The 215,995-nt window shown below is 37.9% G+C and overlaps 12 protein-coding genes and 3 long non-coding RNA genes across 16 annotated transcripts; 7 read left to right on the top strand and 8 right to left on the bottom strand.

Moving 5' to 3' along the window:
* The first annotated feature begins 9,157 nt into the window (after window positions 1-9,157).
* LOC134806086 (xylulose kinase) lies at window positions 9,158-23,659 on the top strand. Its single transcript, XM_063779351.1, has 11 exons — window positions 9,158-9,356; window positions 9,887-9,969; window positions 10,386-10,533; window positions 10,724-10,900; window positions 11,567-11,800; window positions 13,280-13,436; window positions 14,531-14,788; window positions 15,314-15,487; window positions 16,170-16,267; window positions 22,584-22,668; window positions 23,429-23,659. Exons 1-11 carry the CDS (start codon window positions 9,300-9,302, stop codon window positions 23,542-23,544), a joined length of 1,587 nt encoding a protein of 528 aa, XP_063635421.1. The 5' UTR covers window positions 9,158-9,299; the 3' UTR covers window positions 23,545-23,659.
* Window positions 23,660-26,534: 2,875 nt separating this feature from the next.
* LOC134806058 (splicing factor 3A subunit 1) lies at window positions 26,535-31,948 on the bottom strand. The gene is made up of 6 exons (XM_063779262.1): window positions 31,698-31,948; window positions 31,140-31,304; window positions 29,791-30,112; window positions 28,143-29,425; window positions 27,603-27,790; window positions 26,535-26,857 (listed from the first exon to the last, which is right to left on the bottom strand). The coding sequence occupies exons 1-6, from the start codon at window positions 31,813-31,815 to the stop codon at window positions 26,756-26,758; spliced, it is 2,178 nt and encodes a 725-aa protein (XP_063635332.1). The 5' UTR covers window positions 31,816-31,948; the 3' UTR covers window positions 26,535-26,755.
* Window positions 31,949-32,101: 153 nt separating this feature from the next.
* Window positions 32,102-41,694, top strand: LOC134806057 (activin receptor type-2B-like). Its single transcript, XM_063779261.1, has 5 exons — window positions 32,102-32,466; window positions 37,069-37,955; window positions 38,530-38,897; window positions 39,379-39,529; window positions 40,301-41,694. Exons 1-5 carry the CDS (start codon window positions 32,409-32,411, stop codon window positions 40,448-40,450), a joined length of 1,614 nt encoding a protein of 537 aa, XP_063635331.1. The 5' UTR covers window positions 32,102-32,408; the 3' UTR covers window positions 40,451-41,694.
* An 8,439-nt stretch (window positions 41,695-50,133) lies between these two features.
* Window positions 50,134-52,200, bottom strand: LOC134806084 (uncharacterized). Its single transcript, XR_010146462.1, has 2 exons — window positions 52,100-52,200; window positions 50,134-51,817 (listed from the first exon to the last, which is right to left on the bottom strand). It is a non-coding gene; the product is annotated as an uncharacterized LOC134806084 (long non-coding RNA).
* A 3,088-nt stretch (window positions 52,201-55,288) lies between these two features.
* On the bottom strand, window positions 55,289-61,247 carry LOC134806056 (eukaryotic translation initiation factor 4E type 2). Its single transcript, XM_063779260.1, has 4 exons — window positions 60,766-61,247; window positions 56,393-56,557; window positions 55,655-55,777; window positions 55,289-55,474 (listed from the first exon to the last, which is right to left on the bottom strand). The coding sequence occupies exons 1-4, from the start codon at window positions 60,976-60,978 to the stop codon at window positions 55,319-55,321; spliced, it is 657 nt and encodes a 218-aa protein (XP_063635330.1). The 5' UTR covers window positions 60,979-61,247; the 3' UTR covers window positions 55,289-55,318.
* Window positions 61,248-62,461: 1,214 nt separating this feature from the next.
* LOC134806055 (DNA primase large subunit-like) lies at window positions 62,462-63,835 on the bottom strand. The gene has a single exon (XM_063779259.1). The coding sequence runs from the start codon at window positions 63,717-63,719 to the stop codon at window positions 62,463-62,465; it is 1,257 nt and encodes a 418-aa protein (XP_063635329.1). The 5' UTR covers window positions 63,720-63,835; the 3' UTR covers window position 62,462.
* Window positions 63,836-69,994: 6,159 nt separating this feature from the next.
* Window positions 69,995-98,384, top strand: LOC134806069 (fatty acid 2-hydroxylase). Its single transcript, XM_063779330.1, has 6 exons — window positions 69,995-70,316; window positions 86,254-86,473; window positions 87,140-87,309; window positions 95,984-96,110; window positions 97,788-97,907; window positions 98,239-98,384. Exons 1-6 carry the CDS (start codon window positions 70,032-70,034, stop codon window positions 98,325-98,327), a joined length of 1,011 nt encoding a protein of 336 aa, XP_063635400.1. The 5' UTR covers window positions 69,995-70,031; the 3' UTR covers window positions 98,328-98,384.
* A 3,786-nt stretch (window positions 98,385-102,170) lies between these two features.
* LOC134806065 (peroxidase-like) lies at window positions 102,171-115,964 on the top strand. The gene is made up of 13 exons (XM_063779324.1): window positions 102,171-102,667; window positions 104,755-104,998; window positions 105,437-105,550; window positions 106,046-106,140; window positions 106,579-106,752; window positions 107,296-107,489; window positions 107,739-107,940; window positions 108,468-108,665; window positions 112,650-112,833; window positions 113,607-113,825; window positions 114,254-114,317; window positions 115,009-115,207; window positions 115,750-115,964. The coding sequence occupies exons 1-13, from the start codon at window positions 102,448-102,450 to the stop codon at window positions 115,941-115,943; spliced, it is 2,301 nt and encodes a 766-aa protein (XP_063635394.1). The 5' UTR covers window positions 102,171-102,447; the 3' UTR covers window positions 115,944-115,964.
* A 326-nt stretch (window positions 115,965-116,290) lies between these two features.
* Window positions 116,291-123,217, bottom strand: LOC134806075 (leucine-rich melanocyte differentiation-associated protein-like). Of its 2 annotated transcripts, XM_063779342.1 has the most exons (5): window positions 122,937-123,211; window positions 122,371-122,514; window positions 121,473-121,583; window positions 120,707-120,856; window positions 116,291-119,360 (listed from the first exon to the last, which is right to left on the bottom strand). In XM_063779342.1, coding segments are annotated over exons 1-5 (642 nt in total). In that variant the 5' UTR covers window positions 122,939-123,211; the 3' UTR covers window positions 116,291-119,125. The 2 variants fall into 2 exon arrangements, with proteins under 2 accessions (XP_063635412.1, XP_063635413.1); XM_063779343.1 differs by lacking the exon at window positions 121,473-121,583 and having other exon boundaries at window positions 122,937-123,217.
* A 1,442-nt stretch (window positions 123,218-124,659) lies between these two features.
* On the top strand, window positions 124,660-136,869 carry LOC134806081 (CDK5 regulatory subunit-associated protein 3). The gene is made up of 9 exons (XM_063779349.1): window positions 124,660-124,784; window positions 124,868-125,281; window positions 126,080-126,232; window positions 127,939-128,163; window positions 129,108-129,236; window positions 131,153-131,308; window positions 131,958-132,139; window positions 132,576-132,747; window positions 136,721-136,869. The coding sequence occupies exons 1-9, from the start codon at window positions 124,779-124,781 to the stop codon at window positions 136,790-136,792; spliced, it is 1,509 nt and encodes a 502-aa protein (XP_063635419.1). The 5' UTR covers window positions 124,660-124,778; the 3' UTR covers window positions 136,793-136,869.
* A 3,340-nt stretch (window positions 136,870-140,209) lies between these two features.
* Window positions 140,210-142,249, bottom strand: LOC134799894 (uncharacterized). The gene is made up of 2 exons (XR_010145480.1): window positions 141,819-142,249; window positions 140,210-141,436 (listed from the first exon to the last, which is right to left on the bottom strand). It is a non-coding gene; the product is annotated as an uncharacterized LOC134799894 (long non-coding RNA).
* Window positions 142,250-151,080: 8,831 nt separating this feature from the next.
* On the bottom strand, window positions 151,081-180,021 carry LOC134806072 (uncharacterized). Its single transcript, XM_063779335.1, has 4 exons — window positions 179,762-180,021; window positions 152,745-153,027; window positions 151,798-151,971; window positions 151,081-151,382 (listed from the first exon to the last, which is right to left on the bottom strand). Exons 1-4 carry the CDS (start codon window positions 179,889-179,891, stop codon window positions 151,103-151,105), a joined length of 867 nt encoding a protein of 288 aa, XP_063635405.1. The 5' UTR covers window positions 179,892-180,021; the 3' UTR covers window positions 151,081-151,102.
* Window positions 180,022-190,361: 10,340 nt separating this feature from the next.
* Window positions 190,362-192,072, top strand: LOC134799884 (uncharacterized). Its single transcript, XR_010145479.1, has 3 exons — window positions 190,362-190,484; window positions 190,585-191,099; window positions 191,131-192,072. It is a non-coding gene; the product is annotated as an uncharacterized LOC134799884 (long non-coding RNA).
* A 2,596-nt stretch (window positions 192,073-194,668) lies between these two features.
* LOC134799876 (uncharacterized) lies at window positions 194,669-196,014 on the top strand. The gene is made up of 3 exons (XM_063772298.1): window positions 194,669-194,867; window positions 195,323-195,389; window positions 195,686-196,014. The coding sequence occupies exons 1-3, from the start codon at window positions 194,832-194,834 to the stop codon at window positions 195,982-195,984; spliced, it is 402 nt and encodes a 133-aa protein (XP_063628368.1). The 5' UTR covers window positions 194,669-194,831; the 3' UTR covers window positions 195,985-196,014.
* A 1,130-nt stretch (window positions 196,015-197,144) lies between these two features.
* On the bottom strand, window positions 197,145-199,251 carry LOC134806073 (uncharacterized). The gene is made up of 2 exons (XM_063779336.1): window positions 199,172-199,251; window positions 197,145-198,623 (listed from the first exon to the last, which is right to left on the bottom strand). Exons 1-2 carry the CDS (start codon window positions 199,196-199,198, stop codon window positions 197,910-197,912), a joined length of 741 nt encoding a protein of 246 aa, XP_063635406.1. The 5' UTR covers window positions 199,199-199,251; the 3' UTR covers window positions 197,145-197,909.
* Between the last annotated feature and the right edge of the window lie 16,744 nt (window positions 199,252-215,995).

The following is a 215,995-nucleotide window of genomic DNA, read 5'->3' as shown; positions in this document are numbered from 1 at the left end:
TACATCTCGAATAGGTACCTGTAATAGATAGGTACCTACTTGACCTACTGCTATTTTTTTTGAATCACTAGCTACCTTTTCCACTCCTTAGCTTTGTAAGCACCGATTAAAGGATGACTCACGTTAGACCGGGCCGGGTTCGGGCCGGAGCTTACGTCGCTTACTTTTCTATGTCAGATGACCGGTGATCACGTGATGCTTTCCATCAAAAAACGAAAACCATAGAAAACGAAGCTCTGGAAGCTCCGGCCCGGACCCAGCCCGGTCTAACGTGAGTCATCCTTAAGGCAAGCCAACCCATTAAACTCCCGACCTCCCTACAAAGTCATAACGCGCGGCGCGTGCGCGGTGCCGCCCACCAATCGAAAAAGCTCTTGTTTACAATATTAAGGAGCGCAGCATCCCGCTTCGCTCGCACAGAGCCGCCGCCGCCTTGCCACTGGCCGGCATTGCCTTAGCTATGTTCCCAATTGAAAAAAAAACTAAATTCTTTATGATTTTTGTTTCAGCGACATCATCTTATCGCGGTCGGAAAAATGCACTTAAAGTCAGACCAAGCAACTATGGCATTTTCGATGACAAAGTGTGCCATATTTCTATGAAAATATGACGATTATTATGACATTCCCTCACTTTCTTCCTCATGTAGACGGACTCTATGATTTTTCTTTCGTCGTATGTTTCAGAGACGTCATTATCTTGTCACTGGCTAGTTAGTATAGAGAACAAATTCTTAATTTTTATTCCCATTGCTGTTTCCATTCCATTTCAAATTTAAGTTTTTTTTCGTTGTATATTTCAAAGACGTGAATATCTTATCACTGGCAGGAAAAAATGCATTTTTTTCCTTTGTGTTTCCAATAAAAAAAATATTCCAAATTCGAATGTTTTTTTTGTTGTATCTTTCAGAGAGCTTAACTCGCTAGGCGAAGCCTAAATTTTGTCAAGCACTGGCCGGAACAATAGTACATTGTGCAACGAGGGGGGTAAGTGAGATTTTGTAAACGAGGTCTATAATTCCCGACAGCCGCAGGCTAGTTTGAATTTGGAAAGGACCAAGAGCGTCGCCAGTTTATGGCTTAGGTGGGGATGGCTAGAGTCATATTTGTCATACCCAACGCATACAAATTTCAGGGTCCAGATTTCCTAATGCATTGCATACGTTGCGTTGCGTGGGCTCAGTTCGTCCCTACCTTTATTCTCTAATCCCCTTATTCATAAAACTTTACGGGCCTGATTTAGTTAAATGTTTTATCCCTTTCTTACAAATACATAAGTCAAAATGAGAGAAAAAGACAAACGATTATTAGCTAATTGTGGTTTGTAGTGCGTTTATGAATAAGGGGGTAGGACTCTATACTAGGGGGAGGCAGCTTGCACGCATCTCACGACTTTCACTTTATTTCGCACCAATCAGCGCGAGCGATCTTCAAGATCATATCCAAACTAGTATTAAAACCATAACAAATCGTTAAACCTGAATCAGGCTCTATAGTCTGTATATTTAGGTATTTAAATAAAAGTAAACAAAATCTACTCCCAAATAGCTCCTTAAGCCAGTTGAGGGTAGATAAAAATATTACATGATCAAATAGTGTAGGTTAAAGTCAGGCCGTTCAGTGACAGATCCAGGCGGTTCTGTATTTGGTTGGTTTGCCAATAATTGTTATAACTACCCGAAAATGTACAAATTGTTTGTTTAATTTTATTTAAATACTTCAAGATACAGAGTATAGTATTAAAACCATAAAAAAATTGTTAGACCTAAATCGGGCTCTAGGTCAAAACACAATTCACATTAATAATTCAAATGCGAACTTAATTATCCCTATTTAGGAATTTCTTCCAGCTAGCCTGCGCGTAGACGAAGATTGTAAAGGTACCCGACCTTTCGAGCACCATGTTTTGAAAATATGATGCCGCGTGGGCTCACGGCCGACAGAAAGACATGGTAGAACATATTTTGCCGCCTACTCTCATTTCAGATTTAAAATTCAAAACAACCTGAAGCCTTATTCCACATAATATTCATGTTTAAAAATTTTTTTTGTCGTTTTTGGGTTCCGTACCCAAAGGGTAAAACGGGACCCTATTACTAAGACTCCGCTGTCCGTCCGTCCGTCCGTCCGTCTGTCACCAGGCTGTATCCCATGAACCGTGATAGCTAGACAGCTGAAATTTTCATAGGTGATGTATTTCTGTTGCCGCTATAACAACAAATACTAAAAACAGAATAAAATAAAGATTTAAGTGGGGCTCCCATACAACAAACGTGATTTTTGACCGAAGTTAAGCAACGTCGGGCGGGGTCAGTACTTGGATGGGTGACCGTTTTTTTTTTGCCGTTTTTTGCATTATGGTACGGAACCCTTCGTGCGCGAGTCCGACTCGCACTTGCCCGGTTTTGTTTATGATACAGCCTATAACATAACGCTCGTGACGCTATCGAATGAAAGTTACAGCAGGGCATAGTCTAATAAAACATGGTGTTCTCTTCCCAGAGTGACACAAGCCTACGTCACAATAACATTGCTACTTTATATAGCGCTATCGCATATGTGACGTTATCTATGAAAAGGGACCTTATTGTCGATGGCGCTTACGCCATTATTAACGATGATCCGATATAAATACAATGCCGCGCGACGCTGTGCGGCGTAAGCGCCATCGACAATAAGGTCCCTTTTCATAGATAATGCCCCATATTATCATATAGCGCTGTCGCATGATGACGTAGGCTTGTGTCAGTCACGTGACCACGAAAAGACGGGAAGAGAGTACCAGGCGGAGTATATTATTATACCATGCAGTAGGGGTTCGGATGCTTACCTAAACGCCCTAGTTTAACATGAGTTTAACCTATGTTATAATAAGGTAAACGTACTAGTCCTCGACGCTAATGCCCAATAGATGACACATTGCTGTCACCTCTATTGACAATGACTTAAGTTTCAAGATGACATGTACGGGACCGCGTCGAGCACCAGTTACGTTTACCTTATAATTCATACTTCAGACACACCCACACCTTATAACTCTGTATCTTTAGGTATTTAAATAAATGTAAACAAACAATTTGTAAATTTTCGGGTAGTTTTAACATTTATTGGCTAACCAACCAAATACAAAACCGCCTGGATCTGTCAACGAACGGCCTGACTTTAACCTACATTATTTGATCATGTACCGTAAACCGTGAACCGTGCAAAGACACGATTTTCAACTTCAAGGACGATTTTCGCCAATAATCCAAATGATAAAAGTAAATATTCTGACATCATTTTATGAGTCTTGGTTAGTTCTTCAATTTTGCATTTGTGAAATCAATTTTGAATCTGTTTTCTCCATATCCTTAAAACGGGGTCGATAGACACAAGAAAGGGGTGAATAGAAATATGAAGTTTTAGTTGTCATAGACATCGAATTTGGTCATTATTATGTTGATCGTCGACCTAGCTTCTCCACCACTGACCATCTCCACACTCTTAATCAAATAATAGAAAAGTCCAACGAGTTCAATGTCCCTCTATACCTTGCTTTTGTTGATTATAGCAAAGCATTCGACAGCGTCAAACACTCCGCTATATTTTCCGCCATGCAGAATCAGGGTATAGACACGGCATATGTTGAACTCGTTGGAACTATTTACAACAATAGCACAGCTAGCATTAAATTGCACGCACCCGGTCCCGTATTTAGCATAGGGAAAGGCGTCAAACAGGGCGACCCGCTATCTCCAAAATTGTTCACCAGTTGTCTCCAAGAGATATTTCAAAAGCTAGCGGTCTCATGGGAGACGATGGGCATTGAAGTCGGCGGCAAGAGGTTAACAAACCTACGCTTTGCTGACGACATAGTCCTCTTCTCCCATACGTCATCACATCTGCAACAAATGCTGCAAGACCTCAGCACGGCGAGCCTTGAGGTTGGACTTACAATGAATAGAGCGAAAACTCAGTTGATGACCAATCAAGCTAAACATAGCATTGTAGTAGATGGGCAGGATATACAATATGTCGACGAGTACGTTTAATTTGGGCCAGATAGCATCCTTCGAGAACAGGCGGTCTATCGAAATCGATAGACGTATCGAGAACGCCTGGAAGAGCTTCTGGTCCATAAAAGCGCTAATGAAGGGCGACCTTCCCTTGTGTCTTAAGCGCAAACTCCTTGACATGTGCATCCTGCCCATCCTAACTTACGGTGCACAAACTTGGTCATTAACTGAGGCTCTAAAATCTAAACTCAAGGTTTGCCTGCGTTCGATGGAGCGTAGTATACTAGGTGTTCGCAGAACTGATCGAATCAGAAACACGGAACTACGCTCCAAAACTAGAGTTGTAGATGTAGGCGTCAAGACCGCTAAGCTTAAGTGGGACTGGGCTGGACATGTCTGCCGCATGCACCCAGAAAGGTGGGCCAAAATGGTTACTGAGTGGGACCCACGGAACACAGTAGACGGTGCAGGTCGGGGTTTAGGCAGACCGAAAAGGAGATGGCGGGACGACTTGGACGCATTCTACCCCAAATGGTGGGAAAATGCCGATGACAGGGTCGAGTGGAGAAAACGAGGGGAGGCCTTTGCCCAGCAGTGGGACACCAAAGTAGGCTGAAAAAAAAAAAAAAAAATATGTTGAATACTCTATTGGCAAATAGTATATATATCTGTTAAACAGTTATTTGATACAAAAATATTTTTTCGTGTCTTTTAACCCCCAAGGCGTGTTTTTTCACCCCTTTGTGGTATCTAATCACCCCCTATGACGTAACTATTCAGTTATTCACCCCATATGCGTGTCCACTGACCCCTTTTTCGCGTAAAATTGCTTGGTGATAGTTTTTTGCAAAAAAATGCTTCATTGTAGAGAAAATTGGTGACATTATTTATTATTTAGGTACTGCAGATACTATATTACCAGGTTAGCTAACTTTAACTACATTAATGTAACTACATTTACCGCTAGGACAAAGTTCAGACAGGCTTCATTTCTTACCTCGGAGAGGCCTTACTTTAGAGTCAAAAAAATCTAACTTTTAGGCAGTTTGATTAACTTCTTTATGTATCAATATAAAGAATAATTAGTCCACTATATACGTATTCCAAAAAATCTAATTTTAGAGATGTACGTTTTTAAATATAACAACTTGAAAGAAAAAGTTCAATATTTCTCTATTCACCCGGCGATTTCTGTTGACCCCGTTTTACGGTAATGTTTTCGTCTACCCTCAGCTGGCTCTAGGAGCCTTTTGTATTTTTATAATTATTAATTTAATTTATAGTTTTAGTTATTTTAACTGTAGTTAGTTTTAGTTTTATATTCCTGTTTATGTCCTATGAATAAATAATTTCATGATATTAAAGATACAGACTTATAGCTCAAATAAGTACGTTCTTAGGCAGCTAGTATGTTTAGGGCTGCGACCTTTCCGCAGGCAGGTAAAAACGCCTATTTTAGTGTCAAAGGCGCGATTACCGTCCCGAACGTAATGAGCGACTTTCCCTGCCGATACACGCGCAGAACATTCAGCAGCGGGGCCATTTTTATCGTTAACCCCTTAAATAAATAAATAAATATTTATTGTCAGTAATTCATAAAAGTAAATGTAAGTTTGTTGCCTAACAAAGGGCCATAATTGATACATATAGGCATTTCATAAATTTAAAACTAAATACTATTTTAGTGGCAGAACGGCTTGGCACCGTTGAATCGTCTGCTCTTGTAATTCGGATTCGGCAGTTTTGAGTTTACCCCGCGGGACCTCCGAAACACGACACACTTCGGCCAGAAGTCTGCGCACTCGATGGTCCCCTGCAGCGATCGCAGCACGTGCATACACACACACCGTGCAGTTGTATCACCGTCTTACACAAAGATGAGTGGCGAGGCTGTGTTGGTCTGTGCGAGCTATATCTGTGACAGCGAGTGTGCTTCCGAGTGATTAGACACCGCGACCGTTATCCACACACCGTGCAGTTGTAACACCGTCTTACACAAAGATGAGTGGCGAGGCTGTGTTGGTCTGTGCGAGCTATATATCAGTGACAGCGATGTGCTTCCGAGTGATTACACACCGCGACCGTATACACACACAGTGTAGTTGTATCACCATCTTACACAAAGATGAGTGGCGAGGCTGTGTTGGTCTGTACAAGCTATATCTGTGACAGCGAGTGTGCTTCCGAGTGATTATACACCGCGACCGTTGTACACACACAGTGTAGTTGTATCACCGTCTTACACAAAGTTGAGTAGCGAGGCTGTGTTGGTCTGTACGAGCTATATCTGTGACAGCGAGTGTGCTTCCGAGTGATTAGACACCGCGACCGTTATACACACACCGTGTAGTTGTAACACCGTCTTACACAAAGATGAGTGGCGAGGCTGTGTTGGTCTGTGCGAGCTATATCAGTGACAGCGAGTGTGCTTCCGAGTGATTAGACAGCGCGACCATTATATACACACACCGTGTAGTTGTATCACCGTCTTACATAAAGACGAGTGGCGAGGCTGTGTTGGTCTGTGCGAGCTATATTAGTGACAGCGAGTGTGCTTCCGAGTGATAGATACCGCGACTGTTATACAAGAAAGTCCGACAGTCCATCCAAGAAAAACATGTTGTTATAAAATAAGCGCCTACAAAATAGTAATAGCAAAGTCGTATTTCGTCTTCTTTTATTTTAATTAGCTTAAAAGAGTAGCTACACTAAGATACAGATGTACTTAGTGTATAATTGTTTTCCATCGTATTTTCTTGGAAACGTTCGTATTTGTCATGCTACTTTCAGTCAACCTCTGTACTTTTTGTACCGAGTCTGACTGAAATAGCAAGACACGTTCGTACGTTTCCGTGAAAATACGATGGAAAATAATTAAACACTACATCGTAATAGGATATTACTATTTGTATGAACCTTATCAAGCCTCATTAATTAGATACGTAGCTTTTGACATAGAGGCAGGTTGGTAGGTTCCAAGTTTTAACAGACACTTTTATAATTTTAATTAATGTTGAATAATGGCTTCCGACATAATTTGTGGCTTACCAAGTTTTAGTAGGCAGTGTTAGGTAATATGAATGACACATAACCTACGGCACGGCTATGTTTAGTTTATGTGACTCACTTGACTACAATAGTGGCTCTCTGAACTGTAAACGATGAGTCTCAATTTTTTTGTATTTTTTTATAGCCTTATATTTTGTGTCTCACTGCTGGGCAAAGGCCTCGCCTTTCTTCCGCCACTATAGCCTCTCTATTATTATTATAGTCTCTATTGCATAGCTAAAAACAGTATGGCACTGATTTGCTATTTAAAAAAATTATAAACGAATCGATCAAAAAATCCATATAGGTAATTAAAGCATGATTTCACAAGAATAGGCTGCTACATGCGACCTGTTGAGTTGAGAAGAACACCCGGACAAACATACGAAAGCATTTTCTGCATTTTTACCCAAGCTAAAACAGAGACTCTTCGCGCTTGCTTGGTTTAAAAAAAAATAGGTATGATATTACTTATTGGTTATTTCTGATTGTTGTGAGCGCATGAGTCGCACACGGATGGACGTGCATTCTTTACTCTCTTTGCAACTGTACCGTCATTTTATTACGAATGTGGAATTTGGAGTATAACAGTATTGAAAACAAGTACGCCGACGATTCGTACGACATCGTGCGATTCCAATTATTTAACTATGTAGTTTTAATTACCTTACATTTTATTTTTTCCCCTTCATATTTATAATTGTAGACAGTGTATATAGGTAGGTATGTAGGTAAGGTACCTATACCTACCTATAGGTACTCTCTTATACGTTTTTAAAATTTTCGAATTGCATGATATATGTAAGTCTAGTGTACAGATTAAAAGGCTTTAAACCGTAAAAAAATATAGCTGTAATTTTTACATCAACCTTCTTTTAATAGGTCACTGAACTTGCCCGCCCCGCTATAACCCATTTAGGCAGCGCGGATATTACGACACACCTGTCCACTACCTTCACACCCATTTATAGGCAGTTTGAATTGTATATGTTAGGTTTTATTTCTCATTCTATAATCGTAAAGTTCGTCTCTATTATCCATAAGGACTGTGCAGGCTGCATGAAATATATACTTAGGAACATATAAAATATCATAGCTTAGGAATAGCAGAATTTCATATCCTCCGGACCGAATTTAACGGAGAGCGACTTGAACTGTCAGGCAAGCATATTTCGGATCGGCTTGACTCCTTAGCGCTGCGTTCTCAACTGTGATGATACGATTGATACGACCTTAAAGGAAAGAGCGTACTCTCATCTCAAACACCGGCAACGCACTTACAATCCCTCTGGTGCCCTCTGGTGTTGCGGATTAGCAAGGGTGACGGTAAGTAATCGCTTGCCATCAAGTGATTCGTCGGCTCTCCATCAGCATCTAATATCATTAAAAAAATTGTCTTAGCGATAGATGCACCGACCCACCATAGTTGCCAGGTACTAGGTATATACCTACACTGACTATATTATAGTCGTGTCATCCGCACCGCTGGCTCCTTAGCGCAGAACGGTTAAATCTTAAATGTAACATAGAGGCCATTTAAATATGTTTATTTTCTTTGCTAATGACGACCGGTCTGGCCTATATAGTGGGTAGTGACCCTGCCTATGAAGCCGATGGTCCCGGGTTCGAATCCTGGTAAGGGCATTTATTTGTATGATGATACAGATATTTGTTCCTGAGTCATGGTTGTTTTCTATGTATTTAAGTATTTATATATTATATATATCGTTGTCTGAGTACCCCAAGTCAAAAGCAAGTTATGGTTACGCTGTAGAGTTAATTTGGTTTTTGACTTACAAAGTTCACTCGCCATTACTTGAGTTATTTGCTTAATGGTTTTTTACTCTAGATATAATTATTAGTCTGTACTACCTAAGTACTCTTTAGCAGGTATTATAGTTTATTCTAAATTTTATTGCACATAAAAAAGATACAAATGGCGGACTTAATGCATAATGTTTATAATAATGTAGTTCATGTGTTAGCGTAGAATAACGATAATTAACGCGCGACGCGATTAACTACGATGCTGATTTGTTATCAAAATTATGTCACACTTTACGAGATTGATTAAGGAATTCTTAGCGTAGAGCAATATAATACAATAGTTTTGCTTTATAATGATTTAATGATAGCGTGAAACCGCGCTGTATTGTGACGAATATTTATTAACCGCATTCATTCAGTCACGAGAGCGGTGCGAAGTGGTGAACACACCCGCTCCGGAACGCACCTAGTCATTGGCTGTCAAAAAATGACCGAAGTCACACGGAAGAAAACTTTTTTGGGTTTTGATTTTAGTACACAAAGGGTGAGTTTTAAAAAAACGTGGCTAATGTCTATGTTTCGGTTCGAGTTCATTTGTTTTGTTATTGCAAAAGTTTTGTTAAAGTAATGATTTATGAGCGGCAGATATAACTTAATTACTTAGTGCATTAATTAGAATAATTTTATAATTAGTGGTTGTGTGATAGTGATTTGTTTAAATGCTAATAAGGTGCGTATTTTCGGTAATACAAATTATAATAAGTTGAAAGAAAAATGGTTCAAAGTTTTAACAATATCATAGCAACGAAAACAGCAAGTAGTGACATTGAACTTATTGAGAGATAGCCTCTGTGCTTTATTTATTTAAACTGATTAACCAATTGATATTTGTGGGCACTTTGCTAAAGTGCTGTTGCCGTAGATAAAGAGATAAATACCTATTAGATAATATCGTCAATTTTTCAAATACCATTGCTGTTTACAAACTTTTAGCTTTGAATGAAGTCATACACAACATTACATGCTTGTAAACAGTTTTATTGTCTTGTTTAAACTTTAAAATATTTGTTGCAGCTCAAGGCACTAGTAATAGATGAGGATTATGGAATATTGCAAGAGGCAGATGTTGAATTTGATGTTGACCTTCCAGAGTTCAGGTTTGTACAAAGAAATCTGCAGGCGTATTATGGATGGCTTTATCCACGTGATAAAATAACTGTCACTCTTTAACACAGCGGGATAGAAAGCGACGGACACTGTTTTATCACACTGTCACATAGAAAAGAACAACCATAATATCCATACTGCAGTTGTTTTTCCTGCTTAATTCCACGAAAGTTATCTGTAAGTTCTATGAAAGTAATAGAGCACACTCAATTTTATGCAAAATCTAAGAAATAAAAATATTAAGATTAAGGTATTTTAAGTTGTCTGGGACTAAAGGGATTAATATTTATAGTTTTTAAGTAGGTAAGTAAGTAACATCAAAAACAAGAAATCCTGAAGTAGAATACCTATCAATTACCTAGTCCTAAAATTATAGTTTTAATATAAAGAACATTTTCCATTTCAGGACAGCGGGTGGGGTGCGACGAGGGGAGGGGGGTGAGGTGACGGCACCACCACTGTTATGGGTTAAGGCCATGGACATGGTGATGGACAAGCTCATAGTTGCTGGAGTAGACTTCTCCACTGTTGAAGCACTGTCTGGCGCTGCGCAGGTTTGATTTAACTTAACTACATTATTTCCTCATTATTATAAATAATGTATGTAGACCTAGGACAGTGGTTCCCAAATTTGTCTGGGCTCCGACCCACCTAATAAAAAATGCCATTGCCAAAAATTGTTTATATGTATCTCAAAATACATTCAGCCTTCACTTTAACACAAATCATTACTAAACCTTGCAGCAACATGGCTCAGTATGGTGGTCCAAAGATGGTGAAGCCCGTCTCTCAAAACTGTCTTCGGACGAGTTCCTGCACACACAACTGGCCACTGCTTTTGTGGCTGACTCTCCGGTCTGGATGGATTCCAGTACTACAGTAGACTGCAGAGCACTAGAGGAGGCTGTTGGAGGCTCTGAGGTAGTGTTTGGTTGTCTATACATGGTGAAGCCCGTCTCTCGAAATTTTCATCCAAGGAGTTCCTGCACATGCAATTGGCCACTGCCTTTGTGGCTGACTCTCCGGTCTGGATGGATTCCAGCACTACAGTAGACTGCAGAGCACTAGAGCAGGCAGTTGGAGGCTCAGAGGTAGTGTTTGGTTGTCTATACATGGTGAAGCCCGTCTCTCGAAATTGTCATCCAAGGAGTTCCTGCACACACAACTGGCCACTGCCTTTGTGGCTGACTCTCCGGTCTGGATGGATTCCAGTACTACAGTAGACTGCAAAGCACTAGAGAATTATGATTGTTATAATTATAACTGATAGTCTATTTTAACACATTTTTACAAATAAAAGACCTCAAAAAATCGTCGTTATAAGCAATGTCGTTATAAATGGTGTTGTCTGTACCTACTCAAGGTAAAACCACTGAGGCTGATATATACATTGTTTTTATAGAACAATGTTGATTTACAAATGGTAATGTCGCTAACTCTACTTTTATTACATCAACGCCAATATTTTTTTCTCCTATTGTAAAAAAAAGATGAGCGATTCAAGAACTGTCGCCTGACATTCTACCTATAGAAGTATAGTGAAGAAGAACTCTATTGCCAGGCCTTAAGACTCATTTCCCATTGCAGGCCCTCGCCAAAATCACCGGTTCCACAGCCTACGAGCGTTTCACAGGCTCCCAGATCCGCAAAATGTTCCGGACGAGGCCCAGGGTATACCAGGCGGCTTCGAGGATATCCCTAGTGTCTTCATTTGCTTGTAGTCTGTTCCTGGGACGGATAGGTGAGATAGACTTGTCTGATGGGTCAGGGATGAACCTCCTTGATGTCCATACCAAGAGTTGGAGTGAAGAGTGCCTTAAGGTAAACTTTCGTTCCTCAAATATGGATTTTCTTACCCCCATATTCATAAAATTTTACGAGCCTGATTTAGTTAAATTATGTTTTATCCCTTTCTTACAAATACATAAGTCAAAATGACAGATAAGGACAAACGATTATTAGCTAATTGAGGTTTGTAGCGCGTTTATGAATAAGGGGGTTAGTATTTAATGTATTTATAGTCCCTGGTGTTCAATTAATTATACGGCAAATGATGATGATGGAATTTCCTTTTGCAGAGTTGCTTCTCACAGATTCACAGACTCACAGATTGATTTAGGAAGGGGAGCCAATCGAATTTTTGGTGCAAAATTTTGACTTAAGGGGGGGTGCCCCCCGAAATTTGTAAAAAATAAAGTTTTGCTATGTGGTCAAGTTTGGTATCATTTTCGTGTAACTCAAGGATGCTAAATTCGTTTCTAATATTTAATTTATACGGTTTCATATAAATAATTTGAAATAAATGAAAAATAAAAATTTTCTATTTATTTTTTTTTCGAATAAAAGCCTATATTTTTCTTATTTTAATATGCACACAAAAAATAAAATTTCATGAAAAAGCCCTATTATTCTTCGTTATAAAAAGTATACATATGGCATATTTATTTTACATTAATGTGGACAAAAAAAATTTAATGTAGACCTACTTTGCACTACTCATTGAACAAGATACAACGATGTGAGCTACAGCTAAGCAATTTACGGCGTTTGATGATGATGAGATCCCTTTTTAGTATACATAGTGAGTCCTTAGAATCCTTAGATCATTTTAGGAAGGAGATCCACCTTGATTTTTGATATGGTCGGGATGAAAGGTGGGGTGATTTGTCCCATACAATCATAAATTTATACAAGCACCTGTTTAGGTTTCTGCAATAAGTTTGGTGACATTTTCGAGTAAATCAAAGGACAGAAATCATTTAGGTAATTAGTCTACATTTCATTTTTTTTTCTCTACATTTTTAGACATAAATATGCCATGTGTATACTTTTTATAAATAAATTTTGGCATTTATTCGGAAATAAATATAATAGAAAATTTTTCTTTTTCATTTTTTTTCATATTATTTATATGAAACCGTATAAATTAAATATCAGAAATGAATTCAGCATCCTTGATTTACCCGAAAATGATACCAAACTTGCGCACATAGCCAAACTAAATTTTTTACAAATTTCGGGGGGCACCCCCCCTTAAGTCTAAATTTTTCATCAAAAATCCGGTTGGCTCCCCTTCCTAAATCAATCTGTGAGTCAAAAGAAGCAACTCTGCAAAAGGAAATTCCATCATCATCATTTCCCGTATAGCACACTTTTTTGTCGTGTACGCCACGGACTATTATCTCTATTGAGCACATGGTGCAAGACATACGAGTAATACAAGCTTCAATTCAAGCAAGCTAGTATATGATATCTATTTTAGTTTATAATACAAGCTTTATGACTATATTTCTTTTTTAGGCCTGCGGCGATGAAACCCTAGCGGAAAAACTGGGTACCCCAGTACCCACGGCAAGCGTACTAGGCACCATCGCACCGTACTTCGTGGAGCGATACGGGTTCAAACCCGACTGCCAAGTGGTCGCGTTCACGGGTGACAACAACTCTGCCCTTGCAGGTGAGATTTGAAAATAAAACAAACTCAAAATTAGTAAAATAATGAATAAGTTTTGGACAAACTGGGCACCCCAGTACCCATAGGTACTATCGCGCCATACTTAACCCTTTAGCAGAAATAAGGGAATTCAGATATTTGGCAAAATTTAACCTTATCACTTTGAAATAAAGTTCATAATCATTGCACTGTACATATTTTCTCTGCCTTATAAAAACTTAATAAAATCTAATATTGTACTAATTTGACATTATAATTATTTGCAAAACATTAGCTAGAAAATTTTACTTTCTTAATGTGCACGTTGCAATTTCTTATTCTTATTCTTACGTTTTCAAGGAAGTCTATTTTAATAAAAGATAACTGCAAATTGTTTATCCAAACTTTACTACTAGTGTTTGTAGTATAATCTAACCCATTATAAAGTAATTCATTGCTATCTCAAGTCACGGATAAGGAGCAGGCATAATGTGTCTTAGATAAGATATACGACGATCAGATGATATAATAATTTAGACAATTGATAACGTATCTTCATGGATGTCGTTGTAAAACATACTTTAAATGTATTGGAATAAAGTTATATTTGCTAGATTTTGGGGTAGCATCGGCACTTGTTTTATTACGAAACTTCCTGCCATTTGACCTGAGAAAGGAAATCGCGATTTTTCTTTCATAAAAATGCCATCTATAGGTACAGTGGCGTTCAGAAGTGCATAGATAGATGTCGACCGTAATGCCTTAATACGACGGTTGAAACAGCTCCATGCACTTTTGAACGCCAGTGTACATAATGATAAATCGTATGTAAATGCCACTAAACTCTTTGTGACGAGCCAGCTTACGAGTTATTTATTTATTTACCCCCTTATTCATAAACGGCTACTAAAGTTGACAAGCCGATAATAATCGTTTGTCCCTTTCCGACGCATTGGTATGATGGAAAGGGACAAACAATTATTATCGGCTTGTCAACTTTAGTAGACGTTTATGAATAAGGGGGTTAAACTTTATTGCACAAAATCATAACTTATACAGTAATTTCATATTTTAATTTGACCCATAATAACGGCCCATGATATGTTTTATTTTCGCAGGACTCCGCCTCCGGCCTGGCTGGGTAGGCCTCAGCCTCGGCACATCAGACACACTCCTCCTCGGCCTCGACCAAGCGCAGGCCCCTCCCGCGGGTCACGTCCTCGTGGGGCCAGCCGAGGCCCCCTATATGGCCCTACTGTGTTTCGCCAACGGATCTCTTACCAGGCAGAATCATAGGGATAGATTAGCTGGAGCTAGTTGGGATGCCTTTAACGATTTGCTGAGGGCTACTGTTAGAGGAAATATGGGGTATATGGGTAAGTGTTATGCTGTTTTGTTGCTACAGCGACCTTGGGGCCGGCAGAGGTCCCCTACATGGCCTTACCGTGTTTTGCCAACGGGTCACTCACTAGACAAAATTATAGGGATATATCGGCTGGACCTAGTTGGGACGCTTTTAATGATTTGCTGAGGGTTACGGTCTACGGATAAGTGGCATACTGTTTAGGTATAGCCACTGAGACCTTGGGGCCGACAGAGGCCCCCTACATGGCCTTACTGTGTTTTGCCAACGGGTCTCTCATTACTCATTAGACAGAATCATAGGGATAGGCTGGCCGGCTGGAGCTAGGTGGGATGCATTTAATGACGTTTTAAAAGCTAGTGTTAGAGAAAATATGACTAGTAATCCATAAGTATAAGATGCAATCGTTATATATAATGGCTCTAAAGTTTTATTTGTTTCGGTTTGGTGATGTAATTTTTTCGTAAAGAGACAAGACAATCCGTAGATAACTAACGCCAAAGTTCTCTAGGTTGAGTATGTCATACCTTCCTTACAGGTATCTACTACGACACGGCAGAGATCGTCCCGCGCATGGCGCCGGGCCGTTGGCTGGTAGAAAGTTCTGGTCGCGCGGTGTCGGCGCCGGCGCCGCAGTTCGAGGCGCGCGCCGTGCTCGAGGGGCAGGCGCTGGCGCGGCGCGCGCACGCCGAGGACATGGGCTTCCATTTAGGTCAGCTTCATTACATTATTTACTTCTTAGGCCCACTTGCACCATTCCACTAACCCGGGGTTAACCGGGTACCTGGAGTTTCCATGGGTACCGGTACAATTTGACACTGGGTTAACGGTTTAACCGCTTAACCCCGGGCTAGTAGGATGGTGTAAGTGGGCCTTAGTCGTTTTAGATATTAGGCTAAAGTACTTACATATGCCAGAAGTAAAAAAAGGAGTGTACTAGGCACGCTGACTAGCCTCTCGATCGTTAATCGACCAAAGGAGCGTCAGATGATATTCACGGGGCTTCATTAGCCACTTTATGAGTTATCTCTCCCGGGAACAAATAGCTATCGGATTTTGTGCCTGGCCCGGGCGCTACCTAACAATATTATAAAAAAAATTATACTTATATTCATGGAGCATTCCATGAATTTATCTACCGCTTGTCCCGTACAAACGCGAATTTTCTGAAGATTTGCAGGTATAAAAGTTTCCTTTTCTACGACAAATTATCAAAACTATGCACAGAAAAATAATAGCCTGCTTTAAATGCAAAAAAAAAGTCGCAACACAGGAAATAAAATGCGTTTGTACGGGACAGCTCGTGGAATGCTCCTCATAGGGATTACCTTACAGGTAGTGTAAAATGTAATTATTTCAAAATAACATATGTACTATAAAATCGTTTATTTCAGATGAAAACTCCCGTTTGATCGCCACGGGAGGCGCGAGCGTGAACAAGGAGCTCCTGCAAATATTCGCCGACGTGTTCAACACTCCCGTCTATGTTCAGGTATTCAAATCAAATAAAAAACTGGAGAAATGGTTTAAACCGGGTACGCCAAACTCCTTTAACCTTTTGGACGCCAATTGTCACGGTGGTTTTCCTTGCCCGGCTGGGGCTTTGCCCAGGGGAAACTCACGGACAATTAAGGTTACTAAATTAACCAGTCTAAATCTTAACCAAAAACTCAAGCAGGTGCTTACACTTATTTCCATCAACTATTCAGGGGTTTCTAAAGGATGTCAAAATGAAATGTTAGTTTTGTGACACATAATTTATTTCTATTCTCACACTGAGGAAGTTGTTCTACAAGTAAATCATTTATTAAGCTAGCATTAAGCACCTTATTCTATAATGTCAGACGATAGAGCCGGGTCGTGCCAAAAATGGTTCTACAATGATTTACAAGCAGACCTATCTAAATTTGTTAGTACCTAATTTATCATTTGCCATCACATACGATTAAATAAATTCTCTAACTTTAAATTTGGAAAAAGCTTCTAGGATGGAAGGAAAGCGTACACCAACCTCATAACAGTATTGCACCGCGGAGCACCACAGAAAGCCTAAGGCCTCAGCTTGAAGGTGTCGTCTCCTCCACCCAGCAGAAAAGCGAAATTCTCATGGCGAACAGCTCACCATACGCACTTGAAGTTTGATGGATATGGACGGACTTCCATACTCCGAAATAACAGCAACATAACAGTAGCGTGACATAACATAACATAACATAACACCCAGTCAGCTGAAAGAAACATTTCAACATTAACAACTAGAAACATGTGGTATCTTAACCTTTCAAGGGACATTATTATATTCTGAGTTTCTTACCAGCTGGAAATTCCTAGAGTGGATTCATCTCACAGCTCTAACTATCCCATCCCACCACATTGTTTCGCCAGCAGACTGGAAACAAACGAATGGTCAAATAAGCAAGGACAAAGATTCAACAAGGAGTCAAACCTGAAGACAATTATCCTTATATATAAACGCGAGCGGCTTTGACGGTAGAAACAAATTAAATTATGCTCAATCGAAAGAGCTTGAAAAAATATCACTTTTGAATCGAGAACATATATCCGCAAAATTCGTATTGTCGCGTATTTTGCATTTAAAAGTGAAAAAATTTCGACAAACAATACTAAAGGCTCAATTTGTTGGTTGACATTTGACAGCTATGCGTTGCGTTTAGAAACTGCAAACATGCTTACAAGTTAGGTTGGTCGTTTTTTTTTTAATAAAAAGCAAGACGAATATTACTGTTTATTTGATGACTTTCCGGTATGTATAATGGTTATTATTTGCATTAAGTTTCGTTTCATATGGATATGTATACCGGTATAATTATTACATAAATTTGTTTTTAAGCCAGAACGTGCGATAGTCTGTTACGGCTTTTAAGACGATAGCAACACTGCCTAGACGTCAACGACGGCTGTTATTCGAAAATACTTTATCCGGTACTCCAGACGTGATAAAAACCTGTTAAATAGTGTATTGTGTGTGTTAACAATAAAAAATAGTCACCGAACATAGTGCAAAGTGCAAACGCCATCGTAACGTAACGAGATTTGAACTTCAAAGCGTTCCATGGGTGTATTGTGTTTAGTATAAACATCGGTCTCTCAGTTGTATTTTAATATTTCAGAATGATTCCAAATATTCTTACATGTCAAGGCACTACTAGCTACCTGGAAATGCAAGTGAAAGCAACCTTGAAGCAGCTGTGATAAACTAATAAGTGAGCGAGATGAAAATGACGTTGTTCAAAGAAACTTTGAGTTAAGTGCCAGCTGACTGTAACTCACTCTAATTAATTACATTGCCAGTGTGAATCAGTGCAAAAAGCTACAGTGTATTGTGGACATATTTAATAACTGTGCTTTAGACTATGAATCAAATTTGAGGTGTATCGGTGAATTGGAAAGTCAACTGCATAAAGCTAATAAGTTATCTCCGGAGTCAATGTAAGTTGAATATAAGATTAAATATAATAAGATATATAGATAGTATATATGTCGCAGTCAAAAGTGTGAACTGGTCAAAAGAACTTTTAACCGACAAAAACAGGCAAAACTGCTTTTGACTGAGCATGTTGGTCAAAAGTAGTTTTACTTACCTGAAAATCATTGGTTAATAGTAATTGTGTTGTGACTGTTACTATCAGTCAAAAGTACTCGCAGAGATAGGTAGGTTAGGGTTATTTTTTTGCTACGCCCAAAAAACGAAACTGTTCCCAGAGATAGGTAGGTTAGGGTTATTTTTTTTTTTGCTACGCCCTAAAAACGAAACTGCTGCCAGAAATAGGTATGATTTTCAGGTAAAACTACTTTTGACCAACATGCTCAGTCAAAAGCAGTTTTGCCTGTTTTTGTCGGTTAAAAGTTCTTTGGCCAGTTCACACTTTTGACTGCAACAGGTTGGGCTGGACATATGGCAAGGGAAGGTAAAGATAAGTGGGATAGAGAGGAAGCGGAATGGTATCCTAGAGATGGAAAAAGGAGAGAAGGGAGACCAATAATGAGGTGGTCGGATGACATAAAGAAGCATGCGGGACCTAATTGGATAGGGACGGCAAGGGATAGAGAGCTGTGGAGAGAGCTGGGGGAGGCCTATGCCAAGAAGGCAGACTGAAATAATTATTAAAAAGCAATGACATAAAAATTATTTAATAAAGTTACTAAGGAAAAAATATTGAAACTAATTGATATAAATGAAATGTGAATTTATTTAAATGTAATATGTGCTGAAATTTAATTTTTTGGTCAATAAAGGCTATTCTATTCTATTCTATTCTAATTTGACAGGTGACAACAAAATAAATATTAATTCCTGCTAAAATTTCAGAGTCATAGTGAAGCGTAGTACATAGTACCAAAACAAGGTTGATTTTTAGGGTTCTGTAGCCAAAGGGTAAAAACGGGACCCCTATTACGAGGACTCCAATATGTTATTAGATCAAAACAAATTATTTTCAGAAAATACTTAATTTAGGCTTAGGGATGGCGAATAAGTATACTTGGAAAAATTCGACCTATGCCGCCGTGGGTGGCCCGGTGGCAGAATGGCACAGGCACCTGCTGCAATAGCAGAGGACGCTGCTTTGATTCCAGCCTAGGCACTGGAGGCCTTGGTCACTTTTTAGGGTTGCGTACCCATAGGGTAAAAAGGGGACCCTATTAAATATTAAGACTCTGCTGTCCGTCTGTCTGTCACCAGGCTGTATCTCAAGATCTCATGAACCGTGATAACTAGATTAACTAGACAGTTTCAATTTTCACAAATGATGTATTTCTATTGCCGCTATAACAACAAATACTAAAAACAAATTAAAGAAATATTTAAGCGGGGCCAATGCAATGCTAGGCTGGATATGACTGATGAAATGAGTAAATTTTTATTAATATGTTTTAATATGACATGTTGGTGGCAAACAAGCATACAAGGCTGTTAATGCCGATGGTAAGTGGGAGTTTAGACTAGACCTCTGCTTCTCCAAGGGACTCACATTGCTGACCGAGTAAATTTTTATTAATATGTTTTAATATGACATGTTGGTGGCAAACAAGCATACAAGGCTGTTAATGCCAATGGTAAGTGGGAGTTTAGACTAGACCTCTGCTTCTCCAAGGGACTCACATTGCTGACCGGTTACAAATCTATTACACTCATACTAGGGTTCCGTACCTGAAGGGTAACTAAAAAACGGGAACCTATTAGCGATTCCGACTCGCACTTGGCCGGTTTTTCTTAGTAGGTATATGACATTTATTTCAGTTTTACTTCATTGTCCGTCTGTCTGTCTGTCTGTCTGTCTGTCACCAGGCTGTATCTCATGAACCGTGATAGGCCTAGGCAGTTGAAATTTTCACAGATGATGTATTTCTGTTACCGCTATAACAACAAATACTAAAAAGTATGGAACCCTTCGTGCGCGAGCACTTGCCCGGTTTGACATTTCAGGCTCCGTCACACAGGCGCGTTTCGCGTGCGGCGCGTGAGCGGGGCGCGCCGCTTTTTCATATAAAACGCTCAGGCCCGGCTCTGAAATCGCGCCGGTGTGACGGAACCTTTATTTCAGTTTACTCCACTGTCCCTCTGTCACCAGGCTGTATCTCATGAACCGTGATAGCTAGACAGTTGAAATTTTCACACATGATGTATTTCTGTTGCCGCTATAACAACAAATCTTAAAAAGTGTTCCGTTCTTGATGGGTGAGTCCGACTCGCACTTATTCAGTTTTTTTTTTGTAAACGAATTTAATATTAACGGATAGGCATTAATATTAAAGAATGAAATAGTAGTGATAATTTCCATACTTTCACTTTAGTGCCATGAAGGGTAGGTACAAAAGGGTTCCCTCTTTTGAGATTGGAAAGTGGGCTAGGTTATAAATGCGGCCTTCACAGAACCGATCTGCGACCAGAAAAGTGGGTCAGGTTAGAACTGTGATCCTTATAGAACCAAACTGCAACCAGAAGTAAGTTAGGTTAGAACTGCGACCCTTACAGAACCGAACTGCTACCAGAAAAGCGGATTAGGTTTTTTTAGTTACATATTTGTTTTTAGATATATCGGAATAGTAAATTTTTCGAGTTATGATTGTATGTTACGGATTTAAAGTTTTCTGAGATGAGATAGGTTTGTAACCGCCTTGATGAAGGTATGAAGTCTAAAAGTAAATAATTACTTAATTCAAAATGAGTATTATTATTTATTTTACCCGAGCGAAGCCGGGTTTTCATCTAGTATATTATATTATCATATTCTACTTACTGTCTGTGGCAAAATAACTTCTGCATGAGCTTCCTAGCTCATGGATGCAGCGGCTGCTGCCTAACCAAGACTCGGATCGATGCTACCAGAGCATGATGTATTTAGCTTCACTTTCTAAATTAAAAGATGCCCATCCAGGGCAAAAGCCAACCAGGAAATGATCTCAACCTAACTGTCCCTGGGATAACACAATCAAAATAACAGTAACTAATGAAATTCATGGAATAATTTTTTATATGTAAGTCCAACATATAGAAATAAATCATATTTAATTATCTAAACATATTTCCACCTTTTTTGTATTTAAAAATTAAGTTTTGATTTAAATATTTAATTAATATTATTCCATCAATTTAGGATTTAATTTGAAGTAGCAACACCATCAGATTTAATTAGTTTCTAATTGGCCAAATGGTTGTCATTTGTTTTGTTGCTACATCAATGACTTCCTTGCCATAAAACAAAACTATGCTATATTCGAGACAATCCTAAAAACGTAAAACTGGATCATTCATGCAAAGTGCCGTGTCACACAATGACCGCAGGTCCAACGCCAAAGAGGGATTAATCGGTCACAGACCACAGAGCAACATAGACCTACGTGCATTAGCATAAAGTTCTATTTCAGTTTTGACACTTCGGTGACGTGGCGTCCGAGCTTTTGTGTTTGACACGGCGTCGAAAAGGTTAAACATTTTTTTTAATTGGCCTTGAAGACCCTAAGAACAAATTACATAAATCATCTTCTTCGCTGTGTCAATAGTTATACACACACACAAACACACACACACACACACACACACACACACACACACACACACACACACACACACACACACACACACACACACACTTAAATTGTACGAAACTTTTGTGCTATATATCCAACATTATTAGGCCAATCAAATTAGATAAAAAAAAGCGTTTTGAGGAATTAATTCCCAGCAAGCTAGAAATAATTTTAATACCTTCATTAGGTCCTAAAATTGTATAATCCGAGTTTGCTCCATCCCAGGAGGTGTGGATAAATTATGGGGGCCTTGGGAGATACATTTTACCTTGGATTGACAAAACCACTCGATGTAGAAGGAACCCACCGTCAAAATCAATGTTACTACCAGCGAGGTTGTTGTGGATCAGACACTGGGGAAAAATAAATCGGATTTTGACACGATTTTCCAAAAAAAAATTCAAAGTGGCGGCCATTTTTTACAATCTTTGATTAAGAACTCATATAAAGGTATCTTTCGGATCCTCAGATGTCAATTTTAATCATGATTAGAGCATCCGTCGGACGTCCGTTTTTGAACTACAAGCAAAAAACAGAACAGGAGCATAATTTTTTTCCACAACTCCTGGAATGGAGCAAACTCGAATTAATTCCTGGAAAAAAATCTAATTTGATACACCTATATAGTTACGCCGTCGTTGCTTGCATTAGTGGTCCTAATCGTACGTCGTACGTACTAGGTCAGTGTCAGATATACCCCCACTACTCCATTTCCATTTAAATAAAGCACCCTGTATACAATCTTGCATGTGTTTCAGGAGCAGCACGCGAACGCTGCACTTCTAGGAGCCGCCATTCGCGCTGCCGAGGTTTGGAGCGCTAAGACGGGAATCTCTCTTACTGGTACGTTCATTTAACACAAGTATGCTGGACACTACGCCAGACACAATAGAAAGAACAATGGGATTACCCCTATAGCCTAAAGGCTATAGGTGTCTAGTGTCCATCAAGGTGTTAATCTGTGGTACCTACAACCTTATTTCGAGGACACAACAAACAGTGATGACTTTTTAGGGATCTGTACCCAAAGGGTAAAAACGGGACCCTATTACTAAGACTCCATTGTCCGTCAGTCTGTCACTAGGCTGTATCTCATGAACCGTGATAGCTAGACAGTTGAAATTTTCACAGATGATTTCACAGATATTTCTGTTGCCGCTATAACAACAAATACTAAAAACTACGGAACCCTCGGTGGGCGAGTCAGACTCGCACTTTTTAGGGTTCGGTACCTCAAAAGGAAAACACGGAACCCTTATAGGATCACTCGTGCGTCTGTCTGTCTGTCCGATCATTAACCACCCTTTATCTCCGAAACTACTGGTTCTAAAATTTTGAAAAAAATACACAAAATAGTTCTTTACCTATAGATGACAGGAAAACCTATTAGACATGTGCAGTCAAGCGTGAGTCGGAATTAATGTACGGAACCCTTGGAACGCGAGTCCGACTCGCACTTGGCCGGTTTTTTTATAAAAATATGCACCAACGACTAGACAATAGATGCCAGCGACTGGTAATTAGTGTCAATCATTGAACAGATCATCCCATTTATAGTACTGTAACATCATTGTCTATAAAAATTATAAATATCCAATTACAGGTTCGGAGCCCACGGTAGCCCCGGTAGCAACCCCGTACCCCGACGCGGAGAAAATCTACACGCCCATGCTCGCCCGCTACCGCAAAATGCTCGAAGACATTCCTAAACTACAGTAACCGCTTACTTACACATAACACTGCATATCAAAGCTAATTTATCATAATAGTTAATCAGCCGGATTAAAAAATATTATAATATTTTTCAAACTCGATGGGTAGGATGACAGGTGTCATCTCCATATAATGTATAACTTAAAAACGCCAAAACTCGCAAAATTGTATTGAAATGGCACCTGTACGTCTACCACCAGTTTTGACATTGACATAACCCTCACGTCTACTTAATTTACTTTTTGTACATCTCGCTTGCACTAATATGCGAGTACGAGTGAGATGCATAGAAAGTAAGTTACGTAGACGTGAGCGTATATGTCAATGTCAAAACTGATGGTAGACGTACTGTCGTCCTACCCATAGAGTTTGAAAAACACTATAGTTTACTTCACCAAACCTGTACCTATACTACCTATCCTTACCATGATGATTCATCGCACACTAAAAAAAAAAAAAATTTCATATTACATACAAATGTATATATGTACAAATGAAAATATTCCACAATTCCTAGTGCTCAAATATAAGTCCGCAAGCTTAAAAAAAAGAATAACAATCCATTGCTATGTAAACCTTGAAATATGTGATGTTCAAAGTTACTTTGACTAGACTTCAAGACTATTCTATAATTGCCTAATTTCAGGCATTTTTGATGTTGTTTTTATTGTCTCTCTGTTATACATAGAGCACTGACCTATATTAACGTATCAAAGATACACTTATACATAGCTACATACTTACATATGTATGCACTTTTTGCACTATTGTTAGTTATGAGATTTTGGTATGATTTTTTATTTAAGTTCCTTTATCGAATTGAGTGATATAATTTATATAAATACTATCTATTTTTGCAGTCCAAAAGGGAATGAATGCTCAATATAGTTGATATGCTCTTTTATACTCAGGAAAGCATATCTGTGAAATGTGATGGCAGCTGCCAGTGAAAAAGCATACCATACAAAGTTAGTGTACCCTTATTCATAAAACTTTACGATCCTGAATTAATTAATTTATGTTTTATCCCTTTCTTACAAATACATAAGTCAAATTGATAGATAAAGACAAACGATTCATTAGCTAATTTAGGCTTGTAATGCGTTTATGAATAACTCCATATTTAAGTATAAACCTGACATAAATTGAGAACAGATGTGTCAGGTTTGTCAAACAACATACGCTCAGCAAATGACGTACGTTTTAATACATTTCATGTCAAGCAAAATTCAACACTAATTTTAAACCCTCAAGGTCGTTTTATGAGTGGCAAATTTAGACTACGGGGGTTGCGGCATTTACGGATCAACTCTACCCCCGAAATGCAACATTATGAAAATTATTAAGTAATTACGATTTGTCCTCGATGCTATATCTGATAGCCTGTAGGGACCGTGCGCGTTGGAGGGACTGCTATCTTGTGGCCTGAGTCGGAAACATATGTGCACATGTACAGTGCCAAAACCAGTGCTACCATCTACCGTTCTCGTCGGTACGTTTCCTTGTGCATAGTAAGGTTCTGACATCTTGTGGGCTACATCGGAAGCATAAACTACACATTTACGCCTCGCGCCAAAAATCTGACGGCTCCTATGCTGCCCCTATAGTTCATGCACGGAACCATAATCATAATCATCATAATCATAATCATAATAAGCGGTAGTTTTGAGACCCCTACCGGGCTATTGGTCCGTCCCTCTTTTATTAACATAGTTAGAAAAAGACGGGTAGTCTATTTCGCCGCGAGATACTGTCGCGAGGAACGCGGCCACGACTCACAGCGGCGCGACCGGTCTTAGCGGCGGTACGCATCGGGCGGTGTATCGTATTAGAACAAAAAAAAAATAATATTCGCGCGCGATAATGGATACGGAAGTGTTTATCACGGAATTATTGTTGATTAGTCAGAACTCTTATTGATCGGAGTTTAGGTGTGTGTAAATATTCGTCCAAGTGTTGGAGTATATAATCAAATGTTTCTACACTCATTCTAGTGTACTCGTAAAATGTTGCGGGTCTATATTCTTCGTACAACACTCTAAATTCGCCTAACGTATAACAGCGTCTATTAAGTTCGTGCACACCTTCTCTTATATTTAAAATATCTCTCATGAAATATGAGCCGCTGTCGAGGCTCTGAAGAGCCACTTCTGACAAAGACATTTTTAAACACTTGAGTAGAGTCGCTCGACGCCGCCGCCGCCGCCGCCGCCGCTGCGAAGTCGTGGCATGCTCGCCGCGCCGCTCTACCTTGCCGCGCCGCCCGCCGCACCGCTGGTGGTTTAAGACCAACGTCGTGGCCAGGCCGTAAAACGGTTAAAAACAGATTTACAGTGTCAGGTCTCTGCATTTAAGTAACTTACATTCCATAAGTAGCATTAAATGTAAATGTGCCTTTGCTAAGTGTTCCGTTAATTTATATGTTAACTTATTTTTAGTTTGTGATCTATGAATCTGACATTCCATGTGATTACCTAAATATTATACTTGAAAATATTGTTAAGTTTAATATGAAGATTTTAGGATATATTTACACTTTATTTCTTTATATAAACTACATCACAAGCATACCACTATGTAATGGTGCTTTGCAGTGCAATATTTAATTGTATATTTTACATTTTAATATATTACATATCTATAACTGTAACATGGAGTAGTGAGGCTTTTGTAAGCTTGTATTTTTTATGACTTATTAATAAAAAAGTTTAACATTGAAACTTTGTTTTTCATTTTCTAGTGTTCACTATAATCTAATTTCCAACATGAGTACTACAAGAAAAGTACTCAAATTCCACCTGTCTAATTTATTTGACCAATTTCATTGAGTCTCACTCTCTCATTAAGCAAAAAGTGAGACGCAATACATATTGGGCACATATTGGACAGGTGGAATACCACCCTAAGGGTGGTTAGGGGGTCGATAATATTTGAACACAAAAAAACTAGAAGAATGCTGGTAGTGAATCAATGGTGATATTAAATCAAACCGTATGTTAATATTATGTGTTTTATTTAGTTTGCTATTACCATACACACATTTTATTTCAAGATACAATTTTCCGTCATTTTACCGATTCCACTCAATAATATTTAAGTGCATATTTCATTTTTTATTGGTTCCCAGAAAGTTAACTCTTCGATATAAGATTTTAATGCCCTATATACCTTATGCACTTGAATGCCAGAATTAACACTACTGTATTGTGTCTCTCTTTTACTTCTTGCGTCCTCCTCTCTCCTTCACTTGCAGTTGGATGACCGCGCCAGGCGGCACGTTGTAGTATGCCAGTGTGTTGCTGTCTTTGAAGAATAGACCCTGTTGACAACAAATTAAAGTTCAATTTGTAATAGTTATTTCTTAGGCTTCAGTATGAATATAATGTTGATGGTGGTAGTTATGTTATATTTAATAACGCTATTTTAGATGAGGATTTTACAGATGGCCCCAGCACAGGTTTCTATGCAGGCCATAAAATTCCAAATATAATCTAAATAGCCAAGAATCAGGTCTTCCTTATCTTTCTCTTTTCATCCATTATCCTCTGTTGCGGTGTAGCGTAGCTTGTCATGTGCTACGAAGGTTAAAGTTCTACGCATGGAGAGATGTGCTACGGCATAGAGATGAGCTACGAACTTATGTTTGTTATGCTAGGTACCTTATGGCAGCTGGCGCTCACGTCGCATAGCGCCTCAATAATATTGGAGCGGCGTTAATAATAGCGTAAGCGCCAACCGCCATAAGGTACCTTTACCAGTGGGACGTCACATATTAGCTACTAACCTCGTACTGCAGTTTTTGTTTAGGAATGGGCATAATGGAGGAGCGCTGCAGCATGGTCTTGAGGTCGGCGAGGGAGGCGCTCAGCGAGATGGACAGCGGCAGCGCGCGCCCGTCCAGGCGCCACTCCGTGCGCTCTGGTAGCGCTGGGAGTGCTACACTCACTGGTAAAGACCCGTAGCGTAGCTTGTCATGTGCTACGAAGGTTTTATGTGCTACGCATGGATAGATGTGCTACGGCATAGAGAGATGTGCTACGAAGTTGCTTATATTAGGCACTAACCTCGTACTGAAGCTTCTGTTTAGCAATGGGCATGTTGGTGGAGCGCTGCAGCATGGTCTTGAGGTCGGCGACGGACGCGCTCAGCGAGATGGACAGCGGCAGGGCGCGTCCGTCCAGGCGCCACTCCGTGCGCTCTGGTAGCGCGGGAAGGATCACGCTTACGCCTACGTTACCGCCTCCGTGGCGCGCTGGAAAAATAAATCAATTTAGTATAGGACAGATTGTTGTGTTTTTTTAGATGACTTCTCAATATGGTTTGAACGTTGGTGCAGTTAATATTCGTACGGTAGATGTCGCTGACATAAAACGAATAAGAAAAGAAGGATGATGGAAAGATTCGCTAAGTCTCGAGTAAGTCACTGTAGCTAGGTTGGTGATAGGATCCGACTAGTCTCTCACACTTACATACACAATATATAGAAACACATAGATACATAATATATCTGTATCAAATTTAATGTAAAGTGATGCTAAATGGTTCTTTTTTTTAAAGAGATAGGTATTCTTGAGATATTGAAGAAAGATGCACCAGAAACTCACCTAACCACGTAGACTCCGGCTCGAGCGTGTCCTCCGTCCTCGGGCGCTTCGCGGCCGGCTCCTCCTCCTCCACAGGCGGGGCGTAGTACCCCGCCACCGGCGTCGCGATCAGCGGCGGCCGCGGCGCCATCGGCGGCAGCACCATCAGCGACGGCAGCGGCTGCAGCAGCACCGGCGCCGGCGCCACCGGCCGCGGCGGCGCGGGAGGGGGAGCCGGCCGGGGAGGCGCCATGCGCGGCGGCGGCGGCGCCGTCACTGGCTTCGGACCAATCTTTTCCTTTTCCTCGTCAGGTAATAGCCCTTTAACTTTGTGGATTTGCTGAATCTGATCTTCAAGTGTGATATGAGCGCGAGCGGCGCGCGTAGCCGCTTCGACGCTAGACGTATGCCCGTCCCAAGTAACTCTATCATCGCGACGCTTCTCCTCTTCGCCGATCTTTTTACCGATAGCGGTTTCCTCGTCACCGACACCGAAGATATCGGTACGGCGTTCGGCGAGCTGCTTGAGGCTGGCTTCGATCGCGGCGCCTGGGGCGAGCGCCTCGTCGCGGTCGGAGCGTTCAGCCGCCGCGCGATCTCTCTGTTCCAGCCAGCGAGGATCCAAAAGACCGATACGGACGTGGTCGGCGACTTTGCTCGCTGGGATCTTCTCTCCGGTGATAGGGGAGACTAGCCATTCGTCGCCCGGCGGGGCGGGGGCCGGTCGCGGCTGCTTCGGATCGTATTGCTTGACAACGACACGATCCAGACGAGGTGGTAGCGGTGCTTCTTCGCGGACTGGACGACGCGGTGGTGGAGGAGCCGGCGCGCGCTCATCTTCACTCGAAGAACTGTCTTCCTCCATGTCTTGTACGCGCGTATCATCAGGTCGCTGCTGCTGCGTGCGATCTTCCATAGTGGACAGTTCCTCATCGCTTTCCGATTCTGATTCGGACTCGAGTTGCATTTCTGTATCATCGTCAATAGGAGCCGTAACGCCTCGTTCTTGAGCCAGCACTCTCGCTCCAACTTCAAGTGGTGTGGTCGGCGGTGGAAAGTCTCCAGGTTCCCCCGCTGGGTAGTCCACGGTTTCGACGACTACGAAGTCGTGCCAGTCGACGCAGGCGTAGGCGAGCCGCTCGCGCTCCACGCGGGCCTCGTCCTGAGCGCGGCGCCGCGCCTGGTGCGCGAGCCAGGCGGCGCGCCCGCGGGCCGCGTCGAGGGCCCCGGTCCGGATCTCCTGGCCAAGCTTTGATGTGAGCTCCTTTGGTGGGAGTAACACTTTGGTGTATTGTTCCAGTAACCTAATACAAAATGAAGTAATTTAATTATGGCAAGTAGAACCAACGGTACTGGAAAAAGGAACATTAGTGTGTTCACTTGGACACTCATTAAAACTTCTATTTAAAAAAAATCTAATTTTTTAAGCAAGTTTATACAACCATGTTTCCACTGTTCCCAGTTGTTTCTGCCTACTAAACAACTGAATTAACTGGGTCTCAAATTATGAAGCTACAAGTTGGTTGTTTGCCTATCTTTCTAAAGACGATATTTCGCAAACTTGTTGCTTTACAAAAAGCGATCCCGATTGTTTATTTATGTACCATAATCAAGACATAAATCTTGTTTTTATCTCATTCAAGTAGTTTCCATTCACTACAAAACTTACCTGGTAAAGTACTGGAACAAAGAATGCTGGGGGCGAAGGAAGTCAAACTGATGATTCCTCTCCTCTTTTTTCATCAAGTCCGTCAGGAACTGCCTTCCGTTCCTCGCTACGAACTGAGCTGTGAGCTTGACGATGTCCAACTCCAGGGCGGAGATGGAGGGCGCGTCGGCGAGGAACTCGAAGTCTGGAGGAGGGTCGCGCGGCGGCGGGGGCTCGGCGGGCGCCGCGGCCTTGAGCAGCTCCTGCTGGCGCGCCGCCTGCGCGGGGGCCAGCGCGCCGCGCAGGCCGGCCGGCCCGCCGGCGGACGGCGGTGGCCCTGTGTCTGAGAGCATTGCAGATTGTTACCTATCATACAACTTGTCCGATATTACCGAAAATATTTATTGCACATTCAGGTGAGTCACTTTTTTATCCTATATGACTTCTACAGGCCACAAAAGTTCAAAAAGCTTTAGTTTATGGTGAATTCATTAAACAAGAAACATGATTGAAAAATAAAAGTAAATAACCGGCCAAGTGCGAGTCGGACTCGCGCACAAAGGGTTCTGTACCATTACGCATAACCGACAAAAAAATCACTTTGTTGTATGGGAGCCCCACTTAAATATTTATTTTACTTTGTTTTTAGTATTTGTTGTTATAGCGGCAACAGTAATACATCATCTGTGAAAATTTCAACTGTCTAGCTATCACGGTTCATCTCATGAACAGCCTGGTGACAGACAGACGGACATAGGAGTTTTAGTAATAGGGTCCCGTTTTTACCATTTGGGTACAGAACCCTAAAAACAGTCAAGAGTAGGTAATTTACAATCAATACAATCGCGATTACAGCAGTACACTTTCTACCAATTAATAAGGACTAAATTGCACTCAAGTTAAATTGTGGATTGATTAGTGTTTCATGATTTCATTGCCAATCCGCGCTAGTTTAATTACATGAGGTGTGCCAATATCACATAATTCTTTATTGCAAAAAATAGTGGAAAAATATAAATTAAAATGTTTCTAAGACTGAAATATAGCAAAATTTGACACAACCCTCCAAACACTACTCTCAAAAAAATTAAGTTAAGTGGTCCCTAATCACTGAAAGGCTTGGGGGATATAACCAAACGGAGACACCTTGTCTGTAATTTTCTTTACAATACAGTCTGCTGATATTTGCGGGAGAGGGGCAAGTCAAATGTGTATGTAACGTAAAAATAGCCATGTCAGATAAACGTCAGTCCATACATTGTGTATGACCATTGGCCGCCTATTTTCGACAGAAGGGAATGCCTGTTAATGGCTACTCCGTTTGGTTATATCCTCTACTCTGAAAGGTTATCAACAATTTTATCCAATACCTTTCCCTTCCCTGATCTCCTTGACCTTGTGCTGATAGTAGGCATGGTACGGGTCCCCAGAGTTGAGGAAGTTGAACTTGGGGTTGCCGAGCTCGTTCTGCCGGATACGCGCCTCAAACTCCGGCCCGTTGCGGGCTACGAAGCTGGCCGTCTTATCCACAATATCTTTGGAAAGTGGTTAAGGATCTTGGTTGTGCTGGAACTTAATTTTTTACGAAAATAAAGTGTGATAATATAACTTTCTTCTATTTTCTATGCTATGCAAGAGAAGGAACTATAAGAGTCCCATATTTCTCGAAAATAGTAAAAATAGTAAGATGAATATAGGCAGAAGATGATTGTAAAGGAATTATCGACATTTAAATTACATTTACAATTTTTTTTAGTTTAAGGATTTAAAAACTATCTATTTGTTCCTCATATTAATTAAATAACAGCATTATAAAGCCATAGGGCCTAAATAAAATAGGTGCAATACACAAAACTAGGTTATATTTCAAAAACTGTTGCAACCTCACATATACCGCCTAAATAAATGGTTGTTGATAAAAAGGATACTCCTGACTTCTGGTGGTGGGTAAATGATCCCGATGACCGGCGGCGGGGGCGCCTGAGGCTCCTCCGGCGCCGCGTCTAGCGGCTGCCCCGGAGGACCCATCATGTCTATTGAAGGCATGATGCCAATAAACTGGCACCTGAAGTGGCTTCTTTACACTATTTGCTTTCTAACTTATTCTCTTAGTCTAGATATTATCTAAATATTTTACACAATTCAAAGACATACGTAAAAATAAAATATACTCAACTAACACAACGCTAGTATGTTGGTTGGTTGGTTGTTGGCTGTCAGTGTCAATAGTCTTGCAAAATGGCGTCTCATGCGAAGTTCGAAAACGTTTTAAATTATGCCTCAAATATGCTTGCATTCTGCATATAGAATTTTTCTCATATGGCTACATTTACATTGCAGATGTCAAAAAAGGGAAGCTTTCCGTGCATCCACTTTATTTTCGGAATTAAAATTAAAGTTGACTCAATTAACGTGATTGCCTAGATTTATTATGTTGTTTGTTGGCCTTTGGACTTCCCGGCCCTAATATTCTATGGGATTGTGTGTTCAGTGATCTGAGATTGAGAGGAATCTTATGTGCGTTGTTTGTCTGTCATATACTTATGGCACGGAATTCCTAAATAGACTTCTATGTCGGGGGATAGAATAAAAATAACATCGGTTTGCGTCGAAGGGTCAGTGAGCGGCGGAGCCTGATCATGGCTACGTTCATCACGATGGCGGCTAAGATATGCTTTGGAACGTTGTTTATTCTCGGTAAGTAACGTGTTGAGTAAACAAATTGTGAGTGCTAGCCGCAAAGTACAGGCGCTATATTTGGAAATTGGACCGTATGTGAATATATTTATATATCGGTCGCGTTATCTGCAGTGATCGTGAGATACGTTTACTTTGTTAGTGAAGATAAATCTCAAAGTATTAAAGTTTAGTGTATATTATACCCTTTGATAAAGTTCTTGATTATGTTTTATGCTGGATCTGAAGGGCAAGCATAACTTTATGCCTATACATCTATATACTTCATACACTTTGCAGTTCATCTATTTTTACTCTTGGTTTTAGTAGCAATGTTTGAATTTGCATCATTTATGCAAAATAGTGGCTGACCCATTTGTACTCTGTTTGTGTTGGGCTGGGGTAGATTGTGCCTTATTCAAGATACTAGTTTTCTAGTCATTAATAAAACTTTATGAATTGGACTTCCTCTTTCATTTCATCACACAAATAGGATTTCTATAATGCATTGGACGGTTGTGCCTAATAGAATTCAGTTATAATTTTAATATAGTTAACACCTTACTCATATATATTCTGGTTCATTTTGAATTCTGTCTAGGATGATGGGACTGATATATTGTAAATTAAATATTTGCTGGACTTTTTACGTAGTCAAAATAAAAAGAACCTTTGTAGTTTTGTCTGTATGTTTGTGTATCTTCTGCAAAAAGATATCACAAACAGGTTATTCTTGAAACCTAAAATTAATTTTTAATCTTTAAAAATAACCTTGAGGTTTCTGAATTCGTTTTTTAATGTGTAAATACTTGTGGAAGTAGTTTCTCTGGAAGTTCAAAAAAATGGTTGTCCCTCTAACTTTTAAACCACAAGGGGTCCAAAAGTTTAATAAAAAATTTTTGATAATACAGTACAATCTTGCTAGTAAGCGTCAGGACCCCTGGACCACTTGAGATATTTGATGTTTAGATAATATCAAAATACACTACCTTTTTGCTACTATTTGGTACCTAACTTCAAATAATTAGTACCTCGATTGACAGCGAAAACCCGAAGAACTAAAGTGGCCATACATTCTGACGTCAGGATGTCTGGACCATATTTTTTACATGGTTTGTGACGACACAACTACATGACATGTTAGTAAATATTTACTACCTTTTTAGTACCTCAACATATATTTTATTTTTATTTTTTTGGCGACCCAGAAAAAAGATACACTTAAAAAAAGAAATCTTATAATACTCATAATTTTATAGTCCCTGGTGTTCACTTAATTATACGGCAAATGATGATGATGGAATTTCCTTTTGCAGAGTTGCTCCTTTTGACTCACAGACTGATTTGGGAAGGGGAGCCAATCAAATTTTTGATGCAAAATTTTGACTTAAAGGGGGGTGCCCCCCAAAATTAATAAAAAAAAAAGTTTTGCTATGTGGTCAAGTTTGGTGTCATTTTCGTGTAACACAAGGATGCTAAATTCGTTTCTGATATTTAATTTATACGGTTTCATACAGGGTGTCCCTAGCCATTGGACAAAGCCGAAATGTACATATGCATTAGGGTATTTACTAGAACCAGTATACAAAGTATCATAACAATCGGTGTAGCGGTTACGAAGAAATTAACAAATTACGATTTTTTTACTTTGGAGCAACCTGTATGTGTTAGTAGATCCTGAGGTAATAAATAGTATGAAACCTTCTTCGACCATTTTGATTATCTTTTTTATTTATGACATTAATAAGATTCTGACTTTTGACAAATGTCATGCCGCCCATTGCCCATTGCTGCACATTTTCAAAAAAATTGTCAAAAGCACTGCCAAAGATGTATGTTTCTTTTTGTTGTCGATTATTGGAAATAACTTTTGTTTGATAATTTATCTTTTTATCTTTTGATCTAATTTAAAAAATATTACCGTTAGATCATTTCTTAGAAGTAACCCTACGTGGGATTTCAGGGTTTCTCCAATGGCTATATCCTGTATAAATAATTAAAAAAAAATACACATAAAAATTTGGTATTTTTATTTTTTTCGAATAAACCTGAAAAATAAAAGCCTGTAAAATAATAATATTTTTATATGCACACAAAAATAAAAATTTCATGAAAAAGCCCAGTAAGGCTATTTTTTTATAACGAGGAATTACTATTCCTCGTTATAAAAAGTATACATATGGCATATTTATGTTACATTAATGTGAACAAAAAAAATAAATATTTGGCAATGACGAGCATAAGCAATATTAAAGAGTGTTTACAAATATATAGGTAGTAAAATCTTTAAAATACGAAATAATGTAATTATTAGTCTATTTCCCTTTTTTTTCTTTTGATTAACTCGACAATGACTTCAAACTTAATGCAGAAACCTAAACAGATGCTTTCATAAATTTATGATTGTATGGGACAAATCATTCACACCGCACCAAAAATCAAGGTGGGTCCCGTTTCTAAAATGATCGAAGGGTTCTAAGGACTCACTATGCTAAAGGGTATCTCATCATTATGAAACGCCGTAATTCTTATAGCTGTAACTCATCTTTGTATGCTATTCAGTGAGCTGGTAGTCCAAAGTAAGTCTGCATTTTTTATTTTTTCTCTACATTTTTATAAATAAATATGCCATGTGTATACTTTTTATAACGAGAAATAGTAGAGCTTTTTCATGCAATTTTTATTTTATGTGTATATATAAAAATTAGAAAAAATTAGGTATTTATTCGGAAAAAAATAAAATGGCAAATTTTTATTTTTATTATTTTTATGAAACCGTATAAATTAAATATCAGAAATGAATTTAGCATCCTTGATTTACCCGAAAATGATACGAAACTTGAGCACATAGCAAAACTTATTTTTTTACAAATTTCGGGGGGCACCCCCTTAAGTCAAAATTTTGCATGAAAAATTTGGTTGGCTCCCCTTCCTAAATCAATCTGTTAGTCAAAAGGAGCAACTCTGCAAAAGGAAATTCCATCATCATCAATTGCCGTAAATCGCACTTTTTTGTCGTGAACGCCACGGACTATACTTAAATATAAATATAAACTAAATAATAATGACGAACAAAAATTAATTAAACTAATAACTAAAAATACTAAACTAAAACTACCGAAAAAATAAAAAAACCTACAAATAAAAGGACTATTAATCTTATAAATATCAAGTGACAAGTATAAGTATGTAAACCGCGTTAAAATCACGCCAAGAAATGTGGTTTTTATTATTAAATCATGTACAAACAACAACACTCTTAACTGTATATTGTTGAACCTTATTACAAAGACATAAGGTCCACCGATGTGGCCATGTTACCAGTGTGGGCGATGGTACTTACTTTCAATTCTAGTTAATAAAATGATTCTTTTTATTTAAGTGTATGATTTTATAGCCACAATCATAAATATATTATGTATACTTACCCCAAAAACAAAAGCTATACATAGCAAAAAAAACCTAATATAAAATTTCTTTTTTGAACATACTTTTTTTCTGGAATACCAAAAAGGATGGAAAAAAATATATGTTGAGGTACTAAAAAGGTAGTAAATATTTACTAGCATGTCATGTAGTTGTGTTGTCTCAAACCATGTAAAAAAATGGTCCAGACATCCTGACGTCAGAATGTATGGCCACTTTAGTTCTTCGGGTTTTCGCTGTCAATCGAGGTACTAATTATTTGAAGTTAGGTACCAAATAGTAGCAAAAAGGTAGTGTATTTTGATATTATCTAAACATCAAATATCTCAAGTGGTCCAGGGGTCCTGACGCTTACATCTTGCTAATCTGCAAATGCTGACACAAAAGAGCCATATTAAAGGGAAAATTTGGATGACTGAAATATAGTTTTTTTTTAAACTACATATATCATATAAATACACTATAATAAAATAATAAATTCAATTAATGACCTATTTTATTACACTTTATTTATTAGCCATTTATAAAGAGCAGTTGTAGACATATGATGATCACTTGCTACTTTGTTTTAGTGCCGGTTTACTGGTGAACTGGAATCATTAGCTAATCACAAAAAACTTTTATACCTTTAATGAAATAATGGCACTGCCGATGACTATGTAAAACATGTTTTTATTAATAATTTGTTTTCTATTTTGAATTGTTGACATTACTATTTTGTGTATATTTCAGTTGAAATACTCTGTAATGTGGAATTTGTATTCCCAATGATTATTATACAAAATTGTATCTGATGTGTACCTGTATTGTACCAATAAAAGATTATCTTATCTTATTGAAGTGCCAGATTATTAATATTTCAATGTTTTAAAAAATTTGGCAGTTACTCTTTTTATTTTTTAGATTTCTATAATTTAATCACAAAATAAATAGTTAAGTCCACAAAAAACCATCATATTCTCTACAATCTTATGGATTATACAGTTTACACACTGTGAGTCAAAATTAAATTTTGACATTAAATCTGTTGTCTGAATCTGACATTCCAACTTGGTACAGCTTTATTGGGATGACTATAGTTTCACAAGAGCAACTTGTGGAACCATAGTCATCCCAATTTATTCTCCATTGAAACTGGTGTGTTGTAGTTCTAAGAATCTAATTTTACATAGTATTGAATTGCAATTGTTTTTCTAGGTTTCCATTCAGTTCTGGGACTACCACCACAGGAAGAGCATCTCCCGCCCCGTCCCAGAGACGGTGGCGTCGAGACGCGTTACTGCGCGTACTACAACGGCTCTCCACCAATATGTAATCCCAATGACCCAACCTGCGACCCCATTCAGAAAGAGGACTGCCAACCCGTGGACAAAGACAAGAGCAACCACTGCGTCCAGTTATGGCACTACAATACAACAACAAACACCTCCACACTACAGTTTAAAGGCTGCTTCCTTGACACAGTCTCATGCAGTGACAAACCTACACCATGCCGGATACACAGCGCAAAACTCTTGCTGCTACACTGCTGCTGCGAAGGCGACATGTGCAACACTAACGACACATTCCCCGGTTTACCACCTTCAGATTCAACCGATGCGCCTCAAGAGGAAATACCAATGGAACGAATACCTGGATCCGATGATGATACGAAAGCTATCATTGCTTATACTTTAACACCATTGTTCATACTTTTCATTGCTCTTGTTGGTTGCTATCTGCTGTATAGACGGCGCAAAGGCAGCACGTTCGCTGAGCTCGCGAATGGTGAAGGATCTCTATCTAGGCCTCCATCTATGGGGGTGGGAATGGACAATGAGCCTGTGGACTTGGTTGGCCAAGTGACCCTATGTGAAGTGAGGGCTAGAGGGCGCTTCGGGGCCGTGTGGCGCGCGCAGCTCGGTCAGAAAGACGTAGCCGTCAAGGTGTTCCCGCTGCAAGACAAGCAGTCCTGGCTGGCCGAGCAGGAGATCTACAGGCTCCCGAGGATGGACCATCAGGATATCCTGCATTACATTGGCGTGGATAAGAAAGGAGACAATCTGCAAGCTGAGTATTGGCTGATCACGGCATATCATGAGAAGGTTGGTATTAGGAAATTCTCTTGAAGTAATTTTTAAGCCGATCTAATTTTACGAAACTCAGGCTCTCTCGCTAAAAGCTACTTGTTATGGAGCTAAACAGTGGCAAAACATGTCACTCAATTGTCGACTTAAAAAAAAGTGTTTCTCAGGGAAGATTCATTGATTATTTATTGACTATCACAATAATAACTTTTACCTTTTGTTTTACTTGATAGTGAAGAAATCTCACTATTTCAAATAACAGCCATCAAAACACAATTGTGTTTAAAAATTTATATATCAACATACATTCTAATGGCAATTAAGTACCTAAGCTCAAAGTGTAACCTGCTTATCATGACGTAAATACCGCACGGTTAACCGTGGGCGGTATTATCTCTATAACTACCAAAAGCTACCTACCCCAATTGGCTGGTCAAACTTTCTATATTCGTACAAAGTTTGTAAAGTTTAATAATTTTTCTTCTTAGTTGTTCTCTCGAATCGTGATTGAGGAATGATCGAATGTTTTAAAAGTACTATGAAGTTAACTGATTCCACATTCCTATGAAAACTACATTCAAAATTCCCACAGGGCTCCCTCTGCGACTACCTAAAAGCGCACACCCTCAGCTGGGCGGACGCCTGGCGCATCGCCGCGTGCGTGGCGCGCGGCCTGGCCCATCTCCACGAAGAGGGCGGCGGGAAGCCCGCCGTCGCACACCGCGACTTCAAGTCCAAGAACGTCCTTCTAAAATCCGACTTGTCCGCCTGCATTGCCGACTTTGGTCTAGCCTTGGTGTTCGTAGCTGGGCATGGGTGTGGCGATGCCCATGGGCAAGTTGGGACGAGACGATACATGGCGCCTGAGGTGTTGGATGGCGCGATTAACTTCACGAAGGACGCGTTCTTGAGGATAGATATGTACGCGTGCGCGCTCGTGCTGTGGGAGATCGCTTCGAGGTATGTTTGATTTTAATATTTTTAATAATCCAACCTTGTTGACTTTAGACTTAGTTGGTTATGACTGGCGACGCGAATGGGGAAGTAAGTAGGGACGAGACAATACTTAGCCCCTCAAAAAATATACTGCACAGTAAAAAAATATATTTTATTAAAGGCAGACAACATGTGTTATTATCGCTTATCCTCTAGACGACCTTTTGATTGCGGCATCAGTGAATTTTTTTAATAAAGAAGAGTGGGTGTTGCATAATCATCAAACCCACTTCAATACACACGTCAATATTACGATAAATTATTGTAACATAATTATTTCCTTTCACATGTGTATAAGTAGCCAGTCAGCAATCCAATCCAAAACTTGAAGTTGTTAAAACGAATTGTCCAAAAACTCGAAATTTTGTGTGACGAAATTAATAGATGACGCCTTAGTCATATCATGTGTTAAAAGTTCAAATAAATATTAAGTAAAATTTTCCAGATGTGACGAAGGTGGTGTGGAGCCCACAGCGCAGTACAGGCTGCCTCTGGAAGAAGAGGTCGGCCCTCACCCTGGGCTCGAGGAGATGCAGGAGGCGGTGGTCCAGCGGAAGCTGCGGCCGGCTATACCGCCGCGGTGGAGAGAACATCCCGTGAGTTAACAAGGCTTATTTTACAAGGCTATGAAAGTGTTATAATATTTAAAACTTTCGCGTTTTGAACACACATTTATAGACGGGTCTAACGCGAAATTTATTCAATTACCTTTATTTACCGACGTTTCGACACAGGTTTCACTGGTCGTGGTCGCGGCTAACTGATGTCCCAGCAAAATGTCAAAACAGAGATTTGTGCAACTACCCGACGAAACCCCCCCACCCTACCCGCCCCTACCCTACCCTACCTTACCTTACTACCCTTCTACCACTATGTGTGTTAATATGAAAGTGTTGTTTTGTATGAATCCACGTAGGAACAAAAAGTACCACTTTCCCGCAAGGATACGGAATAGTGAGACCCACGGCCCGCTTGGTCGCAGGTACTCAGATACTGGAAGTGCGGACACGAGGTAAGTGCTGCGCGTGTATTAGGGCTGATTTAGACGGCGCGCGAACTCGCATGCGATTTTAGTTACATTGCGGACTGTTGGTTACGTCCAATTCAACCGACCGATGCGAGTTCTCGCATCGTCTAAATGCGCCCTTACAGGAGTATATTCGCTCGACACGTTCCGATCCGTTACGAGGATCCTCTATAGAATCATCACCGACCAAAGGCCTGATGGAGACAGCAACATGTCCGGGGCATGATTTAAAGTCCTGAGCTTCATGGGACTTTAGGACTCACAGCAGTTATCTTTGGGACGCCTTTGAGGGAAAATAATACTGTAATTTGCTCTCTTGTCATACAATCTATTATTCCAGGGCCTAAACGTCCTCTGCGACACTATGGAAGAGTGCTGGGACCACGACGCCGAGGCGCGCCTGTCGGCCTCCTGCGTGCTCGAGCGCGTCGGCGCGCAGCGCCAGGCCGCCTCCGACACCCCCCTACTCATACACGACCTCGCCTGCTGACACACGCCCCTCATACACTTCTAGATCTGTGAGTGACCGGTGGACCTTGCCTTTGATATAAGGTGCACTAATTGGAGAGAGTCCAGCTCTCGAGAGTTCACCACCACGGTGCGAGGCCGAAGGCATGGCTGCAGGTTAGAGTTCGAATAGGACAATGGTTAGTTGTTCCGAAGGCCATTGGCCTATTCCAAGTACTGCTCTTTCGTTAGCTTGGCTTTGTGCCTCGCATTGAAGCACGCCGCTTCTAAGCTCCGGGACTTAGGTCCTATGCGGAGCTATGCCTTCAATATCACCTTTTTAGGTATTTTGCTATGAGGCTGGTGTACTAACATTTTTAACTGTTGGTGGGCCTTATATCTTAGCGATGAGGTTTAGTTCAGTTATCATGGACGATGGTACGAACAGCAACGCTCTTGGTGAGCTTTATGACTTTGAAATGAGGTTTAAGAATTGTCAGTGAGTGAAGCTAAGAGACTTTCCGAAGACAGCTACTCTTTGTAAAGAGATAAAGATGTGTTTATAGGCAAAAAGGTTCTTATTTGAAACCATTATAAGTGATTTTTGCCTGTAAATCTATTTGTGAAGTGTTATAATATGAAACGAATTTTTCCTAATGTTTTGACTGTTTGTGAAGTGGTAGCGCGTGAATTGTGGTAGAGGTGTTGGTCCCCTTATAGGTTTTAAACCTATGTCTAAGAGACTTTCTGTGTTTCAATGTTGATATCAAAAATATGTGTACATTGCAGCTAAATTATTGTGATCCTCCAGAGGCCCACAGTTCTACCTATATAACTAATCGCATACAATGATATTTGTGTATTTACACTAATCATGTGTAATTATTAGTACATTACGATACGAGTGCGAAAAATAGGAAATTGGCAACGAGTTGATAAACTTAAACACGACTGAAGGGAGTGTTTTAAATTAACTCGAATTGCGAATTACCTATTCGCACGTGTATTTTACGTTTTACAGTACATATGGCCCTTTACATTTTCGTCATAGTCACGTAATGAGCTAATTATCGCTCTAGTGCTGTAAAGTAGCACCATATGTACTGTCAACTCGAGTTAAAGTTGTATTTGACAATCATTTAACATTTTAAATTTAGAGGAACAAGTAGATTAATGACTTACATGACTTGTTCGTCTGACTATTATTGAGTAGTCATTTTTTGTTTGTTAAATCAATACTTTACAACTGTTACAAGGATAACTTTAGTGCAATAATTTCGTGCTAAACGTTGGGTAATATTGTTTATTGATCGGATTACTTTAAAAAAACTGTTAGCTTTGATATAAGTTATCTTGAAATGGAACAGTTACGTTTAAAACCGATTCTTAAGGAACGGTATTAAGGTACAAAATCAGTTACTAAAAGGCGGCTACAAAATACAAATTATCATTCGTGGAATGTATGTTAATGTCATTATGTAATGAATATACTAATGACTGGGATTTGACTATTTAAAAAGATATATCGTTGTGTAGAGATTAGTGTGTGGTATGGTAATTAATATCTCCCTTATTCATAAACGAGCTACAAACGATAGCTAATAATCGTTTCTCTTTATCTGTCATTTTGACTTATGTATTTGTAAGAAAGGGATAAAACATAATTTAACTAAATCATATGAATAAGGGGGTCACTTTAATATGAATAAAATTGACGATGCAATGAATACACTATCGAGTTTTCGTATGTACAGTCAGCGGCAGAAACCAGCTGGAAAGTATAAATATAGCTATTGCATTAGTTTCAAAAGTGTTTTGTGAACTGAGTGTAAGAGCAGCGGCGGTAGCATGGTCGCTTGGTCGCGTTTGATCGCCTGTCACGTTCTAACAAGTAAGTTAGTGCGAAAGTGACGCATGACACGACAGGCGATAAAAACTTGCCTATGCTATTAATACCGCCGTATGAGGCTGTCAGAGTGAAAAAGGTAATTATTAGATATGTAACCATCTCACTCTATGCAAGCAAGACCGTGTGTTCTAAGTTTAACCGCTGACTGTATTAAGTTTGTATTTTAGGGGTCAAATATCACCAGATGGCGGTACTTTGATACGCAGTACGCACAATCTAATGTTTGTCGTGACAGGAGGTTTATATGTTAACAATACGATAAGCCAGGGGTTTCCAAACTGTATCACGATGCCCTGGAGCATTTGGAACCGGTTTATCCACTTTGCCGGTTCGTGGTACTAGAGCTACACACAGCTGTCTTCTTCAGAGAGGCGCAATATAATAAAATAGGTAAAAAAAAAATTGGGAACCGTAGCGACAAGTTACTTTAAAGTAGTGCCATCTAGTGATCATTGCGTGTTATAAGGAATTGAGGTACGGCACACCAAAATCGCAATATCAAAAGAGATATATTATTAATTAACTATATAAATATTTGGACGTGTACACTTGGTTACCTCTAGTTTGTAGCTTAGTTTGTGTTTTCTACCTTAATGCGAACAAAATAAAGTCGATATTTAAATGGTATGACCATCAGGTAACATTATTGGGCGGTGAGTTTTTAATATCAACTTTATTCTGTTCGCATAAGGTAGAAAATCAAATGTATAAAAACCACCAATCACAAACTAGAAGTACCTAATTTACCTGTAAATACGAAGTACCCCTACGTACTTTAGACTAATTAGACGTTCTATATTGAGATATCTTTCACTACTAAGGATAAGGTAGAAACCTAATCAACTAATCGGTTTCATCTGAAGGTCGCACTTTCACTTTCATGCCTTAGAATTCTGACAAATTTGACCGATTTCTGTCAAATTAGTAATGAGGGTTTCCGCGATCGAGTTTTTCACTAGATGACAGCACCGTGGCGAGAGGTCTAGCTGGCAATCCACCAATCATGTTTAACCATGTTTTTTTTATTGGTGGACTTTGACAGCAGCTGTCTAAAAGACCTCTCGTCAAGGTGCTGCCATCTAGTGAAAATCTCGATCGCGGAAACCATCATTCTCGTGTGTCCTCTATTATCTAATTCCGCCTTTAGGTAATTAGTAAACTACGATGTAATACATCCCTATGGAAACTTTAGCTTGGTCACCACCATTTGTATAGAAATTTACCTTCACCTTTTGTATATAAATTTACCTATTTCATTGATTTTAAGTGTATAACTGTCACATACGAAAGAAATAGTGACCAAGGCCTGCTGTGCCCAAGGCTGGGTAGGGCCAGTCTTCTGCATTCGCAGCAGACGCCAAAGCAAGTAGGCTGCCCGGATCACGGCGGTACCGGTAGAAATGTCTCGAGTAAACAAAAGATTGTGGTGGCCAAGTATACCTGCGTGAGGCCCATGTACATTAGAATGTACATATCAGATTCAAGGACTTTTTACAAGAAATAAAATATCATCTCCATTGTTCTATTCAATGTAATAATTTAATTACAATTCTTTAATCAACTTGATGTAAATCTTGTCAAAAGCTAATAACGTACTTTGGGCCTTACGATTACTAGTTGAAATCTGATTTAGATTTTGACTAGCGTTGAGACGTGGTGTTACTTGTGAAGTACACTAACGTAGTCTGTGTATAATAAATAATAAGTCAAGTCAATACTGACTACACGGGTTCATACAACACATTATTTCTCAAATGGTTTATGAGGGTATATTGCATCACCAACAAAGTTAACGAACTGATCAACATTAAATATGGCGACGGCAGCTGTCAAAATTTTAAATAATACGATGAATCCGACAGACAATATGATGGCCTAATATTATATTTGACACGGCAACTCTTACTAAATCAGTTTGTAAATTAGCTTATAATATTAATCAAAAACCCTTCCAATTTATTCTTTTTCTTTTCTTTTTCTTTAAGCAGGCAGGCAGTTGTGACAACTGATATTGCCTGTATCCAGTAATCATGAATAGTTATCGTTGTCAAGTAGATGTATAGATGTGCTTGTCTAATTTATTTTTAAATTGGTTCACATTTTGTGCAGAAACCACATCTTCGGGGAGTTTATTCCAATTTATTTGTGTTTTTCCTGTGTATTCAGTATTGGACTTTAAGAAGATGCCATAAGGTGTAATGTACACCGAAACGCTAAGTTTATTTAAAGCTTTATTAATAAACAGCGGCTTTTATTAATGAATTATCGAAGTTTAGGTAAATATTTTTTTTTGTATACTAATATAGTTTTTACAATTATATTTTTTCTTATATATAAGTTAAGTTTATTTAGTTTTAATTAGTGGGGTTCCCATACAGAAACATATCTTGCCAAGTATGAAATGGAGTTGCGTGAATTTTGTATATATATGTTACTTATCATGAATGGGGCTATTCATAAATTACGTCATTTCAAATCAGGGGGGGGGTCTGGACATCGGATGATGGTAGCATGACGTAGGAGGAAACGGGGTCATTCGAAGCATGATTTTTGGATGATTTGGGGGGGGGGGGGGGTGTCAAAAATCGATGACGTAATTTATGGACAGCCCCAATCGCGTAAATTTATATTTATTTATTCGTCCTTACCTAACGTTTTGAATTTGTCTTTGCGTTCTTGGCCAAAAACAAGAAGAAGAGGTAAATGAATGTAACTTTACGCTATGAAGAAAAAATAATTAAAATATAGACGGAAAATAAAGGGGACTCCATAGGTAAGACTGGCATTATTTTGTGCGTTTTTAATACTTTTGCTCATCATCCAAACTATGAAAGCAATCGATTAGGTATAATGTTTGAGCTAGTCGCTCGTAAGATAAATTTGGGGTAAATTCTTAAATAAACTAATTTTAAAAATAAGATCAGGTAACTAATTGGTATATTAAACTACTTTAAAACTTAACTCGGACGGTTAGCGAGTAGATGTGCTAGTTTTTAACCGAAGTTAGCTTAAATTGGGACTGAATCTAGTTTACGTTTTTTTATGTCGCAGCTAACCCTTACATCTTGTCACTTACCGTCTGAGTTAAGCGGTAGGTCTATAGACCGATGTTGTTTGTGACTTTCAAACCTACATAACTAAACTTGATCGGCCTAGGACTCGTTTCTCGAAACCTTGTACATTGGTCATCTGTACACATCGGTAACTCGTGGCATTTAGGTAGCACTTAAAAGATTAGTTTAATTAATTTCCTTTTTTTAGTGGTTTCTTTTTCTCGACTCGTATAGGAAGAACATTGTCACATCACTAGTCTGTGCCTGCTACCTAAATTCCACGAGTTACCGATGTGTGCTCATCACTAATCTTTTAAGTGCTACCTAAATGCCACGAGTTACCGATGTGTAGTCATCTGATATATCGGAATGGCTATGATGGTCAAAAACATCTGAACATGCACTCTAACGTCTTGATAATAGAGGCTTTGTTCAGATCTTTGTGAACAGCTGGGGGCCTAGCCAAGTTGACGATCGTTTGCAGAAACGAAACGCTATTGTCTCTCTATAGAAGAGTGCTTCTACTAGTGTGAATGAGACAGCGTTTTGTTTCATTTCTCTGCAAACGATTGTCATTTTGACTAGGCCCCCTGGGCCGCTCCAATATGACGAATCCGATGGCGACTGTACCCTTTAAAACTAGTGGAAGACCCTTTCTAATAAAAAGAGTTAAAAAGAGACATCGCTATCACAAATTTCGAGAAACGTGTTTTGTATCAAAGAGCATTTAAATAGAGAGAAAAATTAAAAAGAGTTTGAAGTCTAGCGATCAGAATAGATCTACAACACACCACGTAGAATGTATGGATAGATGTGAGATCTTCTTACTAACATTTATCACTGATAATACTTGTTTTCTGAAATGTTTGCTTTTTGCAAAATGGCGATGTCCAGGTGTCTTTTTTTATTGAAACATAAAATCATATTATTTCGTTTTTAGGCATAATTAAACTTCGCGTCTGATTACATCTGAACTTTCTTTTATACGCCAGATAATAAGATGGCACACAATCTTAGATTGGGCGATCGGACTATTATTTTGATATCAGTAGAAATATAAGATAGGTACGTCATGTTATGTGTGATAAATGTTAGTACTAGAAGAGGGTGTGGTAGTTGTTATCAAATAACCAATAATTATTTTTGATCACATAAGAAATAATATATAGAAGGCAAATATATAGAAGAATAAAAACGCGCCTGCTTCCTAAGAAAGTTAAAAATATAGTGATTGATTTCCACATACCATGACTACTTGACTAGTCCGTTTTTTTTTTCAGATTAGAAAGTTTTTAACCACAAAAGCAGCGGTAACTATTTTCCTCTAAAATTATAGTGTCGTTTATATATTATTGTACCGTAACATTAAATATCATAGGAACATTACGAACCCTACCATTTTGGAAGAAAAAGTTAATTACCACTACTATTGAGGTTAGAAAAATACTAATCTTGAAAAAAACGGGGTATAGTAAAGGACAAGGTGTGGAGGACGGACATTTAAGGTAGGGCCAAACTGAGCCCACGTACGCAACGTATGCAATGCATTATGAAATCTGGACCCTGAAATTTTTATGCTTAGAAACATACTTGTCATACGCAACGGCAACGCACAAATATGTTTCTAAGCACAAACAATAAAGATTATGATTAAGAATAGAAATTTTAGGGTCCAGATTTCATAATGCATTGCATACGTTGCGAACGTGGGGCTCAGTTTTCCCCTACCTATCTATAGTTTCACAGAAACATTTTGTCGCTTCCAATTCTGTGCAAACTTACTTTAGACGAACTTAACAAATATTCCTTTTGAATAAGAGATAAAACTACCACGCCCACGAAACGAATATCATTGGAAACATTGTGATGGATAAAACGAAATATCAATGGGTACTATTTGATATCCCTATGCCGCGTGCATATCACCGTAGCGTAAGTCAAGTTGCCAAATGTACATAGATTACTGTATGTGTATAGGTTAGGTGGGTGTCAGATTAGGCTGTGGACATGTGGTACAATAGATCTTATTGGTGTAATTATAGGGTTCATTTTGGTTTGATGGATGCAATAGTTTCATTTAAGTTCAGATTTGTAAAAGCTGAGGCTTTAGGCATTACTTTATTATAGAGTTATTCGTTGTAGAAGATTTTTAAAGACTAATGATAATTCTTGCTTTGAATTTGAATGCTGATGCAGATGGCGTTATACGACATTAAAACATTATGCAATAATTTTGGTTGATGAAAGTTGACGCATGACAATTAATTAGCCAGAAACAGCAAAACACAGCGCCATCTACTTGAGCTATAAATCTCAGGGCACGGTTTTTTCTTAGATTTTACAACTTTTTACAGTCAATAACTATTTGGTTTACCTACATATATTTTATGTTCATTGGTCACATTTTTGTTTTCTAATAATTGTTCGCTCTTGTAATATTATACTGTGGATGTCCATGGTAAAGTGTAAAAGCGACCATTTAGTTCCATTACTTTATAAATAAATATTTGACTGTTGAATATATTTTTGAAGATGCGAACGAACTAGGCGCGTAAATACAGAGTACCTACGGCCTAATTAAAGTAGCTAAAGGTCACATATGACGGAAATGTGTCAGACGCTACACATTACAGATTAATTTTTGTTTGTGTTGTAGTGTAGAGGAAGGTTGATGTTCAAACTTCGGTTCGGTTAAAAGTCATTTACCAGCAATTTTAAATATAGTAGTTTGTCAAAGGACTGTCTCATTTCAATCATAGACAGAGAGAATCATACTATCTTTGACTTGCACTACTACTAGCACCCAAAAGAAAAGGATGAGCATAGTTTTCCTGGTTCAAACTTACTGACAAATTGGTTTGACCAACTATAGTTGATGTTTGTTTGAGTTTATCTCTACTAGACTCGAAATAAATAGTGCAAACTATATACTGCCATATAATTTTTTTGTTTTCTATTTTTCTCGCCTTGCTTTTGGCGTTTTTTTTGTCGACATAAAGCGTGCTTCCATTTCGAATCATTTAGAAAGATGCAGAGTAAAATTACCGGTGACATAAAACCCTGTATATGTGTGTATGATCTCACACATATCCGTCCACAACAGTCCCGACATGTGTTCACAGCTCAGTGTACGTAAAGTAAGGTAGCCTATTCCTAGACGTAACTAGGTAATTAGGTACAGTGCGAGATTATTGTAGTAGCGAATATCATTTATTTTTATTTCAAATAACGTGTCTGTTGAAATTTGATGTATTAAAGTATATTTTCTAGACAAAATTGTGGCTTAATTACTTGAGGTCTAAATTCATTAATAATGTACTTTTTTTAGCTTATCTATCCTGGCTTTTTTATAATACTCATGGACAAATTTAGAGGAACGTAAAAAAAAGTTTCATTAATTACTGATTTTGAAATTGCTTTAGGTGCGGTAATCCAGTAATGAAACCCTTCTTTGCTTCCTCTAAATTAGTCTAAATTTGTCCATGAGTAGGTATATCTATATAACATTTTTCTTATTTAAGTTTCCAGAACTAAAAAAAGGATACCTACATTTCAAAAATTAGCTTTTGATTCTCTTAACTTCATGATGTCCACAGGAAAGAGGCCAACGAGTTAACCATGCAATTAAATGTGTATCACCCATATGGTAAATACACATCAGGAGCTTAATAGAAAGAAAACCACGTTTGAAAGTATACAAAGGCTGATTCTTTATTTTCAGTAAACCAGTTTAAACTGTACAAGAACTATGGGCGACACAACACATTCTCACAATTACAAAATTTGATATTCACTCAATTTCACTATTATATACACTGCGCGTTGTGAGAATGGAACTGCTGAATCGCATGAGCGATTTAGACATGGTTACAGCGAAAACCCAATAGATGTCGCATTAGTATGTGTAAAAATAATAAAAGGCTTTTTGACGTTAAATTGATGTCACTAAGTGTTAGGTATCTACAATGATATTATATTACTTTAGATAGGTTATACTTATACATAAGGAGCACAAAAATACTTCCATGTTTATTTAATTACCTACAAATGGATCTGTTTTTGTTGATTAATTTTCGTATACATTTTTAGGGTTCCGTACCCAAAGGGTAAAACGGGACCCTATTACTAAGACTTCGCTGTCCGTCCGTCCGTCCGTCCGTCCGTCCGTCCGTCTGTCACCAGGCTGTATCTCACGAACCGTGATAGCTAGACAGTTGAAATTTTCACAGATGATGTATTTCTGTTGCCGCTATAACAACAAATACTAAAAACAGAATAAAATAAAGATTTAAATGGGGCTCCCATACAACAAATGTGATTTTTGACCAAAGTTAAGCAACGTCGGGAGTGGTCAGTATTTGGATGGGTGACCGTTTTTTTTTTTGCTTTTTTTTTGTTTTTTTTTTTGCATTATGGTACGGAACCCTTCGTGCGCGAGTCCGACTCGCACTTGCCCGGTTTTATTGTTACACTTTCTTTTTCCATGTGCGGAAGCTCGTTAGTACGTGCACAGTTAAAGCTTGCCTAGGTGCCACTAAAGAGCAACTGTACAATTTAAGCACTTTGATTTTGGAATGCATATAACCTATCTGAAGTTATAATATCATTGTGGTCTAAACAATTTAACAGTCACAAAACCTTAATTATTTCACCCGTCAATGGCTATGGAAGTATGTAGTGAGGCACAGCTACAAAATAATTCGTAATCTCACTCAGTTTCATTTCAGTCAACTTATCTAAAACTTTCAATCCATTTATACTATATTTTTAAAACTGCCAACTTGGCTTCAAATCATACAACATACTTATGAACTACGTCCATACAATATCATCCAATTTGTATTAATAAATATTGATTGAAACTATTACACTGAGAGTTCTTTTGGAAACTACTTGAATATATCGACAAAAAATGAAAAATACACAATGACAAGACAAAACAGTGTTATAAAATGGCCAGTGCATATACATATAGTACACTATATCCCTAATGAGAGCTACAAAAACATTTAGATGGAATTTTATGAAAACGTAACTACATACATTGGGTACTCTGAAAATGAAAATATGCCACTGTTCTAGTGGTGCGTCCACACTAAGCAACGAACAAAAACCGAGAGGAACGCAGCCATATGACAGCAATATATCAGTACATAAGGTATCTACAGACGGTGCAACAAATGGCATGCGATTTTAGATAATTGCCGGCTACAATGCAGCAGATCGCAATTTATTGCAAATCGCATGCGATTATCGGTGACCGGTAAGTTTGTACTCAAAGGAAATTAGTTAGCTGTGCGTTTGCTCGGTGTGGACGGATCGTAAGTATGATTATTGTAACTTTATCAGACATAATATTAAAACCTGTTCAAATATAGAAATATGGCAGCTTTGTACCGCGCCGTGCCGTTCTGTAAGTGTTGGAAGATCGTGTTTTGCATTTTTTAAAATACTTAGTAAAAAAATGGCGCTACGTCCAAAAGACGCTGAAAATGAGTGAGAGTTCACGAGCTATTGTTTACATTGTATTGCATATACAACCGGATCGACAACATACTCAATACATTATGAGTTATTGCTAGCGCGATTCAGTGTTACCACCAATAAAGCTATTAACAAAAAACATAACCTCAAAATTTATTTCAAAATAGTCGTTTTAATGAACTTTCTCGCATCTATTTATTTGATAATGATTTTATACTAGTTTATTTATAACCCAAGCTTTTACAATATTTATTGTGCGTCACAGATAGGAAATGATTAGTAAAATTATTATTTAACTAGGTAACAATTCTTATTACTAATAGTGATATTTTTCAGTCTGTTTAAGGGTGTAGACACAAGATATTTCATTAAATGATGTATTTGAGGTTATATTTAGTAATTTAAAAGTTATATTTGTGGCAACTATAGTTCATATCAATTAAGTTTTAAAAGTATTGGTGGAGCGATATAACCATCCGTGCGATCTGAATATATAAGTATGTAAAACGCTACTTTTGTTTTAAATTTAAAGGTATATTTTGATTAATTTTAATTTAGACGTTTTTACAGATATATCCAAATTTTAATCCGATCTTTAAATGCCAAAACCAATAATCCATCTCTGTATCAAATTGCTACTTAATATCACGCGTAAAAGAGACAGCAAGATCGCTTTAGTTCTAGTAACGTATGTTCATTGAATTCCGATATCTCTGCACCCATACTATTACAAACCGAACTATAAAATCCTACGAAACATGAAATTTTTACCTCCCTCCTTTTCTAAAAGCTTGGGATAAAGAGGGATAAAAAACTTCGTATTTCGCCGAACCCTCAAGGCAAACAGCGATCCAGTCACAGGTTTCTAATGAAGTATCTGGGCGCCACCGATTTCTGCTGAGATATAACGCAGGTAAATGCGTTGGTTTACCTCGACGTGTCGTGTCGGGCCTGTACGGGGATACTGTAAAAACAAAAAAGTAGTCTTATAAAAACATTAGATACACAATTTTTTCCGAGAGCATGATACTTTATTTAGGAACAGTAATCTTAGGGAGATCGCAGTTGAGGTCTGATTTTACGCAGATACAGCCACCTCCGTTACAGCCGTTCTTGCGCTCATAAAAAACTCAGAAGGGCGGGGCCACTTCGTTCATCATTCTTGTTGGGATGAGTCCTGTTCGGTATTTTTCCATCCAGGGGAACAGAGGGGGCAGCTGTAGGTGTGGGAGAGGGACACACGTACCTGCAGGACACGCACGGCACACGGGGAGGGCGCGGGCTACGAGCGCTCGTCGTCGGGGCGAGGGGCGGGGTGCTCCTTGTACTGGAGGGGCACGGAGGGGGCAGCTGTAGGTGTGGGAGAGGGACACACGTACCTGCAGGACACGCACGGCACACGGGGAGGGCGCGGGCTACGAGCGCTCGTCGTCGGGGCGAGGGGCGGGGTGCTCCTTGTACTGGAGGGGCACGGAGGGGGCAGCTGTAGGTGTGGGAGAGGGACACACGTACCTGCAGGACACGCACGGCACACGGGGAGGGCGCGGGCTACGAGCGCTCGTCGTCGGGGCGAGGGGCGGGGTGCTCCTTGTACTGGAGGGGAACGGAGGGGGCAGCTGTAGGTGTGGGAGAGGGACACACGTACCTGCAGGACACGCACGGCACACGGGGAGGGCGCGGGCTACGAGCGCTCGTCGTCGGGGCGAGGGGCGGGGTGCTCCTTGTACTGGAGGGGGCAGCTGTAGGTGTGGGAGAGGGACACACGTACCTGCAGGACACGCACGGCACACGGGGAGGGCGCGGGCTACGAGCGCTCGTCGTCGGGGCGAGGGGCGGGGTGCTCCTTGTACTGGAGGGGCACGGAGGGGGCAGCTGTAGGTGTGAGAGAGGGACACACGTACCTGCAGGACACGCACGGCACACGGGGAGGGCGCGGGCTACGAGCGCTCGTCGTCGGGGCGAGGGGCGGGGTGTTCCTTGTACAGGGGCCTATTTCTCGTAACTATTAGTTTATGAGTTTATTAGTTACTAGTGTAAAAATTACAAGTATTAATATTTTATGTTTCTCAAATAATTTTACTAGACTAGTCACTAATAGTAGCGGACTAATAATATTATTGGTGTAGTTTGGCTTAATGCATCACCACCCTTGCCATTTGGCCAATTAAAAAAAACCGGGCAAGTGCGAGTCGGACTCGCGCACGAAGGGTTCCGTACCATAATGCAAAAAAAAAAAACTAAAAAAAAAGTAAAAAAAAAACGGTCACCCATCCAAGTACTGACCACTCCCGAGTCGACGTTGCTTAACTTTGGTCAAAAATTACGTTTGTTGTATGGGAGCCCCATTTAAATCTTTATTTTATTCTGTTTTTAGTATTTGTTGTTATAGCGGCAACAGAAATACATCATCTGTGAAAATTTCAACTGTCTAGCTATCACGGTTCGTGAGATACAGCCTGGTGACAGACGGACGGACGGACGGACGGACAGCGAAGTCTTAGTAATAGGGTCCCGTTTTACCCTTTGGGTACGGAACCCTAAAAAACTTCCCGCGTATTGTTGCTGTCGTTTGACGTGCACTTTTGCGCTAATAGCGGGACAACTCAGAAAAACATAATATTATAATAAAAATGGACCTACAATTGACGGTATTAAGAAATGATCCATATTTTCTGGCCATTTAACCAAATCTGGAAACATTTCCTGCACAATAGAATTCACCGCTGAATTTACAGCACGACATACACTACTTTTCGAAACACCGTGCATATCGGCTACTGCGTGAGCTCCAGTGCCCATCCAATGTAAAGTAACAAGAATCATTAACTTCGACGACAAAGCTTGATTTCTTTCCGTAAGTCTTTCTAAACTAGGCCCAATGGCTAAAATCAGCTCTTCCAGTTTCACACTAGACAGCCGGAACTCATTAAATGCAAAGGCCCCTTGAAGTATTTCGTAGTTATTCCTCGGAAGGAAAACTCTTCGGCGACGAATAACTATTATTTCGTCGTCTGAACTGTCGGAATCTGACCACATTTTAAATTGGTTACTAATAAATTTAGCTAATAGTTTTTACAAGCCTTTTGAGCTTAATAGCTTTACGCATGTAATTTACAAGTGTAATTATTAGCGTACTCTTTTGTGAAACCAAACAGTATTTACTCTTGTTATTATTAGCTAATATTTATTAGTTGGTGACTAGTATCTAATAATTTACAAGTGTAGCTTCGAGAAACGCAAACTTGTAAACTTGTAACAAGTATTATCTCATGGACTAATATTATCAGTCTAATAACGTACGAGAAATAGGCCCCTGGAGGGGAACGGAGGGGGCAGCTGTAGGTGTGGGAGAAGGACACACGTACCTGCAGGACACGCACGGCACACGGGGAGGGCGCGGGCTACGAGCGCTCGTCGTCGGGGCGAGGGGCGGGGTGCTCCTTGTACTGGAGGGGCACGGAGGGGGCAGCTGTAGGTGTGGGAGAAGGACACACGTACCTGCAGGACACGCACGGCACACGGGGAGGGCGCGGGCTACGAGCGCTCGTCGTCGGGGCGAGGGGCGGGGTGCTCCTTGTACTGGAGGGGCACGGAGGGGGCAGCTGTAGGTGTGGGAGAGGGACACACGTACCTGCAGGACACGCACGGCACACGGGGAGGGCGCGGGCTACGAGCGCTCGTCGTCGGGGCGAGGGGCGGGGTGCTCCTTGTACTGGAGGGGCACGGAGGGGGCAGCTGTAGGTGTGGGAGAGGGACACACGTACCTGCAGGACACGCACGGCACACGGGGAGGGCGCGGGCTACGAGCGCTCGTCGTCGGGGCGAGGGGCGGGGTGCTCCTTGTACTGGAGGGGCACGGAGGGGGCAGCTGTAGGTGTGGGAGAGGGACACACGTACCTGCAGGACACGCACGGCACACGGGGAGGGCGCGGGCTACGAGCGCTCGTCGTCGGGGCGAGGGGCGGGGTGCTCCTTGTACTGGAGGGGCACGGAGGGGGCAGCTGTAGGTGTGGGAGAGGGACACACGTACCTGCAGGACACGCACGGCACACGGGGAGGGCGCGGGCTACGAGCGCTCGTCGTCGGGGCGAGGGGCGGGGTGCTCCTTGTACTGGAGGGGCACGGAGGGGGCAGCTGTAGGTGTGGGAGAGGGACACACGTACCTGCAGGACACGCACGGCACACGGGGAGGGCGCGGGCTACGAGCGCTCGTCGTCGGGGCGAGGGGCGGGGTGCTCCTTGTACTGGAGGGGCACGGAGGGGGCAGCTGTAGGTGTGGGAGAGGGACACACGTACCTGCAGGACACGCACGGCACACGGGGAGGGCGCGGGCTACGAGCGCTCGTCGTCGGGGCGAGGGGCGGGGTGCTCCTTGTACTGGAGGGGCACGGAGGGGGCAGCTGTAGGTGTGGGAGAGGGACACACGTACCTGCAGGACACGCACGGCACACGGGGAGGGCGCGGGCTACGAGCGCTCGTCGTCGGGGCGAGGGGCGGGGTGCTCCTTGTACTGGAGGGGCACGGAGGGGGGCAGCTGCAGCACGCGCCGCAGCGTGTCATGCACGCGCGTCGCCGCCTCGCGGTCCGAGGCCGTCCGGTGCCAGACGGCTAAGTGGTCCTCCTGTAAGATTATATCGTTAGTGAGGTACTTGACGGCGAGAGATACTAAAACGCGTCATAACAAATATTGTAGCCGTAAAAGAACATGCACAGAGCGTCTGGATTTGGATGCCTAGCTAGGCCAAAGGGCTCACTACGCTTTCTCAAAGCTCGTTTAAAAACGGCAGAGACATAATCATACCTGGAAGCGCACGGATAGCACGACGCCACAGATTTCTCGGCCAACCATGAACTGCTCGCCGAGCATGGCCATGCAGAGGTCCTCCCAGGCGCGTCCCGTCTGCGTCTTGCGAAGACGAACCGTCTGCAATATGCATCCATTTAAATATAACAAAAGACGCGCGCTAACACCTAGTGGCTTATATCGGAAACTTAAACATGACATTCACACTTCAAGCCAATAAGAAGTCGCTACTCGCGTACAGTTCGTGTGTTTGTGTGTGTGTACGCCCCCTATGGCTCTCTATGGTCTGTAACCTTGTGGCTCCGCTAGCTGGCGCGGATGCACGGAGCGGGGCCCCAAGCACGCGGGTGCCATTGTAGCATTGGCGCAGTGCGCTCACCACCTCCGTGCAACCGCGCACCTAGGTACCACCAGGTAGGACGCCATAAATCGGACCTTACACTGATTTAAACTTTCACAATTTTCACACATTATTATTTACTTTATGGTGATGATGCATTCCTGTTATCCCTCATTAGGGACGTAGGGCTCGCAGAAGAATCCTCCATTTGTCGCGATCTTGAGCGGCTACTTCCAGCTCTTTCCGGCTTTTCCTTTCAATTATTTACTTTACCGGGATTTAATCGCGTATACTTATGCGTTAAATTACCTCCGACGTTTCGAGATCTTCTAGCTGAGAGTTGCAACATCTTATAGCTGGGCGAGTTTTTCGAGCTACCTGCTAGTACAACTCACCCATTTGCCACCGTTGACATTAGCCGGGTCCTCCCACATGGGCTTGATGCCCAGTTTGAAGAGGTGCAGGTCGGACAGCGGGGGCAGGTCGGCCGGCCGCGCGAGGTGCGCGTACAGGCCCCACCACTGCTCCACGCTGCCCACGCGACCCACCAGACGGAGCGCCTGCAATAATGTTATAATATCGAAACCAGGCCAGGATTATGTGTAATAGGCATCGGCATATGGCAGTAATTTATTTAGGTCACAACCAAAACTCACTAATTACAAAAAAAAACCAGTCAAGTGCGAGTCGGACTCGCGTTTCAAGGGTTCCGTATAGGTATTAGCCAATTTTTAACAATGTATTTTTTTATGTGGAATGTGAATGAAAAGTCTTCATAAAACCCGTAGGGGGCGAAACAAAAACTAAGTAAGTGCGACTCACGCTTGACTGCACATTTCAAATAGAGTTTCCTGTCATCTATAGGTAAAGAACTATTTTGTGTCTTTTTTCAAAATTTTATACCCAGTAGTTTCGGAGATAAAGGGGGGGAAGGTCGGACAGACAGACAGACACACGAGTGATCCTATAAGGGTTCCTTTTTTTCCTTCTGAGGTATGGAATTAATGAATTTTGGTTGTCACCTGACGATTTGTGCTAGTATTAGGACCGATGCTAGAGGTTAAAAATCCCCAAAGATTTATTCTTTAAACTTGATGCAATCTTTAGTATATTTAATTGTTACCTACTAAGTAATAATTTTAAGCAGGCAAATTAAATGTGTGTGTGTATAAACGTAACATGCATTATATTAATAAAAATAATAATTACCTACTTGAAACATAAATCAGACTCCCAAACAACAACTTAACAAAAAAGTTTACTTGCTTTGTCGCCTTATGAATCATTAGTGCCTAAATCTGTTTGCTTTCACAATATTCCTATTATGCTTATGTCAGACACTAAATTGTTAAATATGCACAATATCACAGATTAATAAATAATTACTACGTAACAGATACTTCATTCCCAAACAAAAGCGAAAATACCTACGCTATGATAGCCTACAAAACCTTAATAATAATACCTGCTGCTCAGGACAAGAAGAAATGTACCATAAGTACGCGCACAAAGAGTCGAGACTGTGTTGCCCGCCGTGCGAGTCACGTGCTAACGCGTCATCGTAAGAATGCGCTAGGGTTGTAGGCATCTATGATGATTATTGTAATAAAACGAATGTTGCGGATCAACCATATTTTTTATTAGTCAATCAAATATGTTTTAGTTTTATATAATGATTTATATTTTTTTCCCTTCTCGGAATTCTCTGTTATTAAATTTTATAGTTGTAAACATCCTAAATTGCGTAAATAATTCTAATAAATACTCAGGAGCAAAGCAACGGAAAATCAACGGTTTTTATAGTTGTAATACGGTGCTACCAGGCCGATTAATTATTACGTCGTCAAAATTATTTAAAAATACTTTTTCTAACCCGTCAATATAATTAGCCTGATGACAGTAACAAAGAATCATGGAAATAATGGCAGGGGTGCGAAACTCCTGACTTCGGCCAAACTCGGCTCCGCTCGGCTCAGCATTGCTCCGAGCAATTATTAGGGTTGGCACCACTTGACTTCCTTTTTGCGTACACAACCAAAGATAAGATAATCACTTGATTTTTGACAACCCTAAATTGCCGAAAGGGATAGGGCTATATATTAGAAAGGGATAGCATGATTCGACCCTGAACCGCTGTCAAACTTCGGTTTTGTAGGAAGTTTCCTTTCTGTACGGTAGTACTATTATTTATTCTGTGATAATGGTATCAAAGGAACATACTTATATGTTAATACGATTCTAAAAAATGGCCCAATCTCAGTATAAACATTAGGATTATTAATATATTCAATAAAATAAAAGTGCAAAATTCTCCAATCGGCCATTTTGACTGAAACGCGAATCAGAAGCGAGCTAAGAATTGACGTCATCAATCCATGACATATTTCTTAGAGCAACATAGACAACCTCATTGACTGTAATCCATTACGTCCTCACCAAAGAGTTTGGAGGTTAAAAAAAAAATATTTCGCCACTAAAAATTTATTACGCCCAAAAAATATTATTACACAATATAAAGTAAATATTTATTTGTTATTATATAAATAAAATGCTAAATAATACGATATTTCACCAAAAAACTTTTTAAATTATTTGGCTGAATGGAACTATCATTGCTATGTTGGCTGTCGTAACTAGAAAAAAATTATAATTAAAAAACCGGGCAAGTGCGAGTCGGACTCGCGCACGAAGGGTTCCGTACCATAATGCAAAAAAAAAAAAACAAAAAAAAAAGCAAAAAAAACGGTCACCCATCCAAGTACTGACCACTCCCGACGTTGCTTAACTTTGGTCAAAAATCACGTTTGTTGTATGGGAGCCCCATTTAAATCTTTATTTTATTCTGTTTTTAGTATTTGTTGTTATAGCGGCAACAGAAATACATCATCTGTGAAAATTTCAACTGTCTAGCTATCACGGTTCGTGAGATACAGCCTGGTGACAGACGGACGGACGGACGGACGGACGGACGGACGGACGGACGGACGGACGGACGGACGGACGGACGGACGGACAGCGAAGTCTTAGTAATAGGGTCCCGTTTTACCCTTTGGGTACGGAACCCTAAAAAGTAAATCCGGCGCTCGGTGATTTTCACTCAAAATTTACATGTGTCAAATAATTCATCTTAAATTGCAACCGTGTGAGAGTTTTTGTATAAAACAAGTTATTGTGAAAATTTTTTGTAATGTATTTATCATCCCTAATTGTATGTAATACATGGTGCTGAATTAACTATATCATTCGGATTCAAGGGAAATTCGAAACTGTAAGTATGTAAACAATGTCTACCACCCTACCACCAACTAATTTATGACGTCACAAATGGCGTGCGAGGCGTTTTCGCGCGAGGTTTAAACTAGCTATAATAAAATGCAATTATTTATGTTAAATCTTATGAGTATAGCTGAAATATTGTGTTTTTCGGAACCAATACAAGTGTACCGACAATATTAAAAGGGATTTCAAAATTTGTCATCAGGCCAATTCTTAAACGTTTCAGGTGGGACCTTTAGCCCGCCATAAAAAGATGAATTCTTTATTATAGGCTTTTTCCTTTGTTTTTTGACTTTTACACCCATTTACTGCACAATAATTACGTGGTTTCGGCATTTCGAAGCGTAAGCGCGGGAAACGTGCGGTGCGAGCGTTCAGGCGGGCGTTCGGCGGCCCTCTGTCGGTTGTATCGTCGACGATACGCCGAGCGGTAGGCATATAGCGCGTGGCCTTGAGCGTGTGACGGAGGCCTGACAATATGCACATTTTTCAGAAATAACTTAAAACCCTTCTTTGCATGCTTTTATTTTTGCCCAAAATGAATATGTGTCACTGTCACGTAATTGTTTACTGATTCTGGGAAAAATAATAAAAAAATTATAACATCAATTTTTACTGCAAAATCAGTGTTAGAAATTGAATAGGCTAATTTATATCACATCACTTAATCGCTTCATTTCTGTCGGACCTCAAAAGTGAGGGCTTGGCTACCATTTTGGAGACTACAGATTTTTTGACCCTGAATTCATTTATTATGACACAAATTGTAAATAAAATATATGAAATGTGTTGTTCTTAGAAAAAATATACCAGTTATTTTAATGGTTGTTATAATACTCATACTTAATGGTTCTATTGGCACAAATATGTTATAAAAGTTATTCTTATTGGCAACCAACAAAGTTATTTACTTTACATGAGATTATTTAAATTAAAGGAATTAGTAAAAAGAGTCAGAATGAAATATTGTTAAAAATCTGATACAGATTGACCAACCTAATCCAAAAGTAACTAAACTGTTTCTCTTGGCTGGGTATTAGTTGACAATGTCCAATTGCCCATGCTAATATGTGAATAAATATTTAGATACTCAGAAAATATCCATGACTCCATCACACAAAGACATATTCTTATCGAAATACAAACCCCCAAGCCCAGCTTTATGGGTAAGATCACTACTGAAAACCTATGTGGCTGCACTGAGATTAATAAATCTTACAAATAGATTTAAGACCTAATTAGAGTAATTGTTGGTTTATGTAATGTAAATTCTATACATTGTTATGTTTTTTGTATGAACTACGAGCATTTATTGTGATAAGACTTTAGTATAAGATTCAAACTAATTGCTATACCCTGTCCGGGTTCATGTTCATATATGTGTACCTTGTGTACTTATAATGTTGTACATGATTGCAATAATTAAAAATGATTAACCACTAAAATTAAGGTAAGTATTTTTATATTGTTGAAAGTTATAGTAAATGGTTACCTGGCTGTAGCCGGAGCGCGCGGCGGCACCTCGTCGCGAGAACCACATCCAGTAGTTGTACTCAAGTTTGTGCTCATTGGGGGGTACCACTGGCGGGATTGCCTCCTCCAACGCTCGCTCGTCATCCTCATTGTGGTTCTGCGCCCCGCCTTCGCCAGATCGTCGCTCCGGAACATTCAAATTGTAAAATTTGCACATTTTTCTTTCAGTCATGTTATTTTAAATATTGTACTAACATGTTTCACTAACGGCCTAACCTAGTACACGTTGCGGTTTCTCGGGTGTCCGGGTGCTTACGTTAATAAATTTGTTATTATTTACTAAAGTGGCTAAAGTAATTAACTTATACGTTATTAATAGAATCTCTCAATTTGTTAATTTATCTAAATCAGCCTATTATTTCCTCTTTTTCTGTTTATAACCTTTTTCTATCCGTCATCAGAATTCAAACTGTCAAATGTCAGCAGCATGGGGTTCAGTCTTACTGAATTGGATTACAATATATTGAAGAGTGAGTGAAATAGATATCAATGATGGATGTACAGTCTAAAGTGAGATGGCAGACTTAATTACGTAACTTTTATTTTTTGTAGGTTAATGTCCGTTCGGATACACGCACCGCTGGTAAAAAATATGGACGTAGACGCGTTCCAAAAGTTATTATGAATTCTTATGCGAGATTGTAAGAAATATAGGTGGCAGCACTAACGCCATTGACGTTGATATTGCTCTAGCTAGGTGAATGAAGTCACCTTCCAAGACTAGGTACTAGGTAAACTGATAAATAAGGATAGTTATACATGCATTTTTCAGCTTATTATAAAATTATATTAAAGGATACTCTTGGGTAAGATTAGAATTACAATTAGAGATGCAACGGATAGTTGTTTGGCCGGATACCGAATATTCGGCCGGCGGAACTATACCTACATTTCGGTTTTTCAGGTGCGCATTGTGCAGGTTGTGACCTGTTTCGTAGTGAACGTTCGCGCGGACTCATTTCTAGGTTCGAAATGAGTGCGCGTGCAAGGTGCAAGTGAGTGGAATGTTAAAATATATAGCTGATCAAGCAAATCTTGTCAGTAGAAAAAGGCGGCAAATTTAAAAAATGTAGGCGCGATGGGTTATCGTCCTATAGGAAATTTGAATTTCGCGCCTTTTTCTACTGACAAGATTTGCTTGACCGTCTATAGTTTTAAAATAATAAACGAGTACGATTATGACCGTGACTGTTTCTTATTCCAATTTTGTTTATCCCGAAATAAAGCAATGTTACTATCCGGTATCCGGCCGAATAGTAGGCCACTATCCGGTATCCGGCCATTATTGCAACATGCGGCCGGATACCGGATAGTGGCCTACTATGTAACCGAATATCCGGTGCATCTCTAATTACAATAAAATTGTAACCATTGCCACTGATAATAAATAATATTTTCTTCAGTGGACATTCACTGCAAGGAATTTATTTATTTAATAACAACGAACCTATAGATATGTATAAAAAAATTGGCCAAGATCGCCGACAACGGGGAAGGGGCCCAGAAGGCTGGCCATATTTCCTCGAATTCAGAGTAGTAAATTAAAGAGTAACAACATAACCAGTTAAGGAGTTACAACCAGCAGCGGTAACTTCTATACCTATCGAAATTTACCAGAAATAAAAAAAAAAGGACGTGTGAAAAAATAAACAAAGTTTATTTCAACTGCATTTTATACTTCGATGCAATCATATAATATTTAACAGGCGTAAAACTAAAGCTTACACTATCACAGTCAGTTTTTAAATTACTTTGTAAATATGTCTGACATGCAGCATTATACTGCCTCTTTCTTTTAAATTCATTTATTTGAGACAAAACATTATCTGGGCATTCAGGAAGAAGCTTCACCATCTGTTGATAGTCAAATTTGAATGGACATCCACCTTCTGAACATGCATTATCAGTCCCCTGTATTCTTTGACAGTTTACTGATGTATAGTTCTTCCTACCACCTTCAAGTCCATACATATGTCTTATACCATAGAGATACTTTTTTTCATCTTTTTCCCAACTATGGCAACAAACATGGGTGCCGTTTGGATTCAGTTTGTATTCATTTCTCCAAAAATCTATAGCTTCCTCTACAGGCATACCAATATCTTTTAAAAAGAGACTGTAGAAGAATCTTTGTGTGTGAGACAGTCTGTGTCTGGCTCGCAGGTTTCTATGCAAATTTAGCATACATGGTGGGAAGAATTTTGTTGAACTATCCACATTTCTACTGAGAAGTACTTCTGTACTACTGCTCATAAATGGTATTAAGTCTTTCCTTATTTTGTTTAACATGTCAGTGATGCGAGGATCACTCCTTAGTGGCGTCACATCTGTCTGAGATATTCTGTGCCTTAAATTAGTATGAAATAGTGATAATAAATATTGTAACCATTTACCACATGGCAATTTTGCCATGCCTTGTTTCATTTCAACCTGCCTGCTAGCAACGAACATAAGACATTGTTTAAAATTTAATTCAATGCTATGTATAGAGCAGTTTGTATTATGAGATACTGAAATATGGTGAGCTAAGTTTTTCAAGACAAGATGCTGGCACAACACCTTTAATGCTTCACAGGAAGGAGTATCATCACTACGTTTAATACTGTTCAGAAGTCTCTTAGCAAATCGTCTCAAGTCGTATGCAGAAAGCGTATTAATGCGTCTCTTGAACAGTTCCGTTTCTGCTTTTAGAAAAAACTGAGAAAAGGCTGTATTTCCGGTTAAAATAGTTACGATACATAACATGAAGTGCCCAACGTTATCGTATATACTTCCTTCGACCATGTATTCGTTATAAACAGTGGTATCTCCTTTGTAAATAGCCTTTAAAAAATCCAATCTCGTGGAGACGATTGCTTCAAGTAAGTGCGCTGGCATATCACCTTTCACGGGTGTTAAATAATAGAAAGACATTGCGAAGCTTACGTCAGTAAACTACTGAGTTCACTTAGTGATCACTGGGTTTTTGAATTCATTTTAACACAATTAATTAAGAAAATATAAAAGATAAACAATCGGCTTGAAACAATAGAAAGAGGAAACTGACAGTGATAGATTTGACAGTGACGGCACACGTTCCGATAAATTAATAACTGTGGTACACATTCAGCCAATATAAATATACTTCGGCCTATTTATCGAAATATTTCTGTTGCAGCATCTCATTCAAAGAATATAATACTCACTAGGAGAAGAACGATAACTCCATACAAAAAAATGTCCCTTTCAAAAGTTCGTTTATACTACTAGCGCTCTGGTAGGATACCATTGTAATTAGAATTGACAACCCGTTTAGCCTAGCGGGTATTGGCAGTAATACCCGCCTGTTCAGGAAGCTAATGGTCCTGGGTTCGAATCCCGGAGAGGGAATTTCTTTTTGTATTTTTTCTTTTTTGTTGGGGTCAGGTTTTTAAGAGCCCATCAACGTGCACACTAGCGCCACTGCTAAATAATCGTGATTATTTCAATTTAGCGACAGGTATTTCAAAAAGGGGGCCGCTACTGACTGTATTGTGTATTTAAGTACCTTTTGAATACACCAAACTAGTTTTTATGTTGCTGGATTCGTCGATCTATGAGCTCGAAACAAAAACGGCCGTTTTAACTTTGGACGCGTAGATTGACGAATCCAGTAACATAAAAAGTAGTTTGATGTATTCAAAAGATACTTAAATACACAATACAGTCCGTAGCGGCCCCCTTTTTTAAATACCTGTCATTAAATTTAAATAATCACGATTATTTAGCAGCGGCGCTAATGTGCACGTTGATGGGCTCTTAAATTAGCATATCACAAATAAATAAAAAAATACGTTAAAAGGTAATGATTAGGTACTATATTTAGAAATTCGTCAAATATACATAAAAAAGTATATAAACAAAAAAGTATATTAAGATATAAATATTTTCATTCCTATTAGGATTACTGTATACTTATATGTTAGGAGCAATACATATGAATACATACATTGATATGGCAAATGGTTACAAGTTGTCATTACATCTATCCGGTTATCGGACATTTTCTGCTTCACAGCTCCGCGCAGCGTTCTTGGTCACCGGGGTACTAGTCTGGATATGCGGCAGATACGTGCCCTTTGAGCTTTTTCCAAGAAATCATATGACGGCCCAGGATTATAGTGTTATCTCACGCTCAAGCCATCTACTGATTCCCTCTCTAAAACAAAACAGTCACAAATTAAACAATATAATCTAACTGCTTAATTACTAACGTCGCTAATTGCTACCGGGTCTAAATTTACCAGCTTTAACAATGTGAGGTTTTACATCTATGATGAATTTTGATTAAAATTTCGGACGCGATATAGCGTCCGCGGGACTTACGGGGATAATTAGATTAAATTATTATATTTGAATTTGGCAATTAGTACGCTCATTTTTATTTAAAGATTAATATATGTATTTCTTACCTTGAAATTATCGCTGTTTCTGGTTTACTACAGCGGTTTAAATTTAACTAAGTCTGTGCGAAGACGTATTTAGATATGTTGCTCGTACATATGAATAGTTTTTATTTTAAAATTAATAGGTAAATAAATATATTTCAAGTGAATAAATCGTTTTATATGAAAACTGATATTTTTGCGTTAAATGACTTTAATGACAGCATTGACATTACAGACTTTTGTCTTGCCTATGTTCTTACCGGCCAGACCCAAATCAAGGCCTATCAAAGAGGCCTATTGACAAAGATTTTTTTTAATTTTATCATGGAGGGTAGAGGCACGTCTACCCTTCATAGATTTTATGAACATAGACAAAGACAAACTGAAATAGATAATAATTTACATATGACTTCGACTACTTCATAAAATACAAATCAAAATATATTTGATAAAATAATTGGATTTGTTCCTAGAAATCGTATAGACAAAGCCAGTTCTAGCAATGTTGCTGTAGTAAAATATTTTTATGGTAATTACTGGCAATCTTCCTCTAGGAACGGAGCACACATGTACAATTATGAAGGGTCACGTCATTCCAAGGAAGTCAATAGGCCTTGATCTCATTCCTCCATATCTGAAATAAATGTTTTCGTTAAATATAATTTGTACTAAATTTCCCCAGTGTTTGATTTTTTTATAATTCCAGGCTTGGAAGCAACAAATGTGGAAAGTGCCTTGAAGCATTCATTATGATTTATGATACGTTTGGGAACGTTCATTTGAGGAGCGTCGTGAGCGCGATGCCATTTAAAATAATGCGGTACTTTTGAACTTCAATGCTCTGAATAATTATGAATTGTTTCTTATATCTTCTCTGTACCGGCTAAGCTAAAGGTATAAATTAATCACTAGGTATACCTATAACTCCGCAGGGAGGGCTTTAAATTAACGAAATGGCCCAGTATCGTATCAAATGAAAGACAACACAAATGAATTACCGATTAATTTAAGAAATATTTAGGCCGCTTTTATAATTTATCGTTTCTTCCTCGGCAACGACACGATTTTATCGTGACGCCACAGCAGGGGACCAAAATGTATGATTGTATGCAGTCGCTTTTATACTACCGTCCACTTGCCGTTGACGACTGTATGTCTGCGTACAATCCCATCCATTTGTCTCGCCTTGGTGTCTGTGACTGTGGAGAAAAAAAATCACTCGATAGAACACCTAAGTGTTCTGTGGGTTAAACTAATTTAACGCCCATGCTTTGAAACCCTCGCAACACTCAAGGTTCAACTTTTCCACCCGCTCGCTACCCTCGTGGTTCAATTTTGGAATCACAAGGGGTTAAACGACAAGTAGGTACGACAACTTATAGTTACTAATAACTATAATATTGCACTACACCCGGCCAATGACATCTCCTGCATAGAAGTAGGTACCTACTTACCTAATTAAAATTTCAAAACCATTTTCACCAACTAGGGGTTGAATTAAAAAAAATCCCTCATTGGAGCAACAACATTTTGAAATTATGTTTGAATTTCAAGTCTTGTTTTCAACGGTCATCAGTAATCATTAAAGAAATTAGAGCGAGTAGAGGTTTTACGTACAAAACTATTAGGTTACTTGCTCTATTTTTAGGGTTCCGTACCCAAAGGGTAAAACGGGACCCTATTACTAAGACTCCGCTGTCCGTCCGTCCGTCCGTCCGTCCGTCTGTCACCAGGCTGTATCTCACGAACCGTGATAGCTAGACAGTTGAAATTTTCACAGATGATGTATTTCTGTTGCCGCTATTACAAAAAATACTAAAAAGTACGGAACCATCGGTGGGCGAGTCCGACTCGCACTTGTCAGGTTTTTTTGTATCACAATTTTTGCAACGAAAACTAGTACCAGACATAGGTATAATTATAATGTTACGCAAATGTTCATGTCAAGTTTCATGTAGGTACCTACTAAGCATGCAGTTTTTAAATGAGGTTTCGATTGTGTGGGAGCGGCTTTTTGACGGGCGGGTTCGTCTGACTCTTTACCAAAAATAAATTCGTTTTCTTGTCACTTCGTCCGTTGTATAGAAAACTTTGTATTGCCCACAAATTCTCTAGATTTTGACATTGGTTAGATAAGGTTAAATGCACCTGACCACAATTTTATTTATCTGTGTAACGTTAGTACCTAAGATATGATTAGACACTCAAGGCCAAAAATAGTATTTAGATTAGATATAGATATCCGGATATCGTTACGACGAAACATAGTACGATTTATCGATCAATAGAATTTCAATTTTAGTATCGAGGTTTAAGGTTCAAATTAGATTACACTTTTGAGAATTGTGCCCATTGTGCCCTGTGATCTTTATTGTGCCTTGTCTTCAAATGAATCATCAAAGCTGGATTAATTAGAATATTATATTTGGATTTTTTGGGAATACCTTGTAGACTGGTGCGGCCTGGAAAATGATTAAATATACACAAATAAAGTGAATCTGCATCTAGGGTTGAATCCTGACAAAAGTCCTGACGTCACCCTAAAAATCCTGACATTTACCTACTGGCGTCGTCCCTTGCAGTAGGCCCCTTTTGGCCATACTCGTAGGACAATTAGCCCCTAATTTGACCGCTATTACATCACAGAGCTATATCGAAAGGGCATTGGTTGCGTGCGCCCGCCCGCCCTAGAGTGCCGCATGCATGCACTGACGTTCATAGAATTCATACCGGTAGTCTTACACGGTTATTACACTGATGCGAATTCGCACGCCGCTCCAGAGAACCTACCGCAAACCACGTTCGAGGTGTTGCCTCTCTGTCGCACTTGTAAATTCGTACGTAAGTGTGACAGGGAGGCGACACGTCGAATGTGGTTCGCGGTAGGCCCTCAGTGCATCAGGGTGTCCTCTCAATGAGGGAGAGTTCACCCGAGTGTGTGCTGGAGGGGGCCTTCGGGCCGGACGGCTACGGTCGCGGATAGGGCCTTCGGGCCGGGCGCCTTCGGGCGCGTGAGGGCACAGGAATGCCGCTGACCTGTATAAAACTGCGGTTCCCGTAACTGTCTAGGCAGAGGGCCTATGATGACGGCCGGGGGGGTTGCCACTGCTGGCCGGCGCCGGCGTGGTGGCCACGAGGATGACCACCTCTATAAAAAATCGCTACGACAACCTGAGGGGGTGGAACCCGGGGTTTTTCCATCTCCTCCCGGCGTGGAGGTTGTCATGAGGGATCAGTGTGTGGTGTCGCCCTGCATACTACCTTCGAGAGGGGGAGCTTCGGCTCCAGGGCCTTCGGGTCCAAGGACAGGAGGAGGAGGAAGGAGGGGACAGCCTCGGCTGTCGGCAGCAGGCGGTGTTCGCGGTAGAATGCTCTGCGATCCCGTGTTCACCGTCACCATTGCTGCGAGACGGGCATACCGTGGAGGGTTTAGTCGGTATTTGGCCCCTTGGCCACGAGTCCGACATATCCGTCCAACTAGGACCCGACCCGACCCCGGCTAGGCGGAATGCCTAAATGCATTACTCCACGTAAAAAAAAAAAAAAAAAAAAAAAAAAAAAAAAAAAAAAAAGGCCCTCAGTGCATGAGCGTTACTGCGCTATGCACGTATAAGGTACCTATGGTTTCTGGTCTATGACTTGCACTTTTATACTACATTAATTACTACTTTATTTTCTTATTAATCATTTGGGTTGTAGAAGAAAAATAAAAAAATCCCTTGAATTGTAGAAGAAAGTTTTATTGGAATGTAAAAAGCATACTTTGTTTTTGATTTAATCAAAACTATTTCACCTACCTACCTATTTGGCTGTGATAGATATTAGATACCCAATAAATAAATTGAATTCTGGATGAAGATTTAAAATAAAATGATCATTGCTATTAAAATATTGTTACTGCTGTCTACAACTACATTATTTCAATTACAGAGGTAATCAATAAGTCTCGTTTCAACAATAGAGGTAATAAGAAGAGCTAAAATAACGGATTTTTTTAGCACAGTGTCAATTATAGAGGTCTTAGTTGCGATGTGGTCAATTACAGAGGCAAAATTACGAAAAGCACTAAAATCTAAATTGCAATTATAGAGGTTCCAAACTTTCAATTATAGAGGCATTTTGGTCTCAAGGGACCGGGACCGGACCTTTCGTTGCAATTATTGAGGTTTTCCATTTATCCAGGTGCCAATTAACCAGGTTTCACTGTATATAATTAGAGGCGTATTTAAGTTTTAAAACGTATATCTCTTATGTATACATATGTATATAGTTTCTCTTATGGGTCTGGGTCACCCCTTTCTCTCTTTTAATACTCTCTGAGGACTGATGGGCTTTTATAATAGAATGGTAAGGAAGGTCCTTAAGATAAATAATTGTGTGTACTTAAATACGAACTGCAAAAATACATATAACTAAATCAAACGGTTTGCATTTTGCTACTTAGAATCCTGTATGCATTTTTTACACATACATCCCATCAATATCTGTTAACATGTATTTAAAAACTAGTTTGTGATTGATAGCTGATTACAATCGATTTAAGTACCTTTAAAGCAAACAAAACAAAGTAAATATTCAAAACACGCTGCCGAATCGTTTAGGTAAGTCTTGAAATATTAACTTTATGATTATTGCAACAAGATGGAAAATCAGATTATAAAACTATTTGTCAATCAACAATCATACACTAAAGGTATGCAAAGTAATTACAATTTAACAAGCAGGCCTAGCTTTGAAGCGCTTATTTTGATAACTTGATAAGCATTTCAGCTTCAGTTCAGTCTTCAGTCCGCATTCGGTCGCGGTGGGCGCTACCACCATGGAGTTCCCCGTGAAACTCGACGACAAAAACTATGACATAAAAAAGTTCTTACGCGACCATCCTGGAGGTACGAACACACTAAGAAATTACAAAGGGAAAAATATCTTACAGGCCATGGAAAAATTTGGACACAGTGTTAATGCTTACCATATGTTGAATGATTTTAAAGTGGAGAGTGAGAAAGATGGTAACTTGTGTGGTGTTAGTGAGAATGGTAGGATTATTACTAAAGAAGAGGATAGCAGGGATAAAGAGGAGATTGCGTATTTAGAGGAACTGGAGGTCAGTTGGACTTAAATATGATTTCTCACGTCGGTGGCAAACAAGCGTACGTACAATCGCCTGCGCTCGCGGTGTTCTACCCTTAGGGCGATTCTCGTTTGTACGTTTTGCAGGTAGCAGTAGTAAGGAGCAAGGTTTTCTTAACTGGAACACCGCGAGCGCAGGCGATTGTACCTATACCTGATTGTATACGGATGGTAACCTATTAGGAATCAAATGTTACATGCTTGTAGCTGTCCCCTTAAAAACATCTAGGTACACTTATTTATTTTTTTCACATCACCTATTCGAAAAAGGGCTTTTTCTTCCCCGCTAGGAGGGATTAAAGTGGCACTTTTCTTCCCTGCTAGGAGGGATCAAAGTTGTACTTTTCTGTTCTAGGACACGATTTTTTCTTTCTTGCATACTATTTTATTTGGTCAAATAATACATATTTTGGAACATAACAATTTCCTCATAGTTGATGTGAAAAGCAGTATGTGTCACACTGCTTTTCACATCAACTTCATCAACACTTGAATCCCTCATTACGCTCAGGATTCAATGTACGCCCTTGACGGAAAATATATCATTTTGATCCCTTGTAACACAAACTACCTACTAATGTTATCTGGGTCGATTTACTTAGATGGGTCGATTTTTACTTCGTTGTCGATTTCTTTTTTTCTTCATATTTGATAAAATTTGGTAGGTAAGTTTGGAGATTTCTAACCGAAATAAATATTTGACCAAAAATAAACTTTATGTACCTAACTATATAATTTTCCGTTGAGTTACGAAAATTCCATACGTTTTGGTAATACAGAACTTTTTTAGAAGATAAGTACGGTGAAAATGCGCTTATATTGTACATAATAGGAAACTCTACCTAGTCACCAAATTTTATCGAAATCTAACGAAAAAATAGACAAATAATAAAAATGGACCCTACTTAACTTAGTACTTAAATAAAGTTTTAATTAATTAACAATTGACTGATGTGATGATTTAAAATGACGATAAGGGCAAATTAGGAAAATACATGACAGGCGTCCTCCATCAACATAATATATCGACTTCAAATTCTTCAAAACTATCAAATTAATACAGCTAAGTACTTAATAAAATATTAAAATAGTCAATTATTATAAGTACCTACCGTTATTAATGGAAAACATCACGCTCTCCGTAGAGTCATTAATTATAAAATTTTACTTCAAAATTCAAATTCGAAGTCAAAATATATTTATTTCAAGAAACTAGCATTCGAAGGAAAGTAATATGAACAAAAAATCCTCTTAACAGCAATTTGAACGCTAAAACACGAAAGTGAAGCACTTAAAGTGTTCATAGCGCCAAGAACGCTAGAGATTTTTTAGTGTAGGTACCCTGTCAAAGTATACTTTATTCATTATCAAGAGTTTCAAGTGATGTTCACATTCTTATAGTCTGGCACAGCCAATTTGTCAGTAAAAAGGCGGCAACTTTAAAATGGAGGCGCGAAGGGTTGATCACTCATTTAAAATTTGAATTTCGCGCCTTTTTTACAAGCTTTTTATTAACTTGCAATGTACCTAACTATACTCTGTCAAGCAATTTCCGTCAGTAGAGAAGAGCGGCAAATTTAAAAAATGTAGGCGCGCAGGCTTACGTCACAGAATAAATAATATGTAGTACTACTGTACAGAAAGCAAATCTTCCTACAAAACCGAAGTTTGACAGAGGTTCAGGGTCGAATCATGCTGTACCTTTCTAATATATGGCGCTATCCCTTTCAGCTATTTAAGGTAAAAGCACCAATGATCGACGCTGCACCAATGTTCGGCATGGCACTTATGTCAAAGTAATAATATAGTTTAAGTTTGAACAACGATTTTTTTTCTTTATTCAAAATTAATTCCTGTCACTTTGACCTAAAGTACTTATGTCGAACACTGGCTAAAAGTGTCGATCATTGGTGGTTTTCCCCTAGGGTTGTCAAAATTCAAGCTATTATATTATCTTATCTGTGGTCGTGCACGCAAAGGGACATCAAGTTGTGTCAACCCTAATAATTGGCCTGATGACAGTAACAAAGAATCATGGAAATAATGGTTTCAAAGAATATATGTCGGCGCAAGGCACCTGTAGCTGTTGGCTTGGGCCCCCGAAGGTGGCCCGCATTCCTGATCAAATGTTTACATTAACAGCATATTAGGCGTGATTGTCACAGAGTACGTCGTTGTTCCTTGAAGCGGGGCAGTTATTGTAAACACTGCCAAACGTAGCCGTGGGTCTGGTATTTGAATGAAATTTGATATTAGTTCCTTGTTTTGAACTTAGCTTTGAATGCCGAGCGGGTTTCCAAGATATAAGTGAAAAACCGAAAAATTAAACCTTCTTACCCCCCTCTTCCTCCAGCAACGGGGCTACGGCCGGGAACTTTTGATATGTTCACCTCCTAACTATATAGTCGAAACAAAGTTACGGAGTCAAAAATTGTGCTCCAAGCATTTCCCTCTACAACTTTTTTGAGCATTCATTTCCTGACCTACCTAATAGTAATTGAACGAAATTGATAATAAATTGCTTGTCGGTGTAGTCGTACCCTAAATACGTCCACGAAGAAAGTCAAACGTGTATTGTATGTAAAGCTAAGATAAATAAAGTCGCCAACCTGCTTTGAGCCAGCGTGGGAACCACAGATCATATAACGATCATATAGATGGGACGAGCATGCTTGTGTGTATCTGTGTATAATATAGGCTGAGATTATTCATAGTTAATAATTTAAAAATGTATTTAAAATGGGCACAAGTTGGATTTGTAATAATATTTGTCGTTTAAGGACCGTGCGCTTTGGAGGGTCTGCTATCTTGTGGCCTGAATCGGAAACATATATGTGCACATGTACACTGCCAAAGCAAGTGCTACCATCTACCGTTCTCGTCGGTACGTTTCCTTGTGCATAGTAGGTTCTGCCATCTTGTGGGCTATATCGGAAGCATAAACGACACATTTACGCCTCGCGCCAAAAATCTGACGGCTCCTATGCTGCCCCCTATATTTATATATATCATTGCATCTTGTCGCTAGTGTGCGTTAGCTTAGTTAAGTTTACCGTAGCATACCTTTACCTATATTATGTAAAGTTCTAAGTGAGAGCGTTTTAGGAGGTAGGTGCACATCTTTTGAACTATATAACTTACCATTAACTATTATGTACTTACTTCTGTTGTTTCTCCAATAAAGAAAATAAATAAATAAATATAGTTCATGCACGGGGCCTACGGCGCCGGCGCGGCGTAGCACTTCGTAGCAAAATTTACAATTTCTTACAGTTTTGATATTTATACGATGTAAAGATACGACCATGGCACCACTCGCAGTACGTATTCCGCGCTAACATTAAATATGTGACAAACACAACATAATACATATAATGATATAACACTATCAATATGATAGGTACACCATTATATAACGTTATATAACTGCCAGTATTGGAGCACCATTAGAAAATCATGTTGCTAGTGTCGTCGGTTAGTGACCTCAGGTTCAAGACAACAGATTCATTAATAACTGAGCAAGCGGCCAAGGGAGGTCGCGATTGTCACTAATAATATTTAAATTTAAATCAAAACTCGGTAATTAGTGAGGACCATAACACGCCTATCGGGGTCATACACATTACATTTTATGGTTAACTCGTTCGCGTCTTTCCTTTAGACATCGCAAAGTTAAGAGAATCAAAAGTTATTTTTTACACTGCACAGGTGGGGTCATTTTACCTACTTGAGACTCAGATAAGAAAATTGATATAAATGTACCCAGGACGTTAACTTTCATTGATTCGTCCACAGAAGGGACTTTTTGCTGAAATGTTTTTGACCCACCAGCTTATTCACCACCTACATTTTTTAATAATAATTTTGTATTTTGTTGGTTTTGTGTGTGACTATATGTAGATATATCATATAATATTTGAAACTTTCGCGTTTTGAACACATATTAATATTAACTCACATCAAAAAGAATAGATAGTATAGAGGGGTCCTGTCATTGTAAATTTTGTAGTCACTGTAAATTTACTGCCATCTATCGACACACGACTAAAACTCAAAATGAAAACGTATAAAGTTATCAAAAAATGTATATATATGGATAAATGATTTTATTATTTTTATATCATTTTGATCCATGTTCATTCACTGATATCTATGTGTTAAAATTGTTAAATATGAAACGGTGTCGTCGCGCCATCTATTCGAGAATGACTTTTGCTTGAATTCCGAGGCACGTTTTTTCCTTAGACTTTATTCGTCTTATACGAAGTTACATATGTCTTTGCTCACATTTAAGTATAGACGGGTCTATGGCGAATTTATTTATTTACCTTTATTTACCGACGTTTCGACACAGGTTTATTATGTATTTAATTCAGGGTGGGGCTTGCATAAATCTGTGTTAAGTTAAATGGTTGTTGTGTAGTCGATGTTGTGGGTAATTAATATTAGATTGGTACGGTAGGGCTGTTCTAGCTTGGAGGGCGGCACAGGTATAGTAGATTGTTAACCAAGGGTTGAAAGGCACAAGGCACGGTTGGCATTTCTGTCGAGGTAGTTTGGCGCTCGAACGGAGTGAGAGCGCCAATAGTCCGAGACGGAAATGGTGCCTATCACCCGAGTTAAACACTCTACTTTTCATATCGAATGCGAGGAAATCAAACAAGACAAGGCAATTTCGCAAAATCAGTAATTGAAGTACCTAATAGACCTACGGCCATGATTTTTTTCCTTAGGACTTACTTGCAATCGGAGACTTTACATGTATTGTGTGAAGATAATAACCCCTAGCGAAAATCATTTAGATTGCAATATTTACGAAAACACACATTTTTTAACAAACTTACCTAATTTTAAAATTATTTGTTCATTATAGTATGAAAATCAGCGGGATTGCCTCTTACTTTTTAACCGACTTTCTATTTCATAGAAGGAGGAGGTTCTGTATTCGGTTGTGGCTGTTTTTTTTTTTTTTTTTTTTATGTATGTTCAGCGATTATTCCGAGACCCGTGGGTCGATTTGAGTAATTATTTTTTTGTTCTAAAGAAGGTACTCCCAAGGTGGTCCCACGTTAATCTGGTGCTGTTCTGATGATGAGATCCATGAGGAATTGAGGGAACTCCTCAATTTTTAGAAGCACATGTATGGTGATTTGGGTGTTTTCTTAAGCAACTCGAGCATTTTCTCTCGAAAAGCACCAATTTGATGAAGTGGACCTGATGATGATGATTGTTTTGATGATAATCATGACGATTTCTTATAATGTAGGACGTTCAGCGATTACTCCGAGACCCGTGGTCCGATTTGAGCAATTCTTTTTTTGTTCGAAAGAAGGTACTTCCAAGGTGGTCCCACATCAATCTGGTGCTGTTCTGATGATGGGATCCATGAAGAATTGTGGGAACTCCTCAATTGTTAAAGGCACATGTATGGTAATTTGGGTATTGTCTTAAGCAAATCAAGCATTCCCTCTTGAAAATCACTAATTTGATAGAGTGGACCTGATGATGATGATTGTTGATGTTAATAATGATGATTTTATAAATGTAGATTACTCCCCCTAGTAGCATTTTCGTTGGGGCCCACGGTGCCAACGGTAGGGAAAACGTTGGGATGAGGTTCGTTCCGTAGCCAACATTAAAATTTGTATTGGCCCACCATCGCATTTACCAACATTCGCTGTGGCACAGATGCCCAACAATGGGCCTTTGTGTATTTTGGTACCGTTGGCTAAACAACGATAATATTCGTTGGCCCAATGGTGACAAATACCCCATTTAACAACATTGGCTGTGGCACGGATGCCCAACAATGGGCCTTTGTGTATTTTGGTAACGTTGGCTAATCAACGATATCATCCGATGGCCCAATGATGACAAATATCGAATTTACCAACATTGGCTGTGGCACTGATGCCCAACAACGGGCCTTTGTGTATTTTGGTACCGTTGGCTAAACAACGATAATATTCGTTGGCCCAATGGTGACAAATACCGCATTTACCAACATTGGCTGTGGCACGGATGCCCAACAATGGGCCTTTGTGTATTTTGGTAACGTTGGCTAATCAACGATATCATCCGATGGCCCAATGATGACAAATATCGAATTTACCAACATTGGCTGTGGCACTGATGCCCAACAACGGGCCTTTGTGTATTTTGGTAACGTTGGCTAAACAACGATAATATTAGTTGGCCCAATGATGACATATATCGCATTTACCAACATTGGCAGTGGCAGTGATGCCCAACAATGGGCCTTTGTGTATTTTGCTACCGTTCGCTAAACAACGATAACATTCGTTGGCCCAATGGTGACAAATACCGCATTTACCAACATTGGCTGTGGCACGGATGCCCAACAATGGGTCTTTGTGTATATTGGTAACGTTGGCTAAACAACGATAATATTCGTTGGCCCAATGGTGACAAATACCGCATTTACCAACATTGGCTGTGGCACGGATGCCCAACAATGGGCCTTTGTGTATTTTGGTAACGTTGGCTAATCAACGATATCATCCGATGGCCCTATGATGACAAATATCGCATTTACCAACATTGGCTGGGGCACTGATGCCCAACAACGGACCTTTGTGTATTTTGGTAACGTTGGCTAAACAACGATAATATTAGTTGGCCCAATGATGACATATATCGCATTTACCAACATTGTCTGTGGCACTGATGCCCAACAATGGGCCTTTGTGTATTTTGGTAACGTTGGCTAATCAACGATAATATTCGTTGGCCCAATGGTGACAAATATCGCATTTACCAACATTGGCTGTAGCATTGATGCCCAACAATGGGCCTTTGTGTATTTTGGTAACGTTGGCTAATCAACGATATCATCCGATGGTCCACTGATGACAAATATCGCATTTACCAACATTGGCTGTGGCACTGATGCCCAACAATGGGCCTTTGTTTACTTTGGTAACGTTGGCTAATCAACGATATCATCCGATGGCCCAATGACGACAAATGTCGCATTTACCAACATTGGCTGTGGAACTTTGCTTGTGGCGTCACTAGATGGCGTTACTGTCTCCAAACATCGAAGTTATAGTTATTTTCTCGATTATTCCGGATATAATCATAATATTTTTTAAAAGAAACTTATAAATGTAATAGCTATAACTATAAAATTTATACATTAATTTTAAAAATTGCATTTTACCAACATTTTCTCAATTTAAATCTCAAAAAACATAAATCTCGCTTACGAAGTTTTGAAGTGCGGTTAGTATATATACAAATTAGAGTGTATAGTAAGTGTACTTGCTTCGGCAGTACATATACTAAAATTGGAACGATACAGAGAAGATTAACAACAACTGCTGCCTAGGACCTTCATGTGGGTATACAATTCAATGCCTACCGTAGTGTAATTGTAATATTTATCACCAAAGGCCCAACGTCGTATTACACAACCACTTACCTAACGTAGGGTAACTGTAGGAGTCGTAAACAAATGCCCATTACATAATTAGACTGTAGGCCCACTATAAATTACACAACTATTTACCTATGGTAGTATTGTAAGAATCCTACACAAGGCCCAACGTTAAAGTTACAATGTTGGCCCTTTGTGGGACAAGCTGTGTTGGGCCTCCAACCTGGTGCACGACTACCTACCGACCTACCTGACTTGCCGTTGGGTAATTGTTGAATTTGCAAACAGAAGCACAACGAAAAAATTGCCCTTTTTTATTTTTTTGCAGTTGGCCCTACAGCAAGCCATACGGCCAAATGTAACAATTAACCAACCATCAAACAAATGTGTATAGGCCCAACCACGGCCCAACCAAAACCACAACCGTTGAATAATTGTATGATTTATTTAAATAGGCCCAACGAAAAAATTACTCTAATGGCCCTCTGTTGGGAATCTTCAGGAGGGCCTTTGTCGAGGGCCCTCCAGCAAATCGTACGGCCAAATGTAACAATTAACCAACCATCAAACAAATGTGTATAGGCCCAACCACGGCCCAACCAAAACCACCACCGTTGAATAATTGTATGATTTATTTAAATAGGCCCAACGAAACAATTACTCTTATGGCCCTCTGTTGGGAATCTTTGGGAGGGCCTTTGTCGAGGGCCCTCCAGCAAATCGTACGGCCAAATATAACGGTTGCCCAACTAATACGTAAACAAAGGCCCAACCAAATCCCTACAAGAAAATGCTACGAAACCCGTGGTCCGATTTGAGTAATTCTTTTTTCGTTTGAACGAAGTTACCTCTAAGGTGTTCCCATCATAACATTGTTGGTTCTATTCTGATGACGGAATTCATAAGGAAATGAGGGAGCTCCTCAATTTTTAAAGTCACGAGTATGGTGACATCGTTGTTTTCTATAGTAACTTAAACATTTCCCCCCGAAAATCACCAATTTGATGAAGTACAACTGTAGCCCTACCAAGAGTTTGACACTACTACATATTCGCTAACGTCTTCGTAACTTACTTTCTATACATCTCGTTCGCACTAATAGGATGCCAGCACGACGCATAGAAAGTAAGTTACGCACACGCTAGCGAATATGTCAGTGTAAGACTTATGGTAAGGCTACTGAGGAGTCGGGAAATGGCGGTTGAAAGGTTGGTGGTTCAGGGTCGAGGGGTTCCGTGATCAGGGGTTGATGTGCTGTGAGGTTGAGTGATCGGGGGGTTGAGGGATTGGGGGGTTGAGGGTTTGGGTCAGTGGCGGGGCGGAGGATGGATTTTGTGTTTGTGTAGTGACAGGAATAATTTCGAATTTAGTGATACGCATTATTATGCTTTTCATTCATGCGTCACACGTCACTCATAAGCTTTTAACAATGCCTTAAAACTAAAAATTGAAAAAAAAACTTTTACAAAAAAAAAGAAAACCGACTTCAAAAAGGATGAAATAAAATATTATCCGTTTTTAAGTATATGCGTTACCAACTGATATGTTTGAAGTCGGTGCCAAGACAAATAGTAACAATACCGGTCAAAAATAATCAGGTTTATGTCTATAATTCACATTACAACTTTACTAATATTATAATGGTGAAAGTAATTCTGTCTGTCTCTTTGTCACCTTTTCGGCTAAACAACTGCCATGTAAACTGGTGAAATTTGCCATGCAGGTAAAAAGTTAAAGCCCTGTAGATGGTCCTTGGATTGTTTTATATTTTGAAATCAAGTTTTCTGGATAAGAGGCGGGAAATAACTCAGTCCCAATCCCACACCAGAGTACTATGGACAGTTCGAAAATTTGTAAAAATTGCTCTTTAAAAAACATATCGGCAATCGCATTGGTTTTATACTAGTACCGACAAACATGGTACGGACTGCGCCAAGGTGGCTTGACGGTGTGTTCTTAGGTATCTACAGAAAGTATGATCATTGCTGTCGTGTGGTGTAAGGTAGGTAATCCAACGTACATATAGCCACATTCTTATCGAGCCACCCTAAAATCATGGTATGCTTCAAATTTGGCTTGGCACCGACTTCAAACATATCAGTTGGTAACGCATATACTTAAAAACGGATAATATTTTATTTCATCTTTTTGAAGTCGGTTTTCTTTTTTTTTGTAAAAGTTTTTATTATTTTTATTATTATAATTTTATACTTTTTCGTTCTAAAAGCCGCAACAGACTACCGGACCGTACCGCGACCTTGGTGCGCCGCACCACGTAATAACATAATAAAATATTTTAAATATTAAATAACAATTTAATTAATAATATAAGAAATTTTTATCCTTTTATTTTATTTTCATGAATATAGTGCTAAATAACTTTAAAAACCAATTTAATATCGTACAAACGTTTAACAGCCACAGCTGTATAAGATTCTGCCTTTGCTCATTAAAAAAATATTTTTGGTGTATTCCTTTTGGTTCCCGCCTTATGAAATAGAGTAAATAGTATTCAACGAAAGAAATCAAGAATAATTTGTTTTTAACAATTTACTTACATCATTTTTATAAAAAAAGGATCGACGTGGGATTAGTAAAATTAAACAATTACCAATTGTTCCAGGCGAGGAAATAAAGACACTATTTTTCCATTTTGTTTCCACCCAGTTGTTCGTGGGACGAGGACGCAGAGGAGTACACCACTTTTCTGCGCTAGAGCATAAACGTATCACCCCACCCACCCACCCACTTTCAGAGCATGAGATATGAAAAAAAATATAGCGTCTCTAGTTCTTTTTGCTATCTACATGATGTTAACTTCTCTCCTCTATTCTTCTCTCTACCATCTTTTACTCTTCACTCTTTTCTCACTCCTTTCTTACTTGGCAGGATCTCACTCATACCTCAAACTGTTACTGGCCCCAGGAGTGGCCAAATAGCGTAAGTCACGATTAAAAAAAAACAGGTAAAAAAACTTAGTGCTCCTTTGTCTATGCATGTAGTTTTGTACATAACGTAAATTACATTACAAAGTTAAATATCGTACTACTACTACTACTACTACTTTTAAAACAAAATCTCGTATATCACACTGCTACTCAAAGTTGAAATTCAGTAACTTTGTATACATCCCATACATAATTACCACAATTTGCTTTTGAGTGGCAGAACCAGCAGGTCGAATCAAATTTGTCAATTTACTATGGTTTTGAACTGGTTTGATGAGACATTGACGATCATGTTGGTGACTGGCGCGCATTTTGGCTACTAACTAGGCGAAGATACGAGTATACATACTTATAAAGATAACATTTGAACCCATGAACCCCTTACCAGGATTTGAACCCAGGACCTCTTGCTTCGTAGGCAGGGTCACTATAGGCAGAGATATATCTATAGGTTAGGAGGCCGTGGTTATAGATCTGAAATTTATAAAATTTCATGATTACAGACATTCAGGCTCTGAATCCAGAGGTGTTTGTGTTGGCCCTAGGTCTACGATTAAAAATGAAATACACGATAGGTGGCAGTCGCATCCCTAGAGCATGCGATATAGACGGTCGCGTGACCTTTTATGACGATATTACCTTAATTGAAGTGGTGATGAGGGTGTATCCGGGGATGGTGTTGTAAAATATCTGTAATTCGCCTTTTGACAATTATTTATCGACTCAATGGCCATATTATTTATCTACTCGGCGCCGTCGACTGGACAGAAACGGATTTGGACAGAGTAGGTAGTATGGCGGTCTTTGGTGTCGGAGGCAGGCGTGGCTCACTCCGCGATTTCGTCGCTTTGCTATAGGTAGCTAAAAGTACATCCGATCCACACCAATTTTGGTGGTTAGCCATAAGCCACCTAGCGGCCATACCTGTCTTGATCGTAAGAGACGCGTTTTGTTAGAGAGTGAGTCTTCTATTATTTATTCTGTGTCGGAGGCTAAGTAAGAAGGTAGTCAACGGCCAAAGATGCTTTCTACAATTCTTACTGATTTATATGACAATTACTACGTGGTTATAGTATCCATGTGCGAGTGGGTATCATAACAATAAAGTAGTTTGATGTAATCTGAGAATAAATTCATCATCATCATGGTGGCCTTTTGGCGAGACAATCATGGATGTAGGTCTCTTCCCTTTTCTTCCACTCCTGTCGATCTTGTGCCCGAGAATAAATTATTTAAACTGTTTTATATATAGGTACCCAGGTAAGTAGCTATTTTATTAGGTATGTAGACTTAAAGAAAAATCTCTTACCTACTAGAAAGTAAAAGCGGATTCAGGAAGAAGATACAGGTAGATACTTAATGTATTCAGGTAATATTTAATATTAGATCACATATGTTGGCAACGTGCCTATCCCTACGTAGTGACGTCATTTGATTGTAGATTGGCGCCAAAATAGTTGGCACTCAAGGTAAATTATTGTCATAGCTATAAAAACTTCCGGACGTACTTTAGCGCTACTTTTTATGAACAAGACGTAAAAGGAACTGAAGTTCCGTAGCTTGTTAAATAACAACTATTATTATTTATTTTCCTCAAAAACATATTATATATATGTTTTTATCTTAAAGAGGCCGCTAAAGTATGTACTTTAGCGGCCTCTTTAAGGTTAAATTCCAATTTATTTATATAGGTACCTACATAGGTACCTATATTTCATCGATAGGGAGCGGCTCCCATGATAACCTTATCGCCCAAAACTGTAAGTGTGCCAAGCCATACAAATTTGACAACGCGCAACGTGACCGATATGACTATGTCACTATTATGTGATACTTTGTGGACCTTATATAGTTGTAATAGAGTTTAAAATGGCCAGTAAACGGTGTTAAATTGATAAAACTGTATCTCGTCCAACAGGTATCCGGGTATCGTTACGTCCGGGTTACAAATTAAAATATTGCTCCGTATTCGATGGTGATAGCCAAATAAATTGCAAAAAAGGTGATAAGATGTTCAGCACGGATATGTTGCGATTTTGTGATAATATTTCATATATGTAAATATGAGTCACGCATCGTGCACGCATCACTCTGTCACACATACTTAATGAGCACGATCATCATAGGCTTGCACGTCTCTACAAGGTACCCAGTGGCGGATTTGCAGTCTTTGCCGCCCCAGGCCTTGTAGCCGCCCAGCTTTCTCCACACCCATTATATTGACTGCATTTTGAGTTATTCCTTGTTATCATCATTGCATTTTTAGTCACAATTTGCCGCCCCTAATATCTTGCCGCCCTAGGCCCGGGCCTACTTGGTCTTACTATATCGCAGTCTAGTGATAAGATCTGTGTCGGAACTAGATTAGATACGCAGTCTGTAATTCTTATAAATACTTACCTCTTCAAACTTACTTTATTTCGCTACTTCCTTCAAAAACTTAACTTAGGTAGGTACTCATTCACCGTCATATTTCATCTTTAGCAAAATAACCGCGTTTACGGATATTTTAATGCCAATATGTTCCACTATACCGCGAAAAACTAAATTAAAAGAAAGTTATCTGCCAATCTATCGCTCTAATATTCGATAGATGCGCGGATAAAGATATTTCAATTTTAGGTTTTCGCGGTAGAGCCTCTGATTCATTGTATGATGTGATATGTCGTGGCCTCGTGGCGCACACAGGCACGTACCCAATATAGGTACTTAAATATGTCTCAATTTGTGATAAGAAATTAAATTAACTTTAACACTTGTTAATTACCTAATGAATACACAGGAAACTTGACCACACGTACTTAAATTGGGCAATATATTTAGTGGTATTACTTTATTAATTTGTTTCGTTACACTTTAGTTGTTGTTGCTTTTAATGCTTTAATTATAGCCTGTTTTATGCACTTTCAACTTTTATGTGCTGTAGACTCTAGAACTTCCAGAATTCAACTTTAAACTATTAAAACCTGGAGGCTTATTCTGATTCTAAATACATATATATCAAAGGTTAATTAAATTTAATTTTGTGTTTCACCAAGTAAAGTTTGTTTAACCCTCGTGCCTTAAAGCCCTCGCAACGCTTAAGATTCCACTTTTAGAACCACTCGCTACGCTCGTGGTTCAGTTTTGGAGTCTTTTCCTTGCTCGGATATCAATACATATTAGCACGAGGGGTTAAACAACTACCCCTCCCTTGTAAAAGAAATAACTATTTGTAGAGGCCCCTCTTCGAATGACGGCTTCCTACAAAAAAGTAGACTAATATTATATTTATGATAGTTGTTTTTAATGACTCTAATTTGGCATAGTATGTAAAAAATTACAAAAGTCGTGTAACATGTTTTTGGATGGGAGTTTTATGTTGGGATGGGAGCGGCTTTCTGGCTTCGTGTGACTCTTATGGTTCCTCTACACGATGGGCCAGCGCCGGCCACTCCAAGGGACGCATTTATGCGTTACAGGGAGCAAGTGATATTGCTATCTCATTCTACCGCATGGCTGCGTCCCTTGGAGTGGCCGGCGCTGGCCCATCGTGTAGAGGAGCCATTAAGCGTTCTTGGCAAAGGGTGAGAACGACATGAAAGTGATGCTATGTAAGTATTCATATATTATGTATGTATTATGCAGCTAGTTTCTTCAGGCAGTATGGCACCATCGATTGCGCCTTGTTAATTATTTACCGCGGAAAACGGCAGCTGCACCTGACCTTGCGCGTCGATAATTGCGAGATGATTGCGGGAACTTTAGCGGCCCGCGCACCACCTGCTGGAGTCACAGTCGCCATCAGATAAATTGGAGCGGCCAAAGTGCTTAAAAACATCTGAACACGCACTTTAACCCTTAAATGCATGATTTTTTCTTTTTGCCCGAAATGAATATATGTATCACATAATTGTATGCCGATTCTAGGAAAAATAGTAAAAAAATATATCTTCGATTTTCACTGCGAAATCAGTGTTAGAAGTTGAATTGGCTAAATCATATTTATGTGAATATGTAATTTTTTTTACTAGCATTAGAAAGGTACACTATTTGTGATATACCTATGATAAAGTTTTTAATTATAAAATAATTACAAAACCCGAAAACACCGTTCCAAATCACATACTAAAAGTTATGAACTTCTGGATTTTTCCAAGTTTTCCGACTTTTCGTCTTAAAACGAATGTAATTTTTATAAATTAAAACTATTGCGTAAATTTAACCCTTAAATCATTAGTATCATTACCCTACTACTTGACGTTTGGTATAAAGGTACGTTGTTTTTTTTTAAATCTGTGAGCTGTCTAATGCTTTGTAGACATTTGGCAACACTATGCATTTAAGGGTTAACGCAGCGTCTTACGTAGGCCAACAACTTGCGACCGCGAAGCGGATAACGCTTTTCACAATAAATAGAGGTGTGTTTAGATAATTGTGAGCACCTTGGCCGCTCCGATATATCTAATGGCGACATTGGCGACTGTACCACTATTACCGCAAACATCTAAATTCGATAATTGACTAATCAAATCACGAACGCTGCAGCATTGGGTCAATTTGGTCCGATGCGATTTTTTATTATTAGCCTAGCTTTACTATTAGGCCTTATTAATTAGCAATTTAACATTATGCATGAATTTTTTGAAAGATGTCAATCGATTCTACTTCCTGTGAAATTTAAATATTTCTAATTAAATTGTTGTTTATATTTTGAAACCAAAAACTGTGAATCTCGTCATCTCGTCTAATAACCACTGTGGTTTCGCCTAGTTTGCAACAAAGTCTGTAATGATGTCCCAAATATTAATTACCTATTTAACCCGTCCTCCATCCAAAGTTTGATTGCAATTAAACGTGGCAACGCGGCGAGAATGGCGAGGAGAGTTTTTAGAAAAGTGTATAGGTACTTATACTGATTGGGGTATTTTTATGTGCTCTTTCCAACCTTAAAAATTAAAAAGCTGACCAAAACTGTTTAATTCTGTTCTTCCACAAGAACAGTCCGGGTCCGGCGGTATCGTCTTGGGTCGTCCCATTCGTTTTTCGTCAAGTTCTTAAATTAGTCCTATTCTGCTTTCGTCACTCATTCTACATTCGTCACAATCGTCGGTGGCTTTCAATGTAGAATGAGTGACGAAAGCAGAATAGGACTAATTTAAGAACTTGATGAAAAACGAATGGGACGACCCAAGACGATACCACCACCCGGAGTGTTCTAGGGTGAGTAAAAATAGTTAGTCGCATAATGGTTCTGGAAAGCACTTTAATTTTCAATGTTTCTAAGAGCAAATAAAAAAACTCCTAATCTAAAAACTTGCTTCATGATCAGACATAGGAATCCGCGGGGCAAATTGTGAATTAAGACTTTATGTTTGTGCACTTATGGTACTAATTACAACCAGATTTAGGCTGTTTTAAAACGATTAGCGCAATTAAAAACTAATCTTTAACTAATTTGTTGTAATTAGTACCATAAGTGCACAAACATAAAGTCTTAATTCACAATTTGCCCCGCGGATTCCTATGTCTGTTCATGATTCTCCGGTGTTTCTATACCGTTCTTTCTTTAATTTTGTCCTCAGGCTCGACTGGACTGGTCGAAGCCCCTCCTATCCCAGTTGGACGCCATCGCCCCAGACTACGAGAAATGGGTGAACAGTGCTGTATATCGGCATTGCCGGCTTTTCAGCAGCCCTCTGCTGGAGGCGCTGACTTTCACGCCCTGGTACCTGGTGCCGGCGTGCTGGCTGCCCGCCATACTGTGGCTGGCCACACGCCAGTACAGGGAGCACGTGGCTCATGGTGAGTGACCATCCACCAAAAATAGGGTAGCATGGGAAAAAACGAGTGACCGCAGGACCGACAGGACGAGTGACCAGACAAATATCTCAATGAATGACCAATTTGATGACTGAGTGATTTCGGTTACAAATTCAAAAACAAATAAATAAATGTCTTTTTACAAGCTTTTATTTAGTTTCACCTGTCCCGCTGTCTTATGCGTATGTAATCAAATCTTGCAAGTTAATGTACATTTGATCCACTTCCCGGTTTCCGATTGAGCTGAAGTTTTGCATACATAAAGTCAGTCGGGTTACTATGCAATATTATGGTAAAATAGAGCTGATCTGATGATGGAGACAGGTGGCCATGGGAAACTCTGTGATAAAACTACGTAACCTAATTGTGTTTGGGGTTTTTAGAATTGTCTCGATTAGTATTAGGGAAGACTCACGCTAGACCAGGCCGAGCCCGGGCCGGGGCGTCCGACATGTCATTTTCTATGACGGCTGATCGGTGATCACGTGGTGCTTTCCATAGAAAACGAAGCCCCAGAAGCTCCGGCTCTACCTGGCCCGGTCTAGCGTGAGTCATCCTTTAGTTGCCTGTGGAAAGAAAAGTACAGTCAGCGATTTATACCAAATATACCAAAAATGATTTTTTTGCCAAAAACTTGTTTCTTTCCAGATATCAACGATGCGTTATCAATCTTTCAGTTCTTCTGGCACCTCGCGCTAGGCCTATTCCTATGGTCCATCATAGAATACTCGCTACACAGATGGGTGTTCCACTTAGATCCAGGGAAGAACCTCACCATGATCAAGATACATTTCCTGATACATGGGCTACATCATAAGGTAAGAAGAATTTTGTTCGAAATCTCATAGGTTTGGGCAGGGGCGTATTTACCCTAGGGCCATGCGGGTCATGGCCCGGGGCGCCAACCCCCGGGGGGCGGCATATGCCGCCCCTGGCGGATTGCATTTTGTTTTTCTTCATTGACTTCTGGGGCGGCGAAACGTATTGGGACGGGGGCCCAAAATTCAAAATACGCCCCTGGGTGTGGGTGCAGCGTAAAAACAAGCTTTTGATTCCCTTAACTTTGCAATGTGTAGGTACCTCAGGAAAAACGCGGACGACTTAAGAATAATATAAAATGTGTAGGACCCATGTTGAATAATGGTGAAAAACGTGAACTGTAAAGATCTGTAAAGGTCTTTATATCTATTTCTAAAACGATTACTGGATTGCAAATACTGATGGCGGGTTGTTTTATCCGCTACTATCAATGCTGACTGTACCTAGCTTTATACTCGAATAAGACTGAGCCTCATGAGAGGGCCCTCATGTTAGATTACAATAATTTCTTTCATTGTTTAGGCACGAAGCCGTAATAAAATAAGTATAGTAGTATACCCTATAATGGACACGGAACCAGTAATGGGACAAAAAAACACAATTCCTCTAAAATAAGTATATAAAAGTAGTTTATAAACACTGGATATATTTTTATCATAAATAAGAGTCCTAGAGCTGATTATGTTTGAATTTTTATTAAATTCGGTTATTTTTTAAGAAATGTGCGTCAACCCAAAAGTTGTCGTGCCACTGAAAAAAAATATCACTAAAAATTCTTAACAACTTCGCTAAGAGAGGTGAGTTAATTTATTAAATTTTAATTAATTAATACTTGATGAAAACTAGAATGTGTTTTGTTAATTGCATTTACCATGAGATAAGGTATACAACACACTATGTTGTGACTCCACAGATGTAAAAAAATAGTGGTATTTGGCCCAATCCCATTATAGGAGCTGTAAAACTGCATACCTCCTATGATGGGACAATTGACATAATGATGCTTGCCATGCCATAATTTCATGTTTGAAACAATACAGAAGTAAAATGTAGTTACGAAATATGTCAACCAGGAGGTATTCTCGGACTTAGGATAAATTAATATCGTTTTTCCAAACTTTTATTTAACTTGCCTTGTTAGTTAGTGTGGGTCAAATCTTGGTAAGGTAAGCTGAATTTGACCCACTTTTCGATTTCCGATTCAGTTGAAATTTTGTGTAAGTACGTAATTAAGTATGCAAATCGGATGATAATGCAATATTATGATAACATGGACTTGATCTGATGATGGAGACAGGAGGTGGCCATGGGAACTTTATCGCAATAAACCCTAACTAATTGTGTTTGGGTATATTAGAATTGTCTCGATAAATCTAATACAATAATAATTGGCTGTGGAAAGAAAAATACATTCAGCGATAAAAGCTTATACCAAAAATTTATTTTTTTGCCATAACTTATTCCCCATTTCAATATTTTATACTGATAGAGCAATGTCCATTATAGGGGGCCCATTACTGGATCCACGTCCATTACCGGGGGCCCATTACTGGAGCTTTGGTGTCCATGACTGGAGAAAAAAAGCATAGTTTTAATTTGTTAATTATGTGGAAACTCATTGCAGTATCTTTGATACAACACGCCTAAAACATGAAAGGCGGATAGGACTTTCATCTTTTAACACGCTAAGCTCAAGACCATTTACATGTACAAGGGAAATATCATAAATACTCCAAATTTCCTCTTAAATGTCCCATGACTGGTGCTGTTACTATAAGTACAAGTACAATATGTACGTTAAGTCTCCAGCATAGACGGTTATTTTCTGTGATCTCCAGTTACATGTGCTTTGAGAACGATTAGGTAATTGTTATACTATAAGTTCTTTGTGCCCTATGGTATTTCATGAATAAACTCATTTAAACATTAGGTCAGGTTCAGGTATTTAATATCGGACTATTACCAACTAACAAGGAAGGGTACCCAACTGTCCGACTCCGATTTGATTTATTTTGATATATGGTATAGAGTAGTCTAAAATAACGGACACGTATTTTTTTTCATAGACCTTCCTTCTTCTAATTTCATAGAAAAACTTTTTTCAAAAAAATTGATAATTATAGTGGGTCAAGCAAACCTTGTCAAAATTCAAATTTTCTATGAGACGATATCCCTTCGCGCCTACATTTTTCAAATTTGGCGCCTTTTTCTACTGACAAGATCTGCTTGACCAAGTATAATTACTGGTTTCGTTATACAGGGTGGAAAGGCACGACGATCCTTCCCGGAAGTATTAGGTCGTTTAAGTGATACAGAGACTATTGGTAATGGTAAGAATCGTTAATTGAGTAAAAAATAAAAATTGCAAAAATACTACTTTTTAACTGTGGTGATAACCCTATAGCATGTGCACATGACGGCTAGATTAAGGATCTCCGTCGGGAAAGCTCGGGACTTTACACTTTTTTCCGATCGTTGACAGTATCGCAATGATGTATGAATGACGCATAAATGTCAAATAAATCAAATGCATGCAAAAATATTACAAACAATTTTATTACTTTCTTAGATAATTACTTTTTTCCAATATTTAATACTATCTTCTTTTCACATACGGTGTTCAAATGTACCTCCGTGTATTACAACGCCGCCGCAGCCCGTACCCGAGTATGTCGATGCACATGCGATATAGTGTATGCTCTTCGTCATTTATCCTCCGCAGAAAGCACCAATTAGCCTTTGTCTCATTTCGTCCGCAGTTTCACATTCCGTTTGGTTTGGTACACCATATCTTTTACACAGCCCCACAAATTTAAATAGCCACGAGCATCTAACATTTTTATTTGAAGAATATGACATTCAATAAGTATAGTTCAATGAAAATTTAATTTCAAACATCAGACGTCTTGTCTATTTCCTACCACGCAAGAAGGTTTGTTAGTTTGGTATTGAAGAAGTATTTATTCTTGATTTATTCTTAGTATTTAATTTTTGCAAGTTCATTTGGTGCAACTAACACAACCTACTTGTTATTTTTAATTATTTTAGATAGTTTCCAATTATTCGAAACTAATTTTGTGAAACGTGTTAAGAAACTAAAACCTTTTTATCAGTCAAGGAAACCAGAGATATTTATAAGACGATTGCGTACTTTTGAGTGGTTGTCAATGTCACCATTTGAACTGTCGTTGTAAACAATGTTGTGGTTAGTATTATTAATATTAAGGAATAACATAACTATTTCATTCAAGTATTGAACAAGTGGAACCACTAAGAAAGCGAAAATCCTGCAATGATTCTTACCGTGCTGTAAGCAGACCTAAAAATGGTTAGATGGCAACAAATTAGCATAATTTCCTGTCGAATACTGATTGTTTACAAGTAAGTTCATTGACCCTGTCACCTGTTAGGGTTAGAACAAAGTAGTTTTTTGCGTGGATGTTTAAAAGGTCATAATTTAGAAACGGTTGCCCATATTAACATAGTTTCTATGGAGAAAATATAGAGCTTAGGCTAAACTATCTCCCATTTCCGGAAAGGATCGTCGTGCCTTTCCACCCTGTATGTTGGAGAACATGAAAAAAAAATGGGGACGTGTTTTGTCATTTCACCACAAACTAATTTTTTATATAAAAACAAAATATATAATAAATAAATATAATAAATATATTTTTACTTATGGAGGAGAGGGCCTACCGCGAAAAACGAAAATAGAAATGTCGTTATCTGCCTTGAGCCTCGTAGCCCCCTCTAAATCCAGTCCTTCAATCCAATTCATGGAGAGACTCTAATGCTTTAGGAGGGTCTTCCCCTTATCCCCTCCTAAATTCACTATAGGTAATCAAATGGGTCAGTGCCATTGTCAGTGTCATCTCACAGTAAATAAAAACACAGTCAATAGGTATTCGTCAGTTTGCGTCAGCATTAAACGTAATTACCTTCCCTTTGACGTAAATTACTTCGTTAGGTATTTATTAAGTCTAGATAATAGTAGATTGTACAACAAGGGCATAAAGTGACCCATTTTTACCCGAAGCAATTTTTTGGTCTGAGCGAAGCGAAGACCAAAATAGTAGACGAGGGTAAAAATGGACATTTATGCCCTTGTTGTACACTCTGCTTTTCACTTCGATTGCGAGGAAAATAAAATTATATTTTTCACGGCAATTTACACCACGAAATTGTCGTAAAGCGAAAGAACATAATACATAACCAATTCCCGCCAACTAACTTTTTAATATATATTTTTTTAATTTTCAACATGTGATCAGCGTTTCAGACGCTTGGTTTTCTGCCAAGTCAAACATTTCGGAGCATTTTTGAACGATAATCGACTCCTATTTTATGTGATTTACTAAATTTAATGACAGAAAATACGGATTTCTAATAAATTGTAGCGAAAATAGAATAAGATAACAAGTTTTGTCATCTACACAATTTTCTTGCTCAGTAAAATTGTGCAATATGTTTTAACTGTTTGGCTGTTGAGACCTTATAGTCTTAGAAGAAAATTTTATTTATGCTCTAGAGCATAAAATGCGATTTTATGTCGTCTACGCACGACATAAAGTTACACTTTTTGAGCATGAGAAGTGAAAAGACATATTTTGCAATGCAAGCAAAAAAGTCAAGCCATTAAAGCGAGCGAGCCGTGTTAATAAACTGGGTAGGTCAGCGGTATTCTTACTATCAAAATATTGTTTGATATGGATACCTATGTTTTTACTCTCATTGTATCTCGCTCGCTCTAATATTTATAAATGTGCATAGATGCATTCTAAGTAATGAAAAATCGAAATGAAGTGCGAATGCAATTCTAAGAAGTGAGTCATCAACACCATCGATTTTGTGTCTGGCTATGCATACTTTCATAAAGCACAATTGAATGTTGACGTCGTACCGTCGCCAACAGATATATCGGAGCGGCCGAGGTGCTCAAAAATATCTGAACACGCACTCTAACGCCTTAACAATAGAGGCATGTTCAGATATTTGTGAGCACCTTGGCTGCTTCGATATATCTGATGGCGACTTTACCTACTGTGCTCAGTATTAGGCAAAAATACGTATTTACTTCCTAGTCTACTAATCAAAATTAGCATTGAAATGAGGAATTATACGCAAGATATGTAAACAAAATATTGTTCGAATTGAACTAACATTCTCTCTAAAGTCACCCGACCCGAGGTCCCAAGGTTCAGAAAGTAATAGACCACCACCACCACACACACACACACACACCAGGTCACCACCACACACCACGATTCAAAAATCCGCTTAGTAGTTTTGCCACTACGCAACGGACGAAAACCGATCAGATAGTCAGATACCCCCCTTCACACCTACAATACCTACATACAGCAATAAGTAAAAACCGGGCAAGTGCGAGTCGGACTCGCGCACGAAGGGTTCCGTATCATAATGCAAAAAACGGCAAAAATAAAAACGGTCACTCATCCAAGTACTGACCCCGCCCGACGTTGCTTAACTTCGGTCAAAAATCACGTTTGTTGTATTGTATGGGGGCCCCACTTAAATCTTTATTTTATTCTGTTTTTAGTAGGGTAGACCGAGGCGAATCGGATAATTTTTTGTTTGACGGTCAATAAATAATATTTTTAAGGTGATACTGTTTTTATTAATATTCAGTTGAATAAATTGTTTATTAATGAACGGAATCCAAGGTTCAGACATAAAATAAAACTTAAATATGATTTATGAAAAATAAAATACAAAACCTCGTAAAAAACCCGATTCGCCCCATTTTAAGGGGTAAAACGGATCAAAAAAACACTGTCATAAAATCTTAATTAATAATGGTTAACAATGTTAATCATATGATTAAGAATCACAAAGGTCAAATAATTGAGATCAACTATCATTGGTATCTTTAATGTCGCATTTGACCATTATTTTTATTCCTCCTTTCCAGTTAAATTTTTTATCACGCCACCTACAGAAAGTGCAACATAATATCACTCCTATATGCCACTACTTCGAGCAACACCGGCTTCCGACACATCGGAAGGGAGGGGCCCAAGCGATATCTCACAGTACAAATCTTTCTGCCATTTTTCGCGGGGGGAAAGGTGCACACAGTCGCACTTCTCACACACTTACATACAAAATCCAATCTGTAATGACGACACAAATACATAGAAAATGACACACGTCAAAGACAAATCTTGCAAACCTCGATCTCTTTTTGTGTACGGACGAGTGACAAGTGTCACAACACGCACACTAACACATTTTCGTTGAAGTATGTTATTGTATTCTGAGAGATGAGAAGTCGGATTTGTCGCTCGACCGATCCGCAATTTGTACTGAGCGAGCAAAATCGATAAATCCAACAATTACATGAGACTAAAATATAATAATTGTGTTTGAATGTAATTAAACGTATGATATGTAAAAAAAAATATTACATGTGAAATGTAACACTTTCTTTTTGTAAATTTGATGTCCCCGACCTCTTTTTATAACAAAAAACCGAGCAAACAGGCATTTTTGTGCAGCAGTGTTCACGCGCGCGACTGGACTCGGTCTAGTGAAAAATCCAAGTGCAACTAGTTTTATTACCCGCGCTAGATTAGATTGACGCGCTAATCTTGTACCTCGGCAGAGGGGAAATAGTGCGAATGCCGCCTCCCTTCCGTGTTGCTCGAAGTGCCACTATATATATTAACAATAAATCCAAAACATGCTAATGGCCATTTACCAACAAAATCGAATAACTTAAATGAAAATAAACAAAAACTGTAAACTTTTGCAAACCAAAACATGAAAAATCACACATATCCGATTCACCCCATATGAGAAAATTAGTTGTTGGTAACAAAAGACTCTACGTAGGGACAGCGGTCTCGTTAAAACCTTATTAGCAGCTGTATCCATATCTTCTCCCGACCATTCCCCCTGATACCTCTTCTTTTTATACGTAAGCACTATCTAAAACATGCGAACATAAAATAAGCCAAAAAAAACGTCCAAAAACCTTGTTTTCTAATGTGATCCGAATCGCCCCCTCTCAGATGATCCGAATAACACCATGTCATATGTTTGAATTATTTTCGTGTAACGGAAATATACCTTTAAATACAATAAAAACAAAATCAAATCAGGAAACACTATGCGCCATTAACAATAAGTAACAACAATTACAAAGCTTTAGCCTTTTGCGTTTACTTTTACCACGGACTGTATTTGCACATTTTTTACATCGGCGGTAAAATCACAATACACCTGTACGAGCGACTCGTCGGGAAGTGTCACCATGACCGACGCATGAGTCTTTTACAATGACAGTAACTGTGGCGACATGCGTTAGGAACAGAGCAAACGCGGGACGCTGATTGACTGGCTGTAACTAACCGTGATCTTTCAAATTTTACAGAAATGCTTATTTTGATCCGATTTCCCCAGTGATCCGATTCGCCTCGGTCTACCCTATTTGTTGTTATAGCGGCAACAGAAATACATATCTGTGAAAATTTCAACTGTCTAGCCATCACGATTCATGAGATACAGCCTGTGGCCTATTTTATAAAGCTACAAGTTACAATTTACAAGCGGAAGTCTCTTTCTAACCCTATGTGTTAGAACGAGACTTCCGCTTGTAAATTGTAACTTGTAGCTTTATAAAATAGGCCACTGGTGACAGACGGACGGACGGACGGACGGACGGACAGCGGAGTCTTAGTAATAGGGTCCCGTTTTTATCCTTTGGGTACGGAACCCTAACCAGACTACAAATATCAAATATCAACATTTATTCAGCAAATAGGCCACAAGGGCACTTTTACACGTCAACATTGAATTTACATACAAGCAAAAATAATAACAAGACATTAACAATTTTATAACATACAATACAACTAACAATTCGAACTAACGTATTACAATTACTTAGAGATGTTAGTGCATACCCACAGAGATTGCTAAAACCATAATAAGATATTTAAACATAAGTAACCCTTCTTTTTTTAACTTTGACGTACTTAGCCGGTAATATTTTACTACCACTTTAGAAGTCGACCTTGCCAACTCAATTAGCGTTTTATTTGCCGACTTAAACACTTTTTGAGCGATATCCATTACTGAGGCGTTGCTACCAACTTATGACCTACTTACTTACTACACATAGGTACAGGTGTGGTCATAAAGACATTTTATTACCAATATTTAGTGCAGTGTACAATGTGTTATGTTGACATTTTGTTTCTACATATCTATTATTGGTAGGGTGTAGACCAGGTAGGTATGAATATATAGGATTACCAAAGACAAAATGTGAACATATTTATGTAACAATTCTATTTTGAGTAAATTACTATGTTGATTGGTATATACGTTTTCCACGAGTACGAGTAACTAACGAAGTTGATGGCATTTTTTTACTTTACGATTGTAGGATAACATAAACATTGATATTTCGAATACTTACAGTAATGTTTTTGAAAGGTATTTTAAAGCAAGTGCTGCCATCTAACGTTCTCGTACATTCTTGTGCATAGTGGATCTGCCATCTTGTGGGCTACATCGGAAGCATAAACTTCACATTTACGCCTGGCGCCAGAAATCTAACGGCTCCTGTGCTGCCCCCTGTTCATGCACGCTCCCTATAAAAACCAAGTGTAGTTCACATTTATCACGTCGTCATTTGATCCACAGATGCCATTTGACGGTCTTCGTCAAGTGTTCCCGCCGGTGCCTGCTCTTGTGCTGGCTTGTATCATTTACCAGCCGCTGTCGTGTTTCCTGAGTTACCCACTCATCAAGCTGACTGGTGGACTCATAGGTATGTGATATTGATTGATATTTACCTGATGCATTTTTTATGATGTGAGTGATGTGCCATCGGAAAGGTATCAAAGTTAAAATTATAGAATTTTGTCATATTTTTGTATGGAAAAGTAAATTTTCCATTTTCTAAATGGAAACTTTCTTTATTCTTCGATTTTTTTTCTAAATTTCCCTCACTTTTTTCCACAATTTAACTCCACATTCACACCTTCTCAAGTTCCATCGAGAGAGCTTATATTTGAATCTCTACCTACCAACTCTCTACCTTCAATTGGTAATACCTTCCTACCATCAGTAAAGGTATAAAGACACGAAGGAATCAATACATCGTGTAATATATTACGGCACTTAATAATCTGACTTGCGTGCAAATGGCCATGTTATAACTTTAGCTTCCAATTAACAAAGTGTCCAAATTGGTCTGCACTTTGACCTATTTCTCTAGTTAGGGAATGATTTACTACTTATATTCAGTCAGGGTAAAGGTTGTCATTACATAGTTATCAGGGCCAGACAGGGTGAAATTGTGCAATCATAAGCACAATTCCACCGTGTCATAAAAAATCTTCCTCTGAATTGCGAAAAAGTAACCCAACATTTAGGATGACTCACGCTAGACCGGGCCGAGGCGTGCGACATTTTCTATGACGGCTGATCGGTGATTACGTGGTGCTTTCCATAGAAAACGAAGCGCCGGAAGCTCCGGCCCACCCCGGCCCGGTTTAGCGTGAGTCATTCTTAAGGGGCTACCCGAGGTTTTCATCGTTTTTGACAAGTTTTGAATCGTATCTCCTTTTTTTGCACTACAGATAGAATTATAAGACAAACGGTTATCGGTTTTTCAATATTTTATCTCCGGTTTTGTCCACCGGATTTTGAAAGAAATGAATACTTGTTTTTTTATGAATTTTTTAAACATTGTCAAAAAAACACTTTTTTCGTATCTAGTTTGCAGTGAAGGATCTTACATGTACGAAATCTAGATATTTGGGTTCGTCTTTGACGTCTCGAATAACGTGTCCAGGGTTTTAATTCTAAACTAATTAACACAAAAGTTATGGCCAGAAAACCAGTTTTATAGCCTAAAATTGTTCAACTTTGATGCCAAATATCTCGAAAACAATGAACTTTGAAGTAAATATGGGATACTATATTGCTTAAAGCTGTTGCTGTTAATATAATAAGCTACAAAAAACATTACGAAACTAAGGGATTCAGATCGAAGGTCATTGGCGTGGGGTAGCCCCTTAAGTTGTGATTTTTAATTTTTTCCGCCCAAAATGGGGAGCTCCTCAAATTTTAACCAAACGTGACGAAAAAAAACAAGCAAAAAAAAATCGGCCCACATAGAGGTTCTGTTCCGTTTGACAAATCGTTTCTAGTAATCTCTGATTAACTAATTAAGTATGTAGATAATGGATCTAGGTATCAATTTACAGCAACACTGAATCAGGTAGTTAATCGATTTTATCCTGTCCTTTAGTTCGTTTTCTTTCAGTGTGTCTCTACCGAAGTATTATATCGCGGTATACTGTCAACCAATCCTTTGTTGAAATTAAGTTGAAGGTAGATATTGGGCTGTAGCTGCAAGCGTCAGTTGACACATTTAGCGATCCAAGGGTTCAAAGGCGTCAATACAGAAAGGTACTTATGTTTATTTCTTATATTTCAGGTTATTTAACGTACGACATGATCCACTACTACGTGCACCACGGCTCGCCCGCCGACGGAACTTACCTCTACGCTATGAAACGCTACCATTCCAATCACCACTTCGTCAACCATGACAGAGGTATATATTATATTAAAGTAGCGACTCGCCGAAGCTTCGCACGGGTTAACGAATTATACACAAACCTTCCTCAAGAATCACTCTATCGATAGGTGAAAACCGCATGAAAATCCGTTCAGTAGTTTTTGAGTTTATCGCGATTGCGAATAAACATACAAACACACAAACAGATAGACGCGGCGGGGGACTTTGTTTTATAAGGTGTAGCGATATGTATTAAATATATATCTTTTTGTTAAGCTATATATTAAAAAATTGCATGTAATAGTCTAATCCGCTATTTAAAAAAAAATTTTACGGTAATAGAATGTTTTTTTTTTATATATTCCAGCATTTGGCATCAGCAGCGAGATCTGGGACCACGTGTTCAAAACCTTCGTGAAGCTCCGGACGCTCGGTTTTAGTTTACGATGGGACTGATCGGTTTGGAACCTAGAAAGTGATAGGTATTCAGAATTAGATAGAGTATTTAAACTCACGGCATCGGCATTGTGAATATTTTGCGATATAGATTTCTTTTCGAAAATATATGTAGAAATAAGGAGTAGAACTGTGAAAAAAAAGTTTAATTCATAAAAAAATGGAATTGAGCACAAAGACCTGTGCACACCGGCTGCGTGTGCGTAGACGTGCAGATCCTTATGAGATACGGCACCCCGCTTGCGTTACGTAGTTATGTGCGTGCGCAGCTCCAACATTTTAGCGCATCGTATTAAATGCACAAACGCAAATGTCCATTCACTCTATCTTATTCAGAATAACCGTAGTATCCCCTCCTAAAGTCCCTCATAAAATTAGGTGTCGTAAGCCGCTATGTTACACATTTACCCCCTTATTCATAAACGCGCTACAAACCTCAATTAGCTTAATAATCGTTTGTCTGTCATTTTGACTTATGTACCTATTTGTAAGAAAGGGATAAAACATAATTTAAGTAAATCAGGCCCGTAAAGTTTTATGAATAAGGGGGTTAATGGATAACAAAACAGTTGCGACTCTCTAACTTACCTAACCCAATGTGAAGTAATATAATTACCCTCGTAGCCCCAGGGCAATTTTAGTGCTTTTGAATTTGGAACTTTCTTTTATTGCTATATGAGTTCAAAACTCGAATTTAATTTGTACTTGTACAATTACACGGGGACTTACGAGGTTAAAAAATAATTGAGACCGTTAGGAGGAATGGAATCTGCATTTATTATGTTAGTCATAGGTGCTAAGTAAATAGAGCTAGACCAAGATAAGTCTGCAACGATTTTGATAGCACACGCAGTGAAAGTGTTTATACGTCATGATTTCATAGAAGTTTGAGGTTTTGCACTGCGTGTTCTAACAAAGTCGTTGCAGACTTATCTTGGTCTAACTCTAAGTATGTGTAATTTTAATTTCTACAAGTACAAATCAATTATAAAATGTAAATCCTTATTTCTACACGTTTATACAGGATGGCTAAAAAATAAGTGCATTCCCGTTGCCAGGGAGGTTTTGGGATTAAACTGAGCAACTTTTACTATGAAACCAACACCGAAATCGCGAAAAAAAATTGCTGTTTCATACATTTTGGCTGGTCCATTTTCTATGGGAGGGTAATTTTTTTTTCGCGTTTCGGGATTGGTCCCATAGTATAGTATCCAAACCTCCCTGGCGACGGGAATGTACTGTTATGTATATGTATGTATGTATATAAGGAGCAATCATTTTAAGATCAGTGTAACCTAGATAGGTATTTTAATTAAACAAGTCAGAGGGATAATTTTCTTAGTCCAATATATAACTTTAACTGAATAGACCGGTATACTATTTATTTGTAGGTATGCAGTAAAGATACCAGAAGCATAGCGTAAAGATAAAAATATTAGGTTATCATGTGATACCACCAAAATTGTGTATTGTATAGGTAGATGATATGATAGGTACTTACATTTATGTTATGATACATGTTATTTATTAGGGTTCTGTACCCAAAAGGTAAAACGGGACCCTATGACTCAGACTTCGCTGTCCGTCCGTCCGTCTGTCTGTCACCAGGCTGTATCTCACGAACCGTGATAGCCAGAAAGTTGAAATTTTCACAGATGATGTATTTCTGTTGCCGCTATAACAACAAATACTAAAAACAGAATAAAATAAAGATTTAAATGGGGCTCCCATACAACAAACGTGATTTTTGACCAAAGTTAAGCAACGTCGGGCGTGGTCAGTACTTGGATGGGTGACCGTTTTATTATTGCATTTTTTTCCGTTTTTTTTTTCATTATGGTACGGAACCCTTCGTGCGCGAGTCCGACTCGCACTTGCCCGGTTTTTTTATCTAGCATTAGTCCATAATACTATTTTCACATATCTCTACGCTCTTAGTTCGTTTTTAGGAGTCATACGAATCTAGCCTAGCCGCAGCCATACAATTGAGGTTATGCTCTTATATTAAAACAACATTCTGCAAATACATGAAATTTCACATAAACATTCAAATAACATATGTAGAAATTGTTTTACAATGAAATTAGAGTGAGTAGAAGTTTTACATATAAAACTTATAATAGTAGACCGAGCTTTGCTCGGAAAACATATAACAACACAAAAATGCGCGTTTTCGCAGACATAAGACCTAGCTAGATCGATTTATCGCCCCCGAAAACCTCTACATAGCAAATTTCATCGAAATCGTTAGAGCTGTTTCAGAGATCCCCGAAACAGGGTACTTATATAAATAAACAAGAATATTGCTCGTTTAAAGGTATTAGACTATAGTCTGTATCTTTAGTTTTTTTTTTATTTTTATTTTTTTTTCATTTACATAATTGTAAACCAACAATTGATACATTTTCGGGTAGTTATAACATTTATTGGTTAACCAACCAAATATAAAATCGCCTGGATCAGTCACGAAACGACCTGACTTTAACCTACATTATTTGATCATGTAATGTTTTCATCTACCCTCAACTGGCTTAAGGAGCCATTTGAGTGTAGATTTTGTTTACTTTTATTTAAATACCTAAATATACAGAGTATAGTATTCTCGCTCTATTTTCTTAGTATAGCATGTCATGATACTCGTATAAGCTTTGCTGTTAGAATCATAATTAGGTAAGGTTGAGCAGACCTTTTAGCCCCGCTTTACCGTAGTTAACAGGAGCCCGATTCAGATTTTACAACTTGTTACGGTTTTGATTTTACTTGGACACGACCTTGAAGGTCGCCGACGGTGATTGGTGGATGCGAAATGGAGTGAAAGTCGTGCGTGAGATGCGCGCCAATCACCAAGACGATCGTCACGGTCGTATCAAAATGAGTTTAAAACCCTAATACGTTGTTAACACTTAATTGGGTTCTAGTACTGTAAGAGCCACTCCACACTAGCGTCTTTTGAGTGTCGGCGTCTAGTCAGCGCTATGGAAAATGGCGTCGCTGCGCAGTACCGCCAACGTTGCGTCGAGCAGCAGCCATAGAGTTGACTGGACGCCGACGCTAGGTGTGGGGCTAAAAACAAATATTGTTATTTTTGTCGTATAAAAATCTTATTTACATTGTGATGACCGTTGACTTAGGATGTAAGGATATAAATAAATATATTTTGTGACTTTAAATGTTACTTATACGGGTGATAACTTGATAAGTATTTATAATGCATAAGAATATTAAGTATGTCGTCAAATGGTCTTGATTATATTTTTTTAGTTTTCTATGTCTTTTTTTATAGCTTTCCTTACCCTTACCACAAATACCACATGGCAGAAAGCAACTAGCTCACACCTTTTTATCAATTAAAAATAAAAATTATTAATTCAATCAACAGTAGTTTACATTGTACATTTGTACATATAGTGATGGTACCTCTTTTCAAGTAAATCATTACCTAATGTCAGTATAGTACTTGTTGCTTACACTGCTAATTTTATTAAATGAGTGTAAAAATATACACTACAAAATGTCAACTGGTTACACCTACTTCAATTTACACGAGTTAATTTTCATAACATACCTACCTTATTTTTACTAATCATTAAAAAAAGAGATCCAATGTTAATAAAAGATAGATATAACGACAGGTATGTGCCTACTTATATGATTGTCACGTATTTTTTATCATATCTATGATGAAACCATTTTAAGGTGTTTTTGTGAATGATTCATAATTAAATTGATGCATTTACTTGATCAGAATCACAAAATAAATGTTAATTAGCAAGCAATAATGTAAAATGAGAAAAGTAATCAAATATCGTAAGACTAAATGGGCCGATAATAATTTTGTAACATAAATGATAATCGAGACACAATGCTGTTGAGCAAATATGGTGTAAAGGATATGAGGAAATGCCCTATCCCCCAGCAAATGACTTACGAAACATACGTGACTTGATTACAACCTGTAAATGGCACTAACTCAATACAAAACCATTATTTTAATTTGATTAGTGTAAACATAAAGACATCAGTCTAAAACACTGGCCTAAAAAAAATTAAAAAAGAGACGTTCCATTTTCAAATCCATTAGCGATTAAATAATGCGCGCGACCTATTTTTTTTTAAACGAATGAACTCGCTCGTTATGCCAAACATGAATACGAAAAACCTTTTTGGTGATTGCGGGAGTGTTTTTATTAGTGTAATTGCTTGTTTAGTGATAAGTGGTGCAAATGGGTGTTATTATACAGGGTGGGGGCTGCTGGGGAACGACTGGTGTCCTGACCTGTGCCCCGTATTGGACAAAATTGGGTCGGAGTTTACGGATTTGTTTAAAACGCATTCTATGAGTAAGTACCTACTAATTTTAAACTAAGAAAAACTTATCTTAAAGGAATTTCGCGCTGACACGGAATTTTCAATTTTTTTATTTATTCTGCAGTGCAAAAAAGTGCCTTATTAATTAGCCACGTAATTAAAAGTAAGTTTAAAGTCATAAAAATATAAGATTTACATGATAACGCGGCTATCTCTTAAAATATTTGCCTACACCTGTTAGTTTGCTCATTCTAATCCTAGATACAAATGTAGACCTTCCGAAAATGTAGAACCGTCATACATTTTTTTAAATATGATACTAGAACTAATCACAGCTACGTAATTTAGGAGGGATTGCAGGAAGGAGGCACCCTAGAATTCTAATAGTTTTACCCTGAATATGCCTAAGTGCGAAAAAGAAAGCCAAGTTCACTAACAAAAAAACTGAAATGATAATGGGTACCAACTTTCGTAGACAATCAGTTAAGCAAATAATTTAGAATAAAGTAAAGACCACAAGACTGGAGTTACCTATACATATTGCTTACCAGAAACCTTGAACTTTAGAAGTGTAAAAACCCACCCCGTAAATCATCGTTGCCTACCCACAGCTTGAAATGAGCTAAGATTTTTCGTTAAGTCTCAAATTATAACAAGAAAATGTTGGGTCTTGCTCAAAGTAGAGCCCGTGGTTGCCCGTCTGTTACAATCGATTATAGATAGAATGTGCGAAAGCTCCGAAAGCGCCTTTCGATACAAACGTTGTCCCCCCCATTTTGCTATTGAAAATATTTTGACACAATTTGATGTAAGTATATCAAATACAATTTGATGTATGTATATCAAATATATCAAATTGCGTCAAAATGTTTTCGATCGATCGATCAAAAGTTAGAGAGGGGGGGGGACACACACACACACACACGTCTTTTTTACAGGTATTCATATCCACTTTATCAAAAGATGGCTTCTGAAAACCCCTATACATATTCTATTTCAATGACCTGTCCAACGACATCCTACACTATTATTGAAGTAAAAAAAATATCCCCTAAATGTCGTGTGGATCCACTTCTTACTTATTTAAATACATAGTTTATTGACGTGATTACCTATGTGATATATGTAGGTAGGTAGGACGGACGGACATGACGACACTATAAAGGTTCCTAAAGGAGTCCTAAAAATGGATATTTAATGCTACAAAAACTATCTATTAAAAAACACATAGGCAGAGTGGCACCATTAAGGATTCCTTTTTTGCCATTTTATTACGGAACCCTAAAAATAATAAAAAATAAGGCAGCCAACGTTTGCCATGGTAGGCAACCTTGAGTAAGTTTCCAGCAACTCATTATATTTAATCTATTTCCAAATTTTCTAGAAAATCGTACCTTATCTACCCTTGTAGCACTTGTACACCTGTGCCTACGCACCACTATTACCCAACAGGCCACGGTCAATATCACGTGCGTCTGCGCACGTGACGTTGCCGCTAATCATGCGTGCGCGGAAATATGCTTTATTGTTAATAGACCAAAAGACGAGTGTTGCTTGGGATATAATTTGAGATATGACCGTTTGCGGAGAGCTCTGTCTACATCGTGTCTAGATATTGACAAAGCATAATTAATTACTAATACCAATTTTATAGTTTTCCGTGAATTAACAATGGGTCGAATGTAAATTGAGAAATAAGTAATGTGAGATATGACGTTTGTAGTGCGCGACCGTCTCTCAGGCCTCCATAACCTGGTCCTGTCTAGTACATCTCCGTTTCAACTTGGGCAATAATGCTTTCGTACCTACATAATTATGTAAGGCTGTTCTGCTCTAGATACAGGTTGCATTTCTCCACCCAATCTAGTACATATTGTGAACAGGTTCGATAATTAATTACATCATGATGAAAAAAATAACCATTTAGGTTTTGAAAAATGTTCTTTACAGCTCACAGAACCACTAGCTTATTGTACTTGTACAAGTTGGTCTGATTGTTATGCTATGATGGCAAAGAGAATCCCCATCGAATTTTCCAACATGCGATTTGACGTATCAGCACGTTTTCGTGTTGTTTCTTATATGGCGCTGATACTAATCCAAAATCTCGCACTTTCAGACGAACAAGGCCCAATCACCTCCCAAATGGTAGCCGAATCCCTCCGCTGCGGCCGCGAACTGTCCCGCGCCTCAGCCCGCCGGGGCAACGAGTTGGTCAAGAACGGCATAAGCCTGGCAGCCTGCACGCCTGCCATGCTGCATTTCTTTACGGGCAAGCAGAACGCGGAGACGAAGGCTGCTGCTGAGCTGTCCCATGACATCCTGACGGCTACCAAGTTGCTGCAGCTTAAAGTTTGCTCTTCGTGAGTTTTTTTTCTGTTACAAATAGTGCATCACTGTCAAGCGGGCTCAGGGCTCTCCAAGTGCGTCGTGGCAAAATGCTGGATAACGCTATACTCTGTATCCTTAGGTATTTAAATAAAAGTAAACAAATAATTTGTAAATTTTCGGGTAGTTATAACATTTATTGGTGGACCAACCAAATACAAAACCGCCTGGATCTGTCACTGAACGTTTGTAGGAGCTAGTTAATGCCTAGAGAAGACGCTGTTACCCTGTGAAGGCAGTTGCCCCAACTGAGCTAACACTGAACTGTGACCATTGCTGATCTGTTGAGATTGCCGCCTCCTAGTTAATACAATTGTCAGTCTCGTTTTTCCGCTTCGTACGTACGTATACACGCAGCACTTTTCAACGCCCTTAAGATTAATTACAGCTGTTAAGTTTCATATTTTCCGCAGGTCCAACGTCACCCCGAACACCTTCATGGCATTCCTCGAGCACCAGGTCATCAAGATCCACGACCCGCGCTACTGCAAGCCGGTCCAACTTAGCTGCACAGATTCGAAATACAGGTAAAGCGGTAATCATGTTATAATAATATACTCCGTCTGGTACTCTCTTCCGACCACGTGACTGACACAATTAAGTCTACGTCATCATGCGACAGCGCTGTATAATAATATGCGATAGCGCTATATAAAGTGGCAATGTTATTGTGACGTAGGCTTGTGTCACTCTGGGAAGAGAAGACCATGTTTTATTAGACTATGGCGGTAATGTTGTGTTAAAGGGTTGAAATGCGAAAGAGGAGCTTTTTTATCTGCTCGCGCGCATTTCGTAGGTATAACGCGCATACACTGCCAGTGATTTCATTAAATTTCGAAGCAACATTATTGAGACCCCTTGATTTGTAGCTCACCTCATTTGAAGAACGACACTGTACCATCTCTTTGTTAGGTACTCATATAAACTCATTTTATTTTAAATCTGTGTCCTACCCAACACTACTTGTTTTAGGAATAGGACATTGTTCTGTCAGTGAAACGGTTTTATTGATCTATTACCAGGACCATAGACGGCACCTGCAACAACCTCGTGCGTCCATATTGGGGGAAGAAAGCTTCTCCATTCACGAGGGTGGCCCCTCCGCGGTATGCTGATGGTGAGTCAACTTTCCTTTTGATTTGTTTTCTGCTGTTAGCCCTGTTAGCCATTTTATGATAATATTATGACCAGTTAACTAGACTAAAACGTGCTGATCTAGTAGTTTTATTCCTTAGGCAAGATGGCAATAGTGGCTAACTATAAACGACCTAGGTCAAGGCATATAAAATGCATGAATCAGTTAGTATCGGAAGTGTATCTTTATGCTGCCGGGCTAAGAATAATTAATGAAGCTTAGCAAGCTTGTTTTATTGCACAAAACATAATCGAGCTGCGACTGCATTACAGGAAACTGTAAAAATTTACGTTTGGGTTTATTGTCCACCTAAAGACAGTTTACGCATTTCAAGAACCTCCATCGCCATCGGGTGCGCTCCTCGTTCCTCGATAGCGCCCTTTTCAACCTGAATCTAAAAAGCTTGTTATGTACCTACAGGTATCTACGCAATGCCGGTGGCCAAGAGCGGCGCGCAACTGCCAAGTGCTCGGGTGTTGTCCACTCGGCTGTTCGCGGACCACCCGGTCAACAGTCGCGTGTTTTCCTTCATGAACATGCAGTGGGGGCAGATCATTGCCCATGACTTGCTGATACATAGCGTGGAGACGACTGGTGAGTCAGTCATGTCCAATATAAATGCTTATTTTAATAAACTGTAATCGTGATTTACCCAAAGCACGCAAAAAACCGTGAAATACACCTGTGTTGCGTTGCGACGACCTCTTTAGGTTCTTGCTCCTGTTAGTGGAGAAAGTTCGTAGCATCATCCATAGGCACCTTACGGACTACTACCTACTACTCCAGCAAAGTAGCTATACTTACGTAAAGGTACAACATATATTTTAATCTGATATACAAATTGATCTCGGAGTTGAAAAGTATTTGCGTGATAGGTTAGAGCAGGTGAAGAAAACCATCCGAGAATACCTGAAAATAGGTAGGAAGATATAGTCAGCGGCAAAAGTGGCAAAGCGGTCGAGAGATATTATTGTTGTTAAGAGACTAACACCTTGTTTAGACTTTTGCAACTAACTGTAAATCTGACGTGATGCTGATGTTACTACTTATGGTTACAATTTTATTTACTTAAAAAAATATCAGTCCATTTATTTTATATACTGGCGAATCATGACGGTATTGCAATCATATTTCTAGACGAAGGAGGTATCCAGTGCTGCGTCGGCGAAGGCGTCGACATGTTGTCCCCCGATTTGCAGAATGACAAGTGCATACCCATCTGCGTACCTGATGACGACCCTTTCTACAGAAATCATGGAATCCGGTGTCTCAACTTCGTGAGGAGTGTCACAACGCCAAGAGAGGACTGCAGGCTTGGGCCTGCTGAGCAAGTAAGTGAAACGGTCTTCCAGCGGAACGTTTGGCGGGGTGGACACTGTAATGTCACCGCGCGTCAACGAGGGCAGCGTATATGTGACCATCGCCCAGAGAAGACTGCAGGCTTGGGCTTTCTGAACAGGTAGATAACTGGTAACTGAACGGCGCCTGGGTGGCGGTGGCGACTGTCCTGCAGAGCATAATCCGGCTGTCATGCGTAGCGTACTATTGTAACGTTAATGAAAATTTTCCTCTTTTCTCAGCTAAACGGTGCGACCAGTTTCTTCGACGGCTCCCAGGTCTACGGCTCAGATCCAGTTTTAGCCAAAAAGTTGCGCACCTTGAGTGGCGGCCGGCTGAAGGAGGAGAAGAAACCGTACAATAAAAGAGGCTTCCCCCCGTCGGTGGATAAGAAGATGGACGTCTGTGACTTGAGGAACTCATCTGAGCCGTGTTACATGGCGGGTACGCATATTAACCGATTCGTTGCGTGTTCCATTTTCGAAAACTTTTGGCTGTGGCGCGGAACAATCATTTCATGATACGGCAGCCATGCCATGCTCCATAGAATATGATGACACTCCTCCCGTGTCATACGCCACACGTAAAAAAAATGATGACACGGCAGGCGTGTCATCAGCACCGAATCGGTTAAGTTATTGTTGAAAAAATATTGTTGGAATTAGACTAGGCTAGCACAACTGGTTATGATAGGTATGAATGTGCAAAAAGGTTTAATCGGGTAGCTACGAATCACTTCTGAATGTCGAGTGATTTCGAAAAATATCCATAATGTGGTCGTTCGATTTGTAGCTGGCCCCAAACTGCTAATCCTTTGTATATTGTTAAGTAAAACCGCACGTGCTACTGTTTACTGATGACTGGTATGTCTGAACCAAGTTCTGAACTCAATGAATGAAATTGTGAGACAAACGAAACTTGTAATGAGATTACTTACTGTTCTCTAAATTCTATACATCGCAACATTACAGGTGACGGCAGAATCAACACGACTCCAACGCTCGCCATGATGCACACGATATTGATACGCGAACACAACCGCATCGCCGACACCCTGGGCTCCCTGAACCCCATGTGGAGCGACGAGAAGATCTACCAGGAGGCCAGGAGGATAGTCATCGCTGAGATCCAACATATCACTTATCAGGAGTGGCTGCCGTTAAATTTTGGTGAGTACACTTTAAATACAAGTTGGTTATTCATGGGCAATTTAGGGGTGAGACTAAGGGAGTCCAAAAGCATGCGAGTCCCACTATGAAAAATTAGGGTCCCTACCTAAACCTACTCTCATTCGGTTTAAGCCCTTCCTAAACCAAAATCCTAGTTGGGACCAATCATTGGATTGGTTTGATGACCATGACCTATGATAATCATACGCGAAAATAACCGCATCGCCGACATCCTGGGCTCCCTGAACCCCGTGTGGAGCGACGAGAAGATCTACCAGGAGGCTAGGAGGATAGTCATCGCTGAGCTTCAACATATCACTTATCAGCAGGGTTGGGCAAAATACTGGCTTCCACGTATTTCAAATACAAATTACAAAATACATTTTTAAAAGTATTTGAAATACCAAATACAAATTACTTTGGTGACGGGTATTTGAAATACAAAATACAAATTACAGTGTTTAAAATAATGTATTTCAAATACAAAATACAAAATACCTATCAATTTTTTTGTTTAATCATTTAGTTTTTTTAACGAATATCCTTTCCTAAAAACGTATAGGGTCATTGCGCTAGTTTTCGTCCACTTGACGAAATTTGAATATAAACCTACATTGCTGCACAAATTTGGACTGATTTCAATCCTTAATGTCGAAACAATATATACAGGGTGTCACAGTGACACTGGAGGTAGACCAGACCAAGAGGACCCAAACCAACTTAACATGACCCCAGTAAAAGTGGCACGGTTTTCGAGTTATTGCCAAATTAAGGTTTTTCATGAATTTTGACGGTTTTTAACATTGTTAGTGCCCGTGTGCACTCGGAAAGGTCTCGAAGTTAGTTTTTTTATGTGTACGGCATCATGAATAGTTAACTGAGATAACAGAATAGGTATTTTATCGATAAACAATGTAAAATGCAAAAAAGTACTGGTTTAATCTTGAATTAAATTCACAGCGAAACATTAATTTCAACTTTGACCACCTGTCGTGAAAAAAAATTACTAGTAAAGTAATGAGCAAATAACGTCAAGCTATTGAGCATGTTATGCAGATAAAAAAATGGTATGACACATGTACCTTCCTGCAATAAAATAGGAATTATTATCATCTTTCGAAAGCCTCATAAAAAATAAGTTAAAACTAGGAAATCTGAAATCCGTTGCTACTTAGTAAAAATAACGATTTATGTTAAGATTTATGTAACTCTGGATACAGAAATAAAAAAACGCCTATTCAGTATTTGCCGAATGCCTAAAAGAAAGAGATGGAAAATGGTTATCTCCCTTTTTAAGGATATCATTGAGTTGATAAAGGTTCAAAAAAATAAAATACTGCAGGTTGAAGTTTAATCAATTTATTAAGATAATTTTATTTTACAATAGGAGCTCGAATTGTTTTTCCCCGGCTCGTATGCACGCTTGGCACCGTCTTGTAAAACTTCAAGTTAATTTCCTTAAATTAATTTCGGATATGTTTCGTGCTGCCTCGAACATACGCCGCTGTAGTTCCTCTTGGGACCTTATTGGCTTGGAGTAAACTTTATCTTTTAAGCACTTTTAAGCATCCCCAATGAAAAAAAATTAATAGGTTTAGGTCCGGGGAACGCGGTAGCCATGCCACTGGTCCCAATCGGCTGATCCATCTGGAAATTTCTGTGTTAGGTGGTCGCGGACATCGCGAGCGTAGTGTTCTGGGCAGCCATCTTGCTGTGGTTCCAGCTCCAATGGATCGGCCGACTGGAACCAGTTCCCCGGACCTAAACCCATTCGATTTTTTATTGGGGATACTTAAAAGATAAATTTTACTCCAAGCCAATAGCGTACCAAGAGGAACTACGGCGGCATGTTCGAGGCAGCACGAAACATATCCGAAATTTATTTAAGAAAATTAACTTGTAGTTTTACAAGACGGTGCCAAGCCGGGGAAAAACAATTCGAGCTCCTATTGTAAAATAAAATTATTTTAATAAATTGATTAAACTTCAACCTGCAGTATTTTATTTTCGTTGAACCTTTATCAACTCAATGATATCCTTAAAAAGGGAGATAACCATTTTCCATCTTTTTCTTTTAGGCATTCGGCAAATACTTAATAGGCGTTTTTTTTATTTCTGTATCCAGAGTTACATAAATCTTAACATAAATCGTTATTTTTACTAAGTAGCAACGGATTGCAGATTTCCTAGTTTTAACTTATTTTTTATGAGGCTTTCGAAAGATGATAATAATTCCTATTTTATTGCAGGAAGGTACATGTGTCATACCATTTTTGAATCTGCATAACATGATCAATAGTTTGACGTTATTTGCACATTACTTTACTAGTAATTTGTTTTCACGATAGGTGGTCAAAGTCGAAATTAATGTTTGGCTGTGAATTTAATTCAAGATTAAACCAGCACTTTTTTGCATTTTACATTGTTTATCGACAAAATACCTATTCTGTTATCTTAATTAACTATTCATGATACTGTATACATAACTAACTTCGAGACCTTTCGGAGTGCACACTGGCACTAACAATGTTAAAAACGGTCAAAATTCATGAAAAACCTTAATTTGACTATAACTCGAAAACCGTGCCACTTTTACTGGGGTCATGTTAAGTTGGTTTGGGTACTCTTGGCCTGGTCTACCTCCAGTGTCACTGTGACGTGTCACTTAGGGGACACCCTGTATATCTGTCTACATATCAAAATTATGGACCAGTCCAGGACTGGTCCATAAATTCAAAGTCGCTCAGCGAGCTATGGAAAGGGCTATGCTCGGAGTCTCTCTGAGGGATCGTATTCGAAATGAAGTCATCGGTCAGAGAACTAAAGTCGTCGACATAGCCCACCGGATTAGCAAGCTGAAGTGGCAGTGGGCCGGTCATATTAGCCGTAGAACCAATAACCGTTGGGGTAGACGAGTTCTCGAGTGGAGACCGCGCATCGGCAAACGTAGCGTAGGACGCCCTCAGACTAGATGGAGCGATGACCTTCGCAAGGCGGCTGGCAAGAGCTGGATCAGAGTTGCCGCAAATCGTGCTCAATGGCGTGCAATAGGAGAGGCCTATGTCCAGCAGTGGACGAGAGTAGGCTGATGATGATGATATCAAAATTATATTTCGCAAGTAGCAAATTAAAAATGAAATATATTATTTGCTAATCCGTCAAGTAGTCTAAAACTAGAGCATGCACGGAAACTACTGCAATGACCCTATACCCTGGCTGTTGACGAATACTTCCGCGCAGAATAGCTCGCGCATTGTATTTGCCCTCGTACAAGTCGTACATTATATTTAAATAAACGTTCCATTTTAGGATTATAGAATTTAATAAAATGTATTTTGTAGAAATGTATTTTGATGCTTGAAGTATTTGAAATACAAAATACAAAATACATGTGAGTGCAGTATTTGAAATACCAAATACAAAATACTTTTCCAGGTAGTATTTGAAATACAAATACAAAATACAAAAATGTATTTCAAATACGTATTTCAAATACATGTAATTGAAATACTGCCCAACCCTGCTTATCAGGAGTGGCAGCCGTTCAATTTTGGTGAGTACATTTCTAACACAGGTTGAATAGTCTTTGTATTTATAAAATCACATGAATCACATCATTGATTTGATACAAACAAGCCAATACAGTGCTAACTCCTGAATACGGAACTTGTTAATATCGAGCCTTCAAAAAATGCTAAGACAAATGCAATTTTGATTTGTCACTATAAGCATTAAAATTTGACTGCCAAATTTTCAAGTATTCTTCATAATTTTCACGTGTAAACAAGTTAGGTAATTAGGTAATTTATCTTTCGCCTCTAAAATTGCGAAATTGTTGTATAGTTTGTCAAAGAGAGAGAATCGTACTATCTTTGTCTTACACTAGTACTAGCACCCAAAAGAAAAGGATGAGTATAGTTTTCCTGGTTCTTACTGACTGACAAATTGGTTTGACCAACTATATTTACCCCCTTCCTTTTTCAGGTGAAAACTACTTTCGCTACTACCGGATATCGCCATCCAGCCTGTACAGCCGCGACTACAGCGACGCCGTGCATCCGGGCTGCATCAACAGCTTCGGCGCGGCTGCCTTCCGGTTCCTGCACTCTATGGTCCCGGAGACTTTTATGACTTGTCCGGCTAGCTATCAGACCGGTTATACTTACAAGTTAGTTTTACATTTCTTCTTCTTATTCCTCGATTCCTTTTTGTGCATCAAGGCTCTCCATTCTGCACGATTTTCCGCCTTCCTGATAATAGGCGCCTGTGTAGATCCCTGGCAGGCCTTCTTACAGTGTCCACCCAGCGGGTTGGTGGATGTCCACCACCCCGTCTTCCATTTACCATGCTAACCATAATGCGTTATATTCAAAATTTCGATGGAGGAATTTGTTAGGGTTTTCTTATTTTTTTTTTGTTGAAGTGTGCGATTTTTCAAAGACGGTTGGTCAAATTTTGATTTTTGTTTGAAAGGATAAGTTCACCGTTGGACCCATTGTAATCATGTCAGGATACTCAGGATGGGATGATGGGATTTGGAAAAAATCCAGGAAACTCTTAAAATATTTAACATATTTAGACTCACTTTAGACTGATTTAGTCATTCAGTATTTCGAATCATTTATTTTAAATAGAGTCAAATACCCTTTTTTAAACAATAAAAAGCCTTAAAATAGAAAATGCTAACTAGAATTAAAAACTAAGCTTAAAAATAAACTATAAATAGAAAATTTGCCCCAAATCGCCGTCTATGGCGATTCTGATTCGCTTTCCGTCGTCTCTTAAATTTGCACGGTCTATGGCATATCATATGCAAAAAAAAAAAATTGGGACACTTTATATTTCGTATAAAGATCGAAAGAGTTCGTGATTCCAACATTAAATTTTTCAAAAACTAGTAGGTGTAGAGATAACTTTTCGTTTTTTTTTTCACTTTTGTAGGTTCAGCGACCACTATCAAAACCCATCCCTGCTAGAGGTCTCCTTCGACGACCTAATGCGCGGAGCCCTAGCATACGCCTCTTCGGAGACGGACCCCTATGTGACCGGGGAGCTGACCAACAAGCTGTTCAAGTCCTGCAACAGCTGGGGCATGGACCTCATCGCCATGGACATACAGAGGGGCCGAGATCATGGGCTGGCGAGCTATAACGACTTCAGGTACATAATACCATCACATATGCGTTCCAGAGCCTTTACCTATATGGAGATTTCCACGGGTTGTCCCGTACAAACGCATTTTATTTCCTGTGTTGCGCCTTTTTTTCGGCATTTAAAGGCGATTATTTTTCTGTGCATATTTTTGACCATTTGTCACAGAAAAGGACTCTTATACATGCAAATCTTCAGAAACTTCGCGTTTGTACGGGACAAACGGTAGACAATTTCATGGAATGCTCCATATAAGAGAATTCACTGTGTTGATACTTAGTTACACTCGGCAGCAGTGTCTTCCGGTGACAGAGATCACAAAACACAACCCGATGGTCAAATGCCGAGTGCCGAAATTTTAAGGCTTTAGCCTCAAGTTTTATAGTGAAATGCATATGCCTTTTATATTCTAAATTATTAAATTTTAAACATTCCAGAGAGGTCTGCGGGTTAAGAAGAGCCAGGAACTTCCAAGATTTGGCTGGAGAAATGTCCCAAGACGTGAGTAAACCTTAACATCTATAGGTTACTTAGAAAGTAGGCCTTTGAAATTTGAAATAAGACTTTTTTATATAGTTCAGCTCAAACAAAGAATGATGAAGGAAGGATGAAGTTGGTGTTGAAAGTTGTCACAATCTCTATTCGAACTACATAGGCCAGTGTTAAGCTAGTTAGGCAATAAGTTAAAATCGTGTACCTCAGTAGTGCAAGACAATGAAGCCAATAATTTGACAGCTGACATAGATGATACTTATGATGATACAGATGTCACAAGTTCCGCTCTGGCGTCCATACCCTCCTAAGGCTCAAGGTCCAACCTATAGTACTTATTCAGTTCAATGAAATTTAAATCATATTCGATTGGAACAGAGTTGCTTTTGCTTTGATTCGTTCAGTTTTTGAACATCGCAAAATCAACTCTATTTCCTACACTAAAGGTTCAAATTTCTGTGGCAAATATTGCATTTTTCATTTGTATGGCTGGGCCTTAGGAGGATATAGGGTCATCTACTTCAGCTGTCAAAACCCTGACTTCAATATTTTTAAAATAGAGGAGTAATAATAAATAGAGATGAATTCATGTAGATTTATACCAGTTCATATCTTCTTGACGTGTGAATACGTCATGGCTTATGGGGCCCTTTCCTTTGACGTCTTTCGAAGTCTTGTCGTTCAATTGGTTTTTTTTCAGCGCATAAACGCCCTCGCTTCGTTATACGAATGCGTAGACGACGTAGACCTGTTCGTTGGAGGGATACTGGAGAAGGACGTCCAGGGTTCGATCCTGGGCCACACCTTCCAGTGTATCGTCGCTGAGCAGTTCTACCGCACCAGGATTGGTGACAGATACTTTTATGATAACAGCGACCAGCCCTATCCATTCACGGCGGGTAAGCTCATTGCTATCTTTTTATCTACCTAAAAGTCAAAAGAAATACCAATATATATAAAACCAATAGGGGGTGTTACTGCATTGTTCTGCCGCCAGAGTGCAGCACTAAGCTAGCTAGTAAACCATAGAGTAACTTATAAATACTGTGCCTTAAACTGTGTTTGACAAGTTTTCACAGACAATAAAATATGACATTGATATCAAGGTAGTTTGTTAACAAGGGCCTACCGGGAAATGCGAAAATCGAAATTTAGTTATCTGCCTTTTTATCGCTCGAATATGCAAGAGTGATAGAGAGGTTAGATAGGTAACGAAATTTCGATTTAGTTTGTTTCGCGGTAGACCCCCAGATTGTGATGGATTGTGAGAGTTTCGCGTAATATTCCCTATTCACTTTTAAAAATCCATAATCACAATTTTTACAGAACTAAGTATGATCATATCTACAATTTATGTCCTGTACTTACTCTATTGTAAAAGAGCCATGTGTTAATTTTTTCTTCTTTCTTCAACTTTACTGAATCTATATTTTTTCCACAGAACAACTGTCAGAGATTAAAAAATCTTCGATGGCGCGTCTAATCTGTGACAACACCGATGTAGCATACGTGCAGCGTTCACCGTTCGAAATCGAGTCCGTTTACAATCCGAAATATAGCTGCCAGGACTACTCGGCCATCCCTTACGTCAACTTGGCGGCGTGGAAAAGATCTAATAGCTTTGAATGTGATTAAATTACCAAATGCTGTCGGCTATTTTTTATACCCAACTATAGTCTGGCAAACCAATTTTGCCAGTCGAAAAAGGCGCCAAATTTGAAAGTTACAGGAGCCACAACTCGATCTCTCTTACTCTCTAGCGTGCCACGGACATACTAGTACAAATTATTAAATTTAAATCATTATTAAACGGAACAGACGAGTAGCTTTTTTTTTAAACTCAATTTTAAAACGAAACAATTTTAATTCTATTTTCTAATACCTGACTAGAGGATAGGAACTTTGAATTTCGCGCCTTTTTCTACTAAAAATCGAATCTAAATCAGAACTTGGAAATATAGCTGTTTTGATTAAAACAATCCTTGTTTCTTATTTTTATTTATTACTGTAAATAATTAAACAATAAATACCTGTATAAACGTTTTTTTCTTATTAATCTAATTAAATAGTAAATATTAACAATTAGAGGAAATGGACGAAAGACAGTTACGTATTATTGGAAGATTTTTTTAGGTTAGGATTAGGATTTCTAATCAATAGAGACAACGTATCAACATTGCGATACAGCGAGGAAATGCCGCCAGCATCCTTGGTACAATGCCTCAAGGGCCTATTTTAGATTTAAGCTAGTTATTAATTTCGTTTAGTAGTACCACTGTATATATATTGTATAGAGATTAGGGTAAAGTCTACTTTTAAATATGTTTAAAAATTTTGACAATTTGTTTATTCGCATATAGCTTAGCAATTTTCATCTATTATCGAGAAACTTTAGATTAAATTTAATATATTTTTAATGAATAACCTTTATTAGTATATTATTAATACCTTTACCATAATGTAAGTATGTATTATATTAAAAAGACAAATATTAAACATGCTGACCTAATTTAGAATATATCAAAATTTTATAACATGGATACTAATCAGTCATTGAAATATACAATAAATATTGCAAAAAGGTTTATAGATAGATTATTAATATTATTATCATAGTTTATGGATAGTATTCATATTGGTAACAATATTATAAAGAAATTTCGCCACAAGTCATCCAGTTTTTTTAAATTTAGCTTTGTTACAAAAGTTCCGTCTTTTTAGTTTTGTGATTTAAGCGTGTTCCAAAAAAAAATGTACATTTCATTCATGTCTTCAAAATATTGACTTCTTGGACTCATTTTACTCAGAATCATTTTTACATTCACGCCTCATACATGAAAAAATGTGTCCCAAGATTTCGTTTCCAGATCGTCACATTTTTGTATGAAAAGTTTTTTTATTTGTATGAACATCGCACTGGAAAAATATTTATTCATACAAAATTTTGGGACACATTTTTTTAATGTATGAGGCGTGAATGTACAAATGATTCTGAGTAAAATGAGCCCAAGAAGTCAATATTTTGAAGACATGAATGAAATGTATTTTTTTTTTGGAAAACGCTCATTTATAAAGTTTACGAGTGTAGGGGGTAAGTTAAAAGCATAGATCGAAGGTGAGAAGTTTCGAAGATGTAAACTCTAAATCATAATTAGATTACAAATAAAGTATGACAATGTTGCCACTTTTTACTAGCGCGTCTTGTATTTATGTAAAAATAAGTAAGTAAAAGTACTTTTTTAAATCGTAGGAGTAAAATTACCAATAAATAAATTATCTTAGCGTGTTTATTTATAAAAAGGCATTTACTATTTTACAAACAAATTATTGCAGTGGCAACATTGTCTTACTTTTTTTGGAATCTAATTATGATTTAGAGTTTAAGTAGTCAGTAGTGTAAATTTGCTCTAATTGAGCATAGTAATTGAACGGTGACTGGATCGCTTCTAGCAAAATTACCCCAGAACAATAACAATTAATGGATGAAAAAATAGGTTTAAAGGCCTAAAGCACATAATGATAAAATACAAATTTACGTGGATTAAGACATGGATTGCTCTTAGTAAGAATATCTTTACATAAATTTCATTCTTTAATCTGATGCGATACATTTGAGATCAAAACGTGTATGGTTTACTTGACTGACCCAAATGAGTCAATATTTTTGAGCTTAATGTTTGTATATTTCTTTGGCACATTATACGCGTAATATACGGGTTGCCATTTGCACCTAGCATAACTACTCAACGAACAGTGGGCTACCACCAGTTTGGCACTGACATAAACGCTACCGAGAACGTTACTTACTTTCTATACATCTCGCTCGTACTCGAGATGTACTAGAAGAAATTGTCATCGTGTACCACTTTCATTAGATTTATAAAAAATATATAATAAATATAAGTAGTTATGATATGATTGATATGGCAAGATTTCCATCAGCGTTTGACAGTTTTATCGACATTTTTGTGTTTGCTGATAAGGTATAGTATATGTCGAAATTGCGAGATAAGCTATCTATAGATTTTGCGTCACGATCAAATGCGACAATTTGATCAAATACGAGTAGGCCTGGTGACTCCTACTCAAGAGTTCATATGAAAATGTAACATACATCATAACGATACTAAGTTGTACTAAATTATTTGGCATTTCCTTTAAAAATGGGGAAACATTAAATCACAACCGTTCGTCGATCAGTTCCGAATTCAAATGGCAGTTATTGCTTTTTGGAATTTTAGAAGTCTAATCTACTATTCAATAGTATTGAACCTTGAAATCTCTACTACACATTCTTCCATATTTTAGAAAGAAAATGCAATATTTTTATTTAAACGATTGCCACGGATATTTCTTGTAAGCCAGTTCCATGGTAATAATAGAGAGCAATGTAATAGTTTTTGAGTTGAGGACTTTGTTTTATAAGGTGTATAGTTCGTTTTTATTAGCATTATAAAGAAGGTAAGCGATCTTGACATGTCTTTTAATTGAAAAACGATTTAAACTTTTTAAAACTATTACTTATGAAAGCAGTAAAATATAAATGATTATATTAGATTCATATTTGTTACATACTTGCTGTGACTTATTTTTAAAACGTGTTTTTCAATTAAATGACACATCAAGATTGTTTACCTTTTTTCTAATGCTAAAAAAACGAACTATAGTGATAAATGCAAATTGTAAGTTGCGCGATACCTCGAGAGCTGAGTTTCACAATCCTTTAGAAGAACGGCCTCCTAAATAGACTTTGGGCCCCGGTTTGGTCCTCGGTGACTTTGAAGCATATATAAAAAATTAAACAAAAAATGTACAAATTAAATCAACAAATTCCTCTCCTCTTTACCTGTCCACAACGAGGTAATCTTATTCTGAAAGCTGCTCCATTTTACGGGAGTATGTATAAGTTGGGCGATACCTCCAGAGCTGGGTTTGACGATCCTTTCGAAGAAGGGCCTCTTGTAGAGCCGTTGGGCCTCGGCTCGTTGGTCCTCGGTGACTTTGCGATCGTCCAGGTGGTTGAGGGATGGGAATTGGGAGATTACGAATAGCCTGGAAAGACATTTTAAACCTTGTAAATTTAGGGTAAGTACTTCTTTTTTATGTTTTTTACATTTCATTTTTTACCTACTATCGTCTATCATGATAATCATTAATCACGGATAATTGTTACATACATAGCTTATAAATCAACTTAATTCATGTGCCAAGATAGAAAATCAAATGAGAAATCAAACACTAGAAAGAATTTACGCGTAATCGATTCGTTCTATTATTGGTATTGGAATAATATTTAAGGTCCAGGATTGTTGTATTTATGAAAACAATATTACAGAATTTGTGTATAACTGCTTGACATGTACTTATTACATGCTATGGTACTGAAGGCTCGTTTTTCCGTGCGCGTGTACGGGCGTCCTTGGTAAGTTAAAACTAGTTACTAGCAGTTAGTGTCATCAGGAAGAAACAATCTTGAAACGCTGTTGGCCCAGTTTTGGGATTTGGGAATCCTCCCAGTCAATATGAAATCATCAATGTTATTAAATTCAACTTAATGATATTGATTGTTATGCTTTTAAAACTAAATAATTTCGTAAACATCCAGGTACCTGCCGATAGTAGTTTATTTGGAATGTCAATCAAAACAATTCACTATGATATCAACATTATCAGTCTAGACGGGTCAGAGCAAAGTTCGTGCATTGGCTAATGAGCATAACATAAGCATCTAATGATGTCTTGAAAATAAAGTATCTAATGAAAAATGTCGTAAAATTGAGACAGTAAATTACTAAAGCGATTATACACTAGCTTCCTCCGTTTTTTTTTTATATATTATTTTTGTCTTGTTAACCTCATGAATCTACAAAACAAACATGAAGGTATGCTCCCGATTATCTTTCCCGACGTTCAACAAGGTCATTTTTTTTTGCGTTTTTGTTTTCTCTCTCCAAAAATGTGTGAGAGTGGAGTTTTTTATGGGGTAAAGATGCGCTTTATTTATTTATCGGTCGGTGGTCACGTGCCTCGCCCGAGGCAATGCGGCCGAGGCACGTCTACACAGGCCGAAGTGCCACGCGCGACCTAATGATATTTGTTTCACAAATTCTATAAAAAATCTTGAGACAAGCAGTAGTTTTTTTTTTAGCCCATCATCATCATAGGCCTTTTCGTCTATAGCAGACGATTTATGGTGTAACACCGGAGAAACACCGTTTTTGGTGGCTGAATAGACCGATGCGAGACCGACATGGTCTACCACAGGTCTGACAAGAGAAGTTTGCGGAAACCGGTACTGAGACACCTTGTCGTCGTCTTTGCCTCTTGTCAGCGAGTGCGGCGAACCAGGTCTCATCACAAAACTTCTTAGCCCAAGACCATTCAAAAAGGATTCTTACCTGTACTGTAGGTAATCATAGAAGTTCCCGCCGTTGAGATAACTCGGTGCCGCCGGGTTGCCCATGAGACATAGATACTGCAAGTTGGGGCAGGATTCCTTCAGCTTTGCCACCCATGGGTATAGGGAGCCGATCTTGCAATAGTTGACCCTGGGGAAATTTGAACTTTATGACTTAGTGCATAAGGTTCAGTTTTGAAGGATTTGTGAGTATCCCCTGAGGTAAGTTATATTAGATCTTATGTTTGACTATTTAAGGTGCATTTTTAACGCTAAACAAAGTTGTCATAAACTAGTTAAAATATACAGGTCCTTCAGATATGTTTCAATGAAAAAGAAAGGTATTTTTATTTGTTGGCAAGGACAATGGTCACCATTAGAGTGTGATTGTGCTGGGTCGCTGTCTGAGAACACGAGAATTTTTAGTAAGTAGACTTGATTCAAAAGCGTTGGTAACCTAGCGGTAAACCAGACTAATCCCAGTAACACCTAGTTTCCCCTGGGTTCGAATGCCAGACGCAGTTGCTATTATAGAAACTAGTACCTTCTACCTATGCCAGGCAATTATGCTACGGGGTTAGTTGCCAAAGCAGACACTAGGCTCCCATGAGCTGTGGCAAAAATGCTAGGACAACACTGGGAAGATGATGGTGATGACTTAATTGATTATCTGATGCTTTTCATAGCCCATAATGGATAGCCAGTACTTTGGCCCGAAATACTAATACAGTAATATATAGTGTGTGGGTGGCAGTCTATGTTGTTACCATAACAACTGGAGTTTGGGTAATGGTGGCAGCACACAGTTCTCTGTGATGGGGTTGTCATCCGCGATCAGTGATGTGAGGTGCTTGAAGTGCACCAGGGGGTCCAGGTTCCTGCAAAATTATAATAAGAGAGATCTAATCTAGAGAGTTGTATTAAAAGGAAAAAAATGGGGATGCAATTCAATATCTGAAGTTCAAGGTTGTTTAAATAAAAATATGGTCAAAAGACTTCTTGGTCAGAGGGGAATACATATAAAAAAATATGAACTACGAACTCCATATCAGCTAAAGAACTGAAAATCAAATAAATTAAATTTGTTTTTTTTTTTTAATAATGTTATTTGTTTTTATCAAATGACCAGCCATAATAATTTTTCTGAATTATTTTCTTACATAGATTTTTTAGGATCATGGAATAGCAATGAGGCTTTAATTGTGGATTTTTTTCAGTCTAGTCCATTAAAGTCTAAAGGGTTAAAATACCACTACCACTGTCATATATATGTAAACATGTGGGTAGACTCTTTTACTCTCTATGATAAAAACCGGGCAAGTGCGAGTCGGACTCGCGCACGAAGGGTTCCGTACCATAATGCAAAAAACAACAAAAATAAAAAACGGTCACCCATCCAAGTACTGACCCCGCCCGATGTTGCTTAACTTCGGTCTAAAATCACGTTTGTTATATGACAGACAGACGGACGGACGGACAGACAGCGGAGCCTTAGTAATAGGGTCCCGTTTTACCCTTGGGTACGGAACCCTAAAAAAGTAACTGAAGGTACTACACTTATATTCCTATGTAAGTCATATCAATATGTGCTCCCTAGCATATTAAAAGTTATCTCCATTTAAATACACTTTAAATAGTGTCTTATTGGACATAATAACCACTTACGTGATTTTGTTGTGGCTGATGTCCAGATGCCATACATGCTCCGCGAACCGTTCCACGATGGTGCGTGGGATTTCGTACAGTCTTTCATATGCCAGAGTCAGTCTTGTTGGGTCCTCTCCATTTTGTACATTTCCCTCGGTAGTCCTGAAACAACCATATATTACATTTCAGTTATAGTGCTAACAGAGCAGCGTGTACCGGACTGCGATCTTGGCCCGGTCAACTTCTCTTGAGCCGGGTCCACACAGAGCGAGCATACGCGCGAAGCAATTACCTCGCGCACGAAACGGCCAGCGTAGTGTCTGTGTGGATCCAGCATTTCAGTTATGGCTGCGTCCTTAACGGACGTACGGCGAACCACCTTCTACTCGATCGAACAGGCCTCGGACCGTACCAACGACTGAATGTTACAGCTTTTAGATTGTACTATCCATACGTATCCCGATTCCCGATCTAAAGAAGCTTCCAGTCTTTGACAAAGGCGACAAGCTCGTCCTGCTATTCCCGACGAGATCTACCAGTCTTGTCTTAACATTATTACGTTACTTTATTTAATGTCAACTTACATGATTAAGTCTGGTGGAACTTCTGTGATGGAGTCTACGAGTACCTCGCTCGAAACATCAACAGAGATCACTCCGTCGTCATTCTTCGAAGTGCTTGGTTCACATCTAATTTACAAAACAATTATATTACAGTCAAACGGTCTGTAGGAAATTATAAGTATGCTTGCTCTCTAATGAGAATTTAACGGGTGTTTGACCGGTTTAATGGAAAATTCCAAACAAACGTACGGAAAAACACGGTCACAAAAATATCAATAATAACAACATTAAGCTGTCAAATTAGCTGTTTGAGATATATATTTTTTTTGTATGCATTTTTGCTGCTGTATACAAAATAAAAATAATTAAATATAGATGGTCAAGCAAATCTTGTCAGTAGAAAAAGGCGCGAAATTCAAATTTTCTATGAGACGATATCCCTTCGCGCCTACATTTTTCAAATTTGCCGCCTTTTTCTACTGACAAGATCTGCTTGACCAACTTTATATAAAATGTGGTATACTCTTTGTGAATGCTCAAATATTTTTTATTTATTTATAAGTATTATAATTAAAAAGTAGCAGTGACTGAGCAGTGATTTGTTTATTTGAACTGCTCGGATCTGTAGGGCTACCGCCAATACCGAAAATCGTCAATTGCGGGCATTTTTCTCTGTCACTCTAATTACGCCTTCATTGGAGTAAAAGAGTAAGATCCCCGCAATTTGCGAATTTCGGTTTTCGCGGTAGCCCCTCTGGTTATACCTCTATATCAACTCTATATACTCAATATTTTTACCGAGATGCTTTGAATAGCTTTTGGTAATGTTACAAGTAAAAAAATTACTAGTTTTATTGGTGTTTTTTATCAATAAAATTCATTATTTTAATATGTAACCAATTTAAATCAATCTTCGTCGTCGAAATACATGTACAATTTCATTTCTTCGTTGTCTGATTTCATAACAAAAGAAGTTCAATCATTGCCTAAATTTTCTATATGATGGATCTTAGAAACATAAATTGAGGTAAACTTTAAAAGACTTGGGAACGAGAAGTCTTGTTTAATTAAAACTTTCAGTTTCCATGGTCAGTATTCATTTTAAAACTCTTGCTCCAAGCACAGTGCTGTCTTGATAAGTTGATACCCAGGAAAATGTAGTACGCGTTTCCTATGATTTAAGGCTTTAAGCTGTAGGTATCTGTAGGTATCTGTTTTATTGGTTGAATAATAATCTTGTATCAAGTTACTTACACTTTATATACTATAATAAATACTTACTGGTTCTCTGTGTGTTCACTGAAATCCATAATGTAAGTAAAGTACTTTTATTTGAAAACCGATTTTATATGGTGTAATTGAAGCTGTGCCTTACCTACCAGCACAAACTATTAAGAAGATACTAAGTACCTAGCAGCTTCAATATTTATGACTAATGAATATTATGATACAACATTGACACTACCTTGATAAGAATTATACTTATCTATTTCGAATCGAGGACGCAATATACAGAAAACATGATAAGGAATCTAGTCTTTGCTATAGTAAGTGTATTTGTATTATTAGGCCTTGTACTTAGACAATTTATTTTAAAATAATATTAAATAGAAATGATTAATAACATACAAGCGCACCGAATAATTAATTGATATAATTATTTAATTAATATTTTTAAATCGTGACCATGATTTAACCTTTGTGGAAATAATAATTATAACATGGTAACATTTTCAATATGTCAAAACTTTGTTAACACGTCACGTCACGTCAAAACGTCACCACATCACAATAACACCAGATGCACAAGTATTAACCCGTAAATTTCTTTATTTTATGAAGCAACAATAACAATTAATTATCATGGACGTAAGTAATAAGCATCACTATTTTCTAAGATACCGATTATCTTAGTTCCCTTTCACTTATTAACCTTTTTTAAATGTTTATAGGAAAGTAACATACCTATCGACATAAACATAGGAAAATTGCAAGACTGGCTAGTCAGCCGTCGGCACGTGAACAAGGAATGGCAGAAGAACATTATAGCCGTTAGAGAAAAAATAAATAATGCCATACAGGACATGCCAGCACATCAAGACATAGCAGCTTTACTTTCAGGCAGTTACATCAATTATTTCCATTGTCAGAAGATCATAGAGATTTTAAAAGAAACTGAGGCCGATACTAAGAACCTCTTTGGACGGTATGGTTCTCAGAGGATGAAAGACTGGCTGGATGTGGTGAAGAGTTATGAAAAAGAAAACTTGTACTTGGCGGAGGCAGCGCAGATGTTGGTTAGGAATATTAATTATGAGATTCCAAGTTTGAAGAAACAGATTGTTAAGGAGGAGCAATTGCAAGTTGTAAGTGTTTTTGTGTACTTGTTATATATAAGGTGCTAACAAATTAGTCATGGATATTTCTACAGCTGCTAGTCCTCGGTTCTCGGAGTACATTTAAGTATGAAACATCATTGGTTTTGTTATGTTTTTTAGGAGAAAACTAGGAAACAAATTTCCTACGTTAAAACACCCTGTTCATAAGATAATGAGACCTCTTTAGACATTCTAGAACCTCTTTAAACTTGACGTGACGTGACATGACCGACAGTGTTAAGCATCTTGACAGGTACATAATAGGGGTGATTATTTAAAAAATTAAGTATAATATTTTTTTTTGTTCGGTAAATGGAAACAAAAAAATGATATACAAAGGTTCCTTAATTACAGTTAAAAGTTAATTGTTTTAATGTAATATCTCTTAAAATATCTATGACTAATTTGTTAGCACCTTATATACTTGGTCAAGCAAATCTTGTCAGTATAAAAAGGCGTGATATTCAAATGTTCTATGAGACGATAATCCTTCACGCCTAAATTTTTTTAATTTGCCGCCTTTTTCTACTGACAAGATTTGCTTGACCAAGTATATATCATGTATAAAGTTTGTTTAGAGTGAAGGTGAATTTGACTTTTATACATTTTTATTTTTGTATATCAAGTCAAGACACACCTGTGTTAGAATAATATTACTCACCTATTTTAATAAAAAAAGTAAGATTAATAATTAAAGAGATAACCCTTTTGATTTGTTGGAAATAATTTTGACTATTTTTATAAGTAACAGAATTGCGTTTATCATACTTTCATTCTACATTTCAGGAATATGAAAAGAAGAATGCAGACCATCTGAAGAACGAGGCATCAATGAAGTCAGAGTTCCTGGCGCAGTGCCGGCAGCTCGGGATCCAGGGGGACAAGATCAAGAGGGAGCTAGTGGAACGGCTGAAGGAACTACCTGAGATATATGAAGATGTACGTAATTTAAGCTTAGAATAAATTTAAAAGTGGAAAAATTACTGTCTTGGGTGAGACTTGAACTCACGGCCTCTGGATCGATACTCCAGCGCACTGCCATCTGAGCCACCAAGACCTTATCCATAACCAGCAAATCTTTCCACCATATTACAGGTCAAGGGGACCCTTAGCGACATCTACCGCAAGAGTAATATGGTGGAAAGATTTGCTGGTTATGGATGAGGTCTTGGTGGCTCAGATGGCAGCGCGCTGGAGTATCGATCCAGAGGCCGTGAGTTCAATTCTCACCCAAGACAGTAATTTTTCCACTTTTAAATTTATTCTAAGCTTAATAGCATGGGGGTGTCACTACGCAGTTTAGGTACATTTGGCCGGCGCCCTCCCGGGCAGGGCAGGCGTATGGCAGTGGGCTGCCGCTCGACCGCACGATAGTCGTGTCACGTGGCGCTCGCGCAAATAAGATTCACCGTTCGTGCGCGGTTATAAGTTTCAATTTTGTTGCAGGCGGCGAGTATAGGTATAATTTTATACCTAAATCTGACTTTTGTGAAGGAGTGAATTTTCTGTACGGTAGTACTATTAGTTATTCTGTGTTAATAGCATCGTTCGCAGACGTTTCTGCTTGTTAAAAATAAAAATTTGTATGTAATTTATTATGCAATTTTCAACTTTAGGCGGTTTTATGTAGGGTTCATTTTTGAAATGCCAATAAAGAGTAGAATTAAAATTAAAGTATAAAATTAACATTTAGGCACACATTTAGACTTTAGTGACTACACAAACTAGCTACACTTCACACCACATCTATATCTTTTTTTATTTTTAATAAAAAAATATTACAAGGACATTACACAAATTGACTAAGTCCCACGGTAAGCCCATGAAGGCTTGTGTTGTGGGTACTTAGAGAATGATATATGTATAAGTATATAATATACATAGAAAACATCCATGACTCAGGAACAAATATCTGTGGTCATCACACAAATAAGTGCCCTTACTGGACGATTCAAACCCAGGACCATCGGCTTCACAGGCAGGTCACTACCCACTAGGCCGCCAGACCGGTCGTCAATATCTTTATCTACATCGTGTTTTTTTTTATTCCCGTTAATTTCAAGGGTGCATTCCTGAGCTTAAATCAAATAACTTTCTCAAAGACACCAATATTCTAATTAACTTCATTTCGGAGATAATCAATAATTTATTTTTTTCTTATAAGGCCTCTACAAGCATGTACACTTGCGTTAGGGCCGGTTTACATATTGATTAGTGTTTAGAATGAGTTCATACATTTGCTACTAAACTTAAGTACAATCTCGGTCGATCGATGTTTGAAATGACATTGATATGTCACAGATTTCAATTGTTTGGTTGAGTTAAATGTAATGCCCGTGTTACAACAACGCTACATGCTACATTTAATTACTTTTTTAACCCAAATATTTTTTTAAAAAAGCAAAAAATATTTTTTTTTTGAAAATTAACTACGCCATTTAGTTCTCTTAAACGTACTTAACCGTACCCCGAAGTTAACGGAATTCAATAAAAACACGATGTATATTTTGAGCAATATACTATTCTCGCCAAAGATACTTATGCTTACATTTCTCACCTAATTACAAAGTAGTATAATTAATATCATTGGCATTGGTTGATGCAAATGTGTTTTCATTAAATCCATTCTCATATCTCAATTTCAGATCGGCAAATCTCTGAAACCCATCCAACCTGGCATAGATCTCTACTCCGCCTTCACCAAATATGCCCTCGGAGACAAGGCACCTGAAGTTCTACCGTTACTGCAGTTTGTGGTGAACCATGGTAATGTGACGGTGTATGAGTGGAGTTACGGGGAGCCGCCGCTGGCTGTGGAGCCTGACCCGGTGCATATTGAGCTGGATGATGAGGATGGCGCTGGTGATAAGGTACATTGCTGAAGAGGCTAGAAAGTCACCAATAGATGGACAAGTTGATTAAAGGGCAGAACCTTTAGGGGAGGCCCTCGAAGATATAAGTCCATATATTGCACTTTTAACCTTTTTGTCAAAATTTACTGACTTGATTGAGGTTGACCGGTAGAGAATGCCTTGTAGCATTAAGTCCGTCTTTTGTACGTTTGTATTTTCCTTGTGCAATAAAGATTAAATGAAATTAAATGAAAATTCAGACTATATTTCGGATTTCTGAGCAATGGCGTGAAATATATAATGTTGGATTTGGGTGCGCATTGTTTACCAGCGATATTTCTAAGATCTTAGATACATTTTAAATCACACAATGGTGGTACAATTTTTTTGCGACTTTGTACTGTAGACTAATACAGTAGCCATCTGATATATCGGAGCGTCCCAGGCGCTCAAAAATATCCGAACACGCTCTGTACTCAAATATCTATTATGATTATGATCCATATAAATAAGAAGATAGAGCTGTTTTTTGAGCGAGATTTACTTAAGAGCTTAATTCAATTCATTCTCTACGGGTAGCACGGCTTTCAGTAATCAATCACTATTGACTTTGTTGATGAAATTAACACATTTATTGCCACTAAGTTCTACGGGTACGGGGCTGTCCATAAATTACGTCATCGATTTTTGAAGATTTTTGACCCCCCCCCTATAATCATCCAAAAATCATGCTTCAAATGACCCCATTTCCTCCTACTTCATGCTACCGTCATCCGATGTCCAGACCCCCCCCCCCCCCTAATTTGAAATGACGTAATTTATGAATAGCCCCTACGCTCGTAGCGCGTAGTCACGTCTTTGCCGCATGGAGCGCGTAGTCGCTACGAACAGTGTACCCGACAGTCGGGTTCTTGGCGCTGAATGTGTTAAGGCATGGACCGAAAAATAAACTTGATTTTTAGATTGATTTTGGCGACGGCGGCGGGATTGACTTCGGGTCTGTAGAGGCGCCCGCCGACATAGACTTCGGCGACGGCGACACAGGCGAGATCGACTGGGGCAACATCGACAGCGCGCCTGCTATTGACCTGGTAAGTTACCTACCATTAGTCTTGGCACAGAATAAATAATAGTACTAGGTACAGAAGACTCACTCTCTAACAAAACGCGTCTGTTACGATCAGGACAGATATGGCCGCTAGGTGGCGACAGCGCCACGCCTAGCCACCAAAATTGGTGTGGAACGGATGTACTTTTAGCTACCTGTAGCAAAGCGACGAAATCGCGGAGTGAGCCACGCCTGGTGTGGGTAAGAACTCAAGTCCACTGAGTCTGAATTTGAAGTACCTAACTGAGCTCTTTTTTACGAGACTGCGCTTAAAAAAACTTCTGAGTCTTTTAAGTCCCGAGTCGAGTCTTTTGTTGAGTCTTTTTTAGAAGTAACTCACAAGGACTCGAGTCTCCGAATAAAGACTCCTTTAACAATTTTATAGGTTTTTCCTAAATAACAGTAAATAAATTAGGCGTTGTTGTATGATTTGTGTACCTAATTCACGAATTTTACATAAAGACAATGCATTTTGATTATTTTTTGTAAAAAAATTCAACAGTTCCCTGAAAAGGATTCAAGTTTCTACAAAACACTCGGGTGTCTAACAAGTTGAAAAGAACTCGAGTTTAGACTTATGTAACTATAAGAGTCAAAAACTGAGTAGAGTCTTGAAACAGAGGACTCAAAGAACTCGAGTCTTAACCAACACTACCTATCGTGGATTATGTTCACAGATAAGATTAATCGAACTACATACAAAATGCATTAAAAACAGTTTGGCATTAGCAAAACTAGTCTTAGAGACCAAGACTAATTTTCGGTCATAGTTTCTGTGGCAAGTCAAGTCAAGGGCGACAATACATTTGTCCCTAGCATGTATTTCTCAATACAGTACAATAATTATATGATACTGTATTTAAAATAAATTATTTTACACTATGCATGAAATAAAGCACCAGATAATTATTAGAAAAACACAGATAGCAGTTATTTATAAACACAAGTTCTATTTAATGAATCTGATAGAAATATAAAAAAAGTAGGTGAGTTCGTGAGTTGACCGTGACGTCACGATGTAATGTTTCATATAAATTCCATATCAGCAAATCGTTTTGACAGTTCTAAAAAGTAACTGATTTGACTAGTAGGAAAATACCCTATTATATTTAGCTAGACTGCGTTTTAGTACAGCTCGGAGCAGTTGTAAGACACGCACTAAGCGTCATCATCATCATCATTGTAGCCTTTAATCGCCCACTGCTGAGCATAGGCCTCTCTTCGTGTACGCCACTTGTCCCCGTCCTGGGCTAGTCTCATCCAGAAGTGCCTCGCGATTTTTCGGATTTCATCCACCCAACGAGCCAAGTACTATTTAAGCTTACATGACTTAAACTTCCATAACAATACATTAGCTAATAATGGTTTATAATGGGATAATCCTTAAAAAAAATGGGAAAAAATAACATGTTTTTACCTATTAGGGGTCATCCATTAATTACGTCACACGAATTTCTAGGTTATTTTTACCCGTCCCCCCTCCTTGTCACACTTGGTCACATTTGGCAAACCCCTCCCCCCTGGTGAGACGTCACATTTCTTCAACGAAATCGGCAAATATTTATTTAATATTTTATCAAAATATTTTTGATAAAAGAAATATTAGTAATTTTATAACCCAAAACTTAAAATTAAGAAATAAAATTAAACGAATAAAAACGATTATCGTTTCAATAACTTGTTATTTAAATGTATATTGGCGTATAAGGTTACTGATGAAGTTAAAGTGACGTCACAAAGTTTGTGACTCCTCCTCCCCCTTGTCACAACATGTCATATTTTCTTGACCCCCTCCCTCCCCCTAAACGTGTGATGTAATTAATGGATGACCCCTTATTTTTATTTCACATGGCTTTTTAGATTACTTAATATATTCTTATAAGATTAGTTTATTCACAGGACCTATCAAGCGATCTAGCCGCCGTGGCCCTAGAAGAATCCGGTATAGTGGTGGAGTCGGCCGGCGTGGCGGGCGGCACCGCGCGCGGGCGAGATGCTTTAACACTGCTCGACAACCCTAGTACTAGGAACCAGATCATCGACCAACTAGTCGAGGTCAGTATAGTATTTAGTTTTGACTAGTCCACTTAGGCCCACTTGCACCATCCCACTAACCCGGGGTTAAGCGGTTAAATCTAGTGTCATATTATAACACTTTAAACTCTCGCGTTTTGTACACATATTTAATTACACAAACGGGTCTACCGCGATATAATTTCATTGTTTTTACCTTTAATTCCGACGTTTCAGCTGAGTTGCAACAGCTGTGGTCTTTCCGTGACCACAGCTGGTGCAACTCAGCTGAAACGTCGGAATTAAAGGTAAAAACAATGAAATTATATCGCGGTAGACCCGTTTGTGTAATTAAATATAGTGTCATATTGTACTAGTATCCATGGTAACTCCGGGTTTAACCGGTTATCCCCGGATTAGTGGAATGGTGCCCACTTGCCTTCGCTCCAATACTAATGCGGTGCTACGTGACTTAAGCGCCAACCGCCAAAAGGTACCTTTACCCGTGGAACGTAACATATTTGAAAAAACTACAAAACTTGATAATAACCACAATGTAATTCAACGTTTTTATTGTTCTCTGTCTCGCATTTAAAACTCCGAGCCTTGTAGAACGTTTATAAATAACGCCATAAATGAATGGCCATAATTATGGTATACATGTATACTTATAACATATTTGTGTTCACAGCTTGAATCTTTCCTAAAGATGCGTCTCTACGAGACGAGCACCGACACACAGTCCTTCTCGCTCTTCCAACAGCTGCCGACGGAGAGCCCGGACGCGCTGGCCGCCATGTTGGGCACTGCTCAGGCCAGCGCCGCGCGCCTCACCGCCACCAACCATTTGCACAACGTTAAACACTCACCTAGGTACTTTATAGTTGATCCTATAGACCAGGCGCAAACTACGTCAGCTGTCGCTCCGTGGGCAAGCTAGTACTGTGCGTCTGACCGCTACTAGTACAAACTATTTGCACAACGTTAAGTATTATCAGGTATTTTATAATAGATCTTATAGAACAAGCGGAAATTTTATCATTCATAGCTTCCCGGTCTGTATATAGGCAGATGTCTGGTGATGCCTTGTGAACATCAACTGGCGCTCTGTCGGCAAGCGAGTACTCACCGCTACTAATGCACAACACAATGATAAAGAGTCACACAGACACTCGCTAATCAGAACATACAATAAGAGAGTAGTATGCGATTATCTTTATATACGTATATGCATATCTTTTATGTGATTACTTCATACTAAATGTGCCTGTCCTTAAAACTGGATCTTTATGTTAAATTTTCTTCGCAGATACGTGGACATGCTGACAGAACAACTGAAACAAAAGCTAGTGGTGTGCGACAAGCTAGCCGGTCTCGCGGCGCGCGCCATACAGCAGCGCGAGGCGGCCATAGCGCGGGCACACAGCCTGCGGCCCGAGGTCTCCGCTCTGATCGCACGCACCCGGACGCTGCAGGAACAGGTACTGAAACATCTAGCTATAGTGCTCCTCAAATACAGTCTAGAACAACTACAGAAGCTGGTGGTGTGCGACAAGCTAGCCGGGCTACAGCAGCGCGAGGCGGCCATAGCGCGGGCACACAGCTTGCGGCCCGAGGTCTCCGCTCTGATCGCACGCACCCGGACGCTGCAGGAACAGGTACTGAAACATCTAGCTGTAGTGCTCCTAAAATACAGTCTAGAACAACTACAGAAGCTGGTGGTGTGCGACAAGCTAGCCGGGCTACAGCAGCGCGAGGCGGCCATAGCGCGGGCACACAGCTTGCGGCCCGAGGTCTCCGCTCTGATCGCACGCACCCGGACGCTGCAGGAACAGGTACTGAAATATCTAGCTATAGTGCTCCTAAAATACAGTCTAGAACAACTACAGAAGCTGGTGGTGTGCGACAAGTTGGCCGGGCTACAGCAGCGCGAGGCGGCCATAGCGCGGGCACACAGCCTGCGGCCTGAGGTCTCCGCTCTGATCGCACGCACCCGGACGCTGCAGGAACAGGTACTGAAACATCTAGCTATAGTGCTCCTCAAATACAGTCTAGAACAACTACAGAAGCTGGTGGTGTGCGACAAGCTAGCCGGGCTACAGCAGCGCGAGGCGGCCATAGCGCGGGCACACAGCCTGCGGCCTGAGGTCTCCGCTCTGATCGCACGCACCCGGACGCTGCAGGAACAGGTACTGAAACATCTAGCTGTAGTGCTCCTAAAATACAGCCTAGAACAACTACAGAAGCTGGTGGTGTGCGACAAGCTGGCCGGGCTACAGCAGCGCGAGGCGGCCATAGCGCGGGCACACAGCTTGCGGCCCGAGGTCTCCGCTCTGATCGCACGCACCCGGACGCTGCAGGAACAGGTACTGAAACATCTAGCTATAGTGCTCCTCAAATACAGTCTAGAACAACTACAGAAGCTGGTGGTGTGCGACAAGCTAGCCGGGCTACAACAGCGCGAGGCGGCCATAGCGCGGGCACACAGCTTGCGGCCCGAGGTCTCCGCTCTGATCGCACGCACCCGGACGCTGCAGGAACAGGTACTGAAACATCTAGCTATAGTGCTCCTCAAATACAGTCTAGAACAACTACAGAAGCTGGTGGTGTGCGACAAGCTAGCCGGGCTACAGCAGCGCGAGGCGGCCATAGCGCGGGCACACAGCCTGCGGCCCGAGGTCTCCGCTCTGATCGCACGCACCCGGACGCTGCAGGAACAGGTACTGAAACATCTAGCTATAGTGCTCCTCAAATACAGTCTAGGACATCTAAAGCGGGAGCTGGTGGTGTGCGATAAGCTAGCCGGGCTACAGCAGCGCGAGGCAGCCATAGCGCGGGCACACAGCTTGCGGCCCGAGGTCTCCGCTCTGATCGCACGCACCCGGACGCTGCAGGAACAGGTACTGAAACATCTAGCTATAGTGCTCCTCAAATACAGTCTAGGACATCTAAAGCGGGAGCTGGTGGTGTGCGATAAGCTAGCCGGGCTACAGCAGCGCGAGGCGGCCATAGCGCGGGCACACAGCTTGCGGCCCGAGGTCTCCGCTCTGATCGCACGCACCCGGACGCTGCAGGAACAGGTACTGAAACATCTAGCTATAGTGCTCCTCAAATACAGTCTAGGACATCTAAAGCGGGAGCTGGTGGTGTGCGATAAGCTAGCCGGGCTACAGCAGCGCGAGGCGGCCATAGCGCGGCCACAAAGCCTGTGGTCTCCGCTCTGATCGCACGCACCCGGACGTTTTTTTATACAACATCGGTGGCAAACAAGCTTACGGCCCGTCTGATGGTAAGCAGTCACCGTAGCCTATGGACGCCTGCAACTCCAGAGGTGTTACAAGCGCGTTGCCGACCTTTTAAAAACCTGTAGACTCCTTTTTTGAAGAACCCCATACTGTAGACCCTCGGGAAAACCTCGGAAGGGAGCTCATTCCACAGCCGGAGCGTCCGCGGGAGGAAATTCCTCTTAAATCGCACAGTACGCGACCATTTAGGTTCTAGGGTGTGAGGATGAACACCCTGCCGACGGCGAGCGGTGCGGTGATAGAAAGCGGCCGTTGGCATCATGTCAAATAATTCCTCAGAGCACAGCCCATTGTACAAGCGGTAGAACACACACAAGGAGGCAAAGTCTCTCCTTAGACTTAAAGGTTCAATACCGCTTGTGAGTTTGGGATCATCGACGATTCGTACAGCGCGCCTTTGGACCGAGTCGAAGGGTCCAAGCTGGCATCCAGGTGCTCCTGCCCAAAGGTGACAGCAGTACTCCATATGGGGTGACGTTGCAGGAACAGGTACTGAAATATTTTTTATGATATAGGAGGCAGCCTGATGATAAACATTTACTGCCCATGGACATCTGCAACACCAGAGGATTCGCAAGTGAGTTACCAGCCTTTGAGATGGGAATACGCTCTTTTCTTGAAGATTTGAAGGTCGTATCGGTACGGTACGGAAACACTGTGGGAGACAGTTTATTCCTCAGTTTAGTTGTGCGAGGCAGGGAGTCTCTGGGGAAACTCACAGTTGCCTTGGCTCTGGCCCTGTCTGGCATTTGTCTGGCTATTTCAGTTTTATAATTAATATACATGAAGTTAAGAAACTACTACTATTATATTATCAAGAACCTTAATACTTTCGACTACAACATTGTATAACACATATTGGCTCATAATTATTAAACCTCGGTCAAGAGTAAAAGTAATGACTTTAGGTGAACTTGGCGGTGTTACTCATATATGTGACTATTTAAAAACTGCGCCGTGGCCTAAGTAAGGTACGAGATTGAAAAGTTTTATTATATGTATCTCTATTGTATACAATTCTTTTTCTACGAGTCAACTGAAATAAAATCTACTATAAAACCTAAATAATTAACCAAAATTAGGTAAGTATCTTAGTAGATAAAAATATAGTACAAAAGACATCAACGCACTTCTTATTCATTAAATAGTAGCGCGTTGATGTCCTTTGTTCTATCCTTTGGTATTTTCTTCTTGGCCGCGGCGACATGCGATTGGTCGAATTCAATACAGTTGACTAAAGCGTTTCGTTATAAGTCATTATGGTTGAGTCGGGAGCCCATAGGGAAGTATGCGATTATAGTTTGATATACGAAGTCTTAATTCAACCATAAAGTCGACGAGTAGAAAAAATAGTAATTTAATTTTGATTTGTTTCGTAGCACAAAAAAATATATTTTCACGCCACTGTTCGGAAATGTGGCAATAGATGGTCTAGTCTAGGCAATACCTGTAGCACCTGAACTACCACTACTACAATATTTCATTGTTATCATCATCTGTCATTGGTGACGGTTCGCCACAGCAATGAGTATCATTTAAAACATAAAAATCAATAAAAGGTCTTTTTTGGCGCAACTTTTTCCTTCAACAATAAAATTAGGTTATTTATAGGACCAATTTCTTGTTAAAAAAAAAGATATGTCAAAACCATTCATTCTTTCAGTCAGTTCATTCGATTCGTTTTTTTAGCAAAAACGCTTCTAATTTTAAATAGAGTCGGTTTGAAGCAAACAACAGAAAAACGCCTCTTAAAAGTGATAAAAAAGTTATAAAGGCGGGATCGGAAAATACTCACTGAATTGGATAGTGTAAATTGTATTTGTTTAAAAAATATAAGAATCACGTATAAAAATGAGTTCTTCTAGTGAAGAAAATGATATTCTTAAGCTGACGCCTACCCAAATTCAAGAGACAGCACAGCAGACAGCAGGCAGTGGCTAGTAATTTGCTACCAGAGAAATCGCGGGCTAGTACTTATAGTTATGCAAATGTTTTCTTATTTCCTCGCAGTAGTCGTGAAAAGCACTATGTAATGCCTCGGCCGGAAACGCTAAAGATGGACTCGTATTATTTGAGGGCAAACTCAAACTCACTCGTCCATCTTATAGCGGTTTTCCGTCCTCTCCTAAAATGTACTATTGTTTTTCAGATCGAAGCGGACATATCCAAGAAGTACAAGGGCCGCCCGGTGAACATCATAGGCGGCGTCAAATTCTTATGAGCAGCCAGTACAAATGCGAAATGACGCTGTTTTCCATTGTTGACCTCTGTATTTAATATATGGCAAAGTTTATTTACAATCTGATTGTTTTATTTAAAGAGTATCGATTACCCCTGGCGACCTCGTTCACGTAGAAGTTAAGTGTCACCCGAACCAAAAAGCCGTTCCCATACAATCGAAGTTACTTCATTTGCACAGTCACCTGCAATAATATATTACACATTAAAGGCCGCAAAAATATCTGATTCGATCTTATTTTTAGAGCCATAACAGCGTGTGACATATTTTTGCGGCCTACGAAGAGTAACATATTATTGCAGGTGACTGTACGAATCTTGGCATGAACATTTACGTAACACATATCTATGTCTGGTACTAGTTTTCGTTGCTAGAATTGTAATAAGTACATACATAAAAATTAGAGTGAGTGCTGGTTTTACATACAAAATCTCGTCGTACGATAACTAAATGACATTATGCAGGTATAATTCTTATGTCAGTGTACGTTCGAATTGACCTGCATGTAATTTTACGATACATCAATAACCTTCCGTCAATATTTATTAACACGCTTAAAAGCCCCTGAAGCCTTGCAGTACAAATATATTTGTATTTCAATTATTTACCTAAACATGATTGCTCAACCAGCTATACCGTGATTTGTCTCTTTCATAGTTCCCACTTGAGAATTGCTTCACTTTGCACTTAACCCACTACCGCGTACTAACAACATAGTTAATTAACCAATAAGAGACCTTAACACTTCGTAATAAGGTGCACGAATGAGGTACAGTCGCCATTAGACATATCGGAGCGGCTAAGGTGAACACGCCTCTATTGTCAAGGCGCTAAAGTGCGTGTTCAGATATTATTGAGCACCTCGGCCGCTCCGATATATCTGATGGCGCCTGTATTGTGTTGACGATAGTATTTACTCGACAGGTGTCAGTTTACATAGTTTGTTTACTTGCAGAATTGGCCTTACTCTATAGGTATGTTTGATGTTTGCAAGATTATTGCGATACGACCCTGGACTAGTAGGAGCATCTTATAGAGAGCGATCATGTGCAAGAGAATAGTATTAGCATACGTTAATTGATTGTAAAGCCTGATCAGGGGTGCGAAACTCCTGACTTCGGCCAAACTCGGCTCCGCTCGGCTCAGCATTGCTCCGAGCAATTATTAGGGTTGACACAACTTGACGTCCCTTTGCGTTCACGACCACAGATAAGATAATGGCTTGATTTTGACAACCCTAAATAGCCGAAAGGGATAGTGCCATATATTAGAAAGGGACAGCATGATTCGACCCTGAACCGCTGTCAAACTTCGGTTTTGTAGGAAGTTTCCTTTCTGTACGGTAGTACTATTATTTATTCTGTGGCCTGACCAGGAATATATGATCACGCGCCATGTTGCGGAATTTCACTGGAACTATTTTTTTCATACTATACTGAACTGTCATTCTATACATGAGAATAACAGCGCCCTCTTGACAATGATCATATATTACTGGTCAGGCTTTAATAAATGTGTAAAGGCTAAGAGAAATTCTTGCATCTAATTTGATTTTGATAGCCAATGTAGATGGCGCTCTACGGCTCCGTACTTTACGCGGTAATTCTAGTGGTAAAAAATAGGTGTTTGATAATTCAGTAGCGGCAAAACGGGCAAATCATAGGTATGACTTAGTACAACGCCATCTTATTCAGCTGTTACACTCGAGGGCACGAATCAAGATTTTTTAAAGACTTCTCTAGATATATCTCTATAAAATCAATATTTTTGCGTGTCAGATGAACGCCTACATAATCTTGTCACTCCATGGCTTAAACATATTTCTTTATAATTATCCGCTATGGTTCACAAAATCAAATATATAAGACAACGATTCATGGAAAAAATAAATAAAATAATTGTTCAAATGCTCATTTTTTCTTCAAAGTGATATTAATGATATTTCATATCGTCCTTCTTTAAATACAACCTGTAAAGGAATCGAGGTAAACGATGACTAATGATTATGATTAGGTATGTTTATGTTTCGGTACATATATTATATATGTCCAGTACTTCATATTTTCATATACTTTTGTATAAAAATAATAGGCATGTTTAGGTGAGGCTGGTTTTTTAGATATTTGCCATTATCAAAATTACAAATAAAATAAAATTTCTCATGAATTCTTTATGCGAACCTTTGCAACAGGTCAACGAAAGTTATAATAAGTAACCAACAACACATAGTGAGATAACATAGACACACGAGAGAAAATCTCTTCTAAGCATCTAAGAATGTCCCGTTACGTAGGTAGATAAGTAACTGCGGGTTATTATGTGACAACTTATCAAGTCTTAATTGACGCAGCTTTCATTACTCACGCTGCGACGCCAAAGAACCTTGTGGAAGGGGGAACTAGTTACCACCAAGTTGTTACCAGTGGTAACAACTGAGATTTTTTTGTTGTGTGGGAAAAACATCGATGATTGGAACATGCTTACCATTAAATTTGACCCGTGAATCTAATTTCTGTTTATGTCACTACCAAACAGAACATTATTTCCTACGTTATTATTTTAGAACACCCATTCGAGAAAACTATTCAATTACCTTACAAGTCTTGTTAGTTTTATGTAGCCAGTAGTACTCTCAAGAGAAATCTTATGACCTAAGTTAGTCAAGAAACAACTTATAATTAATATCTCTTAATTAGGTACATCTAGGGATCATTTCAGAAGTTTAAGTTCATCTTGGTTTAACTAACTCATGTAACTATAAACAGAAGTTTTTGCATAAAAAGTGACTAAATAATTAACTACATATACTAGAAACCAGAATTAGATAGAGTAGACTGGCAGTTGCAGGCTTGCATTTTATGAGATTATAAAATTATAAAATTTATAAACATGTTTAAACTTCATAATTTTTATGTCTAATAAGTTACTTTTTTAACCGACTTCCAAATCTCAAAAGGAGGAAGTTATCAATTCGGTTGTATGTTTTTTTAAATGTTTAGCAGGTTGGCCCAAAAATACGTTGACGAGAATTTTTACTGCGGCATGCGGTATGTTTTAGTTATTGAAATCATTGTAGTTTTAATTTTGAATAATAGGTATTCAAGAAAAAAAATATTCCTTCAATTTTTTTATCAGAATATTTTTGTGCCAATAGCGTGGCAACGTAGGTACTTATAGATGGTCAAGCAAATCTTGTCAGTAAAAAAAGGCGCGAAATTCAAATTTTCTATGAGACGATATCCCTTCGCGCCTACATTTTTCAAATTTGCCGCCTTTTTCTACTGACAAGATCTGCTTGACCGTTATACGTTCTCTGTTATAGGTATTTTTACTTCAATGTATTTGATTTTGTATATAGTAGAGGTATCTAAAGTATACTCAGAAAAATAAAACTCATAGTATTTGATAAATTCATAATTCATAAATCATAAAAGTACATTACGATACAAGCGCGAATAGTAGGAAATAGGAATAAAGTAGCACCGATATGGTGTACTGTACTGTAAAATTCATAATTCAACGACGTCCCCAGTAATATGGATAGTAATATGGATAGTAATATGGATAGTAATACGGATAGTAATATGTTGTATTATAGTAATACGGGTAGCCATATGTTGTATTATAGTAATACGGGTAGTAATATGTTGGATAATAGTAGCAGGGATATATACAGCATTCGGTATTGGCTCCATTCTTATCTTTTCTTCTGGTGCTACAACGTCCTGCGCGGACGATGGCTTTTGTGCCAATAGTATGCAGTGAAAACAATTTCTCCAGAAACTTTGATCGAATTCTATTCCATGTATCATGTAATGTGTTTTCTTTGGATCTGACTTCTGGCAGAACTGGAAATGAATATTTCTTTTGGTCCTTTGAAATTATTTCTTGGTTTGACTTTTTTAATAAACTTAAAATGTTTTGTATTTTGTTTGCTGTAATATTTCCTACAGGACTTAGGTTATATAAGTATAATGATTCATTATTCTTTGGGTAGTGATTTAGTGACTTTTCTAAGGTCACATTTCGTTCAGTTTCCAAGTTGTGTGGTGTATATTTCTCTTCATTCATATGGTAGGTATTTAGCAACTTTTCTAAGGCGACATTTCGTTCAGTTTCCAAGTTGTTTCCTTGATATTTTCCTACAGGACTTAGGTTTTGTAAGTATATTGATTTTTTATTCTTATGGTTAGTATTTAGCAACTTTTCAAAGGCCACATTTCGTTCAGTCTCCAAGTTGTTTCCTTGATATGTTCCTGCAGGACTTAGGTTTTGTAAGTATATTGATTTTTTATTTGTATTTAACAACTTTTGTACATTTTTCAAGTTTTGCAAAAAATTCGACAGTGGCTTTGAGTTTATTTTTAAATTGTTTTTTAACTTTAGAGGTGAGCGGTATTTTTCGGTACTTTGCTGTAGTGATTCAGGGAAAAATAATGCCCTAAAAACATGTATGGCGGTACGTGGCTTCAGTTGCTCCCACGGGTCTTCTCTTACCGAAAGTAAATCCAGCAAGGAAAGCGTTTTTTTCTTGATCTCAGTTAATTTTTGAGACGGTGGCGCGCAATCACCGATGATAAATAGAAATGATACAATAAGGAGTTGCTTCCATATAAGTCGTGGCATCTGAAATAAATGATTGTTAAAATGGGAAACCAATTCGTATTACAGGCACAGGCACCTGCCGCGATAGCTAAGGATGCTGGTTCGATTCCAGCCTGGGGCACTGGAGGCCTTGGTCACTTTTTCTTAGTACCTACTTATAATATGACATTTATTTCAGTTTACAATTCGTATTACTCAAGTAATAACACAAGCACTATAACTAAACGTATATTTACTATAAAGGACTGTCTCAGTAGGTATATATTGAATAATAATATGCGAATTATTTATGCGAGTTATTTATATTGGTTGTGAGGTACGCCTAGGTACCTACCTATAAGTACGTACATATATTTACTAGTTACAACTGAATATCTCTAATGTAAAATATCAGTAAAATTACCTTTTCCTTCATAAAGATGTCTTCATCAGTGTTAACACTTGTCTATGCGAAAACTGACTGATTATCGTGGCGAGTTAATTGGTTAAAATACTTCAGACCGAATTATTGCTTTTTTAATTCGTCAATTTAGTGTGATTACTAAATTGGTCATAGTTTAGGATACGCTAACCTTATCTAACCCAAAATCGAGCGTGACTATAGTGATAGCAACTGCAGCTGCATTAAGGTACCGTTCGAATTCAGACTACCGACTGCATTACTGGTGCAAATGTCAGAATCGTTGTTGCTGCCAGTATTCTTCACATTTCATTGGGAATTTTATTTTAATTTGACTTTGCAATATTATTATTTATTCTGACATTATAGTGCCCTAGCATTATATATATTTTGACCGTTTTATACTCTGCAAGAGATAATTTTTTGACATAGTTTATATTTACATACATAGAAAAATTTTTGACATTGTATTTAGTATGTTTGTTATGCTCTGACATTCTATGACATTTTATTTTTCTGTATTTGACTTGTACTTTTATATTTATATTTGATTGTTTTATATTTTTTACTTAATTCTTAATTACTTTAATGTATTATTATGGCTTATTATTAACCGGGCAACTAAAATATTAAACAGGAACTTTCATTGGGCATATAATAATATAATTTGGCTGTGCATTAATATTTTAGCGCCAAAAATATATATTAGCCTCAAATATAAGCATCATATTATTAAAAAAACTGGCAGCAAAATCAAGCCACCCAAAAAAATTATAGGGAACTTAAAGTGATAGGTTGGCGACTAAAATAATAAATTGGCATGTAAAGCGATCATAAAATTTAGTTGTCATCTAGTTGTTCACCCCTAAGTATAGTCATAACTGAGCATGTCGTTTCAGCTAAGGTAGTATTTTAACACGAAAGCAGTTAAATTTAATGAATATTGGTCACTTTTTACACAAAACACCTCAAATTAATTTACCAAAACGTAATGGTCAGTAATGGAGACCATTGTCTCCAATGTAATAATTCAGTTGCCAAATAAATACTTGGTACCTGCCTAAAAATAATCAAAAGCTGTAACGGCATTAAAATACAACTCATATTGATATATTTTAAGGCTCCGTTTTTGTTGCCAAACTATTAATTTTAGTACCCGTTTCTACATTCGGCGTCAAAAAAATCGCACCTCGCGAAAAATTCGTTTCAAGCAAATATAGCTCTTATCTTATGCATCGTACCCTGTCAATGTTGGTATCATTTGAAAGCGAAATTAATGAATTTTAAAAAGATAAATCGTTATTTTCCGTTAAAACAACCATCGCCAAACATCGGCGTTTTATTTCAAAAAGGGCCGAGATCCGATTTTAATGGGTCCCTTCTTGTGCAAACATGGACGGGTATAAAATGGGGGGTAAAGGTTAGTTATGGGTCATTCGCTCTCCAGAGGTCACTGAGGTCACTATTGAACAGTTACAGCAAGAAAAATCCCTTGGACATGGATACCAGGCCAGAAGAAGCAGCTCAAGAGGTGGCACTGCTGCAAACAGGAATATGGCAGTATCAAGATGTTTAAAGATTTAACATAAGCGGGTTCCGAGTGCGTCGAGTCTTGCAGCAGTTCCAGAAGACTGGTGATTACATCAATAAGTCTGGATCTGGAAGATATCGCTGTTATTCCGCTAGAGACAACCGGTACATTGTATCGAACTCTTTGCAGAACCGTTTCTCCGACGCTGTTGAGCTGCAGCAGCAGCTTCAAGCAGCTCGAATAACAGCAGTAAGCATCTCTACGATCGGAAGAAGGCTGGAAGAGAAGAGGATGTTGCCCCGTAGAGCTGCTACAGGCCCCCAATTTAAGCCAGAGCATCGAATAGCCTGGAGGCAATTTTCCCGACTGCACGAATTTGACGTTTGAACAATAGAGGAATGTCCTCTTTTCCGACGAGACGAGGGTGTGCTTTTGCACCAACGACAGGTGCAGGAGGGTGTATAGGACGCAGGGAGAGCAATTCACGCAAGCCTGCACCGAAGAAACCGTCTGCTAAAGGCGCGGATCTCGCATGTTCTGGGACGGCATTTCGATCGACGGGAAAACTGATCTGGTGGTCACACCAGGGATCCCTGACTGCTCGGCGTTACATAACGGAGATCTTGGAGGAGCATGTGGTCCCATATGCTGGTTTTGTTGGACCCAACTTCCAGTTTATGCATGACAACGCCCGCTACCACACTGCGTTGATTATGCGAGACTACCTGCGTGAGGTTGGGATCACCGCAATGGAGTGGCCAGCAAGGAGCCCTGACCTGAACCCAATCGAACATCTCTGAGATCAGCTAAAACGGAGGGTGCGGTCGCATGATCTTGCTCCTGCCACTCTCGACAAGCTTCAAGACGCCACTATTGAGGAGTGGAACCACTTTACCAAAACGGCATCGTGACACTCATGACAGTCATGACTGTTCACATGGAAGCTACTCGGAGGGCAAGAGGATGTAGCACTAGGTTTTAAGTTTATTTTTAAGTTAATTTTTTCTGTCTCTGGTGATTTTGTAGTGTTTTTTATTCTTTGTAATTTGAACCTGAATATATATCGTCAATTTTACGACATTTTCCTATAGACGGTTTCATAACCTTTCAAATAAGGCCCCATAGTCTTATCTTGCCTTATATAATATAAGGTTTAAAACCGCTTGAAAGAAAAAAGTTAGGATGTGCGATTTTTTTGACGCTGAGTGTATTTTTTTAAACTACCCAAATTTGATTAATTAGTTGACCGGTTAAATACGTGCCTATTATTATTATTGCTTATAATCTGACGATTTTTTTGTGAATTCATGTTATCTGGAAACATTGTGACATTGTTAAATATCATGTAATATTCAATAAGAAATAAATTAATCTATCTATCTAATCTATATATTCTTGACATTTCCGGCAGAAATGTTGCACTACAGTGATGCTGATGGTGTAGTCTGTTGTGACACGGCACTTTGTATGGTTAGCTCAGTTTAACGTTTTTAGGATTGTCTCGAATATAGTGTAGTTTTGTTCTATGGCAAGGAAGTCTTTGATATAGCAACAATATACATGACGGGCATTCAGCCAATAGGAAACAAATTGAAGCTGATGGTGTTGCTACTTCAAATTAAATCCTAAATTTATGGAATAATATTAATAAATATTTAAATCAAAAACTTAATTTATAAATACAAAATAGGTTGAAATATATTCAAATAATTGAATATGATTTATTTCTTTGGGTTATACTTGCATATAAAATTATTCCATGAATTTCATTAGTTACTGTTATTTTGATTGTGTCATCCCAGGGACAGAATGGTTTGAGATCATTTCCTGGCTGGTTTTCGCCCTGGATGGGCATCTTTTATACATAGAACAGTGAAGCGAAGTACATCATGCTCTGGTAGCATCGATCAGAGGCTTGGTTATGCAGTAGCCGCTGCATCCATGAGCTAGGGAGCTCATGCTGTTGTTATTTTGCCACAAACAGTAAGTAGAATATGATAATATATAGATGTCCTCGGGTGCAACTCCTTGTTGAACCTTTGTTTGACCATTTCGCTTTGTTTCCAGTCTGCTGGTAAAACAATGTTGGTGGGAGGGAGTATCAGAGCTGCGAGATGAGTCCACTCTAGGAATTTCCAGCTGGTGAGAAACTTAGATCATATAATGTCTCTTAGGTTAGCAGAGCACATGCTTCTAGTTATTAATCTTGAATTGTTTCTTTCAGCTGACTGGGGTTTTCGTTTTTATGTTACTACGTATGTGAAATCAGTTCGCATATCAGAGTATGGAAGTCTGTCCATATTCCTAAAACTTCAAGTGTGTCTGGTGAGCAGTTCGCCATAAGAATTTCGCTCTTCTGCTGGATGGAGGTGACGTCACCTTCAAACTGAGACCTTAGTCCTTCGGCGTTGCTCTGCGGTGTCGGGTCAGATTCCCGCTGCAGCAAATCAGCTCCGGCACAGCGGAGGATCACACGTCGGGCTTGAACTGGTGGAACATTGTTATGAGGTTGGTGTACGCTTTCCTTCCGTCCTAGAAGCATTTCAAAATTTAAAGTTAAAGAATTTAGTAGAATCATATGTGATGGCAAATGATAATTTAGGGACTAACAAATTTAGATAGGTCTGCTTGTAAATCATTTTAGAACCATTTCTGGCACGACCCAGCTCTGTCGTCTGACATTATTAAAATAAGGTGCTTATGCTAGCTTAATGATTTACATGTAGAATAACTGCCCGTGTTCGAATTAGTAATAAATGATGTGTCACAAAAACTAACTTTCATTCATGTCCTTTATTGCCATGAATAGTTGATGGAAATAAGTTTAGCACCTGCTTGAGCTTTTGGTAAGATTTAGTTTTTATTTAATTTAGTAACTTTAATTGTCCGTGAGTTTCCTCAGGGAAAGCCCACAGCCGGGCTAGGAATATTTACGTGACACTGTATCCAAACGGTACTTTTACTGTTGCGGCGTTAAAGCGGGCGTTATCATTGTGAATTCCCTTGATAAAATGAGTGACAGATTGCACGTTTCAGTCGCGACAGTAATGCGGCTCAGAGCGTCAGTCACTTTATAGGAACATGACAGTGACAGCGTCTCTGCATCAACGCAGCAACAGTAAGGATAACATTCCATTTCTGACCGCAGCTGCACTACTAGTACTAAACGCGTCGGTGTTATTGTCAATTTCCACAGTGAAATGAATGGTAGTGCTGCTGTCGTTGGAAATGGACTGTCACCATAAGCCTGCAGTTTTCATTAATAATTATAAGTTTATACGAAATAAATACCTTAAGTATCTCTGTTTTGACTATGTATATATTCTTGACTGTGTCTAAATCCTTACAAATAATTCCACCCGCTCCTTGGCCATCGTAACTTGCTGAGCATATCTACCAGCTCTCCCAATTCTTCCGCTTGCTCCTTATGAGGATTATGTTCCATCTCAAGTTCTTTCAATGCTGTAAGCATTTTTAGCATACTACTGGGTATACTCTGTTTTCCATCGTCTTTGGTAGTTTTTTGTAAAGTTGGTTGGTTGGTGGTTGGTTGGTCGTTCTCTGTTGTAATGGAGTTTGTGTCCATGTCAGGAAATATTTGACGGCTTGCGTGGGTTGCGGATAAGAAAAGTAGGAAATATGTTATACTGTGATCTATAGCCATCTGGAACGAGGAAATATTATTCGAAGGATCAATTTATTATGTCTCATTTAACTGATATATATTTAGGACCGACCAATAATAAAATCAGCCAGATCATAAAATTACTAGACATCATTCCTCTTATCGACCTGGCACATTATGATACTTTTAAACCTGGCCAAATCTTAGTTATATCATGAAATGGCGGCGTATCATCATATGCCTAAGAATTTCCTGATCTTGGGGATTTTACGATCGATCGGCGACTTAAATACATAACAATATAAATAGTTAAAAAATGCATGCTTTCTTGTCTACTAACAATAGTATATAAGTCACGATTGTAAACATTTACCTTAATATTAAGTAAGAGTTGAGGGCGGCGCGCCAACAAACTGGTTACTCCAGTTTGGCGCATTTATTGTATATATGTATCATTGTAATTGTTTATATGAATAAATGAATTAATAATTAATAATAATCATTAGGTACTTATATATTTATACATAAGCTTACCTCCATTTTCGGGAATATGAGCGTTGTAAGTTGTAATCGATGGTTCGGAATTATATATGGTACCTAAACCCTTATACGACTAGAATTTTGATATTTAAATAATTATTTTAACAACTCTTTTTAAGATTTTTATAAAATAAACTATTATTTCACCTTGAATCTCGAATTCAGTTTACTTGTTCATATTTGATAAGGGTTCGATTTCAGTTTATAGCAAACATAAAACAAAAATATGGATACTAAAGTAGGTACCTATTACCTACACTGTAAGTGTGTTCACATGTTCAATGAAGTAGCTATGGGGGAATGGGGCATCTATTAATAGTAATGGGGGGGGGGGGGGGGGGAGGATACTGAAAAGAATTACGAATGGTCACCATGGGAGGGGGTCTAAGGCAATACGACACGTGTATTTTTTTCTTAAATTGGGCCAAGCCTAAAAGTTTAACTAAGAGTACATTTAGCTATTTAGCGGTATAATGTTACCAATGTATTGTGTGAAATAAGATATGAAAGAAAGAATATTTAAAGTCATAAGTTTCTTTTAATTAAACGTCCTAATTGTGTTTGTGTGTTGACAAAAAAATTACACGTCATATTCATATTGGAATATTTTTAATTTTTTATTGTATAGCAAATTAGCCTCGGAGTAATTAACAATGGAGCCGCCATTAACAGGCGTTCCCCTCTGTCGAAAATAGGCGGCCAATGGTCAACCATTTGTATGGACTGACGTTTATCTGACATAACGTACCTATACATTTGATGTGCCCCTCCCCCGCAAAAAACGGCAGACTATTTTGTACCGAAAATTTTAGACATGGCGTCTCCGTTGGTTATATCCTCTAAGAAATTAGCAATAAATATGTGTTCTAGTTATTTTGAACACCATGCCCGGTAAGTCAATTCCTGCTGCTTTTGATAACATTCTCATTAGAATCTTAAGCAGAATTTCGGTAAGAAACTATTTTAAAGACTAGGTATTAGGCAAACTTTACAAACTTGATTTTTCGTTGTGGCTTCACCCGGTTATGACACTGATGCGAATTTGCATGTTGGTGTATGAGGGTGACAGCGCCATTCACGTATATAGCAATGTCCCGCTCGCACACCGGAGCGATGTGCGGATTCGCATCCAATCTGAAGACCGCCTTACTTACTTATCTACGCTTGATTACCTACTATCAAGCACTTATGCAGCAAACGTGGAGTAACAGCAAATATAACATATCTTATAACAGCCTTATATTAGAGCCATAACTTTTTTTTATCTTTCTATCAATAAATCTGTCTGTTAGCTAAGAGTTTCTTGTATATTGTCACCTAACACAAGTCGTGGGACTTAAGACCTATAATTGAATGAACAATGCACTCGACGATCGAGAGATAGTTGAACGACAAGCACCACTGGAGCATGGGATAATCGTCCTTACGCAATGTCTTCGTAATGCATAACATAACTTTGAAAGTGATGCGATATAATCTTTGCTAATGAAAGTCACTCACAATGAGTAAAATGAATTAGTTTTAAACAAGTTTCAAAACTATTTGTTAATTTTATTGTTGGTCATAAATAATAAATATTGTAATTTTTGTTTAATTTATCTGGTGGCTTGTCTTTAACATTACCTACGTCAACTTTTAAAATTTTGTAAATACTAGGGTTGCCTGACTAATCAGGTTCTTTTTTCGAATTGTCAAAGCGATTAGCTAATATGAAATTTATATGAAATAAGGCCCCGGGGGCAAAGTTTGTTTTGCGTTTTAAAATATTTTTATCGTCGTCATCACAATTACTCTAGAATGAAACCGTAAAACTAGTGTCGCTTTTTTAATCTGCCTTATAATTTCATAGCTATCTAAGGAATTGGGTTTTTGTGCCATTTCCTACCTTGCCACAGTGACAATAATAGGCCGGAAGTAGGTATTATGAAGGGTACCTAATGGCTACCTATCATACTGAAAATCTAATAAGTTACGAAGTAGCACAGAATTCAAGTTACTTGGCTATTACATGCATTACAAAAGTAAAGGGTTCTATGGATATCCATTAACCTACAATACCATTGTTTTTCCGTACAATAGGTAGATGTAGTGCAGATGCAAGATGGTGATCAGTCGTGCGTTCAGAGAGAAGTTATTTAACGAAACATTTAGGCCGATTGCGGACAAAGATTACCGCAAATACAAAAAAAAAGATGCGTGTGGTCGACATTTTCGTAACGTCAATTTTATGTACCAAACTTTGGGGGAAATCTTGTAGGAACTAGACCTTTTAAAGAGTTGAGTTGATTATGGTTTTGGGTTGTTTGTTAATATAAACTACCTAGTACTCGACACTTTCCTATGTCGGCATCTTCAAAATCTTGTGCATCCTATACATAGTACATTGGCCCCAATGAAATTTTAACTCTTTATCAATTTGACAGAGTTAAATTTGAACTGGCAAATTTTGATACCCTATAGTCGTTAGTAGGCTAATCTATTTGACGTCGGTTGTCAGTTATGATATCGATAAAGTAAGTGTCTCTTCTTGATTGGCGTGAAGATTATTTACTGCCAATCCAGGAAAAGGCCTAAGTAGATACCTACCTAGGATTGGAGAAAATGAAACAAAGTATGTAGTTGTATCGTTTACCTTTTTATTTATTTACAATATTAATATATCTACAAAAAAATCAAGCACATAATACTGCATACGCTTTATGTGTTCCTCTTGTTAATGTTTATTACTTAATTAATTTAAATTTTGTGTTGCTAGTGGATAAAATTATTAAATATAGGTACACAGGACTAGACAAATACTTGTTTACAACAATACTCATACCTTTTCTAAGAATTTCCGTGATAATTTTTACTTTTAAATTTAACTCCGATCGATCTATTTTATGTTGATTACTAATTCCGAGATGATCCGTAAAACACAATCCGTACATATAAGTTATTTACAACATGGACCGCTATGTACAGTCGACTGTACATAGCGGTCTTTGCAATCCTATATTTGACGTCTTTCTAAATACCTATAATTTGATGTAGATAGCTACATTATCTACATGTTCACGTCATGTATATCACTTCAGGTGTGGCTGCACAAGACTGCCAAGAGTGCAAAGTCCGTGCAAACTTAGCCTAGGCGGAGTGTACCTAATCCTTTTTCCATTTGCTAAATTTCTTCTAAATTTTCTGCCTTCACTACCTATACCACAATGACGGGGCGACCTTAAAATTCTACTTCCACTGGCTTAACGCATGTTCAGTTTATTTTGGAGGACTAAAATTAAAAAGTAAACCTTCAATTAACCAAAAGTGATTTCCGACTGCTAATTTTGACGCTCCGCCGCTGCTATATATTTATACAAATTATCTAGGAGGTACTCTAGGGTGCCTGCTATGGTTATTGGCCACTACATAGTAATTGGCCGCTCTTAACAATAAGGTTTCAATTGGCTTGTTTCTTTCTGATTTGTTAGGAAAGACCCCTATAGTGGCCTATAACTATGTACAGTTTGCCGATAATGGCAGTGAGCAGCGATACAGTGTAAACGTCCTGCACTTGCTCCTGTCCTTCGCCTTGCCTGCCTGCCTTGCCTGCCTTCATCGGAACATCAGCAAATTCTGCAGCAGTCTTAAAGGAGAGGACCTGCACAGAGCCCGTCTCCTCGGACATGGGTACCGTCTAATACACATGGCAAACTGCCGATCACACTCGCAAGACCTCGCAGCGCAGCCGTTGATGAACTGGTGTTGGGTCTTGTAGTTCTCCAGCGCGCAGAGCGGCTCGCCGTGGTAGCACTTCCAGTAGTACGGCTGGAAGTAGACCGTGAAGAAGGGACAGTAGATGTTCTCGTAGCAGCGGTCGTGCATTCTGCAGCAGCTGTGGAAAAAGGAATGGTTTAGGGATGGGATTGACGGAAATGTTTTGGAGTGTATCATGTTTCGAGCTAGTAGATGTGCTTAGGGTGAATGACCTAACGTTCGAGCGATTAGGTAAAAAAATATTGTACAGATGCACATTACATGAATAGCTTTCAGAAAAATAAAATAAATTAGAAGTAGTACAAATCGGCAGTAGCGCCCATATAATTTGTAAGACAGTGGATAGCAGCCTGTCCTGTAGTACATCATGTTGTACCACCAGCCGCAAAAGTGCATGGCGACTTTATGGCTTTAATATGATGATAATAAATTATGAATTCATTCAGAATTTCTCCATGCAATTTCGCAGCTCACTGTACATACAGATGTACCAGATTTATGAGAGTAAGAAGGATATATGATAAGGAAATTACTTGTCAATCCCATCTGTAGGCCTCCCCTCCCCGAGGAACCCGCAGTAGCACCCATATCCTTTGTAAGACAGTGGATCGCAGCCTGTCGCGCAGTACATCATGTTGGCCAGATGCACCACTCCGCGCTTCCCCCGATTTTCGCCTTTGTTGACGAATGGCTGGGGTTGGACATGCCTGTGTAAAAGGAAATTAGCTTATGTATTTGGGGCATGGCATCCCAGAGAAGTGTCGCGTGTCGTGAAATATCTACTAAACTAGAAGCACTTTCTACTGAAGCAACAGTAAGCAAGACATAAGCAAGATGTATCAATTGGTAAGCATTGCAGTAGGGTAAGTCTTGCTAAAGTGGGTATGAAGTGCTTCTGGTTTTGTAGATATTTAATTAACAAAGACACAAGCGCCATCGGTTGACCTTATTTTAACGCAACGACATAATTAGGTAGGTACTTTTATGCCTTATATACCTACTAACGTGACTCAGTTTACATAAAGGAAATCCGCATTCTTGTGTTCTATGCTTTGTTGTATTCACTGTTGTTGGCAATTTTATACCTCTGTCGTGTTGTTTATTTTCAAATATAAGATTGTCTATTACATAACTTTATTAATTACTTATTAGGTATAGTTATTGTATGCAAACTTGAAAGATCTACTAGATCTACTAGATCTAGTTAGATTATTTATTAAAAGTTTTTTTAAAGTTCTATTCATTCATAGGACAACTGGTTCTAACTCCAGCCACCTCCAGCTCCTACCAATGAGTTATTCGGAACTTTTCGGCGAAGAAAAACATCGTGAGGAGCAATAAGGCCTACTTTCCCCTTTTTTGGAAAGGTGACACGGAAACTGTCTATCTATTCTTCTTTTTTCTAGAGATTAGGTTACTGAGTGGACCTCAAGTTCGTAGAGCAAAGTCAAGACAACGCTAGGAAGGTTATAATACATACCTAACTCCCTTCAAATAGTCCTCCTCAGGCACAGAAGTCCTAAAAGGGTCTCTAGCAAACCCGACCAATAGCTGATGCTTGTTTTGACTACCTGCAAACTCCTCATACTCTAACTCATTATCTTTGGTATCTAAATAAGAGTCTCTATCACTAGAACTAAAGGGCCTGGGGACTGTATTAGTAAGGTTGTAGTTTGGTAAGGTGAATGGCCGCGGTTGGTGGTGTATTTGGACGTAGTCTGTGTTGTTGTAGATTGAGTCGTAGGAGAGATGTCGGGACCAATCTGGAACGAAGAAATGTGTTATTAATATAAATATTCTATGGCACACGCAATCAAAAGGACACACAAAGAAAATAGGGAGTGTCCAAGGTACAGCAAGTTTAGTTAGGTATTTTTGTACTAAATAAATAGATAGTTTTGGAATAACGTTGCTTGTTTATAATAAAACTTTCCGCAACTATTACACACGATAAGTACCTATACTCAATATAAACGCAAAATGTTTAGATAATTTACATTATTGATTAGGACTTTTAGTGACCATCAATCGGTTTGTAGATAAGTTACGTAGAAGGTAGTAAATAGGTACATTAGGTACAATTACTAGCTCGTCTACACTAAGTTCATATCTACAATCCTACATATAATAGCCATACTTGACATACCACTTGTCGTGCAGATTTAGCGTGGACGGGTGGACGGACTCCAGTCACTAGTACTACATTGTTAACTTCACCTACTTAAAAAAATTCATGCCTACGAATCTACGAATTAAAAAATGACAAAGACATTGCCCTTATTCTCACTCGGTTAAGAAGCCGCATTTAAATTCGATCATTAGTATTACACTATTACATAAACATCCAAACCATGGAACCGGACCGGATTAGCCTACTCCCATGCATTTTCATACTTCGTTGGGTTTCCATTCAGACGCGTAACCTATTATACAACCACTGTGCATTCAATTGGCTCATGGAATAACGACAAAACCTCTTTGTAACCAATATGAACATACGACCTTTTCGATGTTAAACCCATTGGTAAAAAGTCGGAAATGCCGTGAAATAAAATGGACATAAATCCTTTAGATTTGGATAGTGCTTGGATGCATGCATTGTTTTGGAGATGTAGTGCATGAAAAGTGGCGATTTTTCAATGGTTAGTGGGTGAATTTGTTATGGAAACTGTTGTAATCTGCGATTAACATCATACGGGAGATAATACATGCACATGCAATTTTATTATGGCTTTTTCGTAAGCTGTTGAAAATAACTGAAACAGATTCTACCTACCTATAGAACCTAAAGGAGGTTTAAAATGTTGACTGACTGCTCAAACATTTTAATAATTTCGTTTTAATTATAGTACCTAATTCAGGAAATTTCCTAGAGTTAGACCAAGAAAAGTCTGCAGCGATTTTGATAGCCCACGCGGTGCAAGTGTTATTTTAAACGTCAAACTTCTATGAAATTATGACGTATCAATAACACTTGCACTGCGTGGGCTATCAAAATCGCTGCCGACTTTTCTTGGCCTAACTCTATAGTAAATACTTAGTACAGTGCAAATGAAAGAAGCGCCTGGCGTCCGTTGGCTCGTTGGGTGGACGACATCCGGAAAATTGCGGGTCACGTCTGGATGAGATTAGCTCAGGACCGGGACAAGTGGCGTACTAGAAGAGAGGCCTATGCTCAGCAGTGGGCGATAAAGGGCTGATATGATGATGACATTGCAAATACAATAAAGCTAAATTGTGAACGATAGTTAACAGACATTTTTTGTATCTCCCGTTTACACACAATGTTATTCCTATATTAAATGCTCGAGTTATTTAATGTATTTCTGAAAGCCTTGTATCAAGGTTCTGTATTTATATTGAAAACGATGACGTAGGTACCTAATACGGACATGAATAAGTAATCATTGAATCTTCCCAATTATCACATCATTAATATTGCCGCGATCATATACAATAACCAACTAAACGCAAATACAGGAATCATTAGTATCATTACCCCGTTTAATGTTGGCAAACAATCAGCGTAATCTCGATGAATTAATGTCATTACTAATGTCATTGTCACGGGATCCAACTAGTATTTTTAATTAAGGCGGACGCGGATATCATGTTTTTGATTTTTTATTTGTTGTAAGTTTAAAAAAAAGTAAAAAGTAATCGCTGAGTTCTCTCATGAATAAAATTGCGGATTTTTAGAAGTATTTCTCATATTTTTAGTGTGTTTTAGACCCTATGTTCGTGATTTTTTCTATCGAGCGAATGTCAAAAATCAGGATTCGAAAATGAGAAAATCCTCAAGATTGCTAATTAAATTTATGGCAACCGTATTGTTATCTAAAAAAGCGGTATGATTTTTTCAAAAATCCGCTCTTTGAACCTACGGCACCTTAAGGGCAATACGGGTAACAGTAGCTAGCCGTCACATTGGGGCATGTACACATTGATTAGTGTTTAGCGCGAGCTTATACATATATTGGTTGTACAACTTGTAAAATAAATCATAAATAAATCATTTATTTTTCGTGATAAACTTAGTGTACATACAAAAGTAAAATTAAAATTAAATTAACATTGTACAAGTTTGGATAAGTATAAAAAATAAAATAACTAGTGATCATGCCAATTTAGTTGATTAGTTGATTAGCCAGGACAATACTAGGAATAGGTGCGGATTATAGATTTGGACTTGACATAAATTATTAAATAGATTTCAATTAATTTTTGTTTTAAAGCCTGACAAGTAATAAATTATCATTGTCAAGAGGGCGCTGTTATTCTCATGTACAGGATGACGGTTCAGTATAGCATGAAAAAAATAGTTTCAGTGAAATTCTGCAACATGGTGCATGATCATAAATATTACTGGTCAGCAATTCTTTATCGTGATAATGTGATGTTTTATAATGAGCATACTTAACAAGTAAAGTTAGGCATACCTATTAATCATTGACCTCTGTTGAAAAGATTATTGTTACTGAAAATATAGATCAATATTTTTTTTACGATTATCAGTCATGCAAATTGTAGATATCGTGATTCTTATAATTATTGTAAAATAAGTTTAAAAAATCCTTCGTATGAAATTAGCCTAGTTTGAAACTCGATAATTTTATCGAAGTGATTAAACACCTACTTAAAATTAATAATAACCAATAATTAATTATTATACTTTATAATTATTTACGTGGTATGCAGGGTACGTAATATAGTGCATCATAATTATCTTCCTTCGTATTTACACGGAAACGTACGGACGTGTCTTGCTATTTCAGTCAGTCTCGGTACAAAAAGTACTGACTTTGACTGAAGTAGCATGACAAAATACGAACGTTTCCGAGAAAATACGATGGAAAACAATTATTGCACTACATCTGTACGTCCACAGATCATATATAAACAGTAGCTTTACTTATACCGGGTGTGGCCTGTAACACGAGCAAATAATTAAAACATAGATTGTACTCCTCAAACGGTGACACTTTTGTTCAGCAACTTTTAAAAATTATGAAGTATTTAGACTTCCTATTTTTCATACAAAATAAATATTATCTTCAATGGACGCCATCGCCACGCCATATCATTTGTGATTGACGTTGCTTGTCATGCCTTAAACACTTAGAGGATATAACCAACGGAGACGCCATGTCTAAAATTTTCGGTACAAAATAGTCTGCCGTTTTTTGCGGGGGAGGGGCACATCAAATGTATAGGTACGTCATGTCTGATAAACGTCAGTCCATACATATGGTTGACATGTGGTTGACCATTGGCCGCCTATTTTCGACAGAGGGGAACGCCTGTTAATGGCGGCTCCATTGTTAATTACTCCGAGCTTAAACATAACAAAATTTGCAATACATTGCATCTTAGAATAAACTTTAAAGTGTAATAAAAATCAAACCCCAAGTTATTTTTAAAAGTTGCTGAACAAATGTTGGTCGGTATGAGTAGTACAGCCTACAGTTACATTTTTTGCTCGTATTACAGGCCACACACGGTATATTATAAACACTTACCCCCTTATTCATAAACGTTTACTAAAGTTGACAAGGCGATAATAATCGTTTGTCCCTTTCCGACGTATTGGTATGATGGAAAGGGACAAACGATTATTATCGGCTTGTCAACTTTAGTAAACGTTTATGAATAAGGGGGTTAATCTACGCACTATGGAGTAGCTGTCACGTAAACTGTTTGTAGACATTTTTTTGGAAGTTTAGCACATTAATTTACTTAGAAGTGACGCACTTAAGTAATAATACGGTAAAAACATATTTCTTCGATTCTTTTTTAAATTAAGCCAATCGAAAAGCGACTTAGAGGAATATATCATATCACAAAAAAAACTGTCATAGGGATCGTCAATATCATCATATCTGGAACCAAAGGACTTTAAAACGCTACCCATTAGCTCCTTCATCATGTGCCGGGGAGCACAATGTATATTGTGGGAAAAGCTCTGAAGTTGTTGACGGATCTTTTCTAGGCGGTAATTATTGCACAAAAACAAAAGATCCCTATGGGTCGGCTTGCTACACAGCAAGGGCCTCCGAAAACGATAAGATAAGATAAGATCAATATCATCATTCGACGCGTGAAGTATAGCTTCCTATTAGCTGCCTGCTGCTTCGTCTGATTCCTCGGGTCAGAAACTATCTCCATACCTAAGTAAATAAAAAAAAAACAATAAAAAAATCATTTTGTATTTTTATTATACGGGTTAGGTATTTTTTATTACGAAGAAGTCTAAGAGCTCGTGACGCAAATACACAATAATGAATCTGCGTAATACCAGCACTGCAGTTCGACGATCAGCAAAATTGCGATAATTGCAAGCACGATACAAACTATTGTTTCTAGTATAGCGTGAGAGATTAAAAGATGGTTCGACATAATTTGACACGTTTTGCATGGTTGGCATCTCAAATTAATGTAATGGTTTGAGGTGACGGACGCCGGGCTTCTGGAGCCCTATTCAGATTTGACTATTTGTTATGGGTTTGAATTGGTTTTAATACGACCTTGAAAATCGCTTATCACGCTGTTTGGTACATGCGAAATGAACTGAAAGCCGTGCGCGAGATGCGTGCCAATAATCAAGTCAATCGTCAAGGTCATATCATCAAAACCAGTTCAAAACCATAATAAAATACAGATGTAGTGCATAATTATTTTCCATCGTATTTTCACGGTAACGTACGAACGTGTCTTGCTATTTCAGTCAGTCTCGGTAGAAAAAGTACTGAAGTTGACTAATTTGAAGTAGCATGACAAATACGAACGTGTCCGAGAAAATACGATGGAAAACAATTATGCACTACTTACATACATATGTATTGCCATTTATTTGATGAATGTATTGTGTCTATGAATGGGTAAAGGTAAAGATCGTAAATGAAACTATTAAAAATTATCCAATTTTTGGAGGTTTGCCTTATCTTAAGCATTTGAATCGCTTCGCAGCGGTCGGCAAACTTTTAGCAACCAAGGGCCACATAGCAGTTAACGAAGTGGACGCGAGCCGCACTTTGTTAATATTTATGACTTTATCAAATATTGTCATTTGTCAATATTACATACATAATAGCCAGAGAGGCTCGCGGGCCGCTGGTTGCCGACCGCTGCCCTAAGTAGTTCACAATCGTATTAACTAGAGATGCCACGAATATTCGGCAACTACTCGGTATTCGGCCTATTCGGCCACTTTGCCGAATATTCGGCATTCGGCCGAGAGAGAGGCCGAATATTCGGTATTCGGTATTCGGCCAAATTCACTATTCGGGGCATCTCTAGTATTAACTACGCGGAAAAAAATAGTTGCAATTAAGACTTTCGGCGTGTGCTCTATGATACTAATTTCAACAAAGTTTTCACCGTAATTAGTACAGTATAATAATTAAAGTATACGAGGCATATACATAGTAAGAGAAATTACGATATGGTTCATTATTTGCTGTTCCTCTTTCTCTATCTACGTATGTAGATATCTATGATATATAGATTGGAGAGGCATTTCAGTGGTTCAATATAAAATTTAAATATTGCAAAAATAAATAAAATATATTACAGTTATTTTGCAACACCGTGTGAACCTAATGTAACTTATTATTAGCAAACAAATGAAATTCAGGTCATTGACCCAACGCGACCGTCATTGACCTTTGTTTAAGTTTGGAATGGCTGCGTACGTCGAAAATTGCGGATTGGTGCAACGCACGCGGAGCATGAGTACAGTGCGAATAAAAGAAATTTAGCAGTATTTTAACTACCTTTAAGTGTAACTGAGCGTGTTATATTTTTATTTGTAGCATTATTTATGTGTAGAATAGAGTATAATCAATTTTACCCCTTTTATATCTTTTAAAAGCGAAAAATTGGACGGAATCTTTCCAGGTAGTACTTTTTTGGTAGAAAATTATATTATGTCTTTGCAATAAGTGTTACGACTTCTTAGTTAACAAAGTGCACGATGATAGTCTTGATCTTGAGCATTTTTGACCCATATTTCTTTAGCCATAGCCGAAGAGGAGTCCATTTATTTAATCATTTTACGTTCAATTCATTTTTCACGACCATAAGTTTAGTGCCATACGCAAAATACTAGATATTTAATGGAAGTAATTTATTCAATAACAAAACTTATACAAACTATTATTAAAATTATGTATAAACTAAATAAATTAAAACTAAAACTAATAAAATAAATAAATAATATAATAGATATTTTATCTACCCTAAGTTAAATGTCTAATTTATTAATGTTTTAACATAAATGTACTGACTATAATTATTTGGTTAATGTTAATGGTGAATAGACAATTTACAGTTAGTTTCTACTGATCAATAATATGCAACACATACAATAAAGTAATCTGTAGCTACTTATGTATAAGAACAGTTTTTGCTAAAGTAGTGTATATTTTTGAAAGGAACTGGAAATCATACCTCAAAATCAGACCCTAAAACTTCGATATTTGAATAAGTAGTCAAAACATATTAAAAAAAAATCCAAATAACTAAACGTATAATCTTCTGTACAGTTGCTACTCTATCATAAATGTTTTTTATTATTGACGTCATGATTCTGGAAATTGGCAAAGCTAATAACAGGTGAATAGGTAGTATAACTGCCGTAATAATTATGTAGGTGTGTGGTACTAGGTAAGTAGAATCACAGAAGTTTTATCTATCAAGTTACAATACTGGTGCTATATAAATAAACAGCGGAGATTGTGCAAGAATCCCCATTCGGATTCGATTTGGCGATCTCGCACAAATGTCAAGGTGAAGAGAGCCGGACTTACGATCGCAATTTTAATGTCCTCGTTTAATTGAGTTAATGTATGCTCTTCTCAGAATTTACAAGTTCGGTTAGTTTTTGAATTTTGATCCTTTCTAGGGCTGAGAGTAATTATTACGTACTTATAGATTGACAGGAAGGCGTGGCTTTCTCTATGAGAACACCTAACTTATCCTGTACGATAGCCAAAAATATATGTAGGTATACTCGTATTAGGGAACGTCGGGAAAGCCGATTATCCGGCGTCGATTAGTCGGCAAAAAAAGCCTATTAGTCGGCAATTTATGAACTACAGAAAAATAGGGCATTCAAAAGTTTGTAGCTAAACGGCACCGGTCGCGACGCGCTTTAACAACAATTGACAGTTTACAATGCGGCCGATTATGACATTCGATTGATAATGACAAAGAGAATAGATAGTATAGAGGGGTCCTGTCATAGTAAATTTTGTAGTCGCAGTAAATTTACTGCCATCTATCGACACACGACTAAAACTCTAAATGAAAACGTATAAAACTATCGAAAAAATTTATATATATGGATAAATGATTTTATTATTTTTATATCAATTTGACCCATGTTCATTCACTGATATCTATGTGTTAAAATTGTTACATATGAAACGGTGTCGTCTACGCCATCTAGCCGACCATAGGCCAAAGGTGTGTGCGCCATCTATCCGAGAATGACTTTTTCTTGATTTCCGAGGCACGTTTTTTTCTTAGACTTTATTCATCTTATACGGAGTTACATATGTCTTTGATAATGATGAGTTTTCTAAGGTGACAGTTCATTTCCAACGACAGCAGCACTACCATTCATTTTATTATGGAAATTGACAATAACACCGATGCGTTCGTATTAGTAGTGCAGCTGCGGTCAGAAATGGAATGTAACCCTAAAGATTACTAACTAGTATGTGACTATGTACTCGTATATTTAGTTTTTATATAATGAAAATACCTATAACTGGAAAATAAAGAATGTCCCCAGAGGGAAGTTTATTTGGACTTTGTCACATTGTTTTACTAAAATTAGTCATCGGGATATTCGGGATCTATGGTTAAAGTTGTCGTGCTATTTGGGCTCACTCTGTACAATATAAGAACGACAAAATACAATGTATCAAGTTTGTGTAAAATAATATTCGAGTAAAAATGATTAAATAGTTTTTTTTTGTGCACACTTACATTATAAATTCAAAGTGATAAAATGACATGTTAAAGTTTAATTAAAACTTGTTATAAGCGAGTTAAATTTATAAACAGATGAAATAGCTTCAAAGGGTTACATAATTAGGTATTGGACATTTCGCATAACATGGCGAATTTATGCAATACATACATATTACATTTGCAAATCAGTCCAATAATTGTTGAGAGTTTTTATAAAAGTTGACTGCAAATTCATGTGTCCTGTCAAATTAGTTCTAAATCCGTGATTGATTGAAATATAATCGATTGAAATCCGTGAATATCTTTCATATCATCATTCAAATGAAGCGGCCTAGCGAATGAAGCGCTGGTGGCCTAGTGGTAAGAGCGTGCGACTTTCAATCCGGAGGTCGAGGGTTCAAACCCCGGCTCGTACTAATGAGTTCGGAACTTATATACGAAATATCACTTGATATTTACAGTCGCTGTGAAGGAAAACATCGTGAGGAAACCGGACTAATCCCAATAAGGCCTAGTTTACCCTCTGAGTTGGAAGGTCAGATGGCAATCGCTTTCCTAAAAACTAGTGCTTACGCCAACTCTCGGGATAAGTTACCAAGCGAACTCCAGGCCATGAGCCGTTGCAGAATGCCGGGATAACGCGAGGAAGATGGATCTTTCAAATTATTCATTAATTTATAACCAACTTTTCCATAGCATCATTTATGACTGTTATGTCAATGTAATTTAATGGCATTGATCATTTTTATGAAGGTCTTAAAAATAATAAGAACAAGTAAGGTTAGGAATTGCAGCTTTATATTTCGATGCACAAATAAAACGGTTACATATCAGAATACCGAAAACTGATTTACCTAATGTTGAATCACCTATGCTTGATTCACCTATTTTTAAATTACCTATCGATCATTTTACCTAAACATTGACTGACCTAAGTTTATAATACCTAAGCTCAAATAACCTAATGGACGAAACACCTAATGCACGATATACCTAATGCACGTTTTACCTACTGCACGTTTCACCTAAAGCTATTATACCTAATGCACGAATCACCTATAGCTGATATACCTAATGGACGATACACCTAAAGCTGATATACCTAATGAACGATGTACCTAAACTTGATTTACCTAATGGACGAAATACCTAAAACTGTTAAACCTATCGCACGAAATACCTAAAGTTGATATACTTCCTGAACGAATTACCTAATTTCGATATGCCTATTGCACGGAATACCTAAAGTCTATATACCTAGTACAAAATTCATATCATTTTGCCGAATGATCAAGTGGCAACTCCACCCAATAAATCGTATGATTTCCCAACCTTACAGTAGAAACTGTTTGTTTGGATAACAATTTAAAAATACACTTTTTGAAACGCTACTTTTTAGGTAGTAGAATGATTTCGTTAGTCTAATACAAAATTAGTTATGTTATCTTATCTTATCAAAAACTAAATTTTTGTAAGTTAACATCATGACGATGAATAAAAGTCGGTTTTGGCACTGTTTGGTCGTAGTTAACCTAACACGCTCCTCCTAGCTTTACTCGTCATCGCACCTATCTCGACTTCTTGTATGTCCTAATAATATTCTACTAAACAATAATTATATTTTTGATTTTAGGTACATATTTCGTTCATTAAGTGCATCGACTTCAGGTATTTCGTGCATTAGGTGTATCAAATTTAGGTATTTCGTTCATTAGGTATGTTAACTTTAGGTAATGCGATCATTAGGTATACCGACTTTAGGTAAATCGTGCAGTAGGTATGTTAACTGTAGGCAATTCGATCATTAGGTATACCGAGTTTAGGTATTTCGTGCATTAGGTATACCAACATTAGGTGTTTCGTGTATTAGGTATATTAGCTTTAGGTATTTCGAGTATTAGGTGTTTCAACTTTAGGTAAATCGAGCATAGGTATTCTGAGCTTAGGTAAACCAATTGTAGGTGAAACGTGCAATAGGTAATTCATTCATTAGGTGTTATGAGCTTAGGTTAACTGATCAATAGGTATTTAAAAAAATAGGTGAAACGAGCGTAGGTGATTCAACATTAGGTAAATAGATTTTCGGTATTCTGATATGTAACCAATAAAACAAGGTAAGGTACTTATAAGGTAGGGCAGGTAGGTAAGGTAAGGTATCTAATGTAAAATAGTTATTTGTTTTACAGGGGGGCAAAGTTTTTGTTTAACCGCTCGTGCTAATATTGATACCTGAGAAAGCGAAAGATTCCAAAATTGAACCACGAGCGTAGCGAGTGGTTCGAAAAATGGAATCTTGAACGTTGCGAGGGTTTCAAAGCACGAGGGTTAAACAAAATTTGCCCCCGAGTGAAACTTTTCACCACACCAACCCGAAGCAAATATCAAATGTAAAATATCAATAAAAATCAAACCAAATCAAACCCAAATGTATGTTATTTAATATTTATTACCCCAAAATCATCATTTAAAAGTCAATTCTACCCGCAAATATAAGAAAACAACTCAAAATTTGCATTTGATTACTTTGCCTCACATATTGTGAATAAAATGCAACTTTGCTATCAGTTTTTGAAGTGCAAGTACCTAAAGCCTTTCCGAGCTGGTGTGGTCAAAATATTTTTTGACTTCTCATGCTCAAAAAGTGCACCTTTATGTCGTGCGTAGACGACATAAAATCGCATTTCATGCTCTAGAGCATAAAGTAAAATCATCTATTACGACCCTTATTGACTTAGCAATAAAGTCCAAATTCTGCCATACAAACTGCCAGCCCTGCCGGCGCGCCTCCGACCGGCGCTCTCCCGATCGGCGTGCCCCGCGCCTCCGACCGGCCCAAGAACAATTTTCTTTAGTCTTGAATAAATACGTTAAAATAACTTAAAATATTAGATTTTTTGTATATTTTCCTCGCAATCGAAGTGAAAAGCAGAGTGTACAACAAGGGCATAAATGTCCATTTTTACCCTCGTCTACTATTTTGGTCTTCGCTTCGCTCAGACCAAAAAATTGCCTCGGGTAAACATGGGTCACTTTATGCCCTTGTTGTACAATCTACTATTTATCAATAAATTACAATTTCAATATTTAAACGAATGAAAACGGGGTTGAAAGTATTTTAAAGACTACGCTTACGGCCGTAGTACTTAATACGTATGTAGTATGCACGGGTGTAGTATGTAGTAATTGTAGTATTTGTAACCTATTCACAAAGGGCTCGGTATACCAATTTGCAGATGATACGTGCTTGGTCACATACGGCAGAAACATCAGTGAGGCACAGGAAATGATGCAATACAATTTTGATACTCTGTGTAAGTGGGCCCACGACGTAGGCTTAGTTATAAATGCCAACAAAACAAAACTTTTACACATACGCTCCCCATACGCAAAAAGTGTCAACCCTATAGTTATAGCTCATGCGCACCCCTGCTGGCACGACCCGCGCGCGTGCGCGTGCGAGCCGCTCCAGCTGGTGGACCAACACACCTACCTGGGCCTTGTCATCGACAAACACCTCAACTGGAAGCCTCACATTGAACATGTGTGTGACAAACTACGGTCTCTGCGTTCCCAAATGAACATACTTAAATATAAACTCCCTTATAATATATTACGATTACTATACCTGTCCCTGGCAGACACGGTCATAAGTTATGGGCTAAGTAGCTATGGACGAATATATAAAACTTACATAGATAACATATATAAACTACAACTTAGCATACTTAAAACTATTTTACCAACATACCTAAATAGATTTGATAATGAATGTGATATTTTTAAATACTGTAAAGCAATGTCTATCTTTGACAAAATCAACATGTCGATAGTTCTCGATGAATATGATAAAATAAAAGTATTAGAAATGAAACATATACTTGGTCAAGCAGATCTTGTCAGTAGAAAAAGGCGGCAAATTTGAAAAATGTAGGCGCGAAGGGATATCGTCCCATAGAAAATTTGAATTTCGTGCCTTTTTTTACTGACAAGATTTTCTTGACCGTCTATAGACATAAAATATTACGTAGCACAGTTGTTCAATCTAGATATATTCTACCGAAGTACGTAAACGTGTATGGCAGGAGGACGTGGGAATATATGCTACCTAGCATACTAAATGATATACCCGAAGAAATATATAAAAATACCCTCGAAAATAAAACTAAATGTAAAAACGCGTTTAAGAAATATAACTCGGATGGGAATGTGTGATGACAGGTGTTACCTGATAATTGTTTACTTACGAACTTATTTTTTCCTTTATGTGTCTAGTATATAAGTACCATATACAAAAAATGCATAGGTATATAAACATTAAACATGCAGTTTGAGCATAGTGATGCATTTGCACCACGCATAAACTTTCACAAGTTTCTGTGGCGCATCTTAGTTTTAAGTTCTTTGTATTATGTTTTTGTGATGTGTAAATAAATAGAAAAAAAAAATTTACTCATTTCAATCGTCCGTTCCGCATTTTTATTAAATTTGTTTGGGCTGATATGGAAAAATGCGAGATCTGGCCTTATAAAGCTCGTCTTGAAAAATCACCAGCGTGGGAAGTTCTTCTTAATACACACGAACGCTATTAAGAATCGTTTAACCCTTCTATAATAATTGGCTGAATGCCCTTCGCAACCCGGGCCCAGCTGCAAGAAAAAAACAAATTTCAAATCGACAATTCACACACTGGCTGTAAAATCGAGATTACGTTTTATGGCATCACCATTACCAATTTGGAATAGTAGCTTTCGCAAGCGCGTAACATGCAATTCCATCAATTGGAGTATGAAACTTATGAGATTGTTTACAACGTTGACATTGTAATGACATGATTGACTGAGATGTGTCTTGGGATTCGGATACGAATATTTTCAATCTTTGAGCTTTTATTGCTGGTCGGTAATAATAAGTTTGGGTGCATTGCAAGGTATTCGGGTCGCGATGAAGCAATGGATTTCGTATTGATGATTCAGAGTTTTATTGAATTAAAGTAATCAAATTTAACTGCCATTATCATTCGAATAGGCCATCATCTTTTTGCAGCAGTGCCGCTAGAAAAATTAAATACATACCGACTAATATTATAAATGCGAAAGTAATAACTAGCTTTTTCTCTGTATGAGTGTCATCTTCATGCTTCCATTGAACCGATTTAGATCAAATTTTGTATGGAGGTAGTTTGAGGCCCGTGATAGTTTTATAGTTATTTTATCAATAATCATCATTATACTACGCAGGCGAAGTCGCGGGCAGAAGTTAGTGCGTCTATAAAACAAGCTGACTCACTTTCTAACACTAAATTACAGGGGTTTCCAACCACCTTTTTGCTTGTTTGAGGTCGCGACCTACCGGTTGAAATCTCCTGACTTACCAGATCACAAACCGGAAACGTTGGAAAGCGAGCGTGATGTTCTAACTGATCTGTACGGCTACCACCAGTTTTGACATTGACATAACGCTCACGTTTAAGTAACTTACTTTCTATGCATCTCGCTCGTACTCGCATATGCGAGCAATAGTGGAAGCGAGATGTACAGAAAGTAAATTACGTAGACGTGAGCGTTATGTCAATGTTAAAACTGATGGTAGAGGCTCTGGGGGCTAGTCATGATGACAATCGTACGTCGTCAAACGCCAAACGAATAGAGAATAGTTATTTGTTTTACAAGGGGGCAAAGTTGTTGTTTAAGTTGTTTAACCGCTCGTGCTAATATTGATACCCGAGCAAGCGAAAGATTCCAAATTTGGAATTCGAAAAATGGAATCTTGAGCGTTGCGAGGGTTTCAAAGCACTAGGGTTAAACGAAATTTGCCCCCGAGTGAAACACAACATTTTTCACCACACCAACCCGATTTAATTAAATGTAAAATATCAAACAGAATCAAACCAAATCAATTTCAAATGAATGTTATTAAATATTTAACATCCAAAATCATCATTTAAAAGTCAATTCTACCAGCAAACATAGGAAAACAACTCAAAATTTGCATTTGATTACTTTGCCTCACATGTGAATTACTGATAGCAAAGTGCAACTTTGCTATCCGTTTTTGAAGTGCAAAGTAAGCCTTTCCGTGCTGGTGTGATGAAAAATATATTGGGATCTGCATCTGTAATGCTACGAAAAGTCACGTGACTATTTTGGCATATTATTTATTTAAGTTTCGAATGGCGTTTTCTATTTAACGATTGTCATCTACGCTAGGGCGAGCGGGCATAGTTTGTGTTTTAAATAGGTACAATAGGTACATGAAATAGTGAAATAGTAGATTGTTAACCAAGGGTTGAAAGGCACCCATCTCTGTCGAGGTAGTTTGGCGCTCGAACGCAGTGAGAGCGCCAATAGTCCTAGACGGAAATGGTGCCTTTCACCCGAGTTAAACACTCTACTTTTCATTTCGAGGAAACCAAACAAGACAACGCAATTTCGCAAAATCAGTAATTGAAGTAGGTACAGTCATCAGCAATAGTATCTTACACAACTAGGGCCGCAAAAATATATGACGCGCTCTTATTGCGCTCCAAATAAGAACGTGTCACATATTTTTGCGGCCCTAGTTGTGTAAGATACTATTGCTGATGACTGTACCTTATTAGGTACAGTCATCAGCAATAGTATCAGTAGTAGTTCTATTGACCTACGGCCATGATATTTTTCCTTAGGACTTACTTGCAATTGGAGACTTTGCATGTGTGGAGATTAATAACCCCTAGCGAAAATCATTTAGATTGAAATATTTACGAAAACACACATTTTTTAACAAACTGCAGTAATTTTAAAATTATTTGTTCATTATAATATGAAAATCAGCGGGATTGCCTCTTACTTTTTAATTTTATACTTTTTCGTTCTAACAGCCGCAACAGACTACCGGACCGCACCGCGACGTATTTTAAATATTAAATAACAATTTAATTAATAATACAAAACATTTTTATTTTGTATTTTATTTTATTTTCATTAATATAGTGTTAAATAACTTTAAAAACCAATTTAATATCATACAAAAGTTTTACTGTGGCTGTATAAGATTCTGCCTTTGCTCATTTAAGCAAGTGTAAGGTTAAAAAAATTTTTTTGGTGTATTCCTTTTGGTTCCCGCCGTATGAAATCGAGTAAATACGAGCCAAATCCAAATTCAACGAAAGATACTTACATCATTTTTTATATAAAAAAGGATCAGCGTGGGATTAGTAAAATTAAACAATTAAGTACCAATTGTTCCAGGCGAGGAAATAAAGACACTATTTTTCCATTTTGTTTCCACCCAGTTGTTCGTGGGACGGGGAAAAGTGGAGTACACCACTTTTCTGCGCTAGAGCATAAATGTATCACTTTCTGCGCACCTTTTAGAACAACAACGACCAACTTTCAGAGCAGGAGATATGAAAAAATATTTTTCACATCACCTATTCGAAAAAGGGCTTTTTCTTCCCCGCTAGGAGGGATCAAAGTGGCACTTTTCTTCCCTGCTAGGAGGAATCAAAATTGTACTTTTCTGTTCTAGGACACATTTTTTAAAATTTTTACATACAATTTTTTTTAGCTTTAATAGTGTTTTGATACATGATCATTTCCTCATTTATTTATTTTTTTATTTTCCTCATAGTTGATGTGAAAAGCAGTATGTGTCACACGGTATCAAAATTATTTCGTCTTGGGCGTTAACACTTGAACCCCTCATTACGCTCAGGATTCTACTTTAGAATCCATCGCTTCATTCAGAATTCAATGTACGCCCTTGACGGAAATATATCATTTTGATCCCTTGTAACACAAATAACTATTCCATAATGTCAACATCCAGGGAGGAAAATCAGGACTACGTGTGTATGGAGAAGTGATCGTCCCCTTTTTCTTTTAAGCGTTAGCATATCATTTTGATCACATCAAACACTTTGCTACTTCTGCTGCTGACCGTACAAATATGAATTCAATGCGAGAGGTCAATGCCGTTATAAGGTCTACAGCAAAATTTGAGCTAACATAAGAGTGCAAATATGTACAATGAAGCCAGATGTTGATATTACCGACCTTCAATCTGGCTGATTGTGATTTAGCACATACTAATGTCACGATCACGACATTCAGACGATTCGCGAAATAGTGTCTCAATCAGGTCTAGCTCTATTATTGCACCATGCGCTTTTTTTGGTAACTTGATCCTTACTATAATAAAACAATACCTAATAACATTTTATATAATATAATATTATGATGTAAAAGAATCTTAGTAATTTACAGGCATGATGATTTATATTCTAGTCGCTCCTGCATTACTTAATTTTGACGTGTATAGATTATTTTACTTTGCCTATGCCACTAAAAGAGGTCAGAAAAAGGCCGCTATTAGCGATAAGGTATAAAATTATTAAAAATATCCGACGCTTATCATTTGACATGCTATTATTTTTTGTAAATTATGCCTTTAATCCCAAAAGCAGTCTCCGAAGGTTCTGGAGAAGCAAATCATTTTAGCCATTATGAATAAAGGAAGAATTCATTAGTTCAGCCTAAGATTTACGAAGTCTGACAATATGAAGAGCTTACGGTCATAATCTCTCTTCATTGTAAATGGACTATATTTATGCGGTCACGGACTTAATGACGGAACGACGAAAAAAAACCGACCAAGTGTGAGTCGAACGACTTGATATATAAAATGATTTGGTTTGCATTTTTTTTTTCTCATTTACCTCCCAGAAGTGACAAGTTAAAATTCATTTATTTACGTTACAGACTTACATATTTGAATGGAAGGGAATGCTTGAAAGGATGCAAGACAGATATTCGTAGATGTAAGTTAATTTTAAATTAGTAAATAAGTAGTTTTACATTATCATTAGTAGTTGTTTATTATATATATATCTTGCATTCATTGATTACAAAAAAGCCTTTGATACAATTACACATAATAACCTCTGGAAAGCTTTGCAGCTAAACAACGTCCACCCTATCTACATTAAAATTTTACAAAATGTATACCTATTCGAGAAGCACAAGTCGAGTGAAACTAGACAGGGCTGGCTCAGCAATAAATATTAGAAGAGGAGTGAAACAAGGAGACCCAATTTCGCCCAAGCTTTTTATTGCTGTGCTCGAACTAGCCTTCAATCAGCTGAATTGGGACCGACATGGCATATTTGTCAACCACCGGCGCTTGACACACCTCCGCTTTGCAGACGATATTATTTTATTTGCAGAATCAAGTCGCAAATTGGAGTACATGATCAACGACCTAAACAAAGCAAGCCAAAATATAGGACAAGAGATGAACTTTGACAAGACCAAAGTTATGACAAACAGTTTAAAAACGCCCATCAAAGTCTGTCAAATTAACATAGAACATGTAGACTCATATATTTACCTTGGCAAAATGATATCTTTTGACCCAAACAGTGGCCCTGATGAAATCAAGCGTAGAATAAACTTATCGTGGAAAAAGTTCTGGGCACTGAAAGAAATATTTAAAAGCGATATGCATTTATCCATTAAGAAAAAAGTTATGGACAGCTGTATTTTACCCTGCCTCACTTATAGCTCGCAAACATGGCCACTGACTAATAATAGCAAGCAGGGCATACGTTCATGTCAATCAGCCATGGAAAGGTCAGTACTAAAAATCAGAAGAATAGACAAAGTACGCAACGTGATAATTAAGGAAAAAACCAAATTCATAGACTTTTTAGTACAGGCACTAAAGCTAAAATGGAGATGGGCAGGCCATCTGGCAAGACTGCAGGATGGTCGTTGGACGAAAGCAGCTACGGTGTGGCTCGGACCCACAGGAAAGCGCGGCAGAGGCAAGCCGCGCACGCGCTGGTCAGACGACCTTACGGCGGTCGCTGGCCCAAACTGGATAGCGACAGCTTCAGACAGAGAGCTCTGGAAAACCTTGGAGGAGGCCTATACCCTATAAAAAAGGGGTTCTCATACATTCTTTTTATCTTTATTTATTTTGTAAATTATCATATTATTTGTGTAACGATGTTGAGAAATTAAAGGCTTTTTTATTTTTTATTTATTTATTTTTATAAATAAGTAGTTTTAAGTTATGAATCTATGTAACGCTTTGGCGCAAGCTGTAATGTTATGTAACTTGATTCAATAAATAAATTAAATTAAATATTTGTACCAAATTTCAACTTAACTGGTCCACTAGTTTCGGAGCAAATAGGCTGTGTCAGACGGACATACAGATAGACGCACGAGCGGCACGAGTGATCCTATAAGGGTTCCGTGTTTTCATTTTGAAGTAGGTACACACCCTTAAATTCTGCTACTAAGTGAGAGTTCTTTGCATTATCACGTTATCATATAAGAAGAAGACACCTTAATTCACTAAATTGGTCTACATTAATTTACAATTTGCAAAATGTGCAGATGCATATTCTGATAACATCGAGCATCCGGAGTTACCAGTCGCCAATCCAACATATAATTAATTCACATTTAATTTAGCAATGGCGCACGCTCCAAAAACCCCTTGCCATTCCGACATTTGGCAACTGAGTACAAGGTTGACCAGTGGAAGAAAGGAGATGCGAAATTATCTTGATCTTTTACGTAATAATGCGAAATATATCGTCCATTTAATTAATTACTTTTTAAACAAGTGTAAGTATAAGCTCTTGTCCGCGGCGTCAGATGTCATATAGTAATTCAATTATGCAAAAGATTCCATGGTCAATGGAATATTTTCAGCAATTATTGTTTACCAAGAAACCTGACCGTTGTCAGTCCGCAGTCAAAGTTTATTAAAGCTGGCATTTTGCTTGCAGTTGGATACAATGTACCTATTATGATATCAGTTCTCAGGTAGACAGGTTTGATAGATAGAGATATTCACTTAATCAATAAATGTGTTGGAAGATCACCATGAGTCCCAGTAGTGGAGGTTTCCCATTTATAAAAAATATATATATTTATAAATAAATGATTTTATTTTTTCTTTATTTTTATTTATTTATCCAGGCCCCAATTTCACCACGGTGACAGGTGCGACAATTGTAAAACATCACTGTTGCTGACGTCACAGGCATCCATTACACAGGTTACCGCTTACCATCGGGCGGGCCGTATTCCTGTTTGCCACCATCATTGTATTATTACAAACTTTATTATATCGGAAAAAAACAGATATTTAACTCATTTCCTGTCAAGATTCACCGACAATTCTACAAATATGTCGACTAGAAAAAATTATTCTTGTTTTACAACATAATTGTAATACATACAATTGTAGCAAAATGCCTGTCATGTTTGTAAGTATTTCTATAGAAAATATTTTATAAAATTGTAATATGTCACCTGTCGCTTGACAATTGTCGCTCGACATATGTCACTGACAATTGTAGCCGTGGTGAAATTGGGGCCTGGTCTCACTTAACCATAGCCAAGTTTTACTGTACTTAGGCAAAAGATTAAACCTAAATGCCAAACATCCACGGCATTTCTTCACGGTCTTAAATCCGAGTTTAGTAATAAAACATAAGTCGTTACGCAAGTGAAAGTGCGTGATGGTGGCAAAATGGCGAGCTTCTTAATTTGATCCGGCGCCGGCGCACGCCGGTTGACCGCCAACGAAAGTGGTTTGACGCGTGCCCATTACACGTCTGGTTGAATAAGATAAACGTGAACTATGGGACAGTATGTAAATAAGCAACAAACGCTTTAGATATTGTACAAAATACACCTACATCAATTTATAGGAAGCAAGTAAAAATAGCAGACATCTATAGTTCGTTTTTTTTAGCATTAGAAATAAGGTAAACCATCTTGATGTGTCTTTTAATTGAAAAACACGTTTTAAAAATAAGTTACGGCAAATATGTAACAAATATGAATCTAATACGATCATTTATATTCTTCTGCTTTCATTAGTAATAGTTACTGATGTTTAAAAAGCGTTTTTCAATTAAAAGACATGTCAAGATCGCTTACCTTCTTTCAAGTTCTTTCTAATGCTAAAAAAAACGAACTATATAAATTCTGAAATTGGGTAGTACGAGTAAGTATCTAGGTTGTTTCCCTGACAAGTCAAATCAGCTTCTTTTTTCGAACTGTGTGTATCTACAATTTATGTATGTATATGTGCTCCATGTGACGTCACGGACTAATCACCTACTTTTTACAATTTTTTAAATATAATTCATGTGTCTATAAATAACTACGATCTCTTTTTCCAATAATTTCAGTGCTTAATTTCATGCATTGGTTAGAAATAATTTAACTATTTTAAATACAGTCAACACATTGCATAAGCTGATACAGGTCTAATGTTGGACCAAGTTCTGCAGTAATGACAAAATGTGGCAAAAGTCATCATTCACATAACTCACATGACACATCACACACATCACATCATTCACATGACATATGAAAATATGTTCACTAACATTGTTCTATCCAAGTCGGTGCAAAGACTGCAAAGTTAGCTTAGACGGAATCTAGGGTACCTATTAATATACCAAGTAACTACCTATAGTAAAAAAAAACAACGGGTTGCCGGCAGAAGTGAAAACTCAATGACATTGTAACAGTTTTTCGATCAGTATGGCTACCACCAGTTTTGACATTGACATAACGCTCACGTTTACGTAACTTACTTTCTATGCATCTCGCTCGTACTCGCATATGCGAGCAATAGTGCAAGCGAGATGTACAGAAAGTAAATTACGTAGACGTGAGCGTTATGTCAATGTTAAAACTGATGGTAGAGGCTCAGGTCACGTGTCCGTCTTACGTCTTACGAATCTTGCGGTCACGTGACCTGTCGCGAGTTTAACATTTTTTCCCCATCACAAAAAGTGCACAGCGCCGCTAAAGAAGTTTTCACTTCAAAAAATCCTGGTAAGAGTGGTAAGATATAAAAAGTGAATTTTATTAAATGTTATAATATCGTGTGCGATGTTACGTGAACAGTTCCTAGTGGTCATGATCGTGAAAATTATTTATATTAAAATAATTTATATACTATTCCGTATATTTTAATCCTACGATTTTCTTTTCGTAGAAAGTGACATTGATGTTTATGAATGACGTGGTGACATTACTTTTATTGATAAAAGAATATTCAAATTGGGATTTAATTTGGTTGCTTTGTAATTAATCTTTATTTATTGTGAATCAGAAATTGTGTGTACCAAATGATGAGTACACATTGGCTAAGTAACTTTCATGATTTTAAATTTTATGAAGTCCATGTACCTAAAGTGCAAAGTACTTAATGATAAATAAGACGAAAATGTAAAGCCTTAGTAGAAATATTAATAGAAACAATAATTATGTAACTTTTATTACTTAAGTAAGCATTCATGCCAATAAAATCGATTAAATTGCACGCAGTTTAGAAATGGTTCATCTCTAAATGTAACAGATTGAGGTTGAGTCAATTTCTTTAAGAATAATAGTTGAGTTGATTCGTCTCATATCAATAGCAAATCTAGATGGGATTAAAATTCCAATAGGCTTCTTGCTATAGCATTATTGACCGTTCGATATATTTTGTCTTTTTTCTGTTGATTATAAGTAAATTAATTTCTGGCACGTTTTTAACCCAAAACGAAATATAAAACCTCAGTAATCTGATGTGTATCCGGTTCAACGCCGAGACAAAAACTTATTTAAGTATAAAAAAAACTGTAAAATATATACCTTATCTCATTCCACTAAGGTTTAAAATGGTAAATTATCTTTTTTCACGCGCACGTCGGGACGCTTACGTCTATGTGTTAAAAAATTATTCTTGATACCAAAAAAGGTAGTGCAATAAATATTATTAAATCTGCATTGTGGTAAATCGATGCCTACATTTTTTGCAAGAATGTCGTATGGCCGAATAGTACGATAAATAAAGGATGTGAAATAAAGGTCCTGAAGGTTAGGTAGGCCAAGAAAAGTTAATACTTAAATCGTGATTACGTTTTATCCAAAACATACGGTTACTTTCAGCAAAAATTGTTAAACTCACTGATACACTACAGTATTTTTTATTGTTTTGAGAATGTTCTCAAATTAAGCATTATGTAACCGTGTTATTTTATAAAGGGGTGTAAGTGAATAATAATTCACTTCTTCTACTAAAGCATAATCTGTCCTTTTCTGATAAGTATAAGCAGGAAAATGGCTAAATATAGTCTACTTATTCACACTAATAAATTCATATTACCTGGCGGAAAACAATTACGCACCAGCACATGCATTCGGAAATTACACTGAATTAAATAGACTTAAGCGCCGTGGAAATTATACGAGGATTAACCATTTCACTTCTGCATGGTAGAACAGCGTTGCTTAGTTTGAAAGGGTGTAAGCGCCGGGCAAGAATTAATGACGGTACGTCGTTTTAGTAAATTGTGGTAAAATAGCCCTTCTGGTGACATTCGCAGCAGCGATTAAGTTAATCGCGGTCGTTTGTCTCCTCCACCACGTACTAACAGCGACACGCTGTACTGACCCAAGGTGGATCTTATGGCGTTGCAACAAAGTTGACGAATGGTCAGTTAATAGTCTGTCACCATGGCACCGGCAAGTGCAGTGCGAGTGCAGTATGGATTACACATAATATTTCAATTTTTTTAGCGTAGCTTACAAGTTGAAGTGAAGTTGAGTTGAAGAGAAGATTGAAGCCCGACCGATTTAAAGGGCTGTTTCTGTGATGGCATCATATAACAACAAGCTTGCCTATAGATAGGTACTATTAAACAGGGTAAAATCGCAAAAATATTTGGTTGTCGCATAGAAATCAGCGGCATCATATCAGCCGGAATGTATGAAACAGGCAAATATTTTTCACGATTTCGACATTGGTCCATTAATAAAAGTTGTTTAGGTACTATATTAAATGTCACATTTTGCTCACCAGTAGGTATATATAGGTGTGCAACAACAGATAGGATTACCAGATCCAAGTTTGGGATTTCCTGACAAAATTCCTGATTTGCGGATATTTTTCCTGTACATAATAGAAAAGTCTGATAATACACTAAAATTCCTGACATTTTCATATTCCGGCCACATTCCTGTCAAACGGCCATAATTTCTTACAGACAGAGAAATACAGATTATTTACACATATTTTTAAATGCTCAAACAGCCTTCTTTCCATTAATGTTTGCTACTGTTAACAGAAAATTAAAATGGTAATGGCGGAAGATTTATTATGCTAACTATGAGGAAACGAGCTTGGTCAAGTTTATGACCAACATCTAATGGAAATCTAGCAGACAATATTAGTTGACACGTCATAGTAAACAATTCCTAGTTATTATTATTGTGGTTACAGTAAGTAGAACCTAGCTAATCCGGATCCCCAGAAGAACCGCTGCCTGCCGCGTCGGCTCCTTCCGAATAACCACGATCACTGAATTTGCGGGGGTCCGGATTAGCGAATCGTACTACCATCATGGAACTCTATATACTATTTAATAGACCATCTTTTGACCAAAGTCATCGGCTATTTTGGCTTCGTACGACAGAATTACCAGGTGCGACATCCACCTCAAACTGAGCTTCATAACTACTTTACCAAATAAAAAAAGTCTCCCAAACAATAACCTACATACAATAATTAAATTAAAGCTCAAAAATTACTGAGCACATAAAATTACCATTAAACAGCTGTCTATATCAGCTAATGTTAATGCGAAAAACGCGAGCATTATTAGAAATTAGAATACATACAATACAACTGTTTTGTACATAATCATTGTTTTTTTAAAGAAGTTGATGGTATTCCAAATATCACCGGTCAAACCACATTGTCAGTAGAAAAAGGCGGGTACTTAATTCAAATTTTCTAAGGGACGATAACCCTTCGCGCCTACATTTTTTAAACTTGCCGCTCTTTTCTACTGACGGAAATGGCTTTGACAGAGTATACATACTAAAATACTGTTCAGCAATTGCCCCAATTTTTCACTGTCAATTTCCTTGATAAAATGAATGACGGATTGAATGTTCTGATCGCAATCGCAGCAGCTATGCGGCTTCGAATGTCACCTTTACGTTTTTATTGTTTTTGTTACAGCGCTTCGAAACTATTTTTTTTGTATCACTTTACTCATGGAAAACTTTGCCATACTTGTTTGGCTTCTTTGCCCTTTATTTAGCCCGGTCTGAAGGACCTCTAGGCACTTTGAGAATACCGGTTCCACAATCAATGAAAACGAAATCAGGTCTCTTTATTATATAAATAAATTTTAATAGTTTAAAAAAACACTAGAAAAACACGCTTTGTCCATTACGTGACCTTTCTCACAAGTGCAAAGACGACTATGATACGATATTCCATCATGGAATGCCAGTGCCTATCTTCCGGCTTCATCATTAGACCTTGAAACCTAATCGTGGTCAAAGTTCATTACAATACTTTTCTAACAAATCCAAACACAGCTATGATACGATGTTCCATCATGAAGTTCCAGTTCATATCTTCCGGCTCCATCATCAGATCGGTTCGACAGTACCATATTATTGTATTGTCATCAGAACTACATACAGCTGCCAATTTTCATGACGCTACGATCCTTGGAAGATGGTTAAATTAGTTACCTTAGATTCCATTACATAGTTACATACAGGTCGACCTAATAAAAACGTGTTAAAAACCCATACAACGTGACCCATTTTATTTCCTTCCTGAGTTTAGAGGAACTTGAAATCTAAGTTAGCCTTCTAATCCCATCTTACTAGAAAAAATGTCAGTTAAATTTGAGATCAATATTGTATGAAATATGGTTGAATTTCTTTTGTTTTGAAATGGTCCGAAACAAAAGAAATGCGACTCTGTTCCAATTGAAAATGGTCTCAATTACGGCGAAGTAATAGTACTATGAGAAGGACTATGGGCCTTAGGAGGCTTGAAAAGCAATAAATCACAGTATAACGTGATCATCGTGTGCTACAATGTCAGTGTGATGGAGTGACCAGCAACCTAATTGTAGGCTAATCGCGTGATACAAGTCGCGGGCCCAATATTACAGGGTTCTATGTTTCACTTTTATCGAACTGAAATTTAAACATTGTCATAGTATATATTAAGTCGAATTTCGACTATCTCGAAAATGTAACATACCTAGAACCCTGTAATAGTGGGCCAGCGAAGTACAGTCGGGTTATTCGCGTGAGGTTTTGATGTACCGAGTTTGGAATGGTTATAATTAAGTTATAATTCGGTGCTATGCCTCAGGGGCCATCATTAGATTTAGATTTTTTGTTTTTAATTACTTATAGGTTTAGTTTTAAAACAAAATATTACTGTTTGTAAGACTATTGTCCTGTTGGAAATAAAATAATAATCCCCCAGTTGTACATTAAAGATATTGAATTGAATTGAAATTGTAGGACTTTATAATATTATAAGTAGTTATTAAATTTTAAAACATTTGCTTATTTTTACATACTTTATGGCTCGTCGTAATCAAATAAAAACACCAGAAAAAAAATGAAACAACCTTTTTTAATTTCTTCTGGTGAACCGTTGATTTGAATACACCATATAGGTAGCTAACGGTCAATAATTATGACTTCTTCTTCTTAGTCGGCGTCTTCATTGCTGAAGGTCCTGTCTAGTTTGAAGAGTTTCCTGCGCGATGTACCATGCTTTTCCAAGTGTTCCTGTCCTCGGCCGTCTTAATAGCTTCAGGTCTGGCAAGCCGGTGATGGTTTTTATCAAGTCTGACCACCGGGTAGGCGATCGTCCGCGTCCTCTTTCCCCTTCGACCTTACCAACTACCATCAGCTTTTCTAAGCTATCCGGGTCTTTACGAGCGACGTCAATATGACGTTATATCCTAAAATATTATTTGAAAATTTGTAATCCGGTCCTTGGGCTGATTAAAATTTAACTGAACTATATATGGGTAAAGAACTGCACCTACTTTATATTTCGTTATAAGTATTGTAGCGTTGTTTCTCAATGTTATTGTTGCGATGAATTAAAGTTCGCGGACATATAATTTGTGTAATACGGGTTACATTGTGTCGTATCGCCATAGTTATAATGCTACTTTTAAAATCCTTTGATTTTCCATTTAATTAGATATATGTAGAAAAGTGAACTATTTTACAGACTTAAGCCAAATGAAAAAACATATCTCAGTATATAGGTACCGGCAATCATTAAACTATGTTAAAGGCAATGTAGTGATTTGGGTTGTGGAACTTGTGGATACTAAATCTAAATAAAATTCCTAGGTACAGTCAGCATCGAATGTATAGTAACGGCCAAAGTCGTGTAATATATCGCTAGGTACACATCCTTATTTCTATGGTAACAAAGGTAGAGTTAGACCAAAAAAAGTCTGCAACGATTTGGATAGCATACGCAGTGCAAATGTTATTTATACGTCATAATTTCATAGAAGTTTGACGTTTATAATAACAGTTGCACTGCGTGTGCTATCAAAATCATTGCAGACTTGTCTTGGTCTAGCTCTATGTGTATTCTTTATTTAAAAAATATTTTTTAGAAATGGTGCCGATGTTAGTCTCTAAATAATAAAATGATTTTTACCTGAACTACATACTACTGATGGCACTAAACATATTACAAGACCCGCATATATGCTCTCCCAACTGAATTTCTTTCGTCTACTGATAACACAGCACTCACTGACACAGTTTACAAACTCTGTACACTCCATCTCTTTATCCAAAATTACACAATAATAAAACCTACATGCTTTATTAAAAAAAAAGCACGAGTTTTTTTTTATTTGAAATTGGCGCGACAAAAGCGCGGGAAAAAGACGCTCGTGGCGCGTGCGCGGTTAACGTACAATGAACCGTATTTTTTCTGTAGGCACAGACCTCCCGCCATACAGCCAGTGAATCTGATTATGGAGTTATAAACTGGGTATAATGAGATACGACGAATCTTGACCCTGTGCGAGATTATCTTGCGAAAAATGTGTAAGCTGTAGTACCTACTCGTATTGTTTGTTATGTTGGCCAATGCGTAGTGTAATATGCAAAAGAGGTGATTATAATTAATACATGTCTTATTTAGTGTTATTGGCTATTGTGTTTATAAATGATTGGTTGTGACATTTTTTGTCAATTTTCTGTGACAGTGACAGGTGACGAGGCACGTGTCATAACCAGGCATCGAAGTTTTTGTCGCATGGTAAGACTAATAGCAAGCTATGGAGTCGACATTTGCCATAAATATAAACTCTTATTCATACTCATACTCATTTATTTAATTTATCTTAAAATGCCTTTAGAGCGGTCGGTCGTGTATTTTATCTGAGTCGAATTATATATAAAAATATTTTTCTATTACATTATGAATTCATAACTTCAACTATTTTAACATACAACTATACAAACTACATCGCTGCGAAAGACCTAATGTCATGTAGGTACTGACCGCTGATAAAATTGATTAGTATTTATCATATGTCAATCACTGGTGATTGCAAACGTAGTAGTTATTTATATCTGTAAGTGGTAAATACGTTGTGGATTAATCCATAATTAATTATTATGCCTAACCCAGAAATAGCTGCAATTTTGGCATGGATAGAGCCATACAACGATTTACAATATGACTATGAAAAATCTGCTAGAGTGTGCTTGAGTTGTGAAGTACAACTCACCCAATTGAAACATAAATTTATTTTAAAACATATCAACAGTATTCTTCATCAAACGAAATCCACTGGAACTTCAATATACACGACCGACCGCTCTAAAGGCATTTTAAGATAAATTAAATAAATGAGTATGAGTATGAATAAGAGTTTACATTTATGGCAAATGTCGACTCCATAGCTTGCTATTAGTCTTACCATGCGATAAAAACTCCGATGCCTGGTCATAACTAAACGCATGTAAAGCAGAGGTACAGTCAGCATTATTAGCAGCGGACGAAACAACGCGTCAAAAGTATCCGTTACCCTAGGTCACTTTTAAAATAAGGATATATGTCTACAGTTACCGTTCAAAAGTGTCACAGTATGAACTTAGGGTCGGTTGCACCAAACCGTCTGTCACCGTTAAAGCGTTCGCTAAATTTTATAGTATGGGAAGTTTCATACTACACTGCTGAATGACGTTAATCAGTCGTTAAATGTGGTTGGTGCAACTGGCCCTTAATCTCCTTTTGTTAAGTTCCCAACTAGCAAAATCACGCTAACAACAGTCTCTAGACTACAATTTTGTCGCTCTTATATTGATTTTATATCATCGTATAAGCCCGGGTTTGGGCACAAAGCATAAGCGTATTTATTTTAATATCGTTCTAATATCAGTCTAATTGAATGTTGTTTGCATTCACAGTAATCTTTTTCAAAACTATATTAAGCTGCTTTAGGCTAATATCGCTTTTACGTAAGTATCTTGTAAGCCTACATAGGCTTATATTGGTCGAACGTAAGTATCTTGTAAGCCTACATAGGCTTATATTGGTCGAACGTTAGAATCTTGTAAGCCTAAATAAGCTTATTTTGGTTTGAAACATTCTATTTGTGAAGTATAAATATACGGGTGAAATTAACTGCAACGTGACAAAAACATATTAGTGTAAGTGTTTATCAAACTTTTTATGAATTATGTTTAAATATAGTAACGTGCTGTTTATCATCGTCTGTTTATGTTTCAGGGTAAGTATTCACATGGGAAAATATTATTTATTGTAAAGTAGACCCTGTTTTACACTTCAAACTTCATGCGCCTACTCAAATATGGTATTTGAATATTTTTATAATTATTTTATTTCTTTATTTTGTATTGATAGTCAGCCATTGATGTAGGTGTATTTTTCAAGCGCACTATTAGAGTATTTTAAGCATTCTGAATACAAATGATGTGGCCATGTTGAATAAATTACGGTTCCTTGCTTTACTTATACTAACAATAGTGTTCCCAAAAACGATTTAAGATCAAACCATCTTATATTGATCTTCTCTTTTGTGATATAAGTGTCTTGATCTTATATCACTCTAATATCTTACTAAAGTGCTGCTGTTGATCTTATTATAGCTTTAGTAAGATCAGAAAAGTACGTACTTACAGTGTTCTTATGCTATGTTGATATTAGTCTTACATTCTTACAATAGCATTTAGAAATCTAATATAAAATCAAATGAACTAAGAGAATGAGGATATAAGACCAGGTACTCTCAAGTTCAATGAGACTTCGTAAATGTTGTTGTAAGAGCAAGATGCTTGTAATAGTATTATGCTACGTTGATATTAGTCTTACATTCTTATAATAGCATTTATAAAGTCTAATATAAGATCAAATGAACTTAGAGAATGGGGATATAAGACCACGTACTCTCAAGTTCAATGAGACTTCGTAAATGTTGTTGTAAGAGCAAGAGGCTTATAATAGTATTATGCTATGTTGATATTAGCCTTACATTCTTATAATAGCATTTAGAAAGTCTAATATAAGATCAAATGAGCTTAGAGAATGTGGATATAAGACCAAGTACTCTCAAGTTTAATGAGACTTAGTAAATGTTATTGTAAGAGCGAGAGGCTCATAATAGTATTATGCCATGTTGATATTAGTCTTACATTCTTATAATAGCATTTAGAAAGTCTATTATAAGATCAAATGAACTTAGAGAATGTGGATATAAGACCAGGTACTCTCAAGTTCAATGAGACTTAGTAAATGTTATTGTAAGAGCGAGAGGCTTATAATGGTATTATAAAATGCTCTTATATACATATATAAGACTAGGTAATAAGACTAAACTTACTAAAGTGCGTATTAGCTTGTCTAAGACTAATATAAGAGCGATGATAAGTTCAAAACAAAAATAAGAGCGCTATAAGCTTACTACTCTTATAAAGTGCGCAATCTGAGAATTTTTTGCTAGTTGGGTTATTACAGAATGGTAACGACTTTTGACGCGTAGTCTTATCTGCTATTTTAGATGCTGACTGTACCTACTTATTTCCTAACTGGGCATTTAAACTAAGGTAAGTACTTATTTAGTTTCCTTTCCTGCTACGAAATTTATTGACATATTTGAAATATCAGATCTCAAATTTAACAGGCGGTAATAGGTAGGTATGTGTGAAATTTTATTTTAAGCAAATGCCTCAAGGAGGTTTATGTTTAGTCTAGCAAATTATAATACAAACATTTTCTTATAACAATAAATAATAAACGAGCACAACAACATATCGACTTAGGGTCACCACTCTCAGACTTGAGGATGAAATTCGTTATGGGAGAAATGATGAACGATTGAAACAGAAGTAGCAAAAAACCTGTAGGTAAGTAGGTACTGTAATATTTCTGCAATTCCCACAAATTTAGTTAAGACCGTTTAATTATCTCTAAAACAATTATGTGCCTACTATAAATAATGTACAATGCACAATGGGTGTGCATTGTAACGTAATATATCTACTTCTAATACTTTATACTCGTACAACATTTTTATGTTATTAAAAATTAAAACGTTTTCGAAAACGTAAACGTTAAAAACTGGTTTACGTATCGTTTCGAAACCGTTCGTGTTTACGGAACTAAATGATTGTTTATTATGGTGATATGTGCTTACGTGCTCAAAATCACATTTCACGGTGGCAGAATAACTAAAGAGAGTTAGACCAAGAAAAGCGAATTTGATAGCCCACACAGTGCAAGTGTTATTTTATACATCAAATTTCTACAAACTTATGACGTATAAATAACACTTGCACTGCGTGGGCTATCAAAATCGCTGCAGACTTTTTTTGGTCGAAATCTATACGATTACCATTACCACCGACCGGACGGAGACGGAGCGCTTCTTGATAAGAGTCATAAGGTCATAACCCGCCGCCATACAATCGAAGTAGCGCCCTCATATTAAAATATCCAAAACCCCCTAGTGTTTTCATTCGATAACGCGACGAGCGTTCGCGTTTTGTCTATTTTTGTATGGGATTTTGAACACCGCGCCAAGCGGGACATTTTGGAAACTCTAAATCCCATATAAAATGACACTTAACGCAAAGGCGAAATTTACACTAGTGGTACTGAACGGTATTCTACTACCTACTTATTTTAAGTGGTGGAGTTTAGTAAAGTAGAGTAGAGTAGAAACCAAAGAAAAAAGTGGTACAAATATGCGACACGTTTCAAAGTATTCTCGGTAATCAAATGTAACCACATCAAATAATCATAATTTTGCTGTAAAACAGTTATGGCAAGCGTATTTTTTATTGATAAAACACGTGTTTTTGCGACGAATGAGTCGTAATTTTTATATAGCCTGAAGATGGGTGGGTTGGGGACCTTGAAGATTTTTAATGGATTATTCTACCTACCCTAACCTACATACATGGCTGTAATACAAAAAACCGGCCAAGTGCGAGTCGGACTCGCGCACGAAGGGTTCCGTACCATTACGCAAACAACGGCAAAAAATCACGTTTGTTGTATGGGAGGTCCACTTAAATATTTATTTTATTCTGTCTTTAGTATTATCATATAGACAGATGGACAGACAGACGGACAAACAGACAGACAGATCGAAAGCGGAGTCTTATTAATAGGGTCCCGTTTTTACCCTTTGGGTACGGAACCCTAAAAAATTGTCCGTTCTAAAAGATGCCGAGCATGCTTGTCATATTATGTACAAGTACAACTACATAATATAATATTATTATGCAGCAACAAAAGTAACGGATCTAATGGGGTCCAGCAGATGGCGCCATCATAGCTTGCCCTGCCAATCCCTAGAATTGTGTCAAAATATTGTTTTTTTTTTTAATGCCCTTTATTTAAGCCAGATCTCACAGAAAAAGGGGCAAGCTATGATGGCGCCATCTATGCAAACCTTTGACAGTTGCCAACCCCATTACGTGTCAGAGGTATTAATACTACTAGTAGAATGCTGTGGCCCTAGTGAATAAAGGTACAAGTCTCGGGCAGCGCAGTTGTAAAAGGGCGTAAGTTCCAAGTAACACTTTTACACCTAAGCTGCGCGTGACTTGCACCCTTTTTCACTAGGGCCACAATGGTAGTAACCATTCTCTAATGAAATAAAAACTTTTACAAAAAAAATAAAACCGACTTCAAAAAGATGACATAAAATATTATCCGTTTTTAAGTATATGCGTTACCAACTGATATGATTGAAGTCGGTGCCAAGCCAAATTTGAAGCATACCATGATTTTAGGGTGACTCGATAAGAATGTACGTGTAAGAATGTATGTGTATGTACGTTGGATTACCTACCTTACACCACACGACAGCAATGATCATACTTTCTGTAGATACCTAAGAACACACCGTCAAGCCACCTTGGCGCAGTCCGTACCATGTTTGTCGGTACTAGTATAAAACCAATGCGATTGCCGATATGTTTTTTAAAGAGCAATTTTTACAAATTTTCGAACTGTCCATAGTACTCTGGTGTGGGATTGGGACTGAGTTATTTCCCGCCTCTTATCCAGAAAACTTGATTTCAAAATATAAAACAATCCAAGGACCATCTACAGGGCTTTAACTTTTTACCTGCATGGCAAATTTCACCAGTTTACATGGCAGTTGTTTAGCCGAAAAGGTGACAAAGAGACAGACAGAATTACTTTCACTATTATAATATTAGTAAAGTTGTAATGTGAATTATAGACATAAACCTGATTATTTTTGACCGGTATTGTTACTATTTGTCGTGGCACCGACTTCAAACATATCAGTTGGTAACGCATATACTTAAAAATCGGGCAAGTGCGAGTCGGACTCGCGCACGAAGGGTTCCGTACCATATAAAAAAAAAACAAAAAAAAGCAAAAAAAAAAACGGTCACCCATCCAAGTACTGACCACTCCCGACGTTGCTTAACTTTGGTCAAAAATCACGTTTGTTGTATGGGAGCCCCATTTAAATCTTTATTTTATTCTGTTTTTAGTATTTGTTGTTATAGCGGCAACAGAAATACATCATCTGTGAAAATTTCAACTGTCTAGCTATCACGGTTCGTGAGATACAGCCTGGTGACAGACGGACGGACGGACGGACGGACGGACGGACGGACGGACAGCGAAGTCTTAGTAATAGGGTCCCGTTTTACCCTTTGGGTACGGAACCCTAAAAACGGATAATATTTTATTTCATCCTTATTGAAGTCGGTTTTCTTTTTTTTTGTAAAAGTTTTTATTTTACAATTTTTAGTTTTAAGGCATTGTTAAAAGCTTATGAGTGACGTGTGACGCATGAATGAAAAGCATAATAATGCGTATCACTAAATTCGAAATTATTCCTGTCACTACACAAACACAAAATCCATCCTCCGCCCCGCCACTGACCCAATCCCTCAACCCCCCAATCCCTCAACCCCCCGATCACTCAACCCCTGATCACGGAACCCCTCGACCCTGAACCACCAACCTTTCAACCGCCATTTCCCGACTCCTCAGTAGCCTTACCATAAGTCTTACACTGACATATTCGCTAGCGTGTGCGTAACTTACTTTCTATGCGTCGTGCTGGCATCCTATTAGTGCGAACGAGATAGTTACGAAGACGTTAGCGAATATGTAGTAGTGTCAAACTCTTGGTAGGGCTACAGTTGTACTTCATCAAATTGGTGATTTTCGGGGGGGAAATGCTTAAGTTACTATAGAAAACAACGATGTCGCCATACTCGTGCCTTTAAAAATTGAGGAGTTCCCTCATTTCCTTATGAATTCCGTCATCAGATTAGAACCAACAATGTTATGTTCCCATAACATAACATAAGATGTTCCCACCTTAGAGGTAACTTCGTTCAAACGAAAAAAGAATTACTCAAATCGGACCACGGGTTCCGGAGTAATCTACATTTATAAAATCATCATTATTACCTATCATCAACAATCATCATCATCATCAGGTCCACTCTATCAAATTGATGAGTGATTTTCAAGAGGGAATGCTTGATTTGCTTAAGACAATACCCAAATTACCATACATGTGCCTTTAACAATTGAGGAGTTCCCTCAATTCTTCATGGATCCCATCATCAGAACAGCACCAGATTAATGTGGGACCACCTTGGAAGTACCTTCTTTCGAACAAAAAAAGAATTGCTCAAATCGGACCACGGCTCTCGGAGTAATCGCTGAACGTCCTACATTTTAAGAAATCGTCATGATTATCATCAAAACAATCATCATCATCAAGTCCACTTCATCAAATTGGTGCTTTTCGAGAGAAAATGCTCGAGTTGCTTAAGAAAACACCCAAATCACCATACATGTGCTTTGAAAAATTGAGGAGTTCCCTCAATTCCTCATGGATCCCATCATCAGAACAGCACCAGATTAATGTGGGACCACCTTGGAAGTACCTTCTTTCGAACAAAGAAATAATTACTCAAATCGACCCACTGGTCTCGGAGTAATCGGTGAACATACATAAAAAAAAAACATAGCCACAACCGAATACAGAACCTCCTCCTTCTATGAAATTGAAGTCGGTTAAAAAGAGAATTTTATAAGTATAATACGTTCATTTTCCAAACGCTACTATGCCTTGCAAAAATCTCTGTTTTCATTATTCCATTATCATAATCAGTTAACCAAACTCAAACCCACGCTACTCGTACCTCTGCCAATTATTCACACAAAACGCCTAATCCGAAACGAACGTACATAAACTAGCAATTAATCTCCAGCATTGAAAACCAAACATCGGGCCAAATATCGCAGTGAAATTAATCAGAAAGGCCAAGTGTTTTTCCGCAGACCTTCGTTAATAAATGCCTTTAAAAGCCATTACTTAGAGATAATTTATTGTCCCGAATTTAATGGGAAGTTACGGGAATTGGATTAGGAGCAGGATTTTAGAAAGGACACAGGTATAGTACCTGGTTTTAATACGTTACCTTTTGCGCGTTTTCATAATGCCCTACACTAAAAGCTACTGAAACAGTAACGGCATACGTTAATTTTTAACCATTTTAACTAATTCCATGGACACTTATCACCAACCACAAGCAGATGTAAGAAGAGTTATTCTGTCATATAAGTAGGTACGTGGGCCATACTGAAAATCCAGTCCAGGAATTTTCAGTATGCCCTAAGTATGTGATATATGTGTCAATGTTTAGTTATGTTCATAACCCGGGGTTTTGGGTGCAGGAATGTTTTACACTACCTACCCAAAAAATAGGTAAAAACTGTGAAAATCAAAACTATTTGGACATTTTTAATCACATTTGTGACACACAAGCTAAACACATAAAAACATTCCCGGACCAAAAACCCCAGGGTATGGTTATGTTACTTATGTTGAGTCACTTGGCTGACTGGTAGCTAGCTTAGCTAAAACGTATCGATGCAATGGTTCAACTACCACCGGGTCGATCATTTTCCAACGTTTTTGATGTTTGTGTGATATTTATGTAATATTATTTTGGCACCGAGTGAAACTTGAATGTAGCTTTAGGTTGCTCTTTCGAAGAAATTTATTATATATGTGAAAGCTTCTAAGAAGACAATATTAGTACTTATTTGTAAATCAGTGCTAATTTTGCACTAATTAACTAGTATTGTAATGTATTGTACTGTATTGTATTTTTTCCAGAAATGCGTATTGAAATAGTCCTGAAACTCCTTCTGGTGCTGACGCTGGCGTGTGCAGAAAACCCGGACTGCATTCAACAACCAGAATGTGTACCAGCCATACCCGCTGTACCCGTGTACCCGGTTATGCCGGTTGTACCGGTGTACTACTATGTATACTACCCTTATATCTATGGATAAATTGAGCCTACAAATCTTCGCATCTGACGTGTGTAGAAAATAAGGACGGCATAAAACCTGTGTCCTAAATATGCTACAATCATATACCTACGCCATATCCTTATCTGAGGTTATGCCTTTGGTGCCTGGTACCCGTGAGCACTACATATATTATCTGCACTAGTTTGTATACAATATTGTATACAATACTCCTTCTTAAATTGTTCAGTGATACCTAAGTGATTTGTAATAATATTATATCTAATATTAACTATTAACAGTCCTTGTTTTATTTTGTACATCGCAGAGTTGACCTTTAGCGGTTGAATTCGAATAAATGTTATTAAGTAGCTGTGTTTATAAATTTGCGGTTGCTTTTGTTTTTCTCGATTTGTTTCTTTTAGGTAAGTTTGTTTTGTCAGTCTGGTTTGTGGGCTAAATATTTGTTTAAAATGTTTATTTTATCAAAGTTTTAACAAAGTTGTTGCGACTTAAGGTACCTAGCTCGTTGTACGAGTTGTTGTATCTGTTTATCATTATATTTAAAAATGTCTGACCCTTTTTAGTATTCCGTACAAAACTTTGTTCACGGAACACTTATTTAGTATACCTACGTCAAAAGCGCATTATAAAATCTTAGCCAATAAGGTTACGAATTGGTTAACGTTTAACCCTTAAACATGTAGTGTATCTATAAGTACCACATAGCAAATGATTTTTTTTTGGCAAGCTGAGTAAATACAACTACCGCAAAATATCATTGCCGTAAAGTCTATTAAGTGGGTGATATCGGAACGTAAAAAAATGACAGGTGTCAAAACAATTTTCTTTGACAATTTAGTTGTCAAACTCAAATCGACAACAAATGGCAGTTTTTGCATGGATGTAAGTAAAAAGAGGTAGATATGGTACCAGGCGCACGATCGTGAGCCATCAAATATAGGTTCCGGAACCTATATTTAGTTAGTCGTATGGGTGACGCCAACCTGTCAAATTGTCAAAATCGTTGGTTCGAATTTTAGTTTTGTCAACTATGAACGTCACACGTCTACATAAATAAAAGGTCATTGAGTTTTTGTACGTTTGTCCCGCTGTATAAGTTCCCGGGTTTTTTTTATTGAATTAGGGGTAATAAAAAAAATTAAGTAATTACTTTTCTTTTTAAGCTATTACCTACCCGAATCAGTAATCAAAAGTAAAAAATGCGTCAGGCCTGTTTAAGGGTTAATACAGATTATTAACACTGCATGTAATAAGTGTCGTAGACGATTGGCGACATTGGCGTAGATGATCTCACACTTATATGCAATTTTGTAAGTATATACCTGTAAGGACTATTCAAAAAGTATAAATATGAGCAGTTCAATATTAATTTAATATTTATCAGTAAAGAGAAAATTAAACAAGCGGAAACCATAATAGTAGTCGATAAAATTATTTCACCGATTTACCTATAGTTTTAAATTAAATCTATAATTACCAACTTGAATGTTACTTACACAACAGTTTTGGAGATCACAAATACGATGCTATGAAACTATGGAGACAAAAGGTTCGGGGAAAATAAAAGTGTATCATAATAGACGTAATTTTAGCCTATGGGTTAGGTTTTAATTAGTAAGGTTATTTTTAATAAAATTCATTTTTTCTAGGAATGTGTAAAATTGTATTATTAGTAATTCTTACTCACGCCGTGACAACCAAAGCAAAAGGAACGAACGAAGAACCAACCCCAGATAGTGCGAATGGAAACACTTCAGTAAACTCATCTAGTCCAGCAATGAAAAACACCACATCGAATGAAGAAAATGAAGAAAACTGCATTGAGTGTGCACCCTTCATACCTATACCCGTGTACCCATTCTACCCTTTTTATGGTTACTACACACTGTATTACCCGTACTTATTCGGGTAACCAAGACGAGATTCGATACTTCAACTGCAATATTTTTGTATAAATACAATTTTTACTTACAAATATTTCAGGCAAATTTACTCTTAGCTATAGGTAACAAAAATAACATTTAAAGATTCTTTAAGGACTAAAATGATTTCACTTTTAAAATATTTATCACATAATTAAATATTATAAAAGTGAAATCATTATATTAATATTTATAAAGTGTTTTAGGATTTTCTCCATTTAACGATTAAGTCCTAAAAGTAGGTACAAAATTGGTCTCAGACGGATTTACAAGTACCTAGGTAATTGTAGACGATTTATAAATGGAAATCTTCCACTTTTTTATGAAATAGTTCAAACTTAGCACCGATTATTCGTTTCTCCATCTTGAGTCTGAGACATTTGACCTTTGTTTAAATTAGAAAGATAATTTATATTCGGCGTACTAAAATCTACGCATGTGTAGTGTACAGTCACCATCAGATATATCGGAGCGGCCAAGGTGATCACAAATATCTGAACACACACTCTAACGCCTTGACAATAGAGGCGTGTTCAGATATTTGTACCAGTGTAGGTCAGGCCAAAATATCGGTGTATTTAAACATCCCATTACAACACGTTTCCGTGGACAAAAAAGAATAAACTAAAAACGGTTTATTCCTGACCATATACCGTTGAGAGCATTTCTCATATTAATGAGTGTCGTTGGAAGCATTTAAACAAACGGGCGTGCACCGGTGCCGCTGAATCAATGCTCATTAATATAATGGCTGTAGCTGCAATAGTTGGCGTTGTTTTATAAAAGGTGGGACGGACTAGAGATCGTAGTAATAATTTAGCACGGGATGGAGAAAGTAAAATATTTTTGAGGCAGGCGGTATTCTCTATAGGTGATTAATAGGTATAATAATTAATACAACTAAGTAGCTGATTTAATAAAGGAACTATAAAGTCAATGTGGCTAATTCCGTCATAGGGTCTATTGAATAGACTCTATTCCGTCCACGAGCGTATATTTCATTGATTTATATACAATCGTAGGAAAAAGAACCATTTGCTTTTGATTGCTGAAACTAAAAGCAATCGCTGCTTTGTCGACAAAATTATCAATTTTGTTTGTTGTTCGATAAAAATGCTAGTGGACGGAATAGTCCCTATGACGGAATTAGCCACATTGACCTAAGACCATAATGATAATGACTGCAAAAAGTGCATGCTCTGAGGCATGGCTTTCTTATATTAAATAAAAATTTGTAAAATTAAAACATTATTTATTTTTCTTACGTTTTTCGAAAATCCATTAACTTTTGGGTTATTTCTACTCAGAATCACGAGGACTATCGATATAAAAAAAAATGTGTCCAAAAAAAATGACAGTTTGGTAACGCATTTTTACATACATTTTGTATGGACCGTTACAAAACTGACACCCAAAATTTGTATGAAAAACTGGGAACACTTTTTTTCTTTGCCTCATTCAGTAGTACTCGTGATTCTGAGTCTAAATAACCCAAAAATTGATGATTTTTGGAAAAAAGTAAATGGTAACATTTTATTTATTCTGAAAACCCCCTGATACAAGTTCTAGGCTACCCGACCGACACATACTCTTAATTACCTAATCAACATCGGAAGCACAATTTGACTGACTGTGCAAAATAATACGGGTGCATAACAGTTAATACTAGTCCGCATACTGACCCACTTTCTAGCGGGAATAGCAGGATTACCCTCGTTAGCTAACACTAGCACCACATTTAGGCAAAGCTTTGGCCGTGTTCCCATTGGTGGAGCTTTCGCGGTGACCAAGGCCACAACCAGAATAATGTGACCTATAGATCCGTAACACGAGGTTCGGTTTTGCTAACTTTTTTAATTGGCCCATGGTTTTTACGAAAGCGGCTGACAACCTTTAGAGTTTTCTGTAATAAGTGGTTTCTAGACCACTGGTTTCTGGGAAGCATCTATGGTATTTAAAATATTTAAATTTACAAAACATGCCAATTTGTGGTGGTTATAAGATATTTCCAAACTGTGTCACTATTGTTCTTGATTCATTCAGCGTTTATACAGGCTGGAACATTTCTAGAGACTATCTAAGTGATCTACAATCGGGTTATTATAATCGTAAAGCTATATTAAAAAGTAAAAGAAAATCATTAAAATCAAATATTTTAAAATCAGTGACAACCCTACAAAGTTATTTACATTTTAAATTGATACATGTCATGCCATTTAATAGGATCTACTTGCTAGGGTTGAAACATACAGATTGTTTGCACTAATGTTTAACAAACTGTATCTCACAAACTAAACTGTTAGAAATATTAACATGATTAATAAGTAAAAATTAAAGTACGTAGCCTAAACAATTCCCCGTTTGCGTAAAAGTCCTTCGTTCTGTTCCACCCGTTACATTCGTACGTATCTATTAACATAATCGCAAAGCGCACTTTATGCTAGTTTTCCTAAGCTTAAAATCGCTACTGCTTGGTAAGAGTTTGGAATTAGAACTTTATCTACTGACATAATCTGTTAGTCAACAACTTAGCTTAGTCCTGAAAACCATGCAATAGTTCAAATCAATACAGGTTTTTGTTACTATTAGTCGTTTTGGTAGAATGAAATGGTGGAAAAAGTGAAGTTAAATTTATAAATAGGACGCAATTTGTTTGCATAATGTCATTTCAAAACAAATGACTATCATTGCATGGTAATTATTGAATACAAAACATTTTATCTAAATGCCTAAGAATAATTTTATAAACTTTGTTATATTTTTGCGATGTGGGTTTATTCAGGCGCTGGTATTATAGATTTATAGCACTTTTACGCTATACGCGATGTATATTTATGGAGAAGAGATAACTGTCAGTGATTCGTGTCAGACTGATGGTGTCAGAGAAGTGTCAGTTATGCTGACCATATGTTATAGTAAAAAGTGAACAAGGGCTTCGTCTATAGTACATTACGATATAAGTGTGATAAGTAGGAAATTCGCAACGAGTGGCGATAAATTAAAACACGACCGAAGGGAGTGTTGTTTAAATCGACACGAGTTGCGAATTACTTCTTCGCATGTGTAAAGTACAACGTTATATACAGTACTTTAACACATTCAGGGCCAAGAACCCGACAGTCGGGTACACTGTTCGAAGCGACTATGCGCTACATACGGCGAGAACGTGGCTATGCGCTACGAGCGTAACCCGTAGCATTTAGGGGCAATGAATGTGTAAAATGTTTGACGTAGAAACGTTATTGTTCCAAATCCCGCCCTAGGGCGGTAAAGTAGCACCATATGTACTGTAATAGTACATTACGATACAAGTCCGAAAAGTAGAAAATGCGAACGCGAATTACCTTTTCGCACGTGTATTGTACAGTCGACGTCAAATATATGTTTACATTTTTACACCTTACTCCTTTGTAATAAGGCGAATAATGTAAACATATCTTTGACGTCGACTGTACAACGTTTGACAGTACATATGGCCCTTTAAATTTTTGATATACGCACGTAGCTAGTTAGGTGCTAGTTACCGCACTAGGGCGGTAAATTAGCACCATATGTACTGTACAATATATTCTGTCGCTGCTGTCACCTAATTTTAGGCTGAAGACGCTGTATGGTTAATATTCTTGATTAATTTAGTAAAAGTAGGTATGTCTTTGATGACGTAAGACGCAGGTTTGCGGTAGATCAGATGCAAAAAATCAATAAAATGAATGTACTCGTATATAAAAAAAAATGCTTCATATTATGCAAGAACGTTAGGTAGCAAGTACTTTGTAAACACTAACGATAAAAACCTTATGAAGTGGAAATAAAAAAAGCGATTGCAACAATTCAGAAAATGGTGTAAAACTAACGAAAAGGAACGCATTATCGACACTGGAAATGAGTTTCTGAAGTGGTCGTAGAACTAAATAAAATATGATGCGATAACCGTCTCAACGTGTTTTAGTAAAGCGTACCTATTTTATAGTAAAATGAAATGCGTGAGATTTGACATGTTAGGTTTTAAGGTAAGTTTAGTTCAATTTTGCCAATTTATTTTTATTCAGTGTAGCTGAATGTTCTAGTTTTGAGTCTCTTAACTACTGACCCCCATTTCGGGTTCCTCATGACTGATTTGTATAAATCTTCGGGGTTGGCAATTGTCAAAAGTTTCTATAGATGGCACCAGCATAGGTATTACCTGTCGTTTAGGCTATAAAATAGTATTTTTACACATTAATATTTTAGTATTTAAGTCAAAGTGTATTTAAGTTTAAGTAACGTAAACGATAAAGTCCCGTTGTTCAATTTAATAATTCGTAAAATTGATAGGTAAAGTCTATGCAGGCGCCATCTGTAAAACACGTCGACCGGCCAATTCCATTACACAATAAAATGGCACATTTCGCTAATTAAGTATGTATCTTTTAAATCAGCAGTAACCTGTTCTTTGCCGTGTGTAATAAAATGATTACTGTTTCAGATCTTCCTTCTTTTCTTGATACCATTAACTGAACAGTCGTACAACAGGCGAGCTCCACCAAAAACGAGTAAAATTTATTTAAATAATTTTTAAATACTGTAAAATTAGAGTTCTACTGGGGTGATAACTATTCATGTTGGTAGGATCTGGAGATAAATTAAAACAGGACTGAAGGGAGTGTTTTAAATCGACAAGAGTTGCGAATTACCTATTCGCACGTGTATCGTACAACGTTTTACAGTACATGCCCTTTAAACTTTTGACATACGCACGGAAAGTCCTGTTTCCCGCACTAGTGCGGGAAAGTAGGGCCATATGCACTGTAAAATATATTATGGTATATGTATCTTTGGTTCTTTACAGAAATCACCAAACCCTTGACAATGCCAGACACTATTGACTCAAACTTGGCTAATCAATTGAAAGTCCCAAACAGGGCATTCTGCCAGAAGATGGCCCTAAGCGACGCCGATTTCTTTATGGCAATGCCGTGGTGGTACCACTATTGTGAACGTCTGAAAGAAGAAGAAGATAGCAATACGAAAAATAAGGCAAGATTCCTCAGGCCTTACCAGAACCTCTTGCGTAAGGTACAGGATTATAAAAAAAGGCATAAAATTTGGAACGAAGTAGCATCTGTTTTACGACCTTCAAGATTATAAATAAAAAAAGGAAAAGTATCGATAAAACGAGATGTTTTGTTTTATTTAAACTTGAGTATAACGAATCAATAGGTATTTGACTGTATTTAAAATAAATTATTTTACAACATGCAAGAAAAAAGCACCAGAAGATTAATAGAGCAACGTAGACAGCAGTTATTTTTAGACACAATTTCTATTTTAAAACCCGTATAAAACTATAAAGAGTAGGTACCTAATTTGATTATGACGTCACAAGTTAGTGTTTCATATAAATTCCATAGTAGCAAAAACGTTTTGACAGCTCGAAGAAAGAAACTGATTTGGCTAGTAGTCAAATATCCTATTGACCTTAATGACCGTTTTAGAACCCCACCCTAAAGAAGCTATTGTCTGGGGGCCGATTTTTGAATTCCGATCACTCGATTTCGGCACTCGAAAACCGGTGGAAAACGGAGAAATGCTAATTTTTGAAATATGAGCGATAGAAATTGGGAATCGAGTGGTATTGACCACTCGTTTTCAATTCTATTAGTAGATTTTAAATGCCTAGTAGTGGAGATATTATTGAACGAAATACACGAAATCGAGCAGTCGGTATTCAAAAATCGGGCCCTCTGGTCGATTCCCATACAAAAGTTTTCATTGATATGAATTTAGATTAAGTTAAATATCCCCAACACACATAAATATGCATTGTACACACATAATTATGTAGAGTTAGACCAAGAAAAGTCTACAACGATTTTGATAGCATAGGTACGCAGTGCAAGTGTTATTTACACGTCATAATTTCATAGAAGTTTTACGTTTCAAATAACATTTGCATTGCGTGTGCTATCAAAAACGCTGCAGACTTGTCTTGGTCTGACGTCTCTCGTCTTTAGCACAAGTCTCTATAGGAATTAACCCTAAAAGCAAACCTTAAGTGAAATTAAATTTGATGGACTTTTTAACAACACTCGTAACAGTCGTAACGTGTTCAGATAATAAATTACTTTTGGCAAATTTGTGTAAGTAATTGACTATTCGAGAGGAGGAAATCTAAATATACTGCAACGTACCTGGGAATACAGGGTGAAGGTGAGATTAAATTTGAGAACCTTAATTAGGGATACTTGGTTTTATAATTTGCGTGTACTCAACACGATATATTTAACAATCGTTATTTATAGGTTTAAAAAAATGTACAGTCTGCGAAAGACGTCAGTTTAGAAAATAGGCTGATGTAAATCGAATCCATTTAGGGACGAGTATTAGAAAAACAACAACGTAGACATTTTCTATACATATATACTTACAAGTATGGCTTGTACTTACTCATGGAAAAACTCTTTGAGTACAATACATCACAAACAGGTCAATCAAATTAGATTTTTTTTGCCCAGCAAGTTGGAAATCGTCTCAATACCTTCATTTGGTCCTGTAATATGATCACAATCATTTGTACGATCCCAGGAGGTGTGCATCAATTTTACTCGTTTTCAGTTTTTTGCTTGTAGTTCCAAAATGGTAGGTCCGACGGAAAATTGGCTCTAATAATTATGAAAATTGATATCCGAAGATCTGACAGGTATCTTAAGATTAATTTCTCAATTTTTGGTATAATCATGTTAAAATCCGAAAACTCCTTTTCACCACAGTGTGATCCACAAAATCTTGCTAGTAGTGCCATTGTAATTGATGGTGGGTTCCTTTACATGGAGTTATTTAGCAATCCAAGGATAAATGTATCTCCCAAGACACGCAAAATGTATGCTGATTTCCTGGGATTGGGCAAACTCGGATTACACGCATTTAGGACCAAATGAAGGTATTAAATAGATTTTCAGCAGGAATTTATTCCTCAAAACGCTTTTTTTGGATATAATTTGATTGGCCTGAAAGACTTCCGGGCAATAAAGGCGAAACATTGTAAAATTAGTTTAGTTTCTTTCATTTACCAATCACAATTCTTCCTCATCATCATCACCATTATTTAAACCAAAATTCCCGCTCGCCACAGCTCTCCTCGCTTTGATCATCTCCAGCAAGTCCACCTTCTTCATCGTCACCTTCACCAAATCCTTTAGAATCTTCTTAATATCCTCATCCTGGGATATGAGGCTCTTGATATGTTCTCTAGCGTTGCCGCTGTCCCTTCTTGTATGTAATAGTACCGGTGGTTGCTTCTTTTTCTTCGGCTGCTTCATAAATTGTGGCATTGGCTTCTGCTGTGGCGTTGGTGGCATAGTTGGCATTGGGTTCCTTGGGCCCATTGAGTTAAAAGGATTCATTGAATTCATAGGATTCAAAGAATTCATAGAATTCATGGAATTCATGGAATTCATAGAATTCATAGGATTTATAGAATTCATAGACCTAAAAGGATTTGAGTTACCAGTATTCATAAAATTCATAGGTTGACTTCGCTGAAGGCTATCAGGGCCTATTTCATTTTGTCCGCAGGAATTCGAACAAGACATGGAACAGCACATTCGAGGTATGCACTCTGGCTGTTTTGGTTGTGCTGGCAACACTAACCGTTCAGGTGGCAATGGTGCTGGCTCTTGCTTTTTGGGCCTGTAGTCTTTGTAGAAGAGGATGTTTTCTATACTTTCTTCGGAGGATAAGTCGAGTTTCTTTGAGGCGATGGAGGTGAAATGGAGGGTGGTGGCAATCTGGAATGGGCGTATTTTGGGTTATCCGCAGATGGTCTAAAACGCAAAATGACTAGTGTGTTGTTTTGCCTAAATCACAATTAATAGTCTACATCGCAAAGGGTCTAGAACGCAAAATGCCCGAATTATTTTTTCCGTTTTATCTTAACTTTATAGTGATGTCGACGGGCTCCTATTCTTTGCTATTTGGTCTTCGGCCATTTGAAGATACCTAACGAACCTAACCTACCTTTGTAAAATGTGGTGATATAAAAATTGGGCATTTTGCGTTCTAGACCGTTTGCGATGTAGACTAATTGCGATTTAGGCAAAACAACACACTAGTCATTTTGCGTTCTAGACCATCTGCGGATAACCCGGTATTTTTTGTCAATTTTTCATCACAAAATGTAGTTTAATGTTAGAATAAGACAGTCCAACTTTACTTAACATACTTTATAATTATAATCTTTGTTGATTTTTTTTACATACATATAATATATTTAATATATTGCAGAATATAGCGTAGTAAAATTATCTTAAAAATGTCAAGCAGGTTATTAGCTTACCGCAAATAGAAAATTCATGACCACCATTCAGGACAATCCAAAAGTGCAATGAATCACAATATGTCTCGAGGAAATCTTTATCAGGATGTTTTCAAAACACTTCGTACGACGACTTAGGTTCATTTAGCTGTATTGTTGTTCATCGAAAAAAAGATTAAAAAACAGTCAAAATATCACATAGCAATCGATTTATCTGGAACTAGCACTTTTTACATGAAGAGTTTCCCTAAGTTATTGGTCCATTTAATAAATATACCTACCCTAAATATAATCGTAGTCATTGTAATGTCACATTGGGAATTTTAATTATACATTTTTTATTTGTATAAATAAATAAAAAATACCACATTTAGGACACTTTTATATAGGCGCTGGTATAAATATAATATTATTACAGTTATATAAAATGCTTAACCTATACATAGAAATAAATATATCTCAAGAACAAATACCTATTTGTGATAAACACAAATAAATGCCCTTCCCAGAATTCGAACCCGGGACCTCCTGCTTCCGTAGAGTCCCTTTTGACACTTTAATAAGGTAAGGGGTAAGTAATTATGTACTTACATTTATTTTACAAAAGGTTTTCAATACCTTTATCTATTTTCTTATTCATAAAACCCGGCTTTTATAAAGCCGCTTATAAAATTAGTCATTAACGTAATAATTTAAATAATTTACGTCGAAAACTAGTGTCTAAAATTCAGTATTGCCTTCCTGAAACTGTGCGGCAGTAAAAAATCAAACATTCAAGAACTTTGGGACCTTGCACATAGAACCTAAAATTTATGCGCCATTGTACCTCGTAAACGATTAAACGGAACGGAATTCCACAATTCTATTGTCAAAGTTGCCAACTTAACGGATGGAACGGAGCAAAAAAATGCCAGTTTTGAAAACTTTGGCAACAATTATCATACCTACATTTTATGTGGGGGGGATAGCAATGGCGTAAATATTAACAATGAAATGTAAATCTTTTTGCAAATTGTGTAGGAGATTTTATATTCATGCCTACGGGTATTTCGGTTTTGACTTAGCATTTAATAACCGGAGTCGCCTTTAAGAGCTTACCCCTCTGCCGAAATCCTTGCACAATTGTGCAAACTTTTGTATGGACTGACATGGCTATTTGTACGTTTCGTAGAAATCATTTAGAAATAGCAATACATTTACGTCCCCTCCCCCACAAAAATCGGCAGACTGGTTTGTACAGAAAATGACAGCCATGACGTCTCCAGTTACTAAATGCTCTAAGGGTTTAGAAGATGAATAAAGAATGGCTACAAATATAATGACCACCAAAAAATACTTTGGTACCCTAAATAAAAAAAATCATGCTTACCAAAAAAAATTACTGAACACCAAAAAAATAAGGCCTAAAAATACAAAAGTACCACCATTTTAATTACGACTGCACTTCAAATTGTATTCAAATACCAAATATATTGAATGATCACCAAATCTTGAAGACCAAATTAATGCGATATTTTCACCTAATAAAGTAAACTGATGCCAAAATTACTAGCCCCTCCCGCTCAACCCCCCGTACCCCGCACCGCATACCTACCTTACCTAATCTACTTTTCTAGTAGCATTTCGTTATGCTACTAGAAAAGTAAGTCAAACTGCTATCAGTTAAGTGGGTTAGGTTAGCACTGCGACCCTTACAGAAACGAAATGGTACTAGAAAAGTAGGTTAGGTTAGGTTTGAACTGCGACCTTTACAGAAACGAAATGCTACTATAAAAGTGGGTTAGGTTAGGTTAGAACTGCGATCCTCACAAAACCGAAATGCTACTAAAAAGTGGGCTAGGTTAAGTTTCAACTGCTACCCATACATATACGAAATGCTACTAGAAAAGTGGGTTAGGTTAGGTTTGAACTGCGACCCATACAGAAACGAAATGCTATCAGAAAATTGGGTTAGGTTAGGTTTGAACTGCGACCCTTACAGAAACCAAATGCTACTAGAAAAATGGGTTAGGTTAGGTTTGAACTGCGACCCTTACAGAAAAGAAAAGTGGGTTAGGTTAGGTTTGAACTGCGACCCTTACAGAAAAGAAATGCTACTAGAAAAGTGGGATAGGTTAGGTTTGAACTGCGACCTTTACAGAAAAGAAATGCTACTAGAAAAGTGGGTTAGGTTAGGTTTGAACTGCGACCCTTGCAGAAAAGAAATGCTACTAGAAAAGTGGGTTAGGTTAGGTTTGAACTGCAACCCTTACAAAAAAGAAATGCTACTAGAAAAGTGGGTTAGGTTAGGTTTGAACTGCAACCCTTACAAAAAAGAAATGCTACTAGAAAAGTGGGTTAGGTTAGGTTTGAACTGCGACCCTTACAGAAAAAAAATGCTACTAGAGAAGTGGGTTAGGTTAGGTTTGAACTGCGACCCATACAGAAACGAAATGCTACTAGAATAGTGGGTTAGGTTAGGTTTGAACTGCGAACCTTGCAGAAAAGAAATGCTACTAGAAAAGTGGGTTAGGTTAGGTTTGAACTGCGACCCTTGCAGAAAAGAAATGCTACTAGAAAAGTGAGTTAGGTTAGGTTAGGTTTGAACTGCGACCCTTACAGAAACGAAATGCTACTAGAAAAGTGGGTTAGGTTAGGTTAGAACTGCGACTGTTACAGAAATAAAATGCTACTAGAAAAAGGTGACGAAGTGGATTAATTAATTTAATAGGATAACGGTAATTATATTAAATATTTGCACATTTTTAATTAAAATGTGGTTACAATTTTGGTGGTCATTTACAATTTTTGGGTTTACAATGATTATTTTGGAGTCATTTGCTTTAATATGATATCAAGATTTAAACATTTGGTTATAATTTTACATTAAAATGGAGTTCAAATTTTGGTGGTCTTTTACTATTTTTGGGTTTACAATGATTATTTTGGTGTCATTTTCTTTAATAGGATAGCAAGATGTAAAAATTTGGTTATCATTTCACATTAAAATGGGGTTTGAAATTTGGTAATCATTTAGTATTTTTGGGTTAATAATGATTAGTTTGGTGTCATTTCCTTTAAAAGGATAGTAAAGTGTAATAAAATTGGTAATCATTTCACATTAAAATGGTGTTATAATTTTGGTGATCATTCATTATTTTAGGGTGGTAAAATAGATTTTTTTGGTATTAAATTTTACTAAATCTGGTGATCAGTTAAATAGCAGCCATAAAGAATCTAGTTTAACTGGAAAATTTTATTTGAGAAATTAGTAACAACAGCCAAAATACCTAGTAAAACTTCTTAATTATTTCATGATCCAGTTTTTTGCCACGGCTTATAGGAGCCTAGGGTTTGGTTGGTTATATGGGAATAAAAGTAAAACTACCTACCTATTTTATTTTATTTTGATTTAGAGTAAAATCTGTTCTTACGTAATGTTCAGGTACTTGTAAAAAGGTCTGCATTACAATCATATTTGCTTGCAGACCCTTATTATTGCACTGACACTGGATCTAGTGGATTAGCTTACCAAGCTGAAAAAACCTTGGTCAGTGAAAATCGATTTGTAAGATATTTTTTACAGTTCAGTGCTTAGGTACCTTGCAGTGGCGGAGCGTCCATACAACTCGATTCCCATGGCTTGTCTGATATTCAGGCTCTTGGGCCATTTTCTTTAAACTTATGAAGAAAAGGAAGGGCAACTTAGCTACGGCTTGCCTCCGAACAATCTAGATGCGCCGCCACTGGTACCTTGTTACAAGTGACATAAGACATATGAAACAGCGATGTTTTTTCCAAATCATAACTTCATAAAAAAAATTCAAGGCCGATAGTCGAAAAAAAAATTGCTCAATAATTGTTAGTGCTAGAAAGCTGCATGCAGACAGACAGACGAACGTCGGACATGCAACTAGGGTTCCTAGTTGACAAGGGAAGACTTAATAATGTTGCATACACATGTCCATGGTTGGGTGTTTTCTATTTATATAAGTATGTATTTATCTATATAAACTAGTACAAGCTTTGCTTAGTTTGGGGCTAGATTGATCTGTGTAAGATGTCCCCTGATATTTATATTTATTATTTTATTTATTTATGTAGCTACAAGCATATCATCATATAGCATCAGTATGCGGATACAAATCCTGAACTAGCAAGGCACGTGCGTAAGCAACGACTTTTGCTTGAGCACATAATATTATTATACCTACTTTATTACTCCAACGTTACACAGGTATTTATTTATAAATGTATAGTTTGATGCAAATCCTACACCTACAATAGTTAAGAATACATACATATATGAGATGATAAATGATTTGAGAGATGTGAGCAGGACCAACCCTACATACAGTAACTGTCCGGTGAAGGTTTTTTAACTTTTTGTTAAGTAGTGGTTTAATTCTCTACAATCATGGTCACTGTTAACTTTTTGTTAAGTAGTGGTTTAATTCTCTACAATCATGGTCACTGTTAACTTTTTGTTAAGTAGTGGTTTAATTCTCTACAATCATGGTCACTGTACAACGCCTAATTAACTCATTTACTGTTATAACAGCACTTTGATCATGAAAAATTTAAATTTCCTACTGCTACTGTCGACAGGGTGGGTTATCTTCTTTATAATATGTATGTTTATAAGTATTTTGTATTGTACTTTTATACCCACATTATGAAACAACCTAATTTAAAAAGAAAAATGAACAAAGGAATAATAATTGCCTAATAATTCTACAAATAAATTTCTAAGGTACTTAAGCAGGTAAAAATCCTGCTTATACAAACAAAGACGTAGTAAGTATGTTCATTTAAAAATACCATACGTAATATTTTTCCTGCTCATTAAGTCGAGTGACGTCATAATATAAAGGTTATTCAACCTGGTTATTTTAGCAAACCAAAGTGGGTGAAATTATTTCCTCTACGAAATAGAATATTCGACAGTATCATTCATCGAATAATCTCATGTCTATCTTAGAGGTTGAATGCTTTCATTAAGCCAAACAAAATTAAAATTGATAAAACGAAAACTTGCTACTCCCGTCGTAAAAATTTGCATTCAATTGTGGAGCTCCATAAAATAATTCGGCATGATTTAAATTTCCCTTTTTGTTAAGTGCTGACATATTATTATATAGCCAATCATTAGTAAGGCCTGTGAAACGAACATCGGTTTTCTAAGGACTTACAGAAAGTTAGACCAAATGTGACGTTCCACGGGAAAAGGTACCTTATGAGGGTTTCTAGTTTCGGAGATATGAAATGTTTTGTAAAGAGGTGAAAAAATGCTCAATTTTTTTTTATTGTGTGATATGAAACCTTAATGCGTAACGTTTGTTTACCTGTTTTTATTTTTGTTATAAGTTAGTTATAAGCCTAGTAATGTCGTCTCAGAGTTTAGTAGAAAAGGTACCTTATGGAAAAAAGATTGAAAATTCCCAAAAAAACTAGTCAATACGGGAAAAGAAGTTTGGTAGAGAACTGTATTAGCATTCTGCAAAACTAATTTGATAATTTCAGTTCTGGTTGGGGCGCCTCGCAAATATTATAACCGTACATAGACCGACATCACAAATCCAAGTAGCCTGCTATTATACCAAAGTTACTCTCATCAAGTCTTTCTTAACTAGAATAATCTTCATTTGGTTTGGTCGCATGCAGTAAATCAGCCATTGGTTTGCTGAAAAATGCCAATACCCGACGCATTACCTTATGGAATATCTGAGGTCATTGAACCTCAATGCCGCTTATCTTCAATAGCAACCGAAATATATTATTGATAAGAAATAGACGATTTATACCATCTTAACCCCAAAATATTATTAGTTTATCCTAACTGTTCCATCATCATCATGCCTCATCATGTAACTTAATCACAAGGTACCTTTTCATTACATACAAATTATTGGTCTTTTTAAGATTAGTATGACGAAGAACTAATTAAATTTGGGGCAGTTTAATGTAAATTAATATTTTCTATTCATAAAAGATAAACTGTAATATGATCGATATTTTGTAGTGATGTATTATTAGATTTATTTCCATAAGGTACCTTTTCGTAAATGTATGGAGCAAATACTGTTATTGTTATGTAAGTTTAAAGTGGCATAAGGGGTTAAATATAGTATTTAGTTGGGGTTTTAGGATTTATTTCATTTGAATGACAGAATTTCTTTCTATCTTTGCATAAAAATTGATTGTGTGTCACATTAAAAGTAAAAATATTCAATTTTGTGATTTTATATGAAAAAGTCAGAAAATACATTTTCACCTCTAAATCGGTATTGTTTTTTGCTTAAACTGTCTGTCAGTGTCGTTTTCTAATAGATAAAATTTAAATCTTGAGAGCTCATTGCAATCAATCGTGAAAATGAAATAAAACTTTATTTTCAAGAGATTGGTTAGTATACACATAAATCAGTCGATATCAAAAGTTTCTATTTCCATTACAGAACAAGTCGCAATATTTTTTTAATCTCAGATATATAAGGTATTATTATTTGTACTCAACTATGTAACTTACTTCAGGAACATAGTTTTTTAGGCGGCTAAACTTAAAACTTCTCTATCGTAAAGTTGCTCATTTCACAACATTATTTTCAAAAAATCATATCTCTGTAACTACGCAACCTAGAAGGTTGATCTTTTGTGTTGTCGATAGCTTATTTATTGTAGATTACTGGGGTATGCATAACTCCATACCCGCCATAAGGTACCTTTGACCGTGGGACGTCACAAATGTTATTGTAGAGAACTGATCGCCTCCTTGTTTACTAACTGTTCCATTCTCATCTACTACCCATTGATTTACTATTCTATTCTATTTTATGTTAGAATAAAGGTACTGTTCGTATTCAGACTGCACCAACATAACTGCTGCAGCATTGCGACGCGACATTGGACTGGCCTACCGCGAACCACGTTCGACGTTTTGCCTCCCTGTCACACTTGCGTACGAATTTACAAGTGTGACAGAGAGGCAACACGTCGAACGTGGTTCGCGGTAGGCCCTCTGGTGTCGCCGCAAATGTCAAAGTTTCGGGCTGCGACATTGATGACACGAGCAATGCTGTCATACTGCCTACTGCATTATTGCCACAAATGTTATATTTAATATTTTCTCAATCAAATTATTTCACCGTAAATTAAGACTTGTGAGGCTTTGGTAGCTTCCTATCTTGACTGGACGCCGATTTGTTAAATAGGATTTAATCAGCTTTAATGAAAATTTTGACGTTTCCTACAGCAGGATATGGTGGATGGCTGTTGTCAGGGCGTTAGAGTGCGTATTCAGATATTGTGAACAGATGGCGACTGTATATTCTAGACTTGTGATGAGAGAGACTTCTCTGAGAGCAATACAATTGTAGGTAAATATGTAGAACATTCAACAGGGCACATCTCGAGCATAATTTGTCAACACACATTTCAAGCGGGGTCTCAAGCTTTCACCGTTAGACAGTGCACCTTTATGATACTCTCTGTGCCTTACTTCTATTCTAGGTAAAGAGCAGCATTTTGCATTCGCTTAAGTGCAAATGAAAAACGCTGCCATCTCTTTTGTTTGCCGTTTATTTTAACATCGCCATTCCTTTTAGTGACAATTGAAATATTATTCGTAGTATTTTAAATTAAAATGGAAATCTGGTATATGATGGTTCGCTTCCGTGTCAATAGGTTCCAGGCTGTATACGATATTTCGGCACAAATACGATGTATGTCACCGTAAAATTGCAAACACTCGTCAGTTTATAATATCGCTAGTTAAATTATAAACTGTCGGTAGGGAGATTACCATCTAATCTAACCTACGTTAGATTATAAACTAACGGGTTCACAATCCTACGGTATCATGTATACATGGTACAATTACCATGTATTTAAAAAAATCACTTGTAGGTAATAGCGCCAATATCGGGCAAAAAATTACATTGTAAACATTCTTAGTCAAGTTATTAAACATCGTTTTTAATTTATATATTCTAGAACCCTCTTTTTCCTTTCTTATTTGTCCTGGTTCTTATTTGCCGGGGTCCACACAAAGACCATTACAACCCAACTGCCCGCTGGGCGGGGACGGATACACACGTGTAAACACACCACTTCACACTCGACACGTAAAGTCCCTTATTCATACAACTTTATAACATTACAAAAAATCCAAAAAAAAAACAGAAATGTTGGTTTGTCGGGTAAGGATAAATTAACTTTAAATATCATTTTAGATTTTACAGAAATTAATGAAAAACGTATCGAGGATAATAATATCTGTAGGTAAATTTTGCGGGGTAGATTCTACCCATCACTCTTAAGAAATTGGTATAGTATTTATATTTAATTACACAAACGGGTCTACCGCAATAAAATTTCATTGTTTTTACCTTAAATTCCGATGTATAAACGCGAGAGTTTAAAGTGTTATATGTGGTATGGTATTTATTTAACTTAACTAGTTAATCCACATCGGGCTCTCTACTAAAATCTTAGTACCTATAGCGTGGTACTATTTTTTTCTAACCAACTGGTCTACAATAAAATTGTCGGCACGCTGACGGAACAAAATCAAGTTGATGACAAGAAAAAGTTGATCCACTCGCCTACTCGATTTACCCAGTTACATTTGTCTTGAGAATTTCTTTGATTTAAATTTTAAAGACAAAAATAAAAAAAAGTGAACAAACTTTGTGAAATTATTTTCAGAATTTCAGTTATAGTTTACGCCTCATATATTCTTCTAAAGGCCACTTACCTATACCTATGCTATTGATTAATAATTTTGTTCAACCATTAAAAAACCGTGTTAATTTTTTCCTTCCATAATGAAATCCTTAACTAACCCTGAGCGACGTGATTGAATTAGCGGCGTTACAGCCCAAGCGGACATTTACAAAATAAAGATTCTCAGTGTGAAGAGAAAACTTATGAAAAGATATAATAATGATGTGTCCTGGAGGACGGGACGTGGGTGTAGAGATTTTCAGTGCGGACACTTTAGGCAATAAACGTCAGTATAGATATTTGAAATGAAATGAAATGAAAAAATAATTTATTTGACACAACAATCTTAAGATTAACAGATATTAAATACCTATAGTTTTGTATCTTGTTGTCTCAAAGGGGATACCGCTCTGCATGGGTCGGAATACACAGTGCAACGACGGCAACGACGCTGATTTTCAGTGGACCCTTAACAGGCATAACCCCATTAGGCCGTCAGTAAACCAAAGTGATTAATCTTTCCCTGCTTTATCTATTACCCGGGGCCGTTGACAAATAGAGACCATTTGCGGGCATTGTACACGTACAGAACGTTATATAGAATTATTACTAAATCAAACGACTCCCCAATCTACGTTTATATTTATTTACAAGCATTAATTATAATAAATAGTAAAGTGATATTCTATGGAACTTGCTAACTAATGTAAACAAACCGCCATATTGAAATTGTCTCTGAATGATTAACTTACTAGTGACTTTTGTTTACATAGCTAGCAAGTTCCATAGAATGACACTTCATAGTCTGTATCTTTAGGTATTTAAATAAAAGTAAACAAAATCTACTCTCAAATGGCATAATGCTCAAATGCTACATTAAAAATCTTTTTTCTTTTTCTTTTTTTTTTACTTTATTCATGTAGGCATAGCAACAAGCTCTTATGAATCGTAATTAATCTTAATCTAATTATCAGAGCAATTTATTGATGTTAATATTATTCCATAATAAAATTGGATTATTATACATATCAAATTTAACACTAAGAATTATACCTTCCACCTCCTTCCTCCTTCCTTAGATACCACTGATAGTTGATCTCAATTATTTGACCTTTGTGATTCTTAATCATATGATTAACATTGTTAACCATTATTAATTAAGATTTTATGACAGAGTTTTTTTGATCCGTACCCTTAAAATGGGGCGAATCGGATTTTTAAGAGGTTTTGTATTTTATTTTTCATAAATCATATTTAAGTTTGATTTTATGTCTGAACCTTGGATTCTGTTCATTAATAAATAAGTTATCCAACTGAATATTAATAAAAACAGTATCACCTTAAAATTTGTAATTATTGACCGTCAAACAAAAAATGACCCGATTCGCCTCGGTCTACCCTACTTTTATTTAAATACCTAGAGATACCGAGTATAACTATTTTTTTTTTAAAGGCAACAACAAGTTTTTTTTAACTGAAATAACGAAATACAAAATACATATATGAAGCGAGTTGGTTGGTAGTGCTGGGTTAGGGCTAGGGCTGCCCCGTCGTCAAAGCCTAGGAATTTTTTTGTGGATTTAAATCTGTGCCGTGTACCGCGTATGCACATGCTTGTGGCTCTGATTATCGAAATTGTAATCGAAATTGAAAACGGAAGCTACCGGGCGTGAGATGTACGAGGGAGCGTCGGTGTCTACGACACGGATTTATTATTTATTTATTTAGAAATTTAATTCAGGCAACAAGGCCCATATTACAAATACCTTACAGACTAACATACATATGTATTTTATAAACTTAAAACTAAACACTATTTAGTCGACAAAACGGCGTGGCTCCGTTGCATCGGCTGCTCTTGTGTCGGATTCGGCAGTTTGCCCCGGAACCTCCGAAACACGACACCTTTCGGCCAGAAGTCGATGCACTCGATGGTTCCCTGCAGCGGTCGCGGCACGCGCACCACAAAAGAGTTGAAGTGCACGTAGTGGCGCGATCGAAGCTGGAACACCCTCAGCGTGTAGCCGGTCTTCTGGTGTACGTACTCCACCACTTCAGCAGCCGTGGCGGTGTAATGCAGGCGCGATACGTACAGCGCCTTACTCGGTGTAGCAATCCGCAAGCCAGAATTAGCCGGTTCGGCGGTACCACACTGAGTCTTACGAGGCGCCATGCGCGCCTTCTTCTTTCTTGATACCACTGTGAAATCCTCCTCATCCACACTGGTAACAGGGAGCTTCTCCTTTATTTAACAATATATTTACACGGCATTACAGACAAGCCAATACACCGAGAAATTAAACATTGCAACACACACAGTGAAATATATAAGGTGACATTAAACATAAATGCTGGACAGCCTGTCATCCATCATCTCGCAGAACTTTAGACATTCACGGCACACAGTCGCCCATCTCCAAGCAAATAAGTCACATTCAGGTGCCGATGTCAGGAGCGCATTGAGCAGCGTCAGCACACGATAGAGCGGCGAATTCCTATGCGACACCGTGCGTGCGTGCGCGCCGCCGGCACTGCAAGCAGTGGACGCGCTAGCGGCCTCAAAGTGATTTTTGGCAAGTCAATAACGCCTCAAATAACGCCTCCTCGCTCGGATGTCAAATAACGCCTCCCTCTTTGCATCCCAAACTCCACGGCAGCAGAGGTCTCAACTAAGTCCACAATCGCCTTCGGTGATGATCGGTTCTCTGATAACGTTTAACGTTTCTGAGTATAAGCTATAGATTCATACCAGAGACCTAGAGGGAATACCTAATTAGGTATATATTTTAACTGTGTCTAAAGTTGACAGGGGACGAAATAGAAATGATTGAGCTAGTTGTGTTGGGAGCTATTTATCATTTAGGGAAAGAAAGTGATATGCCACTAGGGAGCTAAGGTGTCGACGCGTTAAGAAGAGTCATCTAATAACACATTTTACATGGTTATTAGGTATAATATATCTAGTTATAATCTTTGTAAGAGCGCGAGGCGCTGAAAAATTTTAAAATGAAATAGATGCCATATTTGTCGGTGACAAAGTTACTTCTAATTTTATTTAATACAATCCCTAATTTTGTTTCCGAATTACTTCTTTGAATGGTATGTGAGTCCCTGACTACACACCTACCTATTTTCTCGTGTTACCGCTACCTAGTCCAACAAATATTAAAATGAAAAACGCATGTTTTATATTTTCTTCGCCCCAAGATAAATTTGGCTATTCATTACCGATTCTCCGATCGGCGACCTACGTCATAAGTCCATTCAAGTGTGCACATAACAATAACACCCATCTGATTGCAAGACCTTTCGTACTTAAAAGGGTGAAAGTCATTGTTTATTTCATTTGAGATGAGTTCTTTAATAGATGCATTAAAAAAAAATCAGCTAATATACGTCCCACTGCTGGGCACAGGCCTCCTCTCATGCGCGACAGGGCTTGGGCTATAGTCCCACGCGATGCGGATTGGGGACTTCACATAGGTACACCTTTGAATTTCTTCGCAGATGTATGCAGATTTACTCACGATTTTTTCCTTCACCGAAAAGCTAGTGGTAAATATTAAATGATATTTCGTACATAAGCTCCGAAAAACTCATTGGTAGGTACGAGCCAGGATTTGCGCCCGCGACCTCCGGATTAAAAGTCGGACGTCATATCCACTCGGCCACCACCGCTTCGAATAGAATAGATGCATAAATGGTATAAATGGGTAACTTAAGCAAAGTTTGAATAAGGTGATGGTATTAATTTTAGACGAAGGCTGGATGTAATAAAACATTATTTAGAATCAACGTGATGTTAAACTTTGCAATAATGATCGAAGTGAATTGGTCCCTCCCGAAAGAATGTAATCTAAAATATCATCCGAAATTAGAGTTATACTGCCTTATTCGAACTTCAAGATATTTACAAGAGACGACACGTACTAGATCCATTCTAGATACGTTATAGTTTAGATATCAACTAGTTCTGTTTTGCAGCGCAATTCGGGCAACCAATGTCACTTTTACGTTAGATAGATATCTCTAAGCCATATCCTGTGGAAATCGTTCAACAGTATCTCCAGAATCGCGCAAATGTCAAATTTGACAGGTTAGACCTTAAACATATCGTTATCGTATCTTGGTGATGTCTAAAATATGTCTATTTCAAAATCCGAATCGGGCCCACAGGTTGCAGGCCTCAGGTCCAGTATTCGAAAGTTGTCAAGTTAAGGGTTAATCATGTAAGTATGTGCAATATCATAGTTTCGCTTACCTGCATATTTAAATGACAAAAATACACTCATTTTGCGCGCAATAAGCGGCAACATTGCTACCAAAACAACATTGCCCACATTGCGAACGTAACACACGGAGAGTTAATACCTGCAATCAGTTGATTGCGTACGGTTTTATTGGCCCTTCCCTCCGAATTACCGCAGTTATGAGCTTATGATAATGCCTCATTTGATAATACATAAGCTGTCACAATGCGATGGATGGGATGAGACTCACTCTTTTAAATGCATTGTATTGTAAATTAATTTTGTATCAATGAGAAACGTATGTGTGTAATGGGTAAGGTCTTGGTGGCTTAGATGGCAGAGTACTGGGGTAGCGATCATAAAATTCCGATGCAGATTCGATAATAAGTGATCTACGGGTTCTCGTATCAAATTTTAAGAATTTAAGATACACAATTGTTCTTTAAAGGACGCACAGAGCGTGAAGCGCGAGCGAAGCGTCTCCGTTTCAGCTTCAATATGCTTTCGCATGCCCGGCTGTTCTCCTCTTCAGGTCGCATGTCTCAACGATTCTCGTGAAATTTTTTGAGCAAGTTGATAATTATAAATACAGATTACTTTTGTCGATTCAATTTAGTTTTTCTAGGTACTGAATAAAATATTCATTATTGCATTATTTCTACGTAAAGTATATACATATTAAGAGAGACAAAACAATCGAGATTGTTGAATGTAAATTCTGTTTTATTAATTATAAAGTACGTAATTGACATTTTATTTGTTATAGATACATTTATTAGCTTTGTGTGAATATTAGTTACCAAATAAAAGATTTCACATTCAGTCTTAATTACTTTTTAGTCTCTTTAAAAGCCTGTAATAAAGGCGAGGTACAGTCACCTGCAATAATATATTACTCTTCGAAGGCCGCAAAAATATGTAACACGCTCTTATGGCTCTACAAATAAGTTCCTGTCAGATATTTTTGCGGCCTTCGTTGTGTAACATATTATTATTATTACAGGTAACTGTACAACACATATTCTGTAAACAAATTTATTACATGAATAAAGGCCAGGCCACACCGGCTGCGTGTGCGTATAGTTATGTGCACGTGGGCGAAAATGTTGGAGCCGCGCACGCACACGTCACGCAAGCGGTGTGTCGTCTCTCATAAGGAACTGTATATCACAACGCGTACTTGCACGTCTACGCATACGCACCCGGTGTGCACAGGCATTTAGGTGCAAAAAGCACAATTCACACGAAAAGCAAAATCATCCGCCTCCTTTAATGAAACTAGATAAATTTGGTCCTTAATAGTTAACTGGAAGTTATTACTCTTCAGATTGGGTCTCTATTGTTTCCCAAATAGTTTTAAGTCATAATGTATTGTTTGTCCGAATTTTCGTTAGTCATAACTGGTTTTTCTCAGAAACGCGTAACTTTTCAGGATTGCCATAAAACAAACCTAACCTAACCTATCTACAGAATAACCTTACGAAAATCCTGAAAAGTTAACGGTTTCAGTTTTATGACTAACGATAATATGACAAACAATACATTATGACTTAAAACTTTATGGGAAACAAAGGGATCCCCTTCAGATTACCTGGGGGCCTAGCCAAGATAACAATCGTAGATAGAAAACACCAATCGAAACTTAAATAATGTATAAAAACAATCACGTGACTTTTCGTAGCATCTGTCATGCGGTTATTTTTTTTCTATTCGCCTCGCGTCGGTCGATGTACTATTATCACCTTGGCTAGCCCCCCTGTATGATTGTCTATTGTTTGTTCTTTATTGAAATTACTCGAAGTTTTCTCAAGGGACTATTATGAGTTTTCGCATAATGGGCCAGGAAGTTTCCATAGAAAACAACCCGTTTATATTACTCATAATAGCACCTGTTATGACCTAATCTCCCCGTAATATAATATTGTAATAACAAGTGTTTTGATTGCACATTGTTTTCGAGAGTGCTCCCGACAAGATTGCTCCGATAACGCTGATATGATGAAATTATACCAAGCTTCGGTAAACAACTAATGTTCAATAATAACCCATTGAAAGTAACTTCAGGGTTTTTATAATTGTTTAACCTTTTAAATAAAATAAATAAAACCTTACCTTTGGTTTACCTGAACGTTTTTTACCCGACTACGACCTCGGCTTGGACCCGAGCCGTTCTAGCGTAACTCATACTTGTGTGTTTCAAATAAAAATGGTCCCGATCCTTGCTTAGGAACATAATATACGATTATTATTTTATCTTGTCAGGGCCACTTGCACCATCCCACTAACCCGGGGTTAACCGGTTAAACCGTTAACCCAGTGTCAAATTGTACTGGTAACCATGTTAACTTCAAGTTTATCCGGTTTCTACTACCTTCTCGACGAAACTGCAACAACCGCATAACTCGAACACACCTCAAGTATTCCTTCAAAAAAGTTCAAGAAAACTTCGAATACTTTTAAAGTTCAGCGAGAAAGAGACAGTTGGGCGGCGCTATAGCCGTCTCAGTCTAACCGGCAATCCGAGTTGCCACTGGCCTGCGAGCGTAGGGCGGGAACGTAGACTTATGAATGGCTAGATTTGGCATGCATAATGCATTGATGTTATAGACTTTGTAATGTATTCGGGTTCCATTGATGATATTGGTTACCGTTTTTAAAATTGGAATATTTTTAGACAGTATTCATTTTTACCAAATTCTTTTTTATATCATGTGAACTGAGGAAAAATCTAAGCTTTTTATAACTGAACGATGGCACGACGGAACCGAAGCACGGATTTAATTTAACTATTTTTATTTTTTACTACGTAATTTCAATTGATTGCGAAGAGCTGCAGCCCGCAGTCTTCATCGGTCCGCCAATGCGTGCTCCCGTTAAAGCTCTTCGTTATAAAGCGAAACATATCGAACAATCTTCGAGTTTAAAATACCCGAATGACCCGTTTGTGTGTCACGGAAGTTTTTTTTATTAAAAATACGAACGTAATTAAATTATTTTCTGTAATTTAAATATTTGACTACGCTTTCCTGTTGTAGGTAATATTTTTGTCAAAATATATTTGCAAATTAGTTTTTTTTTAATTAGTTTTTATTACAATTCAGGCACGTGAATGGACTAGATAAATACTACAACTTTATTTGATAATTTCAGTCCTGAACAGAATTTATCCCTCTGTTTCAAACTTTCTTGTTGTTTTAAAGCGTGAAGGGATAGTTATGCGTAGTCGTAGTACAATTGGAGCTATCGGAGTTATCAGTGATATTAAATCAATATTTACCTTGTTAGTAAAGTTTATTGTCAAAAGCTTTATTCAGATACCGAAAGTTTTGTTTTATATTAAGGTTATATAACCACTTTTTGTTACTATCGGGGTTTGGACCAATATGGGGTTAATATTTATTGGAATTTGCTAGGTCTACAAATTGATAATAAAGAGCGATACCAACTACTAAGATACTAAGTACCAACATTTGTTTTCTCAAAATGGGGGCCTAGTCAAGATGACATTCGTACACCGACAAACGCCAAACGATCACAAAAAATGTATCAGGATGAGACAGGACTATTACCGTACATTATTAGGACTATTAAGAGTACTGACTGTCGACTTAGTTAGGCCCCCTAGATAGAATCAGTATTTAATGTATTACTTTACCAACTTAAGAATAAAACAAAGTGTTCAACAGTTAAGTAAACATTATTTTTTAATCATTATGGAGAAAACGGTGGTTTAATAGTGTTTTAAATTAGTTTAAAATATGTTATTTAGCGCCATACCTAAATTAAGATTTTTATTCCATGTTATCATGTATATTGTATGTTAAAATATATTTAAATTTCTGATAGTTTGAAATTAAAAAAACAATTTACTCGCCTAACACAAATGTATTGAAAT

Source organism: Cydia splendana, chromosome 2, assembly GCF_910591565.1.
Source record: "Cydia splendana chromosome 2, ilCydSple1.2, whole genome shotgun sequence".
NCBI lineage: Eukaryota > Metazoa > Arthropoda > Insecta > Lepidoptera > Tortricidae > Cydia > Cydia splendana.
Note: the sequence above shows the minus strand (reverse complement) of the source record. Positions and strands in the feature narration are given on the sequence as shown.

What these genes read in the sequence shown, in the direction of transcription:
- LOC134806086 (XM_063779351.1), top strand. Translation starts at nt 9,300, where the DNA reads ATGACCGAAGTCACACGGAAGAAAACTTTTTTGGGTTTTGATTTTAGT. An exon ending in AGGCTGTTGGAGGCTCTGAG is followed by an intron (nt 10,901 to 11,566) that starts GTAGTGTTTGGT and finishes TTCCCATTGCAG; the next exon opens with GCCCTCGCCAAAATCACCGG. An exon ending in AGGAAATATGGGGTATATGG is followed by an intron (nt 14,789 to 15,313) that starts GTAAGTGTTATG and finishes CCTTCCTTACAG; the next exon opens with GTATCTACTACGACACGGCA.
- LOC134806058 (XM_063779262.1), bottom strand. Translation starts at nt 31,815, where the DNA reads ATGCCTTCAATAGACATGATGGGTCCTCCGGGGCAGCCGCTAGACGCG. An exon ending in GGAGATCAGGGAAGGGAAAG is followed by an intron (nt 30,113 to 31,139) that starts GTATTGGATAAA and finishes CAATGCTCTCAG; the next exon opens with ACACAGGGCCACCGCCGTCC. An exon ending in TTGTTCCAGTACTTTACCAG is followed by an intron (nt 29,426 to 29,790) that starts GTAAGTTTTGTA and finishes ATTTTGTATTAG; the next exon opens with GTTACTGGAACAATACACCA.
- LOC134806057 (XM_063779261.1), top strand. Translation starts at nt 32,409, where the DNA reads ATGGCTACGTTCATCACGATGGCGGCTAAGATATGCTTTGGAACGTTG. An exon ending in TGGAACGTTGTTTATTCTCG is followed by an intron (nt 32,467 to 37,068) that starts GTAAGTAACGTG and finishes TTGTTTTTCTAG; the next exon opens with GTTTCCATTCAGTTCTGGGA. An exon ending in CTGTGGGAGATCGCTTCGAG is followed by an intron (nt 38,898 to 39,378) that starts GTATGTTTGATT and finishes AAAATTTTCCAG; the next exon opens with ATGTGACGAAGGTGGTGTGG.
- LOC134806056 (XM_063779260.1), bottom strand. Translation starts at nt 60,978, where the DNA reads ATGACTGAAAGAAAAATGTGCAAATTTTACAATTTGAATGTTCCGGAG. An exon ending in CGCGCTCCGGCTACAGCCAG is followed by an intron (nt 56,558 to 60,765) that starts GTAACCATTTAC and finishes ACATTATTGCAG; the next exon opens with GCGCTCCGTCTGGTGGGTCG. An exon ending in TGCTATCCGTGCGCTTCCAG is followed by an intron (nt 55,475 to 55,654) that starts GTATGATTATGT and finishes ATAATCTTACAG; the next exon opens with GAGGACCACTTAGCCGTCTG.
- LOC134806055 (XM_063779259.1), bottom strand. Translation starts at nt 63,719, where the DNA reads ATGTCTTTCTATTATTTAACACCCGTGAAAGGTGATATGCCAGCGCAC.
- LOC134806069 (XM_063779330.1), top strand. Translation starts at nt 70,032, where the DNA reads ATGGAGTTCCCCGTGAAACTCGACGACAAAAACTATGACATAAAAAAG. An exon ending in GCTGACTGGTGGACTCATAG is followed by an intron (nt 96,111 to 97,787) that starts GTATGTGATATT and finishes CTTATATTTCAG; the next exon opens with GTTATTTAACGTACGACATG. An exon ending in CTTCGTCAACCATGACAGAG is followed by an intron (nt 97,908 to 98,238) that starts GTATATATTATA and finishes TATATATTCCAG; the next exon opens with CATTTGGCATCAGCAGCGAG.
- LOC134806065 (XM_063779324.1), top strand. Translation starts at nt 102,448, where the DNA reads ATGAACTCGCTCGTTATGCCAAACATGAATACGAAAAACCTTTTTGGT. An exon ending in TGAGCCGTGTTACATGGCGG is followed by an intron (nt 107,941 to 108,467) that starts GTACGCATATTA and finishes GCAACATTACAG; the next exon opens with GTGACGGCAGAATCAACACG. An exon ending in CTGGAGAAATGTCCCAAGAC is followed by an intron (nt 114,318 to 115,008) that starts GTGAGTAAACCT and finishes GTTTTTTTTCAG; the next exon opens with CGCATAAACGCCCTCGCTTC.
- LOC134806075 (XM_063779342.1), bottom strand. An exon ending in ATCAGCCACAACAAAATCAC is followed by an intron (nt 121,584 to 122,370) that starts GTAAGTGGTTAT and finishes ATAATTTTGCAG; the next exon opens with GAACCTGGACCCCCTGGTGC. An exon ending in CCCAAACTCCAGTTGTTATG is followed by an intron (nt 120,857 to 121,472) that starts GTAACAACATAG and finishes AAATTTCCCCAG; the next exon opens with GGTCAACTATTGCAAGATCG.
- LOC134806081 (XM_063779349.1), top strand. An exon ending in AGGAGGAGCAATTGCAAGTT is followed by an intron (nt 125,282 to 126,079) that starts GTAAGTGTTTTT and finishes TCTACATTTCAG; the next exon opens with GAATATGAAAAGAAGAATGC. An exon ending in TCATCGACCAACTAGTCGAG is followed by an intron (nt 131,309 to 131,957) that starts GTCAGTATAGTA and finishes TTGTGTTCACAG; the next exon opens with CTTGAATCTTTCCTAAAGAT.
- LOC134806072 (XM_063779335.1), bottom strand. Translation starts at nt 179,891, where the DNA reads ATGGAGTGTACAGAGTTTGTAAACTGTGTCAGTGAGTGCTGTGTTATC. An exon ending in GACTATTTGAAGGGAGTTAG is followed by an intron (nt 151,972 to 152,744) that starts GTATGTATTATA and finishes CCTTTTACACAG; the next exon opens with GCATGTCCAACCCCAGCCAT. An exon ending in CCTACAGATGGGATTGACAA is followed by an intron (nt 151,383 to 151,797) that starts GTAATTTCCTTA and finishes CTTTTTCCACAG; the next exon opens with CTGCTGCAGAATGCACGACC.
- LOC134799876 (XM_063772298.1), top strand. Translation starts at nt 194,832, where the DNA reads ATGAAATGCGTGAGATTTGACATGTTAGGTTTTAAG. An exon ending in TTGACATGTTAGGTTTTAAG is followed by an intron (nt 194,868 to 195,322) that starts GTAAGTTTAGTT and finishes TTACTGTTTCAG; the next exon opens with ATCTTCCTTCTTTTCTTGAT. An exon ending in GCGAGCTCCACCAAAAACGA is followed by an intron (nt 195,390 to 195,685) that starts GTAAAATTTATT and finishes GGTTCTTTACAG; the next exon opens with AAATCACCAAACCCTTGACA.
- LOC134806073 (XM_063779336.1), bottom strand. Translation starts at nt 199,198, where the DNA reads ATGGTGGTCATGAATTTTCTATTTGCG. An exon ending in TCATGAATTTTCTATTTGCG is followed by an intron (nt 198,624 to 199,171) that starts GTAAGCTAATAA and finishes CGCCCATTCCAG; the next exon opens with ATTGCCACCACCCTCCATTT.